General features: G+C 37.9%; 3 protein-coding genes, 2 long non-coding RNA genes and 1 pseudogene across 7 annotated transcripts; 4 read left to right on the plus strand and 2 right to left on the minus strand.

Annotated features, from left to right (window-relative positions):
• Positions 1 to 17,739: 17,739 nt before the first annotated feature.
• On the minus strand, positions 17,740 to 39,511 carry ERLEC1 (endoplasmic reticulum lectin 1). The gene is made up of 14 exons (XM_019719459.3): positions 39,162 to 39,511; positions 34,231 to 34,335; positions 33,054 to 33,134; positions 32,406 to 32,483; positions 32,196 to 32,259; positions 31,509 to 31,543; positions 29,239 to 29,462; positions 29,019 to 29,148; positions 27,081 to 27,242; positions 26,519 to 26,578; positions 23,142 to 23,266; positions 21,748 to 21,825; positions 21,315 to 21,390; positions 17,740 to 18,663 (listed from the first exon to the last, which is right to left on the minus strand). Exons 1-14 carry the CDS (start codon positions 39,321 to 39,323, stop codon positions 18,592 to 18,594), a joined length of 1,452 nt encoding a protein of 483 aa, XP_019575018.3. The 5' UTR covers positions 39,324 to 39,511; the 3' UTR covers positions 17,740 to 18,591.
• Positions 39,512 to 39,537: 26 nt separating this feature from the next.
• ASB3 (ankyrin repeat and SOCS box containing 3) lies at positions 39,538 to 131,876 on the plus strand. 3 transcript variants are annotated; one of them, XM_019719447.3, is made up of 11 exons: positions 39,569 to 39,700; positions 59,464 to 59,642; positions 64,058 to 64,266; positions 72,673 to 72,831; positions 92,753 to 92,865; positions 93,449 to 93,584; positions 96,378 to 96,555; positions 98,738 to 98,935; positions 109,638 to 109,895; positions 114,773 to 114,906; positions 128,019 to 130,005. In XM_019719447.3, exons 3-11 carry the CDS (start codon positions 64,071 to 64,073, stop codon positions 128,222 to 128,224), a joined length of 1,578 nt encoding a protein of 525 aa, XP_019575006.2. In that variant the 5' UTR covers positions 39,569 to 39,700; positions 59,464 to 59,642; positions 64,058 to 64,070; the 3' UTR covers positions 128,225 to 130,005. The 3 variants fall into 3 exon arrangements, with proteins under 3 accessions (XP_019574998.2, XP_019575006.2, XP_074188086.1); XM_019719439.3 differs by lacking the exon at positions 59,464 to 59,642 and having other exon boundaries at positions 39,538 to 39,700; positions 128,019 to 131,876; XM_074331985.2 differs by lacking the exons at positions 39,569 to 39,700; positions 59,464 to 59,642 and adding an exon at positions 39,779 to 39,797 and having other exon boundaries at positions 128,019 to 128,357.
• On the minus strand, positions 51,421 to 59,356 carry CHAC2 (ChaC glutathione specific gamma-glutamylcyclotransferase 2). The gene is made up of 3 exons (XM_019719470.3): positions 59,129 to 59,356; positions 54,312 to 54,347; positions 51,421 to 52,617 (listed from the first exon to the last, which is right to left on the minus strand). Exons 1-3 carry the CDS (start codon positions 59,261 to 59,263, stop codon positions 52,234 to 52,236), a joined length of 555 nt encoding a protein of 184 aa, XP_019575029.1. The 5' UTR covers positions 59,264 to 59,356; the 3' UTR covers positions 51,421 to 52,233.
• Positions 99,083 to 101,934, plus strand: LOC141571753 (small ribosomal subunit protein uS2 pseudogene; annotated as a pseudogene).
• Positions 131,877 to 142,351: 10,475 nt separating the features above from the next.
• Positions 142,352 to 154,191, plus strand: LOC141571830 (uncharacterized). The gene is made up of 3 exons (XR_016019830.1): positions 142,352 to 142,458; positions 151,421 to 151,530; positions 152,226 to 154,191. It is a non-coding gene; the product is annotated as an uncharacterized LOC141571830 (long non-coding RNA).
• A 1,654-nt stretch (positions 154,192 to 155,845) lies between these two features.
• Positions 155,846 to 166,852, plus strand: LOC141571829 (uncharacterized). The gene is made up of 3 exons (XR_012496886.2): positions 155,846 to 155,976; positions 165,532 to 165,665; positions 165,757 to 166,852. It is a non-coding gene; the product is annotated as an uncharacterized LOC141571829 (long non-coding RNA).
• The last annotated feature ends 114,916 nt before the right edge of the window (positions 166,853 to 281,768 follow it).

A 281,768-nucleotide genomic window follows, 5' to 3' on the forward strand; every position in this document is an offset into this window, starting at 1 on the left:
TATTTTTTTTTTTTTTTTGTCTTCCTTTATATGTTACCGTGATAGAAAAATTCTTAAGATGATCTGCTTTCAAATTAATTGTTTTTTTTCTCCCCCGTTAATCTTAAACTAGAGGTGGGCAGTAGGAAAACTAGATTAAGTATTTCTATACCTAAAAATAATTTTATTATGTACTCTGTGATGCCTAGCATAACAACTGTAAACTCACATTTTTATGGAAAAATATTTTCATCGTACAGTTAACATTTGAACTTGTTACAGTTTTTTAACTATTAACTGCTAGACTCAAGATGAACATCAAGATACAAAACCTATCTTTATAAATTGTTATATTCAAGAACAGTTATTGCAGATTGGAAGGCACTTTATTCCTTTGGATGAAAGATATTCAATTTATAGCATCCTCTCCCACGTACAGAGGTCATGAGAAGCATGGAGAAGACACAGTAGATACTCAGATAGAACTCTGTTCAGCCTCATCTTACAACTCTTACTGTTCAGTATAAATCAGTCACTTCTGTTTCTGAGATTGAGATACAGGTTTCATTTTATTTTCAAATTCACCTTTTAGGACTCTTCTTCCCTTTCTTCCTTTATTTTTGCTATTAAATTTTATAATAGAACAGAAAATATCCACTCTTTCACATTCTTTTGTAATTGAACGCTATTTTTGGAAGTCACTATTACCAGTTTCAATTGTGCTTTTATATTTTTAATATAACACTGTTTTCATTCATTAATACTCCCATGAGATAGGTTAGTATATTACCTCTTTTTAAACAAAGAATTAAGAAATCTAATATCCTCTTCCAAGATCATTTGAAGAATTGTGGCACTTTTCAATAGTGCTTTTCAATTAGACTTTTGTCTAAATTCAGAATTTGGTATTTATTCCAATAAGCCAAATGGCTTTATAATTAATAACATTAATCCAGAAGATATTTCAAACTTTTTAAAGTATGTATCTCTTTTTTGGCCAGGCATTTCAAATGTGATTCAATAAAAGGTTTTTTTAAATGTAATTTCTACTTGTAATATTAAAAGTGACAGGTTTCCTGTGTGACCTTTGAAATGACTTGACCCATCTTTGGGAGGTGAAAATTATCACATAAAGAAAACTAAGCATGTGCATATGAGATATTCAGTTTCTTTATGCTCACTCATCAAGAAATTATTGATTCAACTTGCATGAAAGATAGTGGGCTAGATTCTTAGCCCTCCTCTGTATCTATATGTACATATAGGTAGATGTATATAACTTCTCTCTTCATAAGGGCTAAAATGAGAACTAAAAGTAATGAGAATTCAGTTGAATATGACTAATTAGCAGGGCATATTAATTAGTTCTCTTGATGCTTTACTGTGATGCAAAGTCTATGTGTATGTCAAACATTTTATAATTCTTCTGATGTTAACCATTAGGCCAGATTTGTATTTCTGATGCTTTTAATGTTCTTTTAAAATAATGTTTAGAAAATAAAAATATTGAAAACCCTAACATTTCTGAACATCAGATTACAATACCATGACTTTCATGTCTAATCATTTAAATCAGAGAATAGTAGTGATCGTTATTGCAGAATGGATAACAATGTGGTGAAGCTCAGAGAGAGTTATTTTCCTTAAGAGATGAAATAATGTTTTTGACCATACTGTGTAGTATGCATGATACTCAGACTAACAAAGAACAGCTCCAAATGTTAATTATTTACCAAACTAAGTTTCTCACCCAGCCGGGAAAGTCCTGACTGAATATTTCAAAAACTTCTTTAAAATGAGATTAATTTGGAAAAAGATACAGAATTTTGGAATTTTTAGTTTATCAATCAGAGTTTGGTTTTCCGAATCAGAAAATATTAAGCAGAAAGGGGAAATTAATGTAGGAAATTAGCTATCTACTAAATTATTAGAACATCAGGGCTCTATGATGCGTTTTTAAGAAAGATTCCAAAAAGACACTACCAGCCTGATTAACCAGGAGAGCTGCTACTTCTGCTACAACTCAGAAAGGGGAAGTCAAGAGGCCTCCTTGGACTTTTGGTTTCATGGACCACCCTGTTGAAGTAGATATTCAGAGATGAGGAACTTTCTGCTACTACTACTACCTCTACAACTAATCCTCTTGACACCTCCAGAGCAAGTGGCTGAACAGAAAAACACTGCTGCAGAAATAAATTTGGCATATGCATTTATTTGGTGGAACCCAATTTGCATTTAAAACCCTAGCTGTCCACAAGTCTGGAAAGTGTAGTTACACTAACATGGTAATCAAAAAGAGGTTTGGGACAGGTACTTGAGTTCCAGTCTCATCGGTCCTCAATGGTCCTCCTTTTTGGTACTCAACATTCATATCCACACTTCTAGCCATTCTTTCAAACGACGGCAACAGCAACAAGACCATTCTCCCACTTGAAATAATGCAGTCACTTCTCTCATTTAAACACAAACATGCCTCCTCTTTTCCAGACTGGCTGCTTTTATTATCTTCTTCTATGTCTTGAGTATTCTGCAGTTTTAATATGATATGTATCTTTTTATTTATCTTGGGATTTATTGGACTTTTTGAACCTATGTTCTGGTGTCTTTCATCAGTTGTGGACAATTCTCAGCCATTATTTTTTCAAATATTGCTTCGGGCCCATTTTCTCTATTCTTTCCTTACCTCGGCTCTCACTTTTTCTGTCTTTGTTCCTCTTTTGTACAGTGATGCACCACAACAACGATTTGGTCAATGGTGGGCCCATGACATTGTAATGAAGCTGAAAAACTCCTATTGCCTTGTGATGTAGCCATCATGATGTCAATGCATTATTCACTTGTTTGTGGTGATGCTGCTGTAAACTGACCTACTGTGCTGCCAGTTGCATAAAAATAGAACACATACAACTATGTACAGTGCATCATGCTTGATAATGATAATAAATAATTGTGTTACTGGTTGATGTATTTACTAAACTTTTAACCGTTATTTTAGAGTGTACTTTTTCTCCTTATGAAAAAAGTTTGCTGTAAAACAGTATGCCATGTTATACCTGCAGTAGTCTTGTAAATCTCATGTTTATCATGTCTTTTGACTGCATCATTTTCTCTTGTGCTTGATTTAATCTTATGTTATTTTATTCATCATGGCCCCTAAGTGTACAAAATCCACTCTTAATGTTGCCGGTCAGAAGCTACATCCAGTGATTGAGCTGGAAACAAAATTGAAAGTGATTAAGGACTATGAAAGTGGAAAATCAGTGATGATTATTGCTTACCAGTCCAGCATATTCCATTCCACCAGAGTTATGACTTAGAAGAACAAGAACAAAGTGACAGAAGTTGTTATAGTATCTACTTCATTGAAGACAATGCGACTAACACAAATTCGAGCAGGTCCTGTATCAGACATGGAAAAACTGTTAATGACCAGGATTGAAGGCCAGACACAGAAGTGTATTCCTCTCAGCACCATGATGATCACAGCCAAAGCAAAAGTAAGTTTGCTATCTTCAAAGAAAAGGCTGGATCCAACTATAGTGTTGAATTTACTGCTAGCTCTGGGTGGTTTAAACAAATCAAGAATTGTTATTCATTACATAATGTGAAACTGAGTGGTGAGTCTGCGAGTGCTGACGTGAAGGCAGCTGAAGAATTTTTGAAAACTCTAGATAAGCTGACTTTGGAGAAAAATTACTTGCCAGAGCAAATATTCAATATGGATGAAACCTCTCCATTCTGGAAATGGATGCCTGAAAGGACTTCCATCCATAAGGAGGCCAAATCAATGCCAGGTTTCAAGGCTTTTAAGGACAGGATAACAGTCTTACTTGGGAATAGTGTTGCAGGCTACAAATTGAAACCCTTTGTGATCTGGTACAGTGAGAACCCCAGGGCCTTCGAGCATATCCATCAGCACACGCTTCAGTACACTACACAAACAATTAGAAGTCATGGACGACCCAGCCGCTCTTCCAAGATGCCCTCCTGAATTGCTATGCCAGTGAAATGGAGAAACTCTGTTTTGAGAATAACATACCTTTCAAGATTTTGCTTATTGTTAATAATGCTCCTGGACACCCTCCTTTTATTGGTGATCTTCATCCCAAGATCAAAGTGGCGTTTCTCCCTCCAAACACCACCTCTTTGATCCAACCACTGACTCAAGGAGTTATAGCAGCTTTTAAGGCCTCCTACCTGAGGAGGACCTTTGCCTAGGCTATTGGAGCAACTCAGGAAGACACTGAGAAGACACTGATGCAATTCTGGAAGGATTATAACACCCATGACGACATCAAGAACCTTGGTTGGGCTTGGTGCGATGGCACCAAGGAGTGTATGAATAGCATCTGGAAGAAGAAACTCAAGAGGTTCATCCATGACTTCAAAGAGTTTGCCAAGGATGCAGAAGTTGCAAAAATCAAGAGAGCTGTGGTTGAGATTCAAACAAGGCAAACAGCTTTAACCTGGGTATGGATGAGGATGACACTGAGAAGCTCACAGAGTTCATTCCTGAGGTATTAACTAATGATGAGTTGTTAGAACTGGAACAGGAATGTATAGATAAAGAAGAGGCAAGAGCAAGGAAACTGCAGGAGAAGAAAAAGAAGAACCCGCTCATCCCTTCCCAGAAAATTACAGTTAGAAATTTAGCAGAAGATTTTGCAGGCCTCAACAAGCTTCTTGAAAAGTTTGAAAACGTGGACCCCAACACCAAAAGGTTTTCATTAATAGAGTTAATGAAATGTTAATGTAATGTTTATGGTGCATTATCTGCTTATAAGCAAATCTATGATGGAAAAAAAGAAGCAAACCAAACAAAACACCATGGACATATTTCTGAAGAGTAACACCTCCTCAAGAAGACCCTCTGGCATGTCCTTTAGGAGGTATTCTAGAAGAATACATTGTTATCATAGGAGGTGACAGGTCCATGTGTGTTATTGTCCCTGAAGACCTTCCAGTGGGACAAGATATAGAGGTGGAAGATAGTGATATTGATGACCCTGACCCTGTCTAGGCCTAAGCTAATAGATGTGCTTGTGTCTTACTTTTTAACAAAAAAGTTTAGAAAGTAGTAAAAAAAAATATATATATATATAAAAAAATTAATGTTAAAAATAGAAAAAAGCTTATAAAAGAAGGATATAAAGAAAACATATTTTTGTACAGCTGTATAATGTGTTTGTGTTTTAAGCTAAGTATTACAAACGAGTTGAAAAGTTTAAAAAATTTTCAAAGTTTCTAATGTAAAATGCTACAGTAAGGTAAGGTTAACTTATTATTGAAGAAAGAAAAATATTTTTTATAAATTTAGTGTAGCCTAAGTGTGTAGTGTTTATAAAGTCTATAGTAGTGTACAGCAATTTCCTAGCCTTCACATTAATTCACCCTCACTCACTGACTCACCCCGAGCAACTTCCAGTCCTGCATGCTCCATTCATGGTAAGTGCCCTATACCATTTTTAATGTTTTATACCATATTTTTACTGTGCCTTTTCTATGTTTAGATATACAAATACTTACCATTGTATTACAGTTGCCTATAGTATTCAGAGTAGTAAAATGCTATGCAGGTTTGTAGCTTAGGAGCAATAGATTATACCATATACCTGAGGTATGTAGTAGACTACACCTCCTGGGGTTGTGTAAGAGCACTCTGATGTTTGCACAATGAAATTGCCTAATGACACATTTATCAGAACATATGTACCCTGTTGTTAAGCAATGCATGACTGTATTCTGAATTTCTTCCAATCTATATTCCAGTTCATGAATTCTCTCTTCACCTAAATTCAATCTGTTAAAACTGATCATCAAATCTCTCATTTTAATTATTATTACTGTATTTTTCATTTCTAGAAAAAAATTTTTGCTCATTTAAAAAACCTGTTACATTATATTTAAAATTTTCTAGTTTCTATATATATTTAAACAGAGTAAAGATCTTTTTCTAAAATAACTTTGGTAATTTTAATATTTTATTTTTTAATAGGCATCTTATCTATTATTTTTGCTGGTACTCCCTCATGATACCTTGTTTCCTTCATGCTTTGTTTAGTTTTACTGTGAGCTCCAAATTTTCCTTGAAAAAATTTCTATGGAAATTATCTCCACTGGTTGAGAACAATGGTTTAGATGAAGGTACATCCTTCCAGAAAAAATGTGTGTCTCCTTCTTCTTTCTTCCTGATATCTAAGTGTATTACCAGTCCTGAACTTGAAGTGTTCTGGAACTATCTAGATGATATGCCTTGTATATTAGGCAATAAGCTTATGATTACAAACTATAAGGGGTGTTTTTTTTTCTCCCCCATTTCTTGAGGTCCTCTGGATGTGGAGTAGAATGGAGTGAGGTGAGTTTTCTTGTTTACCCCTACTCTAAGGGTGTAGATCTTTGGGGGTCCCAATTTTATGGGGAATGGATCTCCTTTTAAGAGGAGGGAGAGGGTCATCAAAACTGAACCTCAGTTTCTCTAGGTTTGGCAAATGCCTTCAGGTCAAAAGTACCTACCATCCTTCATTTACCTCTTAGGGTTCTTACTTTCTCTTACATTTTTGCCTTGTAATCTCTTACTATCGTATCCACTCTTTGGTACTTTTAAGAAGCTTTATATTTTGGAGTTAACAATGTTTATTGTTAATTTTGTCAAAGTATTGGTATTTCCACTAACCTCCCACCCAAACTGCTCCATTTGATGATGATGATAATAATAATAATAATAATAATAATATCTACATTTTTTGAGAGAAGCATCGCTATGTACTAGGCACCTTACGTTATGAGGTAGTTACTGTAATTATTCCCCATTTTACATGTAAGGAAACTGAGGTATAAAAAATTTAAGTACCCTAATTCAGGTCACTCATGTAGTAAGTAGTGCTGCAGTGTTTTTCAACTTTTTTGGCCATAGCCCACCATACGAAGTACACTTTATAACACAACTCAATTCATTTACACTTAACAATAGTTTCATAAAAAAGACACTCACTAAATGTAGTATACTCTGCACTGCGTTTTTTATTTGATTCTTTTTTAATGACTTAAAATTTTCTTGTATAATTTCAAATCCACCAAAAGTTGAAACAACATTACAATACCCCTCATTTGAATTGACCAGCTTATACAGATTCATCACTGGCCACATTTGCTGTAGCTCTTTCTTTATAGATACACTCCCTTCGCTTTCTCTAAACCGCCTGAAAATACACTTCACTCCTAAGTACTTCAGCATGAATCTCTGAAGATCAGGGATATTTTCCTGTGCAACTATAACGTCAGTTCCATACCTGAGAAAATCAACACTAATTCAAGTAGCACCACTTAATATTCCACATTCAACTTTCCTCAATTGTTCTGAAAACATTGTTTACATATATGGATATATTTTAAAATTCAGAATCCAATCAAGATTTATGAGTTGAATTTGGCCATCATATCTATTTAGTCTTCCCGCAATCAAGCAAACAGTTAATTTGGCTGAACTCAAACTTCAAACCCTGTCTTCCCTACAATAAGCAGCAGCTGAAATTTCTGTGCCGTTCTTTAGTCTTAGCTAGGTTTCTTGAAGTTGCCCTGTGCCTCAGTAGTTCATGGGTCAGCCAAAGATTTTATATGCAGATTTTATATGCAGAGTTTAAGACTTCCTCTCTGTGACTACGTCCCTGCCAGGATTTTCTCTCATTTTCTAGCTGCTCCCGGTGCCCTGAACTTCTCCATCTTCCGATTTCGCAGCTGGTAAAACTGCAGGATTCTATTCCAGTTTTAGCCTTGATGCAGCTCTAATGGGGCCTATCCTCAGGCTAAAAGCCATTAAAAAAAAAAAAGGTAAATTCACCAAGTTCGTTGGGCTTCCTGAATCCCTGATTCAATTTCTATAATGATTTTACAACTCACACAGTTTTTCTGTTTCATCTTAAGCTCATTTATATGTTATATAATATTAGTATTACTTTATGTAATCTACTGTAGTAATATATTATTGATTATATTCTTCTAAAAATATTTTTCCCATTTTACCTAAGTTTCAACTGTCTGGGCATAAAGTTATTCACAATTCTATTTATTCTCTGCAAATCTGAGTTATGTCACTTTCTTTGTTCCCTTTCTTATTTATTCGTGCCTTTTCCTCTTTTCTTAGTCCATCTTACCAAATATGAACAATTTTATTCGTTTTTCTAAAGAACAAAATCGACTTTATTGATCCCATTTATAGCATTTTTGTTTCCTTTCATTAACTTCTAGTCAAATTATTTCCTTTCTTCTACTTTCTTTGGGTTCATTCTATTTTTGTTTTTCAAATTTCTTAAGTTTGATACCTAATCCATTAATTTTCTGTTTTCATCTTCTAATATAAATATGTTAAGTCTATTGGATCTATACATTTCCGTTAAAGAAAAGCTTTACCTCTGATCCACCAATTTTGATACACATTTGTATTAGTTAGCTGGAGCTGTGGTAGCAAGCAATTTCAACCCAATTTCTGTGGATTACCACAAAGAACACCTGTTTCTTACATGCTGACTGTAAACTGACATTAACTGCTCCATTCTGAGATCCAAGCTGAATATCTCCAGTTCTGAGATCCAAGTAATTATCTGCACCATGCCAGTCTACGACAGTCGGCATAAAGCAGTGACCCTTAAAGACTTCTGCTCAGAGTGGCGCACATCAGTCCCCTCACGTTTCACTGGCCACAGCAAATCAGATGGGAAGCATGATGTCAGTGCTTGGAAAATACAAATCTCCTCACAGGTTAAGCACAGCAAGACCATGAAAATGGGCTGGAATGTGTACTTCTTTCCCAGGGTAGAGTAGAAACTATTTGGAACAACAATACAATTTGCTGCAGCATTAGTTTCATTATCATTTAGTTCTAAGGAGTCTCTCATTTCCATTATTATTTTTTCTTTGGATCCACAAATTATTTAGAAGTGATTCTTTTAATTTCTAAAAATTATATTTCAGTTATTGATTTCGAACACAATGACATTGTGGCCAGAGAGGGACATCCATGTGATTCCAACCCTTGAGGAGTACTTGAGATTTGCTTTATGCTCCACTCACAGACTATTTGTGTAAATGATCGGAGTGTACTTGAAAAGAATGTATTTTTCAATTCTTGGGTAAAAAGCCTATTGATTGTGCTGTTCAAATCTGTGTCATTACTGATATTTTTTGTCTCCTCCATCTTGAGAGAGGTGGCATCAAACGTGCTTATACATTGAGAGTAGTCTGCTGACATGCGTGGGCTCTCTGCAGAATAGTTTACCGAGGGAAGAGAGGACTTACTAGTTGCTGGCTTGTTAAAGTGGAGGTCAGGAGAGTTTCTTTAGGAGTATTATGTAAAAAAGTCAATAAAGAAGATGGTTGATATTACTTAAAATTCATTTCTGAACCTTATATAAGGTTCAGAATGTACGTGTTTTTCTTTCTTTCCTTTTTTTTTTTTTTTTTTAAGTGGTGAAAGAACAGTTTATTAGAAGAGATTGTACACTTCCAAGAAATAGAAATGACCCGAGCAGTAGAGAATGGCTCAAGGGCCCAAGGTGGCATTGTTAGGAGAAAAAGTACACTCCAAAGGGTTTGGAGCTGGCCGAGCAAAAGAAGAGGCTCAAAAGACCTTTTACTTTCTATTGAAATGATCACATCCTCAAACTTTTGAAGTGCAGATTCGTTTTATGAAGACTGTTGTAATTAGTCTCAAACCTATATATGTTCTAGGAAAGCGATGTAGAGGAAGACTGCCTCAAGGCAGCCTAGCAAATAAGAAAAAGAGCCGGGAAGAGAGTATTTCCTTACAGACTGCCCTTACTGAAGCCTTTGTAGGAGTTAAAACTGAATTGGCAACAAGGAATGTCGGTTTCGATTGAGGAACTCATCTACTTGACCTAGAGAGCTAGTCTTCTTTTGTCTGTTGCTTTAGGAGCATTGTTAACTTCGTCTCCTCATAACTCTGCTTCTTAGGAGATAAAAGAGTGTCTCACCATTACCTCCAATATGCTGACACCTATTCTACAAGTTTTGATTGTGGTGCTTTGAATATTGTGCATATGTAGGTGATGACAATGGCCATGGGACTTACGTGATGGTAAAATATACCAATTTCAGAGAGATTATAATGTGAAAAAAAGTGTGTATCTTACAATTGGTGATATATGACATGCGTAAGCTAGGGGAAAACACAAAATGATGGTCCCTTGATAAGTAATTTAAGGATCCTTCTCTTACATTAATATTTTGAATTAGGGTTTCCAGGCGGGAATTCCCACCCGTTCTTGAGATTTTTAAAAAATGCTAATGACACTCAATTTGATATCTTCATTCCTAACCTCTCTCTGGACTCCATGCTTGTCTATCCAATTGCTTGGTCGACATCTCTATATCTAATAGACATCTCAAAATTCAACATGTACAGAACTGAGCTCTTGATTCATCCCTGCTTCCCACCACACCCACACTTGTGCCTTCTGCTGTTTTGTCATCTCTGTAAGTGGGACAATAACCCAGGTACAGAGCTCAATTTAGTATCCTTGACTCCTTTCTTTCTCTTGCACCCTCTGTTCAACCTACTGACAAAGCCTGAGTTATCTTGAAAATATGCTCTGAATCCAACGATTTTTCACCTCATCCACCCTCATTCCCTCTAGCCCATGCCATCATCATCTCTCACCTGGAGGATTAAACCAGTGTCATACTCTTTTCCCAGCTTCCAGTCTTTCTCTTCTGTAGTCTCCTTCCTGTGTGACTATGACCCTTGTAAGGTAAATCATATTTGTCACTCCATAACTTAAAACCTTCCGGTGGCTTTCCATCCCACTTAGAACAAAATCTGAAGTCCTTGCCACAGCCAGCATGATCTGGGCCCTGGTTTCCTCTCTGTCCCCGTTTGCTTTCATCTGTACCCTGCCTAACGTACTACACAGACTTTCTGGCTATTTCTCACATGCTTCAATTTTGTTCTCATGTTACACATACTTCAGCCCGAATGGTCTTCCCCAATGGCTTTTTCTGGTGGCCATTCAACATAGCTCTCCATCCCTCTGAAGTACTTTATTTCCTTCATGGTTCTTATCATTACTTAACTTTATGCTACTGTATTATTCTGCTCGGGCTGCCATAACAAAATACCACAGAGTAGGTAGCTAAAATGACAAATTTATTTTCTACCATTCTAGGGTCGGGAAGTCCAAGATCAAGATGCCATCAGGGTAGGTATCTTGTGAGGCCTCATTTCCTGCCTTGTAGAAGGCTACCTTCTCCTTGTGTCCTTCCACAGCCTCTTTTCTGTGCATGCTTGAAGGTGGGGAGGGAGCGAGAGAGGGGAGATATGATGCCATAAGAAGAATAATCATGATCTAGAAATTTCTGGTGTCTCTTCTACTTCTTATAAAGACACCAATCCTATCACTTTAAAGCCCGGCCCTTATGACCTCATTTAACCTTAATTACTTCCTAAAGGCCTTATTTCCAAATATAGTCACATTGGAGGTTAGAAGTTAAAATATGAATTTTTCATGGAGGAACACAATTCAGTCCATAACGGTTACATATAATTGTTTACTGGCTGTCTCCCCATTAGAATAAAGCTCTAATAGGGCAAAGACTGTCTGTTTTGTTCAGCACCATGTCCCTAGTACCTATTAGTCCTTGGCCTGCTGGGCTTTCAATGCATAACTGTTGAATAAGTGAATCAAATATTAAATGATTGAATGGATGAAGCCTGGAAATGATGTCACCCCAAATCTCTGTCTGGCTGGCTTACGATTTCCCCATGTTTGTTATTTTTTGTATCTCTCTATTTCCAGGATGATGATCAGCAGGATTTTAATGAAAGGGGACATGGGTCTTGATTTAGGAGGATTACAAAGCCTGTTTCTGACTGTTTACTCAATTATGGGACCAACTCTCAGGGCATCTTTTCCCAAGGGACCACCCTAGCTGCCCAGGAGCTGCCAGACAACCTGTATTCATTCTCTTTGGAATTCCTTGGCTCATTATGCAGCCTGAGGACACTGAAGATGAAAGAAAACTCTTTAGTAACTACAAGAAGTTAAAGGAGAAAAGGGGTAACTGGTTCTTAGAAGGAGAGAAGGGAGAATACCAATTACTTTAAAGTATAAGACAATTTGAATAAAGGTGCAGATTTAGTGAAATTTTGCTTTCCATAAGAGATAGTTAACAGGCGATCTCTTTAGGTCCAATACCTTTGAGATTAATTTGACCAAAGTGAAAATATCACTTCATTGCTTATGTACAAATTAATGAATTTTCCCTCCTCTACCCCAATAAACAGATAATTCTGCTTCTTTATAAATACACTTAGCTGGTGCCAAGATAAGTTCAGTTTGTTTCTCTTCAGTTTGTTTATGTGCAGGCTTGACACTTTTCTGAACCTTCAGCTTGCCTGTAGCATGCTGATGAATGGGAGATATTTCAGTTGACTCTCAATGGGGTCATCTTGATTTTCATGCAAAGCCTGATGTTTTGCAAAATGTAGTTTGTTCAGATGCCAGATAGGCCTTAAAAAGTGGAGCAACTCACAAAGAGTGCTGTATGCCTGTCTCCTGGGGCTGTGGCACTAAGAATCGTTTTATAACCAGTGTAAATTCTTCAGGCTCAACACATGTCACATCTGACATCAGCAAGGGCTAGTGAAAGCTTTTTCCTCATGTGCTGATGTTAGCAATAAAATATGTCAAATAAATTATAAGAACTGATTTTATTAATATTGCTCTGAGGAAAGTTATGACTGGGAATTGTCTTCACAGAGAACCATGATGTTAGATACTTTCATTGAGGAGTCCAGAGTACCTCAGAACTGCAATGTTTTCAGTTCATGGAACTGGAGATTGAAAATTCTGGTTTTTTCTTGACCTTAGAGATCAGCGACTTCAATATCTGCCCATAAATGGGGGAAATAAAACAGAAGGAGACAGATACTGTAGTCTTGTTAGGGAGAAGAAGCAACATATGGACCATGAGAAAGCAGTGCTAAGACAGCAAAAAATTAATTAAATGATGTGGTGCACCAAACACCAAAAAATAAGGACTGGTAGAAAACCCATGGGCGTTGGAGTAGTTAGGAAAGGTTTCATAAGATGTGGGTAAGAGAGGATGAAGGTTCATGCATTTATTCAGCAAATATTTGTTGGGTGCCATTTTATGGAAGGTTTGAGGAAAAACAAAAGATATATTCTTTATTCCAGTAAATAAAAGATGATTTATTTGTATCGTTTAAATCATAAATACATATGTATGATCTGGATCTAGATAAATGGCCAGTACACTTGAACTGTTTACCATCACAAAAGAATTATCAAAGAAGGGAGGGGTTTGATGGCGTTTAACCAGACCAGAATTCCCAAGGTGACAATTTACTCTTACTAGTGAATTTTCATTTGCCAGATTTATGGGTTGCATTAGCTTTAGAAAAGTTAGTGGTGTTCCATGATAAAAATAGTATGTGGAAAAAATGAGGTTATATGTTACCAGGACGAAATCAACCATTTTCCTCATTTTACAGGGTATTTTACTGAGCCCCTCCACCCCTGCACCCCAGCCCTTTGGTGTATTCTTTCAAGTGGGAGATAACAGTGTTTCATGGGCTGTAGATGTTCCTGGGGAACAGAAAGCACTATAGCATATGATTTACAAACATGGACTCTAGAATCTGAATTGATTTTAAATGCTGGCTCTGCCACCGAGAGTTTAGTTCAATTCTTTGAGTCTCATTTTCCTTATCTGTGAGTTAGAGATAGTAAACCTATCTCACAGGGTATGTTTAGCAAAGTGCGTAGCATTCAATAAATGTTCAGTAAGTGGCAGCTATCAAGAGCAGAGTCTGGGTTAGCTTGTCATGTGAAATTCAAGGAATAATGACTCACGATTGTTCACATCTGGCTTTTGGGGGTGAAACAATTTCTTGGAGGGGGTTGATGAAAGCTTTTTCAACAAATGATTTCTGTCAGCATGGTTTAAGAATATTAGTAACTATAATTAAGTATGAAAAACTAATCTAGAGGAAAAACAACTTCCAGTTTACTTGATCAATTATTTTCTAATCTATGGGATAATATTTGGAGCTCTGATACAATTCTTAAATGAGTACATTAGTTCTTACCACTACTAAGGATCACTGATGACTAATTTTATTGAGGACAAAGAAGCTGTTAGAACCAAAGAAAGTTCATTATTTTTAGCAATATTACTGAGTGAACATAGAGTATAGGAGATTTGACTTTCTGGGTGTTACACCATAAGTTTCTGGACTTTCAAGGAGGAAGTTTTAGTATTATATATTTACAAAATGAACATTATGTTTGTACTTCAGAAATATATGCAGGAAGATACACATTTTCCCTTACATTCAAGGCAATGCACAATTGAATCTATGAAAAGGTACTGGAAATCAATTTAATAGATTTGAAATATGTAATGTAATAACATGATTAGACGTGAGATGTTTAGCACTATTTTATAGTTTCACAAAGGTTGATAGTTGAGATGGCTACCATTTCAGAAGTTCTGCTTGATTTACTTGCTTTTGGTGAAAACATTTTGTTTCAAATATAAAAAAATACTAAAATGCTTAACAATTTCCAAATAGGCATGGATGCAAAACATTACAAGCTCTATTTCATTTATTTGTAATTTTGCCTTTCTTTCCATTTTGTAAGTTTTTGAGACTGTCAGGCCTGCCATCAATTTCTCTAAGTATTCAAGAGTGGAATTCCAGTAATCTTCAAAATGTAGTTTGTTCTAACTTTCCATGAGGAAAACATGCTCATTCTTCCTAATCACTGTTACTTCAAATAGAGAAGCCTTATAGATACCAGGACCACCGGGAGAGGAGCCATGGCTGGTGAAAGTAACCTGTTAATCTCTAACCTTAACTCTGACTGGTTATTTACCTAATAATGTGTGGTCTTGATGCTAATATATAAAGTGACAGTTTCATTTTCTGGAAGGTGATGGAGCATTTAGTTAATCTACAGTACTGTCATATAGTACAAGTGAAGAATAACGATGATATCCCTATCAACACCTCTACACGTGTAATGCTCTTTCCCGCAGGTTGTTTTGTGTTTTATTACACAAAACCTGACTTACGAATGACTCTGTGCACCAGTATACATCCACCTATTCAATATTAGTGAAGCTTAATTCTTTCGCAGTTGAAAAATTAGAATTGCTATTATTTTCTTCCCATAATCAACTGGATCATGTTGCCTGCTTGTACGACCTACTTTGAGACTACTGGCATATGAAATAAAGCATGTCTTTATATAGGTAGTGGTCCATGGTTTCTCTACCACCCCTGCCAGACAACTGAAAACAAATGGAGAAATAGATTTTCTTTTAAGCCATGTCACCATGGCAAAATATTTTTAAAACTTTTACCTCAACAGTTCATTATAACATATACCATCCATATACCATGTTTCCCTGAAAATAAGACCTAGCCGGACAACCAGCGCTAATGCATCTTTTGGAGCAAAAAACTATAATGTGGTCTTATAGTAAAATAAGACCGGGTCTTATATAAGACTGTCTTATATTAATTTTTGCTCCAAAAGAGGCATTAGAGCTGATTGTCTGGCTAGGTCTTATTTTTGGGGAAACACAGTATATGAAAGTCCTATTTCTATGTTTAAAGGGAAATGCAAGCACTGGTAAATAAAATACTTGGAAGAGTTTAAAATTAGATTTTAGGACAGCTGATATTCTATTTTCATTTGAAACTGATTGTAAGTCCTATTTACTCAAAATTTAAATCTTGATTTTTATTTTCCTGTTTAGCTAAGGCCTTTTATGTTAGATCTTTGGTGCTACTGGGTCAGTGATTTGGCCTGAGCATGTATTAGGAAGTTTAAGCATTGTCAGAAATTAGGTCACACCTTTGTTTATCAGATTGATTGAAAAGAATGGTTCCCCAGGGACTGTAAACAAAGCTTGCTATTCAGGTTAGCTGAGATTTTTAAATTTTTTTTTAAAGATTTTTATTGGGGAAGGGGAACAGGACTTTATTGGGGAACAGTGTGTACTTCCAGGCCTTTTTTTTTCGAAGTCAAGTTGTTGTCCTTTCAATCTTAGTTGTGGAGGGTGTCATTCAGCTTCAAGTTGTTGCCCTCAGTCTTAGTTGTGGAGGGCGCAGCTCAGCTCCAGGTCTGGTTGCCGTTGCTAGTTGCAGGGGGTGCAGCCCACGAGTCGAACTGGCAACCTTGTGGTTGAGAGCTCACTGGCCCATGTGGGAATGGAACCGGCAGCCTTCGGAGGTAGGAGCACAGAGCTCCAACTGCCTGAGCCACCAGGCCAGCCCCAGCTGAGATAATTTGTGATCCTTTATTGCCTGAGTCCCTTTAATCAAGGAATTAAGGATATAAACTAGAGCTGGTCTATAGGCCCCATCTAGTGGTGTCTCGAAGAAAAGCAGGTACAACTTAAAAAAAAAGTCTCCGTGTCTTACAATCCTTCTGTATGGATGAGCTACTAGTTATTTCCCTGAAACCCTAATCAGAAGGATCAGTATGTGTGAAATTGTTAAAAGTGAAGTTCCTAAGTCACTAATTCTCAATCACTGGAGAATTTATTTAACATAAAGAGAGTCACTGAGGAAGCCTATTTAAAAATGCAGTCTTAGGCTCTGCCCTAGAGTCTGATTTAGTAGGTCTGGAGTAAAACCTACCTTAATAGAATCTCCACTTTGAAAAAGACTCCTCAAAGTGCATTAGGCATATTATATCTGAGCCCTTCCTCTGTCTATTAGGAATTCAGCCTACTTAGATAGCAGAGTGGCTGCATAATAGAGGTAGCAGCAAACACTTTTTAGAGATCCAATGAGACTTCACAGACTACTGATAGGGGACCCAAGATTTAGAAGGGATATGGAGATACCTGGCCTAGCCCTCCCAGCAAAGAAGTTGAAGTGAAGACAGAAGGCTGACTTATTTTTTTTTTAAATTTTATTTTGAAATAATTATGACTTGTAATTTTAAGAATCTTCTGTGGTAAACTATTCTAATATAGTTAGAAAATTTCCCCCTCTCATAAGAGAAAGAGTTTGGCCTTATCAGTCTCAAAGTATCTTCTAGCAGTAAACTTTCACAATTCTAACTCCCTTCCCCCCATACCTATAATCTAAATGTGAGGGTAATTCTATTTGTCTTAATTCACTGATATACTCGTAATAAATACGATTCTATAAGTTATTAAATAAGTCAATTTTAATGGCTTTGGTCCCTGATCAAAGGAGACAGAGACAAGATTAGGAAATAATTTAGACTTACTGGGAACCCGGTGTCAAGTACTGGGGCTAGGATTTTTTTTTTTTTTTTGGGGGGGGGCTAGGATTTTTATAGACAGTAAAATTAATGCACTGATACAACCACCTTATGAAGTAAGCACTCTCTCTACAAAAGAGGAAGTGAGGCTCAAAGAAATTAATTGATCGGTCCAGGATCACACAACTAGCAAGTTAAAGACAGTATTTGGGCCTAGGTTTGAATTCAAAGTGCACGCATGCTCTTTCTATATGTGCTGTTTCTTACTAAAATCTACAAATAGCCCTCCAATTGTCAATTGTATTAACCTTTTCTCAAACTAAAATATCTCTGTCCAGAACTACTGAAAAGGAGGGAAAGTATTTTATGGGCATTTTTCTGTCCTTATTTAGATATGTATGTCTATAATACAACAGGAAAAATTTGTGTGCCACAGGGTAATGGGAAAAATAGAGGAAGTAAATAATCTGCCACTGACTACATGACAACACTGATTGTGGACATTTTATTCACTTTAAAATAAATATTGTGCTGTAAAACTGTCCAGAACTAAAATCTGTAGTACACAGTAGGCAAGCACAAAGGATCGCCAGCACAGTATGTTGTTAGAGTAAATCATTCTAAGTTGAAAGAGAAGAATCACTGACTGTCTATACCAGGTACATACTTTGAGGGAAAACACACTCATAGCAAGGAGAAACAAACAGATAAAAGTTCTGAGAGAGAAACAACCTATTACAAATAAGAGTTTCTTGAGATTAACAGAAGTAAGGAAAATTTGTATGTGAGGCTCTACTGTGCGCCCAGTTTATAGTTTAATACCTGGTAGAGAGCAATTGCAAATAAAAAATGTGTTGAAAGGCTTTCAGGCACTAGAATACATATTTTACATGGTCTCCCATTTAAACAACCTCTTATCAATTTCTTTTTTCATTATCTTTTACTTCATTAGATAGTTATAGATACTATAATTTACATAATAAATCTATTATTTAAAAACTTTCAGTAGGTACAACAATTATGACATTTCATTAGGCTGGACTCTAAACTGCTTGGATGAGATTTATTTTGGAATCACATTATCCAAGCAAAGAAAAACAATCAGTTCATAAAACATAACAAAAATGAAAAAAGTGAGACAAATGCCTGCCTTAAAAGTTTATCAATAATCTCTTATATATACATACATATTCACAAAGTGGTTGAGAGTCCTTTTATGTGATCGTTTAGATGAGGTCCAATGGCTGAGAACTCTATAATGAGACACAGGATCAGACAGAATTCATCAAGACTTTCAACGATCTTTTCTTTCCCCAAACTTTATTATCCTTTAGTTGGGGAGAGAAAGAAGTCCATTTTCATCTGCTGTATCTAAGATTTTACAGATCACTGGAGATTCAACCTAAAGAACAACAATAAAAACATTAGAAAGTTGCTAAGCTGAATACTTTATTTAGTACTATTTGGCTGAATGAATACATGTATATTAATTTGTAAGATATATGAGCCCAATATTATTTCTACAAATTGAGCTTTTCGGAAAAAAAAACAAAAACAATTTTTAGTCAATGATACAAAACACCAGATAGGTAGAGAAGGTATTATTACCGCCAAGTAAAAGAGATGAGAGAGAAAAGGAATAAAGAACAAAAGGAATATATAGCTAGGTTTTATACATAAAAAAAAAAAAAAAAGATTATGGCAAAGTAATCAGTGCACAATTCAACAAAAAGGCAAAGAAAAATGTAACCCAAAGATGGGCCAGGTGTTCAAATTATTAGATGTTAAGATAATTATAATAAACATGGTGGCGGACATAATGCAAAAGATACACATGTATGAATAGATGGGGAATGTTAGTAGAGAAAAGGAAACTGTAAAAAACTAAATGGAAATGTCAGAAATGAATATATCAAAAATAAATTCATTCAAAGATCTGATGGGACACAGCAGAGGAAAGAATCAATGAACTTGAGGACAGTTCAACAGAAATGACCCACGTAGAAACAAAGAAGGAAAAAAACTGAGAATAAAAGTATCTGAGATTTGGGGAGAACTTCAAACTAACACATTTAATTGGAGTCCCAGAAATAGAAAAAGAGTGGGGCAGAAGAAATCTTTGAGGTGATAATGTCCAAAATTTTTCCAAAATTGACGAATTATATCGACCCACAAATCCAACGAGCTCAGTGAACTTCAACCAGGATAAATACAAAGAAAATCACTTGTAAGCATCATGTAATCAAAGGTAGACCCATACAGTTTCTAGAAGAAAATATAATATCTTTGTGACTTTGGAGTGGCAAAATTTCTTAGAACACAAATACATGGTGCTGGAAGGAGAACTGACCCTGGGTGGTGAACACATAATGTGAGGTATCAATGTATTACAGAATTGTAAACCTGAAATCTATGTAACTTGACTAACAATTGTCACTCAAATATATGTTAATTAAAAAATTTTTTTTTTCTTAGAACAAAGAAAGCATTGGCAATAAAAGGAAAAATATTGAGAAAATGAACTTCATCAAATAAACTTTTCCTCATGAAAAGACATTAATAAAATGAAGAGGCAAACCGCATATTGGGGAAAAAATATGCAGTATAAATACAAAGAACTCATATCAAGAATATATTTTAATTCTTTGGAATAAATAATAAGAGAAACAACAAAAATAAAAATAGGTAAAAGACCAACAAAGATTCTTTCCTTGGCCAAACCACAGTCAGGCTCCCCTGAGCCCACTTTTTGATGAGGCCTCTTTTGGTCCTTTGGCCCTATCTTGTGCCTGCTGAGTTCAGCTGTAGCAAAAAATTCTGATAATCAGTTAGGGAGTATCCCTCATGCTCAATATCTAATCACTCTCCAGATCTGATCAAATTCCTCATCTCTCACCTTTGATATCTGATCGTCCTGGCTTGCCTTCAGCAATAATCCTGTAAATCAGTTTAACAAGAATACCCTTGATGTCTCCTCTTAGTAATTTTTCATTCATTGGCCAACCTCTTCCTCCCCACTTCTGCTTGTTGGCTATACACCCCCAGCTGACTTTGCTGTATTTGGAGTTGAGCTGGATTTCTCTCCCCTACTGTGAGTCTTGACATCTATTACACTAGTCCTGAATAAAGTCTTCCTTACTGTTTTAATAAGTCAGAATAATTTTTTCTTGGCTAGACACTTCACAAAATAGGATATATGAATGAATAATCACATGAAAAGGTGCTCAAAACCATTTTTCATGTGGCGAACAAAACCACTAAAATGGCTAAAATACAAAGACTGACAATACCAAATGTTGGTGAGGATGTGAAACAACTGATCTCTCATATATGCTGACAGAAGTGTAAAATGGTACAACTACTTGGAGAACAGTTTGGTAAAAGTGAAACATACCTAATCTATGATTCAGCAATTCCATTCCTAGGTACTTACCCAAAAGAAATGAAAACTTATGACCACAAAAACACATGTAAAGAGAAATGTTCATAGCAAAACGAGAAAGAACCCAAATGCCCATCTATAGAAGACAGATAAGCAAATGTGGTATATTTATACAAAAGAATACTTATTCAGTATAAAAAGAGAATGAAGTACTGATAAAAGCAATAACATGACTGGCTCTGAGAGACATGCTGAGTTAGAGGCCAGGCATAAAAAATTATATGCTATATAATTCCATTCCTATCAAATAAAAAAAGAGGCAAACCTCATCTATGGTGTCAGAAATAAGAAAAGATATCTTTGGGAATTGAGGAGTATTGACAGGAAAAGGGTATAAGAAAATTTTCTGCAGTGATATATACCTTGTTTTAGGTGAGAGTTACATGGGTACATAAAATTGTCAAAACCCGTCAAATTCAATACTTAAGATCTTTGCATTTAATTTTATATACACTAGACTTCAATTAAAAAGGTATCTATCAGGTTTTATAGAAGTAGTACTATGGGGACTATATTAAATTTTGGAGACTACTGAAGGGCTTTCTAGATTTAATGCTAAAAATTAAAACATGGTCCCAAACTGAATTCCTGAGTATTATTTTTCTACTTACCCCAAGGATATACTGACAGGAATGAGGCTCTAGCATATATACAGTAACAGCATGAGGAGACTCTGATTCTTTGCACCTAAAACAGATAACACTTTAAATTGCTGCCCAAACCATAAAAATTTATTTTTAATTGTTTTCTTCTTAAGCTATAAAAATTCCATATAAGTAGTCCTGTATAATATAATAAATTGAATTCCATTATTTATGACAATTTAATAATTATAACTTATAAATAACTTATATTATTGAAATTAATTTTAATATCTTAGAGTAAAAGAATAATCTTATGACAACACATACATTAATTCATAAATAATTATGGATAAATACAATTATTCACAATTACATTTTATATTTATAAACACTTTTGCCCACAGGAAACAGATTAAAGAGAAAGAGAAGGTATAAAGCATGATGTGATGGTCCAACTTACTTTAGTTTTACAGTCACCTGTCTTGGTTTGTCAGTTATATCACAAATATCTCCATTCCCATAAAAATGTGACACCATCCTGAATGAGAAAAACACACAAGCTTTATTAAACCAAAATTCACTAATTCAGACTAATTGTGATGGGTAGGGTGAAAAGATGGTTAGAGGATCAGTTTTACATTAGTTAAAAAAATCTGACTATAAAATATTCTTTAAAAATACATATTTTTAGGGCTATGTCACAAAGGTCTTTCAGATTCTATAAAGTTAACCATTTCTCCAGGCCTGTATATTGTTTGCTTTGTGGAACACTTCCCTTCTTCCCATCCTCCATCCCATTCCATCCACTAAAATACTGTAGTGCCGGGGTACAAAAGTAAAGCCTTAGCCAAAGCTACAAATTCCAAGTGAGCACGGTCCAAACAAATGCTTTAATTCTGCTAGCCTTACATTCCTGTGCTTCAGTATTTGTTGCATGAGCTATTTTCACATGAAACATGTACAAACATAAGAAAAATATTTCTGTTTAGTGTATTCTAATTATTCTAATACTTAAATGCCTATCTCTTAATTTTGCTGACTTTGATTTTGGTTAGCCCAAGAAATCAGCACATTCTGAAAACAGTCTCTCAATAACATCTGTACTAGGAAGGACAAAAATAGCACCCAAAAAGGTGGAAAAATGAGTAACTTAAAATTCACTGGGCAACAGACTACTAGAAAAGCTAAAGTTTAGTTATTCTTGGGAAATAAGAGATTGATTTACTTTAGCTATAACAAGGTATACCTATACACGGAAAACTCAAAAGAGATGAGGTAGGTTTTTAAAAAGCCACTGTTTAACTATTTTCCACCATTACCTCACAAAGGTTAAATAACAAAGCAAAATGTTAGAGTATATTTAAATAGCACTAAATTTAAAGAGCTGAAGATGACACATAAAAGAGAGCAATACTTTACAACAGCCTGAGACCTACTACCTCTCATTACTTACCGCCACCAGTTAAAGGTGGCAGCCAGCCAAGTTGACTGCATGCTGTATTGCCATGCTGAAGGCACTGTGCTTTACTTGAATCACCTCATTTAAATGTCACCACAATCCTACTAGGCAAATACTGCTAGATAAGAAAAGCCAGGCTTAAGAAGGTTATGTAAATTGCCCAAGGTGGTAAGTGAAAAGCCAGCATTTGAATCCAGGGCAGTGGACTGCAGTGGCTGTGCTCTTAACTATTACACTATATTGTATCACCATGAAAAGAAAACTAAGCTAAGGGATATCCCTGAAGAAAACTGACCAGGGATTTTACGTAAGTGTTTACAATTTATGTTTTTCAATATTCTGAGTTTTAAACATTCTACTAATCAGATCCAAAGGCAAGTGAAGTTAATCTTTACCTAACTGTCTGGGTACCATCGTCTTGAAGGTGATAGGCTCTAGCAGTATTCTTCTTGGCCCATTCAATATGCTCTTCTTGGTTCCAAGTTCCCACAACCACAGAAGTTTTCCCACTATCCTTGTCCTAATATATAGAAAAATACTTGTGATAATGCATACTTGACATCGCCAAGTCGACTTTTATGCTGATGGCCTATAAGCTTTAGTCCTTATCTTCATCTGCACAGGGGATATCTCTGTTTACAGGTAATATTTTAGACAAACTCAACAAGTAGAAATGTGAGCTCATTATCTTCTTTTTCCCTGTTTCTCTGAAAAACGAAAGAACTTTCTAGTCAGACTAACTCCAGATGTAGTTATTTTTGACTATTCTATTCTCTTCTTCTCCTACATATCTGTCAGTCCTGTCAGTTTTATTTCCTGGATATGTTCTCTGCTTCAGACTCTTCCTCTACATTTCCGCTGCCAACATCTCATCCCCAACCTAGATGATACACCACATACTACTGCGATTCTTAATTAAATCTTTGGCTTCTATCTCTTACCCTGCAGCCACACTGAGCCTATTTCTTCTCTTTGAAATGCAAACCTTCGAATTATACTCCTCTTCACACTACTCATTTGACACTCATTTCTGCATCAACAGTGTTCAGAAACTCCCTTCCCCATTCTGCTTTTATTATTTTTTTTAAACACTGACTATATGCTGTCTTATATGTAGACTTCATTCTCTCTCCTTCCTTTCCCTTCCTCTCATCCCCTTCCTTCCTGTCTTCCTTTCCTTCAGCATATTTTGTGCCAAGCACTGTGCTGGGCACTAATGCACATTTGATTAGTAGAATTAAAAACCCTTACAGTGGCTAATGAACTGGGCATGGCCACTGCCCTAGTGAAGCTTATTGCCTAGTGGAAGAGAGCCATTAAACATTATTTTAGCAACTAGTCTGTAAATTCCTAGACAGACATGGATTAAGAAGTTGGATATGGAGCAAGACTGCCGGAGTTTGAATTCTAGTTTCACTATTTACTTCCTATATGGTCTTAGGCAAGTTACTAAATCTTTGCTTTTGTTTTCCTCATTTTGGAATAACAATACTCACCTCTAAGGGCTGTTATGAGCATTAAATGAGTTAATATGTGTGAAATACTTAGAACAGTGCTTGGTATACAGTGAGCACTATATTTGTTAGCAACTGTTATATTTATATCTCCAAAAGCTCCTAGCAGAATCCCTCAAAAAGTTCTAGATTATATGCCCCTGGCCAAAATAAGGTTGATAAAAACCTGGTGCTGGCCAAGTATATGGGAAAACAGCCACTGTTAATGGGAATGTAAACTGGTCTCATCCTTTGGAAGGCAATTGTTCAGTAGGCATATACCTTGATCTAGCAAGTACATTGCTAGAAATGTGCCCTATGAATATACTGGCAAAGTTCACTAACAGAACTATTTAAAATGCTCACTAAAATGCCATCACCGCAAAACTGGAAAGAACTTTAAGGTCTATCAGTGGAGGTCTGGCTAAGTACATTGTGGGTATAGATATAACCCTCTCTACCTGCTGAAAAGAATGAGACCAGCTGTTGCTGACAAGAAAGATCTCTAAGCTACTAAATGAAAAGAACAAGTGCAGAGCAGTGCACCAGTCTCTTCTGCACAAATAAAAAGGTTACACCATTTACATATATGCATCTTTTTTTTTTCTTGTGCAGGGTTAACTGAGAAGAAGTTAACAGCAGTTACTTTTGGGAAATGGAACAATGGTGGAGGAGAATTTTACTTTCATTCTGAATTTCTGGCATATATTCCTTTAATTAAAAAAAGCCACTAGGTATTATCTGGGCTGTAGTTAGAGAATACTGTACTTTATCATTTTTCTGTATTAATAGATGTTATTAAAAATAAATAAAACATCTACAAAGCAGCAAAAATAAATGGAAAGAATAGTGAAATTGAACTCAATTTTAAGTGAAGAAAAAAATGTCCTAGTTTATAGATGCCTCATAAATTTGGAATGATTTAAATGTGGAAGATGAGTTGATGAACTTTCCTGGTATGATCTTGGAATTTCAGGTTGGCTCAACACATCTCAAGAGGACAAATACAGTACTTTCTAATTATTAGTTATTATTTCTCTTTAGAAATAAAAAGAATCTTTTAAAGTAGCCAGGTCAACATTTATTATTTGTCTTCAATGTCTAGTAGTTTACCTTACCAAATAAAGTGCAACTATGACAAAATTATTGGGGGTTGAATTTCAGAATTTAAGCAGCTTGGCTCAAGTGTGGGAGAATATGCTATCTCATTTATGAAATTATAAATAAAATGAAGAATAAAAGGTCAATGTGTTAAGATTACACAATCTTAAAACTTATTTTAAACTTAAGATGATATAGTACTTTCTTTTGGCTGAGAAACTTGCTGCATTTACCCTATTTTACTAACTCCAGCAATCATGTATTATTACCATTCACTTTCTTACTTTAAAGATGACTTACAGCTGAATAATACAATTTTTTAGAAATAAAAAAAGAATGAAATCTTGCCATTTGTGATAACATGGATGGACCTAAAGGATATTACGCTAAGTGAAATAAGTCAGAGAAAGACAAGTACCTCATGATCTGACTTACATGTGGAATCTAAAAAAATAAAATAAACGAACAAACAAAACAAAACAAAAACACCCATAGATATAGAGAACAAGCTGATGGTTGCCAAAGGAGGGGAGGGGATAGAAATACAAAACAAAACAAACACTGATTTCCTCTTTATTTATAGAAACTAGTATTAGAACAACCCCAGCTAAAGGACAAACACTCAGTTTAGGAGTTCTCCCAATAGTGTTAAAGGTGGAGACCACAAGAGTGAGCTGTTAATTTGGCAGATCAGCTTAATGAATTTTTGAATGTGGAAAGGCAGATCTGGTGCTTAGTTTAGGGTCCCAAGTGCAGAGCTTATCAGAGAATAAATTAGTATGATTTTGGATGTTAGCAACCAGCAGCTCGTGAGGAGAGGAAAGGTGGCAGGGATGCTTAAAGGTAAAGCTGGATTGGAACAAAAAAAGATAAAGATGAATTACAACAATGACTAATTTCTTGGTCAAAGCTAAAGAGGTTAGTCACACTAGCTTATTATTCCTCCAGGCTCATAGTAATACAAGAATCTGAGCAGTTAATAAACAATGTTATTTTAAGATGACTGACTTAGCACCAAGTTTTCCATTTTGCAGAATTTAGACAGTTTAATGAGTATTTCCATATTAAAATCATTTCATAACTAAAAGTAACACCAACCCCCCCCCCCCTTTTTCCACAAAAGATTTTTAAAACTTTAGTCCATCTAGTGGTAGAATGATATAAATGCTGTTCTATACCTCATGGTATTGATGTACGTGTTTGCCATAGCAGAATTCGTACTTCCACCAACCAACACCCTATTGGAAAGAAAATGGATCCAGTTACGTACAGAGAAAGGGGGAATGGGGCCTGTCTCAATATTGCCACATGACAGCCATAGAAATACATATAATTTTAAAAACCTGTAATAGCAATAATATGGTTGAAAATTTAAAATTACTGAGAAATAAAAAATAAAAAAGGACAAATACCAAGAATAACTGCTATACAGCCTTGATAACTCAAGTTTTAAATGTGATTGCTACATAACCAAAATGTAGGCTACACAGTCACTGATGCCCAGCCCAGCAATCAACCAGAATCACATCTGTCAAATAAACGCCAAGTTTTAGCTTGTGAGTAAAGAGAACATAATGGCTATAGATTAAATTATAGTGAGATGCAGAGAGAAAATGTGCATTGGAAGGCTTCCAGAATCCTGCCATTTCTTGATAGATCAAAACCTTTTGCAGTGCGGCTAATGCCTCTTGACTAACACACTATGAAAGCTGTAAGATAAACCAAAGGTTCACTTCTCACCCCGTGAAAGCAGTAAGAACCACTGAGGAACTCTTTTATGAGTTGGTCATCTGTCAACTTGGATATGTGGGTTGTTCCAACAGTGAGCACCGGCTGAGAACCAACAGCAATGGGTTTGTGGATTGCTGGAAATCTCTCTTCTTTAGTTGATTGCAAATCTTCCTAAAATTAAATATATATATGTTGAAGGGTTTCTTTGCCACACTAATTTTTTCAGTTATGACTTAAATTACTAGTTTTAAACTGCAGAAAATTTGGAAAATAAAAGTTGTCCACTCATTTTTAATCTGTTTTTAAAAAATGAATTTTGTAACACTTCATAGTATAGAGAAAGCTCTAGAAGAATATTAGTTCCACCTACCAGTCAGGGGTATGGTGGCCATTCTAAACATACAGGGATAATTTCTATTTCATAAATTTTGTCTCACTAGTCTTATTAAGTACTTTGCTACTTGTCAGATTTTGTGTCTTACCCTTAGTTTTAAAGCAGAAGCAGCAGAAGTTCATCAGGTGCAGGGGAGGAAGGAGAGAAGGCAATAGAAGAAGAGGGAAACAGTATATCCAAAGGTAAGGAGGCTGGAAGGAATGTGGTACTTTTAGGAAACTCTAAGTTGTCGAAAATAGCTGGGATAAAGGGGATGGTGATGTGAGATGAGGCTGAAGCCAGGTCACAAAAGGGCTTGTATCCCCCTTTGATAAAATCATTGTACGATCATCTATTTTATCCTGAGGTATAGATCATGTTTACCACCAAAAGGCTAAATACATACTCAGATGTTCATTTCAGAAACAGCATTTCATCAGCTGTGTGGGAATACATGAGGAGACTAGTTTCTGTTCCTAGGCGATGATGAGGTCCTGAATTAATGACAGGACAGATTTGAAAGCATTTAGAAGATAACAGTGATAAGTCTTAGTTAATGAATAAAGTTAGAGATGAATTAAGAGATAGGTAAAAAAAATGACTTTAGTTTGTGACTTGACAATTGGGTAGGGGGTACAGGGCTTTAAAAACAATAGAGAAGAAAACGGTCAGTGTGAAAGAGAAGATAGCGTATCAAAGAGGAGAAGCAGCATAGAGAAGTGGTTAAGAGGACAGGCTCTAGAAACAGACTGCTTTGATTCTAATCTGTAATCCATCCCTTGTTACTTTCCTCCCTTGAAGCTCAATTCCCTAAACTGTGAAGAGGATAATAACAGTGAATCTTGTAGGTTGTTGTGAGGATTAGGTAATAGCTGTTAAGACTCAATACATATTAATTATTGTGACTGTGGTTTGAGTTCAGGAAAAAGGTCAGCATTGAAGATGTATATTTGGAACTCATGGGCATATAAGTGAAAGTTGAAAGAATGGGCATAAGTGAGCTTATGTAAGGAGACTGTATAATAAAAGAGAAGGCAAGTATGGATAGAACTGTGGGAACTTCAACATTTTAAGGGACAGGAAGTAGAGGAAAAACTAGGACGCAGAAAAAAGAGAACCAGAGAAGACTAGAGAGAATGACCTGAAGTAAAGGGAGGAGAAAAAGTTCAAGCTTCACATATTCAGTGTTTTATGGTACTAAGAAGTAGTAATGCATATGTCTAGCAAATTGGAACCAAAAGATTGCTGAGATGGGTTGTAGTCTATTTTTTCAACGGGCTTGCTTAGCTGGGAAGTCCAGTCAACTAATTAAAAATTAAACTTAACTAGGATGAACAGGATGTCAAACTTTAAAATATTACAAAATCATAAGTATCAGAGAATGTTAAAGTAGTTTCTGAGACATACTAGAATAAGGAAAATAATAAAATCAATAAAAAGAACTGGAATTGAAAAGTTTGAGTCAGGAAAATAAATTACTACTACTATACTATAGAAATCATTGAAATGTTGATATATACTCTAAAATCTGGAAAAGGGAACAATGAGAAAATATTGTTAGATAATTTTCATACCTCTTTATTTCTCCTAAAAGGCACCCTCAGAATTTCTTCCTGCTGTTCCAACTGTCTCAGGGTGAGGGGTTTAAATGGTGATCCTGGCAGTGACTGGCAAAAGATGTCATTCACAGGAGAGGCTCTGAATCTGTTCAGTAAGAACAAAGCATTAAAGCTAAGCATATAGCACTTTATGGCACGTGCACTTCATGTTTAAAACATTAAATCCACATCCTACCTATATTTAGGATGATTGCACAAGAGTGGTGTCAAAATGACAACTTCATATTCACAAGTTGTAACTTCAGCTACTGAAAGAATTTCATGCTTAGATTCAGGATGGCATATGTACATCACAGTACTGGATCTGGGCCGGTTCTGTTTCAAACTACAAGGTGTACCATTTCCCATTCCCACAGGATAGTAGGGTGTCATCTGACCTTCGATATTTTTAGTAGGAATCTTAAAAAAAGAGTATAAGACAGACTTTTCATTAGAAATGGGGGTAGAAGTAAGGATGGAAGAAGTTCTTATTCTGAAAGGAAGAAAACTGTATTTTGTTTATAAACCAACATTTACAAAGGTAACATTTCTATATTTTCTCCCTCTAATATTCTTTTGATTCTCCCTTTAATTTTCTTTTGATTCATAAATTCTTATATGAGCAAATACGTATTTTGAGAGCTAGTTTAATATAGCAAAAAAGAAATTTTTACTTAGTGCTAAAATAAAGATGTTAAGTAAATGTGCATTTATATAAAGGATATAATATAATTATATCATAATTAATATGAATTATTTTTAATAGTTCTAAAAAAAGAGACTAAGATAAAATACAGGAACTTATAGTGGGCTGGTCAGAGCTTTCTAAACTCTCAGTGAATGGCTGTGGTAGAGTTTAGATTCTAGAGGTTTGAAGTTTGATTTGTCAAAATGTGGGCTATATAATAAAACACTATCTTCTAAACAGGGATCTAAATATTGTACAGGTTCATCATTCTGCTCCTCTTCTTCCCTATTAATAATATTAACAGACATATTTTTCAGCATATAAACTCCTATATAAATCTGTACAAAGCCAGCAAAAGACAAATGGAGAAATTTTAATGGAATGGGGGAATAAAGATCACCTCAGAAAATGAGGATTATTAAGGAGTTAGCTCCCATATTTTTAGCTACATAAACACAAGCAAAATCTCATATGAGGGGTTTAAAAAGATCTCATTACTAAAATCTTCAAGCAAGTTCTTCGGAGGCAGGGAGCTCATCTTGTATCACTTTGGTAACCTGTCAGTGCCATGTCCAAAATAGGCAATAAATAAGTGTTTCTAGGGAAAAACATTTTGAGATTTCTTATATGCTATAAGAAATTCATGCTACTATCTGGAATGAAAAGTCCTGGGTTCAAATCTAAGCTTTGAATTTACCAGCTTTGTAACTTTGACCAAATTTCAGTTTTTGTCATTTGTAAAAGACTAATAATATGTAGTCTAAGGTTGTGGGGAAAATTAAGTGTTACCTTTTGTTACATGCCTGGCACAATACTTGGCTTACAAATCGGGGCTCAGTAAATGTTAATTTCTTCCTTTACTCTTTTCTTCCTCTTTGTCATTTTACACTTTGAATTTCATCTTGCTATCCTCCAGAGCCACATTAAATATTTTATCTCAAAGGTGCCTGTAAAATTAAAATCTTTCAAAATAGCAACCCTATGTGTGTCTCTGCTTAGCTTATCAATTCTCCCCAAAACCCCCTTTCAAGTTATAGGCATCCCTTTGAAGTAATTTTAAGGCCTTTTGCCATTTCACTTTACTTCTAATAAAAGTAGCATTCTGATATGAAACCATTTAGAGTAATATCCTCTATCAATATGTTATTTCACTGTGAAAATTCTTAAGATTCAGAAAGCATTCCATGAACTACAGGGGCATTTAAAAATTGTGGTTAGGCAACCTATGGAATCATTCTTTTTAAACAATCCTATTCAGTCATCATTATGCATTCACATTCAGTAAACATTTATGAAGTGCCTGTGTTATGCCTGGCACTTTGCACTGCGGGGTAAAGAGATCAAAAACGGTCCCTGCTTGCAAAGACGATGCTTGTAGTCTGGCAGCTTGTTATTTACGTGTATAGTTTATCTGTTTTACCCATCAGAGAGAGGGACCAAACAACAGAAAAAATGCAAAAGCTCTTACTGTAATTGTCTCCACTGTTAAACAGAGGGAACCACTGCTAAGAACAGAGATGATATAATGTTATTACAGAAACTTTTCTAGACATGTCTGTGGTAAATGTGTTTATTTTTTATATGATCTTAAAAATAAACAAACGTATCCTACTGTAACTTTTCTCAGGAAAACCTAACATATTGCAAATTTTCTTTGACCCAATATTTTACAGTATTTGATAGGTAAAGAACATATGGCTATATTCTGTCAATTAAGTTGTATAAATTCATGCCTCACTAATAGATATTAAGAGTGAAAATCAACATTTGTCACTTGCCTCTTTTGATTTTTCCTTTTCTTCTGTTTCTTGTTCTGTGAAATAATATAGAGTAAGGTAAGTGTAACGAATGACCACTGACATACAAAATACAAATGATTAAGTTTTCAATCAACTTTGTAATCTTAAACTTCTTTCTAAATAAGACCCAAAATATACATATGCTTTTTATCTTACTACTCTTAGCTAGTTTCCTTGAAACAGTTTTGTTTGAAAGGACAGTCATATTTAAACTTTACCTAGCAAATACTCTATTTGACACATAAAAACCGGCCACAATAGTATTCTTTTGAAGTTTTTTAATCACAGTGAAGAGTTTAATCTTAATTTAGTTGACCAATTTGAATAATAGATTAATAAAATATTTCACAATTTGAGGGATACATCTACATGTCTATTTCCATATATAAGAACTTTGCTTAAACCAAGCAAGACTAACACTATATAAACATGACACTAACATGTATATTTTATCAGATTTTTAAAAAATTAATAGGTAGAAAAAAAGCATGTTTGTTAAAGCAGAAAATAACAAAAAGATCTCTTTGAAAAAGCTTTCTAAGGAATTATTCAGAAATTTTAGTGTTTATTTAAAATTCAGTCTCCAATAAGATCTTTAAATTCCAATTTGAACATTTACTTTAAATCAAATTCCAGTATTACTATCAAATCACTATAGAAACATACCTTTTTCAGACAGAAGGTTCTTAGCCAACATATTCCCAAGGTAGTACTCATGAATATTTACTTTCTACATTTAAAAATAAAATAAAAATATAGTTAAATATTTTTCAAATACATTTTTCAAGAATACAAATTTAAAACCATCAATCTCATTACTACTAAAGTTCTCATTGTATAACATTCCATACTTCATATTTTGAAGAAAAAACATACTTGACCACTTTCTTTCTCTTCATGGTACTGTCGAATGTGTTTTCCGTGACATACTTCATAAGTCCAATAAGACTCAATCTAAGAAAGATGGATGTATTTAATATACAAAAGCCACATAATCAGTTGAATTACTTTTTGGTATTTTAAGTAGTTGGATAATTTCCACCAAGAATTAGAGTAAGCTTCCATTAAATGAAACTTACTATTATGTCTCAGAAACTTATTAAATTTCTGAAGCCTATTCATTGTTTTCGGTAATTAGCTGTATTTGAACATTCTGTGAAGGAAATAAGTCTAGAATACACCTGGGGTCTGTAATAACTACCTGGCTTAGGGATCATTTTATATATAGCTTAAATAATAATAATTACCATTTTTGATTAAAATTGTATATAAGGAAAATTGCTTTCGATCTGAAAAACATTCAAAGCAGTTTGGTAAGTGGTTATTACTTGATACTGGTATTGGGTGTTTGCTGCATATAGTATACAGGAATTTAAACGAACAAAATAGTACTAATAGCTTAGATTTACAAGTAAAAATTTGATACATCATAAGAAAGTAAAAAGAAATGTAGAATTATTTTCAAGAGTCTATTGGCTGCTGGAAATTTATTTTCTAGTTACCAAGTGAACATAAAATACATACTCTGTAGGAACAACTGCTTTGTTTAAATAGTGGCTCCAATAGCTCTCTTGGATTAGGGCCTTTATAATCCTTTTCTTCTTCCTATGAAAGAACTAGAGTTTAATACTTACAATTATTCTAGAACTTCACCCAAATCTGCTGTTTGAGTATTAATTCATGGTCACATCACAAATGCTTGGAAATAAAAGAGGGAAAAAAGTCAAAACCTTTAATAATATCCTATGGTACACCACTTCTTTCAAAAGAACTGAAGGATAAAATACGGAGCCATAGAATAATCTTCCATTCTTTCTTAAGAAAAGTTTTCTGAGTATCAGTTTTCTGAACAATTCTTATAAACCTATTTCAGAATTTTTAAATGCTTGCATCCAAACATTTTAGCTATGAAAGCCTGAGAATAGTGGAATGTTGTAGACTATATTGGAAAATTTTAAGGACTTAGTTTTTTTATGTATTTTTAGAATTTCAGACTTGAATGCCATATGTGTATAATTTTGTGTATTGTCTTAAAGAGGTTTAAAACAAAATGAAACAGATATCTGTCTTCACAGAGTTCAAATCTGAACAAAACCTAAGAAAACATCCACTGAGTTTAATATTTCCACTTTATATATCATGAAAATATTATGTAATTAGCTCATTAATTTATTAAGTGGAGGAACTGAATTTCAAATTTGTTCCAGGTTCCGTAGCTAACTATAGCCTATACCTCAGCCTCCTGGCTCCTAGGCTGGTGTCCTTTGCATTTTACCATGCTGCCTCTCCTTTTTCATCTTGAAAGAAGTCATTGCCTTAAAGGATGGATAAGAGGCAGTTAGGGCATTTTAGGAGGAAGAAACCGGCATGAACTAAGGTAGTGAGGAAGCATAAGGTACCTATAGATTTATTTGTTAGCAATTCTTTACAAAAAATGTCACATATATCATTTAACAACTATACATTATTTCCAAATCTTTATATAAAAGAAAGCAAGCATGGAATTAGATTTTCATTCAAAATATTAAAAATTGGTTGCTTATTTTTCCAAGTTGAACTGTAAAATAAAAAAATTTAGGATAAAGAAGTGATTACTATTTTTATGGTATACAGGATTATTGAGAAACCTGTCAATTTTAAAGTATGTGGTTGCAATCTTTGGTGATAGGGATTATCTATCGGTATATTTATAAAAACATACCTCATCCCCACCTGTCACAAGGGGAAGAATGCACTTATATTTTTCTTTATGTGTAGTTGTCATGATGACATAATTATCTTCTTTATACAAAACTCCAGCTGTAGGCTAGAAATGGAATAAAAAATATACATTACTTTCTCTGGTTAAATTGTATTACACTGCATAATTCACAATCCTAGGTCACTAATCCATCATTTCAACAGAGGATTTTTAAATCTCGTATTTCCAAAGGAAAAGGAAAAAGATTCTACATATTTTTTTAACGACAAAATGAAGATGACAAACTTTATACTGGTGTTACAGTACAACAGAAGAAAAATGAACAAAGTTTGTAGTATAAAGAAAAACGTAGTAATGCAACAGATTGAAGTTAAAATATGGATTAAAAAACATTGAGGCAATAAATGTTCATGGACATACCATCACTGAATACTTATCATTCCTAACAATTACCACTATATGAAAGAATCCACAGCAATTTACAAAAGTACTCTCAATTCTGTTGGATGGGACATTTGAACAAAATACAGTATTTTTCATATTTGGATAATGTATGGATAAATTACTTTTAAAAGAAAAATCACTATGGATCCTCTGTGCTGACTTATTTTAGCATGTATCATGGGTCCGCAAACCTTTTCTGTAAAGGGCCAGATAGTAAATATTTTAGGCTTTGTTGGCCATATGGTCTCTGTTGCAACTACTCAACTATGCCATATATGCATAGGCAATATGTAAAGGAATAGGAATAATGGTATTCTGAAAAAATTTTACTTACAAAAACAGGTGGTGGGCTAGCCCAAAGGTATAGTTTGCTGACTCCTGGTGTATATCAGCAAAACTATCCTTAAAGCTTTCTACAGTATGAAACCAAACAAATTCACAAATCGAATATGAATGTAATTAAAATGAACATTTTAATATAACTGATATTTAATTAAAAAGACAGCTCTGTGACAGCAAATGTATCACTAACTACTAAGGCAGAGGTTTTACAGTATACGCGTTCTGTGATAATTCAATTCTCTCTTCTCTTCTTACAGTACTATGAAACCACTATACTATTTGGCTATCCCTGGCAAGGAAAGTACTACTCTTATTAAGTAACTCTGTTCTAGTCTCAATTTAACAAAACAACTCCTAACCATAATAAAACCAGTACTACTTGACACCAATGTCATTTTAAACACAAACGCAAATTAGGGCAGTTTTCCCAAGACAGTAAAACAAAACAAATAATTGCAGTAAATACTAGCTGTATTAACTAACAACAGTACTATTTTAAACAACAGTACCATTTTAAACGACAGTGCCATTTTAGTCCTTTAAATTTATTAACTCATTAATTCTCAAAACAAGCATTCTATCCATCTTACAATGAAGGAAATTGAAGTCCAGAGCTTAAAGAATTTGTCCAAGCTAATACAGCTACTAAGTAGCACAGCCCAGAGACCAAACTAAGTAGACTGGTTCCATATTGTGTGCTCTGAACCGTTTTAACATAGCTGAATCAGTTTTTGTTAACTTTTGCTTTTTTTAAATTTTTTTTTTAAGATTACAGACTCGTGGATTATGGTCAAGGATCCCTGTTTAAAAGACCATTAAAAGTGAAGAGGGGAATCAAAAAGATTTGAAAGTGAGAGTTGCAGAATCAAAATTATGATAAAGGAATTCTTAGAAACATTTATTTGGTTGAGCCAAAAAGTTCCTGAAACATTTATGCCTTTCAGTGTTTTTCAGATATATTCAGACTATATGATAGTGAGTTGTGCCAAGCATGACTCACATTCACTTAGTAGTGAAGGGTCTGAAGTCTTGTAAAATCATTGCTGTATCGTAGTGAGGGCAGATCCTAGCACTTTAATGTATTCCCCTCTATTTGTGAGATACCTGCAACTCTCAAGTTCAGAGTTGAATCCTACAGCAGTATCAACTTGTTTACTAAAATGTTCACCACAATGCTAACAATGGGAAAAAGAACTGTTTGGAACCACCATACAGAAAAGGAAGACAATTTTTTTTTGTAATAAAAACTACTCTTGGGTTTATGTCTATATGATAAAGAAACTCATTCTTTGTCTATTGTTTGTAAGGTCTAGGTAACTGGTAACAGGAAATAGAAACCATCACTATTCTTGTGTGAAGATGCAAAGATTTCTTTGACTAGTGTAAGAAGGGTTGCTTTTCTTGTCAATAAAACAGACCAGGGAGGAATTTTTCTATCTGAAAACTTTCTGCTGCAATAGGGAGTCACTTATTGAGATCACAAAGTAAAATTTCCTACTTTTTTGTAATAGAAATTACTAGGAAAAAGTAACGTTTTTAATCTTTTGTGATTTTCTAAGTTAAAATTTATTTTGCTCTAGGTACTTACTACTGAAATGCTTCCTTCTGATTTTGTGAAACAGGTTCTTACTTAAGGGGTAATATTAGTGATTTGATAAAAATCAGATTTTAATATAATGGTACTAAACAAAGGGGGTATGTGGTACTTTAAGGTTAAGGAACTTTAAAAATATCTTGGCAGGGGATAAATTTCTAATGTTTGCCATGAGTCTGGAGGAATTAAGATAAAGGATGAGAGACGAAACTATCCTGGGAGAGGCTATAAAATAAACTCAGCGGCACAAGTTGTCAACATATACAACATGCTTGAAACCATGGAGTTAGTCACCATTCTTACCAACCATAGTGTTTGGGGAAAGTTTTTGAGTGGGAATACACTTCTATTAATAACAGAAGTAGAGAAAATTAGACTTACGTTGTGGGTTTACTTTGGTGAAATCCATAAACTCTGTAATGAATAACTGAACACTTCAATGACAAAGATATTTCAGAAGGAAAATATGTACATAAAAACAAAATTGAATGCTAAAAATCAGTAAAAAATATCATAATCATTAATTAAACATTTAAAAATGCACAAATTTTTGGTGCTTAATAGTTTTTCTAAGTAAATTTGAAAGCAAAATTGTAATGATTATGTAGTTTTAACATATCTTAATGGGAAGGTGATTTAAAGCACAAAGAATTTTAAAGCTAAAAAAAATTCAGATCTAATCCAGACCCTTCCAATTTTACATGGTAGACAGATAAAGACCCCCATCCTAGTTAAAACAGCTGCTTAGTTATATACAAATGTCCAAACAACTGGCGCATAAAAAAAATGACAGTGCCAGCTGAGGAGGTCTGTAGCTTCAATTACATAAAGTACGGAAGGGAAGCCTTAAGATTATAAAAATATTTTTTTAAAAATTCAAAAGACTAATGATAATGACTCTGGGGGCTTACTTTTGCGTTAGGGCCACAGACCTTCTTTCAACTCATAGAAAAATGCCTCTCGATTTTTCTCAAAATAACTCAAACTTAAAAAAAAGAAAAAATTCTCCCCAAATCTTCCAATATGCTCATTTTAGATTATGTTGTATTGCCAAAGAAAAGTAATTAAAAACAAAATTTTAAGATAAATTTAACAGGGGTGTGAAAGATTGGTATATAATAACCTCTTTTTAGCCAGCAAACACCAGGGCCAGAAAGAAAACTGAACAATTTGGTAGTAACCTCTAAAAAGGCTAGTTTCAGTCATCCATTTATAGGTCAGTAAGTTTACAGGGCCACATATCAAAATGCTTTTTTAAAAATTAAAAATAAAAACACAGGCGCAAGAGTAAAAAATTTTAATGACCACATTCTTTAAACATCTGCCATGTTCATGCCAAGTGTGCTCTTTGGAAACAACAACAGAGGTTGGCTTAAAGTATTCTCACCCCAAGCTTTCTAAAGTGATATTTAACAACTTTTATGTAAATATTTCAACATATTATCAGTATTTCATGGCATTAACCCAAAGATAAACTGGTTTCCCAGAGAAATATTTGCATACTTAGATAAATTTGAACTACCAGAATGGGAGAACTGAAAACAGAAGGGTGGAGAAACAAACCAGGTGTGACATATTAACAATAACGTTTGCAAATAGAAAGCTGTTGTGGTAATGATGACATCCTTTATCTTGGTAAATCCTGTTTTGACACGATGGTATCACTTATGTTTCAATGAAACAGTGATAGAACAATATACTAAAATAATCTCCCAAGTGGAATGACTATAGGCAATTGGAGTAAGAATTTTTAAAAAAGTTTTGCCTTTCCCAGTATTTCAATTTGAAATAAATGATTTAATATACGGTATCATAAGAGCAAATTTTTATTGGCCTTCAGTGCATAGGAGGACTTCAGCAGTAGACTCCTCAAAGAGAAAAACTGCAAATTTTCGTTACTGCGAAGTTATAAATGTTCTTTACTGTACGAAAACTGACCATAAAATCTCATGATCCGGGGCTTAAATAATAGTCGTCAGACCTCAAAACGGTAAAGGATATTCTGCATAGAGCGTCGTTAACATCTCACAGGCAAAACAGCCCTCTCAAAAACAACTATGAAGGGACAAGAGCTGTGCGTGTAAGAGAGAAAGAACGAATATGAGAGATGAAGCTCATATGTGCAATCCATGGAGTGTGTGGGCAGGGAGGTGTGTAACACTGAAGGAGAGAAGGCTGCTGGTGGAGGAAGAGCTGCAGCTGACTTTCCAAGGAGACAAATCTGTACGCCTGACGTGGTTCTAAGAAAGCTTCTTCCGCAGGGTGGGAGTGTTGGTAACCAAGGTCTAGCGTGACAGATTTAAAAAGGGGAGAGCAGGTGACCACTGGATCCCCAGTGCTTAGCATGGAAGGCACATCCACTTAATGTGTTCGATAAACACTTGCTGTGTGAATGAATGAACGCGGGGTAAATGACGTTTCGGACTGGGGAAGGAGACATGCGCCGGTAGAGGTGGTTCGAGGGGAAAAAGCGTAGAACACCGAGGGAAGAGGCCGAACCCTTAGTGCCGGGAAGAAGAGAGATGGCTACGGGCTTCGCGAGGGCACTGACCAGAGAGAACTCGGTGCCGGGCCAGTTGACTCGGAAAGGGATGTCATCGCTGAGTTGGGGGAGCGCTCGGCCGACGCCGGACGCCTCTAGGAGGCCGCAGAGGACCAATAACACCGGTCCGCCTGGGACCAGACTTCGCGCGCCGCCGCCTCCTTCCTCCATCCTCCGCCGCCGATTTCTCCAGCCGCCGACACAACCTCCTCTGCCCACAGAGGAGAGGAGGGGGAGGAGGAGGAGGAGGCGGCGGGACTACTAAAGCCCAGGCAGTCCGGGACCCAACCGCCGCCACGTCTCCTTCCGGAGAGCCCGGCAACGCCGCCCCTGCCGGCTAGGGCCGCCCGCCACCGTTTCCGGGGCAGGTAGCATATCAACATCCGGGGCCGCCGGGCCGTCCGCCTACGGAAGCCGGGACACTGGCTGGTCTCCTACAACCGCGATTTCGCGGGGGAATCGAACGTAGCGGCCTTCCGAGCGGGGACGCCCGAAGACCCGGCCTCGGACCTGTCTTTTCCGCAGAGAAGTGGGGGCACAAGGAGCGGGTGAGTCCCGGAGGTGGCGGCCGCTCCCTCCTGCCACCCGTGCGGCTGTCTAGCGAGTGGGCAGCCGTTTGACCCGCACTGGAGCGGGAAGAAAAGTGTGAGTGGCTGCAGGTGCTGGTCTTGAGACGAGAAAATTCGAAGCACCGATCATTGAGAAGTGGCGGTGTTTCTGACTGATTTACCCTGTCGCTGCTTTTCGTTTTCCTTTTCTCCGCCTGTAGCATCTGAACGCCTCATCTCTCCGGCTTGAAGTTTCTCCGCCTCTTGGGTTGTGGGCGGCGGTTAGCTCAGTTCTTAGCAGCTACGGACTAACGCAGGGCAGTTTGCTCAGTCTGTGCAGCCCTGGGCATGGGGATCCCCAACAGGAGGAAACCTGTCCTAGTATGAGAATGCTTTAATTGTCTGAGGTTGTCACGGACGGAGCCTCTCCTCGTGGTGGAGGGCAGCTAGACATCACGGTCCCTACATTTTGACCCCACGCGGGGCATCTCCTTCATCCCCAGAGTTGAATTGTTGTTTTCTCAAAGAAGCTCCTAAGTTTCCTTATGTGAGGTTCAGGGCCAGATGAGTGTGAGGTTATGAGTCGCGTGAGGTTAAGACACGGCTGACGGCATTCAAAATAAGACAAAAAGTTTTGGAGTCCCCTCCCACTCTTTAAAAAATACCATTGTTTTAACGTCTAACATAATGGGTTATACAGTGTTAGCCACAGAGCACCTATCGTTGTCTTTCTGAAGGTGAGAAAAGCTAAATCTTCTTTCTGGATATGCTAAAGACAGCCCTCCCCCCGCCCCCGGCGCGAATTTGAACCAAACCAAAATGTAGGAGGAGCTTTCTATTCGTCATCTTAAAAAGTTCCTTTTTTAAAAATATAAATCCACAGTATCGAAGAAAATTACTTTGTTCCAGAATTGTTCATTAATGTATTTTGCCCTTGTTATTAATTTTAATACGTGCTAGACCACTGGGATTAGTAAAATGGCAGATAAATGTGTCTCTATCGTCTGTGTCTCGTGGTCTAGCAAGAGAGGTTACACAAGCAAGTAATTGCAACCTATTGTAATAATAATAGTAATTAACATTTCTTTAGCATTTACTCTGCGCTAGGCACTAGTCCAATTACTTTGTATGTATTATGGGGCAGGTATTATGAATTATACAATAGAGGGATGTACGAATGGAGATAATAAAGAAGGAAGTGAGCAACTCTGGGGTTGGACAGGAAAGGCTTCCCAGGAGAGGTGACATTAGAAAGTGTGTTTTAAGGATTTATAGGAGGTCATCAGGTGGGCAGGTGGGGAAGTGCATTTCAGGCATAATCCACCATGGTCCATTAGGGCTTTTTGGTGTAGTCAAAGGGCAGGGTGGGAGGGAATTACCTGCAGGAGATTGATGCTGCAGAGGAACAGAGGTGGTTAGTTCAGGGCGGGTTGCATATGCCCTGCTGAAGTGTTTGAGCTTTATTCAATAGGTCAGAATTTCTTGAGATTGTAGACTTTTTGCATTGGAATTATCTGAGGTGACCCGTTTCTCAAGGATACAAAGATTAATAATTCCAAATGGATTAAATATTTAAATGAAGAACAATGAAAAAAGAAAACAGTAGAAGAAAAGTTAGGGGAAATAATTGAATAATCTTGGTCAATAAGATAGGAATGTCCTGAAGTCATGAAGGAAAAAAGTCCCCCTTTATCCTCAGTTTCGTTTTTGAGGTTCTAGTTACCAGTGGTCATCTGCGGTCTGAAAACACTAAATGGGAATTTTCATAAATAACTATTAATAAGTTTCCAATTGCATGCCATTCTGAGTAGTGTGATGAAATCATATGCCATTTGGCTTTATCCTGCGTAGGATGTGAATAATCTCTTTGTCCAAAGTATCCACATTGTGAGTATAGTACAGTAAGATATTAGGTTGGTGCAAAAGTAATTGCGGTTTTTGCAATTGTTTTTAACCTTTTAAACCTCAATTTTGCACCAACCTAATTATTTTGAGACCACATTCACATAGCTTTTATTACAGTATATTGTTATAATTGTCCTATTTTATTATTAATTATTGTTTTTTATCTCTTACTGTGCCTAACTTATACATTAAACTTTACCATAGATATGTATATGTAGGAAAAAACAGTATATATAGTTCAGTACTATCCATGGTTTCAAGGAATCCACTGGGGGTCTTGGAATGGATGCCCCCACTGAGAAATGGTTCTGGCTGAGATCATCTAGGGAAAAAAATGAGGATAACAAAGGGAAGAAAAGGGTCCTTGCAACATTAGATATTGAACAGCACTGAAGAATTAACCAAACAGACTGGGACAGCAGAAAGAAAATCAAGAAACTGAGGTATCAAGGAAGTCTAGAGAAAGAAGTGTTTCAAGGAGGAGGGAGTGACCAGCTAGCTAAGGCAAATAAATGCTGCTGAGGAGTTGTATAAGATGAGGATTTAAATAAGTGACCATTGGATTTGGCAGCATGGAGGAGGAATAGAGGGAAAAAAGGCTTGACTGGATTGGATTGAAGTGCAGGGCTTGCTAAGGTGTATACCTTAAATTAAAAACAAATGTTTTTGCACTTTAGCAGAGTATAGACTAGAGTTTCTCAGCTTTGGCTCTACTGACATTTTGAGCCAGATGCTCCTTTATTGTGAGGGGTTGTCTTGTGCACTATGGGATGTTTGGTAGTATCCCTGGATTGTGTCCATTGGATGCTTGTAGCCCCCTCTCCCCACCAGTTGTGACAACCAAAAATATCTGCAGACATTTCCAAATGCCCTTTCCCTTGTCAGGCAAAATGGTCCATGGTTGAGAACCATTGGTTTAGACTCTTACATGAAAGGCACGAATATTAATGATAAATTTTTAGGCATTAGGTTACTAAATGGGAAGCTGTTTACGGGCAAGTAAGGAACCTTTCTAGCACCCAAATTTTTGCAATGTAGTGAATACCTACTTTGCTGTAATACAGTTGGTCCTGTTTGCATTATGTCTTTGATAATTTATAAGTCACTTAATCTTACCTTGCACTGTCATTATTATGCACATCAGTTATCATTGTGGAGGATTTTGGATGTAAATATGTAGAAGAGTGCCCTCAATCTGTATTAACTCCGCTATAGCCTAGAAATTGTTATTTTGAAAAAACAGTCAATGTTATTTCATTTAATAGTCTCTTGACTTTTTCTCCTATAAATATGATAGAGAATATGCAGTTTTAATTTTCATTTATTTTAACTTTCTGATTCATAGTTTCCAGAAAAATTCCCCTTATTTGGCAAAGCTATCCTTTGCTGCATGCGAAGGAGTTAGTCTTAATGCAGCACTTTTTAATTAGCTGCAGAACTACAGATCTGGGGAGGTATCAAAAAAGTTGTGCAGTTACTCAAATATGGATTGGAGGCATAGTCATTAGTACTAAGGATGCTATAAAAATGAGTTAGCTAGCGATCAAGTCCACCAATACATTACCATCTAGAAAGCGAAATAAGACTTGTACATAACTAATTTATTAAACGTAAGAAGTGTTGTTAGGCAGATACTGTACAAATAAAGTATTGCAGACATTCAAAGGAGGGGGTGAATACCTCTAGCAAGGGACGAGAGGAAGGAAGGGTAGAAATGGCACTTGTATAGGGCTTTGGCAGATGGTGAGGTATTGACTTACAGAGCTGAGAAAGGCCTTTCCTAAGTGGATGAAAGAGCATGAGCCGAAGACATATAGAGATCAAAAGTAATTTGGTGTGAGTACAGGAAGGGAGCTTGGGAATGACATATTTAATATGTGACAAGGGTGACATTTTACCATGGTGGAAAACGATGTCTTAATAAGTACTGCTAGTATAATTTGCTATCCATCTATAAGAAAAACAACTAAATTCCCTCATCATAAAATACACAAAAAGTAAATTGTAAATGAGTTAAAGATAGATATATGAAGAAATTAGAAGAATATTTGCACAAGTGGAGTAGAGATGACATTTTTTAGTAAGACAGGAAATCCAGATATTGTAAAAGGAAAGATACACCTGCTATAATAAACTTTTTTAAATTAGTAATTTCTATTAAAAATATACAAACATTTTGGCCAAGTGACTTTACATTTGGATTTTTTCCTTTAAAAACAAAAGCCCTGATATATGAGGATGTATGTACAAAGATATTTATTGTGGCATTTATCTGTAGTGGCAAAAAACCCTGGATATCTGGTTTTCCAATAATAAGGCAATGGCTGAATAAATAATTATATGCAAAGTCTGTACAACTGAATAGTGACGTGGATAGGAGCAGGGGCTCAGAAGTTAGGCTGGTTAAGTTCTGATCCCAGCTCTACACCTACTACATGTGTGACCTTGGGCATGTTGCTTAACCTATCTAAAGCTCAGTTTTCTTATCTTTAACGGAGAAAATAACAAATGTAAGATGTAAGAACTATGGTGAAAATTCAGATTTATTATGTATTCTATTCATGTAACAGATACTATGTCCAGGCACTATTTTAAGTACTTTATAGATATAAACTTATTTGATTTATTCCTCATAATAACCCAAAAAGGTAGGCTTTGTTTTACCCATGTTACTGATGAGGAAACTGAGACACAGAGGTTAATACCATGTTCTAATATAATTCTTTCTCTCTCTCTCTCTCTCTCTCTCTCTCTCTCTCTCTCTCTCTCTCACACACACACACACACACACACACACACACACAACACAAACTTATATACGTATGCTGTGTTATAATATATGGTTGTATACAACTGTAAATTTTTTTCCAGTTGAAATTTTTATGAGTCAGAAATGAGAACCAAATAGTAGGACTTTGAGTTAAAAGTTACACCAGGTCTCTTTATTGTTTTTCATTTAGAGATATAAAGGGCAAGATCAATAAAAATAAAGACATTTGCTTAACTTAACAGCTGGTATGCAGTCTGATGTTGGTACTAATCACTCCAGATGCTTCGTAAGACAGTAACTGCCCTTTTCTCTTAATTTCCAATACTGGTCCTCCCTCTCCCCCCAATTCCTCCTTTAAATAGAATTCACTGGTTGGAAATAAGGAAAAGACTTAAGAGGACTGGGATACATATTTTGGGAAAAATAAAGGGAAAGAAAAGCTTTTGACCGTCAGACATTTTTGGTTAAAATATAACATGTATACAGGTGACAGAATGCCAGAATACAGGTGCAAATGTGAACATTGTACTTATTTCTTAGGCACAAGGAAAAAGAAAAGAGAGTGGAAATTTGATTTCAAACCAAGCTCAAATGTTTCTTTTTAAAATCCCATGCTTTATATCTTTATGTTTCTATTAAGAATTTTCTATAAGAATAATTTTAAACTCCATGTCTATAACAACACCTATGTATACAACAATACCTATGTAGTATTCTTGCCAACCTGGGTCTAATAATAAGAAAATAATCAAACAGATCCAAAACATGGCACATTCTTCAAGACAGCTGGCCTGGACCTTGAAAAATGTCAGTGGCTAGGAAAAGGAGATTCCTATGGAACCTAAAATGTGGACTACTACACATCTTAGAACAAGAACAGTGATTTCAACTCTCACCATTTACTTACGTACCGTTTTTTCCATTCAGGATCCAATCAAGGTTCATTCCTTACATTTGGTGTCTTAAAGTCTCTTTTAAACTATAACAATATCCCTTTGCCTTTGATTTAAGGCTCACTATTATTTTTTGTACTAAGAAAAGAAAGTAACCGCTGCCAAACTTATGACATGCTCTCTAATGTAAGACTCATCTCAATTTCAGAATTCTTAAAATGAGATAAATGTATTAACAAAATACGACAACTTGCCCAAGGTCATGAAACTGGTAAGCAGTGGAACTGGATATCAAATCCCAAGCAGTCTGGTTTCTGAATCTGTTTTTTTGGCTACTGCTCAGTGCTGCCATCCCATGTAAGGCGTTTTAGCATAGTGCCTTGTATATAGTAAGTATGTAATAGGGGTCAGCTTTTCTTACCAGCATTTTCACTGCTGCAATTTACTACTATATGTTTATATTAATAACATCTACATTCTGTGACTTTATTTGGTCTTCTGTGCTTTGTTTAAAGATTGGTTCTTAAATATTGAAAACTTATAAACTGTTTACGATATTACAATTATGCAAGCATAATTCGTTATAAAAGCAAGAGATATAATTGGAACTGTAGAGAAAGAAATATAATTTCTTTCTATATATGTAGATTTTGGCATATATAGTAAGTGCTAACGTGTTTCTCCAAAAATAAGACCTAGCTGGACCATCAGCTCTAATGGGTCTTTTGGAACAAAAATTAATATAAGACCCGGTATTTATATTATATTATATTATATTATATTATATTATATTATATTATATTATATTATATTATTATATAAAACCCGATCTTATATAAGACCCGGTCTTATATTAAAATAAGACCGGGTCTTATATTAATTTTTGCTCCAAAAGACGCATTAGAGCTGATGGTCCGGCTAGGTCGTATTTTCGGGTAACATGGTACGTGTTAACTATTATTCTTTGATCCATGAACAACTGTTTATTTTTTGCTTGAAGCTTTCTCTGATTTTGCTAGTTTGAATTAATAATTTGCCTATTTGTATTCTGCTTGCATTTTATGTCAGCCTTTCTGTTAAGTAACGTTGATTTGTTTGCTTGTGTGTCTGTCTCTCCACCAAAAGTGGTTCTTTATAGCTGGAACCTTTCTTTTTCATCTTGGTAGTCTTTGTGCCGAGTCATTGCTTACCACGTATCATTACTCCCTTATTTTTGCTGGGTCTTAATGGATGAAGAGGATGGTGTAAATGGAACAAGGCGGAGGGTGTGGCTCACTGAAATGTGACAAACATGCCGACACCAGATTGTAAATAGTTGAATACCAGATTAAAGAATTTGAGCTTGACTTTGTGTGCTGTGGGAGGCATTTTTGATTACTGACAGGATTAGTTTCATAGAAAGATAATTCTGAGTGCAGAGTAGAGAATGTACTAGAAAGAAGAAAATATACTGGAAAGAAGAAAAGAGATTGGAGCAAGGAGTTGTAATGAACTGGCTCTTGCTATAAGGTTCTTATTTTAGCTGAGATCTTCCAGTTCATATTAGAAAGATAGGTCTTAACCATCATGTAACCTTTTAAGCCATATCACAAATCTGCTTCAAGGTTTCCCTGCTATCTTCATTAAGAAATGTTATATAAAGTTTTTTGCAAAATAAAAGGAAAATTTAATATAAGCAAGGCACACATTTTGTACATATTATAAAATAGCATTCATTTTCTCCAAAAGCTTGTAAATTCATGAGTATCTTACATCTGTTGTGTTTTCTGTTCTAATCATTGTTCAACATTGTGTAATTGTATGCGGGGAGGTAATGTGGGACAAAATTTTTCTAGGTGGGAAAGGAGATGAATTGTTTTTAGTATACTAAATTTCAGGTGTTTATGTACATGCGTTACATATAAGACACACAAAGTTGTAAAGAGTTAGAGAAAGTAGTCTAGAAGTTTGCCAAATAGAGATGGTAATTGAAGCCTAGGATTTGATGAGTTTGTGTATCTGATAAACAGTCTAAGATGTAGATGTAAATACAATGAAATTGTTCTTGCTTTTGGCCTTAGTGATATGAGATAATAGTCACTTAGTGTCTGGCATCAGTAAAGAATAAAGAAAACCGAGATCTTTGGGTTGAATCAAGAAGGGGTAATTGGAGATTTGAGAGTATAGTGATTAGGTGGAGTATAGCAGAGTAAAGTTAAATTGGAGGGGAATTAAGATGAATTGATTAGGAAGTAGAACACTGTAGTTAAAAAAAAAAATTCTGTGGAGGATAGGAAAGCAGGAAGAATAAAAGAAATTGTAAGATTGTGGTGGTTTTTCCAGTTGTAGAATGTGTATATGTGTGTTGGCAAACCACTTATGACAAGGAGGTTCAGTACAATAAAATAAATCCACCAAGAAATTAGTAGTGAACTATATATTTTAGAAAGGTAAAATGAAAGAATGAAAAAGGCGTGAAACTCAATAAAGCTATTCTCATCATACAAATTTGACATACAGAAGAATAATTTTAGTAGTTGTCTCTGGAGGAGTTAAAATTCTCTGAAGAGTAGCTACAGGATTAAAAAAATCATTCCACTAATCTTTGAATTTGTGTTTTTTTTTAAAGATTTTTATTGGGGAAGGGGAACAGGACTTTATTGGGGAACAGTGTGTACTTCCAGGCCTTTTGTTTTCCAAGTCAAGTTGTTGTCCTTTCAGTCTTTCTTGTGGAGGGTGCAGCTCAGCTCCAGGTCCAGTTGCCATTTCTAGTTGCAGGGGGCACAGCCCACCATCCCTTGTGGGAATCAAACTGGCAACCTTGTGATTGAGAGGACGCACTCCAACCAACTGAGCCATCTGGGAGCTCAGTGGCAGCTCAGCTCAAGGTGCCGGGTTCAATCTTAGTTGCAGGGGGCGGAGCCCACCATCCCTTGCGGGACTCGAGGAATTGAACTGGCAACCTTGTGGTTGAGAGCCCACTGGCCCATGTGGGAATCGAACTGGTAGCCTTCGGAGTTAGGAGCATGGAGCTCTAACTGCCTGAGCTACCGGACAGCCCCTAATCTTTGAATTTTTAATGTATGCTGAGGGTGAGTTTATTTTAAGGCTTTAGAAATGCATTAAAATAGATTGTTAAAAGCTAAATAAATTCATAGAAAATATAGTCAAGTATTTTGCTGAATAAAGATAGGTATAACTGGAACATTTCATATGTAGATTTTTAACATGATGTGTTGAGAGGCCACTTTAAGCACAATTATCACATAACTGACTGAAAGAATCAAGAGTAGTAAATTACAGGGCTGGCCTGGTGGCTCAGGCGGTTAGAGCTCCATGCTCCTAACTCCGAAGGCTACCAGTTCGATTCCCACATGGGCCAGTGGGCTCTCAACCACAAGGTTGCCAGTTCAACTCCGCGAGTCCCGCAAGGGATGGTGGGCAGCGCCCCCTGCAACTAAGATTGAACCCGGCACCTTGAGCTGAGCTGCTGCTGAGCTCCCGGCTCAGTTGGTTGGAGCACGTCCTCTCAATCACAAGGTTGCCGGTTTGATTCCCGCAAGGGATGGTGGGCTGTGCCCCCTGCAACTAGAAACGGCAACTGGACCTGGAGCTGAGCTGTACCCTCAACTAAGACTGAAAGAACAACAACTTGAAGCTGAACGGCACCCTCCACAACTAAGATTGAAAGGACAACAACTTGACTTGGGAAAAAAAAAAAAGAGTAGTAAATTACAGGAGTATGATGCTTACGTTGATATTTACAATTGCTCCAAAGTTATAATTTAAAAATGATATGTGTCTATGAAGAAGAGAAATATATAAAATATTAATATTTGAAAAATATCTAATAGACCAAATATGGTTCTTAAACTATAGGCATGATTGTCATCATTGTGAATGTCAGTGAGACTGAACTCCTGGTACTCTGAATACACAATGTAAAGTAATATTAGAGAATATTTATTGACTATTTTATCAGGTACTATGTAATACTTTACATATGTTAAAATTAAATGCCACCTTCAAGGTGTGAAATAATACACATTTCAGGTACTTCATTAGTAGAAAATGAAAAGTGTATTTTTGCTATTTAAGATGAGATGCATATCTGTAGACAGTGGTCAAACTTTTAAAATCAGCCTTAAAAAAATGGGTCACATTCATGTTTTTAAATATTCAGAGTTGATATCAAAACAACCTTTGTTCCCCTACATGATAAACTTTTTATGTATGTAGGTGGTATCTATAAAATGGTACTTATTTACAGGTCTTGGTAGATTGAAGAGTGGATGTGTTGTTTGGGAGTGAGAAAAAGAAGTATAATAGAGGCCTCAAATAGGAGTAGAAAGACCTATTTTTAAAAATCCACTCCATTACAGATTTATATTAAAAGTGTCTTTTCTCCGTGTGGGGTTTACACTCATACTTTTCTTAAATTCCTAAAACTTAACACCTAACTATTTGTACTCTGAGGAATGAGAGTCTGAGTTTTGTGTGTGTGTGATTAGGGCAGAATGAGAGAAAATGTTTTGGAAGTGAATTCCAAGGGCTATAGAGAGACTTAACAGTTGGTCTAGAAACATAGTTATATACATATTAAATGGTAGAAGAATCAATGGGGAATCATAAACGTCTTTGGATTCAGGTTTGTTTGTAAAATAGAAGGTTAGCTCTTTGAATTCACCTATGTGATTGTGAGCTATAGCATGTGATTCTTAGATAAGCTCATTATATTTGTGGGAACCTATATATGAAGTCTGACAATTAAGTTCGTGAACTCATCCTAGAAAAAGTGCTACATTTCTCATTGCTGAATATTACTATGGTCATCTTTGAAGTACTCTCCTTGGGAAGGTATGCACTGCTGCCAGCGCCTAGTCCACCCTTCAAAGCAATTTTGAAATTCTTTTTCTGGAATGGCCATCAGATCTGTTGTCGTATTATCCCTGATATCCTGAATGTCACCAAAATGTCTTCCTTTCAATATTTCCTATATCTTCAGGTAAAGAAAGAAGTCATTGGGGGCCAGATCAGGTGAGAAGGGAGGGGTTTCCAATATAGTAATTTGTTTACTGGCTAAAAATCCTCACAGACTGTGCCGTGTGAGATGGTGCATTGTCGTGATGCAAGAGCCATGTATTGTTGGTGAAAACTTCAGGTTGTCTAAATGTTTCACGCAGCCTGTCAGCACTTCCAAATAGTAAACTGGGTTATTAGTCCAGTTGGTACAAATTCATAATGAATAATCCCTCTGATAACAAAAAAGGTTAGCAACATCCTTGTAACAAGTTCTTGAACTTAATTGTCAGACCTCGTATATCTATCAAAATTAAACATCTTTAGGTAACAAGTTACATACTGTTTCATTATACAAAACATAAATTGTGTTACCTCCTAAAGAAAAGATGCAGGACAGTGAAGATGGTTACGTTGAAGAGGGTTTTTAAACATATTGTAGAAAGATCTTATGCTTAGGAGTCAGAGAAACCTGGATTTCTGCTATTTATTTGATGTGTAACTGTGTACAAGTTACTATGGAAACAAGCTCAGAGGTGTTATCCAGAAAATGCTTTCATATGTGAAGTGTCTGGCATATCCTTATGAGATATTCATTAATGCATGTTTGTATCTTTCCTGTTGTACAGGGTAAGTGAAATGCTGTCTGGAAAACTAATTGAAAATGTTGGAAAATATTAAAAAAGCTATATAGCTGAGTAAATTACCAAGTAAGGTGTTAATAAATAGAAAACCATGAAAGGGACTACTGTTGCAGCTATGTAGGAAAGCTTTATTTTATTCTGAATTATTAGGCATGCCTGGGTTAGAGGAATTTTTAAGTTTCATATTAGATTTAATGTGATACTGAAATTCTTTTCATGTTGAAAGATTTGTAGAGAGAGTATATATCCTATTGAGAAAGAAATCACCTATAATCAGAAATAATCTGATTAGGTTGAGCCAAGGCTTATTCTATATGAATTGATAATGTACATGTATATTTCCTACTTGAGTAGCATTATCAACACCATTTAATGGATATCTTTGTTTATGTCACAAGGTAGAAGCAGGAAAAAAAAGCTGTGTAGGAAATGATCAGGTAATGCCACTTCTTACTGTAAAAATTTACAATTCTAAAAGCTATTTCAAACACAAAACTTTCATTATATATGTTTAATTTGTAATATTAGAAAGCCCATCTTTATTTTTTAAAGAAAAATTTCAGTATAAGATTAATACAAAGTGAATGACAGACTACACTGTTAGTGGATGTGATTTGTATTATGTAATTTGTGCTTTTTCAGCTGAATTTCTTCCATGTGGTTAATTAACACATTTACTCAAAGGAGAGGTACAGTACATTATAATTACAAGGACATTTTTATATTAAAACTGCTTTTTTTTTTTGGCTTAAATTGGAAAGGGTCTCATTTAATACCTTAACAAGAAAGTTTACAATCAAGGCTGAAATCTTATCTATGTTACTGTATATTTCTAATTACCCATTATTTTAAGCGTGTATATTTTAAACCATGGTTACAGAATTTTGTATAAGAATTGTACATTCTTACAATAATGAAGGTATAATCTTATTATATTTACTGGACTTTTGGTTTAATTCTCCTACAACTTTACAACAGTACTGTGATATGAAATAACAGAATTATTTTTACTCTGATAAAAACAAGCTCTGAACTGCATCCTTAATTGTGTTTTTCTAAGAACTCACTTCTCATGAGCAAGTGTTAAATATCATATAGTTAGGAAATCATTATTATTATTAAAACTTGAATTTTTTTTCTTCACCTATACCCCAATATTTCAAATATGATGTGTTTCAGGACACTTTCAATTAAACTATAAATTTTGATATCTTGACTACATTAAACATAAATAAGATCTTTCTAAATCATATTGCAATTGTGCAAAAACTATTTTCTAAAGATTAAAGTTCTGTTTGTTTGGAAAAGTCAATCATTAGGTCTTTATAAGCAATTGATGTTCTGTTTTCCTTCTAAACGGTCCTTTACTAATTTTTCCAAAGAGAAAAGATGCTCGTCTGCATCTTCTGGCACAAGGTTCCTAATAGAATTTGCAAGTTCAAAAAGATACTCTGTATTTCTTCCACTTGGACCAGCTGCATTAAAAATTTGTTCAGCGATGTCTTCCAGAGGTGCAGGACCAAGATAATTAGGATTATCACATGTTCCAATATATAGCAACACACTGAATGGTTTTGTTGTGGGATCTTTCGGATAAAAAATGACTGTTGTGGTCCTGTAGCCTCCTTTTTCTCTAAAGTCAAGGTATGCTTTTACTTCTTCTTCCTTTCCTACTGGCAGTCTGTAAGCAACACCCCATACACAACCCTGTTGAAAAATGAAAAGATTTAGTATTTACAAGGCTAAAATAGGTGAAGATATATTGTGATCTAAGAAAATATCTTGTATATTCTTAGAAATCAATGCACTTAGTGCATTGAAGAGGTACATACTAAACAATAAAGGAAATCAGCATTTTAAATTCTTCAATCTTAATAAATTATTTCCTTGTACACCAGGATATTTATCTGTGTTTAAATTTTTGAAAGTTACGTCTTTTAACTAATGGGGTTGAAGTAAAAAAAATACCAGGTCTTCATTTGACCTTTAAAAATATAGTTCTAAACCTTTAAATCCATAAGTATTTCACTGATGGTATACAGCAGTAGTTTCCAAACTGCTTGAAGGAGTGTTGAGCCACCCTGGAGCCTACCTCAGAGGCTGTCTGGATATGAGTGTTGGGGTGCTGGCTGGGAGGATTTTGACGTCCCAAACCCCTTCAGGTAGGAGCTGAACATCACTTATCTTTTTACATATTAGGTGTTCCTTTTTTTGCAGAAAGTATTCTGTATTTTAAAAGCTCTGTAATAAAGTAATCAATTAGCTAAGCCCATATAGCAGGTTCTTTTAATTTGTTCATTTCTTCAACTGCCTAAACTTTCAACTATCCTTTGTAAATTACTCCATACAGACTACTACATGGCAGCCTCTTTTGTCAAGAGAGCCTGTGAACAAAGTGTCATTAAAAAATGTACTTTAGCTGCAAAGATTGTTTTTAGTATTGATATCTGTGATATAAGCAAATTTACAGTTTGTAATAAAGATTTTCTAGTTTCTTGACAACTTTTATTAACTTTAATTATTAAACTTTATTGAGGTTACTAAGCATCTTCTTGGATGAATTAACATTCTGTAGAAACAAAGTGCCTTTATTAACTTTAAGAGTTATTAGTTACTCGTTTAGTTATTAGTAGTTACCAGTTTGAAGCCATTTTTATAGATGCTTTTACTAATGTAAATTATGAAAGCATTTCATAATTTTACCATTATTCATCCGCTATTGCTAACTGCTGATTTTTGTATATCAAAGTCCTTTCCAAAGTTAAATCTTTAACATCACCATGTAAAACTCTGAAGCCATACCTCAATAAAATGATTGAAAATATTTAAGGAACAGGACGACTGGGCAAATAAAAGTTTTCTAGTGCTCCAAACCTGTTTAAAAACCTGTTGTGGAGTTCCAGTCAAGATGGTGGAGTAGTAATTGAAAAAGAAAAGAAAAAAATTATTAAGAAAAAAAAACCAAAAAACCTTTGTGCTATTCATAAATTTAGGCACTAAGAAAGTGATAATTCCTGACTGGAATTTTTGCTGAAAATATTAGACTCCTAGCAAATGTGTGGGGAGCTTTACGGGTTCCATTTGATTCTTAGTGGTAGTTGGGCTGTTTCATTAATGTCCAAGGGAGCACAAAATTCTCAGTTAACAAATTCATTAAGGAAAAAAAGTGAGACTACATGCCATTTGGTTTTCTTTTGTTGTCTACCTTGCATTCTGCATTCCAACTTTTTCCAACAGATGAAAAGAAACATAATACAGAAACAAATACAGAGAGGAACTCTAGACCTAGTGTAGTTCAAATTGTCTGTAATGACAATATAATTTCATTTATTATTAAAACTGAGAAACATCTCAACAGGTTATCTGATTAAAGACTATACAAAAAAATATTTATACCATACCCCAGGATCTTCAACAAGAGTCACAACTCTTCCAGGCTGTTTTAAAAAGAGTAAAAAAGAAAGAAAGAAAGAAAAAAAACAACAGTTGTTTTTTTTTTTTCTGAATTGAAGTTCATCAACTAACTGAGCATTAGCAACTTATTGTTGACATGCAATATTTTAACTTCATTTATTCATACTAAACACTTTTTTGAAAAGCACTTATTTTTTATTTTAAAGTGAATTAAGTAAAAGAATCTACTTTATCCAAACATTTCTAAGCCATTCCCTTCAATTTCTATATATTAGGTATATATTATGTTGACTTAAAATGGATATTATTAAAAAACACACCTATGACTAAGACCCATCTAAAGTGAAAGGCAAAAGGAAGAAGCAGTTATAAATAAAAGTTCTTGTCATTTTTTTTCCCCTTAGGAAAATAAGAAAGGTTAAATTTTAGTTTTATTAGGAAATCAAACATGGCATTCCAGGGTTCTTTCCTACACTTAGTGTAGGTCAAAATTACTTGGAGGGCTTGATAAACACACATTGCTAGGTCAAACTCTATTACAGAAATAGAGTTTCTATTTCTGTAAGTCTGGAGTTGTCTGAGAATTTGCTTTAAAAAAAAAAAAATTCCTACCTGGTGCCCAAGGTTATGTATGTATCTGCTGAGCATCATTAGTGAGAATGCTGAGTTGTAAACCACAATTTTACTTACTCGATGCCCATTGTCTGGCACTAGTGAGCCTAAATCATTCATACATTTGTGTCATCTTTGTTCCTATTTCCTTCTAGTCCTTGTTTACTTGTATAGATGATTCGTAATCATGGAATATATGAGATTTTGGATTTTGTTTCTTATTTTCCTGTTAGTCTTCTCATACATTTTAATATTTGTGTAATAACTCTGTCATCAGTGAACTATAATTGAAACATTCCTGTATTGTTGGACATTTAGATTTGACTTGTTTTCTACTTAAGATAATGCTATAATAAGGATACATATATTGGTGTAGGTCATGTAGGTATTGCCATATTACTTTCAATTTAAAAGTGAATTAGGAACTATTTATTGAATACCTACTCTGTGTTGTAGAGAAGATAAAACCTTGATTCTTGCTTCCAAGAGATGACATTGTAATATGAACTTAACATGTGAAATTTAGGTAGAGAATATTTAAGGGCTAAGATGTATGGTATTAAGTGCAGTAAGAATTCTGAGTCTTGAGTGGAGAGAAAGGAAGATAAAATCCTGGCAAAAGGACACTGTGACTTATGATTGAGGAGCGCATAGAGGCAGTATTAGACCACGTTAAGTGTCTGACTGTAATAGAGGGTCCCCCATGTAGGGAAGATGATACAGAAAGATAACTGGAGAAATAGGATAGAGTCGGATTTGAAAAGCCAAAGAGTGGAGTTGAAATTAGGGGACAGTGGAAAATAAGCTGCTGAAATTTGGGAGAAATAGGAAATAAGGAGCTACTCTAGCATGTCAGTAGCAGGTGACTGGCATGATGAAAGAAGTATTTGGGGAAGATCATTGTGGTAAAGTATTAGTGTGCAAGTTAGAGTGTGATGGAGGTAGATTCTGAATAAGAAATGTTAGTGGTCCAGGTGGCAAGTTGTGTAGTGCACCTTTCAATGAATGTCTCCCCTTACATTCAGCCAAGTCACCAATTCTTGGTAGCTCTCTTCTGATTATCTTCTGAATCTGGTTCTTCATCCTTCAATTGCTTCCTTAGGGATCTCACTGCCTGCTTCTAGTTTTGCTTCCCTCTAGCCTGTTGTCTACTAGGCCCTGGAATGATTTTGGGGGGCAAAAAGTGGTCCACTCCTGTCTTTGAATTTTTCAGGGTTGTATTCTACAGGATAAAATAAAAATTCCTTAGCATGACTTAACTACAAACCTTATTTCTTACTTTTCCCTGCAAGCTGTACTGAATTATTTATAACTTTTACAAACTTTCATATTTTGGCTACACCAGTGCCCAGTGTAGACTGCCCTTTCATGTGATATCCTTGTGATATCCTCCAGCCTCTCCATAAAGGCTTGGGTGACTCCCCAGATGCCCGCAGCAGCAGTAGAGAAGGAGCAGCAGCTCTTCCTAAAAGCTCATGGTTCCTTTTATTCATTTCCTTTATAGCACTTACCAGGTATTGTTGTTTGTAAAGGTGTCTCCCACTTACATGTAGGGTGCTCAGCAGGGGTAGTAAAGTCTTGGACTTAGATGGTGGCAGTTGAAACAGAAAACAGTGTTATATAGGGAGTCATTTTATGGGAAAATAAATGGATCCTTGTGACTGCTTGTGGATGAAACAGATGGACTGTTGTTGGCACTACTGATACATTTTCTAAAACTTAAGCTCTTTGTCCCTAAAATATAAATACATGTTACTGAGGAACAATGTAAATTTGCAAATGCACTTAAATGCTTTTTGGGGGGATTGAAACTGATGGAGTCTTTCAAGCTGAATGGAATTGTTGTGCAAAATGAGTTATGATGGGTGCTTTCATTCAATAATAAATGAGTAATGTTTCTGATCTAGAAAAGTTAGGGATTTAGTAAAAGTTCATGATTATTTCCGGTGTTAAAATGTTGCCTTGTTTTGAAATTTATATTTTCTCTGATGTGAAAAAATTTTCACATTTAAATAAATCCTCAATTTGGAGAGAAATTGCCAGTCTGTTGTATATAAATAAGATGCTTGATTAAACTTATGAAGAAATGAAAGTTTAATGAAGCCAAAAAGAAAGCATAATAAAAGCAAGTAGGTTTGGTATTTTTCCCATAAATGTCACATTGCAGTATGTAGAAATAAATCTAACATTTGTTTAGTAATATCACATTTCATACGTAATGACGACTAACTTACTTGGAGCATAAGTTGCTGTAAAAAGGATAGTCCTATATAGCATCAACGTCATGCTTCTAATTTGCTGGATATTTCTGTAGGCTTCTGTATTCTTGTTTGTCAGACAGTTAATATTTATATAAAGTTGGTGATCCATTACAATAAAAAATGTGAAGTAAAATAATGTTCTTTCAGTTTTTTTTAACAGAGCAGTATACTTAGAAAATGTTTAGTAGATTTTCATTTAATTTGCTATGATAAATTCTTTAAATAAAAGTAGGTATAAAACTATTAGGTATTGCATTTTTCCCACCTAACGTTTCTGCCTTACAATTTAGTAAATTTAAGTAAAAAGAGAGATACTGGCTTTTATACCGGTAGCTCTCTTCTTTTAAAGAATTGTGAACTGTTGTATTGACTTGACAATTTACCAGTCTGTTCTGACAGTTTACTTATCTCAATATGCTATGTAACAAACATACATTTTGGTTGAGACTAGAGCAGTAAAATATGCCATATCCATAAAGTATTTAATACTTGGTTTTTAAAATTAGAGCATGGGCTAAGGATTTTCTATTCAGAATGGCAATTGTAAGTGTTCATATCTGACAACTCAAAAGACATTTTATTTAACTTAGTTCTTTAAAGTCTTAAATATTGTTTTATAACATTCTTGGAGATATTTTGGCCATGAAGTTTCTGTTGGCCTGTAAACGTGCATTTGCTCTAAGTCACTCCCCTGTTTTCAAGTCACCTATCTTAAAGCCAAATTCTCAGTTCACCAACTTCAGTTGAGGTAGAATGGCTTCTAACTCAGGTTCTTGTAAATTTAATCCTATGTCTCTTTTATGAGCAGGTACACACTACAGCCTTTCCACAGCTGCAGGTATTTCTTTGGAATGAACCCCAATCTGTTTCTACATGTGAGTTTTAGCATTTTAGATATTGTGCTTTTGGACCAATGTTAATCTTTTTAAAAAACAGTAATCAAGCTCATACAACTTTCAGAGTATTTTAGAGGATATGTAAGCAATACAAAATTTTGTACTCTTAGAAAAGTTAGTAGGGTTAACCCTCCTAAAACAAGTATTGAAGTTATCTAATTGTTAGTTACCCAAAACTAAGTTTTCCGTATGGACTTGTTTTACAGCCAATACACGGCTGATTGTACATAAGCAGTGAGCTGCTACTAATTCTCTGCACAAATATATTGAGATGAAATATCTTTGCATTACTGAAAAATGGATCAAAGAACTTACATTTCACATTTGTAAATTAGAGAATCATTGAGAAAGAAACATTAAAGTAATGCTGGATATAGTAATGGGTACTGTGTTAGTCAAATAACAAACGGAAAACTCATTTAACTCCGCTAGCACTTGACAACCAAATTGATCGAAGTAAGCTCCTTAAATAACCCGAAGCAATTTTGTTAATTCTTAGGTGACCGTAGATGTCCTAAAATATAACCTTTGGAAAGATATAAAGAAACCCCAGAAACAGCATACACGTTTAAACTCAAACCAATGCAAGTCTGCCAGAATGCAGAAATGCCAACACATTTAATTGCTGAAAGCTGTATTTGCAAGTTGGTTGTAGTATTTCAACTCCGTGATGACTCCAAGATTGATTTTCCCGCGGTTTTTTTTTTGGGGTGGGGTGGGGGTGGGGCAGAGGTTGCCAAGACATGGGGACCGCTGCCAGGACGTCAGCCTTGTGCGAGCTTGTGTGCATGTGCCCATGCTTCTTGCCTCCTTAAGAAACTAACCACCAGCTTCTGAAGTGGCTTCGGAAGCAGTGCCCTAGGTTTGGGAGAGGTGGGAGGCAGGTGGCCGAGGAAGATTAACAGAAGTAAGTCTCTAACCCACATGCTCGGCACTCGAAAGCTATGCGGTGTGGGTCCCGCGGAGATGGGCTAACAATTGGGGGAGCAGCGCTCCGGGGACTCCTAAGTGTGGGGTGTTGGCTTAGCGGCTCACCTTGCCGGGGACTCCGCGGTGGTCTGTGCTGCCTTGCCAGAAGCGCCTGCTGTAGCCTGTGATGTATCCGACCAGCTTGTCCTGATAGGGGAAGTCCACTTTCCAGATCAGGGATCCGTAACCGAAAACCCACATCTTTCTCCTCCTCGGTGGTCTCGGAGGTGCAGGCCGGACCTGCGGCTTGCAAGACACAAGTTACCGGTTGCGCCGGCGCAGGCGCGATAGCTGTACTTAACTGCCCGGTCAGCAGCGCAAAGCACACTGGAACTTGCAGTTCGAGGTGCGTGTTCCGCCTCTTATCTCTGTGAACGTTATTATTTTATTTCCTTGTTTAGGGTATCAAGAAGCATTGACCTTTTATATGCTCAGCAATGGATTCTTCTGAAGCCTTTGTAAATCACCCTAACCTACCTCTGGTGCGCGTGTGCAGAGGACTCCAATACCCACAACCCCTTTTTGGAGGTTTATGGTTCTGAGGTTGAATTGAACTGTCTGCCTTTTTCGAACGGGGGAGGTAAGGAGAAAAAAAACGGAAGGAGTCACTGCAGGTGTGGTATAGATACCGAAGAGGGATATACGGGTACAGCAGTTGGCATAGGCATTTCGTTCTGCTTTGAAAACGGAATTTTTTCCCCAAATAATAGTAGCCAGAGGAGCGCGCAGGTGCTCTGTAACCCGTATTTGACGTTATTTACAATTTAAGGATTCGTCTGTCTTTTTAATAAAGGCAAAAAGTTTATTACACAAGTTTTATGCTTGTGAGAGCTACTATTATTTCAGCGAAATTTGCTTACGTCTTTAAATTTTATCCGCAAAAGGACCTTATTGTCTTTAGAATTCTCAGCAGCTCACTCAGAAAAGAGTAGGTAAAAAGGTCTTGGCTCATGTACAGGGTTTATAAGCTATGTGGGAACCTGAAATTGTGTACACAATTTGGGGTCTGTGTGCATTCTTTTGGGGAGAAACTACAGCTTTCATGAAATTTTCCAATAGGTCAAGGATCCTAAAAATGTTAAGATCTGTTAGATTAGAGCTACCGTACTGTTCCAAAATACTGTTTAGGAAACTCGCTTGGATTATCACCGCTACGTTTCTGTACGTGAAAACAAAAGTCTGAACAAATGATTGTCCTTTTTTGAGCAGATTTCTTACTACCATGTTTCCGGGAAAATAAGATCTAGCCGGACGGACCATCAGCTGGACCATCAACCCTAATGCGTCTTTTGGAGCAAAAATTAATATAAGACCTGGTCTTATTTTAATAGAACATAAGATTAGGTATAATATAAATATAATTAATATAATATAATATAATATAATATAATACCGGGTCTTATATTAATTTTTGCTCCAAAAGATGCATTAGAGCTGATGGTCCAGCTAGGTCTTATTTTCAGGGAAACACCGTATTTCATGGTCTTTAGCTTTATAAAAGAATGCTAAAACACCCAGGTTCAAAGAGTGTTATTTGTGCTCTTAAGAAATCAGCAGGAAACTGCTACAAAGAAAAACTTTTTATTTTTTTATTTTTTAAATTTATTGGGGTGACAATTGTTAGTAAAATTACATAGATTTCAGGTGTACAATTCTGTATTACATCATCTATAAATCCCATTGTGTGTTCACCACCCCAGAGTCAGTTCTCCTTCCATCACCATATATTTGATCCCCTTACCCTCATCTCCCACCCCCCACCCCCCTTACCCTCTGGTAACCACTAAACTATTGTCTGTGTCTATGAGTTTCTGTTTCTCAATTGTTTGTCTTGTTCTTACAAAGAAAAACTTAGTTTAAGAATAACTGAATCTTTCCATATTTTCTCCAAGTTGTGGTTGCACAACTGCCTGGGATGGTCAGTTTGCTTCCACCCGCAACTTTTTTGAAAGATTTCAAATATACAGAAAAGTTAGGGGGAAAAAAAGTATAGTGATCATTCATGCAGCCTCCATGTGGATCCAATAATTAACAATTTGCCACAGTTGCTTTACTTATTTTTCTCTGTATGTACTTTTTAATCTAAAATATTTGTGTTAACTTGCATGGTTATGATTTCCACTGCTAAATACTTTTAAGAATAAGGATAGTCTCCTAATAACCACATTGCCATTGTTACATCTATGAAAATTAGCAATAATTACATCATGAAATATCTATTCCATATTCAAATTTCTTTAATTATCTCAAAATTGCTTTTTTTATTTTTAATTGGGGAAGGGGAACAGGACTTTATTGGGGAACAGTGTGTACTTCCAGGACTTTTTTCCAAGTCAAGTTGTTGTCCTTTCAATCTTAGTTGTGGAGGGTGCCGTTGAGCTTCAAGTTGTTGTCCTTTCAGTCTTAGTTGTGGAGGGCGCAGCTCAGCTCCAGGTCCAGTTGCCCTTGCTAGTTGCAGGGGGCACACATCCCTTGTGGGAGTCGAAACCGGCAACCTTGTGGTTTGAGAGGGCGCATTCCAACCAACTGAGCCATCCAGGAGCTCAGCGGCAGCTCAGCTCAAGGTGCCGTGTTCAATCTTAGTTGCAGGGGGCGGAGCCCACCATCCCTTGCGGGACTCGAGGAATTGAACCGGCTGCCTTGTGGTTGAGAGGCCACTGGCCCATGTGGGAATCGAACCAGCAGCCTTCAGAGTTAGGAGCATGGAGCTCTAATCGCCTGAGCCACCGGGCCGGCCCTCAAAATTGCTTTTTGTAGATGATATTTTTTCACCAAATCAGAATCCAGTTGAGGTTTATACATCCCATTTGGTTGTTTGTATTCTCTGTTAGTCTGGAACATAAGAAGTGTTTTTGTTTTTGTTTTTTAAATAAAAGGAGATCTTATAAACAGTTACATCATGTTAACTTGTTGGTATTAAGGGTTGAAGGGAACGATCCTGTTATTGTAGTGCATTTCTTTTGGCTTCTCCTTCCCATAAGAAGCTCAAAGTATAACCCAGTTCTAATATTTTTTTCAAGATTATTGCCTGTTAGTCTGAGTCCATTAACATTGTAACCAAGAAAAGCCAGTAAAATTTGGAAAAAGATTCATACCTATGTTTACTTGAATGCTATTTTTGATGTTTTTGGAGTTGTATTCTTTTTCGTTTTTTCTACATAGAAAAAAAATGTTTTCTTGTAATAGATAAATATGCTTATAAATTGCCCTAAAATTTGTGATTTGTTCTTTTTCTTTCTTTTCTTCTTCTTTCTTTCTTTTTTTTTCTTTTTCTTTTTTGGTGAAACTTGGATGTAATGGCCTGGGCTAGAAGTTAGGGTGGTTCAAAAAAGCATAGCTTAACATTCAAGATTGTCTGCAATTCGGCCTTCAGTTACCTTCATAACCTCATTTCCCACTGTTCTTTGTTTGTATAATCCTTACCAAGTGAAACAATTGTTTCCTGTATTCAGTATTCCTTACTCACCTTTGCTTGTTCATTTCTATAATTTTGGATATATCTTTCCTTCTGCCCATTGTCTCATTGTCAAATCCTCCCTGTCTTTTAAGGCCCAGCTCATATACCTCACCAAGTTAAAGTAGTTTCTCCCTTCTTTGACTACCTGTGGCTATTTGTGCTTTTCTTACGGCGTTTTCTGCTTTTTATTTTGAATGACATGCATTTATCATTTCTGAGACTATGTATAACTTGAGATAGAATCTGTGTCTATATCATCTTTATAGCCTGCACATTTGTGATCTAGTTGGTGCTCAGTAAATAACTGTTAACTGAATACTTAAATATTCTGTAATAACTATCTCCACTTTCCTAGTAATGGACCAGTTGTAATACATAGCTAATCTTAGCTGCTTGGCTCACTAAAGAATAAACTTCTGCAGTTACAGTTCATATTTACATGTGACCATGGATAAGTTCAAATTTACTATTGGAAATGCTGTGTGTTTTCTTTTAACATCTTCCTTCAAACCTTCCGTTTCTGGATAAATTATTTAGAATGGGGTTGTAGAAAGTTTTCCACTTATATTGGACTAGACATGTTGTTGGTATTTCTTGAATTACCTCCTAATATCATTAGAAAAACTAAGAGGAAGGGTGGGATAAGAATGTTACTGAGAGGGACTACCCCTTGGGAGATAACTAACTATCCCTGAGAATCGTGAATCTTAGCGCAACCTGACTCATTGTGTGACTAACAGAAAATTGTCTTTGTGAGAGTCATATACTGAGAGCTATACTAGACATCGATTCCAGGGCAACTTGAAATGAATTTGAAGGGAGATGATGAGGAGGACGACAATAATGCTGTGAAGAAGTTTCTGGGCTGGTGTAGGAAAGCTGGACTCATCAAATTGCTTTTTCTGATTCTCTTTATTCATTTCAGTATATTCAGTCAGTGGGACTGTTCCATCAAGGAAAGAGAACCTGTGTTTATCCCCTCTGGAAAGGACTAGCAGGGCAGGAAAACTAGAATTACTACTTACCTTGTTTTTTGTTTTTTTTTCAATAAATGCCCTTTACTCCTTTTGTAGCCTTTTTGGGTTCAGCTTTTTCCTATAGGGGGCTATAAATTAATTCTTGAGGCTGAGCATTAAATGGCCATCCCTGCATAACAGAGGATGCATTTGGGGTTAACTTGGAGGTGTTTAGCTCTTTCATCAGAGTTCCAGCGAGTGCATTTTGGTGGGGTATGAGTTTGGGCAGAAGCCTGCAGGAAGGAGCTGCTTAGACAACTTTTCCGGAGAAGAAATGGTAGAACACTTAAAACTCCCTCCATATCTTTAATGAGAATATCTTTAAGGAATACAGATTCCCCAGAGAGACTTCCTGGGTTAGACTCTAGCAGAGGCCGCGGCATGACAGGTTGCTTTCTCCTTTTTGGGCTCTTCCTCAGCAGTCGGCGTGAGAGATGCTAGACAGGTCCACTTCGATCTGCTAATCTCTAGGAGATCAGTGTTGTATTGACTATAGTGTTTTCTTTCTCCCTTGCTTTGTAGACTGGTCAAAAGAATGGATTTTACAGAGGCTTACTCTGACACATGCTCCACAGTTGGACTTGCCGCCAGGGAAGGCAATGTGAAAGTCTTAAGAAAATTGCTCAAAAAGGGACGTAGCACTGATGTTGCTGATAACAGGGGATGGATGCCAATTCACGAAGCAGCTTATCACAACTCTATAGAATGTTTGCGGATCTTAATTCGTGCAGGTAAAGTAAATTCAAGGCATGGGCGGCTGGGCCTGTAAGCTGGGTTAATAAAACATAAAATAATGGTAAGACATGACTTGTTCATAGTTGTTATTTGTTTTCCCTTTCTGCAACCATAAAATAACTGGCTGTGCCTTATTAAGAATGATGAGATTGCCCGCCTTGAGTTGCATAAGTATGGTGTTCTAGCTGGACATCTATAAATGTTGTCCTCTGTATGGAAATGCTTGTGCCCAGCCCATTTTATTGTCTGAGCTGGGCTTCAGCATTTGGTAATTTACTGGTCATGGTTAATCTTGCTTCCTTTTCCAAACAAAAGGAGCAGTGTTACTACACTTGGGGGTATGAGTGTTTTGCTTGAATTAGTCTTCTTCTTTTTTTTTTTTTTTAATACTTTTCAGTTTCCTTAATTTGGGGAATCTTTTCAATTACTTTGACTTTGAATTTGCTGAGGACACAATAGAGAACAGGACGGACAAGTTCCCTGCCTTTGTGGTGCTTATATTTCTGTCAGAGAAAACAGACAAAAAAAATAACTAAACAGTTAAACAATATAATTTCAAAAGGTTAAAGTGTTGTGGAAAAATAAAATAGAATAATGGGACAGAGAGCAATCATGTGCTACTGCACATCTCTTTCTAACTCTGTATTCAGTTGACATCATGCTTATAACTAGAGATCAGCTATGTGGGGTATTTACACTGCAGAAATCAGTGCTACAAAGCAGTGCTATAAACCAGGCTTCTTCCCCTTCCGGAGCGAGTTGCGCATGTACCAGCACACTGCTGAGTGATGGGTTCAGTAAATAAGACTAAATGGGAGATTCTGACACTGAGGAGACGGGATGGGAAGAGAATTAATGGTGATTGGACACTGCTCTGTAGCCGTCTTCATACCAGATGCTTGATATACATTATCTAATATATACAAAAGCGCTATTGAGGCAATGTTATTCCCGTTTTATTAATGAAAAAGCCAAGGCTCAGAGTTGCCTTGGCATGCTTCCAACACTTAATCAAAGTAAACATTTTTAGCATTCAGTTAATTTAAACTGAGGTTGAATTTAATACTCTGTATTATAATACTCCATGAACCTTTACATTTCATTGATCATGGAAATTCAGATTCTTCTTCCCAGCATACTATACTTACCATCACCAGGTAGAGCTATAAAATTTTAGATTTCTGGGGCCATCGCTCATCAGAATGACAAACTCCTTACCTCATGGATGGGAAAGGAAATAATCCTTACATTGTTTTTGGTGTGGGGTTTTTTGTTTTTGTTTGTTTGTTTTGTTTTAAGGGATGAAGGATGGCAAGGCTAAATTCCCCAAACTGTAATACAGGAAGTTTGTAATGACTGCTTTCTAAGTAAGTCATGTGTTCTAGAGTCTATTAAAGTTGAATGTTTAAAGATATTAGAAAAATAGACTCTGTGTCTCAAATTTTAACAGCTTTATACATATTTTCAGAATTTGTTTAAATTTAATTCTATAGCTTGCGTTCCCAAACTATCTCTAGTGACAAATAAAGGTATGAATTTGAACATTCTTTTCTAGTCAAAAAGCTCATTTCGTTTTTCCCCCACATCAAACCAGTGTTATTTGTTACAATTTTTTTCCCTTTAGCTGCAGACTAAACTTAGGCATGCTGTTTTTCACTAATATGTTAGAATTGGCCATCAAATTATATATGTTTTCTTTTAGAAATTAAAATATCACCTTTTTATTGACTATTCTTTTTTAAGTTTGCTTTTTTGGAGGATAAGATAGCCACACGTAGTTAACTATGTGAATAGTTGATATAAAGGGTCAAATAAAATTTTCTCACTGTATTTTTATTAGAGTTCACTATTATGAAGTAACCTTTGGATATATCTAATTTATTTTTAGTGTGTACACAAGGATTACGGTAGGGGTAGTGAGATTAAAAAGTAGGGTTTGCAGAAGGTAGGAAGCAGCTATATGACTTACTTTAGGAGGTAGTGACATTTTGGTCTTACTTTTCCATGAGTTTAGTTGTTCTCTGTAGCTGGAACTAATGTCCAAATTTCTATCATTTTTGGTTATCTGATTCACTAACTAGAAAAATCAAATTAGAATGAGGCAGAAGGGCTACATAGCCTATTGGTCACTTTGTTTTATATATTCCCTTGGCCCATCTTCTCTTTTGTAAATTAACTATCCTCTGTCTTTTAAAAAAGATTATAATTAAAACTTTTCCAGATGATTTAAGTTGATGAGCATTGACCAGTGAGGAATGTCAGGTGACTACTTTATAAAAGGTTTAGCTAGCATACAGCTACATCCGAGGAGGTATTTTAAAATGACGAAGTACAAATGTTTCTAGGCTTGAAGAGTGAAGTAAGGTCTATTCTGCTTACTGATGACAACAGCATCTTGGTATCTGAAGCAGTCAACTTGGTTTTATGGGTTAATCTTAAAAGTTCCCAAAGCAAGTTTGACATTTCTGTCATTCTTTATACTTGCTGTACCTGTGTTTTATATGATTCAGAATTCTCTTGTCCCTCATGGCTTAGCTAGTATATATAAAAGTGTCTTTTATTATACAATTTCCTGGAGTTTCATCTAATATTAGTAAACTGCCAGAGATTCCTAAAATGTATTTTTTATTAGTGCACTAAAGTATGAAGGTGCTCAGGCCTACACAAAAAGAAGAGTCTTAAATGGTTAGAAAGGTTTTACTTTACTGTCTGTTCAATTAAGATCCAGAATGTAGTCCAAGAATCAAACATGACTTGTCATTCAAGTTGGAAAAGAGCATTCAAGTGTGGTATGGTTTACTTGGAAATTTTAATATATATATATTCACTTTAGCTTCTTTTAAAAAAATATTAACAGAAATAACAAATTTGCTTGTCTTCTGTATTCTTTCTTGTATTGGTGTAATAGGCACTGAAACTTGTTATCTTGGAAGGCAGTAATCTTCAGTGGCAATTAATCATGCCATTCAGTATTAAACCATTTGCTGACTAAAGGTCACTTAAAATCTTGTAATTGGTTATAGCGTATTACTAGCAAATATTTTTATTTGGCAAATATATGATCTAATTCATAGTACTTTTTATTAGTTCATGTTAAGAAAATATTATGCTGTCATACTGGGCAGATAACAGATGCTGACGATCCTTAGATAAATAAGGCAATGTGCATAGTGATTAAGACTTCTGATCAGATGGACCTGGGTTCTACTGACTCCACCATTTTATTGGTGTGACCTTGGACAGGTCTTTAAATCTTTTAGTGGTTGAGTTTCTTCATCTATAAGATAGAAAGACTCCATTGTTCTAGCTCAGGTCAGAAACTGGGTCATCCCTAATTCCTTCCTTTTTCTTATATCCCTCATCCAGTCAATCAGCATATCTTTATGTAGTTGTGTATGTATATATCTGTGTGTATGTACACACACACACACACACACACACACACATGATTACACAACTTCTCACCACCCCCACAACTACTAATACCTTGGTTTAAGCCACATCATCTCTCGCCTGGATTGTTGCAGTAGCATCCTGACACATCTGTTTCTGCCCTTGTTCTTCCCTATCCTACCACAGTCTAGTATTAGTATATCAGAGGGGTCCTTTTACAGTATATCAGACTATGTCTCTCTTCTGCTCACAACTCTGCAATAGCTCCCCGTTTCATTCTGAGTAAAAGCACTGTTGCATGGTATTTCATAGTATAGATGGAATATATTTAATTATTTCCTGCTGATGGACAATTTGTTTCCTAAAATTTTGTGATTATAAGTGGTGTTTCAGTTAACATCCATGTATATGTAAATTTTTGTATACATAGGTGAGTATTTCTATAGGATGGAGTTTTAGAAGTGAAATTGTTAGTGCAAGAAGTGTGCAAAGTTAAAATATTGAAAGACACTGATAAATTATCTGCAGTATTAACCAGAAACTCTTTCACTAATGACAGAAAGAAACCTAGTTTTAACTAGCTTACACAAAGTAAGGGAATGGAATATAGTAGCTCATGTAAATGCCAAGGCTGAATGGTAGGTCTGTTGAGGAATTGCTGGGTGTGGGTATTCAGAATAATGTCATTAAGACTTGTTCTCTTTCTCTTACCTCTGCTTTTCTCTATGTTGATTTTATTCTCAGGCAGGCTTTATCTTTGGAAGTTCTAGGCATACCTCATTTTTAAAGTACCAGTTTTGTATTCTAGGTATTCTTAGCTGTTATATGTGTGTCATATATTTCATATATTTTCTCCTAGTCTTTTTTTTTTTTTTTTTAAAGATTTTATTGGGGAAGGGGAACAGGACTTTATTGGGGAACAATGGTCAAATTGTTGTTCTTTCAATCTTAGTTGTGGGGGGTTCTGTTCAGCTTCAAGTTGTTGTTCTTTCAGTCTTAGTTGTGGAGGGCGCAGCTCAGCTCCAGGTCCAGTTGCCGTTGCTAGTTGCAGGGGGCACAGCCCACCATCCCTTGCGGGAGTCAAACTGGCAACCTTGTGGTTGAGAGGACACGCTCTAGCCAACTGAGCCATCCGGGAGCTCAGCGGCAGCTCAGCTCAAGGTGCCGTGTTCAATTTTAGTTGCAGGGGGCAGAGCCCACCATCCCTTGCGGGACTCGAGGAATTGAACTGGCAACCTTGTGGTTGGGAGCCCACTGGCCCATGTGGGAATCGAACCGGCAGCCTTCGGAGTTAGGAGCACGGAGCTCTAACCGCCTGAGCCACCGGGCCGGCCCCTTCTCCTAGTCTTTTAATTTTTTATAGTGTCTGATATCTTTGTAATACCTTCAAACCTCTTCTTCTCCCTCCGACTTTTTCCCGTCTTCATTTTATATGCATGAAGTCTCTTTAAGGGTTATCTGAGGATTTTGCACATAGTGAAGTTCCTTGTGTTGTGGAAATTACTTTTTATCCATTTTATTCTTAGAAGTCCTAAAATAAAACATAATGAGGTGATGTACATTGTGCAAAGTGCTCAACTATATAATCTATGGAAATTGGCATTTATCACCCTTTGTGATTGGTACATTTTAAATTTGTTTGGCCTCATCAAATTGTGGCTCAGCTGTTGAGATAAGGTTCTGATCTTAATATTTAACCTATGGTAACCTCTACTTATATATTTCACCTCTACTTAAAACCATGTGGTTTTGCTTTTCTTCTTAGAGGTTCACAGAAAACAAAATAAAAATTTACCTATCACTTAAAAAAAGTAAGCAAGTTTATCATTACTTGTAAGTAAAAGGACGCTTTGTGTCAGGAAACATGGGGTTGTGGTATCATTGCCGGATTGTTTCAGGTCAACTCTTGTCATTGCTGCACAGGTGTCAGTGGCTGGCATTGGTCCGCTGACATGGCCCCAGTCCTCAGAGTGCAGCCAGGAAGGAACTCACAGGTTGTCATGAAAGAGCTGAAGTGCCCACTGGGTTTGTCCAGTAGGATGTCTTTAATGCCCTTACCACTTAGAATTTTGGTAATTAGAATTGAAGCAGAAACCACTCTGCCTTCCAGTTAGAGCAGAGGTTAAGGCATTAAAAGCTGAGATGATGAGTCATTTTTCCAAGAATCCCTCTTAATAAGGAAAGGAAGAGAGTGAGAGCATGGTGGTTGCTGGTCTAATACAAGATAGATAAGGTCCCTTTGGTCCCCACATATCAATTAAGGAGGTCAGTTTATCGTTGGAACTGCCAAAACCAACGCATATTGGGTTCTGAAAACTTTCTTAAAATGGTATTTTGGAGACTTGACCAAATTTGTAAGGACTGACAGTACATAAATACTGTAATTCTTTTGAACCCCTTTCAGGGATGGACCAGCCATTTTATCCTTGTTTTACTGTTAAGGAACTCTTTGTACCTGAGAGAGTTGAAGTAGTTTACCCAAGGGTAATCCAAATTATATAAGTGGCAGAGCCAGCATTGCAGCCCAGATCTTCTAATGCCAAATCCATTGCTTTTGCTAAACAATGTTGCCTTCCTGGTTCAGTGGTTTTAGACTTAGCTAAATATATCTATTTTTTGGACAGGTAAAATCTTCTAAGTTCTCAATTTAGTAGTAAACTGACTTTACTATTTTTCATCCTGAGTGAGAAGTGTCTTTTCTTTATTTCATTTTGTTTCCCTACCCTAAGGTGTGTGTGTGTGTGTGTGTGTGTGTGTGTGTGTGTGTGTGTGTGTGTGTATGCATATCACTAGGCATGGCCCACACTCAGCTGGGAATTATGCACCCTTCCTTGAGAGGGAGTAGCTACATAAATTATTTGGAATTCTAATATTTGGAATATCTTTTCTCTCCCATTTATTTATCTAATTATTTATACCTGCATGGATTCATGCATATTTATTTTATACTTTGGGTGATAATCCAATATGGTGTTATTTTGTTGCTCAAATTGTTCTAGCTTTGACCGTTAGGTGCCGTGTCAGATTGGCTCTTGTGTTTCTTTGACATGCCCCATTTTTTGTTTTTTGAGCACCTTTCAACTTTCTGGACCTACAAGATACTCCAGGCTCATTTTGTAAATTTTGTGTGCCAACCCTAGAATGAGCCGTTCTCCTAGGAGCCCTGGTGCCTTTTACTGGGCAGTAGTATTCAAAACCACCATCTGGGCACTAGTGTGCTTGTTGCTACTGGCACATTATTACTTTTAAGCCTTTCAGCAGACAGAACTAGGAAATATATTTATGTATTATAACCTATTTGTATACACATGTCTGCATTTCTGTATCTATTCATCTGTATCTATATTAAAGCTAAACACGAGTTCATACTGATGTCTGGACTCTAATCTGGTACCATATGGTTCATTCTAATCTTCCTCCTTCTCTTATCTGTAACCTGCCTCTCCAACAGCAGGAAACCTGGCTTTCACCATCTACCGTCCATGTATTCATTTGATCTTATTGCACATATGTAGTAGTTTCAGAATTGTTAATCTGTACCCCTATGAGAAACAACTTTACCAGCTAGACTAGCATTTATGTACAGTTCCTTTTGTCTTTAGTCTTACAGTTTCTAGTCGTAATACCATTTTCCAAAGTTACTTAGGCCAGCATCTATTTTCTCTACTCTTTCAGTGAGGTCATGTGGTACACAGCGTAGGTTAGACAAATATATAATTTATGAAGTGATCTTCCTGATTAGTCTAGTACCCACCTGGGCCTATACATGATTATTACGATATTATTGACTATGTTCTCTGTGCTGGACTTTACATCCCTATGAATGTTGAATAACTACCAATTCTCAATCCCTTCACTTTTTCCCTCAGTTCCCCAACTCCCCTCCCATCTAGCAACCATTAATTTGTTCTCTGTAGATATAGTCTGTTTCTGTTTTGATTTTTTATTTATTTTGTTCTTTAGATTCCACACATAATTGAGATCATATAGTATTTGTCTTTCTCTGTCTGATTTTTCACTTAGCATTATAGCCTTTAGACCTATCCATGTTGTTGCAATGGTAAGATTTCATTTTTTTTATGGCCAAGTAATACTCCATTGTATATATGTACCACATCTTCTTTATCCAGTTTTCTGTTGATGGGCACTTAGGTTGTTTCCATATCTTGGCTATTGTAAATAATGCTGCAGTGAACATATGGATGCGTATATCTTTTAGAATTAGTGTTTTGGATTTCTTCAGATAAATACCTCCAAATGGTTTTCCATGTTGGCTGTACCAGTTTACAATCCCCCCAACTGTGCATAAGGGTTTCCATTTCTCCACGTCCTCACCAACACTTAATTATTTTTTGATTTATTGATGATAGCCATTTTGACAGGTGTGAGGTGATATTGTAGGTTTTAATTTTGCATTTCTCTGATTATTAGTGATGTTGGACGTCTTTTCATATGTATTGGCCACGTGTATGTCCTCTTTGGAGAAATGTCTATTCAGGTCCTCTGCCCATTTCTTAATTAGACTGTTTATTTTTTTGGTGTTGAGTTGTATGCGTTCTTTATAGAAGTGGAGTATTTTAAACTACCTTCATGTTACCAGTTGAATAGCAAGGAAGTAATGCTAGAGATGAGACCATTTCCCTCATGGAAATTTAGAAATAAAAAAATGAAATTTATTATTATTTCAGTAAATCTTGTAAGCAAATCTTAGTTGCTGTGTCTTCTTCAGATCTTGCTTCTGTGTTATCTTATCTTCCCCTACCCACCAAAATTAGAGAAGAGAAAATAAGTGTAGGCGCAGAATTTTTGTGTTAAGAATACCAGAGAACTGTTCACACTGTGACCTCTCTATAGAACTTTTTCTTGATTTTCTGGAGTTTTAAACTATGAGACTTTCCATTTATAATTGTGTTTTAATATTTTCTTTAATTATTTTTGGAATCTTTGCTTTTTAATTCCAGGATATAGAAGTGATATCTTCTAGTTGATGTTTTTATATTCTTTCATAGATTCATCTGAAAACTACATTAAGACAAAGACTTTTGAGGGCTTTTGTGCATTACATCTTGCCGCAAGTCAAGGACATTGGAAGATCGTACAGATTCTTTTAGAAGCTGGGGCAGATCCTAATGCAACTACTTTAGAGGAAACCACGCCACTGTTTTTAGGTGAGGTATGCTATTTGTGGTACGGATGCAATTTTTTATTTTTTATTTTTCTTTGCTAAAGAAACTAAACCTAACCCCCTCCCCCTTCCTTCCTTACCCCCCACCCCACACCCAAGCTGTTGTATTTACAGTATGTTCTTTGGTAAATATACTGCCACTTCTTTGATTCTGAAACCAAAAAGGTATTTTAATAGGTGCCACCCTTGTTTTCTACCCTTGGGCGATAGCATCTGGGAGTATCTTTAAATGTTGTTTAAAGTTGTAAAATATATTCTGAATTGTAGTCACCATCATAGTCGCTCTCAGTGTTATTCTAAAAGCCAGGTAAAACTTAAATTGTAGTAATAGTTACAAGGTTGCCTATGAAAGTTTTTCTTTTTTTTTTTTCTTTTTCTTAATTAATAAGATATTAAGAAGATTTTGTGGACGAAATTACCAGCTAATACTTTAATGCCAGTTAATTTGTTGTCTATATGAATCACTATTCAGACTTCTTCAATTATGGGCTATTTTTTAATTCCTTAAGGACAAAAGCCAAATTCTAAAGGGCACAGTTCTACTACCTGTCTATTTTTCTTCCCTCCCTTCCTCCATCTGATTTTATTTGTCTCCAGGGACATTGTGGCCCATTAAGTTTAGTGGAACATTAGAAAATTAAGAGAACAAAACATTTGTATAGAATCAGCATATCTCTACTAAAACTGTCCTGCCACATGTAATTCATACATTCATTTATTTACTGAATTCTTCTGTTTCCTCACTTATGAGATGAGAATAATAATATGTACCTAGTCTTTTGGGCTGAGAATAAAATGAGATATCTATGAAAGTACTTTTTTCCTTGGGAACTTAAAACTATAAATTCTTAAAATTTATGTACAGTAAGCGTCATTCTTTTTAGTATACAGTTCTATGGTTTTGATGTAGTTATAAAATTGTGTAATGGCGACTATCAAGACACAGACCATTCCACCCTCCCCCCAAATTCCATCATGCCATTTTTAACCACCAATCTGTTTTCATCCCTGCAGTTGGCTTTTTAAAAAAGTTTTAATTTAATTTAATTAAAAAAGATAATATAGCTAGCATACAGCATTATATCAGTTGCAGGTGTACACCATACTTATTCAACATTTATACACCTAAAATGATCATAATAAGCCCAGCAACCATCATGCTATCACAATATTTGCAGTTGGCTTTATTTATTTATTTCTTTTTAGATTTTATTGGGGAAGGGGAACAGGACTTTATAGGGCAACAGTGTGTATTTCCAGGACTTTTTTCCAAGTCAAGTTTTTGTCCTTTCAGTCTTAGTTGTGGAGGGCACAGCTCAGCTCCAGGTCCAGTTGCCGTTGCTAGTTGCAGGGGGCACACATCCCTTGCGGGAGTCGAACCTGGCAACCTTGTGGTTGAGAATCCACTGGCCCATGTGGGAATCGAACCGGCATTCTTCAGCGTTAGGAGCATGGAGCTCTAACCGCCTGAGCCACCGGGCCGGCCCCTGCAGTTGGCTTTTTTGAAGAATGTCATAAATATATATGGAATAGTATTATAACATGTAACTTTTGAGACTGACTTCTTTCACTTAGCTTAATGCTTTTGAGATTCATGCATGCTGTTCTATGTGTCACTAATTCATGTTTTTTGTTCCTAAATAGTATTCCATCATATGAATGTCGCACAGTTTATCCATTTACTAGTTGACACACATTTGAGTTGTTTTCAGTATTTGGTAATTATGAATATATTGCTATAAACATTTGCATGCAGGTTTTGTCTGAATATGAGTTTTCATTTATCTTGTACTAATACTTAGGATTTTTGGGTGATGTGGTAAGTATATGTTTAACTTGGGAAAACAGTTTGGAAGTTTCTTATAAAGTGACTAACATTTTGCATTCCCTCCAGTAATGTTTGAGAGTTTCATTTGTCCCGCATTTTCACCAACACTTGGTATTGACAGATTTTTCTTTCCTGCTTTTACATTTTACCATTGTAATAAGCATTCGGTGATACCTCATTATGGTTTTAATTTGCATTTTTCCTGATTGCTAATGATGTTGAACATCTTTTCATGAGATTATTTGCCATCCTTCTTTTTTTCCCCCATTACTTTTATGTTTAGACATTTTGTTTTGAAATAATTTCAGACTTATGGCAATGTTCAATAATAGTACAAAGAATTCTCAGATACCTTTCATCCAAATTTTGTTCGTTTGCCATTTTTACTTTATCGTTTTATTTCTCTCTATATATTCATATGTTCTTTTTTTAAGCCTTCTGAGATTAAATTGTACACAATAATTCTTCTCTACCTGTAAACACTTCATTCCTAAAAGCAATGAAATTCTTTATAACTGCCAGAGGGTGATGAAAATCAGGAAGTTAACATTGATATAGTATTGTTATTTAATCTACAGATCTTACTCAGTTTGGCCAATTGTTTCACTAATGTCCTTTATAGACAAAATATATATTTTGTTGTTGTTCAGGCTCTAATCCAGGGTCCCTTGTTCCATTTAGTTCTTATGGCTCTCTAGCCTACTGTGATTTGGAACAGTTTTTCAGTCTTTATCTTTTATGATTTTAAGATTTTTGAAGAGTTCATACCATTTATTTTGTAGAATGTCTGTCCGTTTGGGTTTCCTGATTTTTTTTTCTTGATAAAGTTCAGGTTATGCATTTCTGATAGGAATACCACAGAAGTGAAATGGTATCTTAGTGCATCTTATCAGGAAGAATATGACCCATTACCGGTGATATTAATATGTACAAGTATTTTGAATATGTGAAATGTATCATTATGAAGATGTTTCATGGAAACCTTGATGTAAAATGGTTTGAGTTTCCTAGAGGGGAGGTTGCCTTTTTATATGAAGTTTCTTTTCCACATCCACATTTAACCCACTTTGACTATTCTGTACAACTGCATAGTAAGGGTCACTGAGGCCCAGCTGTGTGCAGTGTCTTTTCTAGTTGCTGTCTTCAAGGAACCTGCCATATGGAGGAGTGAACAAAATTTATTAAGCCCTGTAAATGACATAGAAGTAAAGTGTGCAAGATATTAAAAGAGGGAAAACTAAGTCACCCTGGCATGACTGAGGAAGACATCATGTGCAGAGTACTGTATTATTGTAACAATAATGTTTATTGAGCAGAGAGTGTATAACAAGCCCTGTGTCAGGTGTTTTACATGAATTAGCTCATTTAATTTTCACCATGACTCTGGGAGATAAGTACTATTATTTCCACTTTTACAGATGAGGAAGCTATAGAAACACTGTATTTAGGATTACAGGAGCTATATTTGGGCCTTGATCCTGCTCTGGTCTGTGCATTGGTTAGAATAGCATTTCCTGAATTCATTCATTGACCTATCAATAGATGTTCATTGACAAAAAGGTTCCTGATAAACTTATGTTTGGAAAATGCTATGTACTATATTCCATAATGTAGGGAAACAAAAAGCATTAGCCATGGAGCTTAATGTGTCCACCCAGTCTCAAGTATTCTTTGTACCCTATGTTACTTTAGTATTTTCATAGCTCTTAGCACTATTTTTTGGCTGTTTTTTTTTTTTTTTTTTGTACATTGACTGTCCCTTCCACTAGAAAAAGTGTTCCATGAGAACAGGATTTTATTTATCTTATTCATTGTTACAACTCTCAAACCCATATCAGTGTCTGGTATGTGGTAGGCATTCAGTAAATTATTTATTGAATAAAAGAATGAGTCTCTGAGAAGCCCTCTTATAAAACACTTGTTTTAACTTTAACCCAGCATTTTGAAATGTGTTTGACTATAATATTCTTTTTCTTTATGGAACCCTTAAGGTTATCTCAAAGAACAGTAATATTTCATGGGACTATTTGAGAAATGCTAGTTTAGTCATGTAATTTACAGTTTCAAAATATAATAGTCCCATTTATGAAATTCAGTGTTGTGCTTATTTATATAAGTATTTGGAGAAAATTAGAGGAGAGTTTTAGTGATTTATATTTCAGGATATAGTTAACTTGCATTTTTTTTGTTAAGGAAGAGTTGCTAAGATAATTCAAACCAGTGAATAACTTTAAATCACATACTTCCCCCCCGCCCCATCATCTCCTTTCATTCTAGTTTACATTTTTTTGGTCTTTTTAAAATTTTATTTTGTTACTTTCAGGTGTACAAAACAATGTAATAGTTAGACATTTACACCCCTCACAAAGTGGTAACCTCCCTCCCCCAATCTACTACCTTTCTGACATTGTATATAGCTATTACAATTCCATTGATTATTCCCTGTGCTGTACTCCACATCCTGTGATTGTATATATATTAAATTATAGTTGACATTCATTATTATTCAGCTTCAGCTTCAGGTGGGCAGCGCAGTGGTCAGGCATCTACACTGTCCATGAAGTGGTCGCCCTCATAAGACAAGTGCCCATCTGATCCCCTACAAAATCTTTACAACATTATTGATTGTGTTTCCCAAACTGTTTTTTATATCCCCACGGGTATATTGTGACTACTAATTTGTGCTTTCTAATCCCCTCACCTTCTCCCTCATCCCCACCTCCCTCCCATCTAGCAACCATCAGTTTTTTCCCCCACTATATCTCTGAGGCTGTTTCTGTTTTAAATCACTTATTTTTTATTTTTTATTAAAGTTTATTGGAGTGACAATTGTTAGTAAAGTTACATAGATTTCAGGTGTACAATTCTGTATTACATCATCTGGGTGTTCACCACCCAGAGTCAGTTCTCCTTCCATCACCATATATTTGCTCCCCTTTACCCTCATCTGCCACCCCCCCACCCCCTTAACCCCCTGATAACCACTAAACTATTGTCTGTGTCTATGAGTTTTTGTTTCTCATTTGTTTGTCTTGTTTTTTTAAATCACTTATTTTTAATAATAGGATTTATTTAGTTTCTTTGACAACAAACTTACCATCCTAATTACATTTTGTTTTGGCTAATACAAAAAATAATTTGACTCAAACAAGGGTTTTAAGCCTGAGGAGATGTAGTGCATGTAGTGCTTCTACATGCTTATGTACTGAATCAGTTATATTACATCCTTGCTCGGAAGTAGATAAGAGTATTTTTTAAAAATTGAAAAGTACAATCTTAGCTTTCGCAAGAACAGTGTTGTAGAATGGACAAATGAATCTTTCGTTAGGTGATCTGGTCTCTAGTATCTGCTCTGCTCATAAATAATATGACAAACTAGCAATCAGCTTTGCTTACCTGTACCTTTCTGTCTCTTCTAAATAACCATAGTGATCCATTTTTCAGTCTTTAATGGAAGAGAGTCTTTATTAAAACAAAATACAGAACACTTCAAGGTTTGCAACAAACTATGCAGTTGATAATCTCGTAGGTCAGGAAGAGTGGCGGGATCAAGTGGACTTAAAGTGAGAAAGGGAGACTGCCCGTCCTATGTAGCTTCCTTCTCCATCTGTTATCTTCCAAACTGTTCTTTGCTGAAATTTTTGGGGTATGTTGTCCCCTTTCCCCAAGGGAGGCTGTATTCCATTGCATGTTGTAGTACCTGTCCTGTTAGCCCAGTTACCACCTAGACTGTTGCTAGAGGCTATAAATATAAAACCAGAGGATCAAGGGATAGAAAATGAGTACAGAACTGTGGAAACTTGCCAGAAGACTGGCATGGTCATTGACATCAGTGATGGGTGATTACGATTGAACTGAAAGCTAAATTGAGAGTTAGAAAATTTACTGCTTCACCGTTGATAATGGGAACATTTTCCCTACACACAGCTCACCAAGATTTTCATAAAAATGAGTTTGGAAGGGAATTCTTCTGTTTGATGGTAGTAAGAATCAAAATGGGGAAACTCCCAAAGAAAGGGGAAATTCAGGAAACTGCTCTTTACTTTACACTTGAAAATTGTCCTTCTAGAACATTTTTTTGTTAACATGCAATTTAAAGTTTATGTTTTAACAAGGAGTCTGCCCCCTTATTTCTTTGACCCTTGCATCCTCCTCTCCCCGCTCCCTTTCTCTTGCCTCATAAATGCATACATAGTAAATATTCTAAGGATAGATTTGTAAAACTGCTTTGGAAATAAGAATGTCCTACTTATAAATATAGTAGATTCTAAGTGAAAATCCAGCTAATTCTATAGGAAATAGGTTTCATTTTGCTATATATAAAACAACATTGATAAATCGAAGGCTCAAATCTAACCCAGTGTGACTTCATAAACCGGTATCTGTGGGAACTGCACAGCTTGCAGTTTTGGCTTTTTATGGGTTAGTTCTCATTTCTTGTTTTTCTGAGTCTTTGCTTATTCTGTGTAACCTTCAATGTTAAACATAGCAGTAATGTTTAATAAGAACAAAGTGTTCTTTTATAAAGAGTATTATGTGAGGCTGCCTATTGCAATATTTAACTGTAAAATGTGTCATACTTCAGCTTTTGTGGTATATCCTCTAACTCTGACTCTGCTCCTGTACTCCAAAAGTGAACAAACTGCCATGTATTTCACTTTTCACTAGTATTTTAATGGATCAGTGATCATAGGGTTGTTTTTTGAGGTGCTAGGAATTTTGAGAATTTCGTATTCATATATTTAATATATATTTTATTAATTGAACTTTATCTTTGGAGTTATTTTTAGATTTTTCAGTGGAAAGATTAATCATCTTCCTCAAAGAATGTAACATAAGCATTTTTACTTGAGGCCTTATTTAGTTCTTGAAAATAGGACTTTGAGGTTTCCCAGATCAATGTATAACGTTCACTAAAAAGTTACATTTAAAAAAATGTTAATTCCATGTTTTGTTCACTTTTACCTATTTTTATACAGTTTTGTTTCTTGACATAAATTTATCATATTATACTCTTCTGTATTTTAAGACAGTATGTTTTTGCTCATTAATGTAAGCAGTTAGAAATCTAGGCTTTTTTATATTTCTGATATTTACCTTCATACAATTAAATATGTTTATACAATTTGTCGTTATATTAGTCATGTTTGATTGATATATTTAAACTTCTAGTTTTAAAAGCTGAGGAAATCAATATCCTTATATTGTCCTCATGTAATTCTTGTTCTTTCTCCTTTCTCTTCCCATCTCTTATTAGTGAGTTATATCGTTATTTGCATTGTCAGTGGAAATAACGTTTTACATCCTATTCTAGCATCTGGTAAAATAGCTCAGGAGTTAGTTTATCACCAGTCATTTTACCATGGTTTTTCCAGCTTTGCTTGATTAACTAAATTCTTCCTTTGATAGAGTTCTCTAAAAGGACTTGTGGAAATAATTTTCCCTGAGTTCTTGCATATTCATAATTGAATAATGATTTTGTATTTGGACAACAGTTTAGTTAGGTATATAATCCTTGAGTCATAGTACTTTCTTTGAGAATTTCTTTTTTTCTAGAGGAGCAAACATTTTTATTAAAGCGTAAGTACAGCTCTCTTACGAGAGAGGGTACCTGAAACTGGGATGCACCTGAGAAATTTTTAATGGTAATCTGTTACATTATAGAGTTGAAGTTGAAGGCCAGCCCTGATTTTCTTCTCTTTTTTGTGACATTAGTTTTGCATGTCTGTTCTGTGTCAGTTTTCTCTGACATGGTGTCAATATATTGATTCAGATTTTCTTTATATCAGTAAATTTTTCTGGAATTATATCTTTAAATATTTGTCCCATTATTGTGATGGTCTTCTTGGGCTCCAGTTATTCATGTATCCTATCAGTTTTTCATATCTGTTATTTCTTCTCTAATTCTTTTTTTTTAATTTAAATTTTTGCTACTTTTCCTGTTTTCTTTAAAAACTATTGTGTTCCTTGTCAGAAATGTCTATTCTTTCTAGTATTTCTTCCAGTTTCAGCTGCATTTCTATGATTATTTTATTTTTTCCAGGTCTTCCCTGAGTTGTCCAAGTTTATATTACATCATTTCCTATCATCCAGCCACCTTTTACCTGAGCACTTTTATCCCAGTGTTGTGCATTGTTTCACTAACTTTTTCTTTTTAAAATGTATAGCATAATGTTTAGCCATTTTCATTTGCTTTTGACAATATTTTTATCAGTTGTTTTTTTTCTTGTGTGTGTGTCTATTAATAGTTTTTCCTGTAACTTTCTCTCCCTTTTTTTTGTACCTTTGTATGGATGTGTGCTCCTTTCTTTGTTATAACTCATCTGGAAATGTGAGTTTTTGCCCAATCAGCTGTTTTCAGGAGATTTTGAATGGGAAGGAGTTAAAGCCACATTCCAGACCAATTAGTTTTCCTTTTGACTTAGGGTTTTGGGGTGTGAGTGTACTTAGCTCTTTTCTTTACCAGTCAGTGGGCATAGGCAGCTATGGGATTTTGCAGTGCAGCTTCCCTTCTATAGTCGCAGAGACCAACTGCTCTTGCAAATATAGCTTCTTTCTGTGATTCCTTGTTTAGACTCAGCTTCTGACTTTCAGACTCTAACTGGGTCCAGAGAAGTTCTGCTGTCAGACCATGAGTCCATCCTCTGCTGGGAACTTAAGTTTTGCACCTCCAAGGGAACCTCTCACCTTTGAGAACTTTGCTTTGCCAGCTCTTTCTGAGATGTCCAGCTGAGACACCTTCTCTCCCCTTCCTCCTTCAAGTACCCAGGGTTAAACTCCATTCTTTTGGAAGCTCTTTTACCTATTTTTGATCTGGAGTTTTAGCTGGATCTTAGTTTTGCTAAAAATGGAGAGTGTGTTCTTATTTCGTTGCTGATTTTGGATTGTTTTGTGATGCTTTCCTTAGAAGAGTAAGGGGGAATGCTTACTTTATGCCACAGTATTAAAATTGACAGTACAAGGCCGGCCCTGTGGCTCAGGCGGTTAGAGCTCCATGCTCCTAACTCTGAAGGCTGCTGGTTCGATTCCCACATGGACTCCCACAAGGGATGGTGGGCAGCGCCCCCTGCAACTAAGATTGAACATGACACCTTGAGCTGAGCTGCTGCTGAGCTCCCGGATGGCTCAGTTGGTTGGAGTGCATCCTCTCAACCACAAGGTTGCCGGTTCGATTCCTGAAAGGGATGGTGGGCTGCGCCCCCTTCAACTAGCAACGGCAACTGGACCTGGAGCTGAGCTGCGCCCTCCACAATTAAGACTGAAAGGACAGCAACTTGAAGCTGAATGGCACCCTCCACAACTAAGATTGAAAGGACAACAACTTGACTTGGAAAAAAGTCCTGGAAGTACACACTGTTCCCCAATAAAGTCCTGTTCCCCTCCCCCTAAAAAAAAATTGAAAGTACAAATTTTTAAAGAAAAATTATTTTTATTTCCCCCTTCTTCCACCTCCCACCTCCCACCCCCATTCTGGTTCAAGCCATTGTTTCTCAGTCCAGTTGTGTAGGACACAGCTCCCTGGCCCATGCTGGTGTTATGAGCCTTGTGCTCCCTCCAGCTGAGGGAGTCCGTCACTGGTTGTGGGTCGGCTGCTCATGTTGGCTGCCGGCAGCTCTCACTGGTTGCTGGCCATTCATGTTGGCTGCCGGCCACTCACGCTGGCCACCAGCTGCTCCTGGCAGCACACCATAGCCCACAGCAGCACTCAGCAGCCCACGGCAGCTCACCCTGACTTGAGGCTGCTCATGGCAGCCCAGCTCCAGGGAGAGCCGTTGTTCACAACTTATCTGTAGAGGGCGCAGCTCACTGGCCCATGTGGAAATCGAACCAGCGACCTCGGTGTTAGGAGCACGGTACCCCAACCACCTGAGCCACCAGGCCAGCTGAAAAACAAATTATTGATCTCAGTATTTTGCAATAATTTAATATTCTAGTATATGGTAGAAATAGACCTAATGAGTTCCTCCCCACCCTCACACCATCCTGTGCTTACAGTGTAATCTTTGTTTCCTTTAGGTATCATAGAGCAGTGCCACTCAAAATGTCAGTGTGTTGACATAAGGTGCTTGAGCCAGAATATAAATCAATGTACTGTTTCCTTCATCAAAGAAGTCTTATTTCAGGACAAATGTCAGCTGGACTAAACAGTGTGCTTAGGGACATAATTGATTTACATTCTGGTCAAAACTTCTTACTTTGTTGAGGACTGGTAACAGTTTACAGATTGACAGCCAGTCTGAATGATGTTGAGTAGCACTGCTGTACAATACATATATGTAGCTATCAAACTGGGTTATTACTTAGTTAATTCAACTGTCTCTTCATTCTTCATAATTGTTATTGGTATTGGCCAATTGTATATGATCATCACTGGTTAGTATGACTGAAATAGATGTGTTGTTCCCATATAAATAGGTGTCCTTGGGATGAAGGATTGTTTGCCATGTACTTTTTCTCTGATAGGGAATCCTCAGTGTAATGATTTAATTCTCTAAGCCATACTATACTATGGAGATCATACTTAGAGAGGTAGCTGCTATTAGGAGAATACTGCTATATGAATGCTTCCAAAATGTGAATTGGATAATTACTGAGAGTGGTAGAATTCAATGTTGTAGCTGTCAAAGAAGTTGTAAGTTTAGGAGTATGCTATCTAAAGCAAATATTTCTCTTGACTCTTGCTGGGGAGAGCATGGAAAAATAACCAGTATATAATAAGAAGTTGATTGGGTTTTTGTCTTCTTAGACTTTCATGTGATTGAAGGTTATGTTTTTCTGGATATGGTCTTTGATGTCTAGTTGCCATTAGATCTACTTTTCTTTGTCTGTCAGAAACCAAGAGTCATGCCATGTTATCAGCATGGCAACATGTAGATTGGATTGGGGTATTCCTTTTTGCTATATTCCTATTATAATGAATTTTGCACATAAGGTCATGGTTTTTCCCATCAGTATACATCTTTAAGATTAATATTGTTAGTAATTGGGCAGACATGAGGTACTTTATAAGAAAGAAGTGTAACTTTTCATTATAATCTTAGAAAAAAATTTTCTAAATATCAGTGAAATACTACATTTCAGACAGAAGATTCACAGCTAAGACACTTTATAGGAATCTGTCTGAATATATAGCATGGTTTGAAATTATGTATATGCTTGATAGGAAAGCCTTAACTTAATAACCATTCTGATGATAAACTTTAATTATGAAATGAATTAACTGTGAGCAGTCCTACATACCCAGTGACAGTCTTTAGATAATTCTACATCTTTGCCAGTCACATTGTCAAACTGAAGGGTTGCAGCTAATGTATTCTGTCAGTGGAGTTAGTATTGGATTATACTTTGATAGTTTTGCTGTCTTGAGTATAGGTAAAGCCTTGGAAAAACACTAGAAAAAAAATCCGTTCATTGCACTCTAGATTCTTTTCTAGGGCCACCAGATGTCAGTATAACCACGGGACCAGAGAAGTATTGCAGTAGATAAATGTCTTATGAACGTTGTTTTTGCTTCATGAAAGAGGTAGGGGAAGACAGTTTTATATAAATTAGGTATACAATGGAAAGATTGTTTATTGTTGAATTGTGTAGAAAAATGAAGTGCATAGTGGAAGATAGAGCACATGTGGAACTTAAAAGAGCACAGATACAGTTAAACATTCATATATAAATCAAATGTACTAATAGACTATACAGGTGATCTCCCACACTCGCCAAAATCACCAGCCGGCTGCTGTAACTAGAGCTGATGAACAGCCTGTGATTGAACTGTTCACTGCAGCCTCACTGACTGGGATGTTTTTCAGTAGAATTACCGTCAAAATATGAGACTCAAATTGGGTATATTTGTAGTTTTTGGATGTAAAATTCAGCTCACTGCAATTTGCATTTGGTACAGAACTTGTCTCCATGTCTCCAGTAGTTCCCTAGAACACATATAATCACATTGGGCCTTTTTCTAAAAGGACATTCAGGAGGATAATCATTTTTAAAAGTTCCCCTTTAGAAAATGTATTCCTTCATGAATGCTGCATTAAATGATGATCATTGTTTACTATTCCTACTTAGAATGATCACTTACATATTATGTATAGGTCTGCCATATTTGTTCCAGATGAGATTCCTACATTGAGTTCGTGCCTTTAGGAGGTTTTCATGTAGCACTTGTGTCTCTAGTCAGTGTGCTACATGCCTCAACCGAGTTTTTATTTTGGTTAGAAGTCCTGTGTGGGTCAAAGGCTGCTTCCAGTTTTATTTCTTCTTTTAAAAAGTATTTCATTACTCAGGATATGTTTTCCCAGATTACTTCCTTTTGCTTTCTTCTTTTCCCCTCTAATTTAGGAAATGGGAAAACTTTTTTCTTCAAAAATACAAAATGTCCCCCTAGAAAGTATTGCAGGAAATGATGTTTTCATGCCATTTTTTCTTAGATTTTTGCTCTGACAAGTTTCTTCAGTGCTATAATATGATCTTGTGGGAGGGGCAGTGTTCCTAGCCTCAGAGCTCCTGGTTTTTCTTTCCTACTGTCTCAGCTGGAGTCTTATATATCTGTTTGGATTGAAGAGAGGAAAAGCCTTTCTCCCGTCTTTCTGTGTGCCGCAGACGCTGGAGCTCTGCCTTCCAAAGTGGGGTAAATTGTTTCATCCTTGTTCTTTATCCTTGGGCTCTGGACTCTATTGGATGCCGATATAATACCACATCCCACGATTCTGCTTTCTTTTTCTCTCTGGGAATCCACAGTACTTTCCTAGGTTCTAGAATTACTCATTTCCTTCCTCTCCTGAACATTTACCTGAAGCCATAGGAGCCAAAAGTAATGGCTTGGTTCCCCATCCCCATTGCCAGGCATGTATTTTGGAGATAGATATGCCTAGGATTCTAGGCTAAATTCCAACTTAGTTAAATTCTGAACTCTAGACAAATGCTGTCCAATAGGACTTGGGAATGTCCTATATCTGCACTGCCCAGTATGATAATCAATAGCCGTGTGGCTCTTGAGCACTTCTAATATGGCTAGTTTGATTGAGGTACTCAAAATTTAATTTAATTTAATTAAAATTTAAATAGCCACATGTGGCTAGTGGTTTTTTGTATTGACAGTTGCATCTCTTTGTACATCCTTAACTGAGCAGTAGTCCTCTTCTACCTTTGAAGCATTTGTCTCCTTTGCCCTAGCATGCAGTAAGTACTAGGCAGGTCCCACAAAGAGAGATTAGGGAGCAAACAACCACCAGCTTAGCTTATCAATGGGATGGGAGAAGTTGCAGCTGAGTTGCCCTCATTATCCTTAATCGGTGAGGTGATTATCAGGGTTCTCCATTCTTTATTAGGCTTAGTTCCTATTAAGGGCTTACCATCTAATTGGTGATTGTATAATAACCAAAATCCAAGGCAAACTGTAGCAAGTGCCATAAGAGGCACAAAGTATCATGAAAGTTAGTTCTGTCTTAGTTACTCTTACTATTTTGCTGTAGATTCATCTACTTTCTTGTCTCTTCTCCCTCTCCATTTCTTTATGATTTAAAGCATTTTTAATTAACATATAAAATGTGACTTTAAAATAGTATTTTGAGTAAGTAGGGCAGTGTTCAGTTAAATTTTTATTCTGATTTTTTTTTTTTAATAATTCACATTTATGCACATTAGGAGTATTTCAGATAGTGTTTTTGGAATTCCCATTTGAAATTCTCTTCAGAATTAGTGGCAGTCTTTTTTTGGAACTTCATGGACAATTTCAAACATATACAATAATATAGAGAAAAATATAATAAATTGCCATGTACCAATACTCAACTTTAATAGTTCCCAAATCAGGGCCAACCTTATTTCACTTAAAACTATACCTACAATCCCCCTCCATTATGTCAAAGGAAAACCCCATTCATTATGTAATTTAAAACATAATAAATGTTTGTGTATGAATCTCTAAGGGTTAAAAGTGTTTTTTTAAAAAAACAACACCACAATACAATTATTGCTCCTAAATTTAACCATATTTCATTAGTATCACCAAATATCCAGTCAATGTCAAACTTCCCGATTGTCATATATATTTATTTTTCAGTTTGTTGAATTCAGGATCCCATTAAGTTTTCTGTATTGTAATTAATTTATATGTCTCTTTTAATACAGTGTTTCATCATTTCTTCCTCATGTGATGTTTATTACCTGTTTATATATATTGATTTTAGAACAAAGTGTTGGATGGATGGATGAGTGGCCAGTGATCTTTTCAGCATCTGCCCAGATTGATAATGGTGTTCTAAAAGAACATGACACATTTACAGGAGTTGCTTCAATTTTCCATTTTCCTCCGGATGCCGTCTTGTGCACAGATTGTTACTGATACTCATTTGAGCACATGTTACTTGAAGATTCTGATTGGGAGATACGATGTTGCTACTACTGACACAGACACACAATATAAGGGGACATACAGTTTGATGCTGCTGAAATGCCTGGTCCTAGTTATTTGCACTTATGAAGTACTTTCTTTCTCCTTCACTTCTTCCACTTCTCTTTCTTCTTCAGAATATCCAAATCACTGTTCCTCTGCTCAGAATCACTTGAACTGTGGAAATGCTTCTAAATCAAAAGTTGGAATTACCACATTGTTGTGCAAAAGAAGAGAAATTTTAGTTTATTGCCTACTGTGCATATAAAATATAGGTATGGTATGCATTCACGTTGAATAATATTCCCTCAAAAGTAAATAATTCTCCAGCCTTACCATAATGATTAGGTCGCTGAGGTATTTTACAATGAAACATGTTGGTAGGCTTCTAGGATATGATTGACAATGACTGTAAACACATACACTTAAATTATAGCTTCATATTCCAAATTTAGGTGAATAGAAATTAATTTCCAATAAAGACTTTGCTGGGATTAGATCATGGGAAAGTATGAAAAATCAGTGAACACTGATGAGTGTGAGGGGTTTTTTGTTGTTGTTGGATTGGGAGGAGGGCATTTGAGTTGTGGTAGTTGGTGACTGTGGAGTCCAAAGTCAGTGACTGTACATAGCCTCAGTATGGCTAGGAGGAAATATGCAGTCTGTCATCTTGGAGTTTATAATAGAGAGCCCGTCAAGATCTGTCATTGTCACTAGCTGCAACTTACTCTTACTGAGTCATGAGAGAGTGAGCAAATAATACTATTTTTGCAGTCTAAAGAAATGTCTTTAGTGTCTTTAAGTGCAAGTATGGGCTCTGAAAAAATTTAAAACTAATATTATAGTTGTTAAATTGATATCTGTGGCTTGTGGTTTACAGCCCTTTTTATAATCATTTAAATTCTTCCACAGAGCTGTTAGGTATGTTAGTATAATTGCCTTTAATTTGCGTAGAATGTGAAGTTATAACAACTGTAGTGACTTCTTTCAAAGCGCTGTGGTTTGCTGATTTTCTGGAATCTGTAAATCAGTGTGGGTTTTGTTTTTGTTTTTAAAATCATATTTTGGAAAATTCCAGCCATGATTTCTTCAAGTATTCTTTTTTCTGCCCTGTTCTTACTCTTCTCCTTGTGGGACTCCTATTGCATGTATGTTAGACTGATATTGTCCACAGGTCTGCACAGTTGATTTTTCTTCAGTCATTTTTTCTCTCAGTTCTTTAGATTTGATGATTTATATTGATGTCTTCAAGTTCACTGACTCTTCTAAAATCTCTAATCTCTTAGGCCCATCATTTCTTTTTTTTTTTCAGTTCTAGAATTTTCTTTTTCTTTTTTTTCTTTGAATAGCTTCATTTCTCTGCTGAGATTTTCTATGTTTACCTATCTGTATAATATATACATTAAAAGTAAACTCTTTGAACATATTTTCCTTAAAATTTTAAAGCATATTTATAATAGCTGCTTTAGTTAATCTGTTAAATCCAACCCGTGGACCATTTTGGGGGCAGTTTCTGTTGACTATTTTCTGACTTGTTTAGTGGATATTGTGGATAGTATGTTACAGACTTGAATTCTGTTACCTTCCTCTGAAATGTTGAGAAATGTTGATTAAAAAAATTTTTTTTTAATAGGTCAATCATTTACTGGCTTATCACCTTGAACTTGTTTAGGTTTGGTTTTATACTTTCTTAGACTAGATCTGTGGCGAGCTTAAGGTGTTTCCCAAGTCCATCTAACTTGGCAGAACTTGATTCCTCACCTCTGCCTCCTTCATGATCCTGTCAGGGCTTATTTTAGGCTTAGAGCAGATTTAGAGTCTGCCTCTCAGATGTGGTCATCACTCCTAGGGCTTGCCTTTTGGGCATCTCAGCTGGATACCCAGGGTGTTAATAAGGTCCTGTGGTTTCACCACTCTCCCTGGGCCAGAAGTCCTAGGAGTTCCATTGCCTCACAGCACTGTTTGACCTCCAGTTAACTCTTTCATTTTGAACCCTTTAGCAGTTCACTTGTAGGCTTCCATCTTGCCTTACACGTGTGCAGCCCAGACCCCAGCCAAGGATTTTTAGAGAACTTCTACAATGGGGCCATCCTTCTTTTTCTTTGGGACCTTGCCCTGAAGATTTTAGCTGCTTAAACTCTAATCTCTGCCTCCTTAGCTCAGTGGACTTCTGCAGTCTGTCTGCTTGGACTGTTTCCTCTTCTCTAGGTGCACCTTACCTTTGCTCTGCTTAGGCTTTAGCTCACTACACCACAATCAAGAAGTGTCCCCAGGCAGAGAGCTGAGGTAATTATAGGGCTCACCACATGTGTTTTCCTTCTCTCAGGAATCAGTCTTCTGCCTGTTGTTTAATGCCAGAAAATGTCTTTATGTATTTTATCCACTCTTATGATAGTTTATGGAGGGATGGCTACTTTAGTATCAGTTATATTGTTATATCTAGAAGTGTAATTCTGAAGCCTATTCAGTTTGGAGAGGGAATGTATTTCTCAAAAGAGAAAATCTTATTTTCTTTTAGACATTTTGTCCCCATTCATCCAGTCAACGATTATTTATTATTGCCTGTCTTCTGTTTGCTATTGGCACTGGGCATGAAAGGGGGGTTAGAGACAGTTTCTTTCCTCAAGGAGTATACTTAGTAGATTAGGAGTCCAAATAGCAAGTTTGAGTTTGTTTTTTGTTTGTTTGTTTGTTTTGAATAAACTTTTATTGAAGCATAACATACATTGTTATGGTACAGTTTCCCCCTACCCTTTCCAATGTGGTAACTTGTTATATAAGAAGTTAATCCTGCTTTTCCAAAGAAGAGGCTTTGGTAGTAGATGTACGCTCTAAATACACTTTTGTAAACCACTGTTTTAAAATTATTAACCATTAAATTTGCTTTATTTTGAAATAATTAGCACAAGCTATAAAAATGCTATTTATCTGCTCATGAATTGGTTTCACTCTTTTGCTATTGGGAAATGTTTTTACTAGAGATGCAGATATCTTAATGTATTTATGATATTAAAAGTGAAAACAATTTTTGTCTCTACCTGACATCCATATTGTATTTAAAAACTGAAACAAACTTTTTCGATTTTCATTTCTATAAGGTCAGCCTAACTCATGAAAAAAAACTTTTCTTCATATATCACTGCTGACAACCTGATAATCTTCAACACAAGGTCTGGCTATAGGATGGTTTTTGCCAGCAATCACTGATAATGATGTATGAATTGGATATGAAACATATTTTCTTACGTTTCTATCATGACCTTCCTTCTCAATTAGATTGACTTTAGATTTATTATAGAAAACTAACAGCTTAAAAAACTGGGTACCCTTTAATATTAACTTAGAAATAAGGTAAGAAGTAAGAAATAAGGTAAGTCATGTTAAACTCCTACTACAGTGATACTATCTCAACCATGGTGGTTAAATTTCTGAAACATCCCAGGATAAGAGAATTCATGATTAAAGAACTCCTGACAATCCTTATAGGGGACATAACCTTTGGTATAAATTCAATATATAAAATTAATAGAATTTCAATGGCATGTTATCATCTTCAATAATAATGAGTACATTTAACATTTCTTATTTTATACTTTTAAGTATTTTATTTTCCCTTATTGTTTCATCTGTATTAGCATTTTTCAAGTGTGGTCCTTCATCCAAATGTCCAGTGCCTTTCTAATTTTTGACCAAGACTTGTTGATTCTCACTTCCTGCCTCCTACTATAGTAGAAGATAATAGAATAACTCTATGCTTGAAATGAAATAAAAAATCTTACTTGTTTTCTAAACTTCCTTTCCCACTACCAAGCACATGAGTCAGACCTTATACATATCTCTGCTCTTTCTTTTCCTATAGATGCTGATATTTCCCTAAACTTATAATTCTAAGAAGTCATTGTAATAGCCTCACACAACATTCACAGGATACCATATTTGCTCATGGTGTATATGTGTACTTATTTATTAAGTGCTGTATATCTCTCTTCTGGCATTCTGCTTTTTCATTAACTCCTGTAGAATTACTGCCACCTTCATAGCAAAGTTTTATGGCAGATAACATTCTGGAAAGTTTGACCCTACTTGTTCTGTTAACTTAATAATATTATACCTATGTTCATCCTCATTAGGTAGGATTTATAAACTGTTATATGTGTGTGGTATTAGACTACACATACCTTGTGCTAATGTTAAATTAGATATGTAAAAGAAGGTAGAATAATTAGGTAAAATTAGTATCAGGGCACGTGATTTTTAGTTATCTATAATCAAACAAACTGTTCCTTCAAAGGGTCTACATTGGCAGCAACTTAGAAGCCATTAGTTTTTTATTTTTATTTTTAATTATTTTATTTTATTTTTTAAATTAAGTTTATTGGGGCGACAATGGTTAGTAACATTATATAAGTTTCAAGCGTATAGTTCTATAATACATCATCTGTGTGTTGCATTGTGTGCTCAGCATCTAATCTCCCTCTGTCACCATAAATTTGGCTCTCGTGACCCTCTTCGTACTCCTCCCACCCTGCACCCCTCTGGTAACAACCTTTTGTTTTCTGTGTCTATGAGTTTGTGTTGTTTGTTTTGTTTGTTTGTTGCTTTCTGTTTTATGTCCCAAATGTGAGTGAAACCATATGGTTCTTGTCCTTTTCCATCTGACTTATTTCGCTTAGCAAGATAACTCTCAAGATCCATCCATGTTGTTGCAAATGGCAGTATTTCATCCTTTCTCATCACTGAGTAATATTCCGCTGTGTATATGTATCACATCTTCTTTATCCAATCATCCATCGAAGTATATTTAGGTTGTTTGCATGTCTTAGCTACCATGTACAATGCTATAGTGAACATAGGGGTACATATATCCTTATGAATAAATGTTTTCAAATTTTTCAGGTAGATACCCAGAAGAAGGAATGCTGGGCCATATGTATCGTAGCTCTTTTCTTAATTTTTTGAGGAGCCTCTATACTGTTTTCCAAAGTGGGAGCCATTAGTTTCAGTTACTATAGTTAAGTAAAATACATTTCTTTAACAACACTCTTTAGTTTATCTAGAGTTCCCTTTTAGTTCAAATAATCAAGGTTTTACTATATTTTCATTGGTTGATACAACATAATTTTAACAATGATTGTTATTTATGATGGCAGAAAATATCTAAGATGCAAAATTTGCAGTATTTCTCTTTCAGTTTGTCAATCACGATTGTCATTTGTGATCAAATGGTAATGATAGGAAACCTTTCAGTCTTTTTGAGACTGCTTCTTCTGACCCATTCGTTTACCCCATTCTCTTCCCATTGCATTTTTAACAAAATAGACACATACTGTCCATTATCAGAGAATAAATATTTGCCTCTTCCTCCTATTTCCTCTCTATTTTTAAAAATAATTTGTGCACATAATAGATATATATACACATATATATGTATATATACATATATGTATCTATATCTATATCTATATCTATATCTATATCTATATCTATGAATGGGTTGGGCTAAGACAATGGTAATAAATGTTTTGGCATTGCATAGGGAGTATTTATTTTGATTTGTTGATAGGAATGGTCACAGCATTGTGAGTTCGAAGGTGAATAAGTGATGAGAACATCTCCAAAGTGTCCAGTCCTACAAACATGCCATTTTACTGACAGTAATTTTTTTTGACTACTGTATTGCAGCTGTTGAAAATGGACAGATAGATGTGTTAAGGCTGTTGCTACGACACGGAGCAAATGTTAATGGATCCCATTCTATGTGTGGATGGAATGCTTTACACCAGGCTACTTTTCAGGTAACTTCTGAATTTATTATTTCGTCTTCATGTAAATTGTGTGTTTTACCCTTTTAAAATGACAGTTCTATACAGTTTTTGCTACCTACTTGCCTGTGATTTATGATGGTTAGTGCAGTACAGAAAAGGCAGTCTAAATGCTAATGATCATTCTGAATAAGCCAACTGCTCTAGCAGTTCCAGCAGCTTTGGGCTGCAGGGATTATCTAAGTTTTTCAAATGTTGATAGCATAGAGATCATCAGAACACTTGGGATCTAAATTGATAAGGAGTAAAGGCTTATTTTATGTATAGCAGTGTATTTAGAAACTGATAATTCAGCGTTTGAGCTCGCAAGCTAATTTTGCAGGATTTTATAAGGATTATAATTCCTAGAGATCAGTGTTTCATCTGTTTATGTTTAATGGGCTAGCTAAAGGCATAGAATAATTTGATTGTTTAATATGTCCTTTTCATCCAACAATACACTTTAAAAAATGTTTTCCTGTAGTGAGGATTAAAAAACAAAACAAAAAAAAGCAATGAGAAAAGAGATACCTTCTATTTGTTTTTGCTTATTTAAAATATTGAATCTGTGCTTTAGGAAAATGCTGAGATCATAAAATTGCTTCTTAAAAAAGGAGCAAACAAAGAATGCCAGGATGACTTTGGAATCACACCTTTATTTGTGGCTGCTCAATATGGCAAGCTAGAAAGCTTGAGCATACTTATTTCATCAGGTAAGATTAATCCATTAGCCTTTGCACTGTTAAGATCATGAGTTTTAACTTTGTATCTTCCTAGGGAGAATAATTCTTGACCAGCTATAAATCAGGTTGTGAAATTTATGGTTTTATGTTAGTGGTAAATAAGAGTATATACAAGTTGATTTATAATCCTGGGTACTAAGTGTCTATTACTAACATATTGCAACGCACAGCTACTAATTTACCTGAGGAGGAAAATAATCTATTACTAAAGAAGGTTTATTGGCAGGTTGAATGATGGGACTGTCCTTTCTTATAGGGACCTGAGCTGTTCCAACTTTCCAGGGTATAAGACTATTTTAGGCTTAATTTATTAGATAGCTATTTCGTATATTAAACCCTTGAATTGTATGTTTTGACGAATTGTATGATTATTTAAATGGGTTTATTTCAAAGCATATTTATACTTTATTATGTTAAAAGCAGCATAAACCTTTAGTTTCTCTGTGACAGCCATTACACATTCAGCATTGCCAGAGAAGATGGTGTTTAGGTGGCATTCTTATTCTGTATGACATTTCTGTGACAAGAAAAATCATGTAAAGGCTGTTAAATTCCTCCAAACACTGTGTATATATGCTCTCACGAGTGCTAACCTGACGAAGCATGGATAGTCAAGAGCAGCAGGGAAATATACCAGTTTTGCCATCAGGCAATTTAAAAAAAATTTTTTCAGTTACAGTTGACATTCAATATATATATTTTTAAAACACCTAATGCTTTTCAGGTACTTTCTATAATACCTAGGCTTTTAATAAACTACCTCCAAATATACAAAACAAAGTTTACACTCAAGTTGAAATAGGAAGCAGAAGAAACAAACATTCATTAGGTGCCAAATTACGATATATTACAAATTTGTATTGAGTCTACATCTTAGAGTTGAAAGGAATCTCCAAAATCATTTATTTAGACATGTGTTTCTTAAGACTAAGAATCCAAGCCCTGAGTGTTTTAAGTGTCTTGCTAAAGATCTATAAAGTATTTCTTGGCAGAATCAGGGCTTGGACCCAGGCCTTCTGACTTCTCATTTTCTTTCTTCTTCTATATTATACCTTCCTGAGGATGGTCTTAATTCATTTTATGGCTTCCAGCCCCATAAATTCCAATTATTAGTATGTAACTAATATTTAGAATAAAATAGATTAAACTGCACCTTAATGACTCTCCTTATATGTGTTTCTAACTCCTTAAAATGACTTTCAGTGAATTATGTCCTTTTTCCAAATTTTCTACCTGTAATTTTAAAGGGACTGATTACTTATTCTTTCTGATATGTACTTTGAAATTATCAAAGTGAAACATTGCTTAAAATAAGTTGAGTAGACTTCTGTCTTGAGCTAGTCTTTCCTCAGTAATGTCCGCTTCTTTCTGAAGCTGATAGTAGGCGAAGCATCCACTTTGTGTTAAGATTTTATTCATCTAGACATGTTGAATGTTCAGTTGGAATTTCTGAAGGTTCTATAAACTCTAACTTATCATTTATGTTTTGCATGGTTTTTAACCTATTTCATGGCTTTGTTTTATTCAAGGTACATTTATGGAACATCCTTTTAAATAAAAATTACTCTTTTTCCCCTTGATAATGATGATTTCTCCACTGAGATATATTCCAGAAATTAAAAAAAAAATGTATGGTCAGGTAATAACACCATACTTAGCACATTTAACACATTATTTATCAATGAGAAAAGTTTGGGGAAGTCTGCTACTTTTAAAACCTTCAGAAATATTGAAGTCACTTTCAGCTTCTTCACATCTTTATATACTGGCATCTAGATAATTGGTTAGATTTATGCTTTAAAAATTGAGCTCAGAATCCTATCGAAATAGACCCTTTTCCTTTTATTGTGGGCTCTATCATACAATGGTCATAAAGAATAAGGTTGTAATGAAGAGTATAGTCAACATTAGTTTTAAAGCATAGCCCTCATGTATGTCCTATCTATTGGAAATGTTTGTCGTAAAACTTACTCTGAATTGATTAGAGAGGGGCATCTATAAAGGTTCATAATTTAGGATTTTTCTTATTCTTTTCAGTAATTATCAGAAATGTTATCCATATTTGATTGTTTGCTTTTTACCTTTTAAATGATTACTTATTGGAACCACAGAGTGCTTGTTGGAGGAGGGATTGGAATGAATTCTTTATTGAATAAGATTTTTGTTTTAGCTTAAAAATGAATTATAAAGTATTAATAACTTGTTTTCTTGCTAACATAAAAGCAAAAACCCTTTAAATATGATTACCACCAAGTTAAGAAAATCAGTATGTTTATACAACAATATCCTCTGTGTGTTGGGGGAACTTGTACAGTAGATCCTTGAACAATGCAGGGGTTAGGGACTCTGGCCCCACGTGCAGTTGAAAATCTATGTGTAACTTCTGACTCCTCTCAAAAATTACTACTAATTCCTTACTGTTGACTGGAAGCCTTACCGATAACAGTCGATTAACACATATTTTGTATGTTATATGTATTATATGCTATATTCTTACAATAAAGTAAGCTGGAGAAAAAATGTTATTGAGAAAATACATTTACCATACTGTATTATATTTATCGATACCGTAAATTTACATCGCCTGTTTATAAGATGGAAAAAAATCCATATGTAAGTAGACCTGCACAGTTCAAACCTGTATTATTCAAGGGTCACCTGTACTATGAAACTCTTTTAAGGCAGCTGCTTTGAAATGTGTGTGAATTATGTTTTTCCCCCCATAAATGAGGATTATCTGTTAAATGTTTTATTTTGTATTAGGTGCAAATGTCAATTGTCAAGCCTTGGACAAAGCTACTCCCTTGTTCATTGCTGCTCAGGAGGGCCACACACGGTGTGTGGAGCTCTTGCTGTCCAGTGGGGCAGACCCAGATCTTTACTGTAATGAGGACAATTGGCAGTTACCTATTCATGCGGCTGCACAGATGGGCCACACAGAGTAAGTGTGAAAAATGGAAAATAAGAAAAGTCTGGGTGGTAGATTGGGAGCGGGGCGTTATCACTTTGTGAGGCGTATACACAATAAATGTCTAATTATTACAGTGTTTTGTACACATGAAATTAATAAAAAAAGAAAAGAAAGAAAAAAGAAAAGAAAAAAGGTCATAATTAAAAGATTGTAAGGAATAAATCTTCTGGGTCGGGCAGACTCTTTACCTCCAGACAAAATCCGTGGTATTCCCTTCTCTGTCACTCTGCTCAGTGACTGGATCCACTTCCCCATCTGTCTCCGGTGCCATCCCCATCCCCTCTCAGTCTTGCACTTTCCTAGTGTAAAGCAGGCACAGGGGCTGGAAATGGGACAACCCCAGGGGCTTTCTCAGGGTAAGTCTTTGCCCCGATTTCCCACGTATGGCCACACTCTTCCACTGTTCTCTGGTTTTGTCCCAGGCATCTTTAGTTCGCTATCTGATGGCTCTATTCAACTTATTTTCGTTACCTCCCTGAACCCCAGGAAGCTTTTGAGTTTGTGACCCCTGTTGGTGTACAGTCTTCCTTTTGTATTGTCTTGGTAGTTCTCCCATCTGGAACCCTTTGACTGGACTTTATCTAATCTCCAGTCTAACTCTGTACTTTTCCCTGCTTCTACTGCTCTTCTTCCTTAGCCAAAAGTTCCCATGAGATGTTGGTATTTTCTGGAGAGAGAGAGAGACTAAAAGAAAGTTGGAACTACCTGAAATTGGAGGTTTCAGGAATCTTGGAAGCTAATAGCCTGGTTATACCTTTGAGAATATGGCAGCTTATCTTAATATAAATTGGCACTGAACAGTTTTTTGAAATATGTTTAAAGTCTTTAGAGTCATAATTCTACAATCATAACTTTATAGCTATTGTTAGTATTATTTAATTTAAAAAATAATAGTGAATTTGTCGTTAGGTTTACATAGTAGGAAAACAGATTCTGCAATTTGGTCATTATGCCACTAGGTGGCACGATATTTTATTGTTTTCTTAAAGATATTTGTTAAGTATGTTTGACTTGTTGAAGAGTATGTTTTCCAACCCATTTAAAAAAATTAAACACATTTATTAAGTTTGAGACATTAAATAAATTATTTTAACAAAATGCTTAGGTTTTAAAATTTGGTATTTTTCTTAATTCTTGATTGTTTAAATATAAATGTTATGTACAGTTATACTCTGAGCTTTAAATTGATACCAAAATTCTCTTGGGAATTTGTCCTCATTTATTCTCAATTTTGAGAATTCTGTTTGTCACAGATTATTTCCTCCATAGAGTACTTCTCAGGTACGTTATGTGAGTATAAGTTCTCTGTTAATAATATAATCGCTTTAGGCCTACCCTATATAGGAAAAGTAGCAAAGACAAAGAATGTTACAAAGATACGTTGGAGTAGCCTTGCCTTTCTTTTCCCAGAAAGCAGAGGGATTTCCTGGCTTTCATTATCCCTAGTTTTATTTTTGATTTTAGAAAAATAGAGTAGTCCTTTCTCTCTAGCTGACTGCTAGAGGTAAATTTACAAATAATCTAAGAACTTCTCTTTTAATGATTTTCTTTAGAACTTTCTCTACCTAGGAACTAATTTTTTTATGAATCTGTTTATAGAGCTCATATTCTTTTCAGAGAATAGAATATTTCAGCAGAAATTTTGATTTCTTCCTGATGAGAATACTGTTCACTTCATGTTACTCACCATCTTTAAAAATTGTTGTTAATTAGGAAAAAAACACTTTAGTTTGCACTTGAAGAAGGAAAATAATTTATCCTTACTACAAATTTATATTTGCCACAATGAAGTTTTAAATAATTGATTAGATCCTAAAATATCTAACAATTTGAATTTGGGGGAGTAGGGTGATGGTGGGTAGGTAAGTAGTGAAAAAATACGAAGGGACAGCCTGTTACCTATTTACTTATGGGAACGTTATTTAATTCTGTTTTAGATAATTTAAGGACGTTACTATTAAGCAACAATAGTAAGCTTAACATTTTGGAGTATATAGCCTATAATAATTTAATACAGGTAAAAGCTAAACTGAAGACAGAAAGACTTTTATTAAATCAGTCAATGGGTGACTCGATATATGTGCTGTAGAAATGTTGCCTACACTCATGTGCATTTAAAACACTAAATTCTCCTATATTTGTGTACTTGCAGAATCTTGGACTTGTTAATACCACTTACTAACCGGGTCTGTGACATTGGGCCTGACAAAGTGAGCCCTGTTTACTCAGCAGTGTTTGGAGGGCATGAAGACTGCCTAGAAATGTTACTCCAGCATGGCTACAGCCCAGATGCCCAGATGTGCCTGGTCTTTGGATTTAGTTCTCCCATGTGTATGGCTTTCCAAAAGGAGTATGTATATTTGCTACAAGGAGATATATTTCCAGCTGACTCTCTTTTATGATGAAACTTAATAATATCTTAGTGCTAAATTGCTAACTTGAAAACAAAAACAGACAAACAGGAAAAACCCTCTATGATGCACCTTGTTCAGTAAAAATGAGGTGATAATGTCAGTTTGTTTCCTTCCCGCTTTGGATTGGGATTATATTTTTAGGGTAGCAATTTTAGGGAATACTTCCAATGCATTAAATAAATGAAGAATTCTCAGATATCCTTGGTCTTCAAAACAATTCAAGAGGTAAAACGTACTTTCAGTTTTATGATGAATAAGATGTGAGGATCTAATGTATAACATGGTGATTTATAGTTCATAACACTGTACTGTATAATTGAAATTTTCTAAGAGAGTAGAATTCAAGTTCTTTCCCTAAAAAAAAAGGTAAATGTGTGAGGTGATGGATGTGTTAATTGGATGGGGGGACTTCTTTCACAATGTATACATATGTGGAATCATCATGTTGTATGCTTTAAGGATCCTACAGTCTTATTTGTCAGTTACACCCCCTCCTGCCCCCCATAAAACTGGGGGAAAAAAGAATTAAAAATGACTTTATCAAGTAGGGCATTGGCGGTGCTTCAGGTTATTTACTAATTGAAATTTATATTTACGTGACTTATGATAAGCCTAAAAATAAAACTTTGATTTTGTAGATATTACCGTATTTTTAATGTAATTGGTACGTAGTATTCTTTATGTGACTTATAGTAATTAAATTAAAAAGTCTTAAAAATTTTTGTTTCTCTACTCTACTCTGCCATGATCCTGTGAAGTCGAATAAATGAAGAATTACTGCTACTTTATTAGGCTTCTGGCCAATACTTGTCTATAAGTCTCCCAAGGTTTTAAAATAGTAAGAATAGGGCTATGTGTAAGAAAAGCCATGTTGAGTAATATCTATGGTCCATCCAATAATGGAATAAGTTGTGCAGATAAATGCTATTGTTTTTAATGATGCAAAAGAGGCTGCAGTCATACCTCAAATTTTACTTGCTTTCCTGAATTCACTGTTATGAATTGCTATCTACAATTTAAATATTTATTAAAAACAACTAAGCTTTTCAGTCTCTACCATCTCTTCATATGTGCTATGTAAAATACTTCATTTTGTTTATTCTGTATTTAAGCTTCCAGTTATATATTAGGGACTGAATATTTGGGGTTTTAGTTCATCTGAGTATCGGAGACCCACTCTGCATAACTTTCATAGAACTTAGTTGTAACTTAAGTTTTGTCTTTCTAAATACTTTACCTTCAGTAATCCTGCATCGATGACTAGTTGTTTCAGTTGTTCTTTTTCCATACATATCTAACTCCATTATATTTTATTGTTAGGTCAGAATTGAACTTTTAAAAACTAGATCAGAATGTAATGATTTTGGATAGTTGGTATGTGTATGGCTCCAATATAATGAGTCTTTTTTGACCTTCATTTTACCTTTTGGAGGAATGATATTTTCGGTCTTTTTGGTCATAATAGCTAAGCTCATGCCTCATCATCTTTGAGAATAGTTTGAATTAAACCATATAACACAGTGTCCCTGTTAACCCTGAAGCACCTTAATGCTTTTCTGTCCTGAGGAATCAGGTAAATAGAATACTGTGGGACAGAGCGTGTGAGGGGAATCCTGGAGAAGAGCGGGCTGGTGAAGGGAATCCCCTAATTCTGTGCATGGACCTGCATATGTCCCAAGCTCACCCCAAGCCTTGAATGCACAAGAGAGACCCAACTTGTTGCAAACAAGATTTAAACTATCACCCAAGTCTCAGGATAACCCGCTGAGTGGCACATTTCATGGGACCAAACCCAGAGGCTTTAAAAACTGAACTGACATTGGAACCACTCTCTATAGAAGGTGAAACAGAAATTGCCGTCTGGCCATTCCACACTACCCACAGTGGGCTCCATACAGCGTTGTTCTGGGTTCCTGTCGTAACATAAAGGGGAAGTTTTACAGTGTTTAGAGCTCTTGATGTCCTACAAATCAAGGAGGAAGATGTCTTCATGTTCTTTGCAGCAGGAACCCAGTTAGGTGGCACCAATCTTGACTTCCAAATGGAACAGTGATGGCATCTGCGTCTTAAATTTGAAGAGAACCTGGGAGAAGCTTCTGCTGGCACTTGTGCTATCGTGCCATTGAAAACCCAGCCAATGTCACTGTCATATCATCTGGGAATACTGCAGTGAACTGTGCTGACGTTTGCTGCTGCTCCCAGAGCTACTGTTTCACTCCTGGAACTTCCCTAAGCAGATGCAGGCAGCCTTCTGGGAGCCAAGACTCCTGGTGCTTACTGATCCCAGAGCTGACGCCCAGCCTCTCACAGAATCGTCTTGTGTTAACCTGCCGACCATTGTTCTGTATAACGCAGACTGCCGTCTGCACTATGAGGGCCTTCCCATCCCATGCACCAACAAGGGAGCTTACTCAGTGGGTCTAATGTGATGGATGCCAGCCTGGGAAGTTCTGTGCAAGCATGGCACCATCTCCCATGAACACCCATAAGAGGCCATGCCTGACCTCCGCTTCTACAGAGATCCTGAAGAAACTGAAAAGGAAGAGCAGGCTGCTGCTGAAAGGCTGTGGCCAAGGAGGGATTTGGGGCAAATGGACTGACTGCTCCAGCTCCCCAGTTCATTGTTGTTCAGCCTTTGTCGCAGGCTGGTCTGAAGGTGTGCAGGTGCCCTCTGTGCCCATTCAGCAGTTCCCTACTGAAGACCGAGTACTCAGCCTGCTGCTGAAGACTGGTCTGCAGCCCCTATTGCTCAGGCCACTGAATGGGTAGGAACAACCACTGAGTGGTCCTAGCTGTTCTTCCACAAACTCTTAAAATGGAGGAAACAGTTTCTGAAAAAAAATTGCAGTCTGAACCTAACTAGGTCGTATGCCTGCTTAAAATAAACTAACATACAAAAGTCAGCATTCTTCAAAAGATTATAACAGAACCCAGAGTCTATACAACATTAACATTCACAATGTTAACATTCACAACATTAAATTCAAGTCTAAATTACTTGACATATGAAGAACCAGTAAAATATGACCAATTCTCAAGGGAAAAGACAATTAACAGGTGCCAAACCTGAGATGGTCTAGACGGTGGATATAGCAAATAATTGAAAGCACCTATTAAAATTGTGCTTTATATAGTAAACACACTTGAAGTAAATGGAAAGGTAGAAATTCTCAGCTGAGAAATACGTAACCATAAAAGAGAATCAAATTGAAATTTTATAACTGAAAAATATAATACCTGAAATGAAAAATTTACTACATGGGCTCTATAGCAGAATGGAATTGATACAGTCAATTAACTTGAAGACAGACCTATAAAAATTACCCAAGCAGAAGAACAGAGAGGAAAAGGATTGGGAAAACAAAACACACAAACAAAAAAAAACACCCAGAGCCTCAGGGACCTGAGGGACAGTATTAGTGGTTTGACATTCGTCTCATTAAAAGTCCAGGAGGCGAGGAAAAAGATGATGTGAACTAATAATGGCCCAAAAATTTCCAATATTTGATGAAGACATAAATTTATAGATTTAGGAAGCTCAGTAAACTGATACAGGATAAAGCCAAAGGAAAACATGCTCAAAAATAACCAAACTGCTGAAATCCAAGCATAAAGCAGCAGCAGTGTGGTGTATAGTTGTCCTCGGTCACAGACGTGAGCTAGTAACAAGCTTTGTTTTTTGCTATTGGAATTTTTGTTCTGTAAAGTGGCCATGTATACCATAGGGTCACCTCACAGCAAAATTTGGTTTGGTGGCTTTAAAAGGGCTTATCAGCTATTTTCTTCCATGTGGGAACTTGTAATTGGACCAAATGTCTTCTTAATTAGTAAGGGAGTTTTTCAGTAAGAAAAGTCATTGGAAGGTATTATTTGTTGGCCTGTAGGGAAAAAGCTAAAACATTAAAGTATCTCTTTCAGGAGAGTACCTTCTACTCTTTCTAATTGTTCATTTGTTTGCCTGGGACCCATGGCAATAGACTTAATTTTGATACATCTTTGCTATTATTACCTGTTTTGTGGGGAATTTAACTGAAGGGGAAATCTTTCCCAAGGGCTAAATCTAAAAGTTGGTTATCATAATCACATATGCTCACATTTAATGTGTGTATATAAAGGGGTCGGCTTGTATATAGGATATAGCACCATTTTTGGCACATAGTGAAAAAATATCAAGATTAATTTTCCTCTCCCTATTATGCACCAATTATCTAGAAAACAATATAAGTTAAATTTTTATTCTATACTGCATCTATATTAGCTGATGTCTAGCTATTAGTTTGTATGTCAGTCTCTACACATAATGTGAAAATCATTTCATTGTTTTGGAACTCTGTATAAAACTTTGCTGATCAAGCAAAAAAACTGTCATTCTCCCAGTTGGTTTTGTTTTAGTATATCAAGTCGGTAATATAGCCAAGTGTCTGGGGAAAAAAATCATAATTGAAATTTTTGTTAATTTTTTGTTACTTGTTTCAATAAGTATACATCTTAAAATTTGGATTCTCTACTGTCACATACCTAAAAATTACATTAAGTAGTATTTCCATTTAAAAAGCAAGGATATTTTAATAGAATTTTCATTTAAAATAATTTTCTTGTTCTGTTGTTCCTTAATGAAACAATGTACAAGTTTCCTATATTCCATTTACCAGTTATTAATAAGAATTTGTGTTTTGGTGACAATAATCGAACCAGGGACATTGGAAAACTCCATTTTCCAAAATTAATTATTAGATATTCAAATTTGGAAATAGATAATAAGTTTAGTTGTATAAATTTTGAAATTTTATTTTTATAGCAACAATATTGTTACAGTAATGTTTGGTGTAAGATTGTTACATAAAAAGATTTAATCAACATTTATCTGACTTTAGGTGTCAATGAGTTAAAACTTGTTTTATCATTTGTATGTTTTCTGGTATTTCCCTGAGACCTAGAAATTTAGTATTGGTGTCCCTTCTTGCACTATTGGCCTATTGTGTTCTAGTAAACTTTTATGTGCTTTTACAGATAGTATAATTAATAGTAAAAGGTGATGAAAAGAGTAAATATAAATAATGGCTCTGGGTTTTATTGTTCTTTGTTGTTTTCTTCAGTCAATTGAACTTTTTAACTCAGGACTAGCATTCTGAAACTTTTTGCTGGGTATCCCTTTGAGAGGATGAGCTTCCATATGAAGCAGTGACCTTTAGCTTTTCCAATCCCTCTATGGCATGATGGAAAGGCGTCTCCTTCACCACTGTACAAAAGTGGTCTTTGTCCTTTGGGGCTAAAAAGTTAACAGCCTTCCAAGGGCACAGTTGAGTAATTCAACTCAGATGAGAAAATATAAGAAAAAGGCTCATTTAATTGGAATGTGGAAGAGGATGGAAGTTGAGAAATTTCAGGACAATTTGAATAAGTTTTAAGGCCTTTTATATGTGACTGTAGGAAGAGATCATGGCTTAACTGACCTGAGTTTGTCTGTCTTTGAAATGATATTGATCATTGTTAACATATTAGTTTTGTAAAAATTGTTATGTCCTTTCTCGTCATATCATATATTGGTACATCTGATACAATCTGATGTCTTCATTTTGTTTTCAGCCTAGAAGCTGAAAGCCATTTCAATAAAACTTTGATACTTCAGCTCCTGAGTTGATTACATATTATAATATGTTGGCTAATTGAGCATAAATTGCTCAAGATGTTTGCCTGTTTCTACATGTTTAAAATAAATCTTGTTAACATGTTGAATTTCCTTTTACTGTGCTTCTTTTATCTGGGCCCTGTTTCTGCGCACATTTTTGAACTTGCAAGAGCAGAATGATGGAAGTGTAGAAGCCCAAAGATAAGGTCTCCACATTGCTTTTTGAGGTCTTAAACCTCTCCTCTTTCTCAGTATCTGATGATTTTCACTGTTTATATAACATGCATTCTCTTAATATATCACAATTAGTTCTTGATATTTGTGTTAAATATGTTAGTGGACATTTAGTCCTGTCCAAAATGTCCGCACTTAGAAAACATCCCTGGCTTTAGACAGCCCATAACATTTGTTTATACTTTTGGTTTACAGGATTCATAGATAAAAAATACTAGCATGTTTTATTGATTCAGTAATTGTATTGTGGCTGTATTGTTGGTAATAACCCTTTTTGCTTTGGTAGCCTAGCTGGTAATGATACATGGGGTGAGGTAGATGAGTGGGCATGACCAAATGTCTTTGTTTTAGGCAGGACCAAATGTCCTGCAAGGGTTAAATAGGATGGACTATTTCTTTCTAGTCTCTAGGACTTGAAGAGTTTTTCTGATTCTTTATCAAGGCTTGAGACAAAATTTGTTTAAATCTTAAGAGAAATACATGCATATATTCATATAATATATCTTCTAAGCAAAGATTATCTAAGCCCTAGGGTCTGCTGTTGCTCAGTGACAAGTAATAATCAAGGTCATACAGAGCACTGAAATTGCTTGCATTTCTGGACTCTGCATGTATATAGGAGACCTTCTTAATATCCTTCCCAGAAGCTCAGGGCATGCTGACAAAGTTTTATGATTCTCCAGTTTATTTTGTGTATGATTTGCCATATAATAGGTCGTTTTGTTGGAAAAGGGTCTATAATATAGCACTAGGCAATTTTATAAGCCTTTTTTAGGAGTGTACTTTTGTCTCTTTTAACACAAGGCAATGTGATAATTGGAAGAAGTTTAGAGCTGGGTTTTCCAAAGTGTGTCTCTGTAGAATACTAATTCTGTGGATTGTTAATAGATATTACATGAGATAAATAGTTAATTAAGTTTGGGAAATACAGGGTTAAGCAATGTTAAATAGGTTTCTTTCTTGAAGGGCTTCTAAGAATTTTTCTTGTGGTGGTTTGTGAATTCCTAAGAGGGGAATGAGTCTACAAAACTTTGGAAACATAGGAAGAACTTATGTTTATAATAAATATACTATTGTTCCCATATTTATAGACTGTTGGTGTATTTTATACTCTTTATTATGCTTTTTTGAGATTATTGATTGGATCCTTTGCTTTAATTTTAAAGCTGCTTCTTAAAGGTTTCTGGAGGTTGAAGAAAAACATTTGAGCATATAATTTGAAAATGTAGCTAGCATACTATTTAAAAATAAGTTTATCCTATATTTCTCCCTTTTGTGGACTCACTATTTAGAGTTTCTCAAATATTTTCATTGTGGAGTCTCTTTCATACGGATCGTTTTCAGGGACTAGTGTTTCATGCAACATACTTTGGGAAACATAGGTCTGGCCTCAAAGTATTCCTCAATCTGACTATTTCATGAAGTGTTTAGTTTTTATAATAGAGGAGAGATATTTCAGATATTTGCTGGTAGATTTTCATATTAACTGTTAGATTTTTTCATATTCACTGTTAGATTTTGACTTTATACCGTGTTTCCCCCAAAATAAGACCTAGCCGGACAATCAGCTCTAATGCGTCTTTTGGAGCAAAAATTAATATAAGACCCAGTCTTATTTTACTATAATATAAGACCGGGTCTTACATAATATAATATGATATGATATGATATGATATGATATGATATGATATGATATGATATGATATGATATGATATGATATGATATGATATGATATGATATGATATGATATGATATGATATGATATGATATGATATGATATGATATGATATAATATAATATAATATAATACCAGGTCTTTATTTAGCTCCACAAAGATGCAGTAGAGCTGATTGTCTGGCTAGGTCTTATTTTGGGGGAAACATGGTATTATTATCCCTATTTTACCAATTCCTAGCTCTGTGACTTGGTTTTAATTTTCGCATCTAGAATAGAGATAATAAAAGAACTTCATCCTTAGGGTTGTTGTGACCATAAGGTACATCTTCCATGTAAAACATTTAACATAGTGCCTGGTACAGAATAAATACTCAATGAAGTTTGTTATTATAGGGAATTATACATGCATATGTTCCTCTCACATTTTAGAGATGCATGGTTTATCTTTTGTACTTGTTCTTAAAATTGTCTTAGCATGAGCTACATGTCTGAGTGCTATGTTGAAATTTTAACAAGAAAGCCTCTTGGTTTTGTAGTTTTTTCCTAAACAGAAAATCTGTAGCACTTAATCTAATAAGGTGCATTTAGCTTGTATTCTGTAATAAAAGTATGTCCTCTTTAAGAGCTAAATCATTAAGAGCTAAAGTCTCTATGGTTAGGCGATTGATGGTTTCAAAGCACTAAGGATGGTTTCAGAGGAAAGAATTTAACCAGTCCCTGAATTGTAAAGGTAAACACACATGCCTTGACAATTGCCAGGCTTTTTGAGGATTATATATCATATTTGTCATGAGGCAATACCTCGAGCTTTTCTCACAGTTTACCTGCATATTTTTTGGAATATGTTCAACAGTCTGTATGTAGTTTGTCTGTTCTATAGTGCAATCAGCAAGTAATAACTGCAGGCAAAATAATGAGAATGTATGTGTAGTTAAATGAGGTCGAAGCGGTTGAAATGAATTGGTGATAACTCTTTAGAACCATCAATCAGAAGTATATTCTTTAGCATTTCTTGTAGTGCAAGACTGCTAGCAACAAATTATCTCTGCTTTCCTAAGTCTGAAAACAGCCAGAGGAAAAAATACAAACATACATGGCTGTTTTTAAGAACAGTGATATGAATGGTGGACTTCTTATCAGAAACAAATAGCAAGATAGTAGACAAACAACAAAGTTACTAATTTTTATAAAGAAATTTTATAATTATAGATTTTTCTTTTCTAGTTGCTGTGCAGATAATTCAAAGAATGCCGTTTAATCTTTTAACTAAAGAAAAGAAGCACAAATTGGAGAATAAATGAAATAGATTTATAAAAATATACATGGGTGAGGTGACATTTTACTAATGTAAATAGTGTTTTAACTGCTTTAGAACCTTGATTTCAAGTTCTGTACATAATCCTCAGAAGTAATTGGTCTCGTATGACAATAGTTTAAACATTTTATATTTATTTTATTTATAATTTCTCTTATTTATTTAGATTCTACAATACTATAATGAATGAAATATTTCTTATTTGTAGTTGTTTGAAACAGAATTAATGCCAGTTTCAAAGGGAGAGTAATTTTATTCTTCCATATTTTTTTCACAGTTGTCTACATCATGAACATACATGTTTACTGAGCTTTGTTACAGTTAAAATTACAAACAGTTTTTAAAATGTGGTCACACAACCATTATAATTGCAGTTTTTGATGGCTATCATATTTTGTACTTATCTGCTCTTCTGTTGTTGAACATTTAGATAATTTCTTTTTAAAGTCTGTTATAGATAATACTATGATGAATATATTTGTTTAAATGGGATATAATTTTAAAAAATGTATCCCCTGGATAAATTCCCAGTATTTATGTTTATTATGTTTTATTTTAATTTATATGGTATTTTACTTTACATATCATTTATTTTAGAAATACTTACATAGTGCTAGTTCTGTGTGCTAGAATGCTGAAGTGACTTGCTCAGGGTCATAAAGCTAGTAGGTGGCTGAGCGGGCTGGCTCCAGAGTCTGTGCTCTTAGCTCTTGTTTTTAGCTCTTGCCAATTAGCTCTATCAAAAAAGGGTTCCGCTTATTTTCAATCAATTTACACACAACTTACCAGGATTAGATAATAACATTAAAAAAAAACACTAGTTTAATAGATACAAAGTGATATACTTTCATTCTGTAAAAGTACTACATAAAGAAGATGACTTTAGAAATATAAAGCTATAACTTAAATTTTCTTTAATTGAAAAAAGCTTTTCTTAAGCTTCAGCAGGTTGCACTGCAGGGTCCTGTGTGTGTTTGTGAACATGTGTGTGTATGAATGTGGGGTCATGGGGACGTAAGTGTACAGATGTCTGTGAATATTTGATTTGTATGAGTGTTCATTCATGTGTGTGCGTATACTGGGGGTGCCAAATAAATGTCTGCATGTGGACACTTTGGTCGACGTTGCTCAGGCATTAGTTCGCCATAATCAGAAGTGTCTGGACGCTGATGGTAACCACTTTGAGCACCTCTTGTAATTGCAGAAGTGAAACATGACTTGTGGTCATCTGTTGTTATCGGTATATATTATTACAATTTTAATGCAGTTTTCCTTTCTTAAAAGCTTTTCTTTATGATTGTTTTTTACCATTAGAAATTTGAAAATAAAGGGGAATTAGATTACTGCTAAAGGAAATGGTATTTTAGAGATTCCTAGAATGAGGCATCTGTCTTTAGGGACAGATCATGTTGTTCAGTAACTTTGTTGCAAGTATTTTGTTGTAGAGATACTTAATTGTATAAAAATATCCCAATTTGAGAAGAGTTTTCTATTTGTCAATGATGATTTCTAAAATTACTTATTTCTTTAAGATGAAGGTTTAAAATTCTAAGGGCACTGCCATTAATAGTTGAAAATTTAAAACTATGCAGGAGGGTGTAAATTAAAACGTAAAATCCTCACATTCCGCTAGTCCCCTAGACTTAAATCCACTAGACATATAAAGACCGCCCACTATCCCATCTACTGTTCTTTTCCCAGCTGTAATTACTATTGTTTGTAACAATTATTTTTTATGCAAAAGTCTAACTTCTTTTTTTGTGTTGTTTTCTTGTGGTGGAGCTGTGAGTTCTTTGGAATTGTGAATATTCTTTTGAAATATGGAGCCCAGCTAAATGAACTTCATTTGGCATACTGCCTGAAATATGAGAAGTTTTCAGTATTTCGCTACTTTTTGAAGAAAGGTTGCCCCTTGGCACCATGGAACCACATATCTGAATTTATAAATCATGCAATTAAAGCACAGACAAAATACAAGGAATGGTTGCCATCTCTCCTGCTGGCTGGATTTGACCCACTGAATCTACTATGCAGTTCTTGGTGAGAAATCCTACCATTGTAGACCTTACCTTACCTTTTTCTTTTTTTTTTAATTTAAGTTTTTAATCAAGATTTTAATGAAAAGATAATATAATAACAGTTTCTCTTCACTGTATAGACCTTACCTTCTTGAGTGAATATACTACCTTTAATTTTCCCCAATATCTTGAGACCCCATTTTGGGAGGAGATTTTAGTGTGTGTGTGTGTGTGTGTGTGTGTGTGTTTGATGGCTGTGTTGGGGTAAAGGTGTTGGGCTGCTGATAGCGAGATTGAACATAAGGATAGATTCCTGGATAAAGATAAGAGGTGACAGGAAGGGACTAGAAAGGGATGGATGCCAGTGAACATTTCTTCTACTTAGGCCATCCCTCATGCTTCTCTAATGCCTGTGATGAATGGTTGTAGCTGCTTTGGAGATTTCAGTTATCCCTTCATCAACTAGGTTGAATACTCCTGTTCTACAGCATCTTGTCTTTTTGAACTCTGTCTTCCTTAATAAATACTAATTTCTGAAGTAGCTGAGGGTATAACTTGTTTACTTTAGCTAGTTTCTCAGAAAGGCAGCCCCTTTGAGTGATTATATAAAAGTTGGATCAGGACTTTTCTTGGGCAAGAAGAGGAAAACTGTTTCTAGCAGCCTCCAGCCTTTGCAGAAGTTGTTAGTGTCTAGTCGGGGCTCAGCAGGTAATTAGAACACAGAGACCTCTTTTGGCCTGATAATTCAAGTCAAGTAAGAGAATAGAATAAAAATCTCCAGGAAAATAGAGGACATGAGTGTTTTGTAAAATTTCAACAAAACATCTAGAGGGCTTAATTTTTGTGCTTCAAAAATGACCATTTATTAAAATAATGTTTAGACCAGTACTGTCCCAGTAGAAAGGTGCCTTGACACACACACACACACACACACACACACACACACACACACACACACACATCTTGTTATTTGAGTTTTATCTTTTCAAAAGAGGTCCTCTCTGGGGTTCATGCAGGCAATGCTAGAGGGCTCTACTTGTACATGTAGTTTGCATTTCTGGGACTCCATCTTCCACCTGGTGGCTTCTCCATCTGTATGTGAAGAACAGGTCTTTATTTGGCAGTATCCCAGCATCTCACCTTTTTATTATGTCCAGCATTATGTAGAATTCAGGAATTTTTACTAAACAGTGGTTTTATGCTTGGGATTATCATCCCTTTCTGATACGAAGTGTTGCAGATATGTGGTTTATAAGGAAAAACTGCTGTGTGGTAGGTGGTTTGAGGACTATAGAAGAAAAACAAAGTGTATATACACCTTTTGCTGTTACTTTTTGTTTATGGTTTACAACAGGTTGAGTCCCTGATTGTACTTATGCCTTTCTCCAACAGCTGATTAGTACAGTTATCTGTCAAATACCCATTGTTGCAATTCTCTCTATACCTTTTCAATAAATTTTCACAAAAAACCATTGTGTTTTTAAAATAATTCAATAAAATATAAAGATTGACAATTCATTGAGAAATCTCTGGTTTTTAAAAGCTATTTGTATGTGTATATTTGTCTTTACAAATATACACACACATAACTGAGATACTAGCTAATGAATGCTATATCTGGCTATGAGCAAAGCTATTTAAATACCCTTCACTTTTTACTTAGTGAATTCTATTGTTGTGTCTGGGCTCTTGACAGTTGGCAGCAGTGGCCCCTCACCATTCCAGGATTCACTCCCTGACTGCTGCTGGAAATGTAACCGAGCCTGTCGGGTAGCTGTGGACAGTCCTGACAGTGTGTTTCCTCTCCTCTCTCACCCCACTCGGTGCTTGTTCCCAAGGCACGCACTTGCTTCTCAGCCGCACTCTTTGTGTTCCTCCGTTGAGGCTACTAACTTGACTCCGTATTACTTGCCCATTACTTTCACCTTTCACACTCTGTGCTGATTTCTAGTTTCTTTATTTCTTTAACCGACACTTAGAATACTGTCTAACACATAGTAGGCAGTATTTTAAGTTCTTTAATGTATTAGCTCATTTAATATGAAGTCCACGAGATACTATTATTTTTTATTTTACAGAGGACAAAATTGAGGCACAGAGTGATGAACATACTTGCTCAAGCTCACACCGCTGCTTAGTGCTGGAGCTTAGATTTGGACCTAGGCTGTCCTGTTTAGGCTCAAGTCTGTCTTTCTAACCTCTGTGCTATGCTGCCTTAGCCCTGTGTATCCATAGGGATGTGGTAGTTACATCACTGACTTTCAGGTACCTTAATCCCTTGCCTAACCTGGGGGTTTCTGTGCCAACTTTTCTTGCTCCTTTCTACTCCTAAGTTAGGAATAATCTATGCAAGAAAAAAAATTAAATACTGCCTTTTTTTCCTTTCCTCCTCAGCCAACTATATAGGCTGCTGGAAGGAGAGGGAATTATTTAGCTTTATTTTCCTAGAAGGTTGTAAAGTATATTCTTCCATCCTAGGCCCCCTGCCCCCAGTGCGAATAGCCCATTTGAGAAGTAAGCTACTGGGTGTGAACTATATTTATTGGATGGGTTAGGATAGAAAAGAGTGAAGACCCAGTCAAGTACAAATTATTTTGAAGTAAATTGTAAAACTTGTAGCTATCTGAATTGAGAATGCCAATTGTATATAGTTTACTTAGAAGGAGTAACTTCAGTCACTTTATATTCATTAGAAAAAAATGCAGTAGAAAATTTCACTTTAGCAATAAAGATGCTTAACATGGTCAAGATTTTGTTCACTGATCTTTTATTGAATGGATAGAGGCAGTGTTTACACTGAATATGATAAATGTTTTGCTTTCTTTGATGAAATTTACATTCCTAGAGATGTTATAAGAAAAATTCTCCCATAAAAATTCCAGTATGTTGTTAAAGTGGATTTTGGTTATATCTTATTTATATCACATGTAAATCTGTTGCTTAATCTTTGTCATGTAAATTATAAATGTCTTTCGTAGGTATTGCTTGTCTTAGACAGTCTTTAAAAATGTATCTGGCTGAATAATTGCCTGTCACAATATAATCTACCAAGTTGAAATATTTTTTTCAACTTTAAATGCAAGACTAGGTGCCCCCAACCCCCACCAAATGTAATTAGTAAGTAATAGAAAATAAATGTCATCCGTGCATTTAGCTGACTGTCACTCATTTATGACTGTACAACTGCTTTGTACAACATAATGGTCAGTGTAGTATAGTAACAATACATTTTTAGTGGCATCAGCATTGATAAAATAAAATCGTCATATTAACTAAAACTGTGTAAACAGATTTATTTCTCATGTGTTTAGATAACTGCACAAAAACGACTTTGTATTTGGTCCCAGTGAGACTTAGAGCACATTAACGCAGATAAATAAAGCCATTGTCAATGAAATAAGGAACCAGAACCAAGTAACCGTTGGTGTGGGGTTCCTAGAAAGTCAAGGAGGAGTTTTTTGCCTTTGAATATACTTTATGATTTAATTTATTCTTAGTATTTCCAGATAAGTTGTAATTTTATTGAGAGCTTCTTGAGAAGTAAAATGTTTTCACAAGGCATTTGCCCAAAACTGAGTTCTTCGTTACATAGGTTTGCATATTAGATAATTAAGAATTTGAGGAATAATTTTCATACTCTAATCAGTCATTTGACCCTGAATTACAAGAAATAAATTGTCTTTGAGATAAAAAGTTTATAGTATTGTTCAGTTTATTTTCCTTCTTTCTACTTTTTCCCCCTTCTTTAGTTCTTGCTCAGTACTCCAAAAAAACAACCTTGAAAAGAATTTCTGTTTTTGACATAATTACTAGACACCCTCCCTAATCATTTTCTTTTTCTTCAAACAGTGTAATGGTAGGGGAGTATCTAATTGAGTATGAGATGGGGAATCTTCTTAGAATCTATAGTTCTCTTTAAGCTTTGACTAAATTTCATATTATAAGGCCTACTGAAAATGAAATACTGAAAATTTCAAACCAGTTCTAGTAATATCAAATATTTATATGACATTTTATAGTTTTAAAAGTATGTCTACTATATTTTCTCACATTATTTTCACAAATAGTCCGCTAAAATAGGGAGATGAAGTGTTATTCTCATTTTAGAGAGAATAGCCCCAGGATCTAGAGCTTCAAGAATTTCATGTTTGTAACTAGTGGAGGTGGCAATAGAAATGAGAACTTTTCTTAGTCCTTAGTTAACTCTTTCTATTAGGTTTCAAGTGCTTATAAAATTTGGGTAAGTCTCTTGGGTGGGTTGGTAGGAAATCTGACATTATTTTGAAAAAAATAGAGGGAAAACTGTTTGTCTTGAACACCTTGTTTCAGTTCTTAGAGACAAAACTTATTCTGATCCTTCAGAGCTGAATGTATAATGGGAAAGGCTCTTAGAAGAGAACAATTGTACATCTCGGGAGTTGGGCAGAAACAAGCCATCGCCCTCATATACTCATTTTAGGTATAGCTTTGGATGTTTGGGTTTTATCCTTTTAGGACTGTTACATGTCTATAAGGATGACCAATCTAGATGTGCAAGATGGTCTAGTTGGGAGGAGATAATGGCAAATCCACAGATGACACTGGTGCTTTCTCTGTCTTCCTAGTGTTACTGCTGGGGAATGGGAAGGAAAGTTCCCACTTTCTACAAGAGTGGAGATTCCTCTTGTCACCCACTGGACAACTACACTCAGAGTCAGTTCATTTTTCCTGTAGGAACCTGGGGATGATTATTCATATCCACGGAACGTGTCTCCAGTTACATGAATGTTTTCTATGCCTCACTTTTCTGTCTGCCTTCCATATTAAGATACTGTGAGAATAGGCATGTGGTGTTTGTTTTCAGAGCGAATCCTTGGTGTATTTTGTGTCTAACAGCGTGTTAACATCTTGCTGATACAGGATTGACTCGGTCAGCGATGACACCCTTATCTTCACTTTGGAGTTTACTAATTGGAGGAGACTTCCTCCAACTGTTGAAAAGATACTGTCTGCTCGGGCCTCAAATTCCTCTTGGGCTCTACAGCAACATTTTGGTAAGAAAGTACAATTTTAAACACACTTCACTACTTTTTCTTCTCTTCCTCTAGCTCTGTTGTAATTTTAATTGATAAGAGTGGTTGGTTAACATGCATTAAATTGGGTATCATTTGCATTTTCTTTGTGTGGGGAAAGGATGCAACTGTTCGGAGGATCATAGTACTTTCCTTCAACAAAATCATACCTGATTTTGTAGGTTTAGCCTAAGGAGCTATACAGAAAAGGAAGTATTTACTGATATTTTTATTTAATGATATCCTTTTATTTTAATAAGGATTATGTAAACAAAAGTGAGTCCTAAGAATCTTGTTAGTGAATATTTAGTTTGTGGTCAGAAAAATGCTAAACTTAATTTTCCTCTTTGGGGTGTATGTTTGTTTGTGTTCTCTCTTCAGTATTTTATCATTTCTAAAAGGAAGTATTACCATCCTTTATTTATAGCTGTCCTTACTGAATGTATGCCGCAGTGTTGGTATAATATAACTATGGAGGTGAGATGAGTGAAAATTCTGTGATTTGATTTATATTTTATATGACTGTTTTAAAGTAAATTCTCATAAAATAATATTGAATGTGAACTGTAATTGGAAAATAAAAGTAAAAGTAGATGAAAAAACAGATTTTCAACTTACTGTCAATGACTGAAAAGTTTTTAAGCCAGTTAGAAATATTAAAAACATTCAGATTTTACACAAGGAAACCAGTTTAAACATAACATATGTAAAGTATTCCCATTTATTTATTCAGATTTATTTTACTTTAACTATATTTTGTTAACCAGATTATATGTCATAAGTTAGGAAAATTATTTCTTCACTGCAATTTTTACATTAAATGAAACTCTTCATAAAACACGTTGAATAGGCTTTAACAAGTAAACTTATGCATATGTAGAAATGTCTTCTAATTTCTTGGGAAATTACATTTAAGTAAATTTTCTCAATCAAAAACAGACATTCAGGAAAATATGCTCTTGAACAGAGGTGTATTCAAACTGTTAGAGAGGTTTCTGTTGAAAAAAATAAAGTAATCTGGAATCTCTAAGCCTTCTGGTACCAGAATTCTGTTAATGATAATGTTGGAAAACTCACTTGCATGTAATTCTTAATGTTGAGAATTGCACCTGCTTTTACTATCTGCCTGCAGTAGAACAAATATCTGTTCATAACAGAATTGGGACAATGGATTTGGAAACAAAAAATCAAAAGAGGAGGCGTATACCAAATGAGAAAATTATTGTAGCATATCAATTAGTAAAGACGTGTGAGTTTACTCTTAAGACTTACATATGGCAAGTTTGTCCAGATGAAGGTAAAAATTGTGCATGAGTACATTACCCTGCAGTAGACGGAATCCATCAAGAGTTTCTTGTTTAATTAGGCACTTTGTAGAGCTTGTGTATGGTAATAACCATCATCTTTTAAGTGGACTTTATTTCGGCTGAAGATTTGCAAAAGCCTTCTCTGAGTTATTAATGTAGCTAATGCTTTTCTGGCCTATTTTTCTAGCCAAGACCTCTTTTCTTGGTTCCAATCCCGTATGTCCAATTGCCTTTTGGATATCTCCACTTGGTATCTCACATTTTGATATATACAAAATTTGAACTTGTCGTTTTTCCTATAACTCCTCTGTTCCTTCTGTTTGTTTTCTCATAAGATAGTTTGGGAGTGCTGTTTATTAAGAGAGTGAGCCCTGGCAGCTGTTTCTTATTTGTTTCATTCATAGCAAGGGATAATTGGCATATTGGTCATCTGTACTCTTCCCTCTATTTGGATTTTGAGCTGTAGGGTTTCTGTCAATAGGAGTGAGCCCAAAAAGACAACTCTTTGATTGCCTCTCCAAATGTATGACAGTCTTGCTTTCACCTCACTTTCTCCAGTAACTTATCATGGTATTAAAAACTGCCTTGTCAATACATTTCTTTAAGTGTTTTGGAAAAGGTGCTTCTTGGAGCTCTACCACTATTAGTAAGCCCCGAGATAACTTCAGGTCCTTATCTCCTTTAGGTATACCAGTCTCTATCCCAAGGGAAAGACTTTCTCTGTTTTTTTTTCCTAAGGCCTTTTCAAGTCCTGGAGATGCCACATACTTGGTCAAAATTCTCCTTTTCTCACCTTTTTCCTCCCTAAGGAAATAGCAACTTTCCCTGGTAGTTTATAAATAAAAATGATAACCATTTTTCTTGCTGATCATTTTTAAATCATTGAATCAGATTTGTCTTCAGAAAGTTTTCTTGCATCAGAAAGGAAATGTATACCAGGTAAAATTTACTGACTGGTTGCAGCTTTAATAACAATTTTTGATCATGTGCCTTATATATACCTCTTAGAGATATCAGTTTAGCTAACACATAGTATTTCACTTCTTAAGCAAAAATTCACCAGCCCCTGGCCAACTCTCCAAGAGCAAGTTTAAGTAATTCAGTGGATAAAAAGCATTTGGCTTTAGTTCATCCTGAACCTTTAGTCACCAAATATGTACAATTCTATTAAAAGTATATGGATCTGGATCCTACAAAGGATCTTAAAAGGGCCCCAGGAAACTCTTGATCTATTCATTTCAGTGTTCCTCTGCTTTGCCCTAAAAAGGATTTAAAACAGTTATAATGTAGATTATCACAAAATAGTAAAACAGAAGTTAAAAGTGGAAGCAAAAGAAAAATGGAAAAGGTGCAGACGGACATAAAATGGGGCCAGGGAAAGCCTACCGTGGTAATCTGAAGCTTGTTAGGCTGTAAGTTTGGCTCTGAGTTCTCTAGCCGTTGATACTAGGTTACAGAGCTCATACGATAGAACAAACTCGTTGCTCAGAAGTAAAGATTTTCTTGGATATTGTAATGGACAGTTTCCTAGATAGTAACTTGATAGCCATGGTTTCTTGGGACTTTATTTTACCAATCTTCGTGCCACAGTATAATTCAGTAAAAGCAGTTCTTAACGTTGTGTGTACAGGGTGGCCCAGGTACTCAGGTCTCTGTTGGTCTAACTTCACCAGAGCTAGATTTATAACATCTGGAGGGATGGATAACTTCTGTGCACTTTGAACAGTTCTTTATAAACATTTTATCTCTCAGCTCAATTTGTAACAGTAGTAGTTAGCAATGAGTTCCTAATTATGCTACCTCAGAAATATCAGCAGTGCAGCTATTTTGTGTTACAGATTGAGTTGAGAACATATTTTTAAAGAGATAGTTGATCTTAAAAGTAGAAGTAAAAGAAAAATGAAAAGTCAAGGTTGATCTGTGGTAGGCTAAGTATTCTGTTTTGAAACCCAAGGAAAATTATGAGGATTTCTTCCAAAATCTGGTGGGATGAGCGAGTATCCACAGTTTAAACCAAAGTTTCCTTTGAAACTGAGCAGTGCTGGTAGTTTTGAGCAATGCTCCTTCCTCATGAACTTTTCAAGATAAAACTTTTGTGGTAAGTACACCAAGCTAACTGCATGTGATAACTTATTTTATGAGATTGTTATATTTACAGTTAAAGATTGGGGAATCACTACCAGAAACAAAATATTACCTTCTGGTAATATTTTTTCCCCAGCTTTATTGAGATATAATTGACATATAATATTATAGGTTTAAACTGTACATTTCTGGTAATAACTAACTAGCATTCCAATTGTCTAATGAGGCCATTTCTAATTTAAAGTAATAAAACATATCAGTTTTTGAAAGAATACTTGTTTTTCTGTTTTCTATATCAAGTGCATGTATCTTGTTCAAATGTTACATCAAGTTACTTGTTAAAAAAATGGGAGGTGGGGCACAACCTTACTTTAGGCTTATGGAAAATTGAGCTCCTCTGCTACTTTGACTCATGGTAATAATACGGTACAGGTTCTGCATGGACATCAGGCAGACTAAAATGGTTCAAGATTGGATGGAGCTCTGGAATTACATAGACACACCTCCTCTATATTCAGGCTGCAGAGAAGCATTTCTGAGCCTTGGTTTCCTTCAATTATAAGAAGGGATTATAGTAGTACCTACTTCACATCATTTTCACAACGGATTTTATCATTGTGGCAGAGACAAAACTCAGTTAACTGAGTTGTTTCATTTCCATCCTCCTCGGAACACAGAAAGACTGCCTTTTTCAACCTTGATTGTCATGTGATTGGTATAAGCGATGAAAGCATAGACTATTGGGGATGAGTTAGTTGTCTATGCTTTCACTTCACTTGCTGAGGAAATACGAGTCATGTTTGAGATGGTGATGACACAAAATGGAAGTAACCTGGAACACCTCATTGTCACTTCAGGATACCTGCCCTAGAGAATCATGTGACCTAAAGAGGATTTTGCATGACCAAGAAGGAAACCTTTGTTGTTAAGGCACTGGTTTTTAGGATTTATATGTTACCACAGTACATCATAGCCTGTAACCAAGCTAACCCATAACCAAATCCTGTCCAGAGGCAGTGACCAAAGAGAGGTTACTAAAAGCAACAAATAATGTAGTAGTAAACTTGATAATGAGCATTTATACAAGTGCTTTGTGGTGAATAGCTCAACTAAAGCCTTGCTGCTCCTTATTTAAAAGCCCAACTTGGCAGTTTTTAGGTAAAACATGCAATAAACTGAAAAGTTTGGTGGGGACTGGGGAAATATAGGGAGTAGAGTTGCCTTTTTAAAACTATAGGATCAGATCACTCCTTTCTGTCGGTGGACGCCGCCGAGTCGGCATTGCTGAAGTCTCCCCTCCCCCGGTCCTCCAGTCTAAGTCAGAGTCTCCCAAGGAGTCTGAACAGCTGCAGAAGCTCTTTTTTGGAGGTTTGAGCTTTGAGACAATCAATGAGAGTCTGGGGAACCATTCTGAACAACAGGATACATTCACAGACTGTGTGGTGATGAGAGATCAGACACCAAGTGCTCCAGAGGCTTTGGGTTTGTCACGTTGTGCCATCATGGAGGAGGTGGATGCAACGTGAATGCAAGGCCACACAGGTAGATGAAGAGTTGTGGGAACAGAGGGCTGTCTCAAGAGAAGACTCTCAAAGACCTGGTGCCCACTGCACTGTGGAAGATTTTTGTGGGTGGTATTAAAGAAGACTGTAAAGAACATCACCTAAGAAATAATTTTGAACAGTGGGAAAACTGGAGTGACTGAAATCCTGACTGACCGAGGCAGTGGCAAGAAGAGAGACTCTGCTTTTCTGACCTTTGATGACCATGACTCTGTAGACAAGATTGTCATTCAGAAATCCCATACTGTGAATGGCCACAACTGTGACGTGAGGAAAGCCCTGTCTAAGCAAGACATGGCTAGTGCTTCATCCAGCCAAAGAGGTCGAAGTGGTTCTGGAAACTCGGTGGTGGTCGAGGAGGTGGTTTTGGTGGGAATGACAGACAACTTTGGTCGTGGAGGACATGTCAGTGGTTGAGGTGGCTTTGGTCAATCGTGATGGTGGAGGATATGGTGACAGTTGGGAAGGCTATAATGGTTTTGGTAATGATGGAAGCAATTGTGGAGGTGGCGGAAGCTACAACGATTTTGGCAACTACAACAATCTTCAAATTTTGGAACCATGAAAGGAAGAAACTTTGGAGGCAGAAGCTCTGGCCCCTATGATGGTGAAGGCCAACACTTTGCCAAACCAAGGTGGCTATGGCGGTTCTAGTGGCAGGAGCAGCTATAGCAGTGGCAGGAGGTTTTAATTACTGCCAGGAAACAAAGCTCAGCAGGAGAGGAGAGCCAGAGAAGTGACAGGGAAGCTACAGGTTACAAAGATTTGTGAACTCAGCCAATCACAGTGGTGGCAGGGTCTAGCTGCTATAAAGGAGATACGTTTTAGACAATACTCGTGTATGGGCAAAGAACTTGAGAACTGTATCTGTGACCAATTGTATAACAGGTCATTTTAGTTTCTGTTCTGTGGAAAGTGTAAAGCATTCCAACAAAATGTTTTAGTGTAGATTTATTTTTTTTTGCTCCCATGCTGTTGATTGCTAAATGTAATAGTCTAATCATTACACTGAATGTATGTGTCTTTTTTTAAAAAAATTAAAAATAGAATTACCATATGACCCAACAATCCCTCTTCTGGGTACCTACCCCAAAAATCTGAAAACATTTATACCCCTGTTAGGATGTCAATAATATTTGAAAGCCTATCTTACTCTTCGCAGATACGTACTATATTGGATATGTGTGCCAACAGATCTCTGGGACAACTATATCCCAATTAAAACAAAAGAAAATTATTTTCCAGATCCCAAATATCTATTTTGAGGTGGAAAAGCAGTGAGGACAGAGCTTTAGCTTCTGATAGCGTGTTCATTTGGGAACTTTTGACCATGAACTCAATAATTTTAGTTAGTTCCAAACTTGGGCCACAGGCAGAAGTCTCAGTGAGGAGAAGCTATCATGTAAGTATTTCTACAGGCGGGCATTTACAAATCTCGATATTTATATCCATTAATTCCTTATTGAGTGGATTCTTTAACTGCATGTCAACTGTGTATCAGACATGGATTTAGAATCTATGAATGAAATATCAAGTGAACATAGGGGGTCATGGCAGAATTTTCTTTTTAAGATGACAGAGGTTCAACATGTTTTATAGATCCAGGGATCTCAGTTTGTAAAAACACACAAACATTAGAGATTTGGAGATAGATAATTTATGTAACAAGATTTCAGATAAGTCAGAGGGAAATGGAGTTAGCCTCAAATAGGACCAGTCCTTTTATAAGAAGAGAGATGAAGATGGGCTGGGTATAGAAAAGTTTATAGTTTGAGGATTAGAAGCTCAGAGAAGGAGCCTAACCTACTCTTGTTTTTACTTTGAAGTAGGAGGTAAAAATTTGCCAAGAAGGAGGTTGAAGTGAGAGTTGGGTAGGAAACTTGATGTTAGACTGGTTATTTTGGGAAACAAATTAGGAACCAGTGAAAGATTTGCTGAGCAACCCTGGTGGCCCGGTGGAGGTGGAAGTGGTACTAGTTCATGTGGTTATATGATCATTTTCTTCCCCACCATTGCTTCGCTTTCTCTGTATTGGGATACAGCAGGAAAATGGTTAGATTGATCCTGGGGATTGTCAGAGTAGGTACAGAGAATTGAGATAATAAAATAACGTTAAGTGGTGGGCCCAGGGAATTCAGTCCAGATAGGAAAAGAAATGAGAAAAGAAGAGACCTGATAGACCATGTAGTAGGAGGAGTCAGGGGACCTGAGGTCTCAGTGACATTAAAGATTGGTTGTAGTGGCAGTAAGAGAGAGCAAACTCTAGAAGGATAGGAAGTGGTGTATATAGAAATTTAAAGACAGAAACACATGGGTCTGAAAGTGGCGTAGAAGATCTACCCTATGAGAATGCTAAAATTGCCTCCTAGACTGCTGCGATAGGTGTGGAAGAATGAGAAAATTCTATTTAATTATTGGTCAAAGAAGTAGTTTCCTTGGGAAGATCAAGTTTTGATGAGGATAAGGGGTGGAAAGAGTGTTTTGTACAGCGTTCTAGATGTAGGCAAATTTGTTTATGATAGAGTTGGGGTTTCTGAGAACCTTAATTTTGCTTTATAATGTTGTGCTTAATTTTTTCCTATCACACTGCTGTGTTATATTTCCCTAACCAAGTTATTTTTTTCTGAGAGCCACTAAAGGAAATATGTTCCAGAAAAGATATATTTGCAACAGTTATGACTTAAAAGGAAAATAATATTTTTTTTGCAAAGGTCTGTAAGCATGACTGCTGATGGAGTGGCTTACTTTTTCATGCATGTTAGAAAAGGGAGATAACATACATGAAATAAGTTTATTGCATCATTAATAGGCTATTATAGGAAATCAGAGGAGTTGAATCTACAATTGCATGAAATAATAACGTTGTAGATGCTTTTATAAAAGCACAACCTTTAAAATATATTAGATTCTTTGTAATACCTTATAATGAGATGGGAGTGACCATGGTTATTGTTTATACATAGGTCTGCTCATTATCTTGTGACACAATATACAAGGAGAAGAGAGTCCGTGAAGTTAAAAGTGAATTACGTACTTTCTTTTGTGAAACTACAATTGTCTTCCAATTTTTCTTAACCTTTTTTCCCCCTTGGTGATAGTTATCAGTAGTATGAAACCTAGCATATATTTTTTAAAAATTTTGTTGATTTAACATAAAGATGACATTTTAATTGAGTGTGAGAAAGAAACTGATTTATGAAAGAAACTTTGCTATGGGGAGATGATTTTGAAAACAGATGCTGGGAAATATTTTTATTGTTATGTGGTTTTCTTTCAAGAAATGATGTATGTCACGTAGAAAAACTGTCATGTTGAAACATTTAAAATACTTGGAAACTGTTTCCATGGGTTTTGAATCCTTTCTAATTTTTGACACATTTTGAGTCTTTTTATTGTTTTTAAAAACACATAGTTTTGCATAATTTTGTATCTTGAAATCTAACATAAACATTTTATTTCTTAAACTCTCCTTGTGGTAATTTCATTGACTGCATATTGTCATCCCATGACTGACCCAATATTCCCTTCTATTTGGTGTTTAGTTTCTATTCACTGTTCATGTTAAACAATGACAAACATCCCTGAGCATCAAGCTTTGGGAAAGGCAGCTGCAGCTTTTAAATGTGTCCATTCAATTTATCTGATGTATTATGATGGAAAAAAGTGAGCTGAGCTGACTTATAAAATGTACTGGTCTATAATACCATGGCCGTAGGGAATCCCCTGTGTCCTGGACTTTAGTCCCAAGCCACGTTAGTGCAGGGGCTTGAATACTTTTCATAAAAATGTAAAAAGGGTAAACTTTCTAAGAAGCTTATAAGCTGGTTGATATCAGAAAAAATAAAAATTTACCATATGAATTTTGATAAGAACTTTTGCATAATTGCTAGATGGGATAGGATAGTATCCTGATAGTTCAGCTAAGCTGTGACTATTTTTCCCATTTGGATCTACATGCTTTTGTAAGATTTTTTTTTTGGCTGCAAATAACCAAGTATCAAAATGAACTGGACCTAGAACCAAATCTTGGAATTGCCAAGTCTATTATGCTTATTCAGTCACCTTGCATTGTTGTTATTATTTTTAGTAAAAGCAAAAAAGGGTTTTATACCTTTCATAGATAAAGTTATTTAAAATATAAATCTTATTTCATTTTAGCTTATTCTTTTAATTTTGTGTTTGTTTTGTAGTGCAAACAATGTTAATATAATAGTATACACATATAATTTATATGTAAGTAAATATCTACACATTGGGGTTATTTACTCAAAGACTCCACTAATTGGGTATGTAGTCAAACCATTTGGAGATCACTAGTGTCCAGGATTTTTATGACATTTTACAGTTTACAAAGTGCTTTTGCTAATGTGTTCTAACTTGAACTTTATCAACAACCTTTTGATGCAGAGAGATATCATTATGCCCATTTTACAGAGGAGGAACTCAAGGTCAGAGTATTTAAATGACTTGCCCAATGTCATTCTCTAGTTAATAGTGACTTCTCACTTCCAGCGCAGAGCTTATTACTGGATGCAGCACTTTCCATTCATTCCATTCATTGTTATTCTACTGGTCATTCTTCACATTTTGATTTCTTGTTCTAATCTATTACTTATTTTTCAGAGTTGCTTTTTATATTTTGTTTCGAGTTTTTAGTTCTAATCAAAGGGAGAGACTGTACACGTAAATTAAGAAAGGCTGGGAACAAAAGGATGGAAGCCAATCAGAAAGACAATATATTAATGATGAAAATATACATTGCAGTAGATGGCCCAGAATGAATACATTTGATGTGGAAAGCCATAAGAAGGAACCGTAGAAATACAGTTCAGGCAGATAGGTCATTTGAATATTGGCATGAGGGCAGGCCAGAGATGAATGCTTTTTGAAAATATAGATAGTGGGTATGCATGATGTGTATGTAGTTCTGTGCTATAGTAAAGTTTGCATTAATAAGCATTCTGAATTAAGAATTGGGTTTACTTTGATTTGTTTTAATTTTAATAAAACTTCATATAACAGGGAACCTATTTTGGTTGTTCTATTAGTACATACACCAAAATGGACAAAATTGAATTTCTATACAAGAATGAAAAGTTAAAGGTTGTTTGTCTGCTAATAGATCTATAGATAAACTTAGGTTTAACGTACTAAATTGAAAAATGATTGGGTCAGAAGTAACTTAAAAGTATATCATGGTTTCCAACATCAATTTCTAAGATATTGTCTGTGCCATAATCGAAGAAGAGAGATTTATTTAACAAATTAAAATCTGGTTTTAACAAGTTTTCATGAAAGTATGTTTTACCTACAGCTTCTCATCTTTTTCACATTATAAATTCTGGGCATGGCTTGATCTTTTTCAGCCTAGTGGCAACACATCTGGAAATACTATGCATCACTAAAACTTTCATAGGAATTTTGCGTGCTTTGAAATATTGCATATATGATTATAAAATTCCCTAGTATTCACTGGCATATATTAAACTAAGATGGCACTGATGGGTATATTATTGTCTGTGTTAATAATCTACAGATGAAAGACTCTCTCAGTTCAAATGAATACAGTTCTTACCTCTAATTGCTTATCAGGCTAGTGATCTATTGTGCTCATGGGAGGAAAACCAAAATGGTGCAATTAAAATTGGAACCAGTATCTGAAGTAACGATATACCCTTTCTTTTTTTAGTGCTAAATGGAAAAATCTTCTGAAAATTTCAGTGGTTTAGAAGATGTTCAAGAATTAGTTTGGGCTTACCACAGTTTAAAGAACTCTGGACTCTGAGTCACATCACTTGGGTCTAGTATAGATGTGCTGTTGATGTACTGTCAACACTGGCAGGTCACTTAGCACATGCGTACTGGTCCAGTTTGGCTTGGTCACACATGTTGACTATACATGTATTAGCAGAAACAAACAAATGGTTTATTTAGCTTTAAAGCTAGAGCTACAGTGGTGTAGTCAGATGATCAGGAAAGGCTTGTCAGCACTGCAGGAGGCGGTGGGCAGCCAAGGGAACCCTCTGCAGTCAGCTGAGGAGTTTGTAAGTCAGCGTAGTTTGTCAAATCGGAAAAGCTGGAGAAGCATGAAGGATCCCTTAGCCCTGAGTGAAGAGCTCTCCTCTGGGTTGCACAGCCATCCTTTATTTTCCTCCTGGGTGTGTGATAAGTATCTACATTAACAAGACAGTGCAGGATGAAGAGATGTCAGTTTAACAAGATGTATATTAAACTCCAGCTGAATGTTAAGTAAATATTCTCTGAACCAACCTCACTTTCACCCATGCACTCATCTTGTCAATTCCGCTGTCAGTCGCGTCCCACTATGCCCACGAGATGCTCAGTGTTGGCAGCTGATGGGCTACTCTCTAGTATGCCAACATGCTTTTATCCCACGAGTTGAGTTGTGTGCTTACCAAGAATTAGTTTTTGCTTATTTCCAAAATATTTTATTACATTTGTGCATACCCAGTGACATTAAGACCAATTATTGTTCCTGATCTGATTGAGTAAGAAGGTGTCCTTATATGTAATAGTTGAACATTGTCAACCTACTTGTTGAAATTGAACCCGTTCACTCCTTTGGAACACTGGGGGATTTTTCAGTTTGGGCATGCTCTCCATATATATTCCTGCAAATCCCTCCAGTGTGCCTTGTACCTCTGTTTTCCCATCTTGGAAGTGAGAATGATGATTCTTCTTTTAAGTGTACAGAAGAGAGTAAAATTTAAACGAGATATGGATATGAAAAAACTGGAAATAAATGTGCTATATATTGTAGATGCTGTAGTCTTATTTATAATGGGGAGTCTATGACTCATGGTTTAAGAAAATACTCATCTTTTTTCAGACTCAGGTTTTATGTACAAAATCACATAACTCTTGCTTTTCTTATTTGGCATTTTGAAACACTGAGGAGTTTCCCAAACTCAGAATACATTAAACTACACTGAAACCAATAAACTTAAAGTGAAATGTAAGATGATGGATTAACTTCAGTGGTTTGGAAGACATTGAAGATGTTAGAGAATTAGCATGTCTCAGGCCCTGTGGGGTGTTTGTTACAGTTTAAAGACCCCTAGACTTGGAGTCAGACCAGCTGGTCTGGAATCAGCTGGGCTTGTGATACTGCTTGTCTTAACTGCTCTGATCCTAGTTTGTTAATCATTGTTACATTTCATGGGGATTTATAAAAAAAGTTCTTGGACTAACAAAAAGTGTTACATTTGATTCACATAAAAACACGAGCTGTTTTTAGTACTCAGTTTCCATGGACATTAACTTCTTTCACACTTTTCATCTTGGAAAATAAAATGACTGTCTTTTATGATTCTTAAGTACATGTGGATATCCTTTCATTGGTAATTAGCTCTCGGCAGCAGTGTTTAGTGTGGAGCATGCACACACACACAGTCTTTGGGGTCAGGTGAACTTGAGTTTGAGTCCTGGCTCCACCAGGTACTAGATGTATGGCCTTTGGAAAGTTACTTAAATCTCTGTTTTCTTAACTCTGTAAGAGCATGATAATACGTATCTCATAGGGTCAATGAAGATAAAAAGAGAATGTGTATGAAGTGTATGAGCATATGGCATACTAGGCACTCAATAAATGTTCCTGTTTTTGCTATGTCAATTTTAAACTTTCATTCTGTGTCATGAATAAAAAGAGGGAAACTTTTGTTATTTACACACTTAATGTAATAAGTCTAGAGACCATTTGCAAAGAAACAAACTAAGAGGGATATAGCATTTGCTGCTGTGAGCTTCTGTCATTTCTAAAGTTAGTTCATTTATTTCGTAAGTGCCAGCTGGTATTGCCAGATCTTTAGAATTTGAACATTTAATTTTATATGGCTCTGGGTACTGACTTTGTGTGGCCAGCAGCTAGAGGGAGAGGAATCAGCTATAGAAAGAATCAAGTTTATTGTGGCCATCCTGGCCCAAGTAATCTTCCTTTAAAAATACACCTGAAATCTATGTAATTTTACTAACAAATGTCACCCAAATAAATTAAAAAAAGAAAAGAAAAAAAAAAAAGTCTAAGTAACATACCTCTTTTACTACACAGAGATGGGGAGAAAAACGGCATTTACCTTAATGTTAAAACATTTTCACTTTCTTTTTTGGCTTGTTTCTTCAGCTGCTGTTCCATCGCTGACCCACCTTTGTCGTTTGGAAATTCGATCCAGTCTAAAACCACAACACCTAAGATCTGACAGTTTTATCTGTCAGTTGCCACTTCCCAGAAGCCTACATAATTACTTGCTCTATGCAGACGTTCTGAGGATGAATGACGTTCCAGATCTGGCAGTAATTCAAGATGGAGATATCAGCGAAGCTCCTTAACACAGCTCACGTCTTACTCTGAAAACCACCAAGACAAAGAGCCATGGACTACAGTCTTCATGATTTTATTGTCAGAAATGATAATTTTTGTTTCAATGGTTGGTTAGGTTTTTGGAGAGGCAGTAGTTTGATGCAAATGTTTATAACTGGGTAAAAAGAAATATTGTAAACCTCACCTAGGTTCCTTTCTTGCAGTTTCATCACCAGTACATTTGATGTGGCAGTATTCATTTACCTAACCATGTCTGCTTTCTTCTGGGAATGAACTGTGGTGCTGCTTGTAGTGCTAAACAGGGCATATTTCCACCTGTGTTTTCCTAGGCTAGGCGCTTAGAATGGAGTGCATGAAACTTCACTGGAAGTACACACACAGTGGGGTTGAAGCTGTTATTTTATTTGATCTTGAATATCTCTGTATGTTTATAAAAGTATTTTATATTCCATTCTCATCTCTTAATTCAGTCACTTTTATTAAGAATTGATATTTGTTGGCTTTTCACAAGTAAACTCAGGGGAGAATTTTTTTACAAAGAATATAGAAAATGAGTTATTTTGCTGCTGTTTTGTTTGTGTTTTTTTCCAGTTCCTTGATACTCTCTTTGGCTATAAAAGACTCCATTTCTGCAAAGGCAGGAACAAACCTAACCTCAAAGATACGCTCAGGTGAAAAAAAGCTAGGTTGGTATTGAGATAAATGAACACTGCCTCATTTAGAATACTAACCAGGAGACTGTGAGGGGCGTTTCTGTAGTACCATCTTTAACAAAAGAAAGGTATGTATTCCTGAGTCACTTAGTATCAAATAAAAACATTCAAGCTCCATTCAGCCTCCAAATCAGAGGGCAGATTTGATCTTATAAAGCAATGATTGCCAGTTCTATTAATATTGTAGTGTTTTTCCTTTTTATTATCTAGAAAAGTTACCAAATAGTCCATGAAATTTTTAGACCTTAGAGTCCTAGGTTCACGAGACACCGCCTCATTGATTTTACAGTTGCTCGATCTGAATCTAGAGTCACAGAGGACTAAATCCTGGATCACATGAGCTATATGATAAGAGGCTGTGGGGACCAGGCTTGAGGGAAAGGTTATGAAACTCATAGACAACTAGAGATGGGGTCCAAAGGAGGGCAAGTCTTCTGTCCTGTTGGGTTCCTGTGGCTTAAAATAGATGGGAGTGGGTCAGCCAGGTCCATGTCTGATAGGCCTTTGCTGTTTGATAAAAGCAAATGATGAAGGCAGATCAAATGATGGAGGTGTTATTGAGGTGCAGAGGACCAGAGGATGGAGGCTGATGAACTGAACTCTGCGCAGATTAGAGTGGTAGTTGCTGCCTGTGGGGTGGAGATAAAGTTTGAATGTGGGTATACAGGCAGCAATGAGGGTAATAAGGAAAACCAGGTGGAAATTGTGATACTTACTAAAAAATTTCAAGAATGTATGTACGATGTATTTTTTTCAATGTTGTCCTAATCTTTATTTTTCTAAATCCTAAGTCTCTGATTTTTAACACAACCAATTTTTTGTTAGGGCCAGATATATGTAGAATGTTTACGTGTGAGGGTGACTCTTTTCATGTGTTTTTGTTCATGTTCAAATATGTCACAAATGTTCAGTTATCCATAACTTATCATTGAGCTCTTGTTCTTAAAAATCTGAAAATATTTCAGAAACATTTAAAAGCCCTTGTATTTAAAAGAAATCATTTTACTTACTGTATATAATGTATCTTTCTTTCAGACTATTTCACAATAAAATATTTATGATTTTTATGACCTATACCAAGGACTCAGTGAGATGAGTTATAGTTACAGCTTCTGATCAAAATGTTAACGTCTAGTTGGTGTAAACCTTAAGCCCCACCCTACGTGTGCCATGGTGTTTCTGTTAAAAGTTACAGTGTGTCTAAAGAAGAACCCATACAATAATCCTCTAATAGTGGTACGTATTACTAGAGCAGGACATAAATCAGCTATAATAATAATTGCCCAGAGCTCACCCTTCTTTGATCCGATAGTATCTTTCAAGTATATTTCCTCCTGATCCTCCCTGTTATGGGATGTCTTTCTGTGAAAATTTGATGTAATAGTGGTAACCTGAATGAACATTGTTTCTTGGTTCTTTAAATTTCCCTCCCTCTTTTGCCAAGTACCAAGCGTCTTGATACACAGCTTTTCTGGTGGCTGTAGTTCCCAGAGATCAACTAAGAAAGTGATAATCTTTGATAGGCAGCCTAAGTGTCATATTTATATCACACAACCAGTCGATATCTGTCACTTTAAATCTGTTCTTCCCACCTAAGTCCATTTGTAAACGTGTGTGAAAATTGTGATGTTTTACGGATCCTCAAGTATCGTGTCAGGTAGTTTCCAGACATTTGAATATTTTTGACTGGTTACTCCCTAAAATTCTATAATTTTGTTGGTCCTCCAAAAGTTATAAATAATAACTAATAAGAATGTAAATATATGTCTTCTCTGGAACAGTGGACTTAATAGTTCCATCAGCATGGGATATAGAAAGAGGTTGAGAAAATTCATCTAAAAGTTTGCCTTTCATTTTTATATTCGTCTGTAGTGTGTTTCCCTGAAAATAAGACCTAACTGGAAAATAAGCCCTAGCATGATTTTTCAGGATGACATCCCCTGAACATAAGCCCTAATGTGTCTTTTGGAGCAAAAATTAATACAAGACTGGGTCTTATTTTGGGGGAAACACGGTAGTCTCAGAAATATAAACCCCTAATTATATTTCTTGAATAGTCATAGAAATATTTCTTTGAAGAGGAACTAACTCTTGGTACAACTATTGACAGCAGGTGTCTAGTCTACTGTGGAAAGATTTTAAATGGTGAAAAAGATTGAAGGACCAGGGAAGTTGCTAGTAATGTTGCCATTTGCAGTTTTATGATCAAGTGTTTTAGATCTAACAATTTGGGGCAATAACCAGTAAGAGTACGCTTTGCCTTCTTCTAATTTCATGAGTTCATTCTCTATATAAAGCAAGTGGAAGCTCAGCCCACTAGCTGCTTCCAAGTACTCAAAAGAATCTCTAAGCCAAAGGGATCGCTACAGCTTTTCCTGTGAGCTGGGAGCGTAATAGCATCTCGTGTACTATGAACTCCCCTGAATTTCCTGTGCTAGAGCACTTGCCTCCTTCCTTCTCTCTCATCCCACGCAGCCAGTCACACAACTGAGGTATTAAGACTAATGTGTAGATGAGAGCCCAAACCAAGAGATTCCATTACTCGTGGCTCTGTCTGACCTGCGATAGTCCCTGAAAGATAGTTGAGAGGGTGTACCTACATCAGGAAAGCAGAGCAGTCTTCTATTGTTGGCGCTCTGAGTTTATACTTAACACATTCTCTCTAGAGAAGGCAGTGTTTATGACTTCAGGTAAATTTGGCCCATGTTTTGAGGGCTTAGAGACTATCATGACCGTTTTACAAACACACTTGGTTTTTTTTTTCTCTTTATCCTTTCTTGTTTTTTAACAAAACATTTAAGGAAAATGTAATATTCCTGTGTGTAACTGTTGATATTTTTTTGTTTGGCTTTCTTTCATTGTTTTTCCCTTTGAGGTAAATTAGTCTGTTTATACTCATCTGTATTTATTATTATTGCTATTAAATGACACATGGTTATTAAAACAATACCTTGCAGTAAGTAAACTTTTTTTGTTGGAGTCAATCAAAACCTGTGGTTTTAATGAGGTAAGGAACTGATTATGCTTAGTATGATATTTTTGTCACACACTGGTAGAAAAATATATTGCCTTATTTGCAACAACTATACTGAGAGGAGGCCAGTATGAATTATAATTTTTATGGAAATATACACTTTGAAACATATACTTTTGGGCACAGGTTTTTAAGTACATATCTTCATTTGCTTTAGTGACTAAAACATTTAAACTTTAAATAAAGGACATTTATTAACCTGTCCCTATGCTAATAAAAATCTTTAAAATTTTTTCGTATAACAGTAACAATAATAGCACATTTTAAGTGTCTCATTTTAAAGGAAAAAATATTTTAAAATTCAGGAAAAGGAGGAAGGGAGCTGGAGTGATAATCCTATCATCCAGTATTAATATTAACCTACATACTGAATAATTTAATATCTCGGGTTTTTAAAAAATGTTTACAAGTTTGAGAAGTATATTTTTTTCATAGTTAAAATCAAACCACCTTTATAGTTTTGTAGCCTGATCAAGCCTTTTTTAAATTATGTTAATGATACCTGTAGCAAAGCTCAAGCCACAAGTTATCACAAATTCTGAATCGGTAAGAATGAGAAATAATGAGGGACTCTGGGTTAATCCACTCCCCCCCCCCCCCCCATGCCAGGACATCTGCATGAAGCAAACAAGCCCCTCCCTTTAGGAAAGGAGAGAATGGAGATGAGATCTTCGCAAACCTGTGTTAGTCGTCTGGTCTCAGCCCAGGGTAGTCATGCAATTGCATATCCTTTGCATTACTCTAGTATAACTATGCGTGGTATGCATTTTTAATGAAGGAATTTAAAATATCATTATTGCTGTAAAGATGAGTGTCTGCATGATTTTTCTGTCTCTTGGCTTCTTTTTCATGCATAGCACTAATAGATGAAGCAGAACAGGTGGTAATTGCCATTGGCGCAATGAGACTTGTGAATAGCATCTGTTTATGTCTCTTTTACCATCCAATGGTTAGCATAACCTCTTCAGTGCTCTCCTATGTGTATGATAACAGTCTATCATGAGTCATTATAAGGTGCTAATTTACACTTTTTCTAACGTAATGGAGTCGGTGAAGAAGAAAGTCCATCTGGTGACTAAATATGACTGATTTGAATCAAACAATTAAAAAGGTATAATACTTGTGAGGTTATTATGGAATATTGCATCAAATAATATGTGTCAAAGATACCAATTCAAAGCCAGAGTAGTTCCGTAAGTAGACATATTAGTAATGCTGTAGTGTGGGTTTTGTCTTTCATACTTAAAAGTTATTTACTGTTTTAAACAGTAACACACTCAAATTCTTATGGTCTTCGTCTTCCTTGTAATTGGTTTTCTTAAAGTTACTTTTCAATGTCACAGTGTTGTGACAATACATATACATTTATGTGTATTGACATAAGTGCAGGCTTTAAAAAGAAATCTTTATTATAGAAAAAATAGAGAATTGTATAATAAACTTCCATGTTCCCATCACCCAACTTATTTCCTTTTTCCCACCAATTTCCTCCCTCCCATAGCCATTTTGAAGCAAATTACAGGCATACCATCTGTAAATATTTTAGTGTGTATCTAGAAGTCAACGACTCCCTTTTAAAAATATAACTATAATGCCATCTTTACATGTCCTTTAAAAATTCAAATATCCAGTCAGTATTTACATGTTCTTAATTGCACTGTAGTTTCTTAAATGGTTTGCTTAAATCCAGATCCAAAATTATCACTGTGACGTGATTTTTTTTCTTTGAAATCTTTTGGTTGAAGATACTAAGATTGTTTTCCTATAGCGTTTCCACAATCTGGATTGTGCTGCTTGTATCCCCATGCTGTCATTTAACACGTTCCCTGTTTTCTCTTGTGTTAGTTATATATTCCTGTGTAATAAAACTTCTGTTTGCCTGAAAACCTAGCAGCTTAAAATAACAATTTACTGCCCACAATTTCTGTTGGTCAGGAATTCAGAAGTGGCTTAGCTGAGTGGTTATGGCTTAGGGTCTGTCATGAGGTTGCATTCAGACTGTAAGCAGGAACTGCAGTGATCTGAAAGCTTGACTGGGGCTAAAGGATCCACTCCAGGATGGATCACTCACATGGCAGTCTCCTGGAGGCCTCCGTTCCTCATCACGCGGCCCTCTCTGTACAGCTGCTTGAGTCTCCTCATGTCAGCAAGTGATCTTAGAGATAGAACAAGGTGGATGCTCCAATGCCTTTTATAATGTATTCTTGGAAAGCACCATCATTTCCAATACATTCTATTAGAAGCGAATCCCAAAGTACAGGCTATCCCCAAGGAGAGAGAAATTAAGCTCCACCTTTTGAAGGGAGGTGTATCAAGGAATTGGTAGACATCTTTTTAAGCCACCACATTTTTATGTCCTGTAAATTGATAGTCAGACAAGCACTGGCTACAAAGTTTGTAGGGCCCCATGCACAATAAAAATTGGGGACCCCTGTTGAAATTTCAAGATGGGGACAGCAGAGAATTAAACCAAACATGGGGCCCTTCTGAGCACAGAGCTCTTGTGTGATTGTACAGATGATACCCATGAAACCAGCCCGACATAAAAAGGCGTGATCAGATTCCTGTTTGATACTGTTTTTTCTTACATGCTGCTTCATAGGTAGTGGGTACTTCATCTCCCCTACTGATGTTAGCAGCCATTGATGTTCATTAGCTACATCTATTAGTTCCTTACAGTTTTATTTAATAGCTGTAGTACTTTGAAAATGTGAACGTCCCTTAGTTAACTTTGTCTAATACGAATAGGAAAAATAGTAAAATGCTTGATTCTTTCGGATAATGAATTGATTCTCTAATATCCTTTGTGAATGATCAATACCTGTTTTAGTATTAATAATAACAGATTTCTGTGTGTGTTCTAACCCATTTTAGTAATTAACCTTAATGATATTCAGATTGTCCTGTCTTTAGCTAGCATTTAATAGTCTTTGATAGCTTTTTTTGTTTTCTGGTAATAACAGATTCCAGGTTGATCTTGTATATTTCCTTCCTCAGGCCTGGAATCAGCCATTTTCCCAAAGAGCTCCTTTTATTTTTTTAGAAATGGTATTATATAGACTATATTACATATTATACACACACACACACACACAATAATCTCGACATTAGGGGTTTTCATCTCTAGTGGTTTGACAATTGTTCAGTTAACCACTAAGAAAGAAGTATATAATCACTTCATATTAATATTTTAAATTCAAGACTACACTTTTAAAATTCAACTTCATACCATTTCTTCCCTTCTTATATACACAAATGCTCTTTGTAAACAACGGAAACACAATGTCTTTATCACACCTTAGTAATTGTCAAATATCCAATCAGTGTTCAACTTTCCCTCATTTTCTCATAATTTTTTAAACAACTTATTTGTTTGAACCAGGATCCTATTACTATCCATATATCACAGTCAGTTAATGTGTCTCTTAATATCTTTTAAAACATTTATAGATCTTTCCAACATTTTAAAGGGCCTACTTTGTACAAGGGCTATGATGTTTGTAAAAAAAGATAGATAGCCTTACTTACGAGGAAAGAGAGATGCATACACAAAGACTATGGAACAAAATACAATGTGATAGGAGTTGAATGAATAAATTATCGGGAGATTTGAGAAAAGGAATACTTTTATGATCTTCAGGTTATGACTGGTGTTCAGAGAGGCCTATGCAGGGCAAAAGCCAGACAAAAATAAAGAATGGAGACATCCATCAGGTTCCAAAGGACTTCATAGATGTCAAGACTAGTGAGCCAAAGGAATACAATATGTTCTTTTTCTCATGATTTTCTTTAGAACAACTCCACTTGAGATTATTATTGATCCTTGCAGGCAATTTGAGCTTTCATTCTCACAGTCATTAGTTCTTCATCTGCAAAAGCTCCTAAAATAATTTGCATTACAAACTCCAAATTACTGAGGAGTCCTTTAAAATTGAGATTTCTCTCTGGGGGAAATGGGCGTGAGAGAGTTTTACCATAGCAAGAGTAACCATAAATATTTTAAGTGTGATTGATTCAGACTGAGAAGGGGAAACCTCAGCGGAAGGAATTTTTGCCCATTCAGTATCAGTGATGCAATTTGGTAGGCAATACAATATCAGAATCAAGCTTTCTTGTTCCTGTTGGCAAAAAAATACAAATAATACTGGTCTTAACAATCCGTTGACTATCTCTCCAGAATACTTATGAATCTAAATAAAATGCTTTTAACTGGTTCAAAGGGCAGTTTAGTCATTATGTTCTATTTTAATCCCCCAAAGACCCACTGCAAGAAATAGGGGATATTTATGACCTGTGACTAATACCTAGTAATGATGATGGACAATGACTTTTGTCATTTAAGAGCTACTTGAGGAAGAACAAAGACCTTCAGTGATCAATAGGGCATTTAAAAAATCTAATAAACTGCTATTACTGCTTTAGTAATAAAAATGTAATGGCTTATTGGACATAAAAATTGCATGAAATTTATTTAAAGACAACTTTGGGGGCAGAATGGGAGATTTACACATGTAATTATCCTGTTGATCAAGGTGAAAATGAATAACTTGCTTTTAGTAAAAATGTTTAAGAGGGCATGCTTACATTATTCTTTTTATGTGTTATGAGCTTTGGGAAGATTTAGATATTGGTTGTGGCTGCAATTTCAGAGCAGTTATTTATGGTGATAGCTTTTCTTTGCATATTGTTCAAATAGGTTGGCTTTGGAGGAGTTTGGAAAGAAGGAGGTGGGTGCAGACCTCCAGAGAGCACTTGCAAGTCAAATAACCATTTCTTGTCAATCCTAGATAACAGCATATCATCTAGGTGATTTGAGTAGTCAGAATGTCTTTCCAGGGCCTGGGGCAGCCACACACTTGCTGGCTGACACCTTAATTTTATCCACAGGGCAGAATTTTGCTGACTCATTAATTTATTCATTTTTCTAATGTCATATGCACCATCCAAAAAAAAAAAAAAAAAGGAAAAGAAAAGAAATTGCTTAGCTAACCAAAAGTTGCCATTTTCTTCTTTATATATTATTCAATATAAATAACTAATATTTGAATTAGCTATCTATTGTTGCATAAACAAATTACCATAAATTTAGTGCCTTAAAACAATACACATTTATTATCTCACCATTTCAGTGGGTCTGGAATCTAGTCATGGATTAGCTGGGTCCTTTGCTTCAGAGTCTCTCATGAGTTTGCTATCAAGGTGTCAGCAAGGGTTAGGGTCTCAATTTAATAGCATGACTAGAAACGGCTCTGCTTCCAAGCTCATGTGGTTGTTGGCAAGATTGTTCTCACCTCCTTGCAATCTGTTGGACCAAGGGCCTCAGTTTTTTGCTGGCTGTTGGCCAGAGGCCACCCTCAGTTTCTTGCCACATGGGTCTCCCTAACATAGCTGCGTGCTTCATCAAAGTGTGCAAGAGAAGAGGGCAATAGAGAGAGTCTACTAGCAAGACCAAAGTCACTGTTATGTAACTTAATCATGACAGGGGCAACCTTGGCCATCTTCTATTGTTGAGAAACAAGTCACAGGTCATATCCACACTAAAAGGGAAGGAATTACGCAGGTGTGATCACCAGGAGGTGAGAACAACTGGGGGCTATTTTAGAGTCTGTCTGCCACCACGTTATTTTATTAATATGAAAAGATACATTCTTTTAGAAAATGTAAGCAGTATGAATAAGTTTTTTTAAAAAATCTTGCAATCTTACTACCCAGAGATAAAAACCATTAATATTTCAGTACATATTCTCCCAGTCTCTTTCTCTATTTTGTGTATTATTAAAATTAACAAAAATGGCCATAACTTGGTATATTCTTGTATGACTTATCTCATTTAATTCCTTAGGCATTCTTGTAAGCTAGTAAATAATTTTATATACCACTTTAAATGGCACCATAAATTTATGCTACGATTAATCTGTTTTTCTGTTTGTTTGTTTGTGTTAAACCCTGAGGCTGGGAAACTTTTTATGCAAAAAGAAAGATAGTAAACATTTTATGAGGACTGGGGGCTATATAGTTGTTGCCAACAACCCAGTTCTGCTGTTACAGTGCAAAAGCACTCACTGATAATATGTCAATGAGTGGTTGTGGCTGTGTTCTAATAAAACTTTATTTATGGACACTGAAACTTGAATTTCATGTATTCTTGTGTGTCGTAACATATTTTTTTGATGTATTTCAATCATGTAAAAATGTCAAAACTATTCTTAGCTCACAGGTTGGATGAAAAAAGGTGGTAGGTTGGATTTGGTCACTGTGTCATAGTTTGGTTTATCCTATTATTTCTAGAAAGATATTCAGATAGTTCCACATGTTTAGTATAATAAATGCTGAGATTGGCATGTTGGTAGCTACATCTATGTACCTATTTATTATTAACTACTGAGGACAAATTCTACTGAGGACAAAAAAGTAGGATTATTGAACCAAAGGTTATGCATGTAAAACTTTATACTTATTGGTAAATTACCCTCTACAAAGGGGGTGTCAAGTTCATACTACTACCAAAGTTTATGTGTTTGCTTATTTTTTGTATTCTCTCCTACACTGGTCATTATCTTTTTAGAAATCTTTGCCAATTCGATAGGTTAAAAATGTTGAAGGTTTCCCTTTTCAAAAACAGTTAAAATTAACATTTTAAAAACTTATTTAAATTACATTTAAAATTAACATTTTAAAAACTTATTTCAAATCGGTGATTTCTTTCTTTTCCCCCTATTCATCTAGGTGTCATAAGATAACTGGCCTAGCCAAAATGACGTGCAAATATAATGAGGCTGAAAACCACTTGACTATTAAAAATAATACTGTGCTAATGCTTGTTACAGGAGAGTATTGATTAGAAGACTGACTGGTAAAGCCTCTGCCTATTTGAGCCATTGCATTATATCACCAGAAAAGAGTAAGTTGGCATATAGACATTTTGTACTATTTAAGATAAAGAGTTGATTATACCCAAAAAGGAAATACACTAGTAGTTTTACGCCATTTTGAGAAATGGACAAATGGAAATTAAATAATTTTAATCTATATCTATTTCCATATGCATATGTATATTTATCTCTATCAGGGTTTGATTCTGTTTTCTTGCCAAAACTCAGATATGATTATGTCATTCCTATTATTAAAATCTTTTCTGATTCCTTCCTTGCCTTCTGAAACCAGAGTCCTTAGTATGGTATTTAAGATTCAGTAAGAACTGTCCTTAACTTATCTTTTTAATCTCATGTAATACTGCATTTTCATAAGAAATAATAATAAAACAATAATAGCAAGAGTGTTTATTAAGCCTTAAACTATATACCAGATATTGGGGGAAATGCTTTGAGGTAGGTATTATTATTCGTACTATTTTAAAAATTGGAAACTAGGTTTAGAGAATGTAAGTAGCTTGCCCAAGATCAAACAGTAAGCAGTTTCTTCCCTCCGGGCTTCAAATATCCTAAAATATTAATTTATGCTTTGCTAGTATGAGGTCCTCAGTTGGCTGCTCTATCTAACACAGTCAAGCAGGGTCTCAGAGAAAAGATGTTTTCTCCCCTCTGATTTGGAGGAGTTTTAAGAGTGCCAATTACACCAGCACTCTGTTTATTTCAAATAATAGTAATGGAGATGACCTTTGGAATAACGTTAATTCTCCTCTTCTGGACACTTAGAGCATATTAGAATGCCCAAGAAGGGAAATACAGAGCCCTTCAGAATAGTCCATTGGATAATGAAATTCTTAAGCAGGTTGCTTTGAGTCGGTGATCTATGGCAGTGTGTATATTTTATTTTTATACTCCATGGCAAAATATAGCAATAATAATTCTGGGCATAAGGGATTGTCAACTATTATTACCTTTAATGAAATGTAAGTCTCATTGGAAAATGATGGGGAATTAATGACTTAAGCAATAAGCCCAAATCACTGCACACTATACAAAAGAAATGGCGGGAACATCTCCCTTCTCAATAACTTTTCTCCCTCTGGCTTAGAGGAAATGATTTGGAAGCTGAAGAAATGCCTAAGTTTATTAGGAAGGATAATGTGGCTATACCAAGTGCTGGGAATCCTGAGTCCCTGCTCTTGTATATGAAGTAACTGAGCTCTGTCGAAGGTGCCAGTGCAGCCTCGTGTACGAGGTTGTCAGTGGCAATCTTTGGCATCTAAATAACCATTCTTAGCTCATAAACCTGAAGGTCCTAATTAGAAGGCCCTAATTTAAACAGCTCATAGAGCATTGCTGGTCCCTGTCTTCCCTTCCCACCAGCAGAGGACATTTCCATAATAGGAATTGCCCATGGGTCCATATCACTTTCATTCATTATCTCACACTTGTTTCTTCCCAAGGTGTCCATCAAAAGGCTCATATGTGAACAGTGTCTGAAATTCCACTTGCCACTTACTTCAGGAAAACCTGGCAAAAGAACTATGATCGTGTTTATTATTTTTGGCAACGAAACTATGCAAAAGTATATGATTTATTCATTATTCATAATTCATTATTCATCAATCACTAAATACATAGAAGCAAAAAAGTATTGTATCTCAAATTTTGCCCTCCCTCCCTTTTTAAAAAATCTATTTTTCAATTATAGTTGACATACAATATTATATTAGTTTCAGCTGTGCCATGTAGTGATTAGACACTTACATGTCTTACGCAGTGATCACCATCGTAAGTCTAGTAATCATCTATCACTATACATAGTTATTATGATATTATTGACTATATTCCTCATGCTGTACATTATAGTCCCATGACTTATTTTATACTAGAAGGTTGTACTTCTTAATCCCCTCCCCTTTTTCCACCTATCCCCACCCACTCCTCTCTGGTAACCATCAGTTTGTTCTCTGTATTTTTAAGTTTGTTCTTGTTTTATTCATTTGTTTTGTTTTTTAGATTCCACATGTAAGTGAAATCATATGATATTTGTCTTTCTCTGTCTAACTTATTTTACTTAGCATAATATCCTCCAGGTCCATCCACGTTGTTGCAAATGGCAAGATTTTGTTTTCTTTTATGGCTAAGTAATATTCCTTTGTACATATGTACCACATTTTCTTTATTTATTCATCTATTGACAGACACCTAGGTGGCTCTCATATCTTGGGTATTGTAAATAATCCTGCAATGAACATAGGGATGTATATACCTTTTTGAATTAGTGTTTTTGATATCTTCCAGTGAATACCAGAGTGGAATTGCTGGGTTATATGGTAGTTCTATTTTTAATTTTTTGAAGAACCTCAATACTGTTTTCCACAGTGGCTGCACCAATTTACGATTCCACCAACAAGTGCATGAGGCTTCCCTTTTCTTCATATCCTCACCAGCACTTGATTTATTGATGACAGTCTTTCTGACTGAAGTGAGGTGGTATATCATTGTGGTTTTGACTTGCATTTCCCTGATGATTAGTGATGTTGAGCATCTTTTCATGTGTCTGTTGGTCATCTGTATGTCTTCTTTGGAGAAGTGTCTAGGTCCTTTGTCCATTTTTAGATTGGATTGTTTGTGTTTTTGGTGTTGAGTTGTATGAGTTCTTTATATATTTTGGATATTAACCCTTTATTGGAAATACCATTTGCAAATATCTTCTTCCATTCAGTAGGTTGTTTTTCATTTTGTTTGTAATTTCCTTCACAGTGCAAAACTTCTTAGTTTGATGTAATCCCATTTGTTTATTTTTGCTTTTGTTTCCTTTGCCCTAGGAGAAATAGCCAAAAAGATATTGCTAAAACCAATGTCAAAGAATTTATTGCCTAGGTTTTCTTCTAGGAGTTTTGTGGTTTCAAGTCTTACATTTAAATCGTTAACCCATTTTGAGTTTATTTTTGTATATGGTGTAAGAAAGTGGTTTAGTTTCACTGTTTTTTGCATGTAGCTGTCCAATTTTCCCACCATTTATTGAAGAGACTATCTTTATCCCATTATATACTCTAGCCTCCTTTGTCATAGATTAGTTGACCATATAAGTGTGGGTGTATCTGGGGTCTCTATTCTGTTCCTTTGATCTATGTGTTTGCTTTGTGCCATTACCATGCTGTTTTGATGCTTATGGCTTTGTGGTATAGTTTGAAGTCAGGGAGCGTGATACCTCCCACTTTGTTTTCCTTTCTCAAGATTGCTTTGGGCTATTTAGGGTCTTTTGTGGTTCCATATACATTTTTGGATTAATTCTCACAGAAGTAGAACAAATCATCCCTCCCTCTTTTCCTTCCGTTTTGTGAGAGGAAAGTACACTTGTCAGGTTGGTAACTTTCTTGGCTCTCTCCATAGTTAAAGCTACTGGCACCCTGTAAAAAGAAAGGCACAGCAGCAGCCTTCTGAAAAGCCGGAGGTTTTTCCAGATGTCTCCCTCCCCAGTGGATCTCATTTGATTCTGTTTGCTTGCACTCAGATACTTGGTCTCCATCCCTACTCCCCGATGATGACTCAGCTGGATGGTCCGCCTGGGTTTTGGTTTGGCTCCTTTTCAAGATGCTGCCTATCGTTGTAGCCTATGGGTAAGTGATAGACCCCTCCATGCCCAGGGTCTTGGGTTCTTCCACCTGGCCCAGACCTTAGTCCATTTGGCCTCCACTCACCTGAAAAGATGACAGTGAATTCAAGGTAATATTGAAGGTAATGAGGGTGGAGGTGGTTGAGAGGGATATCAAAAAATAGTTCTGGGGATGTAAAGTAAAGCATAGGGATTATAGTCAATAATGTAATAACTATATACTTGTATTTACTGTTCATCTACTTGCCTGATACTATTTAAAAACTGACTGTGTAGTACCATGAATTATTATTGGGTATAGTTAGGAGAGAAATGTTCTGTTTATTCCAACACTGGGTTAGTGTATATTATATGAGGTATATTTTATGAAATTAATTAGACTATGCTTAATTCTAAAGTCACACTTAATTTTTTATATTTAGTTTTGTAATTTAATTTTTCAATATACCCTATATATACCAAATATATTAATACCTAATGGACAAAGCTCAAATTAACCATTTAGGGCTGTTGTTTTATTAGTTAGACAATAAATTACACAATACGGAATATGCTTTAATCTTGAATGATTCAGGAGGCATATTGTGAGCTTGCATAACCTAAGGGAAGATCAAATGAGGCTGTATATACATTGGAATGTAGGAGCATTTACTCAGTTTAAGTGGATTTATAGTACATATGGTAATGGATAGGTTAGGAAGTGAAAGTACCTGGTAACGGAATTGCAGTTAACAGACTGCTGAATTTATCTGAAGTTTAACTTTATTTGGGGGTGGAAAGCATATGATCCCACACAATTGGGGGGAAAAAACAACCTGTGTAGAATCCTTGTATTCAATACAAATGCCTTGAATACAGAGGGTGCCAAAAAAATGGATACACATTTTAAGAAAGGAAAAAAACTGTATTAAAATTGTAATATTCAATATATGCCGATAACAAAAGATGAATACAAGTCATGTATATACCTTTTTTTGGCACCCCCTGTATAAGCAATATATATAAAGTCTTGGCCTTGCTAACAAGGTTCATGGTAGGCCCTTTCAAGGGCCAGGAGAGTAGTAACTGTTTACCAAGAGTTTCAATGTGCTAAAGAAATAAGACAAGGACCTAAGCAAGCAGGTGTAAAGAGCTGAAGTGTGAGGATGGCAGGAGGAAGTGCCTGTATGGGGAACTGGATAGCCTGAAGGAAGGACAACTGCAAGAAGGAAGGGAAAAGCTGCAAATTCATTTGTTGGCAAGATGTAATCTTATTCTGGTCCACATGAAGCAAACATTTTCACTTAGTCGTGTAGAGGCGAAGATGGAATTATGTACCGAGACTAAAGTGCACCATTCATTTCTCAGGTTCATAACCATTTTGGAAATTAGCAGGGTGCACGAGTGTTCTGGAGCCTTGGTCATTAAATGTTTTATGTAGAATGTGACATGTTGAAAAGTGTGGGAACCCAAGATAAGGGGAGGGCGGTGGAAGCTTTTTGGGGCTTGCTCTTTCCTGCCCACTCAGCAAGCCCGGACTTTGCAGTCAGAGGGGCCCCAGGTTGTAGTGCCACCTCCACTGCTCACTCGCTGTGGGTCTTAGGAAGTTCACCTCATAGCTCCCTATAAACTAGTAATAGGAAAAACAATGCGCAGCTGTTGTGCTTCACACCAAAGCTGCAGTCTGATTCCTGCTGGATTCATGAACAGAAGCCAGAAAATGGCATTTGATCTCCAGCAGCACACACCCCTCTGCTCGTTTCTCTCCCTCCACCTGGATGAATGAGAGGTGAATGTAGACCAAAGAAACAAAGAAAAGAGGTCCTGGGAGTTGATAGGTTCCCTTTCTTTGGGTGCTTTATCCAAGCTTCTATTGTCCTCCCATGGCCCTGTCAGGAAAAGGGAAGGGGAGCAGTTTCCTCATTCAATTGAGTGTTTCATATTTGCCTAAGAGCCGTTTTCTTATCCCCCACCTACCTCCCAATATAGAAAAAAATTATCCTGTGTCCAGTTCCCCTGTCTTACACAAATACTGCAGCAAAAGAAAAAATTTTCACGTCCAGTCTGTACTCTCAGCAAAAGTGACCTCCTTCCAGGCCACACAGCTGATTAAGACCCTCTGGGATAGTCTAAAAACTTCAATTTAAACATTTTTCTAGTACATTTCTAATCATGTACTAGTATTCACTGATGCCAATAAATTTCTATTGGCTATTTTAAACCCTGTCCCCCCCAAAGTTAGTACTCTTATAAAATATACTGTATTTCCATAAAGTGTTTCTTCCTTGTGAAAGCACTTTAAAGTATGTTAAAATATAAGTATGTTGAAAGTACTTGAATGTTTTCCCCAGGGAAATCTCTTTGTAAAAGTAACGTGTGTTATACATGGGTGCATCTGCTCTGCAGGTAAATAGGGTACCAGGTAGACAAACTTGGGTGTTGGGAGAGGCCGTCTCATGCAGGTAGCCTTTTAGCACCACTTGGTTGCATAAGAACTGGCTTTGGGCTTAGAACACTTCCTTACCCAGAGCTAAGGAGCCCACCCAGTCTGTTGGGCCTATTAGCTTGTGTGGGAACATAGTTGTCTGGTTCATACTGAATGAATGCTCTTTTGTCTCTGCTCAAATAGTGTGCATCATGTAGTACCTGGTCAACCCCACTGCTCTGTCTGTCCTCTGTGGGGAGGGGACAGGGTCTTCCTACTGTGGCACAAGCTAGGTGTGCATAGGCAAATTGCCCTGCTCTGGCCTTCAGGAGAGACCTGCTGGCCGTGGGGGAAGGATGCCTCCTACTGAAGCTGATCTTGTACTGTCTTTCCTGGGAAGCTGCTGGACAATCTGAGATTGAACTGAAAGAATACAAGTGATTTATCAGAGGTTAGCTTGCTGGTATGGACTGAATATTTGTGCCCCCTGCCCCAATTCATATGTTGAAGTCCTAATCCCCAAAGTGAGGTTGAGCCCTTGGGTGATAATTAGGTTTAGATAATGACATGAGAGTGTCCCCCTCACCCCCCACCCCCCGGGATTAGTACCCTTATAAGAAAAAGAAGAAACTACAGCCCTCTTTCTCTCCCCCATGTGAGGATACAGCAGGAAGGCTAGGGAGAAAGCCCTCACCAAGGTTTGATTGAATCTGATGGAACCTTGGTCTTGAACTTTCTAGCTTACAGAACTATGAGAAATAAATGTTGTTTCAGCCACCCAAACTATGTATTTTGTTATAGCAGCCTGAGCTCACAGATACTCTGTGCTGCTACACTCTTCTCTGATTCCTGGTTGTGTGTGTGTGTGTGTGTGTGTGTGTGTGTGTACTGACAAAAATAAAATATTTTATATGCCGTTATTTTTAAATGATGCATTTGAGCCACTGATTTATTTAATTCAACCAGTCATAAAGGAAAACGAGTGAGACATAGAGATTTGAGTCTCTTCCTAACTAGCAAAGAAAGGAAGGAATTTTCTATGCCATTCATAGAAACCACGTTGAATACGGTTTCCCATGACAACCAATTAGTATGTTTGAGATCATTGGTTACATTCCTCAAGAGATAACATTAAACTTTTGAAGTCTTGGCATCTTAAGGGGACATATTACCAATAATCTAGCAAGGCCACATTTCTTGTGGTTACAAAATACTAATAGGATGGGTATAAAGTATGGAACAGGTACAAGTCTACCCCAGGGCCTACACCTGACAGGTGGTTTAGATTCCTATCCTTGTGAATGTTCCCATTCTTTATCTTTACCTCAGAAGGTTTTTGAATGGTTACACCACCAGAAACTTGTCTCTAAGCTGCAAATGGAACAACTCCCACTGATCTTAGCTACTGTTTTTAAAATGGTCCAGAGACTGAAGCAACGTGCAGGAATTCAGAAAGTTCTTGTCCTCACTACTTGTTTACATTGTTTTTGTAACCTCGGACATGTCACCTAATTCCTCATTCTTATTTGATAAAGCGTTTTTTGAAGACTTAATCACTATTAAATTACATTGAACAATGAAGTGTTAGATAAATGACGAAGCATACAGGTATGCATGTTTATTTTAGAACTCAGTCATATTTGGTCATTATTTTACAATGTGATTTCACCGTTTTCTCTCGGCCACTTCTTTTCTTCATTCTGAACGAAGCTTCATGCCAGGTTTCTAAAATTCTTATTTCCCCAAATTAAAGATTCTTACAAAGAGTGTACACTGGTGTACTGTAGTTGATTTGAAGGTTAAAAAGGTATGTGTTTATTCTGAGTTCTAAGAGATACTCTTCCACTGTGTAATACAGGTCCTCACATGCCCAGTTCCTCAGCACAGAAGCATTTATCATCTCCCAATAATGTATTATTTTTGCCCAAAACTGTAGCTCTTCAATATTATAGAGCCCAAACATGGTAAGCTGCTGCCAGCTAAATATGACTTTTCACTCACAAATACTCTTGAGCTACTCTTGATTTCCTATTTCTCTCCAGTTTTAACTGTGCTCTAGTTGGACCAAGCTACTCACTGCTATCCACATGTGTTTGGCACCTGTGGTCACCTCGCTTCCCCTCTTTGGGACTTTCCCCGCTCTCCTCTTGTATCTGAGGCCTTCCCATTCTGCAAAGCACAGCTCACAGCTTCCCTGACCTCATTGTCTCCATGACGACCTCTCCTTGTTTTGAGTCCCTCCTCTTTCCTTATCCATACTCTTCCCATCTTTGTTTTGTATCAAGAATGGGTTGGAGGATCCATTATGGGTGCAACTCTGTTTTAGACTTCTTTGCATTTCCTCAATTTCTAAGTTTTGCAAACCTATGTATGATTAGTTGGTGGGTGTTGTGGATAAACTACTTGATTCCAACCTTTAGTGTTGGGAATAATGCTTAATATTTACCTATTGGGACTATTACAGGCAAGTCATATAAGTAGTACTACCAAACGATCAAAAGATAAGACAGATCAGCTCTTTAAATGGCCGTCTTTGGTGAAATTTATGTGTAAATTTACATTTTGAAATGCTCGTAAAAAAAGAGGTCTAAAATTTGCATGTGTTTATTAGTAGCATGACTTTCTTTTTTAGTAGTATGACTTCTTATTTTAGTAGTGTCTTTAAGCAGATAAACAAACAAAAAACAGCTAACACATTGTAATTTTTAGTGCAATTAAAAAGTAGAAATTGCAGCCCCGAAAGTTGCTAGTTTTATTTTGGCAGACAATTGTACGCTTATATCTGAACTTCCCTTAAGCTATTTGCTTATTTATACAAGTGTTTCATGAATTTACAATTTCTTAAATATGTTATTTCATTTACTTAATATTTTTGTGTTCACTGAAAGCTAAAACAAACCACAAAGAGTAAACAAATTAATAAAATGGTTATCCTACAGGAAATAAGCAGGGGACTGAGATATCGTGAGTCAGGCACAGAGCCTTGCAGGGGAAAGAAATAGTAAGTGCTTTGGTGCTAGAAGTAGAAGAGCTTCAAGAATGGAAAGGATACCATGTGGGGTCCACTTTTCAGGAGGGCAGAAATGGAAAGAGACGAAATTGGTCTGGGGGCCAGAGGCCAGATCAAGCCAGGCCGAGTAGGCCACAAGAAGCGTTTGAGTTTTATTTTAAGGGTGATGAGAAGCCTTTGAAAAGTCTGAGGCAGAGCAGTGATATACTCTGATTACAGTTTCCAAAGGATCTCTCAGCCTATTGTGGGAAAAATGAATTGGAAGGGGCGAGAGCAGAAGGAAAAAGGTCTGTCAGAAGTTGGTACCGTGGTGGCTTGAGCCAGGCTGTCAGCAGGGAAAGGAGTGTATGGTTTTGAGATAAATGTGGAGATAGAACCTACAGAAGTTGGCGATGGATGGGATGTGGATGGTGAATCCCATGACTTTTCATGCATATGCATCCTTTCCCCCTAAGTTATTTTTGCTTTTACTAAAAAACTAAGTTTTTCAGATCTTAAAGAAAGAATAACCATAGGCATATGTAGAAAAAAATGCACTTATGGTTTTAAAAAGTATTGTATAGTTCTTGCTTAGAATTCTGAACACGAGGCTTTTGGCTGGAAGCAATAAAATTAAACATGCACATTGGGTGCATAGCTGGCCAGATTGTGGGATCATTTAGAAAAGTATATTGAAAAATGTTTCTGTCTCTTGAACCACTTCCGATTGTAATGTAAGTTCTATGTGTCCAACTAATTTTATATGCACAGAAAGTGGTACAACTCCACAGGAAATATAAATTTTTCATTGACTAGCAGCCTGTAACTGCTTTAAGTGTAATTACACATTTTTCATTTAAGATCAATTTCACAAAATCGTTTTTATGACCTAAGGCTGCCTTCTTAATAATTGGGTACAGCTAATTTATTAGGGTTTGCATGTTTTGGTATCGGTGTCATTCTCGCCTGGGTTTAATAGAAACAGGCTCCATGTGGGTCTGAGAAAGACTCTCTGGTTTTATATTTATTTCCTTTGTGCCAATCCAGTGAACTATCTTTTGTTTCTCAGTACATACAGTTCTGTAGAAAGCCCAAGATAACCTGTTCTTAAAACAGCTCAGTAGACAAATGAGGATATTTTCCATTTAATTTTGCCCCCTCCGAATCTAATTAAATCTGATTTCTCTCACTTGAAGCAGCACGAATAATTCATGGAGTTTAGGCATAGTCAGGTTCTAGGCTTTGGGAAATTTTTAGTTGATGTGTGAAGGTTAATTTTTTTTGTTTTTATCAAAGGAAAAGATCTTATAGAGCTGTCCTATGCTGAGATTCAAGTGCTGTGGAGATTCCAGTAAAAGAGTATGGGGTGGGGTAGGAGCTGTGCCTCTTTACGCGGAGGGAAATGTACTTGTGTACGCACTTATTTCAGTATGCTTGTTTTAACCTGCATCTCCTCTCTTACATACACATGAGGAAGAGACCTGACTCCATGGAGTGTAGAGAGTCTAGAGTGAAGGAGTCTTCCCAAAGCTCAGGCTCTTTGCCATGTGGACCATTAGGAGGAACTTGGCACTTGGGATTTTGTCCTCTGATTGTGTTGGGTCAGGAGTCTCCAGCAGGGTTGCCCAAGGAAGCTCTGTGTGGACCCTGCGTCCACTGCCTCTATTTTTCTTCAGTAGGGACAGACTGGATATTTCAGTTTTCTTTCTTTGAGAAATACAGGTCTTCCCCTTTTCTAAAGGATGGTAACAGGGCATCATGGTAGATGCTAAGCATGTACGTGATAATACGACATGGTTCCTGTGTTCAAAAGGAGCTTGCAATTTACTTAGGAGATAAGACAGACACACGAGAAGCTGACCAGCAGGATAGTCTGTAATGAGTGGCACAAGGATCAAGCTAATGCTCCCGGGATGAAGAGACCACTTTGTGTTGGCAGAAGTGTATAGAGAAGGCCCCTGAGCCACGTACTTTGGGTAGCTTTGGAGTGATTTAGGGAATTTGGATGAATGGTGAGAAAAGGAGAGGGCATCTTAAAAGGATCATGATGGGAATGGACATGGCTTGGTAGGTAACAGTGGGGGTACCAGTTTGAGATGCCTAGGAGGTTCGTACCGGGGATATAAGTTTGGGGCCAGGTTATGGAGGCCTTGACTGCTGGAGTGAGGCATCTGGGATCAGGGCAGTGGGGGGCTCTGAAGGCTTCAGGGTGGGGGGAACACATGACCCAAAAGACATTTAGAAAGCAGGGTTAGTGGCAGGGTTTGCAGTTAGTTGGTGAAGGAAGAATGCCAGCGGGGGAGCTAAGATTGTAGGCCATTGCACTTATTTATAGGATAAGAGAGATGACCACCACACGTAGGGAAAGTCAGTGTTTGTTTTCTCCTTATGAATTCCAGTGATACGCCCCATTTTCTCAAACTCTGAAATGAGGAGCGACTTTGCGTAATAGGTGCATGGACCTTGCTGCATTTTTTCCTGAGATATAAAGGGCAGGATAGCATTTGTGGCAGAAACTTGGACAATATTCTTTTAGAATGGATTATAATTGCCCTATGGCTCTGTGCTCATTGCTGCGGCATGATGGAACGTCCCTCATGGAGTTTACAGTCCAGTGACCAGCCCATGTACCCACAAGATCATCTGGAGATCCCTAGACACTGGCTATTTGGGGTTTTGTTCCAAAGCTCCCAGGGCTCATAGGGAAACTGGGAAAATAGCACTAATTTTGAAAATGTAGGTAAGAGCTGCTAATCAGAGAACTGTGAGCTTCCTGAGGGTGTGAGTTCCTTCACTGTGCACATCCATAGTGCATATACAATAGTGAATACTCATTTTATACGCTCATTGGTACAGGGTCTGGCACATAGTCAGTGCTTTAAAATGTTTGTTGAATGAATAAATGAAGGTTGTCGAATACCCTGCAGCTCTTCTGGACCTCTCAGCTGCTTCACTGAATGAGATACAGCTCTATCTATATGTACGTATATATGTATCTACCTATCTATCTACCTATCTGTCTTGAGAGAGACGGAGATAGACCAAGACCGAGACCCATCAGACTATATCCTCAAGGAAAATCAACGGGAAGAGAGTGAGAAAATGAGGGCCCTGCGAGACATAGCAGGGGGGAGATAGTCACTAGAAGGAGTGTGTGTAATCTAGTCATAGCTTGAAGACCATACTGAGCTTGCTTTCTTGGTCTGGGCCACTGGGGCTTTGGAGGACTCATTGAGAGATGAACCTTGTAATGGCTTTAAACATTTTTGTTTGTGTTTTACAACATTGGGCTTCCCTCCACTTTGTGGTTGGAGAGCTAGCTGTGTGTCATGGTGACCTGTCCAGGAATGTGTATTTACCTTGTCTGTGGACCAAGGAAAAACCAGTATAACATCCACCCAGGGCAAAGGCCATGCTTACAACAATAGAGATGAGGCTGATGTCTTAGGTTTGGGTCTTATTGTGAAGAGTCTCATTTGCTAAGGAGCTTGAATTCTCTGCATAGGTAACAAGGAGGGAGCTGTTGCAAAATTTTAAATCAGGGGAACTGCAATTCTCTGGTGTATGTTTTAGAAACAACACGGTTGAAATATGTGTGGGACTGGAGAGGAAGAAAATGAAAAGCAGAGAAACCAGGAAGAATGCCATCACCATATCCAAGTGAACCGCACTGAGGGCTACAGGTGAGTTTTGAGGATTTTTATATCTGTTGTGTTTGTGCAGATGCAATCTGGCCCATGATGTAGCTGAATATGCAAAATGGCAGATTCTTCTGTGTTTCCATCAGAGTTTAGCAAGTTATGAGATTAATTATACCCATCAATGAATCAACAAATTGAAATTCTGGGATTTTTTTTTCATCTGGCAGAATTGCATCTCCTTATATTTTGTTATTTGCCAAAAGGCATGTTTTTGGTTATCTTGCTTCTTAGAGAAGTTGAGTTGGAATCCCATAAGGATATAGTGGAACATTACTTACTAGTTCTAGGGAAACACTAAGGAGATGAGCCCCTGGTGCCTTGAAGGAGTTGGTTTACCCATCAGAGCACCTAATGACACCGAGGGAAGACATTAGAATTGGGCCCAACTTCACAGAGCGTACCAAACATATAGGTTCTAACTTTGGTGAGAATTGTTATTTACTTAACCTGTTCAAAAGAGATTCCTTTTTCTCCCCAAGCACCTACCTTACATCATCACAATTCCTGGGACTGCCTGGGTGGGGCCTGAGTTTAGTCAGGGCTGGGAGTGTGGAGCAGCTTTTTAAACGCGAGTTTGGACGGAAGCATCTGAGAACTGTGTTTTAGACGAAAGGAAGGGAAAGCCACCATATCTCCTTTGTGTTTGTTTTCACTCCATGAATCTCCTGTTTCTGCAGCTAACAGCTTCTGGATTAATCGTGACAGAAAGGGAAAGAAATAGCCAAGTGTGTTGACACAAGCGTGGTGATTAGGAAACGGAAGTTTCTTATTCTCGGCTGAAGGATTGGCGACCGGCCTTGGCTTATCGCCAAGCTGGAGCGCCTACCTGTAAGGGAAAGCTCATGTAGTGACGCAGGTGATGTTGGATCTGCCGGCAGTTTCTGAGTGCGGGCCGGGATCGTGTCTCGTGAAGCCGAAGAATGGAAACACGGATCAGGGAGAGGCAAAAAGTTTAAAAAACTGGATATTTTATTAGAGGCAGGAGAAGAGGTGGCAACTCCCGAGTGGGAGTGGGTCCCGAATGGGGGTGCCCGTGACTGAGGCAAAAGCTCTTACTTTTATACCTTCCCTTGTCTGCTTGGGGAAGGGGAGCTGTTTGGAGAAGGGAACTTGTTTGAAGAAGGGAGCTGGTGCCTTCTAATGAAATTCGTCTCTCAGGTTTGTTCTGCTGCCCATCCTAAAGGAATTAGCAAAGTAACCCCCTCTTATCTATCAGATCTATTCCATTTGTCAGGCCCAAATGAATTTTATGATTAACCTTAAGGCCTTGTTACATTATGTCCTGGAGTGAAGGAGTGATTTCAAAACTTGAAGTTTTAGGATATGGCTGTCTTTTCTTTATTTTACCAGGGACCTACCTATCTACCTAGGAATCATACTAACTAACCTGTCTTAGTAGGGTCTTCAGTCTGGGCCAGGGGTCCGCATGCTTTTCCTATAAAGGGCTAGTTTGTAGATATTGTAGCCTTTGCTGGCCATATGATCTTGTCACAACGACTGAGCTCTGCTGTTGCAGTGAGGAAAGCTGCCAGACAATATTTAAAGGAACGAGCATGGGTGTTCCTGTAACACTTTATTTACCAAATAGGTAGTGGCAAGATTTGGCTTGGGAGCAGTAGTTTGCTCACTGCGGGTCTAGGCGATAACTAACATTAGAGAAGTGCCTTGAGGTGGAAATGACGACATTGTTAGACTATATACTACATTCCCTGCCCCCGCCCCGAGTTTTTCATCATATTTGCCTCTGGGTACCTTCCCACAAATATAACAGAAAAGTATAGCACTGTCCAAACTCTGCAACTTATTTTATTTAAGAACTTAATGCCATGTCAAGGTGAATAAAGGAAGTGCTGAGGATCATTGTGGGGATGCCAGCAAATATCAGATTTGTTGATGGACTGGATAAATGCTAATCATGGGACAGTAGATGATCACATAAAAAGGGATACTTCACATGCAGGTAAGACATTTGTGTTTTTCGTTGTTCCATGTATACAAAAGAGGACTGGTTCTTTTCTGCATGGCTGTGAACACTTGGATTTCTCTGTGTCCCATTGGCTTTCCAGCTCTGGTTTTGTCAGTGCCCAGAGGTTGTGATGCTGCCCTGGGAACCATTAGGTGTTAGGCTGCCTTTCCATTTTTTCCCCCCAAGTTTAGAAAGCCCATGGCATCAGACCCGCTTATGCGCTTGTTTATGTTTTCTCAGTCCTGCCTTCTCTTGTTCCAGGTCTGCAGGGCCCTGAGGGACTTCACCGAGGGACAACCTGACAGCACCTTGCTTCCCGCCCAGTGGGCACCCATGCCCACTCCTGCACAACCCACATGCAAGTGGTGAGCTTTTAACATGGGCTACAAGTTGTCTGGCTCAGGCTCCGCCTTCTCGGGGAACCCAAGCAAAGTGTGCTCTAGGAAGAAATAGCTTACGTGTCAAAGGAACTAAGAGAACCGTACAGGCGGAGACCCTGTGGGTGGTTTGATGGGGAGAATGTGCCGAATAGAAGCCTGAGGGAAGCAGCCCCAGAGCTGGATAACTCGGCAGGCTGATGGCACTGAAGATCCCTTTGTTCACGGTGAGTGGGGGTCACCCTGGCATGCAGCAGCAGTGCAGTTATTCGGGCTTTCTTTCACCTGTGCTTCCCTGGGATGCAGTGCAGCTGGAAGGCCCCCGGTCACGTGGTGACTGCTGACGGTGCATGGCAGTTGTGAGGATGGTAGAGTGCTATTCTGTTAACTGCACTGTACGTCTTAAAAACAAACTTTAAAAGGACAGTTAAAGGCTAGTACAATCAACTTCCAACTCATGGCATGCTCTGAAACCAGAAGGCCTCTGACAGCTCTGAAGGAGACTGTCATCTCCTGCAGCTTCAGGGAAGGCTTCGTTGAATGGCAAGGATCTAGCTGTCAGGGTGGCAGAGCCATAAAAGAGGCTGAAGGAACAGCCCCAGCAGGTTTCCTGTGTCAGAGCCAAGGCCCTGAGTAGAAACGATGGGACCCCGAAGCTTGGGATGAGGACATTTGGGGGATGCACCCAAGAGCAGGAAACCCCCAGACCCTCCTGAAGCCCCTTGGGTAGCAGCAGGAGCTGCCCCTGCCTGCTTGCTGGCAGACAGTGCACTGGCCTCACCTAATGCAGATCCTCGAAAGACGATGTTCTTTTTCAAGATCTGCTCCTTCCACTCTTGTTATTGTCAAGCTGATAAATAAAGTAAGGTCTCAGCACAGCCTAACGGAAGGAAACGGCTTAGATGACCAAGGCATTGCTGGTTCTGGAGGAACCCTGCGTGGGAGGGGTTGGTCCTGGGGGAGTCTGACAGGTGAGGCTGGATGAGGAGAATTTGTTGACACGGGGCACTTACCTGTGACTCTGGGCTCAGTGTTCTGGCAGTAACTTCAGGAATCAGCATAGAAAGCTGCTGGAACTTCCTCTGCCTCACTTCTCTAGTGCCTCTTTCTCCCACATTACTGATGATTTCTCTGATGCCTGGAGGGCCAATTTTGCCTGATGGTCTCACATCCTAGGAGTTTGCCCAGAGTGCAAAGTAACCACTGACTGATATTTGTTCTGCCTTATTTTTCTGAGTCCATACGAGGGAAGAAGGGTATACTCTGCCCTGCATTTTGTAAGACATCCTCATCTCAGCCCTTGGCATCGGGATGCCTCCCTTCTCTGGAAACAGCCTTGCCCAGCAGCCTTGGGAGGCGCTGAGGACAGAGCTCATAGCCAGCAGAAGGTGGCACTTCATGGAGGCTCAGAGTTTCCAGCTGGGCTTTGGCCTCTCAGAAGGTGGCAAGAATTCCGTTCCAAATCTGACCTCAGACTTGGAACGAGGGCCTAGAAATGCGTCTGACCATACCATACAGATGGTGGTGGGGAAATGAAGAATGTCACAGCAAAGCAGGCTGCCCTCTCCTGGCTCTGACCTACTGCCTTGAAGGAAAGGTATGCTGCCCACAGCTAACCCGAGCCTCAGCTAATGTTGATGTGAATAATTATTACTTTCCCTCCAGCAATGGTCCTTCCAGCTCATTTACCCAGCAGTAAAGATTCTGATTCAGCATTGTCTTTTTTTTTTTTTTTCAAAACCAGCCTCTAGGATTTTTCTATTACTTTTCTTGATCGTATTAGTTTCATGCTTCAGCTGTTTATGCTTCTATAACTGCGTCTGCATTTTTGTCTTCAGTCCCAGGATGATTTCAAACAATTTCATCAGTGTTTGAGCATTACAAGGAAAAAGAAGAAAAGCTCCAAGTAGATTGAGTGGCAGAGAAAGAATGAGACAACATCTGGGCCATCAAAAGTGTTTGAGCATTACAAGGAAAAAGAAGAAAAGCTCCAAGTAGATTGAGTGGCAGAGAAAGAATGAGACAACATCTGGGCCATCAAAAGCCCCTACTGCTCAAACCTCCTGGTTCGCAAATGAATTTATAGTGAGTTTATTCACAGATTTTCATTTGCATGTGTCCCCTAGCCTCCTTCCTAGTTTTGAGGCAACGATAAAAGATACGTTTCCCAGCTTGGTTTTCTTCCTGATGAGCTTCCATTAACAACCCTAAGCTTTTCAGGACTTGTTGAAAAGGTGTGAACTTTGTTTCTTTGAAAACTATTTGATGAAAATGGAGGAAGCTGTGCTTCACTTCTCTTAGCAACTCTTCAGTTGCTTTTATTCAAAGGCTCAATCCTGAAGTTGGCTCTCATCGTGAGAAACCACCAGAGAGGAAATACAAGTGGGTCTGCAATACTATAAAGGCACTCCAGTGTCTGAGAACTATGACACAGAACTGTTTTCATCTCTATTTGATGGTAACCTTTGTGAAAAAGAGAGGATTAGGTAAGAGAAGTAGTAAAATATAAAGGAATGCTCAGAATAGTAAACACCAAATTCAGGTTCATGGTCACCACTGGGAGGGAAGGAGTGAAATGAACATCGGAGCCTTAAGTTTATTCTGAAGCTGGGTAGTGGGGGCATAGGTGTTTATTCTCTTATCTTTGATTACTCTGTTTTCCCTTGTGCCTTATTTTTTCTAGTGAGAAAATCTTTCATTACTCAATGAAAAAAATTTTTTCATTTCGAAACATAAGGCTCAGGTTTTGGAGTGGACTTGAATTCAAATCCTTGTTCCTGTCTTTACCAGAACGAGCAAATACCTTAAACCCTCTGAGTCTCAGTTTCCCCATCTAAGAAATGAAGATTGTAATTCCCTTTTCCATGGGGTTATTTTATGGTCAAGTGAGATACTATAGGTCAAGTAGATAGCTCAGTGTCTGGCACAGGCATTGAGCATTCAATTAATATTATCTATGATAATTCTAGAAGGCTCTTGAGACATGCTTATTACATTTTAAATGAAATAATGTCAGTGGTGTGGGGTGGGAGGAGAGGTAAATGGGTGAAGGGGGGTCAAAAGGTACAAACTTCCAGTTATAAGATAAATAAGGTCTGGGGACCCAATGTACAGCGTGGTAACTATAGTTAATAATACTATATTGTATATTTGAAAGTTGCTAAGAGACTACATCTTGAAAGTTCTCATCACAAGGAAAAAAATATAACTATGTGAGGTGATAGCTATTAACTAAATGTATTGTGGCAATCATTTCACAATATATACATATATCAAGTCATTTGATTGTATACCTTAAACTTATGCAATGTTATATGTTAATTATATCTCAACAAAGCTGGAAAAAAGTAATGTCCATTGTCAATAGCAAATATATCATCAATTCCCTTCCTGCCTACCAGACTCCACCCTCCTCATCAGTTTGACTTCCCATGAGAGAGATGCAGGAACCAAGGAAACAAGGAAAGGTCTCCTGCGCACACTGCAGAGAAGAATAATGTAAAGAACCATGTGGTAGGAAGGAGGCAGACATCAGAAAGCTGGAACAGAGTCAGGATTTTTGTAGTTTTGTCATAATTCCCTTCCACCCTAAAATCGCATAATAGCTGTAAAATCAGTTATGAACATATGACTTAATTTTCTAATTAATTAAAACCAGGTGAAGAATCTTAAAGTCTAGTAAACAAATCTTTCTGTGCTGCAAATCTTGCCCACATCTTCTGGACCCAGAATTCCAGGGTTCAAATCTCAACTGTGCCTCAACACAGAGAAGTTAAGTAACTTGTGGCCTTGGGTAAATCACTTACCTCTGTGCTTCTTTCAAATGGGGAGAGTAAAAGTGCCTAATTCATAGATTTGTTGGGAAGATTGTGAATTAAGATGTGTAAGTCAAATAGTGCCTAATAATAGAAAGTGTGCAATAATTATTAGCTATTATTCTTTGCCTAATTTGATTGGATCAGAAAAGGTCTTCAAATTGGTTGTCGGTATTTAAAAACACAAACATGAGTGGTATGGAGGTAATTATTTTGCAGAATGTAAGTGTATCAGATCAACACTGTACACCTTAAACTTACATAATGTTATGTGTCAATTTTATTCCAATAAAGCTGGGAAAAGTAAAAATGTAAAAAAAAAAAAATCAAATTATAAGCATAATTTGATGATGTTTTAACAGTATCACTGATAAGTAAACTGAAGCGGATCAAAAGACAAAGCAGGAAGACCAGCTTAGAGGCTTTTGCAGGAATCAATGGAAGGGATTACAGTGGTTTGGACAGGGTAGTAATATTTAAGTTGGTGAGAAGTGTACACACCATAGAAATAATCTGTGCTTTGTGGTTTCCCTTTTTATCACAAATCAGTGCCTTTGTGTGTGTCTGCATGTATGTTGTGTGCATGTATGTTTGCATATCTCTGAGCTCTATTCTATCCAGTTTATGTATTTCTTTTTCTGTGAACCTCATATTATTTTTAGTACTAAGGCTTTGTGATATGTGTTAACATCCGGTAGAGTGAGTCCTGCCTTTTTGCTCTTCTTTTTCAAAGTTAACTTGGTTATCTATGTTCTGAAATGGTGGTTGGGATTATACTAAATCTGAAAGTCAATTTGGAGAAAATTGGCTTCTTCACTATGTTGTTATCACATCCATGAATATGGTCAAGCTCCCCAATTGATTAATATACTTTATATCCCATAGAGTTTTAAAATAGTCTCCATATTAAATGCTTTATTGTAAAGAGTATATTATTTTCTATTTGATTATGACTGGAATGAAGAAATATGGTTGGTTTTTATAAATTGATCTTGTTTCTAGAAACCTTGTTGAGATATCTCATTAGATCTCATATCTCTTTATTTTGTTGGGTTTTGATATTTTCTATAATTAGTACCGTTTGGAACTGAAGTTCATAGTTATCCTTTTCATAGGGATAAACAAAAATGTACAATTCCAGGACCTTAACAGAACCATAACTAAGTGTAAGTATTTGTCCTATTATAATCACACCAAACTACATTACCAAACAGTATCTTTCTTTCTGGTAATGATAATAACAGCAACAACATAAATACTAGTCTTTCAGCTCATATATATTCTCAGCATAATAATTCAGAAGCAGATATGATAATCCCTTACATGTTTAAATTTATTACACTGCAGGTAAATATTGTTTTTATTTTTTGTTCATAATACATGTCTTAAACTGATATATGAGCATTAATGTTATGTTGCTTTCAATTTTGTTCATATATTGTATACATCAATTTAGCACAAGGCAGGATTTAGAATTATATATCAATAGTAAAATTCACCAGGTATTTAAATATTTAAACACAAGACTGTAAAAGGAATTTATTTTCGATTTTGTTTATTTACATCTTCTCTCACATAAACGGCTACAGAAATTCATCAGTTTTCAAACAATTCAGAATTATAACTTTTCGGATTTAAAAAAGATCATTCATTTATATGGATTTACAGAGAAGAATAATTAAATTTCTGTGAGCTACTCAAATAAGAGTTTATTAGTTACATCACATTTTAGTAAATATAGATATTCAAACTTGGTAGTAATTTAAAAAATTTCTAAAAGTAGTGACTGTTTTAATGCCTAATAAAATCAAGGGATACCATTTCTAGAAGGGGACAGTCCAGTGTAAATACTGGTATACTATTTATTTCTAGACCATAAAGGACACTCACAAAAATTTATTCTCTGTGACAGGATATTCTTCCGTTTAGGAGTTTGAAATGTTCTAAGGAAAGGAATGAATTGTATGCCAAAGAAGTCTCTTGAAAAATTAGAAGCAGCATAATTGGTCAAAACTAAGGAAATAGGGTAGCTGGGTGGCTCAGTTGGTTAGAGCGCAAGCTCTGAAAAGTAGGGTTGCAAGTTCAATTCCCACATGGGCCAGTGAGCTGCACCCTCCACAACTAGATCAAAGGACAACAACTTGGAGCTGATGGGCCCTGAAGAAACACACTGTTCCCCAATTAAACAAACAAACAAACAATAAAAACGACTAAGGAAATAATTACATAAATTATGGCATGTCCACTTGATGGAATGGTAGGCAGCCATTGAAATTTGTAGACTGTATAGCACATGGAAAAGTATCTGTGCCGCTAAGTAAAGAAGGAAAATCTACAAAAATTAAACAAATACAAGGATCTTGACTATATGTTTAAAATGTGTCCTTGGCCCAGTAGGAAATGAAATTAATAGTTACTAGGGGGATAGGATCTTGGGAGAACCTTTCATTCTCTAAATTTCCTGTTGTGGTAATAGTAATAGCCACAAAAATGCCCTGAGTGTCTACATTTGTGCCAGGCACTATACTAGACAGTACACGTGATTTCTAATTTTCACAACAACCTGTATCAGTACTTCTCAAGCTTTAGTGAGCATCAAAATCCTCTGGAAGGCTTATTGAAACAAGATTGCTGGGCTCCATCTTCACAGCTTCTGATTCAGTAGGTCTGGGGCAGGGTTCAAGAATTTGCATTCCCCAGAGCTCTTGAAGGAGTTTGGTGTGGGGGAGGGCAGGGACTGGGTCTGTGCAACCCCCTCCCTGCAGGTACCCTTCATGCATTGCTCTCCCTAGCTCCTGCAGATGGGTGCAGAGGCCGAGGGGCTAGCCTAGAAAGGACTCTAGAAGGAAATCCAACCCCCTCACACACTCCTGTGTGGAGCCTCAGATGCTGAGTGCAGTCGTCTTCTTGCCTGTGGTGAGGGCTCTGAAGAGCATCTGGTTTGGTTGTCCCAATTCTGGCTTCTGTTGTCCCGGCTGTGGCAGGGCAAGAATTTGCATTTCTAATGAGCTCCTGGAAGTGTGGTCACTGCTGGTCTGGTGCTACAGACCAAATGTTTGTGTCCCCATCTCCCCAAATTCCTTCGTTGAAATTCTAATCCCCACTGTGATGGGTATTATGAGGTGGGGTTCTTTGAGAAGTGGGGGTCATGAGAGCAGTGCCCTCACGAAAGGGATTAGTGCCCTTAGAAAAGAGATTGCACAGAGCTCCCTTGCCCCTTCTACCAGATGAAGACACAGTGGAAAGATGGCCATCTATGGACCAGAAAGCAGGTCCTGACCAGACACTGAATCTGCTGGCACCTTGATCTTGAACTTCCCGGCCTCTAGAAGTGTGAGAAGTCAATTTCTGTTGTTTGTCAGCCACTTAATCTATGATATATAGCAGCCTGAACAGACCAAGGCACCAAGGGCCTCTACTTTTAGGACCACTGATTTATAACCTAGGCTTTTTTTCCATTTTGTAAATGAGAAAATTGAGAGTCAGAGGTTAAATAACAAAGGCAGTAGGTCAGAGAGCCAGGATTTAACCACGGGTTTGTCTAAGCCCAAAGCCTGTCCTTTTTGTTCTATGCTTCAGTTGTCCTTTGAGTGTGGTCCTATTGATCAACCACAAAATGTCTCAGATATCCTAGCAGGGTCATCCATCCAGGGTGCTGCACAATTGGGTAACTGGTCACTAGAGCGTTCAGAAGGTGGCATACATCTGGGAGAATCAGAATCTGGCTCTTTGGGCTCCAAAATTCAGAAACTGACATATTATTGGTATTCCTGAGTTGACAGGAGATTCCTGGGGAGATTTCTCACATGATCAAAGCTTTCAACAGGCTGATGTATAAAGTCAGGAAGCCAGCTTAATAATTTACTATGAGAAATATAGTTGCCAGGGGACCAGAAATTAATTCCTGGTTGGCCTGACCAAGCATGCTCTCCTTGGAGACATATTATGTGCATGAGAAACCAAATTATCAGAAAGATGGCTGCTGGGTGACCCTGAAGCAAGGATAAGGGCTGGAATACAACTCAAATATTTCATGTCATCAGCTCTGTTGGTGTATCCCAGTGCATATGTCTCCAGAGAAGAGACATCACCGGGTGGATTGGTATTCAAGCTGGACTGACCAAGTGTTTTACTGGTCCCTGGAAACTACTCAAATGGCCCAACACTGCTGGTTGCTTGGAGTTCCCTCTCCTCTATACCACTTTTCCTTCTTTCAGACTTGTGTTTTAAGTGTCTAAATAGCTTCAATTTGATGAAAATCAAGACTTGTAGGTCTGGGAGTGCTATGGTCAAAAAGTCTGTGTCCTCCCCAAGTTCATATGTTGAATCCTAACCATCAAGGTGATGTTTTTAGAATGTGGGGCCTTTGGGAGGTGATTAGATCACAGGGGTGGAGCTCTCTTGAATGGCATTAGTGCCTTATAAGGTCCCTCACTCCTTCTGCCATGTGCAAGCTCAGTGAGAAGATGTCTATCTATGAGGAAGTGGACCCTCTACGGACACTGAATGTATTGGTGCCTTGATCTTGGACTTCCCAGCTTCTAGAAGCATGAGAAGTACATTTCTGTTGTTTACAAGCCGTCCAGTATATGGTATTTTTACTGTAGCAGCCAGAAAGGACTAAGGCAGGGAGCCATTTTTCTCTTTAAGGTTGCTTTACATAGCTACCCTGATCTATTTTTTTTTATACATAATTATAGTTTAGCTCTTAAGGGGCAATCTTATTTCTATATGCAGCAGGGTTGATTCTTGGATTGCATGAGTAAATTCAGGGAGATATTGTTTTTTTGTCTTTATGGATGTGAGCCCCAAAATTCAGAGAAAGGGTAGAGAAAAGAATATAGTCAACATCTGGAGGCATCTGCAAGCCCCCAGATCTCAGAGAGCTCATCTGGGGGCTTGGAGTGAGAGGCATTAGTGATACTCATCATGGAGCAGATTCAATGGACACATTCAATTGTTGGCACAAGTGGGTAATTGCCCTCATGGGGTTCCTGGCCAGGTCATGCCCTTCACGTGTATCTGACCAGTCGCTCTCCAAGTATGGAACTATTATAGGCTCAATTGTGTCACCCCAAAATTCGTAAGTTGAAGTCCCACCTAGTCCCTCAGAATGTAACTTTATTTGGAGGTAGGACCTTTAAAGTGGTGATTAAGGTTTCAAAGAGACCCTGTGAGGGGGCCCTAATTTATGTGGCTGTATGTGGAGATGCGGCCTTCAAAGAGGTGACTGAGTTATCCTTTGGCCCTGAGGGGGGCCCAAATACTATAGGACGGGTGTCCTTATAAGAAGAGGGAGGCCACACACAAAGGAAAGGCCTTGTGAGGACACAGTAAGAAACAAAGGGCCTCAGGAGAAACCAAAGCTCCCAACATCTTGATCTTGAGCGTCCAAGCTCATGAACAGTAAGAAAATCGGTTTCTGTTGTTGAAGCCACCCAGCCTTTGGTGTTCTGTTACAGCAGCCTGAGCAGACTTGTGCAGGTTTCCTTCAGCAGCAGCAGCAGCAGCAGCAGCACCTGGGATTTGTGGGAAAGGCCATTTCTTGGGCCCCACACAATTAGAAACTCTGGGAGTCGGGCCCGGCAATCTGAGTTTTAGCAAGTCTTCCAGGTGATTCTGATTCTCGCTCTAGTTTGAGAACCCCGGCCCTATACTTTTATGTCTGAGTTCCTTGGCGAGAGGACTCTAACATATTCCATACGCTGACAACATGAACATTAGTATTATGCTGTCTATGTGAGCCCGTCTTGACAATGCGTATATAAACGCTATACATTAGTAGTTGCCATGAGAGGTATCTAGGACCTATCCTTGATGACCATGACAAAGAGGGTATTGGGTTTCTCACACTTAGAGAGAGCAGCACGGACTCAGCAACCTGAACTGTTTGCATTCAAATCCTTTACGGGCTGTGTGACCTTAGGTAAGTTTCTTAGTCTCTCTGTGCCCAGTGTCCTCATGTATAATAAGCTAGAAATAATGAGAATATCATTTGACAGAGCTGTTAAGAGCAATAAATGCCTTAGAATGCTTCTTGACACATAGTAAGCACTATATAAGTGTCTATTAAATGCAATGACTAAAATTCTTCAGTAAGTCAAAGGAATGACTTTTTAAATGGTTTACAGAGCAGCTGGAGAGGTTTGGATAGGCTTTGGACACTCCTCTTGGAGCCAGTTCATGACGGTGCTTCCATGCTTAGCGTTTCAGCACCTCCTAAGGCTGGCTTGCTAGGGAGCACTTGATAGTTAATGCCTACCTGGCAAGAAGGCCCCTTTTTCAGGGTGTTCCTCAGAAGCATCCCTAGTGTGACAGCATGCACCAACGCCAGTGATAAAAAAGCTGTCACAGAGTGTTTCTATCAATTGTCTCTGGATCGTGGTTCAGAGTTGTAGATCTTCCTCCATAGAAGATAGTTTCTCAGTTAGGTATGGGTTTCTCAGCAGGCATCTAGCTCCAGGTTGCGGCAAGGTTTTTTTTTCTTCAGGAATATTTAAAAATTACCTTTTCCTGGGAGAAGACACTGACCAATATATATGCAACAGTTTCACTAATGCTCTTGTAATCTGTGTTTGTTCAGAAAGAAAGCTTCACCTTGTCAGTTCCCACTTGGGGGAACTTTTAGAGCTTGAATTTTAGAACGTTCATTCCAGTTGAGAAGTTCTTTAATTTGTTATGCTTCCCTTTACGCCCGGAACTGCATTTTTAATATCGAGGCAGATGGTGTGTAAACATTCAGGAATTTTACACCCACATTTTGCTTGGTGTGCTGGTGTAGGGCATTTCTTCAGATTATCGATTGTCTTTGTTCTGATGCTAGCGTAACTACAAGATTTTCATCAACCAGTTTGGAGGAATTTGGATGTATCTTGTCTGGGTTTGCACTTAAGCCATAGTTGCCAGCTCTTATTCCTTGTAATTTGGTATGTATTTCTTTTTCCTTTCAATCAACTCTTGCAGTATTTTCTATAGCTACTTCATTAAGGCAGAACAGACATTCTAAGTCTGTAAAGCATAAATTTAGGCCAAATCATGCTCAAGGTCTTTGGGTGATAATGTGTTCTGAATAGTGAAATAAAGGGTTTTTTACAGTAGAGAATAAGGTTGCATGGTTTCAGGTCAGATCTTTTGGATATGACAGTCTGACTTGGGACCCAGGTCCAAACTGGTCAACCAATGGATGAAACAGAGTAGAATTTCTAACGTTTCATTGTTTTTCACAAAATTGAACAATTAACTTTTCACACCCCCTGCTCTTATTATTAGTCCTTTAAAAGACAAATATTTATTAACTACTCATTTACCCAGCACTGTATTTGTATCTGTGAGGGATGCAAGACATGTAAAATATGGCTTTTGTCCTGAAAAAGCTTAAACATCCAGATAAAGGGACAGGACTAACATGCATGGGAAAATTTAATGCGTTTTGTGTTCAAAGGAGGACAACTTTTTCCCATCCTAGGCTTTTTTTGAGGAGGAATTTTCCTGAGTGCACTCCAGGCTTTTCTCTCCCTTTTATTCACTCTCCCTCCGTGGAGGGCCGGAGTGAGTGATCCACGTGATTGGTGAAACATGCTGCAGACGGTTCCATCCTTCTTCCTCCTCTTGGAAGCTAGCTTGTTCACATGGAGCTGCCCGTAGTGCTTCTCTTCCAAGGTGTATGTCTCACCTGGGCACGTATCCATCCCTTGCCCTGGCACAGGGCTGCCTGAGACAGGGGACAAGTCGGCTTGCACAGATCTAGGGATTGGCCTTAGCAAAACCACTTGGTAATAGAGTTGATATTTTGGTCTTCATATTTATTCTTTGTTCTAATCCTCAGTTTTTACAGATACCAGGTTAGGAAGAGACCTAAACAATATATGATTCTGAAGCTCACATCCAGGGTAAATCAGTGTGAAGATTTGTTAGGTGTGGATCTTGAAGAATGACTAGGACTTGGAAAATGGAAGGAAGGTGAGAGCCTTTCCAGCTTCGTTTGCAGTCTCTTTCCTTTGTAGATTAATGTTGTGGGGAGAAATAATAATGACTTTTTTTTTCATTGCAGGTAACTTCCTGGTGCGAGGAAAAGGATTTTCAAGAACATCACAGAGGAAAAGAAATTGAGAAGAGAATTCCAGATTTTCGTAATTTCCAGGTTCATGGATAGAAACAAGACTGTGTTTATGACTGGTCTAACTGCAAAACATTCTCCAAAGAAGTGTCACTTGCCCAAATCCACGAGTCAAACTTACCCACGTCCATGGAGAAGTGGGTCAGCCTGCCGGAAGGCACAGATGGCTTCAAGTCCTACCAGTCGAGAGCAGCAGGTGTAGGGTGCTGCCTCCTGGAGACACTCGGCATCTCCAGGGCTCCCCACTTCTTCAGGGTCTTTAGGATGGACACTGAGAATCAGATGCTAGACAGGGAGCACAGCCTTCTGAGGGCTTGTTGGAAGGCAGCTGCTCACATGCCATGTTATTGTAGGCCGATCAGCTAAGTGCTCTGGATTGGTCGGTCACTCCCTCGGTCAGTCAGTCCTTTAGAGTTGGGATAAATGCATGCTTTCAAAGGCCACTGCCAGCTCCGGACAGAGCTTTTGTTAGAAAATCTGAGTTAACCAACAAGTTCCTGGAGCCGTACAACACCTTGTGGATTTGAATACAAACACATAGAAAGGGTCTATTATCTCCAAATTAGCCCTCCTGCTGTGTTTTCAAATGGATCTGAGATTCCCATTTACATGCTGCTAGGCGAGCTTATTTGAAATCTGAGCTGATTGCAAAAGGATTGATTTCCAGCAAATGTGGCAAAATGACCAAGAAGGATTCAGGACCGCAAAGAACATTGTCTTGAAGGAGATTAAAGATTCCTGGGCATTCCTGTTTCCTCCTGGTCCCCCACGCTCGCTCCATACCTCCCCCTTTCCTGCCAAAGCAAACGACCCAGTGTTGGAAGAGGAAAGTCGGAGTCCTGCTGTGTTTATTTTGCTTGACTTCTTCTGGATTTAGAGTTAAAACCTTCCAGTAGATGAACTGCATTGAGGGCTTTTCCATTTCATATTGTGAAATGTGTTATGCACAGTTCATTCTATTGAAAAATGAAACGTGTAAACCTCAATTAAAATGCATAGTGTGGATCCCTCCGAGGGGGCTTCTGAAACACCCTGGCGTGAAATGTTGCATAGATTTCTTTTTTTTCCCCCCCTTTCTTCCACTACCACCCGCCTCCCCATCCCCGTTTCAAGCCGTTGTTTCGCAGTCTATTTGTGATGGACACAGCTCCCTGGCCCATGCTGGTATTATGAGCCTTGCGCTCTCCCTGGCTGAGGCAATCACTGGCTGCCTGCGGCTCCCGGGCCGCTCCAGGGAGAGCTGTTGTTCACAATTCTAGCTGTAGAGGGCGCAATTCACTGGCCTTTGTGGAAATCGAACCGGTGACCTCGGCGTTAGGAGCACAGCACTCCAACCACCTGAGCCACTGGGCCACTTCCCCCCTTTTTTGCCCCCCCTCTTTTTTTGAAACAAAACCAACTTCCTATGGTGGACACGGTCATCACATGGTGTCTAGGGATACAGTTATCTGCCCTTATATTTGAGGTATTTGCTAACGTTCTAGATGGAGAAGCAAATAGCTGGGTGAAGAGCCCTCCACAAGAGAAGGCTGGAATTGTTCACGAACGCTCAGTTCCTCTATAGCAAAGGGAATAAGAGAACTGAAGTAGTCATTATCCGTAGAGTTCAGAGAAATCCTCTCTTAGGCTACATTTCCAGTAATTTTCTCAATGCAGTGGCACTAATACTGAAAACTGCCCCTTCTGTCTTCTGCAACTGCATTCTAAAAAATCGTTTTGGGAATCAGATTTTAAATTGTGGCTATTCAATGAACTGTGGACCACTAAGGCCTTAACTAGGTATGTGAAGGGGAAATGGAAATTGCCCAGGTGAATGAAAATGTCACAGTAAATCTGTCGTGTTTTTATTTCGGCCTTAAAAATCAAAGTGTAATGCATGCAATATAATACGAAGCAGTGAGTCTAAATGGTAATTGGCCAGCAGTTCTAAAAGATCAAGTCTGGGCCAGCTACTTCGTTACTTGCTCTGTGACCTTGGCCAACTTAACTCATGTTTCCTGATTTCAAAAATGAAGAGTGGTGAGCAACCCATGACATATCTCACCAAGCCCAGGGCTGGGCACATTGGGAGGGTCACTATTTCTACCTTTTTATTTCTATCCCTTTTTCTGTCCCTAATTCCTGTTCTTTTTAGTATGACAAGGTTAAACAGTAGAAATAATAAGGTAACATCAGAAAGCATGCTTTCCTGTTCATTTAAAAACAAAAATCACAATAGGAAAAAAGATGTTCTTTGATGATACCAAGTACATAAATTGTTTAATTATGGAGCATCATCACTATAAAAATAATTTTTCTTTTTGCATGGTTGCTTGATTTGAAGATTTCCAGAAGAATGAAGCTTGCCTATCCTGTATTTCCTCCATGACATTCTTTAGTCGTCTCTTGGGTCCTTCATCAGTAGATGCTTATAGAGTATCCAGTCAGTTAGGAGTAGCGGTAGCTTTAGGATCTTTGGAAGAGCTGCGGACTAGGAAATGGGGAGAGTATGTCTTGGGGCTCCCTCTACCTCTGACAGGCTGTGATTTCTTGGGCACTGCCAAGTGAAAATCTTAGTGTAAAAGCATTTGTCATGAATGAATTCTCCTCCTCCTCTGTTTTGCACTCTGTCCTTCTGGATGGGGACAATATGAGCCTGTGTCTTTGAAGGGCTTCCCATTTGTAGCTTGGTGATAGCAGGACAGTAGTATTGCATGAGTCCTTGAAAGGCAAGGCATACACCAAGGGTCCCAGGCTCCGGGATGGGTAAGTCAATGAATGGAGGTGAGAGCCCAAGAAGCTCAGGAATGGTGGAGACTGGTGAGTCGGAAAGCATAGCCTATATAACCTTTGCCCTAAGTTCTTTTAAACTTATTTAAATGTATACCTGTAAAAATGGCATCTGTAGCCGGATTTGTCCTCAGGTTGCCAGTTGACAGATTCTAGTGTGGACAGTGGGTTGGAGACTCTTCTGGGTGTTGTTCTTTTTGGGAGTAGTGGGTCCTTGTCTGAGATGTAGTTTTTTTCTGTTTTCTAAAGGATTTGGCCTCATTAGAGCCTCTCCTCCTGGAAAATCAGCAGAATTTTAAGTGCAGAAATTTCCCTGAGTCAGCCTGGGATGCTGATGTGCTCCCAGGCACACCTTGGGTTTATTTTGCAGTTCAGAATTGGGTTTCCCTGCTGGGGCTGATGCAGTTGGCTTTGGTTAGGGTGCAATAAATTCAGATAAACATTTATGAGGGTAAGTAATCATATTTTATGCAAACAAATTATTCTTCCTAAAAGTTACTTTTTAAAAATACATGCTATTTCTTTTCTCAGTCAGCATACCAAGCTAATAAAAGTTATTGTATCATCAAAACTCCCTTTATGACTGTTTATTGTTCCATTTATGTTAAATTTAGAAGACTGTTCTCCATTTTGTCTCTCCCCTCCCCCATTACAGTTTTCTACTCTTACCACTAGTATAGGAAATCTTGACTAGTTTATGCGTTGCGTAATTATGGCAAAAAACCCTAAAGATAGCTACTTCTGAGAGAGGACAGCATCCATTAAAAATTGTGTGCAGGTTCCAAATCCGAGGAAACGCATGAATTACTAGCTCATTCAAATTGGAGTTTAATGTTAAAACAAAGAGCTCCGTGACACAAAGTGTCTTCCTGGTCAAACAATATCCTATTTTCCCGACCCACATTAGGTATCCCTTTTGCTTCCTTATCGGGAATGCCTGTTTGCTGCTGAGGAGTTCAGGTAGCATGTGATGCAGGAGAACATTCCTCAGTTCCCTTCTCTCCCAGTGAAGGATGAACATAATGAAACTCAGACTTGTCACCTGATGTACTTCTTGAGTATGTATATCCAAATGCAGAAAGGTGCCTCTAGCAAAGAAAGTGGGAGCTGCTTTCAGTTCTAAGAGAGTCTAGAAGGGAGATTAGAAAGAGACAGTTTCGGGAATGAGGATTGGTGGGGAAAGGGGGTGAGCCAGTGCACGGCACAGCTCTTCTGAAGTGTTTTTCAGGGAGGGACCCTACGAAGATAATCAGCATTAATTAATTGTCCTCAGTGGGTGGCCCATTCTGCGCTACACACCGTGCTCTCTAAGGAGTATGCAGTCAGCTGGGGGAAATACCCAAAACCATCTGAACCTGTAGGCTGAACTGGTTTCCTGGACATTGTACAAGGCTCTTGCTGAGGATGCACTTAATCTGAAAAGAAACCCTCTGAAATCTACACAAGTTAGTTTGCATTCTGCATGAGGGAGTATCCAGTCTGGTTACTTCTTAGTGATAGAACGTAACTCTCTAGAGCAGAGCTGTCCAAACTGCAGCCCGCAATCCATTGTTTATTGGCCCGCAGCAAATTCCAAAAACATATTTAGTTTACTTAAATAAACCAGGTGAGGCAATACGTACTTCACCTCGAGTGAGTGGCCTGGCTGTTTGTGTATTTTAATGCATATGGCCCTTGGTGAAAAACGTTGAAAAAGTTTGGACACCCCTGCTCTAGAGTCTTTGCTTCTTATTCTCTGACAGGTTCTAAAGATGATGGCATTTGACGGGGCAAAACCTTGTATGCAGACTAAGCACCTGCATGTCATCCCTCTAAAGCTTGAGACGGAGAAGATGACGTTGAACACGAAACACATATAGACTTGTGCCAGACAATACAGGTCTCAATCCTGTTTGGCCACTTACTAGTGTGACCTTAGCCAGATTACGTAATCTTTCTGCACTTTGGTTCCTCATCTACAAAAATAGGGTTAATAATACCTACTTTTTGGGGTTATTGTGAGAATAAGAGAACACATATAAAATATCCACCATAGTACTTGGAATAAAATAGGTACTCAGAAAATAGTAGCTCTATTACTTTTATTGAGGTGATTTCCCATCGTAGTAATTCTAACATAAAACAGTTAAACTGATTTGCATGTACTACTTAGATATGCAGTTCACTCTGGTTATTTAAATCCATTTTTATTCCATATTCAGTCTGAAGTATAGTTCATGTCATGAATATTACTTTCAGTCTATATAATAGAAACACTCAGAAAATTATTGCCAGCAATGTATAATAATTATAACATTTTTGACTGTGTGTTTTAAAAAAATAACCAGTCAAAGTTATGAATTTCTAAGTGCAATATTTCCCTTTCTACAGAAGGGAAAATATTTTTCATTTATTGCAGTTTTACCTCTGAAAATAAACACCACAGCGTAAACATAACAGCCAGGCTGTCTTGAACTTAAAAATCAGGGGAAATAAATTTAACTTCAGGGAAAGATGAATGCACACCCCACACTCCTGTGTGAGAAGATATATGTCCTAGGGGTAAGGGTGTTTAAACGTAGCTAGCCAAACTGGGATGCTGTCTCAAATTCTGCGTAAAGACAATATGTTATCATCATCATCATTACCATCAAACTTTCTGAGCTTAATGTATTATAATTTGTCTTTGGCTTCCATAGAAATGAGGTTTCACCCTGCAAAAACATCAGGGATTTTCAAATTCACAATGGATTTCCAGGCTCAGGGGATTGCTGCTGATCGGTTGAAAGGTGTGTTGACATCTGTGAGAAGCTGCATCCATCTCCCACAGGACCCACAACTTCTGGTTCTGGTAACAGGGTAAGCACCACTTCACCTGTGCAGTTTCCACCCCTTTAAGCCCAGCTGGTTTCTGTTCCTGGGGCCAATCTTCCCTCTGTACTTTGCCTCAACCACCTTTCCTCCTCTGTGTCAACACTGACTCCCTAGAGCGGCCCTGTTCGTGGTTGTGGCCTCATTATTCATTCTGTCTAACTGTATTCTCCCGCCTTGCATTTCAGTGGACTTCTTGGGCCACTGGATACTTACCCCGTCCCTGGAGATGCCTGCAATCACACTCTGAATCGCTCTGGTCTGGCCCTTGGCCTGCTCCACCTTTGACTGAGCTTCAAGTTTGTCCAGCTGAAAGGAATTCCTTCCTATGAACTGGCCGTCATGTGAATGGATGCTCCACTATGAGCCTCACCAAGTCAACAGGGTAAAAGGTGGTGGTCCCAGAACTCCTAAGGCACAGAGAGCGAAGTGGGCCGGTTAGTATCCAGACAACAGCTATGAAGGGAGATTGACCCAGGTGTGGAAGTTAAAGAAATGCTTTTCCTCATATACACCAGGGGGAGATGACACTTGAAAAGGTAGGAAGGATAAGTACTTGTATTTAGTGGTGTCAATGTCCACTAGTTAAAGGCCACCAGGAACAGATAGGTAGTTGAATACGTTGGGTCTATTGCTTTTTGAACTCGGGGGCATCTCAGTGGCTTTTGGTTTACGTTTATGCCTTTGCGGGGTGGGATGGGATGGTTTAAGGCTTTCTGCATAGAGAAGATCATAAAGTGTTCATAAAGACTTACAGGATGTAGGCTTGTGTTGGTGATTTGAAGGAAGGTTTTAAGGAAGTGAGGCTTTGCTGTGATTGGATGCTGTCAGGAAGTGGAAATATTTCCATGACTGGATATCTTAACCATCTTATCTATAGAAAGGGTGGACTAGAGCCAGGCAGAAGGTGTTGCTGGCAAGAAACAGCAGTTACCCATATTATCTGGGCAGAGATGGTTTGGTATTTTGTGTGCTGAGAGTGGTTTTGTTTTTGTCCTGATCCAGCACGACCACAGAGTGGCCTTATCGGATATTGATTTTCCATAAAATGTTTATGTTCAACAGAAGAATACCCGGGCCTGGCTGTGTGTGCCAGGCCAGTTCCTGGATGTCAGGGGCTGCTTTTTGCTTTCTCAGTAGTATGTTTGTTTAAATTTTACTTGAATAGTAAGACAAGCTGTAAGATTGGCAACATCAGGGTGACAAACACATATTTGTATGCTCACATATGTGATGTATTTTATATATACATAAAGGCAGCCTAGGTAGTTGTTGGCTATATATTGATATGTATGTTAAGTATTAAGTTCCCTCCTTTAAATATTCACATCCTCCTCATTAATTGAAGGAAATTCCACAATCTCTCTTGTGACTTCCGTTCACTGCCCTCAAACTTACAAATGAATATATTAGGAAGCCACGCTCCAGACTTAAAATTTTCTAGTATAATTTGAGTGACAAGGTCAGGTGTCTTTAATGATGGATAGTACTGATTACCTCCACAAATTACGATGGGATCTTGTGGATATAGAGTTGTAGTGTTCTTCGCCAAAAGCCGGAAGTCCTGTGGCTTGTCTGAAACAGGCAGCTTCCACGAGGCATTTGCTGGGCTGGGGAATAGTGCTGGCAACATAACATGTTTGTGTGGTTAAATTTAGCAGAGCTGCATTTGAAAGACAGCCACCTGGGCTGCAAAAGAAAACTTAGAGCTATAATGAATCATTGCACACCAGAGTGGGTTAATACCATAATATCACTGAGAAATCATTTATAATGATGGTGAATGGTACAATGCAACAATATACTGACTTTAATTCTGGTGCCATATGGCTTTTGGTTTACGTTTATGCCTTTGCGGGGTGGGATGGGATGGTTTAAGGCTTTCTGCATAGAGAAGATCATAAAAGCACGCTGTTATTTTATTAGGAGAATGGAAATCTCACTAAAATGTAGACCTAGGACAGAAAATGGAGATGAAGGAAGAGGATATAGCAAATGCAGAGTGACTTTTATTATCTTTGTATTTAGTGAGAGCTGTGGGATATTTGTGGCTTCTTTTCATGGTTCCTGAGGCAGTGGGTGACTTCAGAAGGCTTGGTCTCCATTGTGACACTGTAGCATTCAGTGCAAACCTGACTCTCTGTACTGGGATTATGGGTGAGCAAGGCATGCATAAATCTGACTCAAGAACCTTGCTGAGACAATGGCTGAATTGAGTAGTGATCATTCTCGTAATAACTAGTATTTTCTAAGTACTTATAATGTGTCAGGTATTGGGCTAAAGATTTTCATACCTAATATTAATTTTCATAACAAACCTGTTAGGTAGCTATTACTAATATTCCCATTTTATAGGATGGGTATGCCGAGGCTTTGAAAAATTAAATCGTTTGTCCAGAGTCACCCAGATGATAAATACTAGGCATAAACTGATGTATACAGAAGAGAAAATAAAAATATACAGTGATTAGAATACCAAAAAGTGTTTTAGAAGGAGGAGCATCTGTTTAGATTTCTTAGTCCAATTAAGGCAGCAAGCATTCACTGAGCATCCGAGCTGCATGGTGCTGGGATGGGCACTGGATCCGCCACTGTCCTGGAAACAAGTCACCTACATGAGTGAGAGCATGAAGGAGCCTCAGGGAGGAGCAGGGTGACTTGGGACATGGAAGGACATGGGACACATGTTAGTAGTGACCATTAAGTAATGGAAAAGTAGTGGGTTCCAGTGAAGACACTTGTAGGCCATATTCCATTCCTTTTGCATATACCTCATGATTTAAAATTCTGCCTATTCATCTGCAAAAACGGTTATGGTCTTTCATTTTTCAGAAGAGAGCTTTGAGGCTGAGAGGCATCGCCCAACTTGTTTAAAGCACACAGAACTGAAAGCTGTGCCTTCCAAGTGCCAAACTCATTTCAGATCATGGCAGGTGTAGGTCAGCTGGCACTGCACTTGGATAAGTAACTTGACCAGTAGCCCTTCTCTGTACCTCTATCCCCCAGTCTGGCCAAAAGCTCACCCCTGCGTCACCTGTGAACCATGGGTCAGCCAGGTGCTGGGATTGATGCCCCCTAAAGTCCTGCACTCAGCAGGACTACGTGATCAGTTAGTTGTGCATCAGCTGGTACTCGGCTGCTGTCTAGATTCTGGGCCTGGGGTCCCATCTCAGGACCCCTTGTCTGCCTTCCTGAGCTCTGGTCTGTGCTACTCTCTGACTTGGGTCACCTGTGCATCCATTAAATCCTGCCTGCTTCCTGTTTTCCATCTCAGGTACTCTGCTCCATTTCAAACTTGCCCCAGGTCCCAGGCCTCGGGCTTCGTTATTTCTTTTAGCTCTCTAGGCGTAAATCACTCTGTTATCCTTAATTTTGGGGGTAGTTTATAATGTAAAAAACAAGTTTTAAATTTTTCAGATATAAAGTTATATTACAATAGTGAATATACTTTTAAAAATTTGTGTATTTCCCTGCAATTAGATCCTGAGACATCTCTGATGTGCCTTCGATATGCCTCTCTGAGATTTGACATTGCAGTCAGTACAATTCTTTAGTGTAGTGGTTCTGAAACCTGGCTGCCCATTAGAACCCCCGGGGGAGCTTGGAAGAATGGCTGGGCTCCACTCCAGAGACTCTTATTTAGCTGCTCTAAAGGGTGGGCCCAGGAAAGCACAGATAATTCTCACGTGTAGCGAGGACTGGGGGCTACGGAGGTAGCACCATCAGCATTTAATGTTAGGCAAAACATGAAGAGTTACCATTTATGTAGAGTTCCCAGCTTTAGCAAATAAAAATATAAGACGCCAAGTCAAATTTGTATTTTGGATAAATGATGAATAATTTTTTAGTGCACGTATATCCACACAATATTTGGGACATATTTTTACCGAAAGTATTTGTTGTTTATCTAAACTTCAAATTGAACTGGGCAGCCTGCATTTTATTTGGCAACCCTATTTTTAGGGAGAATCCCCATACTGGGGATAATTTTTTTCCCTGTTCCTGGTTTGATTGATAATAAAACTAATACTGTTGTTTGTGCTCATGTTACATTCAAAGGCACTTGCAATCAAGTTTGCATGCTTACACCCTCCCAGAAATTTTACAGGAGAAAGCCTCGTATACCCGAAGAAGCTAATGTTTAGGTAGCAATGGATTTCTCACTGCCGAGCTCCCACTTCCTTTTGCATACTCTGGTTGGTGGCTTATCCAGGCAACTTTGTAATCATGTTATGCTAGTTTCTTAAGCCCAGAAGTCCGTATTCTTGGCTTGGAACAAGAGAAGATTTCAAAGGATTCTTTGGGAAGAACAGTGGGAGATGGAGGAAGAAAGCGCTGTAGCGGAAGCGGGAGGAAGGTGTAGTGGGATGTGAAGAAAGCATGTTGCTGAATTGGCTTTGTCAAACGGGAGCAAAGTGACTGTGAACCAAGGTTTCATCAATAATGCATTATTGTTTTGAAGACATGAGAGGTAAGTACGTGTTTGTAAGCTTTATGATAGTTCTGACATTTTAATGGGCCCTTAAATGAAGTGAATTATTAAAAAGCATACTTTGGATGAGGTCATGGACTCTTTACGTTGAGGGATCAATAGAAATAGCCTGTGTGTGCCAATATGGCTAAAGCTATGCCAGTAATTTGTGCTGTCACTTTATTATAATGGAACCAGGAGAACCCGCCTTCCTCTTACCACTGACCGCCCTCCAGAATACAGACCAGATACAGAACAAGGAGCCAATATTGAAAGCCTCATCATTTTCAGTTCTCATATGGAAAATATCCATATATGCTGATCTTTCGCTAAGTTATATTAAAAATAACAAGAAGACAGAGATGTTTTCTCTTTCTCTTCCTGTCTTTCCCTTAATGATCTGGTTGTTTATTTTTCCTGACTGCAAACATCTGGAGGCTCCAAACATCAAGAATGTTGACTAGTGTTTAAAAATTAAAAAAAAAAAAAAAAGCACCTTTTCTTCAAGTGGAATACTCTGTACAAGATCAATATATGTGTAGTGTAGATAAATTGGAGCTTTTCGTTAGAAGAGGGGGACAGAACTGAGCTCTGCTTGCTCAATTCCTTCCACTCTCACCTGAGGTATCTTTGTAGAACCCCTAAGGTTCAATGGAGCCCAGTTTGAAAACCGCTGGTATAGACCAACCATCTGATTTATTTAAACTTTTCCTTAAGCCTCAGATGGTTTGAATATTTGCAGTCACTGAGATGGTAGGGCCCACCCTTGTTCCTCTGTGGCAGGATCTGTAGAACAAGGCAGGGTAAGGTTCTTACTATCAAACTCTTGTTAGCCGAGTGCCCAGTTTTCACTGTCTTGTTGCAGATAAAGAGGTGTCCAGAGATTTGTACCTCATGGCAGTGGAAAATGGCGCTTACAGTTCACTGTAACCCATCCTCTTAAATTGGAGGGCTGTAAGTACTTAGGGTTTTGTACTTATAGTTGAGGAAGAAGGTAAAGAGCCCTGAGGTCAGAGGCACTTGGAACATGGGAGAGAAGCAGTTGGCAAGCTCTTGGGTCAGTGAGGTGATGCTCCGGCTAATAGGATAGATACCCTCTCCTAGATGTGCGTTAGCTTTTGACCTCTTTCATGGTTCAGGAATCAGATCTTAAACCTGTACCATACTTTCTAAGTGGTCTGAGAGAAATAAATGAGCAAGGCCAAAAATATCAAAGAGGTTATGAAATTTAGGATACCTTCAGCTGAAAATAACAGGAAAGACACCTAAAAGTGGCTTAAAAATAGGAATGCATATTGTTTCACAGAACATATATTCTCACAGAACATGTATTCTTAGGTAGGGCAATTCTAGAGTTGATTAATTCCATGGTTCAACATCGTCTAGAACCCTCGTGTTACCATATGTCTGCTCCGCCATCTTTAGCATTTGTACTCTGACATGTTGTCTCATGGTTGTAAGGTCCCCAGCATGTTCCAGGCATTCCATGCATGTGGCAACTTTGTTGGGAGAAGAGAGATCTTTCTTCCTGTACGTCTCTTTTTTGTTCCGTGAGAAAAACTATTCCTAAAGGCCCCTTGCAGATTTCTCCTTACACATTATTGGCCAACACAGTTAGATAAGCCGAAGCCTAAAGCAGTCAAAGGAAAGGGAAATACTTGGCTTGGGCCAATCATGATTCACCACCTGGGGCTGAAGAAAAAAGGGAAGAAATTTCAATCAGTAGCATGTACCAGAGGTCCCAGGTTTGTCAGGCCTTGTTATTTGTTTTCAGATACTTATCTCCAGTAAGCCACGAGAATATTGTAAAAATTTTAAAGCCAAGTTACTGCAAACTAGTCTTATAAAAAATAAATAAGCTGAAGAACAATTTTGAAAAGAAAATATACGTTTTATAGTATACACCAAAACAAACTCCAGATGGATTTGAGGAAAATACAAAAAATGAACAAAACAAAACACCTCTTCATAAATTTCAGAGAAACTAGAAGAAAACAGCAGTTCATATCAGAGCAACAATGTAAATTCTCTCAGCTTTTCAGCAATAGAAGAAATAACACAAAAGTGTTGATATAATTTGAACATAGAAGATTATGGATTTTTATATAATAAGAAAGGAAGCTAATAAAAATGGAAGTGGCTGGAAAAATATTTTAATCAAAGATTACAAAAGGTTAATATTGCTAATCTGTAATTTTCCATTCAATTTTATAAGAAAAAGTGTACATTAAGACTAGGATAAGCATATAATACAGGAGTTCATTCACAAGAGGGGAAACAAATAGTAATTAAACATGTAAAAAAACCGTACAACCTCATTAGGAAGCAAAGAAATTCAAATGAAAGCAAACGAGATGCAGTTTTGTACCTTCTAGCAAAACTTGAAAAGATTATAATACAATTGTGGTTGTAGTATAGCTGATACACTAATTCATTGCTGATAAATTGATATTAACTTTTTGAAAAAGTAAATGTGACAATATGTAATGAGAGTCACAAAGCTGTTCAGACTTTTTATCAATGATTCAAACCAACTAAATCAAGAGATGCTAGAAACTATGTATTTAAAGATATTCATGCAATAAAAGCTCTGGTGGAAAAAACTGGAAGCCACTGAAATGTGCAATATATGGAAATGGTTTAATAGATATGGTCAAATATTATTCAAACATCTAAACTGTGAACTATGAAGACATTATAACAACAAGGAAAGTGTTTATGATAAAACATGAGAAAATGGGAGAAATCAGAATGTACTTGCATTGTGATAACAATTAAACATTTCCATGTGGAAGATAATATGCAAAGTTGGAAACCATATTAGGAGGATGGAGTATTGGTGATATGTTAATTGTACAAAATATTTCTTTAATGTGGCTGTATTAGTAATCTATTTCTATGTAATATATTATCCCCCAAATTAGTGGCTTAAAACAAACTTTTTTTAACTGTCAAGAGGTCTATTCAATGAATATGAAGCGTACAGTCCAAAAAGCACCCAAAACATAAGCGTGCAAATTATAATTTATTTCTTCAACTCAATTTAGATTTTGGCTCTAAATCTCAGCCTACGTAGACAACCAATGTTGGGTTTGTCCAACATTGAGGAATCCAGTGATTCCTCCATCAATTCAAAACTATAATTTAGACACTTGCCTGTTAAAAAAAAATCAGAGGGGTGGGGGGGGGGGGAGAGAGAGAGAGAGAGAGAGAGAGAGAGAGAGAGAGAGAGAGAGAGAGAGAGAAATTGCAATGCTTTAAATGACCTAGTCTTCAAGTCATACACCATCATTTCCATATTATTCTATTTGTCAAAAGTGAGTCACTAAGTGTAGCCCACATTTAAGGGAAGGGAATTAGGCTCCACCTTTTCAAAGAAGGCACATCAAAGCATTTATACACATATTTAACATCACCACAGTAGTTAAACTTTATTTTTATTAAGGATACATTGACATGGAAAAGTAGATGACCTATTTCAAATGAGGTATGAGTGTTGAGTGGAGGAAGTATGAAAAAAAGGAGAAGAAATGGCCTATTGTGACCAAACTAAAAGAAAACTTAAGACTATACTCCCAGGTGAGGGTAATTATTTCTGTCACAATCGTGGCCACAGTGGTGGTATTGCTAGTTTGCCTTTCATGTGGGTTCAGAGGGAGTAGATGGAGGAATGGTGTCTTGACAGCAGATGACAAGAAACTTCCTTTCTTTCTAACAAGACTGCATAGATTAAGTATAAAATTTTTTCCAGCCATCTCTGAGGGGTCTTGTCCACTTGAAGGCTCTGGTTGTTAGGGGAACATTTCATCTGAATGAACATTACCTTTTACGCCATCACAATACATTTGGAACTCAATATTTTTGAAAGTCACAGAACATGAGTTATGATCTGTAAATAATAAACACATATGGAAAAATGGAAAGCAAATGCCAGTTAGTGCTAGAGCTACAGTTAAGTAGAACAGAGCATCCTGCTTGATTTCTGAAATACTTTTCTTAGTTATATTCACCTTTCAATTTTCTTGGGGACTGGAGACTGGACACACTGGTTGGCTATTTTTCAGGCTCCATTTTCTTCCTGCCCAGCTTTTGGTGACTAGAAGTGTTTCTGGGGCCTCTATTAGAGAGCAAGTGAGGAATGGGATGATGATGACAATAATAAAACTCTGAGGTGTTTCTGAGGGGAAGTTGGAGAATTTTCTATGGATTTTTTAAAATGTCATTTTATTCCCCAGAACTCAGTGTTATCTGGTGACTGGACCATGGCTTTTGGAATTGGAAAGGCCTGAGTTTGACCCTTGCTTTATCACTGTATTCAATCAATAAAGACTTATTGTGCCAGACATTGGGATAGATGCCAGGGATGTTGTGATGAAGGTGATGTGGTACCACCTTCAAAGCATTTGGTCCAGTGGATACTTCAGACAACAAAAAAGTCAGGAAAGTCCAAGGTGCTAAGAGAACTGATGAGAGGGCACTTTCCCACTCTGGGTGGTGAGGTGCTAAGTCATCAGGATAGGATTCAAAGATGAAGAAACATTTACATTTAACGGAAGAGAGAAGAAGGAAGAACAGGCCCAAGGCTCTGGAAATAAGACTGGGTCCCGCCAGCCTATGCTCTGAATGTAGCTCTGGATGGTGGAGTGGCAGACGTTGCTGCTGGGCTGGCCCGGGGCCATTACTACCTTCTTTTTTCTTTTCCACTCTCTATCATAGAAGCCTGTCTTGCAGCTAAGGATGGGTCTGTTTTGGACAATGAGATTATTAGCCTGGTGTGCTGGAGGGATTCTGGGACAGTTTTTGTTCTCATGATTAAGGAGGGAAACTTGGCTGGCACAGACGTTTGCCCTTCCTTCTCCTCCTCCCTTTGAATACTGATAGGATGCCTGTAAGAAAAGCTGCCATTTGGTAGCCATGAAGTTACAACACAGTATACCAGAATAGTATGAAGAGAGAAAATAGAAAACCCTGGGTTCTGCCTGACATCTTGGAGCCATTGTAGCAGTCTTGCTTTTCCTACCTCCAGTCTTCTTAGGTGGAAAAAAAAAAATGTTGCTTAAGCCACTGTATACCACATTTCTAACTGACAGAGAATGGAGCATCAGATTGGAGTTTGAGATAAGAAAAAAAGATGAGCTTGGAGTTATAAGCCATGTTAAGAAACGTAAGCCCTATTTCAAGGACAATTGGAAACCTTTGGCAAATAACTTTATTTCTCTACACTTCAGGTTTTTCATCTGTAAAGCAGGAATGATAATGTTTGCTATGTGGTTTGTGAAGATTAGATGAGGTAATGTATGTAAAATGCCCAGTAATGTTGGCACTTAATAGACAACTTAATTATCTACAGCTATTTTTATGATGCTAATGATAAAGAAGAAAAAAATTTCAATTATCTGTACAACCTTGTTTTCTATGGCTCCTTTGTTCATTCGTTTATTCATTCACCAAAAATAGCAGGGGTGCCAAAACAGTGTGTACAAGTGGACACTTTGGTCAATGTTGCTCAGGCAGTAGTTCACCATAATCAGAAGTGTCTGGACACTGATGGTAACCACTTTGAGCACCGCTTATAATTGCAGAAGACAAACGTGACTTGTATTCATCCATTGTTATCAGTATATATTGAGTATTAACAATTTTAATACAGTTTTCCTTTCTTAAAATGTGTATACATTTTTTTGGCACTCTCTGGATATTAAACAATAATTGTCAGGTTCTATGTGACACCAGGACAGAACTGATACTTGCTTTCATAGAATTTAACGTTCTCATGGGAGGTGACAAAAATAAGGAAACAAATTGGGAAACAAGATAATTTCAGGTATGATTGACTTGTTCTCTAGGGTATGTAGTAACTTGGTGACAGAGATCTACTTCTTGGAAGTGGGTCTTTCGTAGTCAGAGGGAAGAGTTTCTCATGAATCTAAGAACACCAAGGAAAGTATTAATACATGTGGTAAAATGAATGTGCTTCCTTAAACAGGATTATTAGATGGTATGGAGCGTAGATTGGGGACAGAGGAAGGATAAAAGAGGAAGAAAGAGCAGGGGCTCCATGAGCAGCCCTCTCATTAGGCTCTTGGGCCCTTGGTGAGTTCCATCTCCATCTTCAACACAGACCACAGCCCAGTGGCTCCCATGGCCAGGGAAGCCCAACTGCTATATTCATCTGCAGGAAGTAGCCTAGATGAACCCGAGCACTTTGTGGGAAAATAGGAATACTTCTCAGGGAGTGTAGTGTGGGCTCTGGAATTAGATTGTCTGAGTTCTAATTGAACCCCACCCTTTAAGACAGTTACTTATCATTGCCAAGTCTCAATTTCCTGTATAATGAGGAACAATAATAGTAATTACCACCTAAGGTCATTTTGAAGATTGAATGGACTAATCTATGTAAAATGCCAATACATATTAAACACTTAATAAATATTAGCTAGTTTTGTTGTCAGTTTCCCTAGTGGTAGAATCTCACCCATCAAACTCAACCATCAATTTTGGAGAATTCACAATCTCTCTCCCTCTCTCTGTCTCTGTCTCTCTGTCTCTCTCTGTCTCTCTCTGTCTCACTCTCTCAAAGAATATGAATTACTTTTTTAAAAAACTTTGTATTTTAATATGAATATTTTTGTCCGCTCAGATCTTATGAGACGTCTCTAAAGATTACTGGTAGTGGTGTGGTATTCTCAGAAGAAAGTTCTCCAAGTATGTTGAGATGTAAGCCATTCAGCCCAGGAAACATGGATTTACAAAGTAAGTGTACTTCCCTTTAGCCCTTCATTGGGGTGTTCATCAGAAACCAAGTCATCTCACCATGACCTCTATAAACTGTCATTTCCATGTACTCATATATATCTTCTTTAGATGCTTAAGTATAGCCAGTGTCATTTTGCAGAAGCTAGGGGCTTTCTCTCCCTTCAAAGTCAGAAAATGTTCATTCATTAAACAAATATTTACTGAGGTCTTACTTTATGCTAGCAGTGTTTTTCAGAGCACACAGCATTTACCTCTTCCGGTAGGTCCCTCGGAGAGGTCATGAGTTTAGTGGTCCCTTGATAGCTGATAGTTGTGTGTAGTTGATGCAAAACTGTTTACAACCAGATGAACAGCTTGTTTGCTTGTGAATGATCAATTACTGAAAGATATCTGCCTTTCATTCAGTTAGGCAAACTTTTCTTCCTTTTATGAGAGAATACTCTTGCACAAACTTTCCTGCTGTGATACATGATTTTATGATCCATATTGTCCTCCTGCCTTGCCATGGTGTAAACTCACTGTGAAAACCATTTCTCTGTGTGTGGCCAGGGCAGACCCTGTGTGGCCAGGGCAGACCCTGTGTGTGCCCAGGGCAGGATGAACCAACCTGATTTCCTTTTCTTGATTAAGACAGTTTTGAGCTGTGAAGGTAAAACACTGTTGTCATCTCTTTATGGGTTGGTCCTTCACTAAAACAGGTTCTTGCAGACCTGGTGTAAAAATAAATGTGAAAGCTAAACAAACAATGGGTTGTAAAGGGAATCCCTGAAAGACTATTTAAGCATTAGTATTTCTCAGAAGGAACCCTCTCCCCGCCCCTGCTCTGTAGTCTTCTATCAAAGCAAGAGAAGGTGAGCAGATTTTTAATTCAGGAATGATTTCTACTGTGAACAACAGAAATCCCGACTACAGGCTTATTTTTCTTGTGTAACATGCTGGCATTATTAGCTCAGTGGTTCAATAATATTAGAACTGACAAGGACCAAACATGTCTCTCTTTTTTATTAGGAAAGTAAAACTTTCCCCAAAAGGCCCCTGCCTGACTTCCCATGACAGGTCATTACCAGAACTGGGTCACATGGCTACCACTCCATGCAAGGATATCTGGGAAAGTGGGCAGTGGGTGGTCATGACTGATTTACACCAATCAAAATTCATTCCTCAGTATGGAACATATTTTCACCCCAATTAAAATTAAGGTTTTAATAGCAAGAAGGAGAGCTATGCAGCTAACCATGTGTGTCCTGTAGTTCATTTCCCCTATCCTTTTTTTTTTTAATCATTAAGAGACACGTGGAACAGGATGTTGGAAAGACCACCATTTTCAACGTTATTCTCACTGTGATTCAGAGCACAGCAGGAACCAGGAACACTCACCTTGTAAGTGGGGGAATGGTCTCACGTTGTAGTTCATATATTTTCAGCGGCACTACTTTCTCTAATTCACTCCTCAGTGGAGACCAACAGGCTTACCTCATCTCCCATCCTGCTCTAAGCTTGGTTCCAAAACCCTTTGATGGCTGCAAGCACACAGCAGAGCTTTTCTGCTTGTCACTGTCATGCACACTTTTGGGGGCTGATCATACAGGGGAAAATAGGATGTTAGAAATAGATGACCGTGTCAGCCAACGAATGCTCTTTCTGTTTAAAATGAAAAGCTGAATAAATCTCCAAACCCTAAACATTAGAGATCCAGAGATAATGTATGATGAAAGATGAAGTTAGTATCACAGCTCTACCCAGCACAGAAGAAACACAGTTTTTATCACTGGTGGCAAGTTAGTAGAGTGTCTGCACATTCATTTTTTTTCCATCTTTGTCTGACGTTAATGTTCTCTTGTCCTAGAACGATTCCTGCCCCAGGAACAATAAATTAGAATTATGACCAGTTAGTCCTGTTTCAGGGATTGGAGATTGGAAGTAGTTACAGGGAGGTGGGGTAAAACAAGAGGGTATATTGGAGACACATTTGTCACCATGTGCTTCCAAAGGGCACCTCTTCACCAGGACCACCCTTGCATCAGTGCTGGCAAGAGTTGCCATCTGCTGTGTGCTGCGCATGGTTGGCTGTTTGACAGAAAAGCTTAAGTTGACTTAGTGTTTGCATTACCTTTGCAGAGTGGAGGTGGGCCTTGCATTTGGTATGAAGAAAAGTCTTCTCAGGATTTAGGAAGGATTGTTAATCTTGACCCCTTTCATATGTAATTTCCCCCTCCCTGCTTTGGGGGCAGGCATGTTGGACTCAACCGCGGGAGTTCTATAACAAGTCTTTTATTTTTCTGTCTAGTGGATAAATAATTTTATTGCCTCTGAAGTTTGTAATTATATTTCATATGTGCAAATGGCCCCATTGGTAAGATTATCCTGAAAGGGGGACAGGCAGCTTGATTGTGCGGCTCTTTTTGAGTCAGTTGTGTGGCTAAGGATTAGCCAGAGACAGCAGCTGAAGGTGGAGCTGGACACTTCTCAGGACAGAATCACGTTCATCTAAATTGATAGCTAACGTGTGAGCTGTCAGCCTTACACTCAACGACAAAGACCCAGACCCTACAGTTAAATTAGAAATGAGTGAAGGCTATGAGGAAAATCCCTAGGCAAGTGACCCAGTCCTAGGTTTATAAGCATAGAGGACGTTTCCTTCTGCATTTATGCTCTAGCTCACAGGTGAGTGAAAATGTAAACTCAGGTGAGTGAAAATGTAAATGATTACAACTTTTTTAGTAAAAAAGTTTTGATTATTGTTAGGTATTTTATACGTTTAATGGAAAGCAGTAAGAAACCTGGAATTTGTGCATTGCTTTTGGCAGCAGGTAATTTTAAAAGAAGAATGAGGTTGGTGCTGTTTGCTCCCTCCTCTCCTTCCTAAGATGCCCACAGGTTTAAGAGCGTTTAATTGAAAGTGAGAAAAATTGAAACAAAATGACCAAAAGGCAAAAAACAGAAACAAAACACCAAACAAAACACCTAGTATCTTCCTGACTCTCATGTCTCTCAATTCCTTCAACTAAGTTTTCCCTTATCTGCCTTGCAGGTGAAAACGATAGAATGGCAGAAGGAAGAAATCCTCTTTCTGTAATTCCAGAAAAAGGAAGTATGTTCGTCCCTGACGGGACTGACAGATTTCCCCCAGGAGCCTGTGTCTCTGACTCTGCCTCCTTGCAGTGCCTCATGGGGCAGGTTTTCCAGCCCTGACCTGCTGCCTGAGCTGATGCTGGGAGTGCAGCCCTGTTCGGTTTTCACAGGAAAGTCCGCCCCTGGGGCCTTTGTGGGAAAGGATGTTGTGGGTGGAAATTGTCAGTTTTAACCTTTCTAGACTCCATTGTCTTCTTTCTCTTGTCTGTTATTTCCTTAAATGAGCTTTTACAAGTGTGGTTTCCAGAATCATCTTAACTTGACCTTTTCATGGAAATCACTTGCACAGGAACCTTCTGTGGGGAAGTGCTTTCAGCTGCTCTGTGGTTTTGTTGTTACGGCATCCCAGTTCACAGATGAAGAAATTGAGGCCGTTCTTTTGGGGAGATCGATATGCACCATAAGGGTGAACGTGCAGCCAAGGTGAGATGAGGCATGTGACACCTGTCTCTTGTGCTTTAGGTTGTTATCTTCACTCCTGACATGGCCATAAATAATAGCATTTTCTCAGGGATATTTTCTACTAAGCTGATCGAGGAGGAATGAAAAAAAAATTCTTTTTTTTCATCTTGCAAGGTAGGAATGTTGCTACTGTTGGGGAAGTATAATTAAAAAACAAATCTTCTTCCAATCCAGCAATCCTCTCCATAAAGTAGTAGAGAAAGAAAATGGTTTTATTACTGAATAAGCATCAAACCAGAATGTGACATGTGTCCCGGGCAGTCTGCTAACAGCCTGCAAAGACAGAGAGGAATCTTGCTCCCTTCCAGAGGCAAGCAGATACAACCCAACACATACAAGTTGCAAGATAAACAACAACTAGTTCTCAAGTAAGAAGACTTGATGGTGACATTTGTCGTGCATAATTCATTCTAACTTTACCTGCTGATAGGGGTGACCATCTTTGTTAACTCACTGGCTTTATTCAGAGGAAAACAAACCTCATATTTTTATGACAAGTGGCAGCTTTGCAAATTGGAGCAAGGTACCCACTGAGGTTAGGCTGCTACCTTCCCGCAGAAAATGGGGGGTAAGGATAGTATTTTCCTAGATATTTACCTTTCAAAGAGATGGCTCCCAGGTCCTGGAGAAGGACATTCCTGGATCAGAAAGCTGATGAAAGGCCAAATGTGGTTTTCAAAAGGACTTGGGTACATTACAAAGGAGAAAGTACTTAGAATTGTAAGTTGTCTAAAGTAAATGAAGAAAAAACGGGGTGGAAGAGGTCTCTTCTATTATCTCAACAGGGAGAATTAAGCCTCCTATGTTTTTTTAATTGAGGACTATTGGGGAACAGTGTGTTCTCCAGGGCCCATCAGTTCAATCTAGTTGTGGAGGGCGCAGCTCAGGCCCACCATCCCATGTGGGAACTGCACCAGCAACCTTGTTGTTGAGAGCTCGCGCTCTAACCAACTGAGGCATCTGGCCGCCCCTCCGGAAGCTCAGCGGCAGCTTGTTGTCTTCAATCTATTTGTGGAAGGCGCAGCTCACTGGCCCATGTGGGAATCGAACCGGCAACCCTGTTGTTGGAAGTTCACGCTCTAACCAACTGAGCCATTCGGCCGCCCTAAGCCTCTTAGTTTTTTAATTATTTGGCCTTATACTACTAGTGCTCACCACTACATTTTTTTAGTGAAAAATGCAGCAGGCACTGACCACGGGAGAGCTAACCACACTAACCACACTGAGAGGAGAGGCTGTGCCTTTCAGGCTTTTACCATGATTTAGAGGAGGTCATCAAGAAGATGAGACTGCAGGTTGACGCTCGAGCTGGACCAAGGAAATTTGTGGCTCCTCACCCCCTCCCTTGTCCTTGGAATGCATGTTCCCCCCACCGTTCCCACAGCTGGAGCCATTATCAACGTTCAGCCTTGAGAGAATGAGTAACGTGCTGTTGAGACCATCTGGACTGAATACATGACAACCTAGTTAAGGCCTCTTTATAAGTTTAAGATGCTGGTGGTCGGATGCAGAGATCTACTCGTCTTATGGTCGCCTAAGACAAGCCTCGTAAGTTTCCTTGCTTATTAAACCTGCTGCTTACCTGTCTGGAGTGGTCTGCCTCTTTCTTGGTCTCTCCATGCCCTCGGCGTATGGGAACCAGCTTCACATTTCACCCAGAAAGATCCTGAGGTCTGAAACCAAGAGCATGGAGCAGAATTAGCCAAGAAACTTGTTTAAGCTGAAGAATCCTGAACTCTAACCTCCAGTCCCAACCTCAGAGAGTCTGATTCAGCCTGTCTGAAAAAGAACTTAGGAATCTGAATTTTTAGCAATAGTCAGTGTGCGTTTAATACAGATGGCTCTCAGATCATACTCGGAAAACCTGAGCAGAGTGGACTGAGAGCTGGAGTCAGAATAATCTAGCTTTCGGTTATTACTACCGTGTTTCCCCTAAAATAATATCTAGCTGGACCATCAGCTCTAATGCGTTTTTTTGGAGCAAAAATTAATATAAGACCCAGCCTTATTTTAATATAATATCAGACTGGGTCTATAATATAATATAATATAATATAATATAATATAATATAATATAATACCGGGTCTTATACTAATTTTTGATCCAAAAGACACATTAGATGATGGTCCGGCTAGGTCTTATTTTGGGGAAACATGGTAGCTGCACAGTCTCAGAAGTTTACTTCTCTGAATGTCAATTTCCTTATGTGTAAAGACATTTACTTGTCAAGACTGAGTAAGGATGACAAGACTGAATGGAAAATGCCCTAAACAGCTCCTGGAGTACAGCATGTGCTCAATAAATAGTAGCTGCCATTTCTATTATTATTGTGTACGCCGTTAACTTAATTCTATATACATTTAGAAACGGGCCTCTAACATAAAGCTGAAAGGCCACATAATCTCTGAGGTATCTGCATGATTTAACAGGTGTATCGGACCTCGTGAATGCATGAGGTTGGACATTTTCTTTTTTCAAGTAACAGAAATGAACTTGAGCTACTATAAATTAGACAAAAGAAAATGAGACACATTTATTTTAAGGATACCGGTTGTTGTCAGGAATGTGTGGATGGGAATTTGTTGAGTATTTGGGAGATCTGGGAGGCTGAGAACCTGCGCTGGAGGTACCTTCTTTTGCCTCCGTTTGTTTTTGAGAAGCTGCTTCATTCTCTCTCCTCTGTGTAGACTACTTCCCACCTTGAATGTGAACCTGAGGCCTGGATGGGCTTCGGAGTCTGCAAGCTCTTGTTGTGACAAGATGACATGACAAGCATGAAGACGAAAGCCAAGATGCTGATGGGGGAGGAGGGAAAAGAGCAGCATGGGTCGAGCCACCGCCTTATCCCTGGGCTGCCCACGCTGGACTTCCTGTGAGGTGAGCAAATACACCTCTTTCTGTTTGAGCCACCAAAAAGTCAGCTTTTCTGCTATGTCTGGCTGAGCTCTCTCCCTACTGAAATGAGAGTTTGGGTAGTAAGTCATGTAACAATGATTCCCAAACGCCACTGGGATAGTTGCATTTGTTCTCCTCTGGCCACAGAGAAGTGTCAGAAATTGTTTGGGGGAGATTGTGCCAGGTTCTAACTTGATTTGCTTGTACAGTTTGACTACAGCCTTCTGATTTTTGGGGGACATACGCAGTGTGACCTTTGTTCATTGAGCCTCTGTGTGGGGAGCAGTCTTTTCCTGAAGGTTGGCTACCCTCTCCTCCCATCATGACTGAGTGGCAGCAGAGAACTTTTGTCAACGTCAGTTTGAGTCCCTGTTCATAAACTGTGTCCTGTCTTGGGTCTTACCTCCCAGTGGGCTTCCAGAGACTTCTGTCATGTCTGGTTTCAGTAAGGAGTGATACTCCCCTAGGGAGCCATTTTTGCCTTGCACAGTTAATTTTTCTGTTCTATACTCTGGGGGCACTTGAGTTAAGCTGAGGTCACCTGTACACTGTGTAGGAGGTATACTGGGGAGACAGTACCAGGTTTAGGTACCCACTGTTCTATTTACACCTTTTGTTAAACTCAGTCTATTTCCATCCCACCTTGATGCCAAGGAGTGCCATTTGTGTTGGTCTATTACTCATGAATGTTCTCGTCACCAGTCTCCTCCTACCCAAGCCATCTTGTTTACACTATCACCAGGGTTCCCTTTCTGAAGGGGGAACTCATTCCCAGACATGCATCAGTTCACTTTATTAATAGGTAGAAACATGCCTGTGAATGCCTTCTCTGTCCAATGGCCTGTCCCAGGTGATAAGAATAGTCAGAGCCGGCTTTCCCTGCCTGGGATTGGCCTTCTTACTCCTTCTCTTCCTCGGAAGCATGCTGCAGGGCTGTCATTAGCAGGAAGAGGTCTGGAGAGGCCTGCCTGTGTTAAGCCTAAACCATGCATTTTAGCTCAGTTTGACAAAAATCTCTGCAATGGAAGGAGAGGCACAAGTCCATCCCATCCTAAGGAGATGGGTCATGTTTTCCATTTTCTCTTGTTCCCTGGGAGTTTATGTCCCTTGGGAACATCACAGGAAAGAGAATCCAAGACAGGATTCAGGGTTCCTGAGTCCTCAAGTCCAATAGCTCTTAATACTCCACTTCTTTACAAAGCTCTACAGCTGATTAGAAAAAGATGTTTCATCTCATCAGTAGGAACTTGATTCTCTCTGTCTTGAGCAGGGGTTACAGAACCAACTTTGTAAACTTTGGAAGCCAGGCAGGCAACATAAAGGAACAAAGCAGGCTAGGAGTAATCATGTGCCCTCTCACTATCTCTTGTTTTCCCATCTGTGAGACAGATACGGTTGCAGAGAAACATTTCTGTCTACTACAAGGAAAACAAAGTTAAACTCAGTTATAAATGGAAGCTGGTGTTTGTTTTTAGTCCTAGAAAGGCTATAGGGAATGGTAGGGACTGTGCCAAAGTGGAGAGTACATGTCTTGTGTGGGAAGCCAGTTACTACTACTCATGTGGGAATACACGCCTGCTGTTGCCAGAAGTTCCGTGTTTTCAAAAAATGCCAGGTGTCAGGTTTTTGAGAGGAAATTCCTGAGTTTGAAGCATCAGCTTAATGTTAAAAAACAAAACAAAAACAGAACCAACCACTGTGTGGATCAATTTAAAATGGCTGGAGCCACCAGATTACAACCTTGGGCTCAGAAGATGCAGCTCAAGCCACTTAGCTTGACACATAAAATTCATGGTTCTATCTGCACTGGTTCTTGCCTCATTGTCTACTTGTCTCTAGACATTCCATAGCTACTCAACACTACACTTCCTACTTTCGCCTGGCTACACCTTCCGCTTTCCTGATCCCATACTTTTGCACATGCTGTTCCTCAGAATGTCCTTCCCTGGTTGGTTAATTTTGTGAATAATTTGTAAATAATTCATTTCTAAAAATCCGTACCAAAACCATCTTCTGTTTCAATTCTTTCACAGCCTCCCTGCCACCTTCCAATCAGACAGTAACATAATGTCTCATTTCTATGTTTTTGTTTTTGTTTTTTGTTTTTGTTTGTTTGTTTTTTTTTAGCTAAGTACACAGTCATCTAACAGACATTACCAGTCTCATGACTGTCAGTTACATGCCCATCTGCCCAGCTCAGCGCTGAGGCTGTGTCTTTATGTTCCCAGCACTCAGCACAGTGGCCCTGGTTCAGTACTCAGTAACTATTGTTTTAATAAATGAATAAACAAATTCATTGTGTACCACATATATGCTAGATTTAATTTTCTTGCAAGATGCCTTTATATTTGTTGCAATGAAATATTTGTGTAACTATGATACTCGTTATTACATATGGTGGTGCACATTTTGAATGGTCCAAAACATAACTAACTCATCTTAGAAGTAGTTATATGTTGCTGACCTTTCAGGGTGATACTACTCTTTTCCAAAGGAAGACATCTGAAGTGGCATACTTTCTCCTGAGTTAGAATATTAAAACTTAATGCAATAGCTTCATGCTTTGTTAAGGGCTTATCTGATCAAGCAGGGGTAAGAAAGGGGGAGGGATGATAAGGGGACTTCATCCAAAGCTATGGCAGGATTAACAGGGGCGTTAAAACAAGGATGAACATATGCTGTATCCACTGACGGAAGTGTGTGTGGGGGAAGCAGTTAGCTGTGAAATTCCATTTGTATCTAAGTTTACAATTCTAAGTACACCTCCAACCCTCTGACCACTCATGCCACTTGACATTTTTCTCATCTGACAGCTTGGAGATAGGAATTTTGTAAATGTTTCTCTTGGGGTGCATTTTAAAAGAAAAGGAAAGCATGCTAAGTGCAATGGCTAAATTATAAATTTAATCAAACCTGTAATTTAAATAAGCCCCAAGTAATAATAGGCTAAAAGCTTGTCAGGCTGTGTTGGGTCTGGTTTGTGTTATATAGATTATGACAACGGAACCACAAAGCATAGCCTTTTAAGTGCTTTTAAGCATTAGCTTCATCAAGTAATTGCAGGCTGGTAGGCATCAATAATGACGAAGGTTGACACCTTGGGAAGGAGAAGTGAATCTTTCCCCTAACAGATCTAGCAGGAAAGAAAAGTGCTGTGATGAATGCATTGCAGGCATGTGGCTGTTCCGAGCCCAGAAGAAGGAGGTAGGATGAGTACGCAATCGAATATCTCTGACTTGCTTAAATGAACCCCTTGCTTCATTTCTACGTGGTCCCCTTGATTCATTCAGTGTACGATAGGGTCTCAGTAGGCTCACTTCAGGTCATCTCAGCATGACTGGTCTTTAGAAGATGCTATTTCTTGAAAATATAAATAAATTTTAAAAAATGGTGATGAGAGTAGGAAAGCAGATAGCAAGAAATGTCTTCCTAACTCTAGTTTAAGCAGGGAGAAAGTACAAGGGAAGAAAAACTCACCTATCTGAAACCAAGAATTGTTTCTCCCAAATCATTCATTGTGAAACATTTTGTGTTCTTGGTTGACACTCATTTTAGAAAGGTCACAGTTTTCTCTGGTTAGAAATATTTATTATCACAAGTATTTATTCTATCTCTGGAATGAATACTATAGAAATCTTTTGTTTAAAGCAACTTTCAGGTCAGTTAAAACAGTAAATATATATCTAGATTAACTTCACATTAACAAAGGTTACTTTAGAGATTAAATTGACAGATATTTTTCTCTTGGGTGAAATAAATTATTGAGAGTTTCCTCAGTGTTTTTTCTGTCTGTTCAAGCTTTACCGAAGGAACCACAAGAGTTTGAGTTACCTCTTGAAATTAGTTTAGTCTGGTTTGGAGAGGACACATTTTGTAGAAAGGAGGTCATATTTCAAGCCATTTTTAGTAGTTCTTCTTGTCTTTAGCTACACATATCATTCCTTATGGCTATGAAGGGATGTTGGCTGAATATGAAAATTACCTGGGGAGTTTTAAAATACACGGATGCCCAGGAGTCTCCCAGATATTCAAATTTAATGGATTTCAGTGGGGAGAATGGAAGGGGCATTGGTGTTTTGTTTTGCTTTTTAAAAAATATTCCTCCAAGTGATTCTAATGGTATTCAGAGTTGAGAACCATTGGTATCATGAAGATGGGGTGACCCACTGTTACGGGTTGAACTGCGTTCCTCAAAAAGGTATGTTGACGTCCTAATCCCTGATAGAATATTTGTGAATGTGATCTTATTTGCAAACAGAGTCTTTGCAGATGTGATTAGCCAAGTTAAAATACATTAGGGTGGGTCCTAAATCCAATATGACTGATAATCTTATAGGATGAGAAGAGACACAGAGAGCCGTACACACACAGGGAAGATGACCATGTGAAGACAGAGGCAGAGACTGGAGTCACGCTGCCACCAACCAAGGACCTCTGAGGATTGCCAGCCAGCACCAGAAGCCAGAAGAGACAAGAAGTCATTATTCCTGAGAGCCTTCGGAGGGAACATGACCTTGCTGACTGATTTTGAACTTCTGGCCTCTTGCAGAACTGTGAATGACTACACTTCTGTTGTTTTCAGCCACCACAGTGTTACAGCAGCCCTAGGAAACGAATACACCTGTTGTTCTCCATCACTTAGAAGTATGGTATGAATTCATAGGCAAGATACTAAAAGGAGATCCCTCTTATTGCGTTTCCCTGAATATAAGACCTACCCCAAAAATAAGCCCCTGTTAAGATCGTCTGCCAGAAGGACACATTTAGTACGTTATGACTATGTTCTGGAAGAAGATGACATGATTGTATTTGAATAAATATAGTTTGTTGTACATGAAAAAATAAGACATCCCCTGAAAATATGCCCTAATGCATCTTTTGGAGGAAAAATTAACATAAGACCTGGTCTTACTTTCAGGGAAACACAGTAAGAAGACCGATTTTTACGACTTAAAAATAAGTTCCAGAAAGAGATTTTGGACTGTTCGCTGTTAAAATAGTGTGACCAACTATACGAGTTTTCCCAGGCATTTTGGGAATGTGGGACTTTTAGTGAGTGTTAAATCTAGGAGAGTCCCAGGCAATCCAGGACAAATTGTTTACCCCAGACAGGACCGAGGCTTGTCAAATCAGAGTGTCAGAGGGTCCTGGATTTAAGGAATTACTGATATGATTCCTTAAATTTGGACAGAATTTAATTAAAAACAAGTTAAAAACAAATGTTTCTTAACTACTCGTGGCTTTGGCATTTTATTTCTAGGATTCGATTTATGTGTTCAAGGCCAGTGTGCTTTTTTTGGACTTGCAAAACAAAGATCAGCAAGTAGCCAGATATCTTTCACCAAATACATCTGCCAAAGGTGAGCAATTCTTCTGTTTCCTATTTATAATGGAAACCAGGAATCAGATATGGATTCAGGAGGAGCTTGATGATCAGAATCTGGCCAGTTGAATTCCTTTCAAGAAACATCAGGTCACCTCAGGAGTCAGGATTTCTGTTCCACGAATGAGAAGTGATGGAAACCAGGACGCAAGATGAGTGAGAGCACTGCTCAGGGCATTGTGGAGATGAGTTACTTCCTGTTAAGTCTCATCGAAGAGCCCCTCTTCTGCCTTTTAGAGAAAACTGCCTTAGGGTGATATCATCATCACAGGAGTCAAACCACATTGGCTGAGCTCTAAGATCCACAGTCTTGATACTGCATTTGGTTATAGGGTGAGTTGTGTTATATTTGTTTCCTAGTGTCTATCAATCATGATGATACTGTAAGAATGTGTTAGGTTGAAATTATGATTCTTAAAAGAAAACAGGTGGGCTGGCTCAGTGGCTCAGGTGGTTGGAGCTCCGTGCTCCTAACTCTGAAGGCTGCCGGTTCGATTCCCACATGGGCCAGTGGGCTCTTAACCACAAGCTTGCCGGTTCAATTCCTCGAGTCCCGCAAAGGATGGTGGGCTTCGCCCCCTGCAACTAAGATTGAACACGGCACCTTGAGCTGAGCTGCCGCTGAGCTCCTGGATGGCTCAGTTAGTTGGAGTGCATCCTCTCAACCACAAGGTTGCGGGTTCAACTCCCACAAGGGATAGTGGGCTGTGGACCCTGCAACTAGCAACGGCAACGGACCTGGAGCTGAGCTGTGCCCTCCATGACTAAGATTGAAATGACAACAACTTGACTTGGAAAAAAAGTCCTGGAAGTACACACTGTTCCCCAATAAAGTCCGGTTCCCTTTCCCCAATAAAAACAATACAAAACAAAACAAAGAAAACAACAACAACAAAAAAACAAGTGACTGTGGTATCAGTGAAAGAAAAGATGCTGCTTTGAAATAATAGGCCATTCATTTTATTTAATGGAAAGTACAAACTTTTCTTTAGTTTGAAAGTATTTTCTAATAGCAAGTGGCCCATGCACTCAGGAAAATGTTCTAATTAAATATCTAGTCCAACTGGGTTATTGCCAAAAGGAAAAAAGTTTGCTTTCAAGAACACTCACATTTCAAGTGCTTCATTTGGGGAAAGAGTGATATTATGTTGCATGTGCAGGAGTAACTGTGGGGGCCAGAACATGACAAATTCCATCCTATTTTTAATGTTCACGTTCCATTTTTTGTTATTGTTCAAGATGGACACTCATTTAAGTCATTTTGGAGAGATGTTATGGGGCATTTCATAGACTCTTTGTAGAGATTCATATTTTTGGTTAAAAGTACTAAATTTGGTCAGGACTGATAGAAGACATTCTCGAGGACTGATGTTTGTCTTTATTATTGGTGTGGCTTTTCTATACCTGGCCATCTTCCCCTTCTCAAATAAAATAAGAATAAAAGAATTGACTCAGCCTCTGAGGAATATTTTGAAGGCAGACTGATAACTATAGTGCAGTTTTCAATTTAAAAACAAAAAGCATTATTCATGCAGAATATTACTATTAACTGACAGCATGTAACTTCAAGGCACCCAGCCATAATTACTCCATTAAATAAATGAGACCACTCTTGCCGTTGAACGAAGCGGGCGGCAAGCTGCACTGATATTTGCAATTCTGTCTGTTGTTCTCCTTTTGTAACGGGATTCCAGATTATCTCTTCCTCACACGACAAAGACTTCTCAGTCTTGGTTCTTTTTGGCCACAGTGGTTTTGGCTACAATGGTAAATGAGGATGATAGACTGCCAGCCTCATTAGGCAACACTCATTACTCTAGATATCTTCATCAGCGTTCCACTGACCTGTTTCTAAAACAGAATAACTGATGCTATGTCAAAAGGCTACAGAATGTTCTTCAAAGCCTTTCCTCTTTCTGAGCAAGGGATGGAGGTGGAGACAGGATTTATCTCTCCGATTTTCTGATTTCTATGTCATAGTCAAAGCTGCCAGTGTTACTGAGTTTTAGATTCCATTTGAACTTGGCTTTCTGCAACACACACAAAAAAAACCCTCTATATTCAAAAACTACTGCCACCAAGTAATAGATAAGCACAAAGCAGATAATCCTCCCCTAGCACACAACTTAATAAATAAGCCAGGCAACTCTCTGCATACTCATACTGATTTTTCCTAAGAAATCCATTCTATTCAGGCTTTTAATTTCCCCAGTGTTCACAGCCATGCTGGCATTTTCAAGAGATAAGCCCACACACATTTTCCTTAGGAAAAAAAAAAAGAGGTTTGACTAAAGCAAAATGTGTTCTGCGGTAAATCATTATTTTCAAGCAGTGCCCTTTATTTCCTTGTTTCTCATATTATCAAAGGGATGACTCTTAATACTGTGAAGAGCATGGCTGCTGATCACGTCAAAACTGGAGCCGTCTTAATGTGAACAACTGGTTTCCTCCCGCAATGCTGGTGCCAGCCATTGAATGCTACCCAAGAGGATTTGGGGAACCCCAAATCTCCAAAGCAGAAACAAAGGGAAAGGCTTGTCCAAGATTACCTTAGTAACAAGCAGCTAATTATAATATTAATTTGCATAATACTCTCCTTTTCACAGTGATTTCACTGCTAAAACTAAGTGGTATGAAATAAAAAAATGTTTCCAGCTGCCTAAACTCAAAGGCTAAATCAGGAATTGAGGCCCTTGCAGCCATAAGCATAGCATCTTATTGGCAGAGCCTCTGAGAGCCTGGTTCAGGCAGCTAACGCTTCTTTAGAGAGCACTCTTTTTCTCCCATTCCCTAAAAAGGGTTAGTTTTAAAACTGCTCCTGCCAATGACAATCAAAGTTACCTGCCAGAGCAGAAAGAAACAAAAGAAATCCAAAATCTTAAATTATGAATTATCTTCTTTAGAATGCACCTGTGGTTGGGGGTTGGCATGTGGACATCAGTGGAAGAAATTGGAGGTGCTCATGTGACAAAAAAAAAAAAAGGCTGAGCAATGTCTTATAAAATTAAACTCTATGGCTTCCTTACAACTCAGTAACTCTTCTAGGTATTTACCTAAGAGAAATGAAGCGTATGTTCACCAAAAGACTAGTAGAAGAATATTCAGAGCAGCTGATTTATCATAACCTCAAACTGGAAACAGCCCAAATGTTCATTACCAGGAAGGTAAAAAAACAAACTGCAGTACAGTCACATAATAAAATAATAAAATGCAGATACACATAACATGGATGAGCCTTGAAAACATTATGTTGAGTCAAAGAAACCAGATAAAAATGGTACCTACTGTATGATAACACTTGAAGCTCTAGAATAAGCTAGTCTATGATGACAGAAGTTAGGACAATAGTTGCCTTTGAGTGGTAGTTGTGGGATTGACTAAAAGGGTCATGAGGGAACTTTCTGTGATTGTGGAAATGTTTTATATTTTGACCAGCATTATGTTAACATGGATACATACATTAGTCAGAACTCATCCAATATACGCTTACAGCCTATATATTTCATTATATATAAATTATCTCAATTTGAAACGAGAAAAAAAACAATAGTTCAGATTTTCTATTGTTCAAGTCCCTAATTGATTAATGTGACATTAGTCAGGTCATTAGCAGATGACAGGCAGTGTGGAGAAATTTTGTTCGCAACCTAATGGTTTGTTTAGCTTGTGTTTAAGACCCTAACAATTAGTTTTAGTAGTGCAGGAGGACACATAGACACAATTCGTCTTTTTGTCAGGATTGACAGATGCTATTTTGATAAGCACAGGAAACATTAGTTCAAGTAACCAGCCATGAGACTCAAGTAGGGTTTAGGTGGGTAGAATCTCCTAATTTGTTGAGTGTTAGTAAGCTGACAGCTGGACACAAGATTTTTTCTCTTCACTCTTTCTCTGCACTACTTCTATATCTAAAATTATGGAAGAGTTAGATGTGTCTCCACGATACTATGCATTTTGCTTTGGAAAGTCATGTCTGGAGACTCTGCTGCAGGTGCGTTGGCTGATAGGAACGACACAGGGCACGCGCTCCCACCTTGAGAGGATGTGGTCAGCCAGTCACTCTCTTATAGTCATGAAAATTAAGGAAATTCAGAAATAGAAAACTAGAGATACAGACAAGGTCCAGCTGTGTTTGAGTTCCAGATGTGTGACTGCAGAAGCCTCAGGACCTAAGAGGAGACCTGAAGATACGTCATGAGTGGTCACAAATAAGTGCTTTCTCTACCATTTAGAAATGTTTCAATTCCTTACTTAATATTTGGCTAAACTTGTCCCTGACATAAAGTTATATGTTTGGGGACTCTGAAAGATTTGCTAAGCTATTTTCTTTCCAGTTCAGTACACAAAAACCACTCATTAGTCTGTTCAGGAGTTTCATTTGGAATGGTGGGTGTGAGTTGAAAGCCAGGCATAAACTAAGTTACAGCTTATGCAGAATGGAACCCTTACAAATGGAAAATACATATTTTCAGCTGACTTGCTCCTCGGGTAAAATATATTATGATTTTAAAATTTCCAAATTGTAATCATACAGCACTGATGGGATTGAGTAGCAGAGAAAGAGGAAGGGGAAGGGAAAATGGATCCAGAAACACGTGGGAGGCTCTTGGGAGCTCAGATGAGCTCTCCTTGCTGGGGTAGAAAGGTAGGGCAGGAGGGGAGAAGTGACGACACAGGAGGTGACAGTAACTAGAACACACAGAGAAGCAGTCAGCGGGATATGTAGAGGCCACCTGAACACCAGCAGTATTTTAATATTTATAAAACGGTACCATTGTGGTGATTGGTTGTACAACCAAGGTGCAATTTCAGGTCATTCAATATTTTTAAATAATAATTTTAGCAGTAATTCTAGGAGACTAAAGGAAGTAGAGAGATTATGATTAAAGAACCAAATTATTCAAACATTTGAATAAGGAACACCTAAAATTTAAAACTAATTGAAAACATGACATTTGTACAATAATTCACAACAGACTTAAAAGGAGTTTATGATTTTCCTGTGTGGAACTGGTCTGCATGTTGTTATACTGATGCTTGTTTTTTATTACAAGGCTTGGTAAGAAATAATGAAATACCTGTTAAGAATTCTAACACTATGAAAGCAAAGCAAATAATACAATTTAGTAAATTCAACAGATTTCAAAATGTGTAGCTTATTTTATAAAGGTATAAGTTATTCAAGACTAACTCAGCATTCAAAATGATAATGAGTGTGTTGGTGGGGAATGAGTTTATGTGTCGTTAAGATTTTTTTTTTCTGAAGCAAAATATTTGTGTAGTAGAAAGGATTTACCAAACCTTTAAGGAACAGATAGTTCCTAGCTTATTAAAAATGTTTGTTTAAAAATAAATTTTAAAAGATGATTTTATACATAGAAAAATGCACTAATGTGAAGTATATAGTTGTATGAATTTTTTTGCATACATAAACACATATATTCATCACTCCAGAAGGTTCTTTTATATCCTTTTATAGTTAAAATCCCTTTACAGTCAAAAGTTATCACTATTCTGACTTTTGTCATAATAAATTAATTTTGCCTTTACTTGGACTTCATGGATTCACTGTAGTGTTTTGAGTTTGATTCTTTTGCTCAATCTGGTACTTGTAAATTCATCCATGTTGTTGTATCAATGATTTGTTCTTTTATTTTTTATTGCTGTCTGTTATTTCATTCTATTGCAGTTTATCCATTCTCTTATTGAAAAGTTGGATTGTTTTAGTTTGGGTTATGAGAAATGGAAGTGTTATGAGCATAGTGGTATGAATCTTTTGGGGAAATATGCACTCGTTTTCAAGTCCCACCCTAGGGATGGTGATTCAGTGGTTCTTGACTCTTTTTTAAAGTCTTCCGTACTCCCCAAATTCCCTTCTACCTGCGATTCTGGTTATGGGTCAGGTGTGGGAACTTCTACCCAGGATGACAGGTGCCAAACATAGAATATAATTCAGGGAACTAAATTATAATCTTGAAAATGAAAAAAACTCCGTGAAATTTGCCTCAGCAAGCTGAGAAGCTTTATTTTAATGACCACCTGTGAATAGCTGTTTGGCCAGTTGTATTCAACTTGCCCTTTGTTCCATATTGCATAACATTCATAGGGGTTCTGAAGGCTCAATCTGCAATAACGAGGTAGGAATGGGGACTCGTTTTACTTCCTGCTGGGAGCAGGAGCGCTTTAAGACACACAAGGTTTGTCCTCATTTCCATGAAGGATTTCAGAGGACTCTTGCTGGCTTTGGTAAATAGCCACCAACACCCCTTACTGAAGTAGCTATAGACTCGAGTAGCTTTTGTTTCTCTTGAGGCTGCTAACAGCTTTGTGTCATATTTGTTTTTTTCAAGAAGTGGCCCCCCAGGATATGAGTCCTTGAGGCCCTTGTTTCCCCTGTCCTATGGGTACAACTTCAGGTTGTATCTTTGGAGCCTTCCAGGACAATTTCTAATGTGTGGTCTGTCAAGATGCCTGTCAGGCCTGAGCCAATCAATGCTCTGCAAACTACGGGGCAGCCCGATGCTGTTACCCCTGAATCAAGCCTTGTTCCATGAAGAACTCAGCGAGTACCACTTCTGGGGACCCTTTCCAGCTGTCCTCACTTTTGATAATTCCCAACTCTTTAAACAGTTTTTGTTTTGTTTTGTTTTCCCTGCTCAAAGAGCTACTTTCTATCCCTCAGAAATATTTCACTGTCTCCTACACCTTCTGGGTTGTGGAAAGCAATTTATCTGCCTCAATTAAGGAAATAAACTGATCTTTCTAGGTTTTTCTAATTTTCTTTTCTCCACTCAGTGCTGTGAGGGATTACAGTTTTTTAATTTTATTTTGATGAAACATTAAAATTTCTCTTAAGATGTTTTTCCTTCCAGGTATGATTTTCAAATAAATGATGTATCCCATTTCTTCCTCTCCAGGTGGTCACATTCAAAAGTGCAATGCCATTCCTCCTAGAGATAAAGCAGAGAAGGTTCTTCTAAGTGAAGTGGTTTCATAATCTGAAGTGGTCCTTTTCAACCAATTGAATCAGTAGCTGTCATGTGAGGCCTGACCCAGGTAAAATTCTAAAGTGGCTGGTGTCCATTGATTTTTGATTCAGTGCTTATTTTTCCTCCTTGAAAAGATAACTCATGCCCACAAAAAGATGTGACACTTATGAACATTAAGCTGCAAATGACTGTGACCTTTAACATATAGTCTTTAAGAAGCATTTTGCATTTTAACATGTCTCATACCAGAAGATGAGTTTTAGGATGTCCATTATCACCCAACCTGGGCAGCGGGAACTCTTATCACCCAATTTGCATATCTGTTGGAGCTGGGAGGCCTTTTGAGGTATATCTGCTTAGGATGCCACAGGTATTCTGGATTTTGAAGATTTTGAGGCAAATATTCTCTTAGTGCCCTTTGGGGAAAGAATCTATTTTGACGAGTCAATTGTTTTCCTTGATTTTCATTATTCATCTCTTGCAAATGACTGGCAGATGTAATATTTTTCCAGGCGTGGAAGAAAACCCAGTCCTGATGCTCTAATGGACCCCATTACAGATAAATGAGAAACAGGAATTGCCAGACTTGGGTTTCAGTCTTTTCTTCCTGGTTGGGGAGCTGACAGTTGTAATGAATGGTAAGAGGACAAGGTAATATCTTGAGGAGTCAATTCTGGTTTCAGTTAGTGGTCTGTTGCTCGCTTTAATTCTGTGCTACCAGAAGTGAGATGCCTTAGCACCCCTGCTGCACAGCGTTACATTCTGTTTTCCGTTTCTACAAAGTCCTTCCCTTCAAGGAGCTTTACACCCCTCATTTCTCATGTCAGGCCAGTGCTATAGAAAAGTCATTAGTATCACTAATTTTCAGGTGGGGAACCGAAGATGTTATAATTTGAGGTCCGCTTTGTTTCCCTTCACTGTGCTTCTTCTCAAATTAGGGCCCCAAATTATTTATTACTGCTACTAGTGGTTCAGTACTTTAAACTTTCCAAATCGCTTCCATATTGATTATCTGTTGATTCCTGAAGATGAGAGAAATGAGGCAGAGCGATGTTAGATATCCAGCCAACATAAGACCGATAATATGGCAGGGTTACACTCAAATGTGGGTCTCTCCCTTGGCACCACCCAATGCACTGTAGACAGCATGTCTTCTCTGTTGTAATCTAGGCCCCATGAAAGTTCTTTATGTGTTTGCATGAGGATCCAAATGTCAGAAGAGGCTATCTGGATGTTGAAAAAAATAAAACAAGGAAAAGAGACAGAAGGGCTGATGGTTTCAAGAGGCTACTGTGTACAGTGAAATGAACACTGGGCTGGGGTTAAATATTAACAAAGGAACTAGTATATACTGAGTGGTTTCTGTGCTATAGGTACAGTGTGACGTCCATGTAGACTTCTTCCATTAATCTTAACAACAACCCAATGATGAAGACCCTATCATCATCTCAGGTGTGCAGATGAGGAACTAAGGCTTAGAGAAGTTAAAGCGTTGCCCAAGGTTACATGGTTGATAAGTGCGGGAGCCAGGATGGAAAGCCCAACTTCTTAACCATCATGCTCTACTGCTTCTCATTATTTGCATCCTGTAACAAAGTCTGCTTGGTCTTGGTCCATGTTTACAAGCAGAAACTAGGCTGACAAGATTTTATGAGTATAACTTCCTTGGCACATGTATATGCTAACTTTTTTTGAGTGCTTACTACATGCTAGGCTTTGTTCCGAGCACTTTGCATGTAGTAACTCATTTAATCATCACAGCAATCTTTGAGGATGGTATTATTAAAATCTGCATTTTATACACAAGGAAATATAGCCCAGAGAGATTCAGTACTTGGCCCAAGGTTGCACAGCCCCCAAGTGGTGGAGTTAGAGTGTGAACCAGGTAGTTCGGCGTTGGTGTCTAGACTCATAACCATTCTTCTGTACTGTCTCCATGTGAATGGCTCTTAAGAGTCTGGGTCATGCAAGTCCTTCTTAGGAAATAGCCTACTCATGGCATGATGGCACATGTGGTATCTCAGACTGCAAGTCCAGGAGACAAACCCTGGGCCAGGAAATATTCATTAAGCTAAAGAATGTCACCCTGTGAAGTTTCTGAGGAGCTAGCCTGCTGGTTTCCCTAGGGATAACCCTGGGCCCAAATTGGCCATATTTTAAAATACTTCACACACCCTCTTTACGATATAATGAGTGCAAAGCATGTGCTGCAGATGTGGTGCTACAAGGTCCTGGAAGGAGGTCAATGTCAAGAAGGCTAATGACAGCTTCACTTAGGTGGAGGTGTTTGAATGGAAATGGAAAGGATGAGGCGTAAGGAGAGGATGAAGCAAAGGTGGGTGAGGGTGGGGGAAATGGGTGTGGAGAGAGAGGTCACCTCAAAGCAGAAATCTCTGCTTGGGAGCGTTGAGAACCCGTGAGCAGGTAAGGAGAGACTGGACCATCAAGAGAAGTAGGAGTTCACAATTCATGTTGGAGATTGTACGGCACTAATGTTAAGACAAGAGGGTGTTCAAAGGAGATGCTTCTGGTAGGAGGGTCTGGTGTATGTTTTTGGAAGGCAAATCATTTGCTTGAAGGGATGTTCAACTAAGTAAGTTTAGAAATTTGAGCACAGAAATGCAGAGGTTGGAATGCTGGAACCATCTTCATTTTATTTCATTTTGTTTTCCCTTTGTCACTGGGTTGTGAATTTTCTGAGATTAAACCAGGTTGGAAGAGAAAGGTCCAAAATAGAAACAGAGATGTCCTGAATGCCCAGGCAGGGGAGAGCTACCTACCCCACCTCCCTTGGGAGGCCCTCTCAGGGTCTGTGTGCCCAGTGGGAGCATCAAACCTTGCATTTATTGACAAGTGAATGTTTGTAGTTGTGTACTAATTTAGTTCTAATGGGTCGCTAGGCCCTCACTTCTAACCCTTGTGCACCACTCCCAAGGTTCCACTGAAAGCTGGTTATATTCAATGGAGCGGTCTCTGCTTCAGGGCCTCTGAAGGGAGACCTATGGGAAGGATCTGCTCAGGCACAGTTTGCACTTGTGTTGTGGAGGAGGGAGCATGTCATTTCTTTCTGAAATGGATCCAAGGAAAAGAGGCAGTATGCTTCCCTCTCGTCCTCTCAGCATGTGTTTTCTGGACGGCCAAGATGTGGAGCCAGGCCTGCTTCTCTCTCCCACTCCTTCATGTTCCTTTGGGCTTTTAGAGAATCAGAATCTTTCTGGAGAGAACGCATAACCCTGTTCGAACAGCCATCTCCGAATTTTATGCTGTCCTTCCATCTGTCTGCCTGCCCCTTTGCAATCTTTTGTTATTTTTTTTTCTGACACCTTGAGTTCTATGCAGTCTTTAAATGTTGGCATTTATCTATTCAGGGTTCTAGCCTCTGCAGTCTCCTCCCCACTTCCCACTCACACTCTCACTGTGAACTCCTTTAGAACCAAACCATGGCGTCAGCTCCATCCACGTGTCCGTGATTTCCATGGCAGTTTCTCCAGTCCCGACTGCTCTCCCAAAGCACGGCAGAGCGGGACAGGCAGTCAGAAAAGCTGGTCCCAAAGCACCACCAGGACCAGTCATTGTCCTTCTTTTCAAGGACAGACAGCAGCTCCAACTTTGATAAGCGCTATAAAATTCATAGCTGTGATTATTGGTGGGTGAGTGGCTGGGGTGACAGATAAGAAAATAGAGATGAATCAGTGTGAATCCATTTCAGCACTGGAAAGACAACTATCCTGTTTCCCCGAAAATAAGACCTAGCCAGACAATCAACTCTAATGCGTCTTTTGGAGCAAAAATTAATATAAGACCAGGTCTTATTTCACTGTAAGACTGGGTATAATATAACACAATAAATATAATTTAAAATATAATATAACATAATTACTATAATATAATAATATAATATAATATAATATAATATAATATAATATAATATAATATAATATAATATAATATAATACCGGGTCTTATATTAATTTTGGCTCCAAAAGACACATTAGAGCTGATTGTCCAGCTAGGTCTTATTTTCGGGGAAACCTATCCTGCTGTTTGCAAAGGAAGCACACTGATTGTGCTCAGGTGGGACATATCTGAGAGTTCCCATCAATATGTCCCCTGATGGAAAGTAGGTGAGTGGGCCATCTTGCTGATTCTGCCTCTTCCTGAAGAAGGGCCACTGTGACAGAGACCAACAAATCAACAAAATGTTAGGTCTAGAAATTCTTCAATAAACATTTAATCTGCTTTCCCACAGCATTTTCCAAAGTAAACACTGTTTATGAAGTATGACACACACATGGATATATACATATGTATCTATATATATACACACATATGTAAGTATGTTATATAATATATATGTATTAGCTTGATGAAATTTTTACCAAGTGAACACACTCATATGACCGTCACTCAGATAAATAAAATACATTAATACCATCCCATAAACTTTCCTCATGCTCTCTTCCACTCATTACCTTTCCAAAAATGTAACCTATTCTGTCTTTATGTAAGATTTGTATCAATGGATTCATACAGCAAGTGAATCCTCTTTTGTGTCCGAGTCTCTCTTTCAACATTATATTTTAAGATTTATACATGTTGTTTTGAATAGTTGTACTTAATTCATTTTCATTCTGAATATACCACAATTAATTTACCCTGTTTTCTGCTGAGGGACATTTGTACTGTTTTCAGTTTCTGGCTATTTCAAATAATGTGCCATGAACGTTCTTGCAAGAGTCTGGTGCGCGTAAGCACGTATTTCTCATTCCGAACCCAGTATTTTGGAAATGCTGTGTCAAAGGATATGCCTCTCTTCAGATTTTGTGGACAGTGATAAACTGTTTTCCAAAGTGGTTGTACCAATTTGTATCCATACCAGCAATGTTGGAGAGTGTCCATTATTCTATATCCCTACCAACACCTGCTATAGTCTGTTTTGAAACAAAAATAATACAGCCAATCTGGTAGTGTGTAGTGACATTCCATTGTGGATTTTCCTAATTACTAATGATATTGAATAGTATTTCATATGTTTATCAGTTATTTGGATGTCCTCTTTTATAATTCTCTTGCCCATTCTTTAAAACTGATTCCTGGTTTTCTTATTGATTTCCGGTGGTTCTTTATATATTTGAAATACAACTCCTTTGTTGAATACATGTGTTGCAAATATCTTCTACTTTTCCGTCTTCTAAAGTTGTCTTTTGGTAAACAGAATAATGGAGTCTTTATTTTAATGATTTTTTCCTTTATACTCCGTGCTTTTTGAGTTCTGTTTAAGAAAGGTGATAAAGATATTTTCTTATGCTGTTAGCTAGACACGTTATTGTTTTACATTCCACATTTGGATCTAATCTATTTGGGATTGCTGTGTGTGTGTGTGTGTGTGTGTGTGTGTGCATGTGTATGGTATGTGATAGAAATTAAGGTTCATTTTTAAAAATATGGATATATCATTTACTCAAAAACCACCTAATATGTAAACATCATTCTTTTACCCAATTGTAGGTTTTTGAGATTGCCATGGCTACTGTTGGACCCTTGGATATTCATATCAATTTTAGAATCACCTTGTCATTTTCATTAAAAAAATTCATCAAGGAATTTGGATTGGCATTTCATGATCTCTGTAGTTCAGTATAGAGGAAAACTGTCATCTTTGCAATGTTGCGTCTTGCAGTATTTAATTAGGAAATTCCTCTCTATATCTGAGTCTTCTTATTTTCTCTCAGTAATGTTTTGTTGTTTTCTGTATTGAGTTCTCAAGATTTTTATTAGATTTATTTCTTGGTATTCATTTCTTGAATAAAAATATTATTTTAAAATTGCATCATGTTAAAAATTATATTTTCAAATGCTTTTTGGCTAGTATATAAAAATACAATTTATTTTTGGACCTATATCAGTGACTCACTTATTAATTCTAGTAGATCGCATATATTCTTTTAGATTTCTATATAATTATGTCATCTGTGAATACTGATAGTTTTATTTCTTCCTTTGCATTTCTTATACCATCTATTTCTTGTTTTGTTTGATTGGCTGGATCAAGGTTGAATCAAAGTGGTGATGGCTGACATTCTTGTTACATTCCAGATCTCAGGGATAAAACTTCAATATTTCATCATTAAGGGGGATGTTTGTTGTAGGTTTAAAAATATATACCCTTCATTAAATTACACAAGTTCCTTTCTATTCCTAGTTTTGCTGAACTTTTTTATGAATGCGTGTTGAATCTTATCAGATTTTTTTTGCATCTATTGAGATAAAAATATGAGTTTTTTCTTTCATTCTGTGAATGTGGTAAAAGTTATAGATAAATTGAATTAATGTTCAAATATTAAACTGACTGTAAATTTTTGAAATAAACTCAATTTGGTTGTGATGACCTACTCTTTTTGTATATTGCTGAATTCCATTTGTTTAGAATTTTTGTGTCTATATTCATAAATGAGATTGGCACATTTTTTTTTTCTAATGTCCTCGTCAGGTTTTGGTATCAAGATTATACTGGCCATGTAAAAGGAATTGCAAAGTGTTCTTTCTTTTTCTAGTTTGAAGAAGAACTTGTGTAATATTCATATTATTTCTTCCTTAAATATTTGGAAGAATTCACCAATGAAGGTCTCTGGGCCTGGAATTTTCTTGGGGAAGGTTTTTAAATTATGGACTGTTTTTCATAGATTTCTGGTGAAATTCTCAACATTGCAATTTATTTTCATGAATATATTAAACAACTATTTCAATATCAAATAACTCTATTATCTGGATGGCTGGTGGGTTTATTTCTATTGTATTTTCACGTTTTATGCTTATTTGGTCCTTCTTCTTGTCATGCCTGCTAAATTTCCATTTAATGCCAGACTTTGTGTACCAAAATTTACAGGCAATCTGGATGTGTGTTATTCCTTGTTAGAGGACGTCATTGAGAGGACGTGATTGCTGGTCTACTGGGGAGCTGCACCTAGGCAATCAGAGTCTTCATGCCCACCCCCCCCTTTGCTTGAAATGTACATTCCACCTACTGTTTCCACAGCTGGAGCCATTTCGGGGATGCAACCCTGAGATGGTAAGATGTTTTGAAGACCGTCTGGATGTTATAACTGAACCCCATTAAGGCCTCTCTATGAACCTAGAGATTTTGATGGGTGCAGAGATCTTCTCCTCTTGCACTGCCCAAGACAAGCCTTGTAAGTAAGATCCCTTGCTTATTAAAACTGCCACCTATCAGTCTGGAGTGGTCTGCCTCTTTCTTCAGTCTTTCCTTAACTTCTGGGTATGGGACCCAGTTTCAGATTTCACTGGGGAAGCTCCGAAGGTTGCAAACCTACATTCCTCTGTAGAAGATTTTCTTTCAGTCCTCAGTTTGACTGTTAGAAATGGGGCAGATCACCTTGATCCAGTTAGTGAACAACACGATTTAAGGCTGGATTTCAGTCCTTGTGACAGTTGGTTTATTTATCTCACTTGGATATGGCCTTTCAGGGATTTCAACTAAAAATTGGGTGTTTACAAGAGCTATTCATACTTGAGGGTCCTGAACTCCAAATTTTGTCTGCTATAGGCAATGCTTGGATTTTTAGTTTCTTCACGCCAGTTTTCTGTTTCGCTTCTTAGCTTGTTGTCCTGCACAACTTTGAACTTGACAGATTCCTCTAGGGAAAAGCTGTGCAGCTAGTTGGGGGGGTCTTTATTTTGTGGTTTCTTTTTCTCTGGTACCTTGGCTTCTCAACTGTGGTTGAAAGCTTTAAGTTACTATTTTGTGCTCAAGTATCTACCTACACTAAAAACTGAAAAAATGCTGCAAGGAAAAAGCGGTGGAGAATGCTAGGATGTTTACCTTCTCCCAGGGAACTTAGTTTGACATAAGTAACCTTGACATAGCTGGAAGTAATACTACCTTCCTCCGCCAGTATGTTTTTATTTCTCTGAGTTAACACATACTAAATTTGTTTAAAACATTATTTGTATCTTCTTACACGATGAACTTCTGGAAGTCAGGTAACTGCTCCTTTCCCTACTTAAATAAACAGATTTATTGAGATAAAACTTAATAAATTCACCTATTGTAAGTACACAATTCAGTGGTTTTTCACTGAATTTGTAAATTTGATAACCATCACCACAATCAAGTTTTAGAACATTTCCGTCACCTCACAAAGTTCCCTCATGCTTGTTTGCAGTTGATTCTGCTCTCATTCCCAGCCCTAGGCAACCATTGATGTGCTTTTTCTCTCAATGAATTTACTTTTTCTAGATATTTAATATAAATGGAATCATACTATATGTGGCCTTTTGTATCTGGCTTCTTTGCCTTAGTGTATATAATGTTTTTGAAGTTTACCTATGTAGTAACGGATACTAGTTTTTAATCTTTGTATTGTTGACTAGTATTCTGTTGCATGGATATACTACATTTTGTTTATCCAGTCTCCAGTTAATTTGGATTGTTTTTAGTTTTTGGCTTTATGAATAATGCTGCTATGAACATTCACATGTCTTTGTGTGAACATATTTTTCATTCCTTTTGGGCAAATTCCTTGAAAGGAAATGCTGAGTTATATGGAAGTTGATGCTTAATTTTTTAAAAAAACTGTCAAACTCTTTCACACAGTGGTGACACTATTTTACATTCTAACACCAGTGGATGAGAGTTTCGGTTTCTCTACATTCTCACCAGCATTTGTTATTGGCAGGCTTTTTGATTACTGGTATCCTAGCGGGTGTGAAGTGATATCTCATTGTGATTTTAATCTCTTTAATAACTAATGATGGATGCTAACCCTCTTTTCATGTACTTATTAGCTGCCATTTGTATATATTCTTCTATAAAATATATGTTCAAATCTTTCGTCAATTGTTAGATGGGATTGTTTATCTTACATATAAGCTATCAGAGTTTTTTACATATCCTAGATACAGGTTCTTTATCAGATATGTGATTTGTAAATATTTTTTTCCAGAATTTAACTTCTTTCCATTTTCTTAATGGTATCCTTCAAAGTGCAGATATGTTTAATATTGAGGAAATCCAATTTATTGATTTTTTTCTTTATGGATAATGCTTTTGGTATTATATCTAAAACTGCCTAAAAATCAGTATCATGTACATTCTCTCCTTTGTTTTCTTCTAAAAATTTTATAGACTTAGGTTATATTTAGGTCAATGATTCATTATTTAGTTAATTTTTGTACATGTGTAAGGAAAGAATCTAAGTTTATTTTTTATTTTTTTGCTATACATATCCAATGATCTTAGCACCATTTTTTGAGAGCATCCTTTCCACATTGTATTGTATTGGCATCTTGGTCAAAATAAAAGTTTATCTCTAGACTCTTTAATTCCATTTCACATAGCTATATGTCTATTCTTATGTCAGTACCACAGACTTGATTACTCTAGCTTTAGAGTATATTGTGAAATTGACTAATATAAATCATCTAACTTTGTCCTTGTTTTTTTCAAAATTATTTCAGCTATTTCAGCTTTTTACTTTTCCATATAAATTTTGGGATCAGCTTAATTTCTAAAAAAGAAAAGAAAAAGAAAAAGCCCTGCTGGGATTTTGATAAAGATTGAATTGAATTTATAGATCAATTTGACAGTATTGAGTCTCCCAATCCATGGACATGGGAAGTCTCTCCATTTATTTAGATTTTCTTTCTTTCAGCAATTATAGTTTTCAGTGTATAAGTTTTACATTTCTTTTGTTAAAGTAATTCCTAAATATTTTATTTTCTTGATGCTATTCTGATGCTATTTTCTTGATTTCATTTTCAGATTGTTTGATGGTTGTATATAGAAATACAATTAATTTTTGTATATTGATTTTGTATTCTGTGACCTTGTTTATTAGTACTCGTAGAGTTGTTGTGGATTCCTTAAGATTTTCTACATGTACACTCATGTCATCTGTGAATAAAGACAGCTTTACTCCTTCCTTTTAAATCTGGATCCCTTTAATTTCTCTTAATGCAGTGACTAAAATTTGTAGTACATTGTTTAGTAGAAGTGGAGAGAGTGGACATCATTTTTATAGTCTTAGGGGAACATAATTAAGCCATTCACTTGTAAGTACTCTGTTAGCTATGGGATCTTTTGTTGATGCTCTTTGGCAGGTTGGAAGTTCCCTTACCTTTCTCTTTTGCTGAGAGGTTTTTCTTTGATTTTTAAAATTAACTTTTTAAACTAATTAATTTAAAAATTTTAAATTATGATGTTGTATTTTATCCAATGCTTTATCTATTGAGATGATCATGTGGATTATTGAAATTGAGTTTGCTTTTTAAATGTGGCTTCTAGAGAATTTAACATGATATACTCATATGTGGCTCACATTATATTTCTATTGGACAGCATTGCTTTAGAGGGTCTATTTCTGAAGAGTCTCAAAGGAGTCTGTGACCAGATATGGTTAAGAGCCACTATATGTGGTTTACGTCTGACTTTGGATCAAACCACATAACTAGATATCCATGTAATAGGACCAAAAATTTTTTCCTTATTTAAAAAAACATTGGAGCGACATTGGTTAATAAAGTTATATAAGTTTCAGGTGTACATCTTTATAATACAACATCTGTATAGTCTATTGTGTGCCCTCCACCCGAAGTCTAGTCTCCTTCCATCACCATATATTGACCCCATTTACCCTCTTTGTCCTTCCCTCACCTCCCTTCCCCTATGGTAACCACCATTGTCTATGGTAACAACCACTGTTGTCCATATCTATGAGGTTTTTAGTTTGTTTATTGCTTTTTGTTTTATATCCCACATATGAGTGAAATCATACAGTTCTTGCCCTTTTCCATTTGACTTATTTCACATAGCATAATACTTTCAAGATCGATTCATGTTGTTGCAAATGGCAATATTTCATCTTTTTATGGCTGAGTAGTATTCCACTGTATATATGTACCACATATTCTTTATCCAATCATTCATCAAAGGACACTTAGGTTGTTTCCATGTATTGGCTAAAGTCAATATGCTGCCATAAACATAGGACCGAACTTCTTGTTCAGTGGAATCACTTCACCATTGGAAACTTGCATATCCTAATAATATTGTTGAAAATTTGCCCATTTACCCATTCCTTCAATAAATTTGCTAAGTACTGTTATAGGTACTGGGATACAGTAGTGAACAAAACAGAGAAAAATTCTAATATCATAGAACTTATATTCTAGTTGGTGATAGGCCTGGAATTATAGGCAACAAACAAAACAGATATGTTTTATGGTTTTGGTATGTTCAAAGATGGGAAATGCTATGCCAAAAACTAAAGCAGACAGAAAGGGGGTGTTGCACAGAACAGGGTCAACTGTGCATGGAGACAATTTTGCACACCCCGTCCTGAAGAAATATGGGGAGTGGAGGGGTGAGAGTGGAGGTTTACAATTTTAAGCAGGGTAGTTGGGGAAAGCCTCACTGAGATAATGACATTTGAGCTAAGACTTGAGGTAGTGAGGGACTGAGGCATGTGACTGATGGGTCAGGGGCGGGACCGCGGGAAGCATTCCATATAGCAGAACAGTGACTACAAAGTCAGGAGCAGGCCTGGCAGGAGCAGGACAGGACACCCCCGCTATAAAACAGAACATGAGCATTTTGTTTAATACTGTTGGTAACTTAGGATTTCGCTTGTTATGAGGAATTGGGGTGTTTTATCCTTTTTGGTAACATAAATGTATGTGTTGCTGAGAAAAATTTACTATTCTCTTTCCTTTGGCTCTCTGGAAGTTTAGAGGCACTTGACAGGCCCTTATGAGCATTTATTTGCATTTTTTATCTTGACCTTATTTTGTCTTTCTACTTTAGTTCATGTTTTCCTTGATTTTTATGCTTTGCCTTCTTATTTTTAGTTCACCATGATGTGTGTGTGTGTGTGTGTGTGTGTGTGTGTGTGTGTGTGTGTTTGTAGGAAACCAGCTCAGCTGCTTGATAGAAGGAGGTAGTGAACACTTAGGGAAGAAAGAATGACAAATAGCAAGATCTGCAATTTATCAGTGTTAAGTCACCCATTCATTCCAAACATTTAGCAAATGTGTACTGTGTGCTGCTCCCTATGGAATGAAATAAGCTGCCACATACCGTGTTTCCCTGAAAATAAGACCTAGCTGGAAAATCAGCTCTAATGCATCTTTTGGAGCAAAAATTAATATAAGACAAGGTCTTATTTTATTATAATATAAGACCTGGTCTTTATAATATAATATAATATAATATAATATAATATAATATAATATAATATAATATAATATAATATAATATAATATATAACATAACATAGTATATTATAATATAATATTATATAATGTAATATAATACCAGGCCTTACATTAATTTTTGCTCCAAAAGACATATTAGAGCTGATTGTCTGGCTAGGTCTTATTTTTGGGGAAACACGGTATAAAAACAAATCCACTTTTAGATAATTGTAATTTAAAAATGTGTTTAATTGCTGGCTGGCTTATGCATTCATTTGTGTCTTTATATAGTAATATTATTGTGGGTCTGTTAAAGGCCATAATCTATAAACTACAAGGTGAAAATACTCTGTGTCAGTTTTCCCCGCAGGGATTTTTGTGGTGGCTGCGTGTAGAGTTTGTAGGAGTTGCATTAAGCTTTAGAGTTTGGGGCTGGCCATCTGCTTCAGAGGACAATCAAATTAATACAATCCAAATTAATCTTGCCAAAGACGTTTAGAAATCTTTCTTGGGAGTTACTGGGGACTCCTTATCACATGTTAACACATGAAAACTACTCAATTTGGTTGGTTTTTCTTTGGTGAGTAGAGCAGATGGGTTGCTAAGGAGTAAGGTACACTTGTGCCTGTGGGTGAATATTTTGTGTGTGGACATTCTGCATCTCTCAGATGAATTTTTTTCTTTTACTTGTGTCATCCATGCATTCTCTCTTCCCCCTCCTCAGTGGCTTGGGCATATTTTTTTGTGGTCGAAAGGAGAAAAAATAAAGATAGTTTTGGGTTTATGGAATCTCTGAGGTCATTCACACCCAGACAGATAAGAAAGTTTATTATGTGTGCACCTGCTGAGGTAGTAAAGAGAGGCAGAAAGTGTTTGTCCTTCATCTTTATTCATGAAGCCCTTGAGGGTGATGGGAAAGGAGACTGGCGATTAGGAGAGCAGGCACACTCAGTCAGCCTGTGCAGACACAGTCGGTCGGGCTGGCGAGTCCCGCTGCCTCTGTTGATGTGCATTCAGGGCCATGCCAAGCCATCTACCTGTGCTCTGCATTATTAATGCTTTCATAAGGGCACTCATTTGTATGCTGTGGGGGCTGCCAGGTTGGTACAGCCTCATCTCTACCAAACCCTTCCTGTTCACTGCTGTGACACCGAGGCTCTCAGAATGATGCAGAATTGCGCAAGCACAGCTGGAAGACAGCAGATTGTCTGGAACTGGGAAAAACATGCGTTTAGTCAATTTTAAATTAAGAGGCTTTGTTTACGTTTTCTCAGCCCGTTACAGAGGTAGTCAAATTTTAGATTTCCTCCAAAATTAAACAAGTGTCAGGAACAGATGGTGGATTTACGTTACTCCATTCAACCTGTTCAAAGAGTGTGAACTCAGGGACTGATCAGTGTTATACAACTTTTCATGTTAAATTGTTAAAAGGAAGCTTGGTGTGTGGCTTCCTCAAAGAGAACAATTTATATCCATGTATACCTGTGAGGTGGTGACCTGAGGTTAGACTGGTCTGTCTGGAGTTCTGTCCACAGCTTCGTCATCTTGTTCTGGGAAGCCAGGCTGGAGAGAATGCTGCTAAATAGGAAGGTAGAGAGACAGGTCTGGACTTAAGTTTCTGGCTTATATTCTATAAGGTTTCATGTGTGTGTGTGTGGGAAGTGGGGAAGATTTAGTAAATCTAGATGGTGTGGCTAAGATGAAATACTATGATGGTGTCAGTGGTCTCTGTATTAGTAATTCCAGCTCCTACTTTCAAACTAGATTCGGGTTGTCTTGTTGTCTTAACTTTTGTGTGTCTTCTCCACCCACCATGATCTCTTGGGAGGGAACCATGGAGGGAAGCTACTTCATGGCCATTTTAAACACATTGAAAGCTTTGGGCAAGGCAGACATTGTGGGAAACCCTAAATAATTTAGATGAAGTTTTAGTTGTGACTCCAGAGACAGAATTCCTCTCTTTTTATAGATATAAATAATTGTTTTTCAAATTAGACATAATCACATTGAAGCATTTTTTTTTGCTTTGGAGATTCTTGTCACCTAAATGAGGCATTTCATTTGGAAAATAATAGTGGTTAAAAGAGAGGCAATGGTTTTTTAATGGATAATTTGAGTTTCCATTCCCTATTTCCCACCCTTTCCCCTTAATAGCATATCATGAGTTTTTAAATTATTCAGGTAATTACTTCAGTGCTCCACTTAATATTGCATTTGTAGAAACAACATATAATATCAGGTTTTTAGGTAAATACTGGAATACTCCAAATTTCTCCACTTGTTTTAATCTGTTACTAATGTAAAATGACTGCAGAAGTCAATTTCTAATTAAAAATAGAAAAACAGCTACATCAATAGATGCTTAGTTGTTTAGTGTTCAGCTCCGACTTTTCTCAAACTTTTCTAATTGTTATTGAATCTGAAATGGCTGATGTTCTTAGTTATCAGTAAGGCTTCAGCCCTAATTTAATTTAATAAATTGCTAGATAATTCTTTCATGAGGTAAGTGATTGTCCAGATAGCTCAAAGCTTTTCTTGATCTTGTTGTTAAGTGATTATAAGCTTGTGACAGGCATAAAAATTGTGACAGCCAGTGTTAACCAAATCTGTTCATTGGTAATAATAAAAAGAAAATACTAACTGATTTTTTAAAGCAGATAACAAGGGAAATGTTCTCATTGGTCATTATTGCAGATTTGTGGAGAAATGGTAAAGTAAAAAGATGTAAGACAAACAGCTGGCCAGGGATGTTAAAATTGTCTATGGAGAGACTCACCCAACAATATTAATGGAGTAATTTGTCACAAAATAATTATGGTGGTGTGTATTCCTAGTTACAACCAGTTGTGTGTGGCCTGCCCTCAGCCTGATACTTACCATTAAGATGAAAAGACAGTAAACTCCTCAATTCTTTTAAGAAAAAAAAAAGTTTCAGAAATAATGAACTGGTATGTATATAACTTTTGGAAGAGCCCGGCACATGGTATATAAAGGAAGCAGGTGTTCCTAATTATTTGCTTGCCTAACCATGAATCTGGAGTCCATCATCATGAAACAGTTTGGCATTCAATTCATAATTAAATGTACTACACTGTATATGTTCATAATTGGTATTTCATATATATATTGAGCATGTACCCCAAACAATCAAGTCAACCATACCAGCTGCTATTTTCTGAGTTGCATACTCTGTACCAGCTACTGTCTTACGTGTCTATTTGATCCTCATGGTTACTGGAGCGCTGATTATTTTATGGCTGAGGAAATCAAGGCTCAGAACAGTAGACATTTGTCCCAGGTCACACTGCTGGTCAGTATTTGAACTTAGATATGTGTGATTCCATTTTGCTACTTTGATAAAAATCTAATCCCAGTTGAAAATTAGAGTTTTACTTTTGTTATAGCTAATAATATTTAGAATCTTATTTTTGAGCTTTGCCTGTCCCCATTTAAATTTTTCTGAAGATGTTGGCCTGTTTTGTCTAAGCCACTAAAATGCCCAGCAACTCTACTCAGCTGGTGGCAAGGAGTTGAGGGAGAAGCTAAAAGTTCTAACTGGAGGCTGAAAAATCTAATTATCACAAATATCTGAAAATCCTAAAAACACTGGCAAACCGAGTACTACATTTAAAAAACCCCAACAAAGTTAATTGAAATATGAGGAATTAACAAATACTATGTTAAAACCAAATGATTTTATGCAATTATCAGTTTAAAGAGTGACTCATTTTCCTGGCAAATTAAAATCCAAGCACTTAGAAGTGTTTTTTTTAAAATGGTGATTTATAAAAATTATTTCACACATTAAACGATCTCATCTTTCTTCTCTAGTTGGACAGGCCTGGTATGACAATTTGCAACTAGGTTTAGCTTTTTGCTATAAGGAGCTTACCATACATGTGTAGCAAGTTTGTTAGAAAAAGAAGAGGCAAAAAAAAATTCACATTGTTTTTGTTTAGGGATCGTTTTCTTTAATTACTTTAAAATCATCATTCAGAGTGTTGGAAGAGTAGGAAGTGAAAGATAAATAGAAAAATTTAGCATGGATATTTAGAACTTTTGGAGGAAGTTCAATTTTATTAAAAATAGTCATTTATTATTATTATTATTATTATCATCATTTTGTTATACTTATGAGCAACAAGAAATAGTATGTTCTCACTGATGAGATACAAGGCTGAGCGAGATGGATTGCTCTCAGCATTTCCAGGGTAGCCACGAGGAAAGGCATGATGATTTAGACAATAGGAAAATATATTAATTAATCCAAGGAAAATACAGGCAGCTCTTTCAACAAAGGTTAACGTAAACAAGGAAGTAACTATGTTCAGTTGGCTCCAGATTGTGGAAGGCCGTAGAGGTCAGACTGAATTCTATTTTGATTCTCAAAGGCTATTTATGAACATCTGCTATGTGAATTGGTTTTATTTTAGAGCTATTGGGATAAAACAGTAAGGAAAAGGTGCAAGTTGTACCCTCAAGGACATTTTAACCCTAAAGAATATATCAAGTGAAATACCAAAACTGGTATATACTTTCCTTATAAGCATTAAAATGAAGACCAGAAATATGTAGAAAGCCACACATAGAAGCAGAAAGAAAGAGAGAAACTAAGTGACCTATCTAGACACTAGGCTTCTGTGTGGACTCTGTGCCTTCAGCTCTCTTTGGAGATGGTATCAGCTGAAGAAAACTACCTCATACAAAGTCAGGCTCCTTCCAGAAGCAACCCATGTCTAATAACTGATTGGCACTTGAGTTTAAAGACCTAGCTCCCTTGTTCCAACTTAGGACAAGGCAGAAGGGCCCTTTCAGCTCCAGAGCTTCTTGTGAGGTCAGGTGGAAGTCTTTGTTGGTCTTGAATTGCAGTTTAGCTCCTCCCTCTGTCCAATCCCGCCTCCTTCCCCATGCTTCTACAGGTGTTGGTCCCAAGAGCCCTCCCTATTAAACATCCTGCATGCCAGTCTCCATCTCACCATCTTTCTTCTGGGAAACCCAACCTGTAGTAGCTTCTTGAGTCTATATATGGAACCACCTTTCTTTTCGGCTACTCTGTTTCTGTGATTTTCTTTCCATCTGCCATTCTGTTTATCTGTCCTTTGCCTATCAACTCACTCTCCTTTTATTCTCATCCCCTTTTTTTCACCAAAATAGAGATCAAAGCAAATGTATCTTACTATGTTTAATGAGTAGTATTAATTGGACTCTATTCTTGAAAAAAAATAAATGTTTTCTATTTCTTTCACATTGTACTTTCCTTTCATTCCTTCTCATTTCTCTTAAAAATATCTATAATTCAACATACTCCCTCATCAAAAATAAACAAAAAATTGGCCCAAACAACTGAATCTCATTTTTGAAATTACCTACGTGGCCTTTAACGAGGGTGACCACATAGTTTATTTTATGCTGTTGTTTCAGTAAAATTATTCATAGTGCCCCTTTCACTCGCAAAAATGTCTTGTGTTTGATGAAAATTATTCAATCACTTTATTCTTAATAGAGTTTTGTGGGTTTTCTTCAATTTGCAATTGGAAAAGTTTCCCTTTTTCTCATTGAGGTGGATATTTATCTAACAAAAGTTTAATTTAAAAATGCAATTGAGGTTTATATGTCATTATCTCAATATAAAACAAACAAAAAATAGCCTTCAAATGATTCAGAAATAAGCCCTTTTAGAATGAAATTCTTTAAGTGTTTGGGAAGGAATCTGATTTAAAACAGTAATCCAAGCAAAGGCCAATAGTATTTATATTAGTGTGCTCCTTTCTGTGCACTATGGCCAGGTCCGGTTCTAGACACTTTAAAAGTATAGTGGTTCCTTGGCTCAAGCAAATAAATACACAAGTTGCTTGCCAAAGGGGTACACTAGCTCGCTCCTCAAAAATCAGTAAATAAACTTTGCAAGTACTGTGCTCCTTTGTTGCCCAAATCTCCTAGATTGTACGGGTGAGAGAAGAGAATTGCTTGTGCTTATCGTATGTTGTGTTTATTATCCTAGGTTTGTGCATACCTGCATTGTAAGATATCGTTTCTACTGACCCTAACAGAAATTTCAGGTAGTGCAGATAAGACAGAAATTCAAATGGGTGGATTTTCGTACATAAAATCAATATTGGAATCTTAGCACTGATAACTGAATCGAATGTCTTCATTTTTTAAATAAGCTAACAGAGGCCAAATATGTCACTTGACATGCTCTAGGTTATAGTCAGTGAAAGGAGGAGCCAGGACTGGGACCCACATATCCTGACTCTTGGTCACGGTTCTTGCCTTAGCGTTATCACACCAGAGTGGAGGAAACAAAATAAATTCTCACTATTTTTGGGGGCTATTTATATGAGTTCTTTTAGAAGCTGGTCAGTAATAAGGGTATGAATAAGTTTTTCTTGTCTTTTCTCCACTGCTCAAAGATACTTACTCTCTACTTCTCTGAATGTCTTTCTTTCTTTTTTTTAAAAAACAGGGCTCAAAGTGGTCCATACGGGGATTGAACCAGCAATGTTGGTGTTAGTAGCAACGCATTCTAACCAACTGAGCTAACCGGCCACCCTACTTGTCTGAAATTTCTAAGTGTGGAAATTCTTTGAGATTTTGGTTTAAGTAGAAAAAAATAATTGAAATATTGATGATCACTTACTGTATCCTCTCCCTCTTTATATTTCACTTTTGTATCTTCTTCTCTCTCCTACAACCTTACTTTTTTTTTCTTTTTTTGTCTTGCTGGCAAACTTCTGAACCCCACTACGTTAAATACCTTCTTCCTAAACTGTGCCTCAGCTACCCTTGCCTAGAAAGGAGAAGGAAATGCAGTGTGTGTTTCACTTTCACAGTGACATATTTCCCTTGGCATTGTATTTAATTAGATTATAGTGAATGTCATGCTGTGCAGTGCTGTGTTTTATTAAGGCCAAAATGTGGTTCCATGATAAAACATGCTGTAAGTCCTGCAGTGCAGTGCAACACGAAATTTGTAGCAACACCTGTGTCTGTTACATTATAGATGGCAAACACTCACCCAAATGTCTATGTAAGGGAGAAAAAGGCCAGAGGAGATGCTATTATCTGAGTAAAAACACTCTCAGCTCGAAGCATAAAAGCTAAGTTTATAATAGAAAATTTCAACTATTGTAGTAGTTGCGGAGTGGAATATTCCACTGTGGTTATAGCTTTGCGGTCTAGAGCAGGTATTGCTGTAGGACTGAGGTCACCAAAGGACTCAAATGTTCATCTGTTCACTTACTTATTTGTTTACTAAGTATTTATTGATCACCACCTTTTACGTAGCGCTTGCCCTACCAATCCACTTGTGAGCCTCGCTTTTTTTTTTTATTGAAGTGGACCCCAGCTACAATGATATGGCTTCCAAGAAAGACTCCATTCAACTAATGTTTGTTGAACAATGGCTATGTGGAAATAATTAGACGCAGTTCTTTCTGTGTGCTATTCAGAATCTTGTCTGTTTTTTTTGTTTGTTTGTTTTTAAATCAATATTTGCCTATCCCCCCTTATTGTCACATTTTCTTCTTTTGCCAAATAGAGGAATTTTTTTTTTTTTTGCCTATGATTCATGCTAAGAGATATGTAGACATTTTCTATCTGAGGCTACCTTATCCATTGGCTCTGTTTTATCTCCTTCTTCCATGCCGAATTAGGTAGTCATATGGAAATATGCCAAGAGACAATAAAATGGCATGGGAAGAAGACACATATTGGAAATGTGTCACATCCTTAGTCCAAGGGCATAAAGCTGGTTGCTGGTATCCATGGAGCATACTCTTGAGTTTATGTAGCCTGTGTTCAGTCCTGGGCTGAGCCAGCCATTCACAAGCCAGATTTGTTGGTCTGATGCCATTAAGAAGTCAGAGTGAATGCTGATTATTTGTGTGTGTGAGTTTTCACTTCAGGAACCAAGCCCAGTTAACTCAGAGGACAGGATTTCCAGGAGATTTAAAAAAGCAGCACTGAAGTGAACGTAATGAAACCACCATTTCTGGCCTTCTTCTCTATTTGAAACCTTAAAAGACGATGAAATGGGGTTGCATTGCTAGCTAGCACCTGACCTGCTATGTACTCAGAAAACAAAAACTTTCATGGGCTGAGGATTTTTCCAAATGAGACAGAATCCAGTTTTCTTAAAGGGCTATGGGTCTACTCTCCGAGACTGTATCTGGGAAGTCAGTTGGTAGCTGTCTTCACTGGGAATTACAGAAACTAGATGGTGATCACAAGACTATTTAGTGATGAGGTGCCATGGCTGAGTCACTAGGACAACAGAATTTGATCTATCCAAGCAGTGAGCCCCCAAGGTTAACACCGAAGAGTCGCTGAAGACGGGCAGTTCTGGTATTCATGAGAAGTTCGGCCTGGAAGATGATCTATTGCTGTGAAGTAGACACAACTAGAAAGAAGAGTTACTGACAGAATATGATAAATAACACGACTAGATTATACACGAGAAGAGGCTTAAATCTTTCGAAAGCTAATGAATAGATGACAATGATAGCTCAGTCAATGCTGATAAATAACAACAAGTTGCTGGATAGTGGAATGTGGGACTAATTTGTGCACTATTCAGCATACAAAATTTAAAAAAAAGTCAAGGAGACAAGCGTGTGTAACACTAAATATGAATGATTGGAATGAAGATGGGATGAAGTGAAAGTCAAATCTATAAGCCCCGTTAAATATAATCTGGCAGTACCTAATGGCATTTTTTCAATCTCATGGAGGATCAAAGGGTACCCACCTCTTACAGGAAATGTGTATGTATTTTTTAAATGTGAAAAAGAGCCAGTGTAAATAAAAAAAATTTTTTAAAAATGGACAGCATACTCAGAAAGAATTGCTAATGCAACCTTTGATTCTGAACATTGTGTGAGCAGTATTGATGGTTGGCTCTGAGAATGAAAGGCAAAGAACCAAAGAACAAAGAGCAGCCCGAGTTGGCAATGGATGCGCGTGGATGGCAGATAATGAGAAGAAGTTCAGCCAGACACACAGGGCCTTAGATCTCTGGGAGGATAACAGATGAGAAAGCACAGTCAGGGCAGAGAATGTGGAATCATGAGGTCTTTGATGAATTTTCTTCACATCAGTTTAGGTATGCCCTAAAGCAGACTGAAAGAAATAAAAAGCACCGTCCAAAGGCCCGTCGTTGAGTACTTCTAATGCTGACGTGACAGAAGACAAAACACCTACATTCATATGTAGACTTTTTGAAGACATCGACGAGAGAGATGTCACTGAATCTTTTCTGTGTTTATTAAATCATATAGAATAAAGTGTTTCTGTTACAGGCTAAGATGTATGTCTGGCTAGTTAAAAAATAAAGAGAAAAACTAATTTGTATTAATCCAGGGAAAATTTGTTGTCTGCAACTAACTGACATAGTTGGAATGGGTCTTCCTATTTAGTCAAACAAGCATCATTGCCCATGTCTGGTTACCCTTGTCTCTCTCCAGGTGTGTAATTGCTCTCACCTAAAGACATATTTTGATGACTTTTACAGGGGTGATCAGAGGAGACCCTTAGGAGACAAAATGTTTATGGGGAGATGCGACTCTTGTATTTATGATGCTGTTACTGGTGCTGCTTAATAAGTAAAATTTTAGTTAAGCAATTGTTTCTGTTCCTTGGTTTATAATTAGCTAAAAAATCAGTTTGGAGGAGATTCACAATGAAAATAGGGTAGTTAGAAGGAATGACTATTTTTGCATACAAAATTCTAAAGCATCCAGCTGAAAAGTGACTGATTCAATCATTCTTTCTCCTTTGTCATTTCCCACCTTCTGAGAAAGGACCTCAGAGTTCAGACTGCTGCCTTCCATGCCCTGATAATCTGTCAGTTATCAGCAGCTCTCTTGTCACAGACAGATCTAGAATGGTGTGTAGGTACGAGAGAATCTGGGTCAGAGAATGCTCGTGCCTCATTCACTACTCATAATAAATCTTAACCACCTGGCCTTATTAAACAAAACAAAAAATAACACCACACAACAACCCAGTAAGCTATTTGTATCATCTGTGCAGGCGGGGGAAGCTTTTTCTTTGAAAAAGTGTATTGTCTTGCATAACCGAGGTTTACTTCTCCTGACCTCCAGGAGAAGCTGGAAGGTTAGAGTCTTCAGAGTGACAAGACCACAAAGGGCCATCTAGTTTTTCTGAGAGAACGTATTAAAACCATATTTCAGAAACTTAAATTGTCTGCTCATGCATTTGGTTGTTTATTCAATTTTTGATTCTTCAAGGTCCTGGGTTTCCAGTGTTGAGAAAAAACAGATGTAACCCATGCCTTCATAGAGCCTATTCTAGTTGGGGATGTAACTAGTTGTATATGTAACTGGTCACACATATGAGGGCATATGCCATAATAATGAGGGTGCTCTGAACTGGGCACCAACTTCTGTAAGCACATATTACAAAGAAACTGAATATAGATTTGTGGGTTAAGCAAGCCTTGACTTGAGAACTGAAGGATGAATAGAAATTAATTAGATGAGGTGGGATGAGGGGAGTGTCCAGGTCGGAGGAATCTCAAGAGCACCACCCTGTGGAGGCAGAAAGATTTTCTTAAAATTCTCCAGATACAGTCCTTAACTGACTAGGACCTGGGGCTCCCTGCTGCATGAAATCTTGGTTCCATTATTCACGAACTAAGTGAACGAAGTAGTTACCTTCTCTGAGCCTCAATTCCTGAGGGGAAGTTAGAAATAGTAAGGGATAAATGAGAGTACCAAGATCATAAGGTTGTTTTGAATTAAATGAGCTAATGATGTAAAACATTTGGAACAGTGCACAGCATGTTCTAATCATTAGTTATTTTTATTAGATGTCACCATCAACAGTGCAAAAGGATTCCCTTTTCTCCACATCCTCACCAACATTTGTTGTTTGTTAATTTATTGATGATAGCCATTCTGACAGGTGTGAGGTGATACTGTAGGTTTTAATTTGCATTCCTCTGATGATTAGTGATGTTGAGCATCTTTTCATGTCTATTGGCCATCTGTATGTTCTCTTTGGAGAAATGTCTATTCAGGTCCTCTGCCCAGTTTTTAATTGGATTGTTTGTTTTTTTAGTGTTAAGTTATGTGAGTTCTTTATATAGTATTTCGGATATTAAACAGTTATCAGATGTATCGTTGGTTAATATCTTCTCCCATTACGTAGACTGTCTATTCATTTTGTTGGTTTCCTTTGCTGCACAAAAGCTTTCTAGTTTGATGTAGTCCCATTTGTTTACTTTTTCTTTTGTTTCTTTTGCCTGAGAAGACATATCCAAATCTTTATGTCAAAGAGTTTATTGCCTTTGTTTTCTTCTAGGAGTTTTATGATTTTGGGTCTTTTCATTTGAAAGTTCAACATCCTGAACTGATGTGCCAATTTTCACTTATTTTTCCTTTCATTTTCCACCATTTTTATTTATATCTTTTTGTAACATTTTCTCAAGATTATTTTCTATTTCTTCTGTTGAATTTTTCATTTCTGTTATCATAATTCTTAATTTCTAAGAACTCTTTTTTGTTTTTGCTTTTTGAACGTTAATTTTAAAAATTAGAATACCTTTTTTGTTTTGTGGTGCAACATATTCTTGTGTTTTTCTGATGATTATTAATTATAAGATTTTTGGAAGTTTTCTTTTTCATAGCCTCCAAGTTGATTTTTTGTTTGTTTTATTGTAGTCTCTAACTTTCATACAGATGCATTCCTCAAACGTCTGATGATTCTTGACTGTAGATTTGCGTGAGGCACTAGAGCAGATTAAAAGCTTTGAGCTTTTCTGCTGTGGTTTTCACTACAGGGAGATCTGGCTGGGCTAGTTCCTTGGGAAACTTCTGTTACCAGTTATCAGTGTTATTAGGTCTGTTCTCTTTGATTAGTCAGAGAGGATCTTATGTCGTGTATTTGTGTGTGTGTGTGTGTGTGTGTGTGTGTGTGTGTGTGTGTATTTGTGTTTGTGTTTGTGTTTGTGTAAGTGGCTGACTGTTGGCCTTCTGGGAACCAAGTAAGGGAAGAAGTCTAGGGGTCTTAACATAAGTGTGTATATATTTACTTAAGCTCCCTTATTTCAGGATAGTGGCCTTTTCCTCAAGTAGGCATGATGTTTCCTGATCCAGGGGCCCTCAAATGGAATAAAACCTTACTCCTCTACCAGGGCTGGGGAAAGAGAGCCATCCAGTTGCATTGAGGGAAGGAGAGAAATCATGGGTGTCATTTTATTTGCTCTTAAGCAGATTTTCAGTTAGTCATCCTGCTCTTATCTTCACCTTCACCTTGATAGCCATAGGCACTGCTACTTTCTGGGCCTTTTGGGGTTTGTGGTATAAATTGGGTTTGTTCTTTGTTCTTGTCCTGCTGGCTTAGCATTAAGCTTACTTGGGACCTGCTAAGCCAGATAACTCAGATTTATTTGCTATTCTTATTTCCAATTTATAAACTATATTATCTTTTTTCCCACTGTTCTTTTGAGTTTGTACCTTAAAATTATCCTGTATTATGATTTTAGAGAGCTTAAGGGAAAGATCAGAGTTAAATTCATATGTTCAATCTGCCATCTTTAGCTAAAAGTGGAGAAATTCCTGAGCCTAAGCATTTTCTTATGAAAAGAGCACTGAACACATTTGAAATTATTTTTTTCTGCTCCTTCCCTATCTTACTTTACATATATATTTTCATCTAAAAAAACAAAAACAGTTTTTAGTAATATTTTGGTATAACATTTTTATTACCATCAATACCTGTAGTATGTTTTCTAATGCAAAATTCAGTATATTTAGACTTTATGAAAAGGCAAGTTCAAATCATGTCCTGTATGTTCTTCCTCAGTAGTGATGGTTAGTTTTAGGAAAGCTATAATAGTAGTTAAAATATAATAGTTAATTTTCTAGTACTCAGGGATTCATTGCCTAATTTGGGGATTATTTACATTGCTTGATCTCTATTTCCTTTCTTTAATGCTGCTTTTCTTCTGAACCTTTCAGTTCTCACTAAGTTCTCCCTCTATTAAATTAAAAAAAAAAGATAGGAAGTAGTTCAGTTCAAGAGACATTGCTCATAATTTGGATAGTATTGTGCTAGGCACTGAGGGTATAGAAATAGGGCGTGGTCTCTATGCAGCCTAACTCCTTAGTGAGAGTTAGATGTTGAGTTCGTTAAAACTAACATGGACAAGAATTAGTTTTTGATTATCAGTATATTTGATTTAATCTACCCTTCCTACTCATTTAAAAATCTTATTGTAATTTTAGTTTAATCTTTTTAAACTATGTCAAAACATATGAAGAACAACTCAGTAGTGCCTGCTTCCAAATACGTGCCCCATTCGTTTAACCAATGAATGAAATTCACCATAAATGTCATGCCTTCCATTTAAGGGTCTGAACCCCATTAAACTGTAAAAAACCACATTGTCCAATTACACCTCAGTACTTTCAGATTGTTTTCCGTTAGTAAGCTTGAAAGGCTTGGAAATGGAGAGAACATGAGGCTCTTGGTAATCTATAGGGGATGGTAAGTGAAATACTGGCGGGGATTCAAGGAGAACAGTAAGGAAGGCTAGTAGTGCCAAAAGCACATCACCAGTTTCTCAATGTTTTTATTCATTTGGATTAAAAAAAAAAAAAAAAAGGTGATCTCTTTTGTTTTATTCTAATTCTAGAAAATTAACAATCCTTGAGTGCTCTATGTAGTAATTCTCAACCAACTAGCATATTTGATTGACCAGAACAACTTTGTTGCCAACTATTGTGGACCATTGAGTTTTTATGGTGGATCGTTAGTTCCTGGAGGGAAGAGACCATGTGTGTTTTTTGTTTCTCTTATATCTCTTCTTAACACCAATGCCTGTCCTCTCAGCACAAATGGTGGGGCCTCAGTCAAGGTGGTTGATTGACTAAAGATGTTATACTATCCCACTTCATTCCACCCAGCATGTTTCCTCTTGGCTTGAATGTTTTTGAGGTTGTCTTTCCCTACTGAGCACTCAGCTCTGCCCTCTTCCCACTGCAGCTTATTGGCCAGGCCCTTGGTACTTTTCGCCACTGGAATTGATTGATCCCTAGAAGCTGTAAATATCTCCAGTTAATGGTTCACAGATTGCTGGGTAGTCAGGCCCTGAAACCTGCATTTACTAACATTATGGGGAGTCTGGATATCAAACGGGCTGGGGTGCCTTCTAAGTGTGTTTAGGGAGATGGAGAGGTTACATACAGTGCCTCTCCCCTTGCAGAGAAGCGGAAACCCTGGGGAGAATTCCCAGGACTTGATTCTTTAGCGTAGGTTTGTTGAGGACTGATAGAGAGGTTCAGACAAGATGTCCTTTCAAATAACCCACTCTTCCACTATTTCCTCTCACCCATTAAAGACAAAAAAGTATGGTACCAGAGTGGTCAGTGCTTAGATTCCAGAGTCATTCTATTTGTGTTCAAATTTGAGCTTTAATATTTGCTGTGGTTTTTAGAAAAGTTACCTGACCTTTCTGTACCTTAGTTTGTTCATATTTTGTCATTTGCAAAATAAGGATAATAATAATGTCTACTTCATAAGGTCATTGGCAAGAATTAAATGAGTTAATATGGGTTAAATGCTTAGAATATGTGTCCAGTATATATTAGTCATCATCATTCTTATTACACAGATGAGCAGATCAAAGGTATCTGCAAGAATCCAGGGGATTTGGAGAACCCCTGACTTCCAAGTTCCTTTGAATTGCTCCCTACTAGGAAGAAAATAATGATCTGCTCTATGTAAACCCTCGTTGTCACTAGCTCTTTAATTAGGTCTCCAACTTATCATAGCCAAGAGGGTGACAGATAAAATTTGAGTGTGGAAGAAAGGAGTTGTACCAAAAATTAATGAGAAAATTGCTAAAATGCATTGTTGCTATGGAGGCAGCAATGTCTGTAGAAGCAACAATGGACATGGTGATAGATGACCTCTGCCCCTGGGCAAACCATTTGGCCTGTCTGACCCTCTGATTCCTATAAAATGAGGATAAAAATATCTATCTCAAAGAGCTTTTCGAGGATTAATTACACCCAGAGATGTGTGTGTGTGTGTGTGTGTGTGTGTGCGCACGCGCATGTGTGAGCATGAGTGCACACACACACACACACACACACACACACACACACACACACACCTAATACTTATTGAGCAGTTAGTTTAGTGCCTGGCATATAATAAGTATTTAATAAATGTTAGCTGCTTTTCTTATGAATAGGTATATGTCTTTCACCCTGAGTCAGCCTGCCCTAACAATCCCTTATAAGAAGGCTCAGTGTATTTGTGCTTGTGAAACCATGAGAGTTCAAGGAACAAATAAGGCAAAACAATGAAGAATGCACCAGAACTCCGTGGCTTGGCCGCTGAGGATAAGCAGGCATGGACGGCCTAGCCTGGAATAATAACCCTATAGGCCCCTTTGATAAGGTGGAATCTATCTGACTATTGAGTTTAGGGCAATCCTAAGCATGGGCAGAGTATAACAAAAGAAATAGTCTCTGAAGTTCTGCTTTTTAGAGATCTGTTTCCTATGGACAATTGAGTTATCTCTTATGAACATTTTGTCTGGCCTTATTGTACCCTATCAACCATTCACTTGGTGTGAAAAATCCTCCCCTTGCCTTTCTTGACACCATTCTCATCAGAATTTCCCTGTGATGGCTTCTTCTCAGGCTCCTCTGTGGGTTGCTCGTCCTTTGCTTGTCTCTCAAATGTGGATGATCCTCAGAGGTCTGCTGTCAACCCTCTTCTCTTCTCAATTTACACATCTGTGTCAGAAAAAGCTAATCGTTTACCTCTACATCCAATCTCTCCTTTGTTCTTAGCAACAGATCCTGCGTTTTAGATGGGCACATGCTCACCTGGGATAAAGACAATATTTCCTAATCTCCCTTGCAGCTTTGTGATGAAGAAAATGTTATTTTGTATGGTACTTCAAAGAAGAGAGCTTTTTTTCTCTCTCTCTCTCTCTCTCTCTCTCTCTCTCTCTCTCTCTCTCTCTCTCTCTTCTGCCTGTCATCCTCATTCTGATCTGCAATGAGGATGGGATGGTAAAGCTCTAGCAGCCCTTTCAAGGTGACCTTGAGGATGGAAGCTATGTTTTAGGGTGGTGGAGCAGAAAAACAAGGCCCTGTAGTGGTACTGCCATACCAGCCATAGACTGCTTACCTCTGGACTTCTTTTATATGACAGAGAGGTAGTCCTGTCTTGTTTAAGTTGTTGCTATTTTAGGTTTTCCCATTATACGTGTGGCACACTTCAAGGAACATGCAAGCATGGGCAATGAGGTGACTGGAGGAGAATGTGATGCACTGAACAGTGGAGGCCATGTTTTGTTTTGTGGATACCATCTAAGGTTTTGAGATTCTTGTACAGCTGTAGGAATGTGATATAAAACCTCAAGGCTTTGGCGTGAAAATGTTGAGTGTCTTAAAACACACCTGCCATACTAGAAGTAGGTAGCAGGAAATCGGAGTGTTGTAAATGGCATCACGGTATTGTTTTGACCCTTCAAGAGACATGATTAAGGCAGGAGTGGCTTTCCCACTGTCTCAGCAGCTGGAGACTCTCTCAGGTTGCTCTTGGCCTGAACCCATCCACCTGTGAAAATCTTTAGCCCTACAATATTCAATAAAAAAATGTAATGTCTTAAAATGATCGGGCAGCCAGACTGATCCAGGCCAAATCCTTTCAACTTGCTAATACACTAGGAATTTAGGGCACCAGGTTCAGATGAGGTTCCTTTCATTGCCACGGAAGGATTCAAAGAGATAGAGGACAAGACGATTGCTGTTTTGCTGGGTGCGGATGTCTAGAAAGCTTAACGAGGCCAGCTCTGGTCTTTGCGGTCTACTGATGGGCGGCCTGGTGTGACAGGCAGTTAGTGTTTAAGGACAATGAGCTGTCTTGCTGCGTGATTGCTGCAAGACGGTCTTTTATGGTTTCATTGATGAGTCATCCTCTCTGAGCAATCAATTTTAGCTTGCTATGCTCGCTCTGCTTTCCCTATGAATAAGTTTATTTATAATCTTCAAATCCCCTATTCCTGCTTGGTCTCTGGTTTTGAACTTTGGCTAGGCACTGGCTGGGAAACTTCAGGCTGTTCAGGTTTGGGAGTATATATTTCAAAGTCAAATTGTCTAGACATCTGTTACAGAAGTTGGTGCAGCTCCGCTGAGCATGTCACTTGGGAGATGAATTTCTTTATGGCTGGCCTGATCGTTAATTTTAGTAAAAAGTTTTGCATTGTAGTTTTATATGCTAATAGTCTGAAAGTGCTCTGCATTGTGAATCCAACAGGGCTGGGAAATGAAAGCCTCTGACAAAGCCTATGACAGGAAAATACCACCCGCTCCGACACCTGATTACCTATTGAAGTTTCCAGGGAATCTGCCAGTGAGCCACCTGCTCCACACAGACATTTTTTTCACCGCTTAATATGAGAATGTATGTGTGACAATAATGCTGACGAGCATAACAACAACAGTGACGATGATGATAACCACGATGGCCATCATTTATCAAGCCTCGAGTACTGACCAGGCTCTGAGCTAGGTGCTCTGCATACATCAGTGGTTCCCGTCTCTGACTGCATCTGAGAACCACCTGGGAGTTAAGAAAACAAAAGTGAGCTGGGGTGCCACCCCATAGCAAAGAAATCAGAAATTTCTTCTCCAATCTTACTCCCACAGCTCCCTTTAGAAACCTTTTTTAAAAAAATTAACATTAATTTTCCATGATTATTAAAGCAATGTATAATCCTTATAGGATATTTAGATAATAGGAAATGAAATTAAAATCATATAATATGATTCCATCAGAAATCCTCTGTTAACATATTTAAACAACTTTACTGAGGTATAATTAAGATGTAATAAAGTGCACGTTTGAAGCATACAAATTGAAGTTTTGACACGTTATGAATATTTGGAGATATTTCCTTCTGATCCCTTTTTTTCTCTCTCCCTCCCTAACTCTTCTCACTTCCCTTTCCCCACCACACACATAATTGGCATTATACAGCATATACATTTTTGTAGCCTGTTCTTTTTTCATTAACATTTATCATGAGCATTTTTCCTGTGTTATTTTATTTTCAATAGATGAATCTAATGGCTGCGTAGTATTCTATCATACGGTTCCCTTCTAATTAATTTAACATTTCTTTATTGTTGGATGGTGACATAATTTCTACATTTTTTACTATTAGAAATAAGGACATAATGAACGGTTGTTATAAAGTATCCTTGCCAGATTAGATTATTGCAGTATAGGATTTTGGTCCAGTTAAAAAAAAAATCTTTGTGCCTCAGTTTTATCATCTGCAAATGGAGCTAATGTTAATGCCTACCATAGAAGGATGTTGTGGTGAGTAAAAAAAAAAAATATTGCTTTAGCATAGCAATACTTAGTACTACACTCAGCACATGATATATGTTCAATGTATATTAGCTGTTGGCATCATTCTTGGCATTTAGATATACGAGTTATATACATACACTCTTTTTGTCATAATACATGGACTGTCTTTGAACACTAACACCGTGTGTTATACTTTTTGTCTCTTTTGGAAGTGATCCCAGAATGGTAAGCACACAGCACAGCCCACACACATTTGTGAATCAAGTCACTGAACCGATCCATCAATCATTCAACCATGTCAACATTTTAAACTGGGTTTTCACCACCCTTAGGCTGATACAGCTCCCTTCCAGACTGAAATATTGGCATGGGCTCTATTCATATTTGCTACTTGCCTCCTCCGGTGTGGTGCTCATCCTCTCTTAATGCGTTCTGGTTACAGGGGACTGAGGTCACAGGTGACCTGCAGCAGGGGTACTCAGGAGGATTCTGTGGCCTCTCCCAATGAGTACCTCGGTTTTCCTAGAAAGGACTAAAGGGTCTGGAGAATGGAAGAAGAAAAAAGAGAAGAATTGTTGCTTTTGCTTGTGTAAATCAGCATTGGGAGTGATGCAGGACGATAAGGCAAAGGAAGAGCTGATATGGGCGTGTGGGTCAGGTCACAGTGTGCTCTATTCTGATAGGAATAAGAGTGATGTTATATTGGTGGCAGGGCGCCTGGGTTGGGGACGACTGGTGGATGCGTGTGTTCCCCTCTTCATGTGGCTAATTTATGTGAGTTAAAGAAGGTTTCCCACAGTTTCATGTTATTGCAAGTCTCAGGATATGTTGATGGCTGGGAGGCAGCCATGAGCAGCAGGCAGCTCCCAACATTTGCCACCACATTTGCAGGGTGTGTGACCACACTGGGATTGGAGGTGGAGCCCAAGGTGATGGATGTTACATCTTCCAGTATTTCCGTTTCTTTATCTCTGTGCCAGCATAATATATTTGACTGCTAATTAATGTTTGTTCTCTCTTTATTTTTCTTCTTTCAAGTAGGTTGCTATTCCCTGAAAGAACTTTGGAATCAGGGATTCAGAGATTTTTGGCTGTGTAAAAAATAAAGGGTGCTAGAAGTCAATATCTTTCTTCTTTTAGAGGAGCTAAACTGAAAGACAAGATTATACCTGGTGCTTTCAACAGGGATGGGGGAGAGGAGGGAAAGGTTTCCAGAAATCGGGATGTTTCACCTTCATCACAAACCCACACTTGGCTTCACAGCAGCACCCTGGAAAGTTCTAGGAGGTCAGTGGAGATGGTCATTTAACGAGCTTGGGGACATGGGGTTCTAGATACCAGGACTCCCAGACATAGTAAAGGTTCTTGGGCCCTATATGTGGCATAGAAGCAGAAAACCACAACATCTCAAGGGACCATGGTGGGCTTGATTAATAAGGATGACATCGATAGCCATGATGGGCTAAATGTTAGTCTCTACCACCATTTTCCTAGTACCACATGTTGCCGGTGGTGTCTGACTGAATTTCCCTCTGGCCTGGCAACATGGAGATTTACTGTGGGACTTACCTTGATTACCACAAATTAAAGAAATGTATATTTCTTATAAGCCCAAATTTTCATACCCACTGAGTTTTCATTCTCTCTGCATCTCAAAATTGAAGTTGACATTTCCTTTGTTATGTGGAGGAGTTATAGTCAGAATGAAGGTGAAAGGCTGTAAGTTCCACGGGGACAGGGAGATATTCAGCACCTACATTGTAAGTCTTCAGTAAGTGTGTGCTGACCGAATGAACCAAATATAAATGGTTCTTTTTGCTTGACAGTTCAGGAAGGAAAACCAGGGGATACGCTGGCTGCCTTACTCACATGAGGTGACGTCACTCTACTTCTGTGGCTGCTCTCTAGTCCTGATGATTACTCTCACCGAACACACCTGACAGTAGCACAGTGGACAATGCCAGAAGCCAGTGAATGTCATCTGAGGTCCCCATAATAACAGGCTGCCCCAACACTGGAGAGTAGAGTCAGGAAAGGCAGACGCATTCAATCACATTTATTTATGCTCACTGACTTGTCATTAGCCCTATTGCCTAATTTCCTTTATGCTGCTGCAGGCTCTTTCTAGATACATAATCTAGGAGGTATACCTGCCTGACAAATATCCCCAGGTGGCAGAAAAGTTCACGTTGTGTCCTGAGCCCATCAGCAGTGACACAGCTTGTCTGGGACTCAGTGCTCTGTGACTGGCACCGAGCAGCCTTCATTTCTTATTGACCCCTCCCATTTTCCACACTGTGTGGTGCATGAAGCCCAGCTTCAAGGCATTTCCCCCATTAGCACTACCTGTGCATGAATGCCTCATTGCATTCCAAATGTCAAACTCTAATGGAATAATAGGCTTTAACCTAGAGCAGACAGTGAGGCTGATCAAGTGTTAAAGAAGGCTTACTAATGAAAATGAGAAGAACGGTATATTTAAGAGAAAGTGTCAAATGAAGAGAACAGTGGGCTGAGATAATTGTTTCTTGCTGCTCCCGGGAAGCTGCTGCAAAGGCACAGTGTCTGCTTTCACAACAGATGGGGGGATGCTCTGTCTCAAGAAGTAATGAAGATTGCCCCTTTCATCACAGGAGGGCAGCAGACTTCCTGCACATTAGCTCTTTGCTTCTTACTGAGTCCCTGAGACAGATGTCACAGAGGGTGGGGACAGATTCTGGCAGGAGGCTGTGTTCTGGAACTACGAAGAGTATGGGGCTGGAACACAAAGTGAAAAGTCAGGGGGATGCAAGTTGCTTTGGGACCGAAAAGGCTCAGCCAGACTGAGGACAATGAGTGCAGAGTTGAGCAGAAAAAGCCCCGTCAGTGCTGAAAACAAGGACAAGTGTGTTTTGTTTATCTGCCACAACATTACAAGGGAGATCTAAGGGCAGTTTCTTAACCTTTCTGGTCCTAGTATTATAGGAACAATAGTATTGGCTCTACCTCCCTCAGGTGGTGGTTGTAACATGGTAATACACGTGAAAGTGCTTTCAGACTGAAAAGTAGATTTTATCCAATCAACATTTATTTAACAATTTATTCAGCAGTTTTGCAACCCATTGTGGGAGGCACTGTGTTACATGCAAGCTATGTAAAACATGGCGTTTGAACCTAAATGAGTACAAGGTAAGGCTTGCGATGATAAATCCCCAAAGTGCAGTTCATATCAAGAGCTATTAGAGGGAGAAGAGCTCATTTCTGTCTTGAGGCCTGAATGGAGAGCTGCCCATAGAAATAGGTGGCAGAAAAGCTAACACTAAAGGGTAGGCAGATAGGGTGGAGTTAACACTCCAGGTTCAGGGAACAGAACGAGAAAGACGTGGGATGGAAAAGGCCTAGTGGTATTCAAGGAGAGGAGAGTATCTGGTTGTCTGGAATGAAGGATACCGACAAGGGAGAGTAAAAGATGAAGCTGGAATATGAAGAAGCATGGCCATGAGGGTCATGGAAACAAGGCTGAAAAGTAGGAAGTGTGTTTATAGCGAATGGGTCCTTTGTCAAAGCAGTGTTTTAAATAACTTTATTTGATTTGACAGTACAGTATGGATTAGAGCAAAGAAAGATGGGAACCCCTGTTAGGAGGTTGCTGGAATAGCCCAGATATAATACATTAAGGGCTGGACTAAGAGGATGACAAGGGAATGAAAAGAAAAAGGCAAGAAATGGGAAGAAGGGAAAAATCATGAGATACCTATTGGATATATGGACTAGGGAGAGAAATAGATTAAGAATAGGAAGGAAAAGGGGTAGGAATGAGTCTGAAGATAAGATAGAGTGGGACTCAGAAGGACCTTTTGGACCATCCTATGGTGTAGAGCATCATTTGACGGGTGCGTGGAACCTGTGAACTCTCAAGTGAGATGATGATGGGATCCAATGTGACTTCTGTGAGAACCCCTGTCTAGTTCAGAAAAACTGGTGACAGAATTGTCAAAATCTTTATAATCTATTGTTCAGATAAAAAAAATGATGGGCTGGGATCATGGACAATAGAGAGGGAATTATTTCTGAGTTAGAGCACAGGGGAGAAGAGAGAAGAATTGAAAATTACTCAGTTTCTGCCTGTGGAAAATCAGTGGTTGGTGATGTCTATTACTGGAAACCAGGAAGAGAGGCAAGGAATGACTTTGTGGAGAATGGTGATTAGTTCAGCAATGGACATGCTGAATATGAGGTGATTTTAGGACATTCAGGCGAAGGTGTTCAGGAAATAAAGACCAAGAGCTTGCTGTAGACATAGGAGATGAAAATAGACGGTGGGGGAGCAGCATAGATGTCTAAATAGAAGCAGATTTTATAGGATGAGAACAGGACCTAAGATGGGCTCCTGGGTAAACTCAACCTTTATGAGGCATTTTATAGTCTATACAGAGCTTTTACAGCCATTAAATCTTTTGATCATTAGAACCCTGTGGGGTAGAGGTGAAGGTTTCATTATAGGCTGGGAGTCTTGGTAAGACAAACGTGTGAAGCTGAGGAGATCCAGTGGCCTGATATCATAGTGATATCCTAACCTACTTCTTGGAGGAAATTTGTCCATTTTTCTTTATCGTCTCTATATTGCTTATGGGTCTTTGGAGGAAACATTTTCCTCTCTACTTTTTCAGCTGAACTCTTTATCTGAACAGATCACCAGGAGAGAACTTTCTCATAGAAGACAAAGGGGCATGGAGTAAATAGGATATATGTTGTATCAATCAGAAATGCTTTTCGGTGTAGGTAACTAACGGAGGTTAAACAAATAGGGTTTTCCTTTTTCTCTACAATTAGATGTCTGGACGTAGGGAACTGAACGTGTCCTGTGTTCACTCCTTGTTATCTGAATATTTAGGAAAGTGAGTATTTAGCTTTTCCAGTCTCCATAGTAGAGCCAGGCAAGGGAGAAAGGACTGGGAATGGACATTTGGTTGGCTAACCAGCAGGGTCTGCCACTCATATCACCTAATTATACCACCTGGTCTCAATCACAATATTTATTGTTGTGAAAGACTGCAGTCATAAAAATAGAGCAATGGAAGTAATCCCTTGTCATTGCACAGCGTTGTTTTACTTTTAAAAACTTCACATTTATAAGTGTGCATTCTTTCCTCACTATAACTCCAGGATTCTGGTATTCTTTGACAGATGAGGAAATCAAAGTCCAGAAATGGCTCTGTGAGTTGCCTGAAGTCATAAATTTAGTTGGTAGCAGAGCGGGAATGACCTGATTCTGGTAACCTGCCCATATGACCAGGGCATAAATGAGGCATGACAAAGACCTCAAGTCTTCTGACCCTCCAGCTCAGAGTGCTTTCCATTGGACCATAAGGCCTTTTGTTCAAATGGTTATTATTCCAAGTCCTGAGGCCTCTGCATCTTTACAGATGAGCTGAAGCTTGTGATCTGAGTGTCAGAATATCCTTCATGGCTTCCCACACTGTCCTTGGTCATAGATAAGTAGAGACCGTATGAGGTTGGAGAAACACTGCACCACTGCTGAGGTCCTTTTCCTCATTATTGTCATAATTCTTTCTCCTACCTCCCCTTACAGCTGGATGGATGCTGTAGACTGAGAGACAAAAACAACTTTATTGATCTTAAACGTGTAATAAGGTATCCAGGAAACTTATTACATGATAAATAGACATTCTATTGTGAATACAGAGGGTGCCAAAAATGTATACACATTTTAAGAAAGGAAAACTGCATTAAAAATTTAATAATATATACCAATAACAATAGATGACCACAAGTCATGTTTAACTTCTGCAATGACAAGAGGTGCTCAAAGTGCTTACCATCAGCATCCAGACACTTCTGATTATGGCGAACTACTGCTTGAGCAACGTTGACCAAAGTGTTCACTTGTATACATTTTTTTTGGCACCCCTGGTATATAACAATAAGAGCACACATGTAACTATAGCCAATTGCTGGTCACTTGGGTGTCCTGAGACTCTCCAGATAGTCAGAATGACTCTGTTAATTAAATTTATCTGCAAACCCCAGACCATGAGTAGTGGGACACCCAGCATCCCTCTTCATATCTCTTGGAATTCCTGGAGGAAGGACATGTATTTTTCCAGTAATCTCTAGTTCTGGTTTTTCTCCTTTTGCTCGATTATTTCAATTTCTGATTCACTTCACCAAAAATGAATATGTATGTACCAAACAGTATGTAATCCTATTATGAAGCTTATCACTTTATGCTGGTTCCCGCTCTAATTCTTTCATTTTCTCGAAATATCACCTACAAAAGGCTGTGTGTGTTTCAGTCTTTACCTCAGCTTTGGTCATTTCTAATTAGAAGCTGAGGTCATTTTTAATTAGACTATTCTAATTGGAATATAATTTAAGACAAATGCTTCAGTGCCCTGCAGATAATGACCAGGACAGGGACGGGGGTGAGGCCAGTGCCGCATGACTGAGAGTCAGCACCTCCTGAAATTTTGCTCCCTAGGTGCCTCTCTTTCCTCTCCCTAGACTGGCTCTGGGGATGACATCCGATTACAGAAAAGCAAACAACTTAAGATGGAAAAATAAACATTCCTGTTCTTTAAATTTCTAATCCATTCATCCCCAGAGTGATATTGATCATCCCCTATACAGAGGTTGGGCCACCTCTGTCTCTGCTCCTCTCTCTCTGGGGCTCGTTTCTTATTACCCTTCAGAATACAGTCTTTCCCCCCATCCCTCTCCTCTTTCCCTTTAGGCTCATCTAGGCCATGCCCCCAGAGACTTCATCCTTCATTTGTGAGACGTCATCAAGATTTTTGCCTAAACAAAGACCTTGTTCTACCTAAGAAGAGCGCTGGTGCATCCCATAATTGCAGACTGTCAATATACAGAGAAATGTCAGATCAAAGTATCTGGACCATGTCTCTGAAGATGATGAAAGTCTGGAGTCAGCTGACCATACTTTGCAGGGGACGTTCTCACTGAGAAGTAGTGTGCTGTGCTGAGGTGGACAGAGTCTTCTTCTTCTTTGTTTTTTAATTAAAACTTATTGAGGTGACAATGGTTAGTAAAGTTACATAGGTTTCAGGTGTACAGTTCTGTAATACATCATCTATATATCACATTGTGACTTCACCACCCAGAGTCAGTTCTCTTCCATCACCATATATTTCTGGTATATAAAATGGAAAACAACAAAGGAACAAGACAAACACATGAAGAAACAAAAACTCATAGACACAGACAACAGTTTAGTGGTTACCAGAGGGTAAGGGGGGAGGGGGGTGGTAGATGAGGGTAAAGGGGATGAAATATATGGTGGATAGGGTCTGAACCTTGAAGCTGGATAGCCTGGGGTTCTGGAGCCGAGCACATGCTTACACCTTACATGTTATGTGAATTTGGGCTAGTCTCGTACCTGTCTTGAGTTTCAGTTTGAGATTATATGAGATACTATCTATGAAATTGTTTTTTAAACTACATAGTGCTTGAAAATGCTATTATTATTATAACAACAACAGAAATAAAGACAGACTCAGGAACATTTGTTAAAATGAATTTCTTATTGTGTAAGCACTGCTGGTGTGGCTGGGGTGGTATGACCTGGCCCGAGGTGAGGGTACCTGGGCCATGGTGGGCAGGAAAGTCTTCCTCCAAAGGGAAGCATGCCACATTTTCTGCTGAATGAATCACCACAGGAAGTGGTCCCTCACAGAGCTCCTCTCTCAGGAGTATCAATTAGGAAGGGGCTGAAATGGCAAGTCCAATTAATAACTAATTGCCAAAAGTGCTAGAAGAATTTCAGCCAGACTCCTAATTATCACTTAAGAGACTATTTGGTGCACATGTGAAGCAGTGGAGCAGCCTGAGGAAAACACACAAAAACCTCTTGTCTCTTGGGCAGGGGTGTGTGTGTGTGTGTGTGTGTGTGTGTGTGTGTGTGTGTGTGTGTCTCATTCAAGGATATTTTGAAAGCATTCCTCGATTCAGAGTCTGTTGAGACATGGCTGCAGAAATAAATAAAGCTCAGGACTCCCTCTGTGTCCTGTGAGTGGATTTCATTTTCAGTGTCAGAGAAAGAACAGGGTTCTTTCTATGCAATATTCAATACACTGGAATTCTATGCAGTATTCAATACAAGTTTGGTGCTGGAAAAATGGTTGACACTTGGCTCTGTGATCTTCCTTTTATTTATGAGTGGGTATCAATATACTTTACAGCAAATATTTTGCCTACTGTGGCATTTCTTCTTTATTAGCTGATTGAAAACATGGAACATTCCAGTTAAAAAAACTCTCTCTCTGGTACTTCCAATCAGAAGAGCTGTATTACAGGAAATTAATCCTAATGAATGGAGCAAATACATTTGTTGGGAGTTATGGTGGGAATATGGCTTCTTGAGTGATGGGGGTATTCTTCAGAGCTACACATTCCAAGAGCTCTGGAAATCATCCATATATTCCTCTGACATGTATAGGAGAGTCTCAGAGAGCAGTGGCTTGCTGAAATGAGGAAGAGACTTTTCCATTGTTCTACTTTTATTTCAGAAGCTTCTAATCAGAAATGACTGAGACTATTGTTTCTGGAATAATAATAATAAAAAAAGGCACACATCTTATTTAATTCATAACAAAAGGGGAAAAAGTGAAATTAACTAAAATCCTGAAATAAGAAAGTGAGATAAAATATTAACCTTTCAGTTATTTTAATTTAATGTTTCTTAATAGTAATACTTAAATATATTAGCTTCTTTATTTTGTTTATCTTAATGCAGAATAATTCTTTTTCTCTGTTGTTTGGAGAAACCTATTGGTCTGTTTGCAAAGAAGGGCACTGGTATTTGCTCTAAATATTTCCCGGTCCAAAGGTAGTAAGGTCGTGCATTTCCATTTGTGGTTCAGGACTTAATAAGTGAAGCAAAATTCCTTTATCATCCATGGGGAATTGAAGTGTAAATTTTTAAAAATCACAGTAGCAAAAGAGTCAAATGCATTTTTCATGGTCAGCCCTGCGTTATAATTAGGGTGCTATACTGCAGTTACATTTTCAATAAGTGGGACTGAATTTTAGAGCTGTGGTACAATCCACCAGAAAGTGCTTGAAGCTATGATTCAGTAAAATGTCCCCATATAGAGGAATTGCAAATGCTGCTAGAACCAAATCCTGGTGACTTGAGAATATTATATCATGTTTTACTGTAAATGTTGATATCAGTGTGTTATGATGTCTGTAATTCACTTTAAATATTTCAGCATAGATTGGATAACATTGGGAATGTGTGTGAGTTAGTTTAAGTCATATTTTAGGGAGAACCAGTTGACACTCCTGGAACATGATCAGAAGTTCATGTTCCAGGAGTGTTCAGATAGCAATACATACTCCAGGCTATACTTTAGATGGGGCTACTGGGGACTTCTGTTATATTTACTTTTGATCAACCCCAGAGATTTTGCTGATTAGCATAATAAATATTAGGAATGAGTTTTAGAAGGTGAAATTAGTGGATTAGCATAGTAGATGTTTGGAAGGGGCTCACATTGGTGAAACGAGTGTTATTCCGGAAGTATGGGTCAGTTAAAATAGTTTAAGGATACTTTTCACCTTGGTACAAATAAGGTATAAAAACCTAGCAAGCCCTCTAGTCTGTACCTTTAGGGATGTCGTATTACCTGAGACAGTCTTTTCCTATAAGCAACCAGATCGTAAATATTTTATGCTTTACCAGTCATATGGTCTCTGTTCCAACTACTCAACTCTGCCTTTGTCCCATGAAAGCAGCCACATACAATATGTAAAAGAGTGGCCATGGCTGTTTTCCAGTTGAATTTTATTTACAAAACCAGGCAGGGCCAGATTTGGCTTAGGGGAAGAAATTGCTGACCCCTGCTCTAGACTATTGTTTCATCTGCCCCAAGTGAATCTTCCAAGCTAAATTGGATCACCTAAAATGATGGAGTCCTGGGATGTCATTGAATGAACAGAGCAAATTGTATATATGATTTTGTGTCTACTTGCTAATAAATGTTAATATGTGTGGTCAAATTAGGTTACAGATTTGCTTCCGTATATGCTCATAGTAGGGAATTAGATAACCTTGATACATCTAAAAAATGTTGGTGGCTACACTCACCTACCAACTTAATCGTTGTATAGACTGAATTGGACTAGGCCATGACCTCAAACATCTTGGGCAAAATCAGGATGCTCCTGATTTTAGATGTTAGATGGTAGCCCCACTACGGCAGTGATTCCTGATCATGTTGTCCCGTGGTAGGTGCTCAGTACAGATTTGTTGGATTAGTGAATAGATTGATTTCTGCTTGGCAATTTCATTTTAGGTGGGCTATTTCTGAGGGTCCTGATGTGCTTAGCATTTAACTATCAGTATGAGCATGGGAATTAGATAGACATATGGATTAAAAATTGTGCATATTTACAGTATCAGCTGTAGAGATGTTAAATCATCAATTTAGCACTATCTGGTTATAGTCTGCTTCACATGAGGTTACATGGAGTAGAAAAATGAAACAAAAGATTATGAGCTTTGTACACAATTTATATTTATGCCCTACATTGCTTAATTATTTAGTACAACTTGGAGATGAAATTTTAATTTTTTTGGTGAGCTAACCCTCAGTGTAGACAATCCACTAACGATAATTGAGATAATCAATTACTGACTGTAATTGGTTGAATGGGGGTGACTCTTTTTTTCTTATTTAGATTTTTTTTCTCCCTGCCTTCCTCTATAGCTTTCCGCATTACAATGAGATTTTTCTTGTTTTAATATCTATCTTGTCATTTGCAAATAGCAAGCAAATATTTTTTAAGCAACTCTTATGTGCACAGCACTGTGCCAGTTACCCTGAAGGCACAGAGATGAAAAAGGCAAGTCCCGGATCTTAACCTCAGAGGAAATGAGGGGAGACTTTTTCCTTTGGGAAAATGATGGAATGCTTCATTTGATTTGGACCTTAAAGGACAGGTAGGATTTTGATGGATGGTAAAGGCTTGTTGGTAGAGAGACCTGGATGAATCAAGATTTAGAGGTGGGAAAGTTCTGGGTGTGTTTGTATAAAGGTAAGTCGTCCAAGGCCAGGTCTGGAGGGGGTGTCATTTTCCTGGGCACCTAGGAGTTGTGAGGGATAATGACAAGGAAGTGTGAGGATTTGGATCACCATTACTCCGTGATGAGCTCTTTTGGAGGGCAGAGGAGAATACCATTGCTGAAAACGAAATGCTTGACGGGCAACGCAGCTTGAGTTTTGACATCTGCTGTTCTGTTCTGGGAGGACAAAAGCCAGGGTCATGCATGATGTTGAGTGGTTACCTGGAGTGAAAAGAAAACTGTACCACTAAAGGGGGCCCCTTGTCTAGAATTGAGGAGCTAGTTTGAGAAAGCCTTGAGAGAGAATGAGCTGGGATGCTGGTAGATTGCGGAGACGCAGCCTCTGTTCCCCTGCCTCCGTCTTGTCCCTCACTAGCTGAGGCTGGTGAGATGTAGCCAATTTCCTTAACAGTGTTTCATACTTACGTGAGAATCATCCAGGGTTCTTTTAAAAATGCAGAATTCCAGGTCCACTCTAAACCTACTTAGTTAGAGTCTGAGTGTGGGACCCAGGAATGTTCATCTAACAAGTTCACCAGTTAATTCTTATGGGCCCCCAAAATACTAAAACCACTGCTAGATAGAAGGTATTAAGATGAAGAGTTAGTCAATGTTTCCTGTCAGTTTCACTGAATTCACTGATGATGTTCCAGGCACTATCCTAGGAGCTGAGAATATAAGAAGAACAAGATGTGGCTGCAGTTTTCAAGGAGCTTGTGGTTTCATGAAGAAGGTAGATGGGTAAATACATAATTGAAGTATGGTTGTTAAGGTATATACAGGGGAAAGAAAACCTACAGAAGATAATTTAAATCTGTGTGGGAGAGTCAGGAAGGCTTTCTAGAAGTGATGATTTTTGAACTGGGTGGGTTTTGAAAGATGAATAGGAGTTTGTAAAGAGGACGGAGAGAAGGACACAGATGCCTAAAGCTGCATGGTGCATCCAGAGAGCTGATGGACAGAAAGCACAAAATGCAGAATGGTAGTGTTAACTGAATGGCTTGGTTAAGTGGGAGGAAATTATTCTGTGATTGAAGAAAAAGCATAGAGATAATGAGGAACACGTTACACTAATAGACATTAATTGCTGCTAGTACATGTAATCACACGTTACAGACACTCATTCCCGATGGTTCCATTTGTGGTCTGCATGCACGACTGGCCAAACCTGTGTTTGGGGAGATGGAGGGACTTTTGCTAGTGCCTTCTTACGGAATCGCTATTCTTCCTTTACCTTCTTCCTCCCACCTTATCTCTTATTGGAGATGAATATGACCTAACCTAAGTGGGGGTTATGGTTTGGCTAGTTCTCATGACAGGTCACAGCCAACTTTGGCCTCTTTGATGGTTTTGGTGTCCACGTTTACTACACAGATAGTTTTCTTCTTCTGGTTTTCTTATGACCAAGGTCACAAAGATCTGAAAACAGAGACTCCTATAACAGTAGTTGATGAGCCAGCTGAGAGGGGCAGTGGTGGGTGAAGTCAGGCCTTCCATGCTATATTGAGGAGTTTGAGTTTGAATCTGTAGGTAAAAGGAAGCCAGTGAAGGGTTCTGCTTGCAGGGTGGTGGATGCACTGGTGTTGGGCGCAGTATGAGCTTGGGAGTCAGAGTGCTTGGCTATGACTCTTGGCTTTACCATTTACCTTTGTGTGACTTTGGCAAGTCAGTTAACCTTTCTGTGCCTTTGTAAAATAGTAGTGATAATAATAGTACCTCCTCCTTTGGTTTGCCATGAAGATTAAGTGAGATAATACGTGGAATATCTAGAATCCTGCCTAGGTCACGAGTGGTTGGTAAATATTAGGATCAGCATACTTTATATGAACATGCATATACTTCTATATATATATATATCCATATATGTGTACAATTTACACATATGTGTGTAATGATATTGTTGTAATGATACTGGGGCAGCTATGTTGCATAACTCTAGGAGGCTCAAAGTAAGTAAATGATCTGAGAGGGGGGCAAAGCCAGGTGTAGTAGTAAAACCATTCAGCTCCTAGTGCCTTGCTTTTTCTAGCACTGTTGCCTCAGCAATGAGATCTGCTCTCCTCAAAGCCAGCTCTAAATATGTTCAAATCATGGCACGTTCTGGCACTTTTTTTGGATGAACACATTATCCCCTAGGGGCAATATCAAAGTAAAGACTTCAGCATGTGTGGATGGGTACTTGTCATTCAAAAGTTTTTAAGACAGAGGAGAATATATATATATGGCCTGGCTCCATTACCTTGGGTTTTGGAAGATTTTGTTCACATTTCAAACCTCCTTTTCCTGAGGTACTGGTCTGATGGTCGAGTGAGGAGCAGGAGGTTTCAAAACAAGGAATGTTACATTTCACGTTTGCTGCTTAATGATGTTCAAAGGAAGCTATTGTAGGTGATTGGAGTGTGAACCCACAGGCAGGGTGCATTTTAATTTCCACTTAAAGTGGGGAGTGCACCATGGGGCGTCAGCCTGACCTCATTTAGCTGGCAAAAGGCAGGTATGTACATAGCTAATAATGAAAGTATCATATTTGTAAAGGGTGTTATGCTTTGAAAAGTTCTTTGACACACTTTATTACATTTTGATCTTCGCAACAGTTCCAAGAGGAGGCCCTATTAGCATTCCATTTGGAGGCGAGTGGAAAATCAGACTCAGAAAAATGCATCAACGTGCCCAATGTCACTTGTAAATCCACATCACATTGGCACAATTGCAGCTCTTGAGATCACTTCTGGTGCTGTTTCTGTTACAGTGAAACCACCCATGAGATAAGATATGGTGGAATCCTTCTTTTTAAGTTAAAATTAAATCATTGTTATACTAGACGTCACTTCTGATTGCACTGGATTCATGGTTCAATCAGGGGAACAAACATTTCATCTCTCTGGATCTTAAAATCGTCTTTGGAAGGAACTCAAAGGAGCCTACATTTCCTCCATGTCTTAAAACTATGTGATTCTCTTAGTTGTTTGCTTTCTGGAACATTTTGTTAACGTGGTTTTGTACTCAACTTCCAGAGAAGGACAAGGGCATTTTAATTTGCTTCCCAGGAATGACTTGGCTATTTTGAATTTTGTAAGTATGCCTAACATGACTGTGTTCCTTCATTCCAAGGACTGGGGGGAATGAACTTAACTAATGAGGTCCATACTTTTTCCTTAGATGTGTGAGTAAATGAAAGCATTAGCTATGCTACGGTGTTTTTAAAACAATGCTTTCAAGTTATTTGGCAGAGATGCTTGTAGGTATAAAGAAGGGAAGGAATAATGGAAAGATGGAAGAAAGGAAGAAGGAAAAAATAGACTGTTCTAGTGGAAGTTAAAATATACGAAATATATGTATTATTATAGAAAAGTAAAAGACATCAGTCAACAAGATGCAGAAGCAGAGAGTATTAGAATTGAGAGGACTTTAAAGCCAATGATTCTGGCCTCCTCGTTTTATAGGCATGGACCGTGTGCTCCAGGAGGTTAAATGACGCCCTTAAAGCTATATGGCAGGGAATGGCAGTTCCAGAACTAGGGAAAATCAGGACCCAGAATTTGAATGCCTATTATGACAAGGGCTTTAAAGATGTTATCTCCCAATGTTACCGGTTAAACTGTAATCCCCTCCCCCCCAATCCCTATGTTGCAGCCCTAACCCCCAGTACCTCAGAATGTGACCATGTTTGGAGATAGGGTCTTTACAGAGGTAATTAAGTAAGGTAAGGTTTAGGGTGGGTCCTAATCCACTGGGATTGGTGTCCTATGAAACAGGGGAATTTGGACACAGACATGTATACAGAGAGAAAGCCATGTGAACGTAAAGGCTGCCACCTGTGAGCCAAGGAGAGAGGCCTGGGACACATCCTTCCCTCACTGCCCTCAGATGGAACCAACCCTGCCGACACTTGATCTCAGACTTCCTGCCTCCAGAACTGTGAGACAATACATTTCTGTTGTTTAAGCCACCTAGTCTGTGGTAGTTGGTTACTGCAGCCCAAACAAACAATTACACTCAACAATCCTATTAGGCAGGTATTGTTTTCCCTGTCTTGTAGGTGAGGACACTGAATGGTGTGGAACTGGGGAGTTGGGATTACAAACTAGGGGTACAGGACTCCAAGGGCCACACCTCCTCTGCTGTGTGACAGTGGCTCTGCTGGGAGGAAGACAGTTTAAAAGGCAAATGGGCCTCCTCTCTCCTTCCTTTGCCCCACAGTATTTTGTCATGAAACTGCTCAAAGCATTTAGTGACCACCCAGCTTTTTGCACAGTTGAATCATGTAGTTTTTCTTTCTTTCTTTTTAAAGAGAGGGTTTTTTTCCCCCCAAAGTGTTTTCAACTGTGAGAAATAGGTAGGCCCTGCATATAGATAGATAAGCCCTTAGCTTTAGCAGTTGGAGAATTTAAACACTTCAGTGTATCAAGTGGTTTCTTTCACTTTGAACCCAAATACCTACAGCAGCAACTAGAAATAGTATAATCAGTCAAGTGTCAGGTCACGGTTGTGCAGAAGTTAAGATGCAGCGTTTCTTTTCAGCACCAGGAAGCCCACTGTGAATGGGGATAAAATGTGAGGTTAGGAGGCCCACTGGAGTGATATTAAGCAGTGTTAAAAGCAGCTTTGGTGAAGAAGCTGTGTGTCTGTACCTAGGTGGTTCCACTTTTTTAAACAGAGTTCCAAAAATAGTTTCTCTTTATGGTGGTGCATAAACCCTTGTAGTTTGTTTTCAAAATCAGGGTAACTATTTGTAGAAAAATTATGTTTTGAAGTACCATGTCTTATAGAAAACACACATTTAAATACTCAGAATGTTTTTAATTTGTGTTTAAAAGTTTTTAAACTTCAGCTTCCTCACTGTGAAATGTTTTAAGATCTGCTTTAGGAGGTTATTGTAAGGATAAAATGAGATGTGTGTTGGGCATTTTAGGAAAGCAGAAATCCCTTCCCTAAAGTAAATAGAAGTGTTTAACTAGACTATAACTTTACCCAGATAATCAATAAAAGATCCCTAAAATCCATTTATTCAGACGTTAGAGCCAAGGCTCCTTACCCTATTTTTGAGTCTGGAGTGAGTGTATTTGTGTGTGGCGTACCTTGACTATTTGGGGAACAAGTGCTAAGTGAATTCAAGGTCTTGATATTATTAACTGGTATGTTCCTCCTCTCACACTTGATAAATGACTTTCAGCTCCATCTAAAGGTTTTCACTTTATTTGTTTTTGTGTTTCTGGCTCTACTGAGTCAGACTTGACTTGCACTGGCCACAGTCCAAGGTTTAAGTTAAAAAAAAAAAAATGTTAAGAAAACAAGTAGCTGTGTCACGCCTGTAAGTGGTCAACCCAACCACATACCACAATTCTCACTGTTCTCTCTTCTAGCCACCTGGATGGGTTTATGAGAGTCAGGGGGAAGGAAAAGAGACAGACCATATGAGATCTGGGAAGACTTGATGGGAGGAGGTGGCAGAAGAAGCAAGCAGAAGTGGGGAGTGTGGGATTGAAGTATAAGGTAGCGGCTGAGACTGTGGTTCTGGAGATGGACTTCCTGGGTTTGAATTCCAGTTCCCTTTGTGTACCTGTTTCCTCATCCATGAAATGCGAATGAGGAAAGTGTGATGATGAAACGCGTTACACGTGTAAGCCACCCGGGTCAGTGCTAGCACATAGCAATGCTCAATGCTGGCTGTTCTCGCTCTCTCTTGTGATGACCTATTGTGTGTCTTCTCCTCCGTCAGGCTCCCTTGAGGAGCCTTCAGCATGTCTCATTCATCTTTCTGTCTTCTAACATGAATGTTCTAACATGAGTAACATGTGAGCCTAAGCGTCACAGGAGGAGTGTTTACCTTCACCCCTTCTCTCAGCCCCATTTGACATTACCACCACTGAGAATAATGTGGAAGTAAGTTGGAGGGGTGTTGTTTGATTGGAAAAATGACAGCGTGGAGGGTAGATAATGGCTGAAGTTTTGAAACTGTTTGATTTTAAGTGTAGACAAGACGTACAAATATAATGGGCTGTGGAAAGCACCTCAGCGTCGACAGCAGCAGTTTTGAAAGCTAAGCGTCAAAAGCGTTGGAAGTTTGTTGCTATTTAGAAGGTGTAGCAAGTGCCTGTCTGGAACAAAGTGGCTGAATATAAATTTTGCCTTGAAGGAGCAACTTCAGGGGTAAGGTCATTGCTCTACAGGTATTGAGCGGCTCATTTGTTACCCAGTCCTGTGCTGTGTGGCCTCGCGTGGCCTTGCCTTTGCCTCGCTCCCGTCTTTCCTCTCCCTCAGGTCAGGTTTATAGGTGTCATGCCAGTCCCTGACCTAAGGGAGGGGCAACTGGTCCTTACACTTCCCAGCTTTCACTCCTTCCATATCCCACATTGATCAAGACAAAGAAAACACTCCGTAAATGTCAGCCAAATTGAGTTCCTGCCTCCCTTCCTTCTGCCCTCTCTTTTTCCCAGAGCCAACCGGGCTAAACATGGTTACACATAGCTTTGAGGCTCATACATTTCAACACATTTGCTAGGGTCATACATGACTTATAAGATCAGCTCATGTGCTATGAAGAATAGTAAATAAGAATATAATTCAGTGGTTTTCTTTTCCACAGTGGATTTACGTTTTCCCAGCTTTTAGTTTTGAAGGCTTATTGATCTCCAAAGGCAAACAGAGGGCTATTATCATAAATGCGGTGGAATACAAGGTCCTGCAAATTCTTTCAGTAGCATGATCTTGTATGCTGTAAATACCAACACAGTCCTAGGGAGCCGGACCTGGAAGCTGAGGGCAGGGCTGCTTCGTGGGGACCATTTCCTCCTCTGCTGTCACTATGGTATCTACCGAGAGCTAGTGAAACTTATGTTCCATGGATTTCTGTATCTGGCTCCTCACTCCTTGTTCATGCAGGATTTTATGAAAATGGTTTATTGGAGGGTAGACTCTGGTTGTCCTTTAGAAATTATATTTTTAAAATTGTTAGCTGCAAGACTTGGAATTTTGTAGAAAGATTGATAAAACTAAAATATTAACAGGTGTGTGTGTGTGTGTGTGTGTGTGTGTGTGTGTGCTGGGTGGTGTGCCAGGGAGGACCCATGAAAGGTTTAGAACCAGCAGGGCCAGTGTTATGTTCAAGACAAAAACAAGCAAAGAACAATCTAGCCTGGTATCCTAGAAGGATAGGTGGGAAACCTGCATTCTGTACCTGTGGCTTTTTTCAGTGGCCAGACATAGCCTATTCCTTTGGCATACCACATCTAGTGGATTAGGTTGTGGGCATTTGCTTTTTCCGCCTTGTGGAAAAATTCCTGAGAGGCAGAGCTGTGCTAAATAGTACTTTGTCAGTTGTGTGCATTCTTGCACAAAGCAGGGGACCATGGGTGTCACTGTCTGTATGAGCAGACATAACAATGAGGCACAGTGTAACTCCATGTAAAGCAGCAGTCAGAGTTTTAACTAAGTTGAGGGAACTTTTATTCTAAGATCTAGAAAGTATCCATAAAGCAACATTTCCCAATGTGAGTTCCATGTAAGACTAGTTTTTCAAAATGCACAAAAAGGGGAGGGGGTCAGATTGGAGCTCTGTGGTTTAGTATGTTTGAGAAATGGCTATGAACCATACCCTTCTCTTAGAAATTCACAATGTAGACTACCTTCTTAAAGTCTCTCAGAAGTCCTGCAGTAAAGACACCTGTCTAACTTTTTTTTAGTCCAGTGTTTCCCAAACATACTTTACTTTGGAATACATTTACTTTTTTTGCATAAGACCAATTAACACCCTGGATCACGATGTTTCTTGTCACATGCTTTTGAAAGTATTGTAGTAAAGTATAAGCCTTTGGGCTAGTGTGCAGGGAATTATTTTAAATTGCACCGATTCCGGCAATTTTTTTCTTCTTATCAAAACTTAGAGAAACCTTCAAAATTCTTTGTACCCAATAATGCACAGAAGGCACCATTTTATGGTAGGCATTTTTGCAGAATGAGCATTGGGGAAGCAATGCTCTCAGGGTTTCTGCAGTGGCAATGAATCTGTATAGAAGCAAATAGAACCAGAACTAGTTTGAGGTGCAGAACTGTAATACAGACAGAACTCTGAGCTGCTGTGGAAGTAGGATCTGAGGCTTCTCTTTAGCCACTCAACAGGTATTTACTAATTACCTACTAGTTTCCAACACTGTGCCCACCTCTGAGGATGCAACTCTGACAAAAACAGCCTCTGCTTTCAGGGTCTAGTGAGGAAGACCTGAAACCACAAGGCAATGCAACATCACCATGAGGTGAGGTGCACTGTGATCAGGGACGCACAGCAGGTTGGCAAACCACAAAAGAAAGGCACCCAATTAATCCTTGTTAGGACTGCAAAGTTTCCCCAAAGGAGGTGGCAGCCAAATAGGGGTATGAAGGATGAAAGGGCACTGGGAAGAGTGTCATGGGCAGAGGCAATGGCCTGAGCAAAGCTTGGGAGGAGAGTAAATTGGAACGTTTGGAGAACTTAGAGTAGATGAATGAGGCTAGAATGCTGTATTTTAGGTGCAGGAGTGACTGGAGGAGGGGAATACTACGCAGGGGTTGCTGGATCGTGAAGGGCCCTGCCTACCACACTGACGAGTGTGTTTTATCTGTGTAATCACAGAGCACAAAGGATTGCTACAACAAGGTGAGCAGCCTCGTGGGGACATTCTGGCATGTGGACAACTGAGGGAAAAGAACTGGATCAGTGGGTGACTTCGGATCCGACAATAAGACAAAGTTCTAGGTAAAAATATCTTCCTAAACCCAGCAGTCTATGGATTTCACTGATACTCTAGTGAGGAGAAGTAGTGATTCGGCCTGAAGTGTCCCAGAATCATACTGTTGGATGATTGGTGGTTTACATGAGTGTACACCACTTTATGTGTCCATATTATTTGTTAGCAGACTGTATATTATTTATTACAGAATTTGCATTAATGTGTTCTCAGCTAGTCCTTGTTTATCTATTCATTTATTCTGTAAGTATTTATTGAGTGTCTGAGAGTGCCAGGTGCTGAGGATATAATACATGACAAAACAATTACAGTTTGTCCTACAGCCTAGAATGGAAGACTGATATTACTCTACTAATAAACCTAAAGTTATAACTGTGGTAATGCCACAAAAGAGAAGTGCATGGTGTTAGGAGATCATAGGTTTGAGCATCAGGAAAGGTTTATCCGACAAGGTGGGCTTTAGGCTGACAGCTGAAGAATTAACAAGAAAGAATAAACTAAGTGTACAGCCAGGAAAAGCAAATAACACCTACAGCAGGTGAGAGCATGGTGCACTTAAAAAAAAAGGAACCAGTGTGGCTGAATCCCATGGAGTAAGGGGGAGTGGTGGTGCAATAGTGACTGGGAGCTAGAAGATTCCAGTCTCTGCAGAGCCTTATAGTTGTGTTAAGGAATTTGCTTTTGTTCCAAGAGCAATGCAAAACCTTTGGAGCATTTTAAATAAGAGGTTGCATCATCAGATTTGTGTTTTGTAAAGATCATGCTGGTTGCATTATAGAAAATATATTGGAGGGAGCAAGAGTGGGTGTGGGTGTAGACCTGGCTACCATGGAAATCCAGGTTTAAGATGGTGATGTCTTGGACTAGAGTGGTGGCAGTGGAGGTGGAGAAAAAGAAAATCATTTAAGAGCCATTTAGGAAGTAAGTTTTACAGACATTGTGACACATTGTATATGGAGCAGGGAGAGAGAAGTAAGTCTCTTACACTTTGTACAACCAAGGTAGACAATATTGGATCAGATTTTAGGGACAGAATTATGCAATCAGTTTTGGTCACATGGATATGAGGCTGAGAGAAGAGTTCTGGACTGAGACATAATTTGGGAGCACTGGCATTTTGGGAGTGATTGATGTGATGGTATAGATGAAGAGCCTTAGGGAGAGAGTGAAGGCTGAGGAGGGATGGAGCTGAGGAAAGCCGTGATGATGTGCTCCAGGCCCTCAGAGGAGCCTGAGAAGGACCAGCCAGGGAAGCAGGAGGAAAATCAGGAACTCTTTCATGTACTGCAATGCACAGGTAAGTAAACTGGATGGATTCAGCAGCTGTGTGTGTTCCCATGTAAACAGTATCCCTTATAGAATGGTATGGAAATAAGCCCTTTCCTGTGGGCCACATGTTATACATACACTGAATGTACTGTATTTTAAGTACCCTGAAGGAAGGGTCATATCCACCTTATGTCTATCCCATCTTTGACTAGAGGGTATTCCATAAACAGTTGTTAAATTAGTATGTTTAAAAGTGCTTAGGGGATTTCTGGTAAAGACGGCAGAGAAGGTAAATGTTGTGCTTACCTCCTTTTATGACCACATCAAAATTACACCTAAACTACAGAACAACCGTCATTGAGAATTGCCTGAAGTCTAGCTGAACAAAAGTCCTACAACTGAGGACATACAGAAACGACCTTGAGACTGGCAGGAGGGGCAGAGACACAGAACAAGCTAATTTCACACCCATGTGTGACTGTTAAAAGTTGGGAGGGATAGCTCAGCTAAGGGGGTTCCCAGAGAAATGAGGGGTCCCAGCCCCATACCAGGCTCCCCAGCCCAGGGTTCCAGTGCCAGGAAGAGAAATTCCCATAACTTCTGGCTGTAAAAACCAGTGGAAATTGTGACTGAGTGAGATGAGGACAGCTGGAGTCCCAGGCATTCTTCTTAAAGGGCTTGTGTGCTGACTTACTCACTGACTGACTCAGTTGCTCTGAGCTCCAGAGCAAGGGGACGCTAGCAGCTCGAAATGTGCCAGGGACATACAGGGAGGAACTGAGTTGTCTGGTTTCAGGAAGAGGGCTGGAGGGGCAGCTTTGTCTCAGACAGAAGTACTGGCAGAATCCATTGTTTCTTTGTTGAGTCCCACCCCTCTTGGTGTGCAGACACAGGTGGCTGCCATATCTAAGTCTCCATCAACCTGGCTAACACCGTTCATTTGCCCCATGTTGGTGATTCCCTGAGACCCGGACCCACCCAACTTTAGGGCACACCCGACCTACTTCCAGTAGCTTTGCCATACAAAAGGCCTGTCTTGGCTTATGCTGCAGATTTTCTTAAAATCTCTCAAAGGTTCACAAAACCAAAATGAGCAGTATCTGGCTTTAGTATGTCCTGTAACTCTTGTTGAGCAGCCCCAAATCCAGCACTAGTGGCATCCAGCCTCAGTCTGTGGCTTGGCCTCTTAAGACACCTCCAAGCCCAGCATAGGTGGTGGCCATATGCAGATTGCTTGTGGCTCATGCCTGTGGCCCCAGGCAGTGCACAGGCTTTGGTCGAACTTAGCTTGTGGTGGGACCCCTCCCAGGAGGACCTTGGGCCTGCACGCCTGGTGGCCAGCTTTGGACCCAGCTGGAGCATCACCTGGCTGTCTCCAAGGACTACTCACCCAAAGGGCAGACTGGGCAGGCACTAGAGCCCTGCAAAAGTGAATTCTGCTCTGTAGGGTCAGCTTCTACAGAACAGCTTCCCCTTTTAAGTCACAGCAGTCCTCACAATCAATCAGCCTGAGGGTCAATCCCTCCCATTTATGTGCAAACAGCACTCAATGCTCAACTACAACAGGAGGGCGCACACAACCCACACAAGGGACACTCCTGGAGCACCCAGCTCAAGTCACCAGAGAAACTGTGCCACTGGGACCCATAGGACACCTACTACATAAGACCACTCCACTAAGACAAGGAGACATAAGAGCCCTACCTAATACATAGAAACAAACACAGGAAGGCAGCCAAATTGGATAGACAAAGAAACATGTCTCAAATGAAAGAACACAACAGAGCTGAAGAAAAAGAACCAAACAAAATGGAGAGCAATCTATGAGATTCAGAGTTCGAAGACTATAAGCTTATTTCTCAGCAAAAACTTTGCAGTCCTTAAGAGGTTGGCAGGAAATATTCAAAGTGATGAAAATCAAGGAACTTCAATTAAGATTACTCTACCCCGCAAAGCTCTCATTTAGAATCAAAGGGCTGATAAAGAGCTTCCCAGACAAGAAAAAGCTAAAGGAGTTCATTACCCCCAAACAAGACATGTTAAAAGAACTTCTTTAAGAAGAAGAAGGAAAAAAGAGAAAAAAATATGAATAATAAATGGCAATAACTACATATCTATCAACAATTACTTTAAATGTTAATGGATTAAATGCTCCAATCAAAAGATAGGGTGGCTGAACAGCTAAGAAAACAAGACCCTTACATATGCTGCCTGCAAGAGACTCACTTCAGATCAAAAGACACACACAGACTGAAAGGGATGGAAAAATATATTCCATAAAAATGGAAACAGATAACAACAAAAAAGCTGAGGTAGCAATACTTATACCAGACAAAATAAACTTGAAAACAAAGGCTGTACCAAGAGACAAAAAAAGACCCAATAATCTGTCTTCTGTGTATTTATCCGAAGAAACCCAAAATGCTACTTTGAGGGGATGTGTACATCCATGTGTTCATTGCAGCATTGTTTAAAGTGGCCAAGATGTGGAGGCAGCCTGGGTGTCTGCAGATGGATGAATGGATAAAGAGTAGATGGTACATATATACAATGGAATATTGTTCAACCATGGATGGGAATGGGTTCTCACCATCTGTGGCAGCATGGATGGACCTGGAAGGTATTGTGCTGAGTGGAGTATGTCAGACAGAGAAAGACAGATACAATGTGATTTTGCTTATATGTGAAATCTAAAGAAAAAAAAATAAACAAAGAAGCAAAAGAGAAACAACCTCATCGATACAGAGAACATTTTGATGGTTGCTAGATAGGAGGGGGCTGAGGGTGGGTGAAAAAGGGGAAGAGATTAAGAAATACAATTTGGGTGTTACAAAGTAGTCATGGGGATGTAGGGTATAGCATAAGGAATTTAGTCAATAATATGGTATTAACTATATATGGTGTCAGATGGGTTCTAGATTTATCAGGGTGATAGGTGGGAGGGGGGTTGGGGAGCAGGGTGAAAAAAGTGAAGGGATTAAGAAGTACCCAAGTGGGTACTAGACTAGTCAGGGGATCACTTCTTAAATTATATAAATGTCTAGCCATATGTTGTACACCTGAAATTGATATAAAATAATATTGAATGTCAACTGTAATTGAAAATTTAAAAAAGGGGGGAAGGTGCAGGGGAATAAGAAGTTCAAGCTTCCAGGTATATTCATAAAACAAATAAGTCATAAGGATATAATGTATAACGTAGGGAATAGAGTGAATAATATTGTGATAGCATGGTACGGTGTCTGGAGTTTGCTGGACTTATCACGATGCTCACTTCTTTAGGTATATAACTGTTGAATAACTATGGTGTACACCTGAAACTAATATAATATTGTATGTTAGCTATATTTTAATAAAAATCTTAAGAAAAACAGAAACAAGCAGATACAGGGAACAATTTGGTGGTTGACAGATAGGAGGAGGGTTGGGACAATGAGTGAAAAAGGTGAAAGGGATTAACAGATACAAATTTCCAGTTAGTAAAACAGTCACAAGGATGTAAAGTACAACATAGGGAATATAGTCAATAACATTTGTAATAACTATGTATGGTGTCAGATGGGTATTAGGCTTACTGAAGTAATCACTTTGTAAGGTACATAAATGTCCAATAATTATGCTGAAAGTAACATAATATTGCATGTTAACTGTAATGAAAAATAAATTAAAATTTAAGAAAGTGTTTAAAAAACATTAAACATGCTGAAAGTGCTTCATTAAAATGTTCTTGTGTTGGAGTGAAATAGAAGAATTATAAGACTTTATGTTGTTAAAAAAATGCTCTACTTTTATAGTTATCCCATAGAGAACCTGAAAAAGAAATAGAAATGTCCCAATTTTTCCCCAGAAGGCTGTAGGTGATTAGTTTTGGTAGATATTGAATGCCTTCAAAATTCCTGCTAAGGTTGAACTCCTTGAATGTAATTTATCCTTTGTTTATTCTCTTGGGCAATGAGAATAAGAATTTGTCTCCAACTTGTATTACCCCCACTTTATTGAACCACTCTGCAAAAACTGAAGCATGATTTACAGTAGTGTTTCATAACAGTCAGTCTTAATAAAATGGGTAAAGGTTTTGCAGGCTCTTCAAAGACGAGGCTTTAAATTTTGGAGAGGAAAAAAAAAGGTAATATGAATTGCAATTTACAAAAGAGCTGGGTTAAATTTCAGTTCTCAGACACGAGGACTTTCTGCTTATAATTCTGCCTTCTCTGTTTGCTTATAATTCTGCGAGTTGTGTAAAAGAAAAGAATTGAATACTTCATGCTTATTTAAAGGCATTTCATCTTATGTGACCATTGATAGTTGCTTTGTAGAATGCCATTGAATTTCAGAAGATGCGTCTATATTGTCTCATTCTCTAGGGCAGTAGTTGTAATGTGGTCCTGGGACTAACAGTTCAGCTGGAGACTGTAAGAATGTAGTAAATTCGATGACCCCACCCAGACCTACAGAATCAGAAACTCAGGGTCTGGGTCCCAAACGATCTCTTTCAACCGGTACTGCTGGGGTTGCTGATGCTGAGTTTGAGAGCTACTGCCCTTAGGGTAGCAATATCTTGGTGTGTGTGTGTGTGTGTGTGTGTGTGTGTGTGTGTGTGTGTGTGTGTGTGTATTTTCTGTATGTATGTGTTGACATTGAAATATTACATCCCCAAATCAACCTCCAAATAAACATCACAAGCTGTCTCCAAGGTAGAAGTAAAATCAGCGTATTTTACCCACTCTATAAATGCATGCCAACTTACTTTTGGCTCTTCATGGCTGCAGTAGCCTGGCTCCGCCCTAAAGCACTGGCCTGAACCATCCCTTGGAGCTGTCATTCCCAAGACGTAACTGATGATCCAGTCTTTGCTACAGTAACCAGGGAGAACAGAGATCACTTCTTTTAAGGTTCCATCTGAAGACTACTTACCACAAGCCAGGCACTGCGCTAAGTACTTTATATTCAATATCTTTTTAACCCTTAAAACAACCCCATGAGTAGGTATTTTAATCTCTGCATCACAGATGAGGACACTGAAGCTCAGATAGGCTTAAAGACACACTTAAGTTCACTCAGATGGTCAGCAGTAGACACAGGATTTAAGCCCATGTGTTTAGCTATTATGTCCTGCCTATGGTGGATGGCCACCATCAGCAAAAGGCCTTTCCCATTAGATGTTCCTGTCAACTTATGCCTTGGAAGCCCAGGGCTCCAGGTTTCTTTCCCCAACTGTGGTCGGCTTGGAGCTTTTGAGTTGATAATTCCATACACTGAGGTAAAGAAGCATTAGCAGTGTCCACAAAGGTGATTTTGAGAATTTTGAAGAATCAAAAACGGATGAACATGAACATGAGAAACATGTTATTAGAACCTGCAGGAAAAGGGCTGCTTTTTATGTAGTGGCAGAAAGCTCAGCAGCATTGTATTCTGCAGGTAGGTAGACAGCAGAATTTGGTAGTGATGACACTGTACATTTAGCTGGGGAGCTTTCCAAGCAAAGTGTTGAACACGTAGCCTGTTTTCTTCTTGCTGCTTGTAGTAAACTGTGAGAGGTAAAAGAAAGTGAGGGAAGAACTTTCAAACAAAAAGGAGCCAAGACTTGATGATGTGGGAAATTCTCAACCTATCTGAATTGCAAAATATGCTAAAATTAAGAATTAGTGGACAGAAAATTGTGTTTTTAGAAAAAAAGTTGAGACTGTGGCTGGACAAACTTTTGCTAATACCTGAGAAAGATCGAAAGGTCAGAGTATTTAGTCACAAAAGAGGCTCTTTGAAGGGATTACATCTTTTCAGAGAATGGTCAGAACTGTCCTTTTTCTGGGACCATCAATTATGCTTGTAAACCAGCAGTAAGAAGTTTGGGTAGTTTTTGTTTTGTTTTTTAATTCAATACTCTCCTCCATTGCTATACTGAAATACGTTCTCTTTAATCAATGCTGACTTTTTGGGGGTAGAATGGGTTGGTGTGTGTTCGGATTGTGAGATGCTTTCTTTGCTGCAAAACCCTTAATTTCCACATGGTACCACAGAGTGGAGTCTCCTGGTCTTATACACTCGCAAAAGCTTTCCTTTTGATTTGCTAGATGCCACTTTTACCCAACTGAGACCTGTTTTCTGTATGTTTCCACTTAGGGTGGATTTTCTCCTTCTGGGTTTCTTTTGTCTGGTACCTACCATTCTTAGATTCTCCTTCCATGTCCTTCTTCCCCTACTTTCCCCTCCTCTCTCCTCCCTTTCCCTTCCCTCTCTCATATATTCTCTGCCCTGACTTGCCACTCTGGATTTGGGCATTTATTTCCTATTTACAAGCAATTTGAAGTTCATAGTAAATTTTTTTTTTTTACTCCTATTTATACTGTTGGGATGGGTTATGAGCAGGTTTACTTGTTTTCCTTGTTAATTTGTATATTTTTGTAGGAGATGGAGACATTCACATTTAGGTAGCTGCATTATCTTGTAGCAGGGTTTCTCCACCTTCGAATCCTTGACCTTTCGGGAAAGATAATTTTTTTGTTGTGGGGGATTATCCTGTGCATTCTAGGATGTCTAGTAGCACCCCTGGCCTCTATTCACTCGATGACCATAGAAGCCGTCTCCCCAGTTGTGACACGCCAAGATATCTCCAGATACTGCTAAATGTCCCTTAGGAAACAAAATCACCCCCAGTTGACCACCACTCTCTTATAGGAACCCCTTCCAACTCTTTTTACTTTACTTCTATACTTTCTTGGAGATTTTCATAGCTTTATTTTTTTTATTTCTGTCATCTTGATTTAATATTTGTTTTTTACAGAATGTTTTTTAAAAATTAAAATTACATCCTGTTCTTTTTCTATGAGTGCAGCTTTTCTTTTTCCTTTAAAAATATTATTTGTAGTTAACTTTTTGTTTTGATTGTTGTCCACTTGGTTTATTTTGTTCTTTGTCTTCATGTTAGATGAGTTTTTGCAATGTTTGATCTGTCTTGGGTAAAATTCATACTTAAGAGTAGGGCACTATAATACTGACTGGAACCTGTTTGTTTGTGTGTGTGGGGAGCATATTTGATGGTTTTCAATGTAGGATAATTGGATAGTGATCCCATTTCCTTGGGGAATCCCTAGTATCAGTACCGATTGGTCTTTTCTCTTGGTCTGGTTTGTTTCACCAGCAAGGAAGTTGTTAATTTTCTACTTGCCAGTAACGTTTTGGGTGGTGCTCAAGGGAAGGGGCCAGGGATGGAAGGTGCAGTGGTGGGGGTGCAGGGTGTGGTCTCACCGTCAGTGTGTAGATTTTTCTTTTATTTGCCTAGCTTGTTAGAGAAGCACTTCCCAAGCTTTGCCAGTGTCCTTTGACACCAAATCCTTCACTGTTTAATCTCTTCAGATAGTAAATATGCAGTCTTCTGCTGGGATATAGAAGGAAATCTGGGCTTGAAAGTTGCTCCTTTTAAAGACTTTGAACCAATTATCCTATTTTCAGTCCTATCTCTTACGCTTTTCTTAAAGATACCTTCTGCCTGCAGGTCTTGAGCAGTACATCCTTCTGTTTGATACCACCTGTTCCCAAATGGCACTTTGCTCCCAATTTTCTGTGGTCTTCAATGCCAGTTGCCTCTTATCTGTCTGTTTTCCAGCTCTTAAAACTTCTTGCTTAACGGGAGGGAGTTGAGGTAAATGAAAATACTCAGCAACATTTTGTGCAAATAAATGAATACATTTATTCCATTGTGTTCAACTGGAACTCCAATATCTTTGTCATAGAACATTGGTTCACAAAATGTCCTTAGACATTTAGCAACATCAGCAATGCCTTGAAATTTGTTACAAATGCAGACTCTTGACTTTATCCCAGACCTCATGAATAAGAAAATATGGGGGTGGGGCCCAGCAATTTGTTATTACTAGCCTTCCGTGTGATTTTGAAGCACACTAAAGTTTGAGAGTCACATCATAGAAGAAAATTACAACTTTCTAAAACTCAATACGCCTGCCTAAATAACATGACCCAGTGTTCTTTCTGTCTTTTTCTTTTCTTTTTTTACCCATGTCAGGAGAACAATTTTGTTTTTCAGATGTTTAATACCTATGACTTCAGCTCTAAGACATATGAAAATAAAAGGACGTTTTAATTTGAAATATAATATTTGACTTTGCACATTTTCTATTTTTATAATGTCTGTTTACTTTTTAAACAAATATTTTAGTATTCCCTAAATGGCTGCTTATATTTTTAGAATCACTTTTTTATTTCTCTGTTTTTCTTTTATATCCTATTTAACTACATTGCTCTCTATGGCCCCTTAAATTGAATTCAAATGCATTTTAATTATTTCTGTTTCAATGTTTTTTGAATACTTTTCATTTTTATAGTTATTTCCTCAATACATTATAGAACTATAATTAAAATTCCTTGTTTACTTCTATTTTCTCTCAAATCATTTTTCAAATGTTAATGTTTTCAGCTTTTCTTTCCTTATTTCAAACTACCTAAGAAGAATAAATATTGTGATGATTTTTTTTTTCCTTTTCGACCTGTAATACTTGTTATTATTTTTAGTTACAGAAAATGGGATGGGATAGAGAACCTTTCTCTTGCTCATACTTAATGTTAAATTTTCTTTGTCCTCAGCTGTCAATGACTGGAGCCAAGGAGATCAGAAATGCATGACTTGCATTGTAGCAGCTGGCAACCTTTGATTCTTAGTGACGATAGTCGGCATATCAGCTTCTAACACAGGAGAGGGAGAGCAGCAGGGAAATACTTCTTGTAATAAACTATCCTATCAATTACATTTGTATAAACCAATTTGCAGTTTAAAAATATATATATAATTTACCTTAACAATTCTTTGTAGGTAGGGTCAGTTGTATCTATGTCCATTTTACAAATTAGGAAACCAGCTAATTAGATAACTGGGACAAGGGCATGTGTTAGTTTGCTAGGGCTGCCATAATAAAATCTCTCAGACTGGTGGCTGTTGTTTAAGGAATTTATTTTCTTACAGTTCTCAAGGTTGGAAGTCCAAGACCAAGGTTTGCATTGGTAACACATTTCAAGGTGATGCTGATGCTGCTGGTCTAAGGACACTTGGTGAGCCAATATTCTATGATAAAGATGTTGGAGTTCCAGGTGAACACAATAGACTGACTGTATTCATTTATTTGCATAAAATGCTGCTGAGTATTTGCATTTATCTCAACTCTCTCCCATTAAAACCAACAAGTTTTAAGAGCTGGAAAACAGATAAGAGGCATTTGTCAGGTTTGGTTTCTTCTGAAGCTTCTTTTCTTGGCTTGAAGATGGCCACCTTCTCGTTGTATCCTCATTGGTCTTTTTTCTCAGTACATACATCCCTCGGTGTCTCCGTGTGTCCAAATTTCTTCTATAAGGACACCAGTCAGATTGGCTTAGGGCACATCTTAACAGCCTCGTTTTAACTTAATCATATTAATGTAATTTTCTTCTATGACATGATTCTCTAAGGCCTTATCTCCAAATACAGACAGATTTTGAGGTTCTAGAGGTTGGAGTTTTGACATATATATTTTGGGGGACACAGTTCAGACCATAATAGCAATAGCAATCAATTATTCTTCTGATCTCAAGTCCAGTTCTTTCTACTTAACCCTGATGAAGAAAGCACGAGATGAAGACAGAGACAGAATGAAGAACTAGGAAAATAAAAAAAAAAGAGGTCCATACAAATGCCACTTAAGATGGCTTCAGGCCCCTCTCCAAAGAAACTTCCCCTTGTCTCAGTCTTTCTGGATTTCTGATTTTTATTCTTCTTCCAAAAACCATGTTCTTATACCTCGGAGATATGTGTGCTTCCTTTTTTAACTCCATTGATAAAAGCACCTAATACTGTTCTCTGGCTGGGCTTGAGCTGTTGTAAGGATCGATGCAAAGTTACTTTTTCAAACTCAAGCAAATCCTTGTGTATCTATTTTAGGATGTCTGTTTCCTAAAAGCAAACAGATTTTGAGGAAATTTGTGATGATTATGGCTTTCAGGTGCTGGAAAGTCTTGACTTCCATAAAGAAGAACACTCATCTCCCGGAAGTACTCCTGTCCTTGTGTTGTATTGCTAAGGCTTCAGGCTTGTGAATTAACATACTATCAGCTTCACTCTCACTGTAAATTCCCAGCCAGTTTCCTTCCTAACCACTTTAGCATTTTAATAAAATAACATCCTTCCTTCACTGGGGACAGTGAGAAATTGCCGTTCTTTCCCCCAAAGTACATAAGAGAATTAAAGAATGACAGAAATTCACTAAGCCTTCACACAAATACACTTGAGTCACATTTTGCAGGAAGGAATATTTTTAAACTTTGTGTGTTTTACTTAAGAAGCACAGATGTGCCTAGAGAATGGGGTTTGTTCTTTGGGAATATAAACATTTTCAGAAGCTTTTTGTCTCCTTAGATCTCTTTTCTGTTCCTTAAACCATGTACGTGAGTCACTTGAGGATCGAACTTAATGTGTGATTCATTAGAGCCCAGGCTTTAAATCCGGATTTCTGAAAGTGTGGACCTCACCACATCCGAATCCCATAGTGATTGCATGAAAGTCATGTGGAATGTTTGTTAAAAATGCGTATATTTGAGGCCCATCCCAAAGCTCCTGATTCAGACCCTGGGAATCTGCATTTAACAAAGGCCCAGTAACTCTTCTACACACAAAGTGTTAAGAACTACTGCTTTAAATGAGAGCCTGTTAAAGTCAATTTTTTCCTTTTTCATGATTTTTGCTCAGACAGGAAAGAGTTGAAGCCTTCCTTTCTTTCCTATTCCGCAAGTCCATAAATAGTTTCAGAAGCTTTTGGATTTCAGGGGTTCTATTAGCAAATGGTAAGGGCACCCTTGGGGAAGACTTGGTTTAGGAGCCCTGTTTTAACTGATGGTTCATTGGACCGATCACTGACAGAATAGGGAAAGGAGAATCCGAAGTCTGAGCCTAGGGTCAGGGTGATTGGGTCATATTATAAGAGAGCCTCGAAGGCTGGGTGGGTTTTGTGGAGGAAACACCCAAGAAGAGATATCCACCAGGCTGTCAGGAGAGGGGCCATGGCATTTGGTGAACTTAGACTTTCAAAGATGGGAAAGGTTTGTAACAGCTTCTGGAAGCAATGGAACAAGAAATCAATACAAGCACTAAAAAATTATCAGTGCTATTGTGGACTTCGCCGGTTTTAGATATTCTTGGTTTTGGAATGAAGTCAGCAAAATAATTATAGAGCTATGTCTCGTGATGCTCTAGGGCCAGAACATGCTACGATTCTCAAGACTTTTGGCTCATGGTTATTCCTCTAATTGAAGCTATTGATAGTCATAGGGGATCTATGTTTTCAATTGATTATGAATTCCAAAGGCTGTTGGAAAAGTGATAAATAGGAGACGAACAGGCCTTGGATATATTTAATTGATGAAAATTGCTGTAAGTCACTACTCTAAATTTTTACAGTAAATCACTATGTGAACTTAAATGAGAAAATCAAAGAAAAAATGGAAACAAAAACAGATATACTAAATCTTAGCATTTCCCAGCCCAGTCAGTATACAAATAATTGACCTGGAAGCAAGTTGTTTTTGGAAAGCCATGAGGTAAAACAAGACAGAAATAAAATGGCCTATTTTCCACAGGACCAAAAAAAGATATGAATAATTTAAGTTTGACCCCTCCCACAGTGAAAAAAACAGCAAAGAATATGTAGATTTTCTTCCCTTTTAGGACAAAAAGATCTTGATCAATTGACAGATTTTATTATCTAGAAATACCTTATTACTCTGAGTTAATAAACAGGGTTTGGTCCTATATTATCTGGACCAGTACTGTCCATAAAATATAATGTGAGCCACGTGAAATTGCAAGTTTTTTGGTAGCCCCATTTAAAAAGTGAAAAGAAACAGGTAAAATTAACTTTAGTTATATATTTTATTTATTCAACATAATGTATCCCAAACAGTATCATTTCAACATGCAATCATATAAAAATTATTGAGATATCTTTTATTCTGTTTTTCATACCAAGTCTTTGAAATGTGATATGTATTTTATACCTATAGCACATCTCAATTTGGACTTAACCACATTTGAAATACTCAAGAGCCATATGTGGCTATCGTCTATTATATTAGACAGCACAGATCTAGAAGAACCGTGTATTTCATATTAACATGAAATATTACTATGTGTTTTCAAGCCCTCTTTCTACAGTTTGATAATATACTTTGGGATTTTTCCAGCTAATATCTCTTTGAAGTTTGCCTAATTAGGAGCATCTAAGCTACGGTATTTACCTTGAGGATTTTTAGGGATCAAGTCTAAAACCATTTTTTCTGACTAAAATGGTATTCCTTTGTTGGAAGACAGGAAAATCACAAGTGTTTGAATAAATGAGTTTGTTTTTCTTTCTGTTTGACTTTAGAGGCAGTAAATTTTGAATTTTAATGTAACATTTGCATGGTGTTTTTCTCCTGTGAAACAGAAAAACATTGGTATGTTTTGAAGACCTGTAGAGTTGTAGCTAGAATAACAGCTCCACGTTGAATATGTTTACTTAATTACAGCACTTGCTTTAGTGTGTGTGGTGTGAATACAGCCTCTCAGGGGTTTTAGACCTGGAAGTAGTTGGGTGGTTTCCTGCTCTCAAGAATGGGTAGTAGCAGAGAAATCCACTGGATTGACTGAGCTATTTGGACAGAAACAAGGAACATCTCATGCCTAGATGGCAGACTGAGTCACAGGGGTTTTAGTAGCTGCCTTCATAGCTAGGTGGTTCATTATTTATTTAACAAATACTTATATAATGCTTACCAAGCACCAAAGGCTGTCCCAGTGCTTACTCTATGTTAACTCACTTAATACACATGACAACCCTATGATATAGGTACTATTGTTATTATGCCCTATTCACAGATGAGAAAACTGAGGCACAGAAGGGTTAAGTGATTCACCGTGGTGTCATAGAGAATGAGTAGTAGAGCTGGGATTCAAACTCAGGCTGTCTGGCTTTCCATCCACATCCTTAACCACTCCGCTCCTATTAGCTGCTGCAACTGGTTGTCACTGAAGGCCTCCCTCTGGACCCCTTGGCAGATGTATGTACCCCACTCTTCTAAAAGTGTATGTCACTCTGGGAAAGAGGTCGCTGAGGTTATATTTTTTACCAACCCACAGAATGGGAGTTTGAAACAGGAATTTTAAGTTATCAAAAATAAAAGTGCCACATTTTATCTGAGTTTCATGCCTGCTACACAAATATAATTTCTTAACATCAGGGATTGCCTCTGGAGTCTGTTTTGTTTATATGCAGACTCTTCAGTTCTTGAGAACTCTGTAGAAAAATATGTCACTGATGCTACAAGATGGGACTGGGAGAATTTTCAGGGCCCAGGGCTGAGGAAGGCCTTCTCCTGTTACCACAAACGTTGCCCATACTTGAGTGGCCGCTCTCCTTGGCTTTTCCTGTCAAAGGGTAAAGAGACAAACCAGGTGGTGTCTGAAGGGGAATCTCCTTTGGGTGCACATATTTTTGGAAGAGCTAAGACTGTCTGTAATTCAGTATGAGTACAAATGTTGGATATAGGCTAGAAACAATTAGAATAAATTTTCCTTTTGTGTGACTTTAAAACAGAAACTCATGCGAAATCCTCCCAGTATTATTTTTAACTGTGGACACCGAGCTCAGTGGGTTCTGTAGTTGCCTAATTGAGAGCATGATTATTCATTTAACCTGTATTTTGTGTAGGAGCTATTTGCCCTCGTGCAGAAGTATTTCACAGAAAGGTCCAAATGCAATGTTGTTTTCACATCTGTTAGGAAGGGCTGCTGAGTACCTTTACCAAGCTTCCAAGTTTTTTCTCCGAAATCTTTCTTAGAATACAGTCTTATTGATAGTTTTATACTTGTTACTATAGAGAAAAATAAAACGTTGTTTTTAGCTACGTGAGGAATAATTTATTTCTGGGGTGGACTGTGGGACCAGGGATGGCTAAGTTTGGAGTGTATGAACCAACAGTGTACTGAAATAAACAGACTTGATTATTAGTAACTCATCTAATGAGTAATTCCACATGCATGGCATTATCCTAGTTTCTTTATACGTCTTATGTTATTAAAGCTTTACAAAAACTGTCAATTAGGTATTATTATTATTATTATTATTATTATTATATCCCTTTTAAAAACCAGGAAACTGATGATCAGAGAAGTTAAGTAACTTGATTAAGGTCACAGAGCTGGGATTTGATCCCAGGTCTATCTAACTTCATGCTTTTAACCATTACACTCTACTGACAGGACCTAGAATTAACCTCAATGTAGGAGACAATAATATTGAATGTGTGTGTGTGTGTGTGTGCGCGTATTGGGAGACAGTTGGTCTAGACAGGGTTTGGCAAGCTTTTTCAGTGTAGGACCAGATAGTAAATATTTCAGGCTTTGTGTGTCATATATGGTGACCTCCCCATATGTATCTCCCTGCCCCAAGATAGTCAGAAGCAAGAAGTTTAGCCTAAGATTTCCAACTAGGGAACTACTTTTATGATGTAAAATGGAGACCCTAAATGAGGAATTGGTGCTCAGGTGTAAAAGGCACACTGGTAGCTATTTTATTTATCATCATTTTATGGAAAACTAGATGAAAGACAGATGTCATTTCAGCTTTTCCTTAGCCTGCAAAGGTAAATCTGATTTGGCCATTTGTGTGTTTTGTCCTGGTAAGTGACATTAATGTCAATATAATGATTTATTGTACTGCTGAAAGGCTGGCAGTGATCTGGGCTGTGTCACTCACTCTGGTGGCAGCTTGTCACCCAGGGGTAAAGATATCTGCCACCGAGCCCAGCGCACCTGAGGGGTCCAATGACAGAGCCACAGTGATTGCCTTTCAGTTTGTTCAATTCCAGTAATCTAGATAAGTAAGCTGACTGGTGGGGATAGAGGCTCATTTGGGCTAGCCTACGTCAAAGTTTCAGAAGTCAAAAAGGGTTAAATTGGCCCAGTACTATCTCTTCCGAACACCAACCATCCATGATGCAGAGAAATCACTGACTTCTCTCTCTTAGCATTCCCAGATCCTTGCATTCACTGTATAACTTGAGTGTGGGGATACAGGAGGGGTAGCTCCATCTTTTCAAAATCTGGTGGTTCTCTTCATTCTTTCCCTCCCCTCCCCCAACAGCCCTGTTTTCCTTTCAGGTTCCTCCCTCCCTGCCTTCCTTCCTTCCACATAGCAAATATTTGGTAAGTACTTGCTCTTTAGCTCTGGGGTATAGCAGCAAAACATGGCACTGGGATATAGCAGCAAAACAATTCAGGCACAGTTTCAGCTCTCAGGAAGCCCACAGACCAAGGGGCGGCCCAGACATCCAAGAAGCTGAAACCTCTGTTGTAGCTTTTGTCCACTTGATGTTCATTGAGATTCCTGGATGTGTTTTCATCATTTTTTTTTTTTTCAAGAAACATAATCCCATGTAGTATTTTGTCTGATTTGTGAATTTCTTTATGTAGAAAGCATTCCAAAGTTATAAGATTGCATTTATTTTACGTTTAATGAATTACTTTTGTTAACCTGTATTAAAATATATTTTTTTAAAAAATAAGATGAAACAGCAGTGTAGGGAACGAGGCAGGGGTGGGGACCCTATTGTGGTTAATAGCTACCCACCGAATATCCTTGTACCATGGAGCAGTATTCGTGCTCCCTGAAAAGGGGAGACAGGCTGCCTTCCTAGCAATTTCCTGTGTGTATTTTTAGCCTACAAAAATGTAATGTTTTTGGTTTTTCTTTGAAAATGTGGTCAATAAGGAGGAGAACATTGATTCTGAATAGCAGGAAGGCTACGTGTAAGGCCTAAGAGCCAGGCAGGAGATTTTTCTTATGTCATTGAGTAACTCACCAGAAGTGGGGGTGAAGAACTTCTGATTGGGGAATCAGGTCGTCTCTGGCAGAGTCACAGAACTGATAATCAATCCTACGTCTGTCATAGGAACATAATACGGGAGCTTTAGCGGGGCTTGAAAGTAGTTGTTCTCAAGGGGTGTGATTTCAGAAATTCACTTTTGCCTATGTGTTCATAAACTATAATAATTACACTTGAAATCATTGCTAGCTCAGGTGTCCCCCTCAGTCCTCTGTGAGTGGCTTCTCCTGTTCCCTGCACTGCCTTCCACATCTTTGAAGAATTATTCACAGACGATAGTTCCCATATTACTAATGAGTCAGCCTGAGATTGTCACTTCTTTCCTCTTTTCTCTGATACACCACTGGAATTGATTTACCTTAATTTATAACTTCTGATTTCACCCCAGGGCATAAATGACTCATGGCTGATCAGGCCCCTGTCAGTGGATTTTAAACCTTTCTTTGCTTAATATATTTATGATAAGGGTCAGAGACACTACATTGAAAAGCAGCAGGGGGCCTGATGGCTTCTGGGAGTAAAAGATTCTTTCTTGTCTTTTAATTTAAGAAAGATTAAGACAAGTCAGCACTAGAAGTTGGGGTGGAGAACAGAGTAAGCTGAGGTTTGGCAGTATTACCTGATTAGCCGGCAGGCCTGAAATGATTTAACAGAGTGCACATGATGTAAAGAAACAGGCCAAAGGATCAATGCTGATAGGTTATACCCATCAAGGTATGTAGTCCTTCTGGAAATGGGTATCCTCTCTCTCTGTCCTAATGGAGGGTGAGATGTCATCCAACTGTCACATTGAACTATGCCTCTTGGTATCAACTGAAAAATGGTGGGTTATTTAAGTGTTTTGTGGGAGAACATCTTTCTCCTTTCTTCTTAGTGATTGGGAATATAGAGTGAGTTATAAGCAGGAAAAAAGATAAGAAATGACAATTCCCCTCGACCCCCACCCTGTCACATGTACCCTTTGCACAGACTCAAAATAGTGCAGCTATTTCACAAAGTAGAATTAAACTCCATTAGCTGCAGAAATGAAAATACTACACATGTTGTGGGAGGTAAGTCTGAGTAGTTGCTAGAAAAGCTAGTCAGTCTATAGAATTTCTCTTCAAACGACTGTATATCCAGTAATAGAGCATATCTATGTGTATTGTCTGTGAAAATATGTGATGATGTATGTGTTAACAGAAAAAAAAGTTACCAAATGGGATGCATATTGTGATTCTACTGTGTAAAAAGCGTACATTGCATTTTGGAAATATGTACATCAAAATATTAATGGATAGTGTCATGCGGGGCGGCCTGCGGGGTCTCTGGTCCCGCTCCCCCCATAAGAACACAGGATATGGTGAGGCCAAAAAGGAACACCCATGGAGCCATAGGTAGGGGAGTCATACCACTATATTCTCTCTGGCGGCACTATACTCTCAATAGAGGCTGGATCCACACTGTCCGCAAACCGCCATCCACACTTGCCAGCCCAGCCACCATCTTCTTGCTAGCCCCCATTCTTTCTCTCTTTCCTCTCTCTCCTAGCGTAGCCACAGCAGTTATATTAGTGGCCAATGGCTCACTGGTTACAGCTGACGGCCAACTAGCCACAGCTGATGGCCATGCAATCACAGTTGATGGCCATTTACTACCTGAGCCAGCACCTGTCTATGTGAGGCCGAGAGCCTGGAAACTACTTTCTGGGGCTCTGCCCCCACAATAGTAATACTAATCAATGAGTGGTAGGATTATAAGAAGTTTTGTTTCGCAGTTTTTCTGTAAAGGAGATGTGTATGTGGTAAGAATGATTAAATTAAAACTAAAATTCCTAGTAAATGGCGTCTTCGTGTTCATGTTTCATACATCCTAGGTTCCTTTATGAATCCCACCGGAAGCCAGAACCTCTGCACACAGCTTTCCTGAGGCTTTCTCACTGAGAATCCCCATTTCTGCTGCTGCTGCCTCCTTTAAGAGCGTGAGGCCTAGAGGGCTGGAACATTGCAAAGTGTCAGACGTTTCCCAGGGCCCTGGTCAGGGCTCTTACTCAGCTGTTTATCCTTCTTGCGATCAACCAAGTCATATTCAATAGTAAGAAGACAGGAGCTTGGGAATTATTCCTGGTTAAGACCTTTTAACCTCTGCCTCCACATATTGTTGGACTTCAGTTTCTTTACCTCTACAAAGCTTTTTTTTCCATGTCTCTAGAAAAGAGAGAAGTAGTTTTTGTTATAATGGTTTTTGTCTATTTTCATTAAAATACACAGGATGCCAAAAACATTTTAAAAAAGGAAAATTGTATTAAAATTGTAATATTCAACATACACCGATAACAATAGATGAACACGTCACATTTGACTTCTGCAATTACAAAAGGTGCTCAGAGTGCTTACCTTCAGCGTCCAGACACTTCTGATGATGGTGAACCACTGCTTGAGCAATGCTGACCAAAGTGTCCACTTGTACACATTTTTTGGCACCCCCGGTATGTGTATATATGACTATGACCAGCTCAGAAATGAGGGTGCACTTGGCTATTTAAATGCATTCATGCCTCTTTCCATTTGCTAATTACTCGCTCAAGCAGCAGCCCTATGGAGCAGGAAGTACATTATGTTTTACCTGAGAGTTGCTCATCCTGCACCCCCCGCCCCCAGAACTCTGGGGCCCATTCAGTCCTCTCTACTGAGAGCCACACAAAAGAACCACACTGAAGTCTTTCATGGCCACTGTTTCTAGGAGCCATCAAGTATCACCACTGAAGTTACTTCCTGAGGATTGTGATGCCTGATCCCTGTATAGGACACAGTGTGCCCAAGCTGGGGCCCCAGGATGACTGTTCTCTTAGTGCTCTCATGGCCACTGTTCCCCACAGCACAGGACACAGCCATATGCTCTTCCTGACCACACCTTCCAGCCCCAAACCCTTAATTTTTGTCTTATGCCCAAGTCACCAGCCTGCACTGTCCAGGGAATTTTATTTCATGGGGCTTTTTGTCTTTTCATGCCACTGTGCCTTGTGCAGACCTTCCTTGGTCCACTCCAACAGGTAAACCGAGTTTTGACTCTCAGAAAGTAGGGATGGCACATGGGTACTTCACATCTTCTTCCTCCCAGGGCTCTGGGATCCTCATGTGATAGAATCCAGCAGGAGGTTGGTCAATGTGACCAGACCGTCTGTGTTGGCTAATTTTCTATGACCAAAGTTAGGTTCCTACCCTCCCACAGAAACTGGGAGATGGGGGCCCTAGCTTTCTTGATGATTACATTGTAAAGGGATGGTTTCCAGGTTCTTGAGAAAGACATCCCTGGATTGTAGAGGATTTACATCTAAGAGGCGCAGAGAAATAATTTACCATTGCAAGTTTCTAAAGTAAGTGCTCTGAGAAAAGGGAAGTCAGGGGCCTGTAGTCAAGAAGAAGCCTGACTCAAGTTTAGTCAATCTGAGGGGAATGTGAAGGCCATCTTGGTGAGTAGCTGACTTGGTGCAGCCTTGGTGCAGCCTTGATATCATCACAAAAGTTTCTGATTCATTCTTCTCCTCACTCCCATCCTTCAAGGGGGCCCAGCTTTCCCAGTATTTACACAGCTCAGGGAGACTATGAGTGTGTCAACAGGGGACAACAGAGTTCTGGCTTCTAGCAAATTTTGTCACACAATTGACCATGCTATAAGGCGCTGTTCCAGATGTGATGGTAGTCCTCTTTGTGGGGGGTGGATACTTCATGTAATGCTTTGGGTACAAAGGGAGTTCAGAAATGACACCTTTTCAAGAGGATGCTAAACTGCGAGTTGGGGAGTCCATGTTTTTCTTTTCAGAGACTATTGTGTTGTTTTTCTGCTGCAACTTTATAAACACACTGGCACCAATGTTCCCGCTACACCCCCAGATCATTGACTCAGAGAGAATTTACTTCCTTAGAAGTCAACATGATGCTATTTCCTATAGGATAGGAGTTTAAAATGTATTGCAGTGTGTCGTCATTTGTTCTTATTGAATGGTGAAAGGTACATATAAGGGAACTGGTAACCTGTATTAGGCTGATAAATTTTTAGAGACTATTCTAAGTTCTAAGTAACAATCTTAAGTCCACAGGAGGAATGTGACCAGAATTATTAACTCTGTTTAGATCAAGATATAATACAGAAACCTCTGTCCACTTAGGAACTTACTCTGTCATCTCTGCCTATCGAGTCATGTTCTGCAAACAAGACCGTTTCTCGAGCACCTTCGTAAGGGACTCGGCGTGTTGTTCTGCTGGAGAGAAGTAACTTGACATTTTCATTGCTAATAACTCCTGCACAGAGTGTATTGACACTTCAGTTTTGAACCAAATCAACAAATAATGAGCACCCATTCTGTGAGACTCACCCACACAGTTCTTGCTCGCAAAAGACTTAGGCTGTTGAGGAGCCAAGATGTAGACATGTGCACAGTGAAATAATGATAGACTACTTAAATAAATGTCAAAATATCAACAGATTTCATCTTGAAGTTTGTGAGTAATTACAAAACCATCTCTGCAGACATTAATTACAACAGGAGGTGAGAGGAGGGGAAGAACATGTATAAAATGGACCTCACATTTTTTTACCAAGCCTGCTTTGTCTTTCCCTCCATCTCTTTGCATAGGGTATACATCCTTAAAATTTTTCCCATGCGTATGCCTCTTACCTCTTAGCTGTTTTTGTATGCCCGCCTTTCACTGCAGATAATAGATCCATTCTCAGTTTCCTAAATTCACCATCATATGTGACACTCCTGCCTCCATACCAGTGTTTCCCTCTGCTGGAATTCCTGTTTCAACTCTTCCCTCTTTTTTGTTTCCTCTACGTTGCTAACTTCTCTTAATTAAACTAAGCAATGAAGGACCCTCACCTTTTTCTCTAGTCAGGCCCTCAAAGGATTGCATGATGCCCACCCACACTGGGAAAGGCCATCTGCTTTACTCAAGTCCACCAATTCAAATGCTAGTCTTTCTGGAAGCCCTCTCAGACACACCCAGGAAGAATATTTAACCAGATAGCTGGGCATGCCACAGCTCAGTCAAATTTACACATAAAATTCACCATCACAGGCAGAATCAGCATCTTATGGACATTGTTAGAAATACAAATTCTTAGGCTGCACCGCAGACCTACTGAAGCCTCATCTCAGGAATCTGTGTGCTAACGTGCTCTCCAAGTGTTGCTAACATACAAACATATTTGAAACATACTGCTTTGGAGGGCCCTGCTTTGTCCTCTCTCTGTAATGCCCTCATTTATGGGGTACCTGCATCCTTGAACATGCTTCATACCCAAGCTCTAAAATTCTGCCCTGAGTCTGTTTCAAAACCTGTGTGGGTCTCTTCCCCAGGTCCATGAAGGGACAGTTGTTTGAGAGGGCTGTGAATGAAGCTTGGACATGTGAAGGTGTCCACATACGTGTGTGCCAGGCCCCTTGCTGGACAGCATGGAGCTGGGGGCAGAAGAGAAGGATGGTGAGCCACAGGCTGGGGGTTGGTTATTTTCTGTTCTGCTACCGTGTTTCCCCGAAAATAAGACCTAACTGGAAAACAAGCCCTAACATGTTTTTCAGGATGAGATCCCTGGAACAATAAGCCCCAATACGTCTTTTGGAGCAAACCTTAATATAAGACCTGGTCTTATTTTCAGGGAAACATGGTAGTTCTAAATTTGAACCTCCTTTCTGAGTCATTTTGAAGTTGTGTTTATTAACATAGCAGTACAGACCATATTTTTATTTACCTGTTTGCTAGCTTGATTTATATGATTTAGATATTCAGATTTATGATGTAAAGACATCTATGGGTGTCCTCTACCCAGTCCTGCAAACGTTAAGGCAGATCCTGCTCTGAAGTTTTAATGCTGGGGTTATTTCAGACTCCCCCATGGGGCTAGAACTCCTCAGGAGCAAAAATTGGTTTTATTTAACCCTAACTCCAATGCCTTGTGCAGCGGCTGGCATAAGTGACCTAGCAGCTGTGTGTTGAGTAGTTTGGAATGCCTTTATGAAGAAGGCTGGGGCTGTCAGGGGAAACCTTTTGTGGGAGAAGCTGGGCCCAGGTGGTTGTTCTTCAGCCAGAATCAGTGAGACAGCTGCAGACAGTGTCCTCATGCAGGCAACACTTTGCTATCGTCACGTAAATTGTTGGAATTAGGGAAAATAAAGGGGGCATAGCATTGACATGATGTCATCTGGTGGAACTGATTCCTCAGACCGAACAAAGTGACATGAGTTTGAAGTCCAAGCAAGGTGGGAAAGAGAACAAAACGCCATAGATTAATTAGAAATAATGAAAACAGCTGTCAAACTAGCCTGAAACCTTGGCTTACTACAATTAAGTGTTCAATACAAACTAATTAAATTAGCAGTTCCCAGGTGTTAGCTTTACAGATAGTATAAATTATGCATGGAGGCAGGAAGCTTTGTCTATACTGTTTTGGTGGTTCTTCTCATTTTATGGTTTGCTGTGTGGCATTTGTTTCTGGTTTTAGTGTAATGCCTCATGTCAGATATATCACAAAGTAGTGGCATAATTGAACACTTGCACATGGATGCTGAATATTTAAATAGGTTCACATTTTGATTTTTTTTCTCTCTCTTTGAAATTCTTCTTCTACTAACAAAGGTTGGATTCCCACAGATAGTCTCAAATCTTGTTGGCTCAATATATATCAGGGAATGTTGGAAAACAAAAGCTTTATAAATGTAAGATGTATTATTAATGCTCGCTGCTGTGAAATGCTGACAATAAATAGGAGCTGATTGCATGCACTGCAATGTCTCAGTCAATTTTGATGGTTGGGGAAGAGCATAGATTTCCAAGCAGAGCGACAACAGGTTGTCTCGGTTTTTGCTTTTCTTCTCAATGCCTGGCTGAGGCTCCATCCTTGTCTTATGTCAGTGCATTTCTTCGGACTGCTGTTCAGTTGTCATTTTCCAAGGGACATCTGGCATTTGGAAGGTGCCAGGTGAGGGGGGTCATTGATTTATTTTTTTTCTAGACATTTTAACTGACTTTCTTAATAAAGTTGGTAGTTTGTAAGATTCAGCCAGCCAACCATGATTCATTAAGAGCCTACTTTGTGTGTCAGACTCTGGGTCAGGATGGGAGAAAACTGTGAAGTGGAATGAAGCCTGTTAGGTCCACAGAGTGTCTAGAGTCTTATGAGAAACTAGGACACATATGAAATCACACTGAGTCACATGAGCCCGGGCCCAAGTGCCAAGGAGGCAGTCTTTTCAGAGTGGAATCACTTCCAGCTGAGGAGAAAGTTGTTGTCCAGGAGACGTTTCCAGCTTCACTCCATCTCTTTGAGCAGTGCTTTTCACACTGTGTTGACCCTGAGTTACAGTAAGGAAAGTACTTTATGTCACAACCATACATATTTATGGGTGTGAAATCACTGAAACTAAAGTTCACTAAACAATACTTAACCCTTACTATGTGCTGTGCACTTTGGTCTATTCTTTCTGTTCTATTCTTTCTAGTCTATTCTTCATACTCTGTTCTATGAAATGCTCTATTTTATGGAAAATACGGCAGGCTGCAGTCTCAATAAATTGTTCAATGCCCCACTAATTAGTTACCATCCACAACCTGGACAACATTGCATTAGAGACCTGACTTAAAATCCTGCAGCTACTTCCCAGTGTGCCACCTCCCCTACCTTCCTTCCTATACCTCCTATAATAGGAAGTTTATCAGTGTCTCTGCAGTGGAATCGCTAGGGGAAATTCTTGGTGTCACGTAAGATAGGTATTCCTTCTCTAGCAATTTGGGGACTTTACTTCTCCCACTCCCTCCCCACCCCAGCAGACCAGGTTGTGGTTGCTTGTGTGGAGTACACAAGTAAGAGAGAACCATGGAACCCCTTTGCCAAGCTGACCCATATCCAGTTAGTTGTCTCATGCCCTTTTGATCAGGTCCCAAATTGTTATTTGGGGGGCGTAGTACTGTGTTTCCCCCAAAACAAGACCGGGTCTTATATTAAGTTTTGCTCCAAAAGATGCATTAGGGCTTATGTTCAGGGGATGTCATCCTGAAAAATCATGCTAGGGCTTATTTTCCGGTTAGGTCTTATTTTCAGGGAAACATGGTAGGAGGTCTGAAGAAATAGGTTTAGGATGTGGTAGGAAGATTTTAATAATATTCCCATGCCCATGAGGAATTTGTTCTTATTGAAGATTAGGGTGATTATTCCTAGAGTCACCTGAGTATTAATCTAGCTTCAGAAAACCTTATTCTGGACATATTTATGTGATGGTAGTTGTTTTTAGGATAGTACCAGATATTTGGCTGAAATAATGTTTCATGAAATGTTATCATGTGTTTATACCCTTAAACGTTCACAGAAAGCCTCTTATATTCTGGGCCCTCTGCTTTATTCTGGGTTATTATGACCTGACATCTTCAGAGTCCGGAGAGAGAGACAGACATGGAAAATCATTCCCATGAAAGCACCATGTAGAGGTTCGTATAAGCGACTGTGGGCCACAGAAGATGCAACCTCTGATTTCTTGTGGAGGTCAGGGCAGTTTCCTGAAGGAGATAATATTAATATTATCAAGGAGGAGGCAGAGTTTGCTAAGCCAAGAGGTTTAACTTTCCAGGGGGAGAGAACAGGACGTGAGAAGCATTGAAGATGTGAGAGAGCCCAGAACTGCAAGAAACTTAGTGAGGATGGGGGAGACAGGAGAGAGGAAGCTGGAGAAACACACAGAAGGGAGATGACAAAGGGGCTTTTATGCCATGTTGAAGAGTGTGGACTTTATCCATGGAAAACTGGGGAGGGATGCATGTAAGGATTAGTAGTAGAGGAGTGATCACAGAATTTACATTTTGGAAAGATGACTCTGGTAAATAATGTATTTCTAAGGAATTTAATTGCTGTGGCATGCAAAGGCCTCACATACTGACACACACTTTTAGAGTGAAGACAGAGGATGTAAAATGGAGATTGGAATTTCTCTAACTTGAATGTGCGTCACTTGGAGGGCTTGTTAAAATACAGGTTGCTGGGACCCACCCACAGAGCTTCTGGATCAGTAGGTCTGGGGCAGGTTCTTGGAATTTGCCTTTCTAACAGGTCTCCAGGTGATGCTGATGCTGCTGGTCCAGGTACCACATTTTGCTTAGTGAATGCTGTGGTAGGAAAAATAATGGCCCCCGAAGACGTCCATGTCCTAGTTACCCCAGCACCTATGACTATGTTATGCTAGATTGCAAAGGGGAATTAAGGTTTTGAGTGGAATTAATTTATAATTAATAAATCAGTAAATTAAAGTTTCTGAAGAGCTGACCTTAAAGAGAGAGATTAGCTTGGATTATTCAGGTGGGCCCAATGTAATCACAAGGGTGCTTAAAAATCAGATGAGAGGGGCGGAGGAAGAGAGTCAGAGGGCAGTGTAACAATAGCAGGTACTGGAATAACGTTTCTTTCAACGTTGGCTTGTTATAATGTTGATGGAACGCTGTAGGAACTTTACTTTTGTTTATATCAGTTAGCCTCTGGTAAAATTGGCTTCCCTATATGTCATTTCACTTAAAGTCACAGAACCTATTGAGGATATTAAATGAGGACTTACCTGTACAGAAGAACGGGCAAAGAGATACAACGTAGCTGACTTTGAAGACGGAGAAAGGGGGCCCTAAGTCATGGAATGAGCAGCCTGTTGGAGCTGGAGAAGGTAAGAAAATGGATTCTCCCTATAATCTCCCGAAGGAGCTCTCTAAAAGGAGGAACTGTGTCTTATTTTTAGTAGTAGCTCCAGCCCCTAGCACAAACACCGACGTTTAAGGAGCATGCTATTACTAGTTTAATTAATACTGTTAGGTGGCAGAGATTCTGGAGTTTGGATTGTCTTTGTGCAATTGCAGCTGAAGGTCACATGATATATGACCAAAATATTAGGTTGCTGCAAAAGTAATTGCGGTTTAAAAGGTTAATAATAATTGCAAAAACCGCAATTTCTTTTGCACCAACCTAATACAATCCTAGGCCAGCTGACACCTTGATTACAGTCTACTAAAACAAGAGTCAGACTTCTAACCTACAGAACTGTTAGAGAATACAATTGTATTGTTTTAAGCCACCATGTTCGTGGTAATGTGTGATGCAGCAAAGGGAAACAAATACAAATACCTCTAGGTACTGTGGTGAGCAGCGAGAGCCCAACGCTGAAAACTGACTTGGTCACTGACCACCACCTTCCCTATTTGTTTGCACTCACTTCCAACTCAGGACCAACAGAGAAAGCCAAATGTGCATCCCAGACCAACCACATAAGATGTCCTGCCTCCAGCTTTCCCAGGCCAACATCCTTTAACCAGAGCACACCTGACGCCTTCCCTTTTTTTTCACTAAAAAGCCTTTTCACTCCCCTGCCTGCTTTTGAGTCACTGTCAATCACAGGTGATGGTGGTTGACTCTCTTGCTATAGCAAGCTTAGAATAAATAGCCTCTGTTTGTTCTCATTTGGGTGGTCTTCCTTGATTTCCATGAGAGTTCTCTGCTCTTTTTTCTTCTTCAGTGATTATTCTAATGTAGTGGTTCTCAATGCAGGGGGATTTTGCCCCTCATGCCCTCTCCCTCCCAAACCCAGGCACATTTGGCACTGTCTGGAGGCAATTTTGGTTGTCACAAGTGAGGGATGCTACTGGCATCTAATGGGTAGAGATCATCGTAGGAATCTGTTAAATAGCCTACAATGCACAGAAGGCCCCTAACCCCAAAGGATTATTTGGACCCAAATGCAAATGGTGCTGAGGTTAAACAAATCTAATGGTAGGAATTTCTGGCCCTCATGCCACCAGAGGTATATGTGGAGGTATCTTTTTATGTGGTGGGACAGTAATACTAAAACAAGGCAGAGGTGGCCAGCATTCAGTCTATATTCACTCTGACTGAACTTGATCTTATAGCAAAGATAATCCTTTCTTCTGCTTTCCAAAACAAAATGATCTCCCTTGCCCTGAAAGAGCAGGAAAGTCTAGTGTTTCACTTTGTTCTTCTGCCTACCGTGTTTCCCCAAAAATAAGACCTAGCCAGACCATCAGCTCTAATGCATCTTTTGGAGCAAAAATTAATATAAGACCTGGTATTATATTGTATCATATTATAAGATCCAGTCTTATATTAAAATAAGACCCAGTATTTATATTATATTATATTATATTATATTACTATAAGAATATAGTAAAATAAGACAGGGTTTTATATTAATTTTTGCTCCAAGAGACGCATTAGAGCTGATGGTCCTGCTAGGTCTTATTTTCGGGGAAACACAGTAGTAACTCCTAGAGATTTATAGTACATGTAAAAATATGCTAATATATTTCCATCTAATCTTTATGTATATACATGAAATATGACTATAACATGAAATTTCCAAGTATGAATTGTGGAAATGATCTCTTTATGTCGTAGCTATATCATACACACAGACACATGCATACATTTATTTGTTTCTAGCTGCTTCAATTTGCAAAACTACTTCCCCAATTCTCTTCCTCCACCGATACCTCAGTCAAATGGGGTGTGTTTCGTTTGAGTTTTATATATCTGAGACACTCTCATCTCTGGATCTTCAGAGCTGATTTGGAATGCATGCTATCGAAGCCTCCACATTCCTCATGCATTTAAAACAGAGCTGTAGTTGGAGATTTCTTCCACTGATCAACCTCTAGCGTTTCGATTGACAAGCTCAGGAAGAAAGAGGTGAGGTAAGGCATTAGCTGGGGAGAGAGGCATTTTCAATCCTTTTGCTTTGACATTTTGCAGGCTAATTAATCAATTTCATTAAAAAGAGAATGTTGCCATGGTATCCTGAGGCATGTTTATACTGCCACATTAAGATTTCAGGGTATTTTTAATCTTTAATTACCTATTTCCATTTTTTAAATTTGAATTGGCAAAGGCCTTAAAATTTTTTTTTTTTTGATTGGTTTTCTGTCAGTGTTTTCTGAGATTGAGGTACTAATTGAAATGGAGCTGCCTCTCTTCTTTGAGAAGAAATAAGATCACCTCTGGAGCCCTGGTTCTGTACAAGATTTGATTAAAAGTTCCACGGAGGTCATTGTGTCAGCCTGCTCTCAATGCACGTGCTATGCACAAGAAGTCACTAATTCATCACCAGAGACATGACCCCGAAGGAGTTTTATTTATGATATGTAACGTATACTTGCAAGGATTCCAAATATTTTCAGGAACATATTCAATTCTAGCTTTTTCTTTCCCTGTAGTATCACAAAAATGTTTAGTGTCCATGATAAAACAGGTGACTTATGCCCTGGATGGTAGTTTTCTGGGAGTGTCAAGAGAATTGAAAATGCCCAGTTTCATTTAAAGAACATGTTTTAACTACTTGAAGTAACAAGTAACACTGATTATTTAAAGAGCCCTTTCTGGCATGCTTTCTAACTCCTAGTCGTTAAAGGGATGAGTGAAGATATGAAAAGGGGGAAAGTGCAATGTAGCTTTTGAATTAGATCAGACTGAAATCTTTCGTATTGAAGTAGACCAGGAATAACATAATAAAAACAAGTCAGACAGAAACACTCTCCTGCATTTTATGAAGGATGTGAAAATATGTGCTGTAATTCTTTTCCTTTTCTTTCTTTGGATTTACTATAAGTGTCTGTGCTTAGGGGGATTTGGAAACTTATTAAAAAAGAAAAAATGAATCCATGGAAAATA

This window comes from Rhinolophus sinicus, chromosome 2, assembly GCF_057876585.1.
Source record: "Rhinolophus sinicus isolate RSI-liver-muscle chromosome 2, RSI-T2T, whole genome shotgun sequence".
Lineage (NCBI taxonomy): Eukaryota > Metazoa > Chordata > Mammalia > Chiroptera > Rhinolophidae > Rhinolophus > Rhinolophus sinicus.

Excerpts from the sequence above, each read along its gene's own strand:
- CHAC2 (XM_019719470.3), bottom strand. The coding sequence starts at position 59,263 with ATGTGGGTTTTCGGTTACGGATCCCTGATCTGGAAAGTGGACTTCCCC. Across the intron at positions 54,348-59,128 it reads ACCGCGGAGTCCCCGGCAAG|CCTGGAAGAGTTGTGACTCT; the intron begins GTGAGCCGCTAA and ends TTTTTAAAACAG. Across the intron at positions 52,618-54,311 it reads CTCTTGTTGAAGATCCTGGG|GGTTGTGTATGGGGTGTTGC; the intron begins GTATGGTATAAA and ends ATTTTTCAACAG.
- ERLEC1 (XM_019719459.3), bottom strand. The coding sequence starts at position 39,323 with ATGGAGGAAGGAGGCGGCGGCGCGCGAAGTCTGGTCCCAGGCGGACCG. Across the intron at positions 26,579-27,080 it reads GTTCTTACTGCTTTCACGGG|GGTGTTGGTTGGTGGAAGTA; the intron begins GTGAGAAGTGAA and ends TCTTTCCAATAG. Across the intron at positions 18,664-21,314 it reads CCTGTCAGTATATCCTTGGG|GTTGAATCTCCAGTGATCTG; the intron begins GTAAGTAGAAAA and ends GTTGTTCTTTAG.
- ASB3 (XM_019719439.3), top strand. The coding sequence starts at position 64,071 with ATGGATTTTACAGAGGCTTACTCTGACACATGCTCCACAGTTGGACTT. Across the intron at positions 64,267-72,672 it reads GCGGATCTTAATTCGTGCAG|ATTCATCTGAAAACTACATT; the intron begins GTAAAGTAAATT and ends ATTCTTTCATAG. Across the intron at positions 96,556-98,737 it reads GCACAGATGGGCCACACAGA|AATCTTGGACTTGTTAATAC; the intron begins GTAAGTGTGAAA and ends GTGTACTTGCAG.